The sequence below is a fragment of the Oncorhynchus clarkii genome, chromosome 2 (assembly GCF_045791955.1).
Source record: "Oncorhynchus clarkii lewisi isolate Uvic-CL-2024 chromosome 2, UVic_Ocla_1.0, whole genome shotgun sequence".
NCBI lineage: Eukaryota > Metazoa > Chordata > Actinopteri > Salmoniformes > Salmonidae > Oncorhynchus > Oncorhynchus clarkii.
Window position 1 is genome coordinate 20,360,458 of NC_092148.1, and position 256,825 is coordinate 20,617,282.

The window sequence follows — 256,825 nt, forward strand, 5'->3', positions numbered from 1 at the left end:
AGATACAGATCCAGAGACAGATCCAGATCCAGATCCAGAGACAGATCCAGAGACAGATCCAGATCCAGATCCAGAGACAGATACACATACAGATACAGAGACAGTTACAGATACAGAGACAGATCCAGATCCAGAGACAGATCCAGAGACAGATACAGATACAGGTCCAGAGACAGATACAGGTACAGAGACAGAGACAGAGACAGAGACAGATCCAGATACAGAGACAGATACAGAGACATATACAGATACAGAGACAGATCCAGAGACAGATCCAGAGACAGATACAGGTACATAGACAGAGACAGAGACAGAGACATAGACAGAGACAGAGACAAATACATAGACAGATACAGAGACAGATACAGAGACAGATCCAGATCCAGAGACAGATACAGATACAGAGACAGATCCATGTACAGAGACAGATACAGAGACAGATACAGAGACAGGTACAGAGAAAGATACAGATACACGTACATAGACAGAGACAGAGACAGAGACAGAGACAGAGACAGATACAGAGACAGAAACAGATACAGAGACAGATACAGAGACAGAGACAGAGACAGATACAGAGACAGATACAGATACAGAGACAGACCAGAGACAGATCCAGAGACAGATCCAGAGACAGATACATAGACAGAGACAGAGACAGATACAGAGACAGAGACAGATACAGAGACAGATACAGGTACAGAGACAGAGACAGAGACAGAGACAGAGACAGATCCAGAGACAGATCCAGAGACAGATCCAGAGACAGATCCAGAGACAGAGACAGATACAGATACAGAGACAGATACAGATACAGAGACAGAGACAGAGACAGATACAGATACAGATACAGAGACAGGTACAGAGACAGGTACAGAGACAGGTACAGAGACAGATACAGAGACAGATCCAGAGACAGATACAGAGACAGATACAGAGACAGGTACAGAGACAGATCCAGAGACAGATACAGAGACAGATCCAGAGACAGATCCAGAGACAGATCCAGAGACAGATCCAGAGACAGATACAGAGACAGATACATAGTCGGGTACAGAGACAGATACAGAGACAGATACAGAGACAGGTACAGAAACAGATACAGAGACAGATTCAGAGACAGATACAGAGACAGAGACAGAGACAGATACAGAGACAGATACAGGTACAGAGACAGAGACAGAGACAGAGACAGAGACAGAGACAGATCCAGAGACAGATCCAGAGACAGATCCAGAGACAGATACAGAGACAGAGACAGAGACAGATACAGATACAGAGACAGATACAGAGACAGATACAGATACAGAGACAGAGACAGATACAGATACAGATCCAGATACAGAGACAGGTACAGAGACAGGTACAGAGACAGGTACAGAGACAGATACAGAGACAGATCCAGAGACAGATACAGAGACAGATACAGAGACAGGTACAGAGACAGATCCAGAGACAGATACAGAGACAGATCCAGAGACAGATCCAGAGACAGATCCAGAGACAGATACAGAGACAGATACAGAGACAGATACAGAGTCGGGTACAGAGACAGATACAGAGACAGATACAGAGACAGGTACAGAAACAGATACAGAGACAGATTCAGAGACAGATACAGAGACAGATCCAGAGACAGATACAGACAGAGACAAAGGCAAGGATTTTCCTTTCAAATGGACTGTCCTATCTGACCATAGGAAGAGACAGAGTGAACTATCTCACTGATGGCTTTGGTTCAGTACAGACAAACGTTTTCTATTCCTCTCAACAGTGGGTAATAAATGATGCCTCTCTGGTTGGCCCAGGGTGTTTCGTCATCTGAACACTGACACTAAAATCCAGACAGCCTGCAGCCGGAGAGGGCCGTGAGCGGAGGAGTCCCTGTTGGTCACAGACTTCGTATGTTTTCTTTATTCCCCTCCACTCTGTCTATCTGTCATCCTGACTTTATTTATGGCCTCACTCCCCTGGGTCTATTTGTCTGTGTTTTACACCATTTTGGGAAGGAAAGGTTGGTGGGTTAGTTGGGGTTTAAGGAGTGGGGGTGAAGGGGGTGAAGTGGGGAGGGGGGTATGGATGAGGTGGGATAAGGTTGGTGGGTTAGTTGAGGTTTAAGGAGTGGGGGTGAAGGGGGTGAAGAGTGTGTGTGTGTGTGTGTGTGTGTGTGTGTGTGTGTGTGTGTGTGTGTGTGTGTGTGTGTGTGTGTTTGAGGTGAGATAAGGTTGGTGGGTTAGTTGAGGTTTAAGGAGTGGGGGTGAAGGGAGTGAAGAGTGTGTGTGTGTGTGTGTGTGTGTGTGTGTGTGTGTGTGTGTGTGTGTGTGTGTGTGTGTGTGTGTGTGTGTGTGTGTGTGTGTGTGTGTGTGTGTGTGTGTGTGTGTGTGTGTGTGTGTGTGTGTGTGTGTGTGTGTGTGTGTGTGTGTGTGGAGGGGGGTACGGTTGAGGTGGGGGGGAGTTTGTTAGACATTCAAATATGCAGTCAGAGTAGAAGTCACTCTGTATCCTATGTATTGAAGGGGGGTGAGGGGGTTAGTGCATACTCACTCCCCTCCTCCTTGACTCCCCCGCTGGCTGTCCCACCCTGCTCGGCCATGCGTGTGTGTGTTTCAAATCAAATCACATTTAATTGGCTGCATACACATATTTTGCAGAAGTTATTGCGGGTGTAGCGAAATGTAGCAAAAAAACACACCAAATGTCTTTGATGGATGGAAAAGAGCAGGAATAGGCTTTTGTAGGCTACAGTCCAAGCTATGTCTTCCAATGGTGCAACTGCTGTCGGCATCCAAAGATTATCCAACTTGAAAAACGCGTGGGGGTAAAGATGACACCAGTGTTGTAGTCTACGACGATACTGTCACGCCCTGACCTTAGTTATCTTTGTTTTCTTTATTATTTTGGTTAGGTCAGGGTGTGACAAGGGTGGTATGTGTGTTTTTGTCTTGTCTAGGGTTTATTGTACATCTATGGGGTTTTGGTTTGTCTAGGTAAATGTAGGTCTATGGTGACCTGAATTGGTTCCCAATCAGAGGTAGCTGTTTATCGTTGTCTCTGATTGGGGATCCTATTTAGGTTGCCATTTTCCATTTTGGTTTTGTGGGTTATTGTCTATGTGTAGAGATGCCTGTCAGCACTCGTGTTATATAGCGGCACGGTCGTGGTTTTGTTATTTTGTTTAGTGTTCTTCGGTAATTAAAGAAGAATGTATGCTTATTATTGGTCTCAACGTTACAACGAACGTGACAGACACGGATATCACTTATTATTGATATCTATATAGTGCATTGATGTGAATCACACTGCTGCTCTCTCATTTAGCTATTTGCACTTTACAGATTGTGGATGGCTGTTCACAAATCTAAATGTGTATTTGAACCCAATAATGGTTGAATTCAAGAAGTTTAAGCTGCCTATCCATTCATTTTTGGAAACCTTAAACGAATAACACACACATTTTGTATTTTTCTTGTCCATATTGAATACATAATTTAAAAATTCACAGTGTAGGTTGGGAAAAGTATGTGAATCCCTAGGTTAATGACTTCTCCAAAAGCTAATTGGAGTCAGGAGTCAGCTAACCTGGAGTCCAATCAATGAGACCAGATTAGAGATGTTGGTTCGAGCTGCCTTGCCCTAAAAAAAAACTCCCAAAATTTGAGTTTGCCATTCACAAGAAGCATTGCCTGATGCCTCGAACAAAATAGATCTCAGAAGACCTAAGATTAAGAATGGTTGACTTGCATAAAGCTGGAAAGTGTTACAAAAGTATCTCTAAAAGCCTTGATGTTCATCAGTCCACGGTAAGATAAAATGTTTATAAATGGAGAAAGTTCAGCACTGTTGCTACTCTCCCTATGAGATGCAAAGATGACTGCAAGAGCACAGCACAGAATGCTCAATGAGGTTAAGAAGAATCCTATCAGCTAAAGACTTACAGAAGTCTCTGGAACATGCTAACATCTCTGTTGACGAGTCTACGATGCGTAAAACACGAAACAAGAATAGTGTTCATGGGAGGACACCACGGAAGAAGACACTGCTGTCCAAAAAAACCCATTGCTGCACATCTGAAGTTTGCAAAAGTGTACCGGTGTCACGCCCTGGTCTTAGTATTCTGTGTTTTCTTTATTATTTTGGTTAGGCCAGGGTGTGACATGGGTTTATTATGTGGTGTGTTTTGTCTTGGGGTTTTTCGTAGGTTTTGGGATTGTGGCTTAGTGGGGTTTTCTAGCATAGTCTATGGCTGTCTGGAGTGGTTCTCAATCAGAGGCAGATGTTTTTCATTGTCTCTGATTGGGAACCATATTTAGGCAGCCATATTCTTTGAGTGTTTCGTGGGTGATTGTTCCTGTCTTTGTTGTCACCAGATAGGCTGTTTCGGTTTTCGCGTTACGTTTATTGTTTTTGTATTGATCGTGTTTCATCTTCATTAAAGATGTATCTAAATAACTACGCCGCATTTGGGCCGACTCTCCTTCACCGCAAGAAAACCGTTACAACCGGGATGTTCCACAGCACTGCTGGCTAAATATTCCGTGGACAGATGAAACTACTGTTGAGTTGTTTGGAAGGAACACACAACACTATGTGTGGAGAAAAAAAGGCACAGCACACCAACATCAAAACCTCATCTCAACTGTAAGCTCTCCAGTACGCCTTCACGGTCCGGTCCATCCTGTGCCACCTCCATACACCAGTCCTCCGGAAGGATGTTGGAAGCATGTTGGAAGGAGCTTCATGGTTTGGGGCTGCTTTGTTGCCTCAGGGCCTGGGCAGCTTGCTATCATCAACGGAAAAATGAAGTCCCAAGTTTATCAAGACATTTTGCAGGAGAATGTTTGGATATCTGTCCACCAATTGAAGCTCAACAGAAGTTGGGTGATGCAACAGGACAACAACCCAAAACACAGAAGTAGATCAACAACAGAATGGCTTCAACAGAAGAAAATATGCCTTCTGGAGTGGCCCAGTCAGAGTCCTGACCTCAACCCGATTTGAGATGCTGTGAAATGACCTCAAGAGAGCAGTTCACTCCAGACATCCCAAGAATATTGCTGATCTGAAACGGTTTTATAAAGATGAATGGTCCAAAATGACTCCTGACCGTTGTGCAGGTCTGATGCGCAACTACAGAAAACGTTTGGTTGAGGTTATTGCTGCCAAGGAGGGTCAACCAGTTATTAAATTCAAAGGTTCACATACTTTTTCCACCATGCACCGTGAAGGTTTACACAGTGTGTTCAATAAAGACATGAAAACGTATAATTGTTTGTGTTACTAGTTTAAGCAGACTGTGTTTGTCTGTTGTGACTTAAATGAAGATCAGATCAAATTTTATGACCGATTTATGCAGAAATTCCGTTAATTCCAAAGGGTTCACATAAATTTTCTTGCCACTGTAATTCATGTTGATGAAAAAAAATCCATAGACCTGATGGACATATGCTCAAACTTGCACACTTTGATAGACTTAAAGGGGAAATCTGTTGCTACATCCATTTTTATACTTATAACTCCTGACAGAGTTGGTGTAACCGAGGCAGGTTTGTAGGCCTCCTTGCTCGCACACGTTTTTTCAGTGGGATTGAGGTCAGGGCTTTGTGATGGCCACTCCAATACATTGACTTTGTTGTCCTTAAGACATTTTGCCACAACTTTGGCAGTATGCTTGGGGTCATTGTCCATTTGGAAGACCCATTTGTGACCAAGCTTTAACTTCCTGACTGATGTCTTGAGATGTTGCTTCAATATATCCACATAATTTTCCTACCTCATGACGCCATCTATTTTGTGAAGTGCACCAGTCCCTCCTGCAGCAAAGCACCCCCACATCATGATGCTGCCACCCCCTTGCTTCACGGTTGGGATGGTGTTCTTTGGCTTGCAAGCCTCCCCCTTTTCCCTCCAAGCATAACCATGGTCATTATGGCCAAACAGTTCTATTTTTGTTTCATCAGACCAGAGAACATTTCTCCAAAAAGTACGATCTTCGTCCCCGTGTGCAGTTGCAAACCGTAGTCTGGCTATTTTATGGCGGTTTTGGAGCAGTGGCTTTTTCCTTGCTGAGCGGCCTTTCAGGTTATGTCGATATTGGACTGGTTTTACTGTGGATATGGATACTTTGTACCTGTTTCCTCCAGCATCTTCACAAGGTCCTTTGCTGTTGTTCTGGGATTGATTTGTACTTTTTGCACCAAAGTACGTTCATCTCTAGGAGACAGAATGCGTCTCCTTTCTGAGCGGTATGACGGCTGCATGGTCCCATGGTGTTTATACTTGCGTACTATTGTTTATACAGAGGAACGTGGTACCTTCAGGTGTTTGGAAATTACTCCCAAGTAAAAAACAGACTTGTGGAAATCTACATTTTTTTCTGAGGTCTTGGCTGATTTCTTTTGATTTTCCCATGATGTCAAGCAAGAGGCACTGAGTTTGAAGGCAGGCCTTGAAATACATCCACAGGTACACCTCCAATTAACTCAAATTATGTCAATTAGCCTATCAGAAGCTTCTAAAGCCATGAAATCATTTTCTGGAATTTTCCAAGCTGTTTAAAGGCACAGTCAACTTAGTGTGTGTAAACTTCTGACCCACTGGAATTGTGATACAGTGAATTGTAAGTGAAATAATCTGTCTGTAAACAATTGTTTGAAAAATGACTTGTGTCCTGAACTAAGTAGATGTCCTAACCGACTTTCCAAAACTATAGTTTGTTAACAAGAAATTTGTGGAGTGGTTGAAAAAAGAGTTTTAATTACTCCAACCTAAGTGTATGTAAACTTCCGACTTCAACTGTATATATATCTATTGATTCTTGAAGAATAAACGTATAAATGCCTCATGAGCTGTCACCCTCCATCAGAACCCAAAATATAAGCCAATTTTTGTAAACATTGTAAATGCAAACAAACACTGTATAGCCTCATAGCAAGGTTAAAACAATAATTGTTATATCATGGATGGTCAGTCCTTGCATCCATTGCTCTGGAGAGCCCTGCGGTTGCGAGAAGTGCAGTTTCCGTACCAGACGGCGACACAGCCCAACAGGATGCTTTCAATAGTGCATCTGTAAAAGTTTATGAGGGTCTTATGAGCCAAGCTGAATTTATTCAGCCTACTGAGTTTGAAGAAGTTGCACCTTCTTCACCACACTGTCTGTTTGGTGAAGTGTATGCCGAGAAACTTGAATCTTTTCACCTTCTCAACTGCAATTCCGTCAATGGGGCGTGTTCCATCTGCTGTCTGCTGAAGTCCACGATCAGCTCCTTAGTTTTGTTGTCATTTAGGGAGAGGTTATTTTCCTGGCACCTCTCCACCAGGCCCCTCACCTCCTCCCCGTAGGCTGTCTCATCATTGTTGTTTGTGCGTGCGTGCGTGCGTGCATGTATGTCTGCCTGAATGTATGCGTGCGTATGTGTGTGTGCCTGCGTGTGTGTATATGTGTGTGTATGTACCTGCATATAGGTTATGTGTGTGTGTGCGCCTGTGTTTGTGTATATGTGTGTGTGTGTGCTCATGGAGGTGATGATGAACAGCCATTATCAGAGGATGCCATCTGGCTGTCATCAGAGAGGGCCTGAACGCTCCGAAGGTCCTGAAAAGCTACAGCCAATGAGTTCCCCTCAAATTCCTTTCTTCTCCAGCTCTTTATGCTACATGTAAAACTCGCACTTAGATAATATCCTTTGTAATTGCCTTTTTCCCTCCAGGATGACGTTGATGAGGTCAGATTCCAGTGACTCCGAAGCCAACCGGCTTTGGAATAAGGAAGATGTTGAAAATTAGACTTCACCGTCTAACAGCTTCTTTTTTTTGTGGGGATTTGTTTTTCTTCAGGAGAGTGTTTATTTTTGTAGGAGCGTCAGGACTGTTTGTTTGTTCCATTTAAGAACATGAACTGAGGGTGTGTTTGATCATGCATGCCATCATGTCTGATGGTATGCACAATTAGGAATCAGTCAGCTAGTAACACAGATAGCACCTATTAATGCACAAATTAGCACATAACACACCAAACAGAAACTTTTGTGAATCTCAGATTTAGAGCCAAACAAGGTGTGTGTATGTGTGCAATTGTGTGCATGTGTATACAAGTGTGTGTTGTCTATGCGAGCGTGTAAACATCAATCTGTGTGTATGTCTGTGTGAGTGCAAAGTGAGTCAGAGTGAGAAAAGGTTGTTTGACAGAATGTCTGGCCTGTGGTTCTCCAGTTGGAGAAGCTTTGCCCAGTGTTTTCAAAGACAGAATGTGTGTCACAAATGGCACCCTGATTCCCTATCTAGTGCACTACTTTTAACCAGGGCCTACAGGGCTCTGGTCAAAAATAGTGCACTATATGGTGAATAGGGAGCTATTTGAGATGCAGTCAGAGTTATACCTGCTTCGTCTTCCTGGTTTGAACAAAAACAAACACCTGACTTGAGCAGCTGTGGATCTGTCTTTAGAGACCAATGCTTTGACGTCAATAAGGGTCTCTGGTCCTTGTCCGCCAACCAGACTGACAATTCTGAGAGAGAGAGAGAGAGAGAGAGAGAGAGAGAGAGAGAGAGAGAGAGAGAGAGAGAGAGAGAGAGAGAGAGAGAGAGAGAGAGAGAGAGAGAGAGAGAGAGAGAGAGAGAGAGAGAGAGAGAGAGAGAGAGAGAGAGAGAGAGAGAGAGAGAGAGAGAGAGAGAGAGAGAGAGAGGCTCTGGCATCTGCAAGGCGTGGCTGTTACTTTCAAAGTGACTTGCAAAGAAACTAAATAATCAGTCATTCAAAGCTCTTTGTTGCTCATTTTCTTTTTGGCCTACTCTGTAATGTAGCTTCTGTCCTTCAGTTCAGTTGATCTGTTTCCTAAGCCTGCATTCACCCTTTCAGAGATACAAATGGTTGTCATCAGTGATTTTTCCTAAATGTGTTAGTTGTACTCTTATTCTATATTTGGTCCTTTTTAAATAAGGCGGATGTGGATGATTGCAGTTGTTTTCCATTGAGTCGGTTAACTGTCCTCCAATTCTCTCTCTGGAGTTTAGAGAGAAGGAAGTCAGGACAAATGATGACTCCATTATGTACCTCTCCACTGAGTTTATGTCACAGAATTTTCCCCTAGGAGCAGCGAAGGACAAAGTGGGGAAGAAATGCCACCCATCGCCCTGAGCAACGCCCACGGAAACTCAGCGATGAGTCCGTATCTGCGACTACACATGTTCCAGCGCAGCAGTTTCCCAAACTCCCATGGCAGTTTGTCCGTCGTGGTTCATTGTGTGATCAGAGCGGAGCTTTACGCAGCTCGAGTGAGTCTGGCCTGGTGAGACAGGGAAAAGATAACCAGCACATTGTCAGTAGAGAGGAGGAGAGAGTAGAGAAGAGGAAAGGAGAGGAGAGGAGAGAAGAGTCTTTGCTGTAGTTTAGTCAAGCTGGCTGCAAAACGGCTTAGGAAGGAAGAAGGAGAACAACAGGGCTTAGCTGTTCTTGGAAGAGGGAGCGCCATTCTCTGTGGTGGAGCTGGAATAGCTGGCTGGATATTCCTCTCATTATAAAGGTATGCAGCTGGCTGAATTTAGTGCTCACCTCAAATAGAGGTCCTTCCCTCCAAACCAGACACAGTCTATGTTCAATGGTTCGGTTTCTGTCTGGTGATCCAAACATGGTTAAACTCTCTCTCCAACTTTCCAACATTAGTTCCCTGTTCAGTTTGTCAATACGTTCTTCTAAGAATTTATCATTTATAGGGTCATATACTATAATGTGTGGGGGGCAGCTTTGGGAAGTGAAGGTCAGACAGGATGTGTGCATGCTAAATGGCACCCCATTCCCTAAATAGTGCGCTACTTTTGACCAGGGACCATAGGGCTCTGGTTAAAAGTAATGCACTATGTAGGAAATAGGTTGCCATTTGGGATGTAGCCTATGTGCATTACCTGCTATTAAGTTTCTCTGTCTGCTCTAGATTCCAAAGAGCTATGATGCCATCTAAACGGTGTGTTTAGGACACAGCATGGGCTCTACCCCACACATTATATTACCAGGCAGACACGCACACACACTCACATCACAGAGAGAGTCCATGGTGATGTTTGGCTTGTCCCTAGGCAGATGGTTCCATGGTTGTTCCCTGGTTGTCAGGTCGGTGAACATTCAGCCGTGGAGGCCACACGGATGCTTTCTCCTGGAAGTGGGACACCGCACACACACCCTACGGAGAAGAAGAGAGCTTTACCACCATGACCCCGCACAGCGGAACAAATGAGCGAGACCGAGTTTATTACTCACACTCACACACACACACACTGACTAGCCTAATTCCATTATATACCATGTTTACAGCCGGAAACATTAAAATGATTTATTTACTACCTCCAGAATTTCAGGAAAACAAAGAAATTAAGTAAACTGCAAGAGGATCAATGTGTGTTAGCATGGTGAATACAGCACATATCCCACTTACTTCCTGCTCTGATTAAGGTCATCATTTTAAATAATAATTGTTATTTTAACTGACTTGCCTAGTTAAATATAAAATAAAATAAAATAAACCTCACTTCCTGTTTATGGACCACACAACACAAACCCATAGGATACCTGGCGGACCACATTCTCAGCTAATGTACAGCCAGATACTAAGGAGTCAAAAAAGGTTTTGATATTAATCTGTCCAGATGCATGTGGTGTCTCTGAGAGACTGAGGGACAGAGACTGTCTGTCTGTCTGAGACAGCAAGGTCACCCACTGAACGCATAGGAGGATGCGAGGAGAAGAGATTAAATCCTGCGACTAGTGTCTGGCCACCCAACAACTTGCCCACTTGACCCCATCCCCTCCTCCCTTCTCCAGACCATCTCTAGAGACCTTCTCCCATTCCAGATAATTTCCCTCATCAACTCATCCCTGACCACTGGTTGCGTCACCTTTGACCTCAAGATGGCCAGAGTCGCTCCCTTCCTCAAGAAACCAACACTCAAAACATCACTCACCTCTCTGATGTCAAAAACTACAGACCGGTATCCCTTCTTTCTTTTCTTTCCAAAACACTTCTCTCTCAGAACTATCTTCTTGACCCTAACCGGTGAGGCTTCAAGGCGGCTCACTCAACTGAGACCGTTCTCCTCTGTGTCACGGAGGCTTTCGCACTGCCAAAGCTGACTTTCTCTCCTCTGTTTTCATTCTCCTTGATCTATCCGCTGCCTTCGACACAGTGAACAATCAGATCCTCCTCTCCACCCTCTCAGGGTTGGGCTCTGCACACTCCTGGATTGCATCCTACCTGGCAGGTTGCTCCAACCAGGTGACATCTTAGCTTGGATGTTGGCCCACCACCTCAAGCTCAACCTCAACAAAACCGAGCTGCTCTTCCTCCTAAGGAAGTACTGCCCGCTCCAAGACCTCTCCATCACGGTTGACAACTCCACGGAGTTCCCTTCGCAGAGTGCAAAGAACCTTGGTGTGACTCTGGACAACACCCTGTCAAAGCAGTGACTCACTCCTGCAGGTTCAGGCTCTACAACATCCGTAGAGTCCAACCTTTCCTCACACAGGAAGTGGTGCAGGACCTAATCCAGGAACCTGTCATCTCTCATCTAGACAAGTGCAACTCTGTTGGCTGGGATCCCTGCTTATGCCATCAAAGCCATACAACTTATCCACAATGCCGCAGCCCACCTGGTGTTCAACCTTCCTAAGTTCTCCCCTGTCACCTCACTCCTCAGCACACTCCACTGGCTTCCAGTCGAAACTCGCATCCACTACAAGACCATGGTGCTTGCCTACGGAGCAGCAAGGGGAACTGCCCCTCCCTACCTTCATTTTTTTGTTGTTCAGGTAACACTTAGACCGAAAAGTTAAGTAAACAATAAAAATGCTGTGGATCTAGTTACTTCATAAAAATGAACAAAGAGACCAACGATAACCCTGAAGGAGCTGCAAAGCTTCACAGCGGAGATTGGAGTATCTGTCCATAGGACCACTTTAAGCCGTACATTCCACAGAGCTGGGCTTTACGTAAGAGTGCCTAGAAAAAATCCATTGCTTAACTTCTTGACGCTACCCATCCCTTTAGCGGGATAATTGTCATCAACAACCGCTGAATTGCATAGCGCCACATTCAAATAATATTACTAAAAATATTTATATTCATTAAATCACAAGTGCAATATAGCAAAACACAGCTTAGCCTTTTGTTAATCCACCTGTCGTGTCAGACTTTGAAAATATGCTTTACAGCGAAAGCAATCCAAGCGTTTGTGTAAGTTTATCGATCGCTCGACAAAACATTATGAACACCTAGCATCAAGTAGCTTGGTCACGAAATTCAGAAAAGCAATCAAATTAATTGTTTACCTTTGATGATCTTCGGATGTTTTCACTCATGAGACTCCCAGTTACACAATAAATGTTCCTTTTGTTCCATAAAGATTATTTTTATATCCAAAATACCTCAGTTTGTTTGGCGCGTTATGTTCAGAAATCCACAGGAAAGAGCGGTCACGACAACGCAGACAAATTCCAAAAATATCCGTAATGTCCACAGAAACCATGTCAAAGTTTTTTATAATCAATCCTCAGGTTGTTTTTAAAATATATAATCGATAATATATCAACCGCAACTGTCTTTTGCAGTAGGAGAGGGAAAGGCAATGGCAATGGATTGTTTAAACATTCGCAACATAAGTGGAGCTAGACTGGCGCAGTACTTCTTATAGAATTCTATTACATATCCATCGGGCCCAGGGGCCTTGCTGTTTGTAAATTGTGTTATCGCTGTGTTAATTTCCTCTTAAGTTATCCCTGCATCGAGTGCAGCAGCTGCCCCCCTATCTAGTTTAGGAAGTTCACATTCAGCGAGAAAGCGTTCCATAGTTTGTGGATCAGTAGCATCGCATTTTGATTGGTATAGCTCTGAGTAAAACTGCACAAAGCATTTAATAATATCCTGCGGATCTGTTACTATTTTACCCTTCTTGTCTTTTATTTTGTGAATAGCTCTAGATGCCTGTACATGCCTTAGCTGTCTTGTTAATAATTGATGTGGTTTGTCACCCAGTTCAAAATAACTTTGTTGCGTTCTAGCAAGTAAAGAGCCCACCCGTTTCGAAAGGATGGTATTGTATTCATATTTTAACTTTGTGATCTTCTCAAGGACTGTATACGAGGAATTCGTCCTAAAAACGTTCTCCTGTTCCCCTAACTCTCTTTCAATTTTTCTTAGCCTAGTATTGGCTATCAGAATTGCTACCCCTCTCGCTTTTGCATCAAAGTTAGACTGGTATATCTGACCGATCCAGCCGACTCGTAGCTTGGCCTGAGCAGAGCCTTTAATATGAGTTTCTTGAAGAAACACTATGTCAGCACCCAGTGATTTAAGATGAAAGAAAACCTTAGCCCGCTTCACCACATGCCCCAAGCCATTACTGTTCCAGCTGACTATCTTTATTCCACCTGGTCTACTCTGTGCTCTGTCACTATGTGGCATTTCTTATTTTAGAGCAAATTGTTGCTGTCATACAAAACTCAGAAGAAAAACATCCCGCCGTGCGGGAGCTTGTCATGCCACCTGTACTAATAATAAACGTGAACATAAAACACATACCCCATCCCCCCTCCCGTCCCTTTACTGAGTGACTTCCCCAAACGAAGCACTCCTTGGCTAACACACAAACTTTAGGGTGTCTAGACATACAGCTTGAACTAACTCGTCATCTATAGATGCTCCGCATATACGCTAATATTAAATAACACGTAACACTTAACTCTCACGTTAGGGGGTGAGTGGCGCTAAAACATGATGTGCCAAACAATGCTATATTAGCCACAACATCTCACCAATCATAAGTCCCAAAATCTGATCTTCTAATCGAAAAGACATAGTCCGGAAATCCAAACACATTCCTGGCCTGTATTTGGTCATTTAGCCGGCTGACACAGCCGTTCTGTATCCTCAGCCAGGGAGCTTGCTTGTCAAGAACAGATCGGCCTCTTTTGGGTTGTCAAACGTACGTGTTGATCCTTCGACTGTCACCTTAAACCGGGCTGGGAAGAGGAATCCATATCGGATGTTGGCCGCCCTGTATTTGTTGCGTACCTCATCAAACTCTTTCCGTTGGTTCCTCACCTCCAAGGTAAGATCTGGGTAGAAAGACACTCTGGCTCCGTTGAAGTAAAGGGGGAACTTTTGACTAGCCAGCTTGAGGATGAGATCCCTGGTCTGGGGATAGTGCAGCCGTACAATGAATGGCCTTGGTGGCCCGCCCTTGGCCGGCTTCGTTGCCTGAGATCTGTGTGCGCGGTCGATCAGGATGGCCGTTTGGAAGTGTTCGCTCCCCAGCAGGGCCGGTATCAGCTCCGAGACAAATTCAGTGGGTTTCCCTTTCTCTGTGTCCTCCTGGATGCCACATATTTGGATGTTCTGGCGTCTTGAATGCGACTCAAGCATTTCCAGTCGGGCTTTCAGGGTTTTGTTGTCATTTTTTAACATTGCGCACTGTTTCTCTATGTCGTGTAGCCTGGCCTCGTGATCGACTGTCGTCTGCTCAACCTCATGCACCCTTGTCTAAGTTGCCTTCACAGTTTCGGCCAAAGTCCCAATACTCTTTGAGATATCAGCCAACCTTGTGTCCACCTTCTTGCTTAGTGAGTTTATGGCAGCCAGTATGTCACTTTGCGTAGGCTCTATGGGGGACTCTTGGAAGCTAGCCTCTTCAGCTAACTCCTCGTGGGTTGGCGACGTTGAAATTGGTTCGTTGTCTATCTCATTCAAATGATCTTGTTTAGCGCTCCCTTTTCTGGTGCCTTTTCCCTTTGTCATTATTTGTTTGAAGATATAGGTCGTGAGAGGTTAAGATAAATACTAATTTGTTTCAAAATGGAGCGGAGCTCTAGCAAAGCACGTCTACTCCATAGCACGCTCTCTAGCGCCCCCCAAACTGGTCAGAATTGAAGGAATGACAGATGGTGCTAAATAAAGGGGAATTCTTGACTTAAAGATTTCTGTACACCAGCGGAACCCATCCAACTTGAAGGAACAGGAGCAGTTTTGCCTTGAAGAATGGGCAAAAATCCCAGTGGCTAGATGTGCCGAGCTTATAGAGACACACCCCAAGAGACTTGTAGTTGTAATTGCTGCAAAAGGTGGCTCAATAAAGTATTGACTTTGGGGGGTGAATAGTTATGTTTTTTTGTCTTATTTCTTGTTTGTTTCACAGTAAAAAATATTTTGCATCTTCAAAGCATGTTGTGTAAATCAAATGATATAACCCCCCCCAAAAAAATCAATTTTAATTACAGGTTGTAAGGCAACAAAATAGAATGCCAAAAGGGTCAATACTTTCGCAAGTCACTGTATTTGCCCCATTTCTAATTTTCTCTACTACTGCCTATTTTTGATACTGAATGTTATCAGATCTTCAACTAAAACCTAATATTAGATAAAGTGAACCTGAGTGAACAAATAATAAACAATGATATACTTATTTAATTTATTTTGTAAAGAAATGCAACACCCAATGCCCCTGTGTGAAAACGTAATTGCCCCTTACACTCAATAACTGGTTGTGCCACCTTTAGCTGCAATGACTCCAACGAAACGCTTCCTGTCGTTGTTGATCAGTCTCTCGCGTTGCTGTGGAGGAATTTTGGCAAACTCTTCCATGCAGAACTGCTTTATTAAATCAGCAACATTTGTGGGTTTTCAAGCATGAATGAACTGCTCGTCTCAGGTCCTGCCACAACATCTCAATTGGAATTATTTCTGGACTTTGACTAGGCCATTCTAAAACCTCAAATCTGTTGCTTTTTAGCCATTTTCATGTAGACTTGATGTGTTTTGACTCATTGTCTTGCTGCATGACCCAGCTGTACTTCAGCTTCAACTCAGACGGATGGCCTGACATTCTCCTGTAGAATTCTCTGATACAGAGCAGAATTCATGGTTCCTCTGTTAAGGCAAGTCGTCCAGGTCCTGAGGCAGCAAAGCATCCCCAAACCATCACACTACCACCACCATTGGTATGAGGTTCTTACCGTGAAATGCAGTGATTAGGACCCATGTCGTTGGATGTTGCATAACTTTGTTTGTAAAATAAATATGTAATCTTTGTCTTATTTGTTCCCTCAGGTTCCCTTTAACTAATAGTAGGTTTTGGTTGAAGATCTGATAGCATTCATTATCAATGATATGTAAAAATAGAGAAGATCCGAAAGGGGGCAAATAACATTTCACATCACTGTATGGAAAATACAACATTCCACCAGTCATGATGGATTCCCAAACCCAGACAAATTAGCCTATAACCATGGACTTTAATTTTCAATAGAGAAAAGCACTAAAAAGTGCTTTAGTCCAGGAGTAAAGCTTAATATCCTGGGTCTGGAAAACACTCCATTTGTGTAGAACAATTTAACTAATTGCAACACTCCCTTTTACAGCAGACAATGTAGAGGTATTTTAAGAAGGAAATCTCATGCTGTTGCCAAGTGACCCAGGTGTCAGAAGTCAGAGGGTTCTCTTCTGAGTTACAGAGATTCTTCTCTATTATATTAGATGAGTTATGGATATCTGTTCTCTCCTCTAAGGCTGAGAGAGACGTAGAGAGCAGAAAAGGGGATTTTTTGTGTCGGAAGGAGCCCAAAGGGATTTGTGGGTAATCAGATAGGCATAAAGGAAATAAAAACCCACTTCCTGACGTTTTGTGGCTCCATGGGTCGTCCCCACATTAGACTTTATAGCCCGGAGGGAGTTAACAAACTGGGAACGGGAATCACCCCACCCGGTGTGTGAGTGTTAGTGTATGTGCGTGCGTGCATGCCTGCTTGTGTGTGTTTATGTGTATGTGTGTGTGTCTCACCGCCCCGGTGAGAGTGTAATTAACTTTGGTTAGCGCCCAGCTATATTCCAAACCGTGACCTTACATGGCCCACCCCTGGAAAGTGGCATGCAGCATTAGCCTTTATGAGGTTTTATTTGGTCCAGGCCAATGTCTGTCTGCAGTCAGTGGGATCGGGGGGGGGGGGGGGGGGGGCAGTGGCAGTGGCAAGGGGCTGGGCTTCTATCTCCTGGAAAGAGCTGTGAGTTAGACCCCCAAACATGAGGAAAAGGGGGGGGGGTGCAAATTAATAATGGAAGGTAGATTGGAGAGGGGATTCATTGGTGGGGGGTATGGTTGAATTGTCTGGTTGTGTGTTGGAAAGGTAATATAACTTGCTTCGTGTTTTTCACAGCAGCTATCTTGGAGGACTATTATGTGTGCTTATTATAGTTGGTTACTGTATATTATAGTTGGTTTGAACATCTTGGCCATGTTCTGTTATAATCTCCACCCGGCACAGCCAGAAGAGGACTGGCCACCCCACATAGCCTGGTTCCTCTCTAGGTTTCTTCCTAGGTTTTGGCCTTTCTAGGGAGTTTATTTGAGACGACTGTACAACCATTAAGATTAATTGTCAGATTCAACAGAAGATCTCTTTGTTTCTTGGGACCTAGAACAAGCATCTCTGTTTTGTCCGAGTTTAAAAGTAGAACGTTTGCAGCCATCCACTTCCTTATGTCTGAAACACATGCTTCTAGCGAGGGCAATTTTGGGGCTTCACCATGTTTCATTGAAATGTACAGCTGTGTGTCATCCGCATAGCAGTGAAAGTTAACATTATGTTTTCGAATGACATCCCCAAGAGGTAAAATATATAGTGAAAACAATAGTGGTCCTAAAATGGAACCTTGAGGAACACCGAAATTTACAGTTGATTTGTCAGAGGACAAATCAAGAGACAAACTGATATCTTTCCGACAGATAAGATCTAAACCAGGCCAGAACTTGTCTGTGTAGACCAATATAATAGTAGGTTACTGTATATTATAGTTGGTTACAGTATATTATAGTTGGTTACTGTATATTATAGTTGGTTACAGTATATTATAGTTGGTTATAGTATATAATAGTTGGTTACAGTATATTATAGTTGGTTGAAGTATATTATAGTTGGTTAACAGTATATTATAGTTAGTTCCAGTATATTATATTTGGTTACGGTATATTATAGTTGGTTACAGTATATTATAGTTGGTTATAGTATATAACAGTTGGTTACAGTATATTATATTTGGTTGAAGTATATTATTGTTGGTTAACAGTATATTATAGTTAGTTCCAGTATATTATATTTGGTTCCAGTATATTATCGTTGGTTAAAGTATATTATAGTTGGTTACTGTAAATTATAGTTGGTTACTGTATATTATAGTTGGTTACAGTATATTATAGTTAGTTCCAGTATATTATATTTGGTTCCAGTATATTATTGTAGGTTATAGTATATTATAGTTGGTTACTGTATATTATAGTTGGTTACTGTATATTATAGTTGGTTACAGTATATTATAGTTGGTTGAAGTATATTACAATTGGTTACAGTATATTATAGTTGGTTACAGTATTTTATAGTTAGTTACTGTATATTATAGTTGGTTACAGTATATTATAGTTTGTTACATTATATTATAGTTGGTTACATTATATTATAGTTGGTTACATTATATTATAGTTGGTTACATTATATTATAGTTGGTTTCAGTATATTATAGTTGGTTACAGTATATTATAGTTGGTAACTGTATATTATATTTGGTTACAGTATATAATAGTTGGTTACTGTATATTATAGTTGGTTACAGTATATTATAGTTGGTTACTGTTTATTATAGTTGGTTACAGTATATTATAGTTAGTTCCAGTATATAATAGTTGGTTACTGTATATTATAGTTGGTTACAGTATATTATAGTTGGTTACTGTTTATTATAGTTGGTTACAGTATATCATAGTTGGTTACAGTATATTATAGTTGGTTACAGTATGTTAGATTTGGTTACGGTATATTATAGTTGGTTACAGTATATTATAGTTGGTTACAGTATATTATAGTTGGTTACAGTATGTTAGATTTGGTTACGGTATATTATAGTTGGTTACAGTATATTATAGTTGGTTACAGTATATGATAGTTGGTTATAGTATATAATAGTTGGTTACAGTATATTATGGTTGTTTACTGTATATTATAGTTGGTTACATTACATTATAGTTTGTTCCAGTATATGATATTTGGTTCCAGGATACTATCTTTGGTTATAGTATATTATAGTTGGTTACAGTATATAATAGTTGGTTACTGTATTTTATAGTTGGTTACAGTATATTATAGTTGGTTGAAGTATATTATAGTTGGTTACAGTATATTATAGTTGGTTCCAGTATATTATATCTGGTTCCAGTATATAATCGTTGGTTATAGTATATTATAGTTGGTTACTGTATATTATAGTTGGTTACTGTATATTATATTTGGTTACAGTATATTACAGTTGGTTGATGTACATTATAGTTGGTTGCAGTATATTATAGTTGGTTACAGAATATTATAGTTTTTTACATTATATTATAATTGGTTACTGTGTATTATAGTTGGTTACAGTACATTATAGTTGGTTACATTATATTATATTTGGTTACCATATATTATAGTTGATTACTGTATATTATAGTTGGTTCTGTATATTATAGTTGGTTACTGTATTTTATAGTTGGTTACACTATATTATAGTTGGTTACAGTAATTTATAGTTGGTTACAGTATATTATAGTTGGTTACTGTATATTATAGTTGGTTACTGTATATTATAGATGGTTACAGTATATTATAGTTGGTTACAGTATATTATAGTTGGTTACAGTATATTATATTTGGTTACTGTATTTTATAGTTGGTTACAGTATATTATAGTTGGTTACTGTATATTCTAGTTGGTTACAGTATATTATAGTTTGTTACAGTATATTATAGTTGATTACAGTATATGATAGTTGGTTACTCTATATTATAGTTGGTTACAGTATATTATAGTTGGTTACACTATATTATAGTTGGTTACAGTATATTATAGTTGGTTACACTATATTATAGTTGGTTACACTATATTATAGTTGGTTACACTATATTATAGTTGGTTACAGTATGGGAGAAGAGAGCAGTGGATGGGAAAAGAGGTTGATAAAGAAAGAGTAAAGAAAGAGTGCAGAAGGGAGACAGAGTGTTGTGGGGAGACAGAGAAGGGGGACAGAGCAGAAAGTGCGGGTCGGGGACAGAGTGTTGTGTGGAGACAGAGCAGGGGGACAGAGCAGAGAGTGTGGCTGGGAGACAGAGTGTTGTGGGGAGACAGAGAAGGGGGACAGAGCAGAAAGTGCGGGTCGGGGACAGAGTGTTGTGTGGAGACAGAGCAGGGGGACAGAGCAGAGAGTGTGGCTGGGAGACAGAGTGTTGTGGTGAGACAGAGAAGGGGGACAGAGCAGAAAGTGCGGGTGGGGGACAGAGTGTTGTGTGGAGACAGAGCAGGGGGACAGAGCAGAGAGTGCGGCTGGGAGACAGAGTGTTGTGGGGAGACAGAGAAGGGGGACAGAGCAGAGAGTGCGGGTGGGAGACAGAGTGTTGTGGGGAGACAGAGAAGGGGGACAGAGAAGAAAGTGCGGGTGGGAGACAGAGTGTTGTGGGGAGACAGAGAAGGGGGACAGAGCAGAGAGTGCGGGTGGAGGAGATAGTGTTGTGGAGAGACAGAAAAGGGGGGCAGAGCAGAGAGTGCGGGTGGGGGAGATAGTGTTTTGGGGAGACAGAGAAGGGGGACAGAGCAGAGAGAGCAGAAGGGAGACAGAGTGTTGTGGGGAGAAAGAACAGGGGGACAGAGCAGAGAGTGCGTGTAGGGGACAGTGTTGTGGGGAGACAGAGAAGGGGGACAGAGCAGAAAGTGCGGGTGGGGGACAGAGTGTTGTGGGGAGACAGAGAAGGGGGACAGAGCAGAGAGTGCGGGTTGGGGACAGAGTGTTGTGGGGAGAAAGAACAGGGGGACAGAGCAGAGAGTGCGGGTGGGGGACATAGTGTTGTGGGGAGACAGAGCAGGGGGACAGAGCAGAGAGTGCGGGTGGGGAACAGAGTGTTGTGGGGAGTCAGAGCAGGGGGACAGAGCAGAGAGAGCGGGTGGGAGACAGAGTGTTGTGGGGAGACAGAGCAGGGGGACAGAGCAGAGAGTGCGGGTGGGGGACAGAGTGTTGTGGGGAGACAGAGCAGCGGGACAGAGCAGAGAGAGCGGGTGGGAGACAGAACGGAGTGAGTAAGATAGGGCGAGGAAATGCAGGGTGAGGTGTGAGTGTGTGAACAGTGTGATTAAGACCCCGGTCGTCAGAGGTGACGAGGGGAGCAGGCCCAGGAATCCCTGCCTCAGGGCTATACTCCTGGCTACCTGCAGAGAGTTACAGAAAGACCCTCTCCACACCATCAGGCTGGAATCCTCTAACCCGCCAGCCCCGACCGCCCCCCCAATGGTCCCCAGCCGCCTTGCCGCCCCAGCCTTCATTATTTTCTGGGGCTCCTGCTGGGGAGAGGAGGGGGCACACAGGTCTTAGCCAACCCTTCATCCTGAGCCCCTGGGTGGGGCTGGAATTTACACCCCTGGCCTGACGGAGAGGGGAGGGAGAACCACACTTCTTGGTTCTTTTCTCACACATCCCCCTCATTGTTATTGGGCGAGAATGGAGACGTGGAGACGGGGAGCAGGGGTCCACCCAGACTCTATGGAACACACAGAGAGTTTGATGAAACTGGTTTCCCATGTCTCTGGGATTTATTCCATGGGCTTTAGGAGTCTCCACTCAGGGGTCCAACTGACTGGAGAGACGGAGCACAGCACGCTGATGGGAAACTCATTTCTCATTTCCCATCTCTTTCTCTCTAAATTCAATTTCAATGTAAGGGCTTTATTGGCATGGGAAACATATGTTTACATTGCCAAAGCAAGTGAAGTAGATAATAAAGAAAAGTGAAAAAAACAATAGAAGAAAGAAATACAGTAAACATTACACTCACAAAAGTTCCAAAAGAAGAAAGACATTTAAAATGTCATATTATGTACAAATAGTTAAAGTACAAAAGGGAAAATAAATAAATATGGGTGTCACGACTGCCGCCGAAGTTGGTCCCTCTCCTTGTTCGGGCGGCGTTCGGCGGTCGACGTCACCGGCTTTCTAGTCACCACCGATCCATGTTTCATTTTCGTTTTGTTTTGTCTTCATTATACACACCTGGTTTCCATTCCATAATTAATGTTCCTTATTTAACCCTCTGGCTTCCCTTTCTGTTTTGTGCGTGATTGTCATTGTCATGTGAGGTCGTTCTTTGTGCTCTGGATTTAGTGTTTTTTCCTTGTTGGAACATTGCCTATATTATTGAGTAAATTCTGATTATTACTCATACCTGTGTCCTGCGCCTGACTCCGCCTCATTTACAATGGTGTTTGTTCTTCACTGGTTGCCCTTTTCTTGTGGCAACAGGTCACACATCTTGCTTCTGTGATGGCACACTGTGGTATTTCACCCAATAGATATGGGAGTTTATCAAATTGGGTTTATTTTTCGAATTCTTTGTGCATCTGTGTAATCTGATGGAAATAATATGGTCATACATTTGTCAGGAGGTCAGGAAGTGCAGCTCAGTTTCCACCTCATTTTGTGGGCAGTGAGCACATAGCCTTCTAGTGCTCTGTTTTTTGTTCATTCTTTCCAATGTGTCAAGTAATTATCTTTTGTTTTGTCATTATTTGGTTGGGTCTAATTGTGTTGCTGTCCAGCTTGCATAGGGGGCTATTGTCCAGGTTCAGCTCTCTGTAGGTGATGACTTTGTTATGGAAGGTTTGGGAATCGCTTCCTTTAAGGTGGTTGTAAAATTTAACGGCTCTTTTTTAGATTTTGATAATTAGCGGGTATCAGCCTAATTCTGCTCTGCATCCATTATTTGGTGTTTTACATTGTACAAAGATGATATTTTTGCAGAATTCTACATGCAGTCTCAATTTGGGGTTTGTCCCATTTAGTAAATTCTTGGTTGGCCTCACAACCATAAAGAGCAATACGTTCTTTAAGTGATTAAAGTATTTTTTGCCAGATCCTAATTGGTACGTCAAATTTTATGTTCCTTTTGATGGCATAGAAGACCCTTCTTGCCTTGTCTCTCAGATCGTTCACATCTTTGAGGAAGTTACTTGTGGTGCTGATGTTTAGGCCGAGGTATGTATAGCTTTTTGTGTGCTCTAGGGCAACGGTGTCTAGATGGAATTTGTATATGTGTCCTGGCAACTGGACCTTTTTTGGAACACCATTATTTATGTCTTACTGATATTTCCTGTCAGGGCCCAGGTCTGTGAATCTGTGTAGAAGATCTAGTTGCTGCTGTAAGCCCTCCTGGGTTGGCACTAGATCATCAGCAAAAGGAAGACATTTGACTATAGCAGACCCTCATGTCAAATTGAGTCAAAAGCTTTTTTGAAAATCAACAAAGCATGAACAGACTTTGCCTTTGTTTTGGTTTGTGTCTTTGTCAATTAGAGTGTGCAAGATAAATATGTGGTCTGTCGTACGGTAATTTGGTAAAAAGACAATTTGATATTTGCTCAGTACATTGTTTTCACTGAGGAAATGTACGAGTCTGCTGTTAATGATAATGCAGAGGATTTTCCCAAGGTTGCTGTTGACGCATACCCATCAAATTTGTCTCCACTTTTGTGGACTGGGGTGATCAGTCCTTGGTTCCAAATATTGGGAAAGATGCCAGAGCTAAGGATGATGTTAAAGAGTTTAAGTATAGCCAATTGGAATTTGTTGTCTCTATATTTTATCATTTCATGTAGGATACCATCAACACCACAGGCCTTTTTGAGTTGGAGGGTTTGTATTTTGTCCTGTAGTTAATTCAATGTAATTTGAGAGTCCAGAGAGTTCTGGTAGTTTTTAATAGTTGATTCTAAGATTTGTATTTGATCATCTATATGTTTTTGCTCTTTGTTCTTTGTTATAGGTCCAAAAAGATTGGAGAAGTGGTTTATCCATACATCTCAGTTTTGGATAGATAACTCTTCGTGTTTATGTTTGTTTAGGGTTATCCAATTTTCCCAGAAGTGGTTAGAGTCTATGGATTATTGAATAGTAGTTTTTATTTAAGGTTTCCACACTACTTTCCTTCCATCTATAGCGTTTCTTATTATTATTCAGTTCCTTTGGCTTTGATGCCTCATGATTGAGTATTGCTCTGTTCAAGTAGACTGTGATCTGTGATCTGATAGGGGTGGAAGTGGGCTGACTGTGAATGCTCTGAGAGGCCCTGGGTTGAGGTCAGCGATAAAGTATTCGACAGGACTACTGCCAAGAGACGAGCTATAGGTGTACCTACCATAGGAGTCCCCTCTGAGCCTACCATTTATTATGGATGCGTGCGACAGAGCTGCAGGAGTTGTGACCCGTTTTTGTTGGTTATGTTGTCGTAGTTGTGCCCAGAGGGGGCATATGGGGGAGGGAATGCTGTCACCTCCAGGCAGGTGTTTGTCCCCCTGTGTTCTGAGTGTGTCATGTTCTTGTCCAGTTCTGACATTTAGGTCGCCACAGACTAGTACATGTCCCTGGGCCTGGAAATGAATGATTTCCCCCTCCAGGATGGAGAAGCTGTCGTCAGTAAAAAAGTATGGGGATTCTATTGGGGGGATATAGGTAGCACACAGGAGGATATTTTTCTCTGTTGAGATAATTTCCTTTTGAATTTCTAGCCAAATGTAAAATGTTCCTGTTTTGATTAATTTAATAGAGTGAGTTAGGTCTACTCTATACCAAAATAGTATACCCCCTAAGTCCCTTCCCAGTTTCATACCTGGTAGTTTGGTGGATGGGACTACCAGCTCTCTGTAACCTAGAGGGCAACCAGTAGGTCCATCTCCTCTATACCATGTTTCCTGTAGGATGACAATTTCTGTATTCGGTGATGTCCAGGTTCCTGCTCTTTAGGCCAAAGTCAGATGACCTCAGACCTTGTATATTCCAGGATTTGATGGTGATGGTGAAGGCTTTGTGTTCCATCAAGTGTCCAATGTTGTTAGTTGTGTGGTTTGGTATCTATCTATCTATCTATCTATCTATCTATCTATCTATCTATCTATCTATCTATCTATCTATCTATCTATCTATCTATCTATCTATCTATCTATCGGCACTCTTAGCATTTGTTCCTGTGCAGATTTTCAGTGTGTGTATACGTGCCTGTGTGTGCACGTCTTTACATAAGGAGTGCCTTCACAGGTTGATTCCCGCTCAGCCTGTTGTGGCTGATGTAGAAGCATTGTGACAGTGTGCAGCCATGTATTGAAAACACACTACTTACTGTGTGTATGAGGCTTGTTGCTTCCACATCCCCAGAGTATTCCTTTGAATTGCAGAGAGAGTCTCAGTCCCAAATTGCACCATATTCCCTATATGGTGCACTACATTTGACCAGAGAATAGGGTGCCATTTGGGATTAACCCAGAGGGAGTATGTCGGGACATTACATGGACAAAAGTCAAACTTTCCATAGGTGCGCTCTAACTCAATTTGCTGTAGGTAACAAGAGCATTAGTTGCAGCTCGAATTCCCTTCTCCTCAACCCCACAGCGTGTGTGTGTGTGTGTGTGTGTGTGTGTGTGTGTGTGTGTGTGTGTGTGTGTGTGTGTGTGTGTGTGTGTGTGTGTGTGTGTGTGTGTGTGTGTGTGTGTGTGTGTGTGTGTGTACACTTGTTTTCCTACATTATTAGGACCCCAATATCCTAAAATTTCTACTTGGGGCAGCAGGGTAGCCTAGTGGTTAGAGTGTTCAAATCCCTGAGCTGATAAGGTACAAATCTATTAACCCACTGTTCCTAGGCCATTATTGAAAATAAGAATTTGTTCTTAACTGACTTGCCTATTTAAATAAAGGTTAAAAAAAAAAATCCTGAAAACAATAACTTTTTTGAGGACTTTTTTCAGGTCCTGAGTTTTTTCAAATGTTATTTTAAGCTTAAGGGTTTGGTTTAGGGTTCTGGGGTTAGGGTAAGGTTTAGGGTTTTGGGCGTTAGGGTTTTTGGGACTGCACCACCAGAGAAGGCCCCACAAAAAAAGCACTTCCCCTCTAATTGAGGGCGCTATCATTTGCTCTCTGGTAAAAACAAACAGAGCAGAGAGAGAGAGAGAGAGGTGCACTCCCTCCCTACCCCTCTCCCACTCTCCCTCCCTCCACCTGAAGTAGGTCTGTGTGTGCGTGCTGCCCTGCTAACCAGGGATAAAACACAGTAAATGGTTCTGACTGTAAAAGCTGTGCCTGGCTTCCTGTTCTCACGAGAAGGGCAGGAGGCTGTAACTGAGACCTGCACTGTAGGCTATGTGTCTCTGATAGAAGACTGACTGCAGCCCTAGTGTTTAGAACAGTTAGGGTTCAAGTTAGAGTAGTGGACCAACTATTAGCATACTGTACCTATCCTTTTCAGATGGCATGGAATCGGGATCAGAAAAGGGTTTACAACTTGTCTTGGGAGGTATATATCAACCGACACCTGGGTTTAATTCTGTTTACCTGAGAGCGGCCATCCAGGTCTATTTAATGCTTTATAAACGTGACTCATTGCACCATGTTTATATCAATATGAAGTACAGGGGCCCTTCACCCTGCAACTGAAACCCAAAGAGGGCCGTTAGAGTAGGGCCCATTAGCCTAATGGCTGCGTAACATTACACTCAGGATCTATTACTGTTATGGCTGAGAGCTTTGAATTGCCCTTTTTACAGCTCCTTCGGATCCACAACACCTAGGAATAGAGAGGAGAAGGAGGAGGAGGAGGAGAGAGAAACAATACAAACTGAGGCTAAGGCAACCCAGCGACTGACTGACGGGACCAGGCTATACTCCTAGCTGTGGTGAGGAGAGTGAGGCTGCTTGGCTGACCCATAACACTTTGATACAGAGGTCAGAGAGTATTTAAGTGGCTATCCTGATCTGGCCATCATCTGCCCTGACCCCGTCTTGTGAAGTTCACCTTTAACCGTTGACCTGTCCAGCTGGTAAATTATTAAAAGTACGTGTCCAAATGGCACCCTATTACCTATAGAGTCCTGTGGGCCCTGGTCAAAAGTAGTGCACTATAACGGGAATAGGATGTCATCTCAGATGCACCCTAAGAGAACAGGATAGTTCAGACAATCAAGTCCAATGCCAGACTCTGTAAGGTCATCATCATCATATAACTGAGGAATCCCACCCTTGTGTTTGGGTTGGGTCACTAGCATTCCTTTTTTTTTTATCTTGCAGGGCAGATATAGGTCAGTCTGGATGAGATAAGGGCATCTGGTTGGCACTGAGGGCATGTGGTTGGTGTGACTAAGATAATACTCAGGAAGAGGATGTTTCAATGGAGAAGACCATTTGAAATGTGATCATAGTTACGTAATCACTCACTCTCCAGAATGTTAGTCATTTGTTTTTGTTATTACACAGTAGCTACCAATCTGATTTGTGTTTCTGTCTGACGGGTTTGACCTCTCACAAATTCAGCCCTGAAGCTCCCTGCTCGCCCTAAACGACTCTGTGAAAGACGATCTGCTTATGAGTCCTTTACTTTCCCGCAAGAGAGAAAGATCATTGTTTATGAGCGATGACCAGTGAGAGTAATCTTAAGCAATACAATAAAAGTTCAGCTTAAACATCATTTTGTGTTTGAACAAGAACAGACCTGAATAGAAACATACGTCTCCAAACTATTGTGACTGTTGGGACGTGGCCAACTGAAGACATTTCTAGTTGGGCCCCTTAGTCCTATCTCGACCGTTCACTCTGTTGGGGGACAATAAAGATTGACCAGTTTTGAGGTGAATTCCAGGCCTTTCTTGTGATAGGCGATATGTTAATGCTTGGTTTTAGCTTGTTTGTTGTTTCACTCCTTTTTACCGAGACATCCACACTTAGTTAGGCTGTCCTGAAATTAGGCTGTCCTGAAATGTTAAGCTTAGTTAGGCTGTCCTGAAATGAACACCGTACACAGGTAATACTGGAGAAAGAGTTAGCCTACTGTATTGTACAACATCTACTCACTGGAGGAAGTCTCCAGGCACGCAAATAATTCATGCCAACCAACACAGGACTATAAACCTTAACCCACCACCCACAGTATACCTACACACTGAGTATACCAAACATTAGGAACACCTTCCTAATAATGAGTTGCCATCAGAACAGCCTCAATTTGTCGAGGTATGGACTCTACAAGGTGTCAAAAGCATTCCACAGGGATGCTGGCCCATGTTGGCTCCAATGCTTCCCACAGTTTGTGTGGTGGACCATTCTTGATACACACAGGAAACTGTTGGGTGTGAAAAACCCTGCAGCGTTGCAGTTCTTGACACAAACCAATGTGCCTCCTACTACCATACCCCGTTCAATATTGAAGTGGATTTAAGTGACATCAACAAGGCCTTGTCAGTCTATGTCATGGAAAGAGCAGGTGTTCTTAATGTTTTGTAGTCTGTCTGAGCATCTATGTATGTAAAATGTCACTATATAAAAAATAAAGTATTCATTAATTTATCACTGGGTGGGTAGACCGAGGGGGTGCATCTCCCTCTGAACCCAGCCTGGGCCTCTCTCCTCCTGGCTTGGGTCGGGTCAGCACCCCATTGTCTGGCCTGGTCCTGGAGGCAGATGGAGGTACAAACACTTGATACTCCACTATGGGAAGTCAATAGTGGCTACTTGAACTCAAAATGATTATCTCTCTCTCTCTCTTTCTCTCTCTCTCTCTCTTGCTCTCTCTCATTTCAACACTGTAGTAGGTTACAACACTGTAGTAGGTTACTGAAGTAGGTTACATTTTTTACTAAAGCTTAAGATTTGGGACCTGAATTCAACACAAATGCAATTCTTTATACAGTAAGCCTAATTGCCTCTTGGTTGGTTAGAGAGAGGAGGGAGCGAGAGAGAGTGAGAGAGCAAGAGAGAGAGGTGGAGAAAGTGAGCCCCAGACAGTGTTCTTGGATAGAGTAAATAAACTCAGCATGTTTCCTGACAGAAAGGATGAGTGTACGTGGGAGATACAGAGCAGAATAACATTTAGGCATATTATGATGCATTTTTTCCCATTGCTATGATCAGGAATGTGACTCATTGTCAAAATAAAAAGTTTGATGTACTGTTCTGATGACGCAATCAAATTCATTTCACATCCTCACATTCTTAGAACATACCATTTTTGGTCTGTTCTGTTATTCAAAAGGATCCTAAATTAGGTAGGAATGATATAAGGAGGACACTTTTCTACGCTGTTGCTACTCTCTGTTATTATCTATGCATAGTCACTTTAATAACTCTACCTACATGTACATATTACCTCAATTACCTCGACACTGGTACCCCCACACATTGACTCTGTACTAGTACCCCCTGTATATAGCCCAGCTATTGTTATTTAGTGCTGCTCTTTAATTATTTGTCGGCGCATGTGACAAATAAAATTTGATTAGATTGTTTTAAACAAACGCTAATGTTGTGTCAGGTGGGAAATAGTGCTGCTCTCTGACTGAGAAGTCCTCCAAAACTAGACACATTTTAAAAAGTTATTCCTTTTTGGCAAAAACATTTTGTGGGGGGGGGGGTTTGTGACTATCTTAATCTTATTATCCAAATATTCATTGTAATCCGTTATTGACTTGGATTGTGTGACTTGTTATTTTGGCTAATTATTTATTTGTTCACTTTCGTTTGACCATACAGTCAGTGTAAGGTTTTGTCATTATGTAAGGAAGGTGTGATGTTTTGACCACCAGATACAGTATGTGTCGAGGAGTGATAAAATGTCATTAAATTGGGACTGTGGACCCTAACCCCAAATGCCTCTGTGTTCTCTCTTTTACATCATTTGTGTGTTATTGTTCTTTACTGTATCCAGAAAGATCACCATTGGCCTTACAATGTTGTGCTCTGTACCTGTGTATGTGTCATTTTCTACCCTTCAAGCTCTAGGTAGAAAGATAGACTATGAAATATCAATTATTTTGGCGGGTGTTTGAGTGCTACTCAAACTATAGATAAACCTACTGCATTGACCTAATTCCCACTGAAGACCTGCTGAATCCAGATACCAGTATAATCACTAAGTATGCTTCTCACTGAGTAAATCATATAGACTAAACCAGTCCACAAGATACAGAGAGAGAGCGAGAGAGTAAGAGAGGGGCATGGAAAGAGAGGAGAAGATTGAAAGATAAAAATAGAAGGAGAGGGGAAAGATGAGGAAAAAAGAGGGACCACTTATCTCCCCTCCAACCTCCTGTTGGGCCACTTCACTAAAGCTGCCCTCCTGTTGGGCTATTTCCAGTTGGCAGAAGTCAAGAGGACGCTGAGTGAGAAGGAGATGTATAGTTTCCTTTTCTCCCAGCCAGCCAGCTCGCCTGCTAGGCAGACCTCATGAAACCTCTACCCTATCTGCTTCTCTCTCGCACTCTCTCTCTCCCTTCCTCCACCCCTTTCTCCCTCTCTCCATTCCTCCCTCCCTCACAGGCCTTCAGATGGATAAAATGACACCTCACAGGGGATCTTTAGTAATCTCTTGACCTGCCACCCCTGACTTGCCCTGCCGCCTCACCTGCTGGCTTCATCCATCCTTCCGTTGGCTCTGCTCTGCATGTATGTTGGGGAGGGGAGGTTTTCCTCCCAAATGGCACCCTATTTCATAGAGAATAGGGTGCCATTTGGGATGCAGCCCATTTGTGTTGGGGAGGGGAGGTGGTTGCTCTGCATGTGGTTTGGGGAGAGACGTGCAATGTGAATGTGTGTTGGGCAGGGCTCTAAATTAAACAATTTGATTGGTAGCACTGGTGTTCCCAACTTATAAAAGTTAGGTGCACAACATAAAATTGGACATTCTGCCAAATTCTCTGAAATGACATTGGAATGGTAGAGAAATTTGCATTCAATTATCTGGCAAAAGCTCTGGTGGCCATTCCTGCATTCAGAATGCCAATTGCACATTCCCTTAAGACTGTGGCATTGTGTTATTTGACAAAACTGCACATTTTAGAGTGGCCTTTTATTGTCCCCATCACAAGGTGCACCTGTGTAATGATCATGCTGTTTAATCAGCTTCTTGATATGCCACAAACGTCAGGTGGATGGATTATCTTGGCAAAGGAGAAATGCTCTCTAACAGGGATGTAATCAAATTTGTACACAAAATTTGAGAGAAAAAAGCTTTTTGTGCATATGGGAAATATCTGGGATCTTTTATTTCAGCTAATGAAACGTGGGACCAACACTTCACATGTTGCGTTTATATTTTGTTCAGTATACAAAGCCATTTATGGAATATGATTGTTGATTTTTATTTGGATCCCCATTAGCTGTTAAAGAAGCAGCAGTTATTCTTCCTGTGGTACGCACAAAACAGAAAACATGACAAAAAACACTAATGGACAAGAACAGCATCACAAATTTAAACTAAGAATATTAGGTTTCTACGCTGTGTAAAAGCACTATTTTCCTATTGAAATGCATTACGTTGAAAATTGTACACAGCCTCTTTAAGAACATCTTGTGAGCGATGACATGCAAGAGATCAGTCATTGATCGTGTTCCCCTGCTCAGATGTTGCATGAATCAACCAATGGTTGCATGCCACGTCATCGACTGTGCCGCTGGGTTGAAACAATGACGCAAAACTGGAGCATCGTGTTAGAGCCGGTTTTCTTAAACTTCTTGATGCACCCATCCCATTACCGGGATCATTTTCGTCAACATCTGCTGAATTGCAGAGCGCCAAATTCAAATTAAATTACTACAAATATTTAATTTTCATGAAATCACAAGTGCAATATAACAAAACACAGCTTAGCTTGTTGTTAATCCACCTGGCATGTCAGATTTTCAAAAAGATTTTCGGCGAAAGCATACCAAGCGTTTATGTAAGGACATCTCTCTCAGCAGACAAAGCATTACAAACAGCTAGTAGCCAAGTAGATTGGTAACGAAAGTCAGAAAAGCAATAAAATGAATCGCTTACCTTTGATGATCTTCGGATGTTTGCACTCCCAGTTACACAATAAATGTTCCTTTTGTTCCATAAAGATTATTTTTATATCCAAAATACCTCCATTTGGTTGGCGCGTTATGTTCAGAAATCCACAGGCTCGAGCGGTCACGACCATGCAGAAAAATTCCAAATAGTATCCGTAAATTTCGTAGAAACATGTCAAATGTTTTTTATAATCAATCCTCAGGTTGTTTTGACAATATATAATTGATAATATTTCAACCGGACTGTACCTTCAATAGGAGAGAGAGAGAAATGTCTGCTCCAAGCTGTTGCGCATGCAAAACGCTGCTGGCACCCAGGCATACAATGACACGATGTGATCTTTCTCGCTCATTTTTCAAAATAAAAGCCTGAAACTATGTCTAAAACTGTTCACACCATGGGGAAGCCATAGGAAAATGAATCTGGTTGATATCCCTTTAAATGGAGCGAAGGCAGGCAATGGAACAGAGAGCTTTCAGGCAAAACAGCACTTCCGGGTTGGATTTTCCTCAGGTTTTTGCCTGCAATATCAGTTCTGTTATACTCACAGACAATATTTTGACAGCTTTGGAAACTTTAGAGTGTTTTCTATCATTATCTGACAAGTATATGCATATTCTAGATTCTGGGCCTGAGAAATAGGCAGTTTCATTTGGGTACGTTTTTCATCCAAACATCAAAATACTGCCCCCTACACTCAAGAGGTTAAAACAACACGAACAGGAGATTACATGAACTTGTGTGCTAAAATAAACTTGATTGCAACGAAAAATCCACAAGAATAAACCAGGGATTTAGCTTATAACTCAATCACGATTTACTGGATTTAGTAACACATTTAAAAATATTTTACCCCTGATCTTGATTTTAAAAAATAACTACACCTGACACATGTATTTTAAAGACAGTTGTATTTAATGGGTTGCATACACTGGAAACAAATACAATAATAACAGTGGGGTACAACATTAGTTTTCCATTCATCCATTCATACAACGTGTCGGTAAATTGCCACAGAAGATTTGCCATGGTAAAATAATAAATACTTTATTTCAGTTGTATGGAATGATTGTCATATAGATAAATCACCCTTAGTCTGCTCCAAAAGTGTGTCTAAATTGTTCCGATGATATGGTGAGCATATCTTGAAAGACTTTGGTAGCAAGCAGGACTAAGGTAACACTCAGCTTTTAGGGAGCGGTAATGAGGTGACCAAAAAATGGTTGCAATTGAGATCAGTTGTGCAGGTGAATTTAACGCGTATTAATGGTTTAACGAGAGATCAGGTGGCGATAATCGGTGGCCGTCGATGGTTGCAATAAACCCACCAGGTTTTTAGCTAGGTAATGAGGTACCATGGCTGAACAAGGTGTAAACAAATGACCCACGAGTAGTTTTTTAGAACAGTTTATGAATGTCCGACATAGTAAGAAAGAAAACGCTGCGCCGGTAATATGGGTCATGTCTTCTGAACTGTTGAGGCTAGAAACAAGACGTTTTTTGTAGTAATGGTACAACTATGATGCTAGCGAGTATGTGCTAGATTTTTTTCCTCTAGGGCACTTGGAAACAAGGGTACAGCGAAGCCTAATCAGAACTAGCGCTGACTTTGCTGATAACTTCTGTATTGAGGGAAAATGTACTCACTACGACTGTGATATGTGGTTGTCTCACCTAGCTATCTTAAGATGAATGCACTAACTGTAAGTCACTTTGGATATGCTAAATGACAAAAATGTTAATTATTTTTTTCTAGGTGTACTGGTGCTCCTAATTAAAATATCAGAGCCCTGGTGTTGGGGAGGGAATGGGGTTGCTGTGTATTGGGTAGGGAAGGAGGTTGGTGTGTGTTGGAGAGGGGAGGAGGTTGGTGTTTTTTGGGTAGGGGAGGAGGTTGGGTAGGGAAGGATGTTGATGTGTGTTGGTTAGGGGAGAAGGTTAGGTGGGGAAAGAGGTTGATATGTGTTGGGGAGGGGAAGGGGTTGCTGTGCATGTTTGTTAAGGTGGTTGAGGAGGTGTTTGCTTTGTTGTGGTTGTTGTGCTCACATGTGTCTGGATGCTTACTGACCCCCACAGAGGTCATTGAGCACTTGGACATCTCAGCCTTACTCCCTCTCAACCCAACCTTCCTCAACCTTCCTTCATGTAGGAAATTGCAAAAACCAAGCTGTTGTTGAGTAGCATCTGTTTAGATTCATCCTTACCAATGGGATAGAGAGAGAGACGGAGCAGTTTAGAGGGAGGGAGAGAAGGGGGAGTGAGCAGAGCGAGAGTGTTGGAGGCCCTGCCATGTTTTGATTTACGACCTGAGTGTAAATTATATCCCCCCAGCTGACTTTTACACTTTGTCACCAGTGATAAATGAGCAGGTCACTCTAAATGAGCTACAATTCCCCTTGTCTCCCTCATTACCCATAACCCCCCTGCCCTGCAAGCTTCGGCTTGCCGTGACAGGCCCTCACCCCGACTTCTCTCCAACACGTCCCTAAGGTCAAAAGTCATATCAGCCGAGTGAAGGTGGTGGTCGTGTGTGCGTGGTGATGTGTATGTCTGTGTGACTAACATTGTTAATAAAAATACTTAATGATGTTATTTGGAAGGGACTGTCCAGGCTCAGCGGAGAGAGGAGAGGAGAGCTCCGCATGGCAGCTGTTGACAGGAAGCTGATAGGATCTGAGGCATTGACAGATGGGATTGATGATTCTCAGTGTAATGGGTCCGCACTCTAAAATATGTTTGTACGCGATCCCTGATGCAGATTTTTGGATGTTATCCACGATGCAGATTTTTGGATGTTATCCCTGATGCAGATTTTTGGATGTTATCCCTGATGCAGATTTTTGGATGTTATCCCTGATGCAGATTTGTGGATTCTATCCCTGATGCAGATTTTTGGATGTTATCCTTGATGCAGATTTTTGGATGTTATCCCTGATGCAGATTTTTGGATGTTATCCCTGAGGCAGATTTTTGGATTCTATCCCTGATGCAGATTTTTGGATGTTATCCCTGATGCAGATTTTTGGATGTTATCCCTGATTTTTGGATTCTATCCCTGATGCAGATTTTTGGATGTTATCCCTGATGCAGATTTTTGGATGTTATCCCTGATGCAGATTTTTGGATGTTATCCCTGATGCAGATTTGTGGATTCTATCCCTGATGCAGATTTTTGGATGTTATCCTTGATGCAGATTTTTGGATGTTATCCCTGATGCAGATTTTTGGATGTTATCCCTGAGGCAGATTTTTGGATTCTATCCCTGATGCAGATTTTTGGATGTTATCCCTGATGCAGATTTTTGGATGTTATCCCTGATTTTTGGATTCTATCCCTGATGCAGATTTTTGGATGTTATCCCTGATGCAGATTTTTGGATGTTATCCCTGATGCAGATTGTTGGATGTTATCCCTGATGCAGATTTTTGGATTCTATCCCTGATGCAGATTTTTGGATGTTATCCCTGATGCAGATTTTTGGATTCTATCCTTGATGCAGATTTTTGGATGTTATCCCTGATGCAGATTTTTGGCCGCTATCCCTGATGCAGATTTTTGGCCGCTATCCCTGATGCAGATTTTTGGATGTTATCCCTGATGCAGATTTTTGGATGTTATCCCTGATGCAGATTTTTGGATGTTATCCCTGATGCAGATTTTTGGATGTTATCCCTGATGCAGATTTTTGGATGCTATCCCTAATGCAGATTTTTGGATGTTATCCCTGATGCAGATTTTTGGATGTTATCCCTGATGCAGATTTTTGGATGTTATCCCTGATGCAGTGAAAATAATAGAAAAAAATGTAAAAAATTAAGTGAGCTTTATGACCCATTACACCTTTTGTTTGTCTAGTTTTTGTGCTGCCCATGTAATGGTACGATGTGCAGGGCAGGACCTGTTTACCAGGCTGTTTACTATCTGAGGCTGCATGCAGGCTGCATGCTTCCAGAATTCCCAGGACTAGCTAGGCGTGATTCCATGGTTCTAGGTAAGTAGATAGGTCTCTGACCTGACCTGGTCCAATAGTTACAGGACACAAACCTACACATATGGTGAGCAGCTATGAGGGTGGAGAAGGAGGGAGGGGGGAGAAGGAGGGAGGGGGAGGGAGAGAAAGGCGTCTCAGAAAGTTGTCTCAAATAAAACTGTGAAGGACCTCGGCGTTACTCTGGACCCTGATCTCTCTTTTGACGAACATATCAAGACTGTCTCAAGGACAGCTTTTTTCCATCTACGTAACACTGCAAAAACAGAAACTTTCTGTCCAAAAATGATGCAGAAAAATGTATCCATGCTTTTGTTACTTCTAGGTTAGACTACTTCAATGCTCTACTTTCCGGCTACCCGGATAAAGCACTAAATAAACTTCAGTTAGTGTTAAATACGACTAGAACCAAAAAAAAAAAAAATCATATTACTCCAGTGCTAGCCTCCCTACACTGGCTTCCTGTCAAGGCAAGGGCTGATTTCAAGGTTTTACTGCTAACCTACAAAGCATTACATGGGCTTGCTCCTACCTACCTCTCTGATTTGGTCCTGCAGTACATACCTACACATACACAAGACGCAGGCCTCCTAATTGTCCCTAGAATTTCTAAGCAAACAGCTGGAGGCAGGGCTTTCTCCTATAGAGCTCAATTTTTATGGAATGGTCTGCCTACCCATGTGAGAGACACAAACTCGGTCTCAACCTTTAAGTCTTTACTGAAGACTCATCTCTTCAGGGGGTCATATGATTGAGTGTAGTCTGGCCCAGGAGTGTGAAGGTGAACGGAAAGGCTCTGGAGCAACGAACCGCCCTTGCTGTCTCTGCCTGGCCGGTTCCCCTCTTTCCACTGGGATTCTCTGCCTCTAACCCTATTACAGGGGCTGAGTCACTGGCTTACTGGTGCTCTTTCATGCCGTCCCTAGGAGGGGTGCGTCACTTGAGTGGGTTGAGTCACTGATGTGATCTTCCTGTCTGGGTTGGCGCCCCCCCTTGGGTTAGGCCGTGGAGGAGATCTTTGTGGGCTATACTCGGCCTTGTCTCAGGATGGTAAGTTGGTGGTTGAAGTTATCCCTCTAGTGGTGTGGGGGCTGTGCTTTGGCAAAGTGGGTGGGGATATATCCTTCCTGTTTGGCCCTGTCCGGGGGTATCATCGGATGGGGCCACAGTGTCTCCTGACCCCTCCTGTCTCAGCCTCCAGTATTTATGCTGCAGTAGTTTATGTGTCGGGGGGCTAGGGTCAGTTTGTTATATCTGGAGTACTTCTCCTGTCTTATCCGGTGTCCTGTGTGAATTTAAGTATGCTCTCTCTAATTCTCTCTTTCTCTCTTTCTTTCTCTCTCTCGGAGGACCTGAGCCCTAGGACCATGCCTCAGGACTACCTGGCATGATGACTCCTTGTTGTCCCCAGTACACCTGGCCATGCTGCTGCTCCAGTTTCAACTGTTCTGCCTGCGGCTATTGAATCGTGCTGGGACGTGCTACCTGTCCCAGACCTATTATTTGACCATGCCAGTAATTTATGAACATTTGAACATCTTGGCCATGTTCTGTTATAATCTCCACCCGGCACAGCCAGAAGAAGACTGGCCACCCCTCATAGCCTGGTTCCTCTCTAGGTTTCTTCCTAGGTTTTGGCCTTTCTAGGGAGTTTTTCCTAGCCAACGTGCTTCAACACCTGCATTGCTTGCTGTTTGGGGTTTTAGGCTGGGTTTCTGTACAGCACTTTGAGATATCAGCTGATGTACGAAGGGCTATATAAATACATTTGACTTGATTTGAAAGGTGGGGGGGGGGGGGGTCGGGGTGAGAGAAAGGGGCGACAAGGGGGGGGGGGGGGGGAGAAAGAGAGAGAGAGAGAATGAGGATGGGTGCCTGAGACGTGCTGGTGAAAAAGTTCTCACACTGTTTTTTGTGTGAAAGTGTATTTACAGTAAAAACTGTCTGGAGCATGTGGCTGCGATTATCCCCGCCGTCCCCCGCGGTCACTGCTAAGGACCAAGCCCGTGTGTGGGCCAGCCGTGTGCGAGTGAGCCGTGTGTGAGCCGTGTGCAGCGGGACATGCCTGAGACATGTGGTTGGATGTATTGGGCCTGAGGTGCACTCCTCGCCTCCACTATATCCAGATAACTTATTGGTCAAATGGGCCGAGGGGAAACACACAGAGCTTCTCTGGCCAGACATAATCACATGGATTTATACGTTGGGTGAGCAGGCCGGGGAAAGGCTGTCATAGCAACAATTTTCCTTTTTTTTTTGGAGATCTATTTTGGTTGCCCTAGGCTGTCAGAAGACTTTGACATAATGGAAATGTTTTGAAGGTTTGTTGGTTTTCCGTCGGTCAGCTATACATCATCTGACACAGTGCCCCTTTTCTCTACTGACTACAGTGCCTGTATCCCAAATGGCACCTTTTTCCCTTAATGGTGCACAACTTTGGACTAGGGCCCATAGGGCTCTGGCCAAACGTAGTACAGAGAACTTAGTGTATTTTGGGACATCTAGTTGGATAAATAGTGATGATGGTTATTGCCATTTCAGCTTTGTTTTGTGTTGAACATTTCCGAAGCAGTCAACCAAACTTATCAATATCAAGTTGTCTGTGAAAAACTGGTTTGGACAAGTTTCTTGGAATAAGATACATGTTCCAATGTTTTAGCAGGTGTTCCCGCAGACAGTGTCATATTGTTTACTGTTCATGGCATGAAGTTCTCAGTCACTTTCAGAGCATATTCTTTCCACAAGAATCTCTGAAGGTCAATAAAAGTTAGTCAGTGTTATCGCTCCTATTTCTCCTTGGTCCCCTACTAGATGAGACCTCCGCCTCCTACTCTCTCCTCCCCGTCTCTCCTCTCCTCTCCCCGCCTCTCCTCTCCCCGCCTCTCCTCTCCTCTCCCCGCCTCTCCTCTCCTCCCCATCTCTCCTCGCCTCTCCCCGCCTCTCCTCTCCCCGCCTCTCCTCTCCTCTCCCCACCTCTCCTCCTCTCCTCTCCCCGCCTCTCCTCTCCCCGCCTCTCCTCTCCTCTCCCCGCCTCTCCTCTCCCCGCCTCTCCTCTCCTCTCCCCGCCTCTCCTCTCCCCGCCTCTCCTCTCCTCTCCCCGCCTCTCCTCCTCTCCTCTCCTCTCCTCTCCTCTCCTCTCCTCTCCTCTCCTCTCGCAGGAAGAGAAGAACAACAGACTTCGTGACCTTATCTGATAATTCCTATCTAACTCCCAGGGGATAGTAGTAGTGAAGGGGCTCAGTAGCTAGCTGATACATAGTTTGCAATCTAAATGGCACCATATTCCCTACATGGTGCTCAGCTGTTGACCAGGGACCATACGGTTCTGTTGAAACATACAGTAGTACACTATATACGGAATAGAGTGCCATTTGGGACACAGCCAGACTGTATAGTCCTGTAATTCAACAGCAGCAGGGGAAACTAGGCCTATAGTAATCTCCACTTCTCTCCCAAACCTACCAGCAACTGCAACTGTCTTGATGTACATCTGTCTCAGTGTTACCGTTTGTATATTATTTTATTTCACTATATTTACTGTTTGGCTAATTATTCCCATGTCTGAGTGAGGAGCGATGCAGCCTGTGTACACGTGGTGTAATTTCACTGATGTATCCCACTTCCTGGTTTACTGTTATTGGTAACCCACAGCGACACGCTGGCCTATTGGCGGCGGCCATGATGGATGTGTGTCTGATTGTGACATCTTAAACTTGTTACCTCTAACTGCATGTTTATTTGAATTCTCCCTGTCCTGATATCATATACGGGGAGAATTCTCTTGAACTGCAGCAACACAAGAGTAAATATTATGGAGAAATCCACTGAGACATGAAATGTAGTTTTAATTACAACATTGATACATTGAGGTCAGACCTGTGGAAGCATGTGGACGAAATATGACTCTATCGATACTCTCTTTTCTTTTGCTCCCCATATACTGCATATTTGACTGTGATATGGATTTGTCTCACTTTGCTATCTTAAGATGAAAGCAGTAACTGTAAGTTGCTCTGGATAAGCGCATCTGCTAAATGACTCAAATCTCAAATGTAAATGTTTTGCATACAGATCTCATATTAATGTACTAATAAACATTTATTGTCACAAATGTATCATTCGTACATTTCTTTATTTTTTAAAATTAGTTATTTGTTACATTTGACTGTGTAAAAACCTAGCAGTACCACTTATTTATCTGAGAGTGGGGGGCATATGTAGTGTTTTGCTAAATACACAAGATTATTTGTCTCTCTGAAATGAAACCAGCAAGTAGAGTTCAAACAAATAAGTGTCTGTCATTGAACAAGCCCATGCCATGATAAGATAGTGAAAAAACACATTAACCTCTTTCATAAGATCTTTAAACAATAAAAGCTCATTTACCAACATTTCTGAAAATGTATATACTTCATTTTGGAAATAAACCCTTCATTTGCTGTTGTAGTAGCCTACAGAGCCCCCAGCTCTCCAGTGAGTGTACAGGTAAGAGCAGCAAACCATCAGATATCACCACAGATATCAGCCGGCTGTCCATAGATAAGGTGTTTGGTTAAACGTCCCATGCAGGGCAGACAGCCGTCATGACCTATATATCTGTTTATCTCAACATCAGACCTAGCACCTTTAGCGTGAAGAGGAAACACAGGAACATTCATTGTGGCGTCAAGTTATTTTGGATTGATTTTTAGAAATTCACTTCTTTATTACTGACTTATTCTGCAGTTCAGCGTGTTCATATTTGTTTCAGCTTAACATGTTTGCAAGGGTAAATTATTAGTCAGCTATGTGCACAAATTGTACCCAAAAGATGTTTGAGGTTGTATTTCCAATATTATTAAGCCTCAAGGGAGTCTGAAAATTTGACACTTGTGTATTAATTTGTCATTTTCAAATCATAGAAAGTGAAAAGGCGGAAAAATCACACGAATAAGCAAGTAAAGTATTAACTCATTTCAGTAAAGTAGAATGTCCCCCCCCACACACACAGACTCTCTTCTTTTATTTGGTGAAGAGGCTTCTAGATAGTGAGGTCGTTCGGGTTTGAGAGTGTCTAGGTACTCTCCCTGTAGTTTACTGACCTACCTAGTGTTGGTCCTCAGGGAAAAACAACACACACACTTAGTGAAAACAAGTCCTCCCAGCATATTGAAATGAAGACAATATAAACTTGGAGGGGGGGACATGTCTGACATACCTGTTACTGGCCTTCCTGCTCCATAATTTAATAAGACATAAACCAAATGGATGAGTCGCAATAAAGCAGGTATTTACTTTTCCCACTACAAGCTCGTAATCCAATACTGCCGAGTGCTGGAATTTAAGAGCAGGTCTGGGCCAGCAGGGCAGGAGCAGAATAAACTACCCTGTGGATGGGGAAAATAGCTCACAAGCAACACACAGGGGGTTACAGCCCATGATGCAACACTCTCTCTGAGGAGGCCGAGAGAGGGAGAGACATTGACCAGCAGGACATAGTACGACAGCACTGCTGTTGCAGTTGTTGTTTCTAATTGCTACAGACATTTTGCTTTTCAATAAGTGCCCATAGAGAGAGGAGTAAGAGAAAGAGAGATACAGAGAGAGAGGGAGAGAGAGAGAGAGAAGTTAGTTAGAGATGGGCTCTGTGATCAGCACTGTCAGTGGGGAGGTGGGTGGTCACTTACAAGGTGGGTGGTCACTTTCACTTAAGTGAACTCCAGTCTCCATGGTCAGCGCACAGTAACAGGCTCTCTCTCTCTGTGTCTCTTTCTCTGTTAGAGGTCATGTTGATGATTCTAACAGGTAGCTGCTCGTTGCTCACTGATCGGCTAGACAGCCTTACATGGGATCTAGTTACTGTCACTAGGACACTTCAGAGAGAACCGCCTCAACCCAGGGAGCAGACTCCAGCCCCCCTAACCCACCAGACCTCCTAACACCCCTGTCATCACCCTTGCGGACATGACACACGGGACGGGCAGGGAACGCATGAGTAAGCATGCCCATGCCCCCCCTCCCCCCTTTCACTGACATCTGAACTTGATGCAATGGGAGTATCCCTTCGGGTTGATGTAGGGTGGGAGTTGTGGTCAGGCCTTCACCATCTTACAGTGGGGCAAAAAAGTATTTAGTCAGCCACCAATTGTGCAAGTTCTCCCACTTAAAAAGATGAGAGAGGCCTGTAATTTTCACCATAGGTACACTTCAACTATGACAGACAAAATTAGAAAAAAAATCCAGAAAATCACATTGTAGGATTTTTAATGAATTTATTTGCAAATTATGGTGGAAAATAAGTATTTGGTCAATAACAAAAGTTTATCTCAATACTTTGTTATATACCCTTGTTGGCAATGACAGAAGTCAAACGTTTTCTGTAGGTCTTCACAAGGTTTTCACACACTGTTGCTGGTATTTTGGCCCATTCCTCCATGCAGATCTCCTCTAGAGCAGTGATGTTTTGGGGCTGTTGCTGGGCAACACAGACTTTCAACTGCCTCCAAAGATTTTCTATGGGGTTGAGATCTGGAGACTCCAGGACCTTGAAATGCTTCTTACGAAGCCACTCCTTCGTTGCCCGGGCGGTGTGTTTGGGATCATTGTCGTGCTGAAAGTCCCAGCCACGTTTCATCTTCAATGCCCTTGCTGATGGAAGGAGGTTTTCACTCAAAATCTCACGATACATGGCCCCATTCATTCTTTCCTTTACACAGATCAGTCGTCCTGGTCCCTTCGCAGAAAAACAGCCCCAAAGCATGATGTTTCCACCCCCATGCTTCACAGTAGGTATGGTGTTCTTTGGATGCAACTCAGCATTCTTTGTCCTCCAAACACGACAAGTTGAGTTTTTACCAAAAAGTTATATTTTGGTTTCATCTGACCATATGACATTCTCCCAATCTTCTTCTGGATCATCCAAATGCTCTCTAGCAAACTTCAGACGGGCCTGGACATGTACTGGCTTAAGCAGGGGGACACGTCTGGCACTGCAGGATTTGAGTCCCTGGCGGCGTAGTGTGTTACTGATGGTAGGCTTTGTTAATTTGGTCCCAGCTCTCTGCAGGTCATTCACTAGGTCCCCCAGTGTGGTTCTGGGATTTTTGCTCACCGTTCTTGTGATCATTTTGACCCCACAGGGTGAGATCTTGCGTGGAGCCCCAGATCGAGGGAGATTATCAGTGGTCTTGTATGTCTTCCATTTCCTAATAATTGCTCCCACAATTGATTTCTTCAAACCAAGCTGCTTACCTATTGCAGATTTAGTCTTCCCAGCCTGGTGCAGGTCTACAATTTTGTTTCTGGTGTCCTTTGACAGCTCTTTGGTCTTGGCCATAGTGGAGTTTGGAGTGTGACTGTTTGAGGTTGTGGACAGGTGTCTTTTATACTGATAACAAGTTCAAACAGGTGCCATTAATACAGGTAACGAGTGGAGGACAGAGGAGCCTCTTAAAGAAGAAGTTACAGGTAGGTCTGTGAGAGCCAGAAATCCTGCTTGTTTGTAGGTGACCAAATACTTATTTTCCACCATAATTTGCAAATAAATTCATAAAAAATCATACAATGTGATTTTCTGGATTTTTTTTCTCATTTTGTCTGTCATAGTTGAAGTGTACCTATGATGAAAATTACAGGATTCTTTCATCTTTTTAAGTGGGAGAACTAGCACAATTGGTGGCTGACTAAATACTTTTTTGCCCCACTGTACATGTTGAGACCACCAGTCCAAAAACATGTCCTTTGTTCCAATGTGCACAGCTAACTAGCATACCGTGTCACTTAGAATAAAACCATGTTTTGGGTTATGGTTGAACTGGGAGGGGGACATGAAGCTAGTGTTAGGGTTAGGGTTGTCTAATGCTTTTGCCTGAGATAGACCAATAAAAACATCGTTTTAACATCTAAAGCATTATGTCACTGAAATATGTAGTGTACAAAACATTAAGAACACCTGCTCTTTCCATGACATAGAGTGACCAGGTGAATCCAAATGAAAGCAATGATCCCTTATTGATGTCACTTGTTAAATCCACTTCATTCAGTGTAGATGATGGGGAGGAGACAGTTTAAATAAGGAATTTTAAGCCTTGAGACAATTGTGACGTGGATTGTATATGTGTGAATGGGCAAGACAAAAGTGCTTTTGAACGGGGTATGGTAGTAGGTGAACTGTCAAGAACTGCAACAGTTTTCCGTGTGTATCAAGAATGGTCCACCACCCAAAGGGCATCCAGCCAACTTGACACATCTGTGGGAAGCATTGGAGTCAACATGGGCCAGCATCCCTGTGGAACGCTTTTGACACCATGTAGAATCCAAATTTGAATTTGTTGCAGGTGGGAAGCAAGTGAGAGAGGGTGGAGGAGGAGGCTTGGGTTAAAGCGCTAGGCATCTTGTTATGATGACATGCAATATCTGAATTAGGCCCACAGAATTATACCTACGGAGGAGTGGATCTGTCTTTGAACATCCAAGAATAGGCTTAACATTAGACCAGAGCTAGCTAGTGCAAACTAACAAGCTTGTGTGCGCAAAGCAGCAACAGAATTAAAATAAAAACACATCTCACCTTTGTGTAATTAATAAATCCAATTTGAAACATAATAACTGTAATATCATTAACTAGTCTTGAAAAATGTAATCTATTCTTCTCAAATAAAAAAAGTGTCTCTCCCTAATTTCTGAATCCTGCTTGTAACATCAGTAGGCTAGTATGCTTTGGAGGGGAGGGCCAGGTAGCCTACATGCACACACACTGGCAAAGATTTTCAGCTGACGGGCAGACAGAGTGAGGGCTTTGCATAGGTGGTTTGTTGCGTTTTTTTGTGGGACTGGAAAAAAATGGCCGGAACGTAAAAGACTGTTGCTAACCGGTTCCCATGCTTCTGTTCCGGAACAGTATAGATCACTTTTGCTCCTGGCTCTGATTCAGTTCCTCAAATCATTTCTTTATTTTCCGGTATTCGTTCCAATCTTGATGCTTCCAAAAGTGTAATGGATCTTTTATCCAACGTTACAGTTTCAGTCGATCTCCATCAGGGTATTGTACAGGGAGGTACAAATTATTATCTTTTAAAGACATTACTCCACAATGTACCATGTTTGCAACTTTATCTTTTAACATAAAATACAGTACTGTATATGTTTCAATTAAACTTGTCTCAATCTTTACGTTCTCTCTTTCTCTCTCTCCCCATCTCTCGCTTCCTCCCTTATCATCTATGATATTTTTCTCTCTCCCTCCATCTCCCTCTTTCATTAGTAACTCTACCCCAGGGAATCACCAGGTGATACATTATTTATTTCCAAAAGCACGGCTGGTTTCCGTGACCCCTCTCTGTGAACCCAGCGCAGACAGAACAACAAACCTCCATTGTTATGTCGCCTCTGCTCTGCTCTCATGACTCTCTCCATTCACTCACACACAACAGGTAGTTATTTCTCTCTCCCTCCCTCCCTCCCTCCCTCCCTCCCTCCCTCCCTCCCTCCCTCCCTCCCTCCCTCCGACAACTTTTGGCCTGAGTAAAAGCACTTTATGGTGCCATTTCAGATTGCCACTTAGCCAACAATAGCATTTGGGAGATTCTGATAGTTATTTTGCACAGCAGTTTCACAAATGTAATCAAGTGTACCTCATGTTGCTGTCTGTTGTCGATTTACATTGTCTTCCGTTCTCTGCTATTTTCCACAGCAACATGAGATGCTATACGAGGTAAACCCCATCCCAGTAATTACATCTGACACAACGCATGCAACTCAAGGGTAAGACTCTCCCAAGCCTTAGCAATTACATCTGTGAAAAATGCTATCGCAAAGCTCATCTGAAACCCAACACAACACACGTTCTGAACACAAAAACAAAGTGGGGGAGTCCTGGCCACTCAAAGCTTTCAATTCTCATAAATATCAACGAATCTCCATCAAGATAACCATGTCAAGTCATGTCGGGATTTATCATGAAGTGAATGAATCTAATTATAAAGGTTTGACAGAGATCATGACAGGTGTTCATTGGATGGACTTACATTATACACTGTATTATTATTAGTGACCTCCTAAATCTATTCTTAAGTCCAACCTAAGATTTGTGAGTTTTATAATAACATGACATGACTCCTTACGTGGTCTGTATAAAATAGAACTAGGTTGTCATAATTCACTATGGAGGTTAACACTACCGGTCAAACGTTTTAGAGCACCTACTTATTCAAGGGTTTTTCTTAATTTTTTACTATTTTCTACATTGTAGAATAGTGAAGACATCCAAACTAGGAAATAACACATATGGAATCATGTAGTAATCAAAAAAAGTGTTAAACAAATATATTTTATATTTCAGATTCTTCAAATAGCTCCCATTTGCCTTGAGGACAGCTTTGCACACTCTTGGCATTATCTCAACCAGCTTCATGAGGTAGTCACCTGGAATGCATTTCAGTTTTAACAGGTGTGCCTTCATAAAAGTTAATTTGTGGAATTTCTTTCCGTCTTAATTAGTTTGAGCCAATCAGTTGTGTTGTGACAAGGTAAGGTTGGTATACAGAAGATAGCCCTATTTGGTAAAAGTCCATATTATTGCAAGAACAGCTGAAATAAGAAAAGAGAAATTACAGTCCATCATAACTTTAAGACATGAAGGTCAGTCAATCTGGAAAGTTTATTTCATATTATTTCATAAGTGCAGACGCAAAAATCATCAAGCTCTATGATGAAACTGGCTCCCATGAGGACCGCCACAGGAAAGGAAGACCCAGGATTCCCTCTACTGCAGAGGATAAGTTCATTAGAGTTACCAGCCTCAGAAATTGCAGCCCAAATAAATGCTTCACAGAGTTCAGACACATCTCAACGTCAACTGTTCAGAGGAGACTGTGAAACAGGCCTTCATGGTAGAATTGCTGCAAAGAAACCACTACTAAAGGACACCAATAATTAGAGGAGACTTGCTTGGGCCAAGAAACACAAGTAATGGACATTAGACCGGTGGAAATGTGTGTCCTTTAGTCTGGAGTCCAAATTGGATATTTCCAACCGCCGTGTCTTTGTGAGATGCGGTGTGGGTGAACGGATTGTCTCTGCATGTGTATTTCCCACCATAAAGCATGGAGGAGCAGGTGTTATGTGTGGGGGTGCTTTGCTGATGACACTGTCAGTGATTTGTTTAGAATTCAAGGTACACTTAACAAGCATGGCTACCACAGCATTCTGCAGCGATACACCATCCCATCTGGTTTGGGCTTAGTGGGACTATCATTTGTTTTTCAACAGGACAATGACCCAACACACCTCCAGGCTGTGTAAAGGCTATTTTACCAAGAAGCAGAGTGATGGAGTGCTGCATCAGGTGACCTGGCCTACACAATCCCCCGACCTACACCAATTGAGATGGTTTGGTATGAGTCGGACCGCAGAGCCAACAAGTGCTCAGCATATCTGGAAGCTCTTTCAAGACTGTTGGAAAAGCATTCCAGGTGAAGCTGGTTGAGAGAATGCCAAGAGTGTGTAAAGCTGTCATCAAGGGGGGCTACTTTGAAGAATAAAATATATTTTGATTTGTTAAACACTTTTTTGGTTACTACATGATTCCATGTGTGTTATTTCATAGTTTTGATGTCTTCACTATTATTCTACAAGGTAGAAAATAGTTTAAAATATAAAGAAAAACCCTTGAATGAGTAGGTGTTCTAATTTTAGTGTAGCATATGCCTAATGCCTAAAATTTCACCAGGTTGCGTATGCCTAATAATTTGTTAGGTTACGTATGCCCCTTTATATACTATGAGATGAGATGATTCCGACATGGCTCTGGGGTGGTACAGGCGTGGGAAGCTAGGGTTCCTGGTCCGTCACACATTCCGTCCCCCGCCCACCTGGATGAGATGACCTCCTAAACGTCTCCAGTTACGCAGCCATTTACAGACACTCACACACAGAAGCACACACAGCCACTGACAGACAGCAAATTAGTCTAACCAGGAGGGTTGCAGACGACACTGATAAGAAGAGAGCAGTGAGCGCAGGGAGAGAGGGATGCAGGATTGGAGAGTAAGGACCAGGGAGAGAGAGCAGAATGGATGGGAAACAGGCAGTGGAATGACGATGGGATACAGTGAAGGGTGGCAGAGGTAGTGTGGATGGATGGAATGTAGCCTATAGACAGAGGATGGTAATAAAGGCAGAAGAAGAAAGGTGTAGGTGGGTCAAGGAGTTTGCCCCCATTAGCCTTAGTGGTCCCAGAATGTCAGAATGCAAACTCATCCAATCTCTCAACACACACACACGCACACACACACACACACACACACACACACACACACACACACACACACACACACACACACACACACACACACACACACACACACACACACAACACACACACACACACACACACACACACACACACAGACACACACTGGCCCTCCAATCAGTCTCTCAGCCTTAGCCTTCCTCCCCTCCATACCACCATATAAATATGTCTGCCTCTCTGCCTCAGCCACCTTGACCCATGACCTGGCATGAGCACACAAAGCCTCTGTTATTGTCTGTGAGGGGGTGTATGCACCCACACACCCCACATATGGGGTAGAGCACAGCTGGGAACCCTCCATGCCTCTCTCTCCCTCCCTCTCTCTCTCTGTATCTATTTATCTCTTTATTTCTCTCTCATCCACCCTCCATCATTCTCAGAACTGAAAGAGATTTTCTATGAGTCAAGAAAAAACAAGACAAAAACCCTGGGGGTGGGGGTGACTTGAATTTGTAGGGTTTAAGTAAAGACAACCAGTAAATGGATCATGAACCACAATGCATTAAGAGCATTACAGATCATTTATTATTCTCTCTAAATGAATGACTTTTTGGGGGTTTTCCAGCAACAGATTCCTTGAGTCAAATCAAATCAATCAAATTTTATTTGTCACATACACATGGTTAGCAGATGTTAATGCGAGTGTAGCGAAATGCTTGTGCTTCTAGTTCCGACAATGCAGTAATAACCAACGAGTAATTTAACCTAACAATTTCACAACAACTACCTTATACACACAAGTGTAAAGGAATAAAGAATATGTACATAAAGATATATGAATGAATGATGGTACAGAACGGCATAGGCAAGATGCAGTAGATGGTATAGAGTACAGTATATACAGTATATACATGAGATGAGTAATGTAGGGTATATAAACATAAAGTGGCATAGTTTAAAGTGGCTAGTGATACATGTATTACATAAAGATGGCAAGATTCAGTAGATGATATAGAGTACAGTATATAGATATACATATGAGATGAGTAATGTAGAGTATGTAAACATTATATTAAGTGGCATTGTTTAAAGTGGCTAGTGATACATTTTATACATCAATTTCCATCAATTTCCATTATTAAAGTGGCTGGAGTTGAGTCAGTGTATTGGCAGCAGCCACTCAATGTTAGTGGTGGCTGTTTAACAGTCTGGTGGTATTGAGATAGAAACTGTTTTTCAGTCTCTCGGTCCCTGCTTTGATGCACCTGTACTGACCTCGCCTTCTGGATGATAGCGGGGTGAACAGGCAGTGGCTCGGGTGGTTGTTGTCCTTGATGATCTTTATGGCCTTCCTGTGGCATCGGGTGGTGTAGGTGTCCTGGAGGGCAGGTAGTTTGCCCCCGGTGATGCGTTGTGCAGACCTCACTACCCTCTGGAGAGCCTTGCGGTTGTGGGCGGAGCAGTTGCCGTACCAGGCGGTGATACAGCCCGACAGGATGCTCTCGATTGTGCATCTGTAGAAGTTGGTGAGTGCTTTTGGTGACAAGCCAAGTTTCTTCAGCCTCCTGAGGTTGAAGAGGCGCTGCTGCGCCTTCTTCACGACGATGTCTGTGTGGGTGGACCAATTCAGTTTGTCCGTGATGTGTACGCCGAGGAACTTAGAACTTACTACCCTCTCCACTACTGTCCCGTCAATGTGGATAGGGGGGTGCTCCCTCTGCTGTTTCCTGTGAAGTCCACAATCATCTCCTTAGTTTTGTTGACGTTGAGAGTGAGGTTATTTTCCTGACACCACACTCCGAGGGCCCTCACCTCCTCCCTGTAGGCCGTCTCGTCGTTGTTGGTAATCAAGCCTACCACTGTAGTGTCATCCGCAAACTTGATGATTAAGTTGGAGGCGTGCATGGCCACGTAGTCGTGGGTGAACAGGGAATACAGGAGAGGGCTCAGAACGCACCCTTGTGGGGCCCCAGTGTTGAGGATCAGCGGGGTGGAGATGTTGTTACCTACCCTCACCACCTGGGGCAGCCCGTCAGGAAGTCCAGTACCCAGTTGCACAGGGCGGGTTCGAGACCCAGGGTCTTGAGCTTGATGACGAGTTTGGAGGGTACTATGGTGTTAAATGCTGAGCTATAGTCGATGAACAGCATTCTCACATAGGTATTCCTCTTGTCCAGATGGGTTAGGGCAGTGTGCAGTGTGGTTGCGATTGCGTCGTCTGTGTACCTATTCGGGCGGTAAGCAAATTGGAGTGGGTCTAGGGTGTCAGGTAGGGTGGAGGTGATATGGTCCTTGACTAGTCTCTCAAAGCACTTCATGATGACGGAAGTGAGTGCTACGGGGCGGTAGTCATTTAGCTCAGTTACCTTAGCTTTCTTGGGAACAGGAACAATGGTGGCCCTCTTGAAGCATGTGGGAACAGCAGACTGGGATAAGGATTGATTGAATATGTCCGTAAACACACCAGCCAGCTGGTCTGCGCATGCTCTGAGGACGTGGCTGGGGATGCCGTCTGGGCCTGCAGCCTTGCGAGTCCATAGAAAACTAATGCTTCTGGTGGAATTTCTTTCGATTAAGCCTGTTGCAGCGGCCATGGATAAGGTGATGACAGGACAGACCCTGTTTAGACATGGGAAAAAGAAAGAGTGCCCTCATATGGTTTTGGAGAGATTACAACAGTAACTTCATTGTCCAGAAACCATACATGATTCAGTTTCCCCTCCCCTCTACTCCACTCCACACACACACACACACCCTTTCCCAGATCCTACAGAGAACCATCGTGGCATTTAGCCCAACGGGTTCTGATCATCCGAGGGCAACTCCACAAGAACCCCCAGCTATCCAATCACAAGTCAGTACAGTGCTAACCAGAAGCTGAGCTAGCACTAGAGGACACTACTGTTGAGTGTAAAATAATATTTATTATAATCAATCTCATATGTGGATTTTGCTCAGTGGTGCTTCATGCATGTTTCTTTCTATTCAGAATAATTATGTTGTACGTTATGCAGTCAGCATATCAGTCAGTCAGTCCTTACTTCTTAATCTTTGGGGCTGTCAGTCAGTCAGCTTTACTAAGTGAGTTTAAGGTTTAGAAAGACGTCATGAAGAAAAATACTGTCAGCGACCTGCTCACAGACATGCAAACCTGGTAGCATGGTAGGATGGTGGGATGGAGGATGGAGGATGGAGGAGCAGTGAATATGTGTATGCTGCTTGAACCCATGGCCTGCCACAGTTCCAGCCTTACTGGCCCTGTATGTGAAGCTCTGGTTACAAGGCTCTCTTTCCTGTTTATTTAGTTAAGGGAAGAGAGAGGAGAAAGCAAGAGAGAGAGAGAGAGAGAAAGGGGGATGGGGAGAGAGAAAGAGAAAGAGAGGGATAGACGTAAGAGGAATTGACGGGGCGAGAGGGACGGAGAAAAATAGATGGACGAGAGAGAGAGAGAGAAATAGAGGGGAGGAGAGAAAGAGAAAGATGGACGAGAGAGAGAGAGACAAAAGTGAGAGAAATATGCTGAGAGGGAGGGAGATACGGAGAGCGTGTCAGAGAGACAGGAAGAGACAGGGAGAGAGAGAGAGACAGAGAGAGAGAGCAAGAGAGAGAGAGGTACGGAGATAGAGAAAGGTTTATGCTAGAGAGGTATAGATATAGAGAAAGGTTTATGCTAGAGAGGTATGGATATAGAGAAAGGTTTATGCTAGAGAGGTATAGATATAGAGAAAGGTTTATGCTAGAGAGGTATGGAGATATAGAAAGGTTTATGCTAGAGAGGTATAGATATAGAGAAAGGTTTATGCTAGAGAGGTATGGATATAGAGAAGGTTTATGCTAGAGAGGTATGGAGATAGAGAAAGGTTTATGCTAGAGAGGTATGGAGATAGAGAAAGGTTTATGCTAGAGAGGTATAGATATAGAGAAAGGTTTATGCTAGAGAGGTATGGATATAGAGAAAGGTTTATGCTAGAGAGGTATGGAGATAGAGAAAGGTTTATGCTAGAGAGGTATGGAGATAGAGAAAGGTTTATGCTAGAGAGGTATGGCTAGAGAGGTATGGAGATAGAGAAAGGTTTATGCTAGAGAGGTATGGATATAGAGAAAGGTTTATGCTAGAGAGGTATGGAGATAGAGAAAGGTTTATGCTAGAGAGGTATGGAGATAGAGAAAGGTTTATGCTAGAGAGGTACGGAGATAGAGAAAGGTTTATGCTAGAGAGGTATGGAGATAGAGAAAGGTTTATGCTAGAGAGGTATGGTTTATATAGAGATAGAGAAAGGTTTATGCTAGAGAGAAAGGTTTATGCTAGAGAGGTATGGAGATAGAGAAAGGTTTATGCTAGAGAGGTATAGATATAGAGAAAGGTTTATGCTAGAGAGGTATGGATATAGAGAAAGGTTTATGCTAGAGAGGTATGGATATAGAGAAAGATTTATGCTGGAGATCCCTTCAACAAGTTCACCAAGCAGAGCGCCTCCTAATCATTGAAACCAGATGACAGAAGCTCATCCATCCTGCTTCGTGTGTGGAAAGAGACCCGGAATGACTGACTGGGAGGCCAGGAATTCAGAATCACTATTTTTCACCTTTTTGGATGCTTCTTGTTCTTGTTTTATGACATGATGTATTGACAAATTGCTGTATTATTTGAAGTTTCTCAAAAACATCTTCAGATTTCTAAGGAATTGTGGTCCAAATTGTAAAATAATTGTGGTATTTTGCAGTTTATTGAGTTTATTTAAGGGTGGCCAAAACTTGTAACTTGAGAATTGATATATTGGCGTCAAATGTCTGACTTTGCAGTGTTTGAGAAGTCAGTAAAACTGAAGGAGTCTGTGAGTCTATTTTCTTGCCCAACATTCCTAACTTATTACTGATCCACAGTAACGCCCATGGTTCAGCCTGTCATTATTCACTATACAGCAAACTCCTCATTTAAATGATATATTTACAACTGATAAATTGCTAATTGGCTGTAATGACAGTCAAATGGATGGATGTCAAATCTGGAATACACTCATTAATCTTCAAACAGTAGAAATGGAGACAAGGTGTGATGGGGCCTGACTTTTCCACTAGTAATGGGAGGGAGGGCTTCTGCCAGTGGGCTGGGTGACAGAGGGCACAGAGTAGACAACAGTGACGTGTGTTCGACCATCACACACAATCCCAGAATACACTGAGTCATCAATACATAACTTACAGTAATGTAACAGTGTCTGGACTGTCTCATCAGCGGGCTGATGTAGACTGGAGAGAATGAGTCCTTCTCACACAATTGACTCATTCATCCCCCTCCTCTCCCCTGTAACTATTCCCCAGGTCGTTTCTGTAAATGAGAGTGTGTTCTCAGTCAACTTACCTGGTAAAATAACGGAGGAATAAAAATCAAATAAACAATAAATACACACTCACACACTCGTGCACACACGGATGTACTGGGAGTAGCCAGCTAAGTACTGTCCGTTAAAAGTCGGTGTTTCACATTTGGGCTTATCTGGAAAATAAAGAGCCCCACGGGCCCCTCCTGGGACATCACACACATCCCATCCCATTCCTGGATGCTTTGCATGTCTAAAACAAACTAAACATCTGCTTTTACTTCTTGTTTTGCGGATAAAATATGAAAAAAAGCAGAGCAGAAAATAGTGGGCTTCACTAAAAATAATTACACTGGTTTTCTCCTGGTTTGCTTGACGGGGTGCTGATCAGGGACAGACAGACAGACTGAGAGTCAGAGAGAGCGGGAAGACCCTCAGGTCCACGCCTTGTTCTACACGAATGGAATCCATTGAGGTTTACAGATCCGGCTGTACCCAGCACATTATGGGCAAGAGAGAGCAGAGCCAAAGCACTTTTTTACTCTTCTTGTAAGTCATTCCTGGTGACAATGGCCTCCTGACTGCTGTTAAACCCTCCTTCCTTCACTCCCTCTCTCCCTTCCTCCCCGCAAACCCACCATCCACATTACAAATCATCTGTGCTCTGCAGCGCCGATCAGGATGCCAGGAACAGATGAAGCGTTGTTATCCCACCGAACTCAGCATTCCTGCTTACAAGCAAAACCTCAAACAGGAAGTACCAATGATGCGCTCAATACGGAAGGTCCGATGAAGTGGATGCTAAGCTACAGGACTGTTTCTCTAGCACAAACTGGAATATTTTCCGGGATTCATCCGATGGCATTGAGGAATTTACCACATAAGTCACCGGCTTCATTAATAAGTGCTTTTGGTTTGATCCTCCTCCATCATCTCTATACTGACCTCTTATTGGCTAGCTCAACTATTTCCTACTTGTTTCAGGTTCCATCCAATACCCATTGTATGTACAGTACATATCCCAACCAGAAGCCATAAATTACAGGCAACATCCGCACTGTGCTAAAGGCTATAGCTGCCGGACACTTGTAAGAAATCCCACAACGCCCTCTGACAAACCATCAAACAGGCAAAGTGTCAATACTGGACTAAGATCGAATCCTACTAAACCGGCTCTGATACACGGCGGATGTAGCAGGGCTTGCAAACTATTATGGGTTACAAAGGGAAACTCAGAATTGAGACTACCAGACAAGATAAATTCCTTCTCTGCTTGCTTCGAGGCAAGCAACACTGAACCATGCATGAGAGCCCCAGCTGTTCTGGATGACTGTGTGATCACGCTCTCCGTAGCCGATGTAAGCCCTTTCAACAGGTTAACAATCACAAGGCTGCAGGGCCTGATGGATTACCATTACGCCTACTCAGAGCATGCGCTGACCAGCTGGCAAGTGTCTTCTCTGACATTTTCAACCTCTCCCTGACCCAGTCTGTAATACCTACATGTTTCAAGCAAACCACCATAGTCCCTGTGCCCAAGAACGCCAAGGTAACCTGTCTAAATGACTATCTCCCCGTAGCCGTCACATCTGTAGCCATGAAATGCTGGTTATGGCTCACAATCAACACCATCATCCCAGACACCCTGGGGCATACCGCCCCAACAGATCCACAGGTGACGCAATCTCTATTGCACTCCACTCTGCCCTTTCCCACCTGGACAAGAGGAACACCTATGTGAGAATGCTGTTCATTGACTACAGCTCAGCATTCAAAGAGGTCACAACAATGCCTCTTCTCCCTCAGGAGGCTCAAAAGATTTGGCATGGGCCTTCCGATCCTCAAAAAGTTCTACAGCTGCACAATTGAGAGCTTCTTGACTGGCTTCATTACTGCTTGGTATGGCAACTGCTTGGCATCTGACCGCAAGGCTTGCAACAGAGGGTAGTGCATATAGCCCAGTACAACACGGGCTGAGCTCCCTGCCATCCAGGACCTCTATACCAGGTGGTGTCAGAGGAAGGCCCTTAAAATTATCAAAGACTCCAGCCACCCAAGTCATAGACTGTTCTCTCTCCTACCACATTGCAAGTGGTACCAATGCAGCAAGTCTGGGGCCAACAGGACTCTTAACAGCTTTTACCACCAAGCCACAAGACTAGTTAGTTAGTTAGTTAGTTAGTTAGTTAGTTAGTTAGTTAGTTAAAAATAGTTAGTTAAATAGTTAACCAAATAGCTATCTGCATTGACCCTTTTTGGAACTTTTTACTCATCACATATGCTGCTGCTACTGTTTCTTATCTGTCACTTTATTCCTAGTTATATGTACATTTGTACATTTACTTCAATTACCTTGTATATTTGTTTTACTTTCGTATTATTTCTCTATTGTTGGGAAGGCCCCGTCGTATGTAAGCATTTAGCTCGTTCACGAAGCATGTGACGAAAAAAGTGTGATTTGCTTTTGGTTTGATCCTCCTCCATCATTTCTATACTGACCTCTTATTGGCTAGCTGAACTATTTCCAACTTGTTTCAGGTTCCATCCAATACCCATTCACTGTAATGTACAGTACAGTTCAGTACAGTATAGTACAGTAGTGATGTAGGGTTTTGGAATACAGAAAGGCTGTCAGTCCCAAATGGAACCTTATTCCTGATAAAGTGCACTACTTTTGACCAGAGCCCTATGGGCCATTCAGGTCTGATTTTCTATGGAGCAGAAGTGAACTTTTGACTGTGAGTTCAGCAGGGTGGACCACGGAGCTCCTGGCCACAGCTGTTGTTGTTTGAGAGGAGCAGTAGACAGTAATTACACTGCTGACATTCAGACCTGCCCCTATAACAATAAATCATAAAATCGCTGCCATGATGTTGAGAGTGATGAGGAAGTGTTGATGCTGGGTCTGACACATAGGATGTGTCCCAAATGGCACCCTTTTTCCTATGGAGTGCACCACGTTTGACCAGAGCCTTATGGGAATAAATAGGGAATATGGTGCCATTTTAGACGCAGCCATAGTGAATAAACAACTTACTGTTTCCTAGAGTTGGTGCAGTGCATTAATGGTCGTCTTAGTAACAGGGGTGACCTGTGAGGTGACCCACCGGGCAGGGCAACACCCTTCCTGTCCCAGGGCATAGGTGTGGGGTGTGGAGTGAGGGTTGTGGGGTGTGGGGTGTGGGGAGAGCATGGTCGGTTTTGAGAGGACCCAGCTTCCTCCCTCCCCTTCCTTCTCTCTCTCTCTCTCACACACACCTCAACTCCTTCTCCTACAACACCCCTAATTCTTTCTCTCCTCCTCTTAGTCATCTAACACTCTCTCGCATACTCCACCTCCTCCAATTCTACCTCTGTCTCTCCTTCTCTCTCTCCCCCAGAAACCTCTCCTACTTCCTTCTCACAGATTCTGAGGAATGCCAGGAATCCATGGCTCCTTGCAGAATCATGTTTTTCTTACATATGACTGCAATCTCAGAATCCAAGCTTTGAGAAGCCCTATGGAGCCAAGCCTGTGTGCTTTTGGAGTGGTTTAGTTGGAAGAACTGGGAATGGGTTTTCATGGTCCTCACACTAAACAAGATGCCCATTGTTCTTCAATTAGCACATCAGCCCCAGATCCGGACATGCCTGGGATCTTCCGTAGAGGACCGAATGGTAGATACACTACGATATGGCAGGCCAGACTGCATGGATGGGTGCTGCTGATGGTGATAACCCTGGTCTGCTGTTGGAGAGGGTCCCATTCTCACTTAACCTCCAAGCTGATAGCACTTTTCATGACTTGAGTTATCATTTGAAAGATATTTTGGAATGTGGGTTACACAGCCACTGTGAAGATGGTAGTCTTGGTAGGTAATCAGACCAGTGATATCCTGTATTGACTGACATGTTGTTTGATTTGAATACATCACAGAAAACCTATTGTTAATTTCATGCCATTTAGTGTAAACTAAACAACCTTTAGTAATCTTTAGTTGGAGGGGTTGATTTAAAGTGGTTGCTGTGTGGACGGCATGCCTCCTCAGTCTTCTCAGTTAGCCTGAGGTTTAGAACAGTTAGGAACAGGAGACTGCTCCAGCCTCTGAGCTATAGGTCTGTGTTTATCCTTAAATCATAATGTTCACATTAAAGTTTCAAGTTTTATTAGTCATTTGTACAGGATACACATAATATACACCGTCCAATGAAATGCTTAGGTTCATTCTCGACAACACAACAACAATAACAAATAAGAAAAGAAAGAATAGGAACATAAAGTAAATGGCTCCGAGGAATAGAATAAACATTTAAATCAGTACGTATTCTGATCTAATAAATATTATTGGGCTAGTAACTTCCCAACACTCCTCCCCAACGCTATTTTTCAGGCACTTTTTACTTCTTAAGCTGAATAAAAGCAATAATAAGCTTATGGAGCTCTAATTTTAGGCACGTGGTTTAACCACTTCGTATGGCTTTGTTCACAGTAACATGGGTCTGGCGTGTGTGTTTGTACAGCCACTGTGGCTGCCTCGTCCTCACCTGAACTAACGGAGCAGCCCGGCAGCTCAACATGTCAGGGGAGACAGAGGTAGAGGCGGAGACTAAGGCAGATGCCGGGGCCGAGACAGAGACTGAGACAGAGGGAGAGACGGAGGCAGAGGCAGAGACTGAGGCAGAAAGAGAGATGGAGGCAGGAGCAGGGGTCAATATAACACCCAGACTGCTGTTAGAAATACACCAACAATATACTGCTAATATCAATGGACGCTAATCAAAGATACTGTTGCAGCCTATTAACTAGTCAATGAAATGTACAAAACACGACAGTGTTTTCTGTAAACACTCAGCATGATACTGCACTAGAGCTTTCCCACCAGATACAGATAGCGTGCCATCAGATGAACATAACAATGTTTAACTCATAATTCTGATGCAGCTAGTACTGGGATCCCACACAAATCAAACATAGCACATGAAAGAGTAGTGATGCATCTGACAACAAAATGACCGTGAGTCTATGTGCAATCTGGTTGCAATTCCAGAGAAGAAAAGTGAAATGGAGTTTTACTACCTGGACATTTTGTAATGACTCAAAGGCTCCCGTTGGGAACACTAAGAACAAAACAGACACGACAATCTTCTTCTAAAGTTGAACAGAATCACGCAACCATCTCTCCTTTTCTCGTAGCCAGACACGGGGTGGCTGGGGACATGACAGAACACACATATATAGGCCACAGGCAAATACATAGCCTGTGTCCCAGATGTCACACTGTTCCCTAGTGCACAACTTTCGAGCAGTGCCCAAAGGGCATACCCATAAGGTCAAACGTACACTACCGTTCAAAAGTTTGGGGTCACTTAGAAATGTCTACACTGTATTTCTGATCAATTTGATGTTATTTTAATGGACCAACAATGTGCTTTTCTTTGAAAAACAAGAACATTTCTAAGTGACCCCAAACTTTTGAACAGTAGGGTAGTGCACTATGTAGGGAATAGGGTGCCATTTGGGATGCTTCATAAGTTATACACATAAGTTATACACTAAAACATGCACTCTTACACATTTGACTGAGTGATGGAAGTGGTGTGGTCAAGTTTGAGCCGATACTGGATAACAATCTATTCATTGTTGTATTCAACAACAATCTTCCCATTGTTATTCACTGATTGTGACTGATGTTATTGAATTGATCACATTTTCACACAAATGAAATGAATACCTCTTGAGAGAAAACGCCAGGGCCAAAACACCAAGGGCAAGTTTTTTTGGCAACCTTCCACACTTTAGTTTTCTCCGCAGTGAGGAAAGGAAACCATTCCCGTTACAACTGATGGGAAACAGATATATTCAGTTTAGGAAAAAAATGTAACTTTTCCATTGAAGTTGAATAACATATTAAATAATTTGTATTATTCTCAGTATGATACTAATCATTACAAAAATATTTTACAAAGCTGTCATAAAACTGAGCACAAAACCAACAGATTCATTTCAGTCACGATTACTGTCATTACCTAAATGTTTGCCTTCAAACAACCAGCCAGAACAGATGGAAAGTGTTTGTTTTGGTACAAATATTTGTCAAATTCCTAGACACCAAAACTTAAAGTGTACTGAACTTGTACTTTTAGATGTAACATAGAGTGTGAGAGAGAGAGAGAGAGAGAGAGAGAGAGAGAGAGAGAGAGAGAGAGGGAGGGAGAAACCAGTATGCTGCAATTGAGTTCTGTACACCAGTCGATCCTCAGTAACTTCTGTATCCCGACTCCATCTACCCCTCAGGGTCTAATTCCTAATCCATCCATGCTCCTTCATATGGTCTTAATGCTATACCTCAGCACAGAAGGCCCGTAATACAAACTTGAATATAAAATGGGCTATAACATCAAATATGAAAAGCAAAAATGGCTTGTTAGAGACCAGATCTGCAGAGTTGAATATATTTAAAATAGGATACGTAAATACATAAAGAACACAAAGTGGTAAAAAATATATATTGTCCAAGAGCAGTCAGCTTGCATGGGTTATGGAAAGCAAGGAAAGCCCCAGGAATTTTTGCCACTAAGTTAAACAAAGAGGGGAACAGGGCCAGGCACAAACATGTGGTTACTGTTGTGGCCTGGCTCTGGACACACTGATGTATAGAATTACCCATTTAACAACAATTACACATTCTCTGTAGACACAGGTCACCTTCCCACCTCATTTTACCAGAACTCCAAATTATGAGACACCCTATATTTAGTTACAGTGCATTCGGAAAGTATTCAGACCCCTTAAATTTTTATACATTTTGTTACGTTACAGCCATTTTTAAAATCGATTGAATAAATGTTTTTCCCCATCAATCTACACACAATGCCCAATAATAACATAGTGAAAACAGGTTTTAAGACATTTTTGCAAATGCATTAAAAATAAAAAACGGAAATACTCAAAATTGAGCTCAGGTGCATCCTGTTTCCATTGATCAGCCTTGAGATGTTTCTACAACATGATGGGAGTCCACCTGTGGGAAATTCAATTGATTGGACATGATTTGGAAAGGCACACACCTGTCTATACAGTGGGGCAAAAAAGTATTTAGTCAGCCACCAATTGTGCAAGTTCTCCCACTTAAAAAAGATGAGAGAGGCCTGTAATTTTCATCATGGGTACACTTCAACTATGACAGACAAAATTAGAAAAAAAAATCAAGAAAATCACATTGTAGGATTTTCTATTTATTTATTTGCAAATTATGGTATAATAAGCTGACAAGGTAAAAGTCTGTCGTTCTGCCCCTGAACAAGGCAGTTAACCCACTGTTCCTAGGCTGTCATTGAAGGTAAGAATTTGTTCTTAACTGACTTGCCTAGTTAAATAAAGGTACAAAAAAATATATGTAATTTAGCTGTGCCCATTTCCTTTTGGCTATAGGTACGCATTCTATCACAGGGGTGGTGTCAATTCAATTACAATGACAAAACTTAATTACTGAATTGAAATGGAATTGACCCCAACCCTGGTCTATAGTACACCAGTTCAACCTTAGATCTCCACAGCCCTGTAGAACCAGCTGATACTGCAGACAGTAGCCTTCACTCTCACTGGCGCTTAGTCCCAAATGGCAGCTTATTCCCTGTATAGTGCACTACTTTTGAACAGAGCCATTTTGGGCACTGGGTGTACCTTAGATCTGTGGGAGCAAGCGCTGCACAGTGAGGTTTATGCATCTAAACCTTTACATGTGTCAGTGATTGTGGTTGAACTAGGAGAAGGCCTGTGCTGAACAAACTCTCAGCAATGTCGCCCTGTCATCCTATGCTATGCTATTTGACATGCCCTGCAGGGGAGAGAACATTCTGGAGAGGGGGAAGTATGTGTATCTATTTACATATTGTAGTCCAAGTGGAAAATACTCTTATTTGGTTGGCTTGGTCCACTTATATATTTAAATAGTATGTTTCTCATGGAAAGGAAATAACTCTGTTTTGGACCAGTGCATCAGGGGCAGACTGAGACAAAAATGCAACCTTGGCATTTCAGCCACACAAACCCACATCACCGTGTGCACACTCTGCCTGTATGTCTGTCAGTCTGTCTGTCAATCTGTCTGTCTGTTACTCCCAAGCATAGCCGCGGAAAGGGGGGGCGCAGAATAATTGTTTTTGCCCGTGCTACAGATGGCAATATCAGTCAGCTAATACAGGGCTAGTAAAGGTCCCGTGAGTTACTTTTGATGAAAAAAACTGGGGCGAAGGTTCACCTTCCAACAGGACAATGACCGTAAGCACACAGCCAAGACAACACAGAAGTGGCACCGGGACAAGTCTCTGAATGTCCTTGAGTGGCCCAGCCAGAGCCCGGACTTGAACCCGATCGACCATCTCTGGAGAGACCAGAAATGGCTGTGCAAATCAAATCAAATCAAATTGTTTTTGTCACATGCGCCGAATACAATGAATACAAGCCCTTAACCAACATTCCAGTTCAAGAAATAGAGTTAAGAAAATATTTACTAAAGTACATTTCTTTTGGAACAATTACTTGTGTCATGCACAAAGAAGTTGTCCTAACCGACTTGCCAAAACTATAGTGTGTTAACAAGAAATTTGTGGAGTAGTGGAAAAACGGGTTTTAATGACTTCAACCTGAGTGCATGTAAACTTCTGACTTCATCTGCATGTAAATGTGATATGTCAGTTATTTATTTTTTTATTTTTTTGCAAAACAATCTAAAAACCTGTTTTTGCTTTGTCATTACGGGGTATTGCTTGTATATTGATGAGGGGGGAAAAAACAATTGAATACATTTGTCTGTAACGAATACTTTCCGAATGCACTGTAAGCCTAGTATCACTGGGACCAGTAGAAGAGGGGACCACACTGCCTGTGCTGGGCCCAGCAACATCCTATGGTAACACTTTATTTTAAGGGTCCATAATAAACCATTAAAACTAGAAAAATATAAAAATGTTTGTAATAAAATGAAAAAGGTATTTACAAGCAAAACCAGCCATTTACAAATCGTTTGCTCCGCATGTATTAATCATTACTTCCACATTTGTAATTGTTAGTAAGCTAGTTATTCACATATGTATATACACTACCGTTCAAAATCAAATCAAATCAAATGTATTTATATAGCCCTTCGTACATCAGCTGATATCTCAAAGTGCTGTACAGAAACCCAGCCTAAAACCCCAAACAGCAAGAAATGCAGGTGTTGAAGCACGTTGGCTAGGAAAAACTCCCTAGAAAGGCCAAAACCTAGGAAGAAACCTAGAGAGGAACCAGGCTATGAGGGGTGGCCAGTCCTCTTCTGGCTGTGCCGGGTGGAGATTATAACAGAACATGGCCAAGATGTTCATATGTTCATAAATGACCAGCATGGTCAAATAATAGGTCTGGGAAAGGTAGCACGTCCGGTGAACAGGTCAGGACTCCATAGCCGCAGGCAGAACAGTTGAAACTGGAGCAGCAGCACGGCCAGGTGGACTGGGGACAGCAAGGAGTCATCATGCAAGGTAGTCCTGAGGCATGATCCTAGGGCTCAGGTCCTCTGAGAGAGAGAAAGAAAGAGAGAAAGAGAGAATTAGAGAGAATATACTTAAATTCACACAGGACACCGGATAAGACAGGAGAAGTACTCCAGATATAACAAACTGACCCTAGCCCCCCGACACATAAACTACTGCAGCAAAAATACTGGAGGCTGAGACAGGAGGGGTCAGGAGACACTGTGGCCCCATCCGATGATACCCCCAGACAGGGCCAAACAGGAAGGATATAACCCCACCCACTTTGCCAAAGCACAGCCCCCACACCACTAGAGGGATACCTTCAACCACCAACTTACCATCCTAAGATAAGGCTGAGTATAGCCCACAAAGATCTTCGCCACAGCACAACCCAAGGGGGGGCGCCAACCCAGACAGGAAGATCACATTAGTGACTCAACCCACTCAAGTGACGCACCCCTCCTAGGGACGGCATGAAAGAGCATCAGTAAGCCAGTGAATCCGCCCCTGTAATAGGGTTAGAGGCAGAGTATCCCAGTGGAAAGAGGGGAACCGGCCAGGCAGAGACAGCAAGGTCGGTTCGTTGCTCCAGAGCCTTTCCGTTCACCTTCACACTCCTGGGCCAGACTACACTCAATCATATGACCCACTGAAGAGATGAGTCTTCAGTAAAGACTTAAAGGTTGAGACCGAGTTTGCGTCTCTCACATGGGTAGGCAGACCATTCCATAAAAATTGAGCTCTATAGGAGAAAGCCCTGCCTCCAGAAATTCTAAGGACAATTAGGAGGCCTGCATCTTGTGACCGTAGCGTGCGTGTAGGTATGTACGGCAGGACCAAATCAGAGAGATAGGGCAAGCCCATGTAATGCTTTGTAGGTTAGCAGTAAAACCTTGAAATCAGCCATTGCCTTGACAGGAAGCCAGTGTAGGGAGGCTAGCACTGGAGTAATATGATCAATTTTTTTGGTTCTAGTCAGGATTCTAGCAGCCATATTTAGCACTAACTAAAGTTTATTTTGTGCTTTATCTGGGTAGCCGGAAAGTAGAGCATTGCAGTAGTCTAACCTAGAAGTAACAAAAGCATGGATACATTTTTATGCATCATTTTTGGACAGAAAGTTTCTGATTTTTGCAATGTTACGTAGATGGAAAAAAGCTGTCCTTGAAACAGTCTTGATATGTTCGTCAAAAGAGAGATCAGGGTCCAGAGTAACGCCAAGGTCCTTCACAGTTTTATTTGAGACGACTGTACAACCATTAAGATTAATTGTCAGATTCAACAGAAGATCTCTTTCTTTCTTGGGACCTAGAACAAGCATCTCTGTTTTGTCCGAGTTTAAAAGTAGAAAGTTTGCAGCCATCCACTTCCTTATGTCTGAAACACAGGCTTCTAGCGAGGGCAATTTTGGGGTTTCACCGTGTTTCATTGAAATGTACAGATATGTGTCATCCGCATAGCAGTGAAAGTTAACATTATATTTTCGAATGACATCCCCAAGAGGTAAAATATATAGTGGAAACAATAGTGGTCCTAAAACAGAACCTTGAGGAACAACGAAATTTACAGTTGATTTGTCAGAGGACAAGCCATTCACAGAGACAAACTGATATCTTTCCGACAGATAAGATCTGAACCAGGCCAGAACTTGTCCCTGTAGACCAATTTGGGTTTCCAATCTCTCCAAAATAATGTGGTGATCGGTGGTATCAAAAGCAGCACTAAGGTCTAGGAGCACGAGGACAGTTTGCGGTCACTTAGAAATGTCCATGTTTTTGAAAGAAAAGCAAATTTTTGTCCATTAAAATAACATAAATTGATCAGAAATGCAGTGTAGACATTGTTAATGTTGTAAATGACTATTGTAGCTGGAAATGGCAGATTTTTTATGGAATATCTACATAGGCGTACAGAGGCCCATTATCAGCAACCATCACTCCTGTGTTCCAATGGCACGTTGTGTTAGCTAATCCAAGTTTATCATTTTAAAAGGTTAATTCATCATTAGAAAACCCTTTTGCAATTATGTTAGCACAGCTGAAAACTGTTGTCCTGATTAAAGAAGCAATAAAACGGGCCTTTTAAGACTAGTTGAGTACTTGTCGACATGGAGCCCCGCCAATCCATCACGACTGGTCTGCCGACATAATTCCGTCCGTTGTGCCCTCAACCGCCCTTTGCCGGACGTCGGAGAAGACGCTTCTGCTAGCCCCGGCCTGCTATCTTTATGAACGCCGTGTCTCCCGCTAGCTAGCGTAGTAACGACTACCTAACGGCTTCCCTGTTTCATCTATTGCTGTTCACTGGACCCTATGATCACCTGGCTACATAGCTGATGCCTGTTGGACTGTTCATTAATCACGGTACTCCATTTTGTTTATCAGTCTCGAACTCAGACCCTGTGTGTAGTTAACTGACCCTCTCCGCCCATTCATTGCCATTTTACCTGTTGTTGTTGTCTTCGCTGATTAGCTGTTGTTGTCTTACCAGTTGTTGTCTTAGCTAACTCTTCCAATCATCACCTGTGATTGCTTTATGCCTTGCTTTATATGTCTCTCTCTAATGTCAATATGCCTTGTATACCGTTGTTTAGGGTAGTTATCATTGTTTTATTTTACATGCCTCACCTATTTTGTCCCACCTCACACACATGTGGTGACCTCACCTAGCATAACTAGTGCCTCCAGAGATGCAACCTCTCTCATCGTCACTCAATGCCTAGGTTTACCTCCACTGTACCTGCACCCTACCATACCCCTGTTTGTACATTATGCCCTGAATTTATTCTACCACGGCCAGAAATCTGCTCCTATTATTATCTGTTCCCAACGCAATAGACGACCAGTTTTGATAGACTTTAGCCTTACCCTCATCCTACTCCTCCTCTGTTTCTCGGGTGATGTAGAGGTTAACCCAGGCCCTGTGTGTCCCCAGGCGCTCTCATTTGTTGACTTCTGTAACCGTAAAAGCCTTGGTTTCATGCATGTTAACATCAGAAGCCTCCTCCCTAAGTTTGTTTTACTCACTGCTTTAGCACACTCCGCCAACCCCGATGTGCTTGCCATGTCTGAATCCTGGCTTAGGAAGGCCACCAAAACGACAACATTTTCCGTAAAGATAGAACTGCCAAAGGGGGAGGAGTTGCAATCTACTGCAGAGATAGCCTGCAAAGTTCTGTCATACTTTCCAGGTCTATGCCCAAACAGTTCAAATACACCTCTGCTGTTCATTCGGGATCTCAACGATCACTGCCTCATTGCCTGTATCCTTTATGGGTCTGCGGTCAAACGACGACCCCTCATCACTGTCTAACGCTCCCTAAAACACTTCTGTGAACAGGCCTTTCTAATCGACATGGCCCGGGTATCCTGTAAGGATATTGACCTCATCATGTAAGTAGAGGTTGATGCCTGGTTGTTATTTAAAAGTAATTTTCTTACCGTCTTAAATAAGCAAGCCCTTTCAAAAAATTTAGTACCTTCTCCGCTTTGCAATCCGGTTTCCGAGCTGGTCACGAGTGCGCCTCAGCCACGCTCAAGGTACTAATGATACCATAAATACATCGATAAAAGACAGTACTGTGTAGCCGTCTTCATCGACCTGGCCAAGGCTTTCGACTCTGTCAATCACCGTAGTCATTTTTTAACATTTTTTTTATTTTACCCCTTTTTCTCCCCAATTTCGTAGTATCCAATTGTTGTAGTAGCTACTATCTTGTCTCATCGCTACAACTCCCGTACGGGCTCGGGAGAGACGAAGGTTGAAAGTCATGCGTCCTCCGATACACAACCAACCAAGCCGCTGCTTCTTTAACACAGCGCACATCCAACCCGGAAGCCAGCCGCACCAATGCGCCGGAGGAAACACCGTGCACCTGTCCACCTTGGTTAGAGCACACTGCGCCCAGCCCGCCACAGGAGTCGCTGGTGCGCGATGAGACAAGGACACCCCTACCGACCAAGCCCTCCCTAACCCGGGCGACGCTAGGCCAATTGTGCGTCGCCCCACGGACCTCCCGGTCGCGGCCGGTTACAACAGAGCCTGGGCGCGAACCCAGGGACTCTGATGGCACAGCTGGCGCTGCAGTACAGCGCCCTTAACCACTGCGCCACCCGGGAGGCCCCTAATCACCGTATTCTTATCGGCAGACTCAACAGCCTTGGTTTCTTAAATGACTGCTTCACCTGGTTCACTAACTACTTCTCAGATAGAGTTCAGTGTGTCAAATCGGAGGGCCTGTTGTCCGGACCTCTGGCAGTCTCTATGGGGGTACCACAGGGTTAAATTCTCGGGCCGGCTCTTTACTCTGTATTTATCAATGATGTCGCTCTTGCTGCGGGTGATTCCTTGATCCACCTCTACGCAGACGACCCCACTCTGTATACATCTTTCCCTTCTTTGGACACTGTGTTTAACCTCTCTGGGCTAGGGGGCAGTATCCTGAATTTCATCTGTCTGACGTGCCCAATGTAAACTGTCGGTTACTCAGGTCCAGAAGCTAGGCTATGCATATAATTAGTATAATTGGATAGAAAACACTCTGAAGTTTCTAAAACTGTTAAAACAATGTCTGTGTGTATAACAGAACTGATATGGCAGGGTAAAACCCGAGGAAAATCCATCCGGAAATTATTTTTTTTGAGCTCCCAGGCTATTCCTGTTGGCCTTTTGACTTTCCAACCAGAAAGGACCAAGATTGGGGCGCTGTCCTCAGACAATCATATGCTATGCTTTCGCCGTGAAGCCTATTGTAAATCGGACAAAGCTGTTCGATTACCAAGATTCTAAGCTAAAGAATGATGTATGACAAGTGTATTTTCATGAAGGTTTAATATTACGATTTTTTGTATTTGGAATTTCCCTCACTGCAATTTCACCGGATGTTGCCGTAGTGGCACGCTAGCGGGACACCAAGCCCATTGAGGTTTTAAAAACCTCCAAATGAGCTTCAATGCCATACAACACTCCTTCCATGGCCTCCAACTGCTCTTAAACACTAGTAAAACTAGCATCACTACTCTGGACGGTTCTGAATATGTGGACAACTACAAATGCAGACTCATATTAAGCATCTCCAATCCAAACTTAAATCTAGAATCCGCTTCCTATTTCGCAGCAAAGCCTCCTTCACTCTCGCTGCCAAACATACCCTCGTAAAACTAAATATCCTACTGATCCTCGACTTCGGCGATGTCATTTACAAAATAGCCTCCAACACTCTACTCAGCAATTTGGATTCAGTCTATCACAGTTACATCCGTTTTGTCACCAAAGCCCCATATACCACCCACCACTGCGACCTGTATGCTCTCGTCAGCTGGCCTTCGCTACATATTCGTCGCCAGACTAACTGGCTCCAGGTCATCTATAAGTCTTTGCTAGGTAAAGCTCCGCTTTATCTCAGCTCACTGGTCACCATAACAACATCCACCTGTAGCACGTGCTCCAGCAGGTATATCTCACTGGTCATCCCCAAAGCCAACACCTCCTTTGGCCGCCTTTCCTTACAGTTCTCTGCTGCCAATGACTGGAACGAATTGCAAAAATCGCTGAAGTTGGAGACTTATAACTCCCTCACTAACTTTAAGCATCAGCTATCTGAGCAGCTCACCGATTACTGCAGCTGTACAGACCATCTGTAAATAGCCTATCCAACTACCTACCTCATTCCCATATTGTTTTATTGACTTTTTTGCTCTTTTGCACACCAGTATTTGTACTTGCACATCATCATCTGCACATTTATCACTCCAGTGTTAATTTGCTGAATTGTAATTACTTAGCAACTATGTCCTATTTATTGCCTTACCTCCCTACGCCATTTGCACACACTGTATATAGATTTTTCAATTGTTATTGACTGTACTTTTGTTCATCCCATGTGTAACTCTGTGTTGTTGTTTTTTGTCCCACTACTTTGCTTTATCTTGGCCAAGTCGCAGTTGTAAATGAGAACTTGTTAAGTTAATTAAAATCAGCATTTGTGGGTTCAATTACATGCTCCAAATGGCCAGAAACAAAGCACTTTCTTCTGAAACTCATCAGTCTATTCTTGTTCTGAGAAATGAAGGCTTTTCCATGCAATAAATTGCCACGGAACGGAAGATGTGATACAACGCTGTGTACTACTCCATTCACAGAACAGCGCAAACTGTCTCTAACCAGAATAGAAAGAGGAGTGTGAGGCCCGGGCGTTCAACTAAGCAAGAGGACAAGTACATCAGAGTGTCTAGTTTGAGAAAAAGATGCCTCACAAGTCATCAACTGGATTAAATAGTACCTGCAAAACACCAGTCTCAACATCAACAGTGAAGTGGCTGCATCATGTTATGGGTATGCTTGTAATCGTTAAGGACTGGGGAGTTTTTCAGGATAAAAAAAACAGAATAGAGCTAAGCACAGGCAAAATCCTAGAGGAAAACCTGGTTTAGTCTGCTTTCCACCAGACACTGGGAGACAAATTCACCATTCAGTAGGATAATAACCTAAAACACAAGGCCAAATCTACACTGAAGACAGTGAATTGTCTTGTGTGGCCGAGTTACAGTTTTGATTTAAATGTACTTGAAAATCTATGTTGAGACCTGAAAATGGTTGTCTAGCAATGAATTTTGAAAAACAATAATTGGCAAACGTTTCACAATCCAGGTGTGGAAAGATCTTAGAGACTTACCCAGAAAGACTCACAGCTGATCGCTGCACAACCTTTTTTCTTAATTTCACCCATTCATTAATTATATCTCCAGAACTCCCAATCCAGGTTTATTTCAGTAGTAAAACATTTACCACCTGATTTGGTTGTCATGATGATGTGGTGTACTAAGCATGTGGGGACCATGAAGACTTTATGGATGTCTTTTATGAAACAGGTGCTCTGTGGTTGGATGGGACAGGCCACTCCCTCTCCAGTCTTTAGTACCACCCTGGGCGCTTTATGCTTTATGTGTCACCCTCACGGCAAATGAAGATCAAAGAGTTCAGAAGGCATTGCGATGGTGACGGTGGCTTGAGGTGGGTTTGGGGCCACCTGTGTTTGAGAGCATGTTCTCATGGACAGTGTGTAATGGCCTGCTGAATTAAATCAATCTTCTCCAGAGTCGGCTACATTAACACACCTGGTCATCTGCAGGTTCCAGGGACTCACACACAGACAGACATTCACGTTCCCATAGCTTGAGACAACAGGATGCTTTCTGACTCAACACCCTCTCTGTGGCCTCTATCTCTCACTCTATCCATTCATATTTCTCTCCATCTCCCTCACCAGCTCTCTCAATTTCTCTCTCACACATACACCCAGTAGTCTCCCCTCTTCGTCTCTCTCCCTCTTTCTCTCTCTTTTTCTCTGATGCTCCAGATTCCCCCTACTTGCTCTGTTTGACCACCCAGAGCTTTATGTAGGGAGGTGATAACTATACGAGGCTCTGCTTGAGTGGCAGACATAAGTAGCAAGAGAGAGAAAGCAAGAGAGAGAGAGAGAGAGGGAGAGAGAGAGAGAGAGAGAGAGTGTGTGAGGGTTAGAGAGACAGAGTGGTAGACAGAGAGAAAGGGAGAGAGAAAGGAGAAAGCAGAGAGAGATCGCCATGGAGGTTGACTGGTTGCAGCGGAGGCAGGAGCGGGTGTTGGCATGTTGAGAGCTGAAACAGAGTCATTTGTTGCAAGAGGAGAACTTTGTAGTGAGAGGCAGGCAACGCTAGTAGGCAGTCCAAGAGAAACTGTTAAACATGTGTTAATCAAAAAACAGAACCAATCTGGTGTATTTTCAAAAGTATGAGAAGCAGACATTCTTTCTGGCAGTGGTTGGAAGGGACATGTCCCGCTGAGTTTCCTGATTGGATCAAAGAAGCAGTAGATACTACGTATCATTACCTTCCATCAAACTGAGGGCCTAGACTTCAATTAGACCAGGCTGCTTCTGGCCCCCTTGGCCCTGAATTGAACAGTCAGATGGAACTGATACATGTGTGTGTGTGTGTGTGTGTGTGTGTGTGTGTGTGTGTGTGTGTGTGTGTGTGTGTGTGTGTGTGTGTGTGTGTGTGCGTGTGCGTGTGCGTGTGCGTGTGCGTGCGCGTGCGCGCGTGCGTGTGCGTGCGTGTGTGAGTTGAGTTTATTTTATTTTTACAGGGACAGTGCACATTAATCAACGTTTCAGTAAAAGTGCCGGTTTTAGCCAGCAGGCTAATTTTCAACCGCAGTCCCTGGGCAGGTTATTAAAAACAATTACAATATAGACAATAGCAGCATAGGACAAGCAAGACGTAGCATACAGACATAGCAACATAGAACAAAAAGCAGCAAGACAAAATTCACGTGTGTGTGCGTGCGTTCTCCTGCGTTTAACAAACCTGATCTGACAGTGCCAAAGGCATAAGTCTTAAGAAATGTAATAAAATCTATAAATTGAACTCATGGAAGGCTGCAGAATGTATGGCAAACAGGCCACAGAGAGCAAATGAAAATCACTGACAGAGAGAGAGACAAAGAGAGCGAGAGAAGGTGAGAAAAGGTGTGAGAGAGAGAGCGAGAGAGATTGCCATAAGGGGAGTTACTCAACCATTAATATGCTGTAAATGTTGTTCCAGTAATATCACTCTGATTATAATAGAATGTGAGCAATGGATTTTAAATGAAAGCCATCCTCTCTTGCTCATAATTCCATCCTCCTGATTCCCTGCATACAAGCAAAAATCAAAGCAGGAAGCACCAGTGACTAGATCAATAAAAAAGTGGTCAGAGGAAGCAGATGCTAAGCTACCGGACTGTTTTGCTAGCACAGACTGGAATATGTTCCGGTATTCCTCCAATGGCATTGTGGAGTACACCACATCTGTCATTGGCTTCATCAATAAATGCGTTGATGACGTTGTCACCACAGTGACCATACGTACATACCCCATCCGGAAGCCAGGGGTTACAGGCAGCATCCGCACTGAGCTAAAGGCTAGAGCTGCCGCTTTCAAATAGCGGGGCAATAACCCGGAAGCTTATAGGAAATCCCGTTATGCCCTCCGACGAACCACCAAACAGGCAAAGCGTCAATACAGGACTAAGATCGAGTCGTACTACACCGGCTCTGACGCTCGTCGGATGTGGCAGGGCCTGTAAACCATTACAGTCTACAAAGGGAAGCACAGCCGAGAGCTGTCCAGTGACATGAGCCTACAAGCTAAACTACTTCTATGCTCGCTTCAAGGCAAATAACACTGAAACATGTATGAGAGCAACAGCTGTACCGGAAGACTGTGTGACCACTCTCTCCTCAGCCGATGAGTGTAAGACCTTTAGACAGGTCAACATTCACAAGGCCGCAGGGCCAGACGGATTACCAGGACGTGTACTGCGAGCACGTGCTGACCAACTAGCAAGTTTCTTCACTGACATTTTCAACCTCTCCCTGTCCGAGTCTGTAATACCAACATGTTTTAAGAAGACCACCATAGTTCCTGTGCCCAAGAACACTAAGATAACCTGCCTAAATGACTACCGACCCGTAGCACTCACGTCTGTAGCCATGAAGTGCTTTGAAAGGCTGGCCATGGCTCACATCAATACCATCATCCCAGAAACCCTAGACCCACTCCAAAATGCATACCGCCCCAACAGATCCACAGACGATGCCATTGCTATTGCACTCAACACTGCCCTTTCCCACCTGGACAAAAGGAGCACCTATGTGAGAATGCTATTCATTGACTACAGCTCAGCGTTCAACACCATAGTACCCTCGAAGGACCCTGGGACTAAATGCCTCCTTCTGCAACTGGATCCTGGACTTCCTGACGGGCCGCCCCCAGGTGGTAAGGGTAGGTAACAACACATACGCCATTCTGATCCTCAACACAGGGGCCCCTCAGGGGTGCGTGCTCAGTCCCCTCCTGTACTCCCTGTTCACTCATGACTGCACGGCCAGGCACGACTCCAACACCATCATTACATTTGCAGATGACACAACAGTGGTAGGCCTGATCACCAACAACAACGAGACAGCCTATAGGGAGGATGTCAGAGACCTGGCCGTGTGGTGCCAAGACAACAACCTCTCCCTCAACGTGATCAAGACAAAGGAGATGATTGTGGACTACAGTAAAAAGAGGACCGAGCACGCCCCATTCTCATCGACGGGGCTGCAGTAGAGCAGGTTGAGAGCTTCAAGTTCCTTGGTTTGCACATCACCAAAAAACTATCATGGTCCAAGCACACCATGACAGTCGTGAAGCGGGCACGACAAAACCTATTCCCCCTCAGGAGACTGAAAATATTTGGCATGGGTCCTCAGATCCTCAAAAGGTTTTACAGTTGCACCATCGAGAGCTTCCTGACTGGTTACATCACTGCCTGGTATGGCAACTGCTCGGCCTCCGACCTCCAATAGGCTTCTAAACAGCTTCTACCCCCAAGCCATAAGACTCCTGAACATCTAGTCAAATGGCTACCCAGACTATTCACATTGCTCCCCCCCTCCCCTCTCCACACCACTGCCACTGTCTGTTGTCATCTATGCATAGTCACTTTAACTCTACCTACATGTCCATACCACTTCAACTAAACGGTGCCCCGCACATTGACTCTGTACCGGAACCCCCCTGTATATATTGTTATTTTTTACTTCTGCTCTTTAATTACTTGTTACATTTGTCTCTTATTCTTATCCATGTTTTTTGAAACTGCACTCTCGGTTAGTGGCTCGTAAGTAAGCATCGCCGCGTGTGACTAATACAATTTGATTTGATTTAACTTGATGCTAAATGTAAATAAGCTTCATAAAGTGGACCAACTGTTCCTGCAGAAAATACTGTAGTTGTAGCTGCCCTTAAAAAAAATATTTTGATATATTAATGTTCAGATGACCTTCTGAACCAGCTCTTTTAAAATAACCACCATTTACATGAATGGCAGTTGAAGCATTTGGAAAAACATAGTATTAATTGCTTCCAGCATATGTCACTTGTTTAAAATGTCACTACATAATCTATTTAAGGCACTAGTCTAGTTCAGCATCTCATTAAAACCCAATAATGTACCTGTGCTTGTCTCAGACCTGGGTTCAAATACCATTTGAAATCTTTCAAATACTTTCAGCTATTGCTTCAGTCTGCCTGGAGTGCCCATTGGGTGGGTTTTGGCACTATTCTATTGGTTTCATTGTGCCAGGCAAACTCAATCAGGCACAGCTTAAGAATTTTCATTCATTTCAAATCATATTTGAACCCAGGTCTGGCTGGTGTTAATGAAAAAATAACACTGTGCCTTGGTAGTCTAAAGGAAATGAGGCAGACAGCAAACTCTCCTTACAGGCTCGATCAACCCAGCACACTCACACACACACTCAATCAACCCAGCAATTAATCACAGGTTGAATTAGTGGCCGGGCCCGATACAATTATGTAATTAGTCTGAAGTTGGACCTGACGTTAAGATACATAAACATCCTGATGATAGCTTCTCCTTCATGTGAAATGCAGCATCACATTCCCATCCCAGGCCAGGGCAACAGGAGAAGAATGAGAGGAAGCGTGCATGGCCCTCTTAAATGCTATTGAATCACTGCGTTCGAGACCGGGCGAGCCTCAGCAGCAGCCCTGCCATACAGCACAGCACTTACTGACTTATCAACTCTATACCTTTCTGTCTCTCTTTCTCTCATCTTAATAATTGAGAGGAAGACGTGTGATGAATGTGTTTAATAACTGGAGGAAATCAGAGCACTTAGGCAGCCCATCAATCTCAAGGTACAGGGGTGGAAGAAGACCAGAGCTTTCCAAATCCTTGAGATCTGGGAAGTGCTTTTTGGAGAGCTTTACCCAGATATGTGAAGACAAATTGAGAGGAATGGAGGGAGCGAGGTAGGTAGGAATGGGGGGAGCAGTAGAAAGAGAGAGAGAGCGGGAGAGAGAGGGAGAAAGAGAGAGAGAGCTGGTTATCTAGGAGCAAAGAGGTTGTTTGAGTTCCTCAGGGCCACGAGAGGGTAGTAGACAGACCAGTTATACACGGTGGAGTTCCAGAGCTCCAGAGAGACACACGGTTTACAGAGGGATGGAGATTTTAAAAAGGAGGACAGAGGGAAAGAAAGAAAGACAGGAGATGATAGTCTTCCTTTTCTGAAAATGTTGGATTCACAGTTTTGAAGAAGATAAAATGACCTTGCAGAATGAGCGGCAGAAAATGTGAAAAAGTATTGGACACAGATATAGAAAATGACTGGAAAACAAACTGAGATAGACAGAGGGATCAGAAGGGCTAGAGAAAGTGAAGTAAGGCAGGTTAAGTGTGTCTGTCAGCTTGGTTAGTTTTGAATACAACAACACAGGCTTTGTGCAGGCTTTGATGGGCTGTATTGTCAGCATGTTGTTTACACAAAGACCAGGTAACCCAGCAGGTCATTACAGCTGTACCCCCAGGGCACACTAAAGAGGAGACTCACACATCTCACCTCTTTCTCTTACTCGACAGGGAAACCCATACACTACACAGACTCTGTCAATCTCTTTCACTCTCTGCCTATCAATTCAATATCAATCTCCATATCTCTCTCTCTGTCTCTGTTTCTCTATCTCTCCCTCTCACTCACTCTCTCTCTGTCTCTCTCTCTCTGTATGTCTCTCTCTCTCCATATGTCTCTCTCTCTCTGTGTCTCTCTCTGTTTCTCTATCTCTCTCTCTCTGTCTCTCTCTCTCTCTGTATGTCTCTCTCTCTGTGTCTCTCTCTCTCCATATGTCTCTCTCTGTGTCTCTCTGTTTGTCTCTGTGTGTCTCTCTCTCTGTCTCTCTATCGCTCTCTCTCTGGGTCTCTCTCTCTCTCTATGTGTGTGTCTCTCTCTCTCTCTCTGTGTGTGTGTCTCTCTCTTTCTCTGTGTATCTCTTTCTTTCTCTCTCTGTGTGTTTCCCTCTCTCTGTGTGTGTCTCTCTCTTACTGCTACTGCAGCCTCAATGAGAGGAGTTCTAGGCTGGTCTAGGCTGTGTTGTGGGTGGGTTCCCCCTCCCTCCACTCTCCTCTGAAGTGTAGTAAAGCCTGTGGAATGCTTTCCTCTTATACCCCTTCACTTTGGTTGTAAATCTCCTGCATCCCTGCCTGGATAGCCGTTAAATGCCACATCGTCCACTCACATTTCTCCCCCAGGTTTTTTCCTTCCAAGCATAGCAAGAAACAGAGAGAGAGAGAGAGAGAGAGAGAGAGAGAGAGAGAGAGAGAGAGAGAGAGAAAGAGAATAATCTAATTTACTACCACCTGTTGGTGTGCATGTCACATGCATATCAGAAACAACATACCTATGTTTAGATTATAAATAGTAAACATTTTAAAAGGTTTTGGTACATTGTGAACTTATGCTCCGCAATTACACAGGCCAGGACATGGATCGGTACAGGAAGAGGAGAGAGAGATGGATGGAGGAAGGAAGGAACACCTGCTTGCAATTTTGGAAACAGAAAACTCCAGTTCTTGGGCTTGGCTGGCACAGCCACTCCGCATCATTTTTCAGATAAATCCAATATAAAGCCCATATAAACGCCAGCCCCTCTGGAGTGGGCCATGTGTGGACATTTTTGTAACGTTGCCAGAGGACCATGGAGCGACAGAGGCTACTTTAAAGGGGAAATGTGAAGAATTACTTTTCAATCTCCCCCTCTTAGAGGTTCAGCTGACCCATGTACGGCTAAATTGGTGCGTCTGTGGGGTGGGGGTCGACTGCTTCAGGGTAATTGACTTCACAGTTCCAGGAAGGAAAGATTTGAACAGTTATGGGACACAAGATATGAAATGTGTCTGAAAAATTTCAGTCAGTCATCTATTCATCAATTCATTCATTCATCCACATTAATTTAAATTGGAGAGGCCTGTGGAGTATTACAGTAAAACAACAAATTCAATTTACCATCACCTCTATCTACAAAAAACCTGAACCATAACCTTATCCTTTTAAGTTATCAACAGACCACAAAGGAAACTGCATACCTCTGTACTTTGAGAGTATTTTTGTCTAATTTTGGTAATTTTAGTTCTTTCTAGGGGATCAGTTTTGATTTTCCTAACAATTTTTCCCAGCCACACACATTTTGCAGTTGCTTATTTGTACTGTCTAAAGTCAGTGCCTGTTTTGAGTTTGATGCAAACCATCCAACCACAAAGACGACCCCTGCTCGCTCTGTGTTCAGCTACATGTTGATTCTGTGCCCAAATCCAGGGAATATCAAAGCACATTATGCCTCTGTTTCTGTCTCCTGCTCCCCTTTATCCAGGGAATGTTCCTAATAACTATAGGGATCCTCTCTATTGTCTTGTCTGTGGACATCTCTCTCTCTCTCTCTCTCTCTCTTCATGTGGTTTAGACACAAAGCACTTTGTCTTATGACTGTCTATGACTGAAAGAAGAACTGTATTGTAATGTCACACTGTATCTCCCCCAAGAGGAAATGGAGATCACCCCGCAAGAGAACAAGTCAATGTAAACAATGACATTCTCTAGAACAATGTAATTATCAGTACTAATGATCATACAGTATGTAAACCTTGTCCAAGCCAGAATGACCCATAGGATAGGAGCCTGTTCCTGTACTGTGATGCACCTTAATGGGCCTTCAGATCCTCAAAAAGTTCTATAGCTGCATCATTGAGAGCATCTGGACTGCTGCATCACGTATGGCAACTGCTTGGCAACCGACGCAAGACGCTACAGAGAGTAGTGTGTATGGCGCAGTACATCACTGGGGCCGAGCTCCCTGCCATCCAGGACCTCCATACCAGGCGGTGTCAGAGGAAGGCCCTAAAGATAGTCAAAGACTCCAGCCACCCAATCACAGACTGTTCTCTCTGCTTTCCGCACTGCAAGCGGTACCGAAGTCTAGAACCAACAGGACCCTGAACAGCTTCTACCCCCAAGCCATAAGACTACTAAATAGTCAACCAAATAGCTACACAGACTATCTGCTCTTTTCACTAACTCTTTTGACTCATCACACACTTGTGTTTATTTCTATCCTATTGCCTAGTCACTTTACCCCTACCTATATGTACCTATATACCTCAATTAACTTGTACACCTGCACATTGACTCAGTACTGGTACCCCCTGTATATAGCCAAGTTAACGTTACTCATTGTGTATTTATTCCACGTCCCTTTTTCAGGATCCTGTCTTTCAAAGATACATCTTAAAAATCCAAATACCTTCACAGATCTTCATTGTAAAGGGTTTAAACACTGTTTCACATGCTTGTTCAATGAATCATAAACAATTAATGAACATGCACCTGTGGAGCAGTCGTTAAGACACTAACAGCTTACAGATGGTAGCCAATTAAGGTTATGAAAACAGTTATGAAAACTTAGGACAATAAAGAGGCCTTTCAACTGACTCTGAAAAACACCAAAAGAAAGATGCCCAGGGTCCCTGCTCATCTGCGTGAATGTGCCTTAGGCATGCTGCAAGGAGGCATGAGAACTGCAGAAGTGGCCAGGGGAAAAAATTGCAATGTCCATACTGTGAGACACCTAAGACAGCGCTAAAGGGAGACAGGATGGACAGCTGATCATCCTCGCAGTGGCAGACCACGTGTAACAACACCTGCACAGGATCAGTACATCTGAACATCACACCTGCGGGACAGGTACAGGGTGGAAACAACAACTGCCAGAGTTACACCAGGAATGCATAATCCCTCCATCAGTGCTTAGACTGTCCGCAATAGGCTGAGAGGCTGGACTGAGGGCTTGTAGGCCTGTTGTATGGCAGGTCCTCACCAGACATCACCGGCAACAACGTCGCTTATGGGCACAAACCAACTGTCGCTGGACCAGGCAGGACTGGCAAAAAGTGCTCTTCCCTGACCAAGCGCGGTTTTGTCTCACCAGAGGTGATGGTCGGGTTCGGGTTTATCGTCAAATAAATGAGTGTTACACCGAGGCCTGTTCTCTGGAGCAGGATCGATTTGGAGGTGGAGGGTCCGTCATGGTCTGGGGCGGTGTGTCACAGCATCATCGGACTGAGCTTGTTGTCATTGCAGGCAACGCTGTGTGTTACAGGGAAGACATCCTCCTCCCTCATGTGGTACCCTTCCTGCAGGCTCATCCTGACATGACCATCCAACATGACAATGCCACCAGCCATACTGCTCGTTCTGTGTGTGATTTCCTGCAAGACAGGAATGGCAGTGTTCTGCCATGGCCAGCGAAGAGCCCGGATCACAATCCCATTGAGCACGTCTGGGACCTGTTGGATCGGAGGGTGTAGCCTTGGGCCATTCCCCCCAGAAATGTCCGGGAACTTGCAGGTGCCTTGGTGGAAGAGTGGGGTAACATCTCACAGCAAGAACCGGCAAATCTGGTGCAGTCCATGAGGAGGAGTTGCACTGCAGTACTTAATGAAGGTGGTGGCCACATCAGATACTGACTGTTACTTTTGATTTTGACCCCCCCTTTGTTCAAGGACACATTATTCAATTTTTGTTAGTCACATGTCTGTGGAACTTGTTCAGTTTATGTCTCAGTTGTTGAATCTTGTTATGTTCATACAAATATTTACACATGTTAATAAGTTTGCTGAAAATAAACACAGTTGAGGTGAAAGGACGTTTATTTTTTTGATGAGTTTATTTTTGTCTATACTTTTCACTCTCCATTGTAAGAAAGGGCTGTAAAAATAAGCATGTCACTGTTAGTCTACACCTGTGGTTTACGAAGCATGTAACAAATACAATTTGATTGATTTTATGTACAAGTACACCCCCTGGACCACCTCAAAGTCCTGTTTGTTCCTCACCTGCTCTGAGGATCTCTCTGTGAGGATGCTCTAACCCTCTGCGGCCCCGCCTCTTTCTCCCAGGGTTACGCCTCATTGGAAAACAAACATCCTGCCCCCTGCCCCTACAACACAAACACCCCTCCCCTACACCTCCCCATCCCCCCCTCTCCTAGCTCAGCCTGTAACCCTATCCTACCTGCAGCAGATCTCTTACATGCATTCATCAACGTCAGCCATTAAGACATGTTCTTTGGGAAAGAAAAGCAAAACATTAGATTAGATTAGAGAGAGAGAGACAGAGAGACAGAGAGAGGGAGAGAGAGAGAGAGGGGGGGAGAGAGAAAGGCTGTTCTGTTACTGGTCTGGTGAATGGTGACTACTGAGACCCCTGAAGAGGTAAAAAAAAATGTAGGATTCCGCTCAGTGGAGAAATTGAACTGGACTTGGAATCAAATGTTTCAAATGCAGGTCAAATTAAATGTACAGTAACTGCCCCCACTTGGACTGTTCCTCTTCATTCTACAATAGGGGTGAAGGGCCTACCATAGAGGGCCTCCCATAGAGTGAGGAAGGTCTCCAGTGTGTGCTTTCATATTGAAGATTAGTTTGGGTGGCTGACTGGTGGTTTGGGTTGGGTTTGGTGAGACTAGACACAGGAAGAAGGAAGAGTTGTACCGCAACTAAGACGCCACCAGCACCAACTTATTCTGCCTCCATTCCGGAATCATGCCATGGATCATTCCGGAATCATCACCATGGATGAGCAGCGGGCAGCAGATCACATGCATGCCGGTTGGCTGAGCCATCTGATAATGGCCATAGAGAAGTGCCAATCAGCCTGAGGAGATAATGTGGGAGATAATGCATGTACAGTGAGGGAAAAAGTATTTGATCCCCTGCTGATTTTGTATGTTTTCCCACTGACAAAGAAATGATCCGTCTATAATTTTAATGGTAGGTTTATTTGAACAGTGAGAGACAGAATAACAACAAAAAAATCCAGAAAAACGCATGTCAAAAATGTTATAAATTGATTTGCATTTTAATGAGGGAAATAAGTATTTGACCCCCTCTCAATTAGAAAGATTTCTGGCCCCCAGGTGTCTTTTATACAGGTAACGAGCTGATATTAGGAGCACACTCTTAAAGGGAGTGCTCCTAATCTCAGTTTGTTACCTGTATAAAAGACACCTGTCCACAGAAGCAATCAATCAATCAGATTCCAAACTCTCCACCATGGCCAAGACCATAGAGCTCTCCAAGGATGTCAAGGACAAGATTGTAGACTTACACAAGGCTGGAATGAGCTACAAGACCGTCGCCAAGCAGCTTGGTGAGAAGATGACAACAGTTGGTGCGATTATTTGCAAATGGAAGAAACACAAAATAACTGTCAATCTACCTCGGCCTGGGGCTCCATGCAAGATCTCACCTCGTGGAGTTGCAATGATCATGAAAACGGTGAGGAATCAGCCCAGAACTACACGGGAGGATCTTGTCATTGATCTCAAGGCAGCTGGGACCATAGTCAGCAAGAAAACAATTGGTAACACACTGCGCCGTGAAGGACTGAAATCCTGCAGCGCCCGCAAGGTCCCCCTGCTCAAGAAAGCACATATACATGCCCGTCTGAAGTTTGCCAATAAACATCTGAATGATTCAGAGGACAACTGGGTGAAAGTGTTGTGGTCAGATGAGACCAAAATGGATCAACTCGACTCGCCGTGTTTGGAGGAGGAGGAATGCTGCCTATGACCCCAAGAACACCATCCCCACTGTCAAACATGGAGGTGGAAACATTATGCTCAGGGGGTGTTTTTCTGCTATGGGGACAGGACAACTTCACCGCATCAAAGGGACAATGGACGGGGCCATGTACCGTCAAATCTTGGGTGAGAACCTCCTTCCCTCAGCCAGGGCATTGAAAATGGGTCGTGGATGGGTATTCCAGCATGACAATGACCCAAAACACACGGCCAAGGCAACAAAGGAGTGGCTCAAGAAGAAGCACATTAAGGTCCTGGAGTGGCCTAGCCAGTCTCCAGACCTTAATCCCATAGAAAATCTGTGGAGGAACCTGAAGGTTCGAGTTGCCAAACATCAGCCTCGAAACCTTAATGACTTGGAGAAGATCTGCAAAGAGGAGTGGGACAAAATTCCTCCTGAGATGTGTGCAAACTTGATGTCCAACTACGAGAAACGTCTGACCTCTGTGATTGCCAACAAGGGTTTTGCCACCAGGTACTAAGTCATGTTTTGCAGAGGAGTCAAATACTTACTGTATTTCCCTCAATAAAATGCAAATCAATTTATAACAATTTGTAACATCTCTCATTGTTCAAATAAACCTACCATTAAAATTATAGACTGATCATTTATTTGTCAGTGGGCAAATGTACAAAATCAGCAGGGGAGCAAATACTTTTTTCCCTCACTGTAGGTCCAGGAGGATAGGATATGTCAGGGTTCTGAATCAACAAAGAGAGGGAGAAAGTCTGTAGTCAGTGGGAGGGGTAGATCAGGGTTAATCCAATCAGAATTGTTTTTTCCTTCTTTTATATTTAACACACAAATATTGTTACCAATGGGATAATTGCAGTGGAAAGCGAATTATAGAGTAGGTTTGATGTGACGTGAGTAGGTTTGATGATTCAGCTAATAGCCTTTTCCTCTGTAATTATATATTTTGGGGTATAATCAGCAGTGGTCAAAGTAAAAAGATACAGCCAGGGCCTAGATCAGTAGTGGGAGAGTTGAACCTTCCAGATCTGGTGGATCACTCAGTAATTCAGTGTTGCGTGGAGAGTTTGTGTGTGTTTGTGAATGAATAGAGGAGATCCATTGAGGATCGAAGACCAAGTCTGAGTCCCAAATAGCACCTTAATCCCTATAGAGTGCACTACTTTTAACCAGATCCATATGGGCCCTGGTCAAAAGTAGTGCACTGTATAGTGAATAGGGAGCCATTTAGGACAAACAGCCCAAGAAAGAGAAACAAGGCTCCTCGTTTCCTCTGTTCATACCGGAGATGCCTGTGTTTGATCTTTGAAGTGAAGCTCTTTATAAATGGGGCAGTGTGCGTTTCTAAGCAAAGAGACCCTTCTGGAGTGACTCTGTCACTTTCATCTCATCCCTTGTACTTCCCCACCCCATGTTATAACCAACACACAGCAGACACCTTGCCTGCACTCTGAATGAGTGAGTCATAGAGCAAAGAATGAATCTGATGCGGGAAAACAGAGCAAGAATGTCTGAGAGGAACGCATCACAGCAACAATACAAGACAGACTGACCTGAGATCAAACCTATCAATAGTACAAGCTAGAACACTCAAAAGACAGCTCTCCAAAAAACCATACACAGTGCCTTCAGAAAGTGTTCAAACCCCTTGACTTTTTTTATGGCCTAAACACAATATCCCCATAATGTCAAAGTGGAATTATGTTTAAATACAAACCCCCCAAAAAAGTGAATTAAAAATGAAAAGCTGTAAAAAATTCAAATAAAAAGACAATAAGTATTCAACCCCTTGGTTAGCCTAAATAGTGTAAGTTCAGGAGAGAAAAAGTGCTTAACAAGTGAAATAATGGACTCACTCTGTGCGCAATAATAGTGTTTAACATGATTTTTGAACGACTACCTCAACTCTGTACTGCACACATACAATTATCTGTAAGGTCCTTTAGTTGAGCAGTGAATTTCAAACACAGATTCAACCACAAAGACCAGGGAGATTTTACAATACATCACCAAGAAGGGCACCTATTGCTATATGGGTAAAAAAAAAAAAAAAAACAGACATTGAATATTCCGTTGAGCATGGTTAAGTTATTAATTTATTCATTACACTTTGGATGGTGTATCAATACACCCAGTCACTACAAAGATACAGGTGTCCTTCCTAATTCAGTTGTCAGAGAGGAATTTATTGAGAACCAGTTACAGAGTTTAATGGCTGTGATGAGAGAACACTGAGGATGGATCACCACTGTAGTTACTCCACAATACTAACCTGATTGACAGAGTGAAAAGAAGAAAGCCTGCATAGAATAAAAAATATTCCAAACCATGCATCCTGTTTGCAACAAGGCACTAAAGTAATACTGTCCCGAATACAAAGTGTTAAGTTTGGGCCAAATCCAATACAACACATTACTGAGTACCATTCTTCATATTTTCAAGCATAGTGGTGGCTGCATCATGTTATGGGTACACTTGTAATCGATAAGGACTGGAGAGTTTTTGAAGATAAAACATAAACAGAATGGAGCTAAGCACAGCCAAAATTCTAGAGGGAAATCTGGTTCAGACACTGGGAGATGAATTCACCTTTCAGCAGGACAATAACCTAAAACACAAGGGCAAATCTACACTGGAGTTGCTTACCAAGGAGACATTGAATGTTCCTGAGTGGCCGAGTTACAGCTTTGACTTAAATCTACTTGGAAATCTATGGCAAGACCTGAAAATGGTTGTCTAGCAAAGATCAACAACAACTTTGAGAGAACTTGAAGAATAAAAAAAAAAATCATGGCCAAATGTTGCACAATCCAGGTGTGGAATTTCTATATTTCATTTTCAATAAATTTGCTAAAATTTCTAAAAACATGTTTCAATTTGTCGTTATGGGATATTGTGTGTAGATGGATGAGAAAACAAAATATTGAATCCGTTTTGAATTCAGGCTGTAACACAACACAATGAGGAATAAGTCAAGCGGTATGAATAGTTTCTGAAGGCACTGTACATCAGTGTTGCTTATCCATAGAAATCCCCTGGCTGTTCCACTGCTGTGAACATGGTGAGAGTCCAGACAGAGCATGTCTCCCAAATAGCACCCTAATCTCTATATAGTGCAGGGCCCTGGTGAAACGTAGTGCTCTATAAAGGGAATAGGGTCCCATTACTGACACATCCAGAGTCTGACCCCAGTGAAGCGTCCCAGTCTAGGGGTACGTGGCTCACGCAGCTGTGGACTGTTTGGCGGAACGTGGTGGACAGGGGGGTGGTTCAGGGGGCCACTCACGCACCACTAAAGGAATGAAGCGGATTATGACACCCCCATCAAACCTCTGTCTTTATCCCAAAACGCTCTTTGCCCTCCTCCCCTAAACAGCTTAGGAGAGTAGCGATGTTTGGTGCCGTCCGTCCAGTTTCTCTCCACTGCCTCTGGTTGCACAGCACAGGTAACAGTTATAAACACAGGTAACAGTTATAGACACAGGTAACCGTTATAAACACAGGTAACAGTTATAAACACAGGTAACAGACCTGTTCTACAGATGCATTTTGATGAATGAGGACAATGAGTAAGAGGCTGATATAATTGAAAACATACTTCTGCCCTCCCGCTCCCTTGACTTACAGTAACTTTCCTAGAGCTGTCTGGAGGGGCGGCGGGCGGCAGCCATCATGTTCAGATGATTACATTGAACACAATGGCGATTATAACATGGAAGTATTGGTGGAGGAAACTTAATCATCAAAGCTCATATGCATCGAAACCAGTAGACTACACTGGCTACACATTAAATGCACTAATAGCCAATCCCATAAATGAGTTTTGAGCCATAAACACAAACGTTATAACATTTGGGTATCGATCAGTTTATGGCTACTTCCCATAACTTTAGCTGTTATTGCACAGAAGACCAGGGGTAGTCTAGCATACTTTTATAGAGTAAACTAGCTAGGAATCGGTCTGCAATATTGTGAGACTTCGTGTGTTGGCCTGCCTGTTACGAAGAACATGGTTAACAATATGAAATGTATATAACATTATACCTTTGCTTCATCTATTGCACAGTTACAATTCCATCAAATATATTTATAACTAAACCTTCTTCTACATGTGGTTCCATGGGTATTACTGTCTGCCATTAAACATCAAAAATAAGACATATAGCCTATAGGACATTATAGCTAGCCTACCTCAAAACAGATGCTAGCCACTGCTCCATGATCCACCACCAACTATTAGACTAGAATCTTCTTTCACAGCTTGCTTTATTTTAATGGTTGGCCATATTTTAAAGTGTAGGTGGCTAATGAGCAGCGAGACATTTTATCGCTACATTTCCTTCATAATGCAAAGTTTGACAATTATTTGCTAGGAGATAGCTAAGCTAGCCACCTAGTTTGAAGACATGGAAACAGCGTGTGGTAAACAACTAGCTAGCTATGAAGTTGACACATCAGTCCAATCAAAGCATAAGACGTTGATTTATCTGTGGCCAATGACAGTGAGCCTTCTTGGGCAGTCTCTTCTACTGTAAATCAATGGAGCACAGAATAGGGGCTTTTGCTGGCTAGCTCTCCAAACAGATGCTGGGGTGACATAGTGTCCCCATGAGTGACAGCACCCTGAGCCAATCACGTGCAGCCAGAGAAGATCAACAACGCATGCGCTCTGTGCTTTCTCTGTCTGCCCCTCCACCACAGAAAGCAGAGTGAAGCTAAAACAACTGCATTTTGGAGCTGCCTTACTCAATAAAAATGTACCAAAACAACAATACAATGGGAAAGTGACCACATATGCTTATTTTTTATCAAGCAATTGTTTAAATAAAATAACATTTTTGCTAACTGATGTGCTACATTGTTGTGACATGAAATAACAGAATTGCATGCAAATCTCCTGGATATTGGAGGGCTCGGTCCCACCTGCCCCACGTGGCGCAACACCACTGATTTAGCAGAGGTTATTTTAATGCTCAGGTTCCTGCCTATCTCTGGCCTGAACTGAAGCACAGTTCAGTCAATCGAATTCAAAATCAAAGGCCTTTTTTTCATCAGTAGTTATCACATAGGGCTTTACACTTACCCTGCCCCTAAACCCCAAAGAGCAAGTCAATCAATGGTTGACTCAAAGTTTAGAGGAGTCCCTCATGGCGAAACCCAGAGAGCACGTAGCAGGATCGTGGAACTGGAAGCTATCTGTCTGTTTGTTTCTGTTTCGTGTTGAAAGGGAATCTCTCATCTCTATCTCCCCCATGGTGAGGTGTCTCGTCTTCACACAAAGGGAAGCAGTTGAGGTTTATCTCTTGAAGATTTACACAGAGACAGACACAGCGACTGTTCTCTCATCCCCTAGGTTAAGTGGTTGGACAGATAAGGTACTCAGAGATTGCTGTCTCTCTGTGGAATGTGTACATAGGGAGCGTACAGTACAATAGTCAAGTAGATGTCTTCTTAACACAGCCACAGGGGTCCATCTCCCTCTGCAGGTATATTCAAACTGGTTTTAAACTCAACTGAGGCAGGAATCACTGTCAATTACAATTGACAGTTATAAAATACATAAACTAATACACAGAGAACATGTATAATAATATACAACATTCTTCTCTAGACTGACATGTATTTCTCTGTGTTGTTTGGTCTGAGATGTTAGTATAGACTGAGTGTGGTGAGCAGTAAAGCAGAGAGAGGAGGCTGTCCAGAACAGAACTGTTGGATTAAAACAAAGTACCGCATCTGATGTCTTTAGAGAAGCACTCAGGTTGTCAAGTCAAAGAGCTCCAGGAGAGGGAGATAAAACCAAACCACATCCAAAAGTTGTTTGTTTTCATAGTTTTGACGGCTGTTTGCATACCTGCATGACTCCTCACTCAACCCACAGGCTTTAAGTACACAATCGATGTCACTGTTCCGTCGCTCGCTCCGTTCTTATCGGCCGCAGAGCTAAACCACAGAGCAACAGCCCAGCCTCAGACCTGAGTTCAAATACTATTTGAAATCATTTCTAAATTCTGTGTTTAATCTGTGCTTGATTGAGCTTGCCTGTTGCAAGAAACCAATAGAAAAGTCTCAAAAGGGCAAACCCCTGCCACCTAGCACTCCAGGCAGGCTAGAGTAAACACTCAAGTGTATTTGAAAGATTGCGAATACTATTTGAAGCCAGGTCTGCCTGACCTCACCTCCCTCTCCAGTGAGGAGAAATGTACACTATGTTCAATCACCATGGAGAACATAACCTGCCTGTTAGCTGCAGCGTGCAGCCCCTGTCCCGTCTGAAGGGAAAAGAAGAGAAGAGGCTTTTCACTGTCGAGATCTGTCTGGAGTCTCAGTCAGTCGTCATCAACTTATAACAGAGCCATTGTCACCGTCAACAGTGATGTCAACATGGATGTCTATGACTTTATGGTCAAATATTGTTGTCATGATGATAATCAGCCTAATCATCATCATCACATAATAAATAGAATCACTAGAATGATATCATCTCTACGCTCATCATCATCAACAACAAGTCTCTCTCCCTCTTTCTCTCTCTTTATCACACCTCTCTTTAAATGTCTCACTTTCTTTTACTCTCATTCATTCTTCCTCTTTTTGCTGCATTTACAACACCACTCATTTGTCACTCAGACACTGTAGTTGTCCTTGTGGCACTGCAACGTGTGTATGTGTGTGTGTGTGTGTGCGTGCGTGTGTGGGTGTATGTCTGTGTACGCACGCGCATGAGTGTGTTGAATAAATGCTCTGCGGGATTGTGGTGTTTGTTTATTTGCTTTCAGAGAAAGCTCTTAAAGTGTGTGAGTAAAATCCCTGCAACAGCCGTGAGGCAGACAGACACAGACAGACACACGGGGGGGAGGGTCCCTGGCCTATGCTGCTGGTGTGTAAACAGAATCTGCTGGGCTTGGCTGCTCGCGACACTCCTCACATGCTGAGGTGTTTATGGGTCCCTGTGTGGAGAGCTTCCCATTGCACCCCAGGGGTATTCCACTACACACACACACACATACACACGCGAGCGCACCCACACGCAAACACACACACACACGAGCGTGCCCGAACGCACACACCTCCTCCACTCCCTTATACATAATGTTTATCGGGTTGGGTTTCAAAGACAGCATACGTGTGTGTGTGCGTGTGTGCGTGCGTGTGTGCGTGCGTGCGTGTGTGTGTGTGTGTGTGTGTGTGTGTGTGCAGATGTAGTTTGTGGTGTTTTGTTAGGGGAGCACCCGTTCCCAGTGAAATAGATTGTGTATTTGTTTACTCTGTTGCTGATATAAACAGTGAGCGGTCGTGTCATTACAAAACGGCCTCAGACTTATTTATGGCCCTGGTTTTTCCAAAGCAGAGCTGTGTCAGTCAGCTAGGGTGAAGCTGCTTATGAGGGCTTTCTAAAGGGGCAGATGGGTTTCCTTGGGAAAGGTGGATGGATGGGCTAATATTCCTTCTTGAAGTAGTTTGGTTCTGCAGTAAAAAGAGTGGAGAGAGAGATGTAAAGAGAGAGAAAGAGCGGGCAAGTGGTGGGGGGACAGAGAGGGAGCGGGAGAGGGGGGCGAGAGAGAGAGTGAGGGCAAGAGAGAGTGAGAGAGAGAGAGTGAGGGCGAGAGAGAGAGAGGGGGGGAGAGAGAGAGAGAGGGGGGAGAGAGAGAGAAGGCAAGAGAGAGTGAGAGAGAGAGAGTGAGGGCAAGAGAGAGTGAGAGAGAGAGAGTGAGGGCGAGAGAGAGATAGAGAGAGAGAGAGAGAGAGAGGGGGAGAGAGAGAGAGAGAGGGGGGAGAGTGATAGAGAGAGAAAGAGAGAGAGAGTGAGGGTGAGAGAGAAAGAGAGAGAGCAAGCGAGAGAGAGAGAGAGAGAGAGAGAGAGAGAGAGAGAGAGAGAGAGAGAGAGAGAGAGAAAGAGAAAGCGAGTGAGAGAGAGAGAGAGAGAGGGGGGGAGAGTGAGAGTGAGAGAGAGAGAGAAAGAGAGAGAGAGTGAGGGCGAGAGAGCGAGAGGGGGGTAGTGAGGGCGAGAGAGAGAGAGAGAGAGAGAGAGAGAGAGAGAGAGAGAGGGGGGGGGGTGAGTAGATAAATAAAGAAGGAACTGACAGAGAAAGGGATTAAGAGAGAGCGAGGGGAGACCGCTGGTCAGTTTGAGGAGGAGAGGGAGACAGTGAGGGGTTCAGTGAGTCTGTGTTTTTCCGTTCTCATGCAACACTTCACTATACAACTGTAAATCTACCCTATAACTACCTACATTAAAATGTCCCAGTTTAAATAGTTGGAAGATGACTACATTATTGATGTTAGAATGTGAAAATAAGTCTTCATGGCCGGCCCAGCTTTTATCTGGGGTGTTAGTGAGATCTGTGAAGGCTTTCTGGGGATCTAACACAAAATGAAGAACATTTCCTTCTCATCACCTGGCTGGGATTTTTTTAAGCAATGAACATTTGATTCAGTGCTTTTAATTGTCCAACCTATTAGTAATTTATGACTTAATTTATAGTATATTGGTATAAAGACACAGTATTTCCCTTTTATCTATTTTTACCTACTTAAGTTGATCTTACTTTAAGGATATTGTGGGTGTTTTGTTGCTGTGCTTTTATTCTATTGCCTGTGGGGTGGAAGGCAGGCAGCTCAGTCATGGGACCTATCTTCTCCATTACAGAGAGCTTGGTGAGAATGTCACACAGAATGAAGTTTATTCAACTGCTACAAGTTGTCTAGTGTATATCCAGTTGTTTGACAGTATAAAGTGAATCCAATGATGATACATTGGCTGGATCGCACTTATAAACAAAACAGTTAGTGTGTTTTAAAATACCAATCTGTAAACCCTTTCTGTGTGTAGGAGTAACGATGTAAAAACTCAAACAAGATGAATAACCTGCGATGCAGAGACCATAAACTCCCTCAGTTAGAAATCAGACTTGAGTCAGTAGAGTGAAACAGCTATTCTGTCCTGACTTGTAAAATGATTATAGTGTAATAACTTTGACTTAACTCTAATAACAAACACATGAGTCAACCAATACGCTTTCCGCAAGAATCCTTTGGAAAGCCTAGTAGCCTACTTCAGCAATTTGTTTTCATAAAGTGATAAATAGTTACACAGCAAAGTATCACTCTGTCAGGATTGGAAGGCTTGTACAGGCTGGGCTTAGCACTTATTGTTCCAGTGTTAGGCTGATAGGTGGAGAGGGGAAAACGACCTATCATTTGTTGACAGAACACTACAGTAGTTAAACTACAGTGACCAGAGACCCTGGGAGGGAGGGAGCTGTTGTTGGCTATGGAGAAACTACTACTGCAAGGTTGCAAAACTGAACTGTGAAGCATCTCATGTGTGAAGTGTAAACTGGTTTAATGTGCTCAATTGTCAAGATAGATCTACTTTTGGGGTTTGTTTGTTTCCCCACTGGTTTGATGTCAGTAGTTACCCCCTGGGTTATGTTAGGCCTATGTTATGTTATGCTATGTTATCTTATGATATGTTATCACAAACAGTGTTATGCCTGTCTGTAATGTTATAGTGGCGTGTGAGCGTTTCCAGCCGCCACAGCGTGTGTGGGGAGAGTGATCTGTGTTTTGGGGGTCGCAATGTTTCCGATCATAGCAGGGTTCAGAGGGCTCGCCCAAGCCACAGAGGAAATGCCCTGTAGGCAGAATCCCTAAACACACACACCACAAACACACACACACACCACTCACACAAACACACGCACAAACACACACACACGTGCAATCATGGAGAATGTTTACCATGATGGTAGAGTGTTGCCACATTTGTGTTTTCCTTTGGTTCCTCTTTCTCTGTCTGTTTGCCACTTGTTGGTGATTACAAAATCCAGTAAAGTTCCAGGAACAAGAGAAATACTATTCATCTATTATGGAGGTGGCTGATTTCTGGCTTGTTAGTAAAAGGTATCTTTCTCCCGCTCTCTCTCCCTCCCCTCTCCCCTCTCTCTCCCTCTCCCTCACTCTCTCTCCCTCTCCCTCACTCTCTCTCCCTCTCCCTCTCCCTCTCCCTCACTCTCTCTCCCTCTCCCTCACTCTCTCTCCCTCTCCCTCACTCTCTCTCCCTCTCCCTCACTCTCTCCCTCTCCCTCACTCTCTCTCCCTCTCCCTCACTCCCTCTCCCTCACTCTCTCTCCCTCTCCCTCACTCTCTCTCCCTCAAAGGTGTTTTAACCATCTGAAGTGCTTCCTCCCTGGTGGCCTTTCTGTTCAGTCCAAAACCCCAATTCAATTTTTTCCACTGTCAAATAACATTGCATTATATTCCGTTTAGAGGGGGTGAGGGTGTATGTATGCCTACTACATTTTGTGTTTGGAAGTCCCGGAAGTGTACAAGAGATTTGTGGTTAAGTGTAATATTGCAGCTGTGCTACGAGTATCAGTAGGATTGTACAGTCGTGGCCAAAAGTTTTGAAAATGACACAAATATTAATTTCCACAAAGTTTGCTGCTTCAGTGTCTTTAGATATTTTTTGTCAGATGTTACTACAGATTACTAAAGTATAATTACAAGCATTTCATAAGTGTCAAAGGCCTTTATTGATGCAAAGAGTCAATATTTGCAGTCTTGACCCTTCTTTTCATGACCTCTGCAGTCTGCCTTGGCATGCTGTCAATTAACTTCTGGGCCACATCCTGACTGATGGCAGCCCATTCTTGCATAATCAATGCTTGGAGTTTGTCAGAATTTGTGGGTTTTTGTTTGTCCACCCGCCTCTTGAGGATTGACCACAAGTTCTCATTGGGATTAAGGTCTGGGGAGTTTCCTGGCCATGGACCCAAAATATCGATGTTTTGTTCCCCGAGCCTTATGGCAAGGTGCTCCATCATGCTGGAAAAGGCATTGTTCGTCACCAAACTGTTCCTGAATAGTTGGGAGAAGTTGCTCTCGGAGGATGTGTTGGTACCATTCTTTATTCATGGCTGTGTTCTCACAAAATTGTGAGTGAGCCCACTCCCTTGGCTGAGAAGCAACCCCACACATGAATGGTCTCAGGATGCTTTACTGTTGGTATGACACAGGACTGATGGTAGCGCTCACCTTGTCTTCTCCGGACAAGCTTTTTTCCGAGAGAGTGAGGAAAGAGAAAATTACTTTACCCCAGAATATCAGCCTGTCCCTGATGTTTTTCCTGGAGAGAAGTAGCTTCTTTGCTGCCCTTCTTGACACCAGGCCATCCTCCAAAAGTCTTCGCCTCACTGTGTGTGCAGATGCACTCACACCTGCCTGCTGCCATTCCTTAGCAAGCTCGGTACTGGTGGTGCCCCGATCCCACAGCTGAATCAACTTTAGGAGACGGTCCTGGCGCTTGCTGGACTTCCTAGGGCACCATGAAGCCTTCTTCACAACAATTGAACCGCTCTCCTTGAAGTTCTTGATGATCTGATAAATAGTTGATTTAGGTGCAATCTTACTGGCAGCAATATCCTTGCCTGTGAAGCCCTTTTTGCGCAAAGCGATGATGACGGCACGTTTCCTTGCAGGTAACCATGGTTGGCAGAGGAAGAACAATATTTCCAAGCACCACCCTCCTTTTGAAGCTTCCAGTCTGTTATTCAAACTCAATCAGCATGACAGAGTGATCTCCAGCCTTGTCCTCGTCAACACTCACACCTGTGTTAACGAGAGAATCACTGACATGATGTCAGCTGGTCCTTTTGTGGCAGGGCTGAAATACAGTGGAAATGTTTTTGGGGGGGATTCAGTTCATTTGCATGGCAAAGAGGGACTTTGCAATTAATTGCAATTCATCTGATCACTCTTCATAATATTCTGGAGTATATGCAAAGTGAAAATATATATTTGTGTCATTCTTAAAACTTTTGGCGGCATGTAGCCTAGTGGTTAGAGCGTTGGACTAGTAACCGGAAGGTTGCAAGTTCAAACCCCCGAGCTGACAAGGTACAAATCTGTCGTTCTGCCCCTGAACAGGCATTTAACCCACTGTTCCTAGGCCGTCATTGAAAATAAGAATTTGTTCTTAACTGACTTGCCTAGTTAAATAAAGGTAAAGAATAAAATAAAATAAAAACTGTATACCAGGTGAGTAACAAAGCCAAGGGAGTAGTCATTGTTGATGTGAAATGGTTGTCTATAACTACAGCAATCCAACTGCAGCTATTAAAGGCAAGGCAAGGATGTGAAGAATGTCTATGTCAGAAAACATAGGATCCAAACGTAATAAATCTGCTTACAAAATATCAGAGTGGGATCCCTCAGCACTTTGGATATATACTGCGTTAGCCTTCCCTTCACAACCCACTCCAACTACAACCCTGCATTAGCCTTCCCTTCACAACCCACTCCAACTACAACCCTGCATTAGCCTTTCCTTCACAACCCACTCCAACTACAACCCTGCATTAGCCTTTCCTTCACAACCCACTCCAACTACAACCCTGCATTAGCCTTTCCTTCACAACCTACTCCAACTACAACCCTGCATTAGCCTTTCCTTCACAACCCACTCCAACTACCACCCTGCATTAGCCTTCCCTAAACAACCCACTCCAACTACAACCCTGCAGTAGCCTTTCCTTCACATCCAACTACAACCCTGCATTAGTCTTCCCTTCACAACCCACTCCAACTACAACCCTGCATTAGCCTTTCCTTCACAACCCACTCCAACTACAACCCTGCATTAGCCTTTCCTTCACAACCCACTCCAACTACCACCCTGCATTAGCCTTCCCTTCACAACCCACTCCAACTACAACCCTGCATTAGCCTTCCCTTCACAACCCACTCCAACTACAACCCTGCATTAGCCTTTCCTTCACAACCCACTCCAACTACAACCCTGCATTAGCCTTCCCTTCACAACCCACTCCAACTACAACCCCGTATTAGCCTTCCCTTCACAACCCACTCCAACTACAACCCTGCATTAGCCTTCCCTTCACAACCCACTCCAACTACCACCCTGCATTAGCCTTTCCTTCACAACCCACTCCAACTACCACCCTGCATTAGCCTTTCCTTCACAACCCACTCCAACTACCACCCTGCATTAGCCTTCCCTTCACAACCCACTCCAACTACAACCCTGGATGTATGTTGCCGGTGTCTCATGGCTGTTTGCGACCAGGGCCAGTTAAGGGTTTGGCCTAGCAGCCTGGTGCCAGATCTACTTGTGCTGCCTTGCCAACTCCTATGGTCATTATGACCATACAGATGTAGGATCTTAATTTGAGCCAGTTTTCTACAGCAGGAAAATAATCCTGCAGCCGCAGGAAATTTGAATTATTATGTGGATTATAATTCATGAAATGATGAGAGGCCGTCTGTGCTCTTTAAAGGTCCTTTTTAACAAATAGTGTCAGCTCCAGGTGTGTAGGTATCAAAAATAGTGTCAGCTCCAGGTGTGTAGGTACAAAAATAGGAATTATTAGAAAGAAGGGAACCAGCACGCACACGTGAAAAATAGGAAAGATCCAAAACTGAGGCACCTTTTAGCATTATGTACTATTTTGGCATCATCACCCCGAGGATAAGAAACACTGTTGTAAGTTATTATAATTCATCGATATTTGTGTAGGGGTTGATACATTTTTCATAAGGGAAAATCAAGTCTGAAATTTCAAAGTGGAAATCACAAACTTCAGAAGCCCCTTTTAAACCTCAAATACACTACAAGTTTTACATTTCATGCATTGCAGAAATGTTATCCTGCAACAGGGTGATCAAGTTAAGATCCTACATCTGTAGGAGCATAGGAGTTGGCAAGTCAGCACAAACAGATTGGGGACCAGGCTAGGGTTTAGAAAACCAGAGAGAGAGCCTGTATTGCTGGGATGGATGAAGATAGGATCCACAGGATAGCGTGCTTCTCCTCCGTCTTGTCCTACCTCTAATTAGAACAATGAAAACAAAGGAAACCCAATAAGCTCTAATGGCGGAGCGTGTCTAAAATGTGGACAGGACAGACATGCTCAGGGCCAACTGGCTAGGGTGCAAAAGGAAGGGGGATTTTTGATGGAGACTGAGATGGAAATCGTTTTTTTTAAATCAGTTCCCCTCAGTCTCAATCATTGTTAGTATGAATCCGGTGAGGACTATAGAGGATTTTTTTCTTGCCATTGACCTGACGCTGGTCACACTCGGGTGTCACAGTACTAGCCATCGCTATCTCATTTTTCTGAGATTTATGGGGGCTACTCAGCTACATCCTTCTAGTCCAATAGAACTGCACAATTAGACCAAGGTTGGTTTTATACAGGGGCCATTATCACTCGCTATAAACAGCCAAGAGTCGCCCCACGCTCTCAGTCAGCTCCGACGCAGAATCATGTATGTTTTACAGGCTTCATGTGCTAAACACACGCTAAACACATGTGCTATTTATTTTGTGACGATCAGCTCTGCTCTGGCCCAGACTGGCTTACTGTTATAGATGGGTCCACACCAACCAACGAGACCACTCCAGTGGTCATTAGCAGGGAAAAGCTTTGGCTTTAAACTAAACGCACACCTGAATCATACTGTTTTATGGGTCCTGAGTCTTTTTTATGTGACTGGGTTTTTTAAACAACGTTAAATGGATGTTTGTAGTCTAATCAACACCAGTTAGTTTTAGTGGTGCCTCTCAGTGGCGATGGCAGAATTCCATTTATTTGTTAGATATGACTAACTTGGCTAGAATAAAACCCATTGAAGTTTTATCTCACTGCTGTGAGTAAGCAGGTATTAGATGTGTTTTTTAAATAAGTAGCTATAGTGGACTAACTTTAAAGCAGAGGAATCTAATTGAACATGCATTCACCAAAGCTCAGTGTTTGGACGACATAGGCTAATGCTTCCATTGGAATTTGTTGATAATCACTGGTTGGCTTCCTAAAGAGATGTTCCACACTCAGGATTTAAATGTAGACTTTTTGATTAAAGAAAATTGTGTTGAGGATAATCAGGTTTGATCAGAGTGGTTATGTCTGTCTGAATCTGTTAGAGTTCAACAGTCTTCATTCAGAGGGGTGCGTTGCCCACAACTAACTTCAGAAGAACAGATGTGCCTTACACCAGCCATGTTTGGAGGGGGCAAGGGGCTAGTTTTATAGAATGGAAAAAGTCTGAATTAATTTGCGTTAAAAAGGTTATTTTTTACTTCATCGCAGTGCACCCGAAGTAGTTCTGCCTCAACAGAAACCAAAAGGTAAATTGTGCTTTCACAAGTGTTTTAATTCAAGAACTTTCCAATAGAAGCCCCTAGATTGAAAGGAAATTGTTCACTACAAAAATAAAGCTCCCTACATCTGCCTTGTGTTGAATTTACTTCAAGCACTCCCATCTTGGTTTGCTAGCGAGTAGAAGAACCATCTCAGACTATCCTATAACACTGTGTAAAGAGTATAGGCTTTGTATTTAGCTGTATGCATCCTTTAAATTAGTGTGCAAACAAAGAAAGAGTTGTTTGGGAATAAGTAGTGTATGAAACAACATGAGCACGAGGGTCTTAGATACTTGTACACTGTTTAAATCTGCATGACATCTTATCCTGAAGAATGATATTGTGACTTCATCGGAACAATGCCTACTGGCCATCCAGCATGATCTAATCCCAGTTTCTCACCAAATGTTCAGTTGTAAAATAATGCTATCTTTACTGCACCAACTGGACCCACAGCTTGACCTACAGTTTGACTTTCAAGCACAGAGTATCGCCTAACTTAGGGAGGATATAAAACATCTATGCTGGTCAGAAGCAGTGCCCAAATGTTCTACTGAAACATTCTACCGGTCCGTCAGTCTGGATTAAACTATTTATCTTGTCATTGAAGGTGAACTGCCAGAATGTAAGTGTCTCCACGTGTCCCTTGTCACCCTCACTCCAACCTTTTAAGAGTGGGAATAAAATGACGTGTGGCTTCATAAAAGACCTGCTGTAATTAGTGAACAGGTGCAAATAAACAATCACAAGACACAATGTTTACCTTTTAACAACGGTAGTAGAGAAACTGCCATCCAAAACACAAGAATACACATACAGTACATGCACGCAGACACACAGACTCTCTCTCTCTCTCTCGCTCTCTCCCTCTCCCTCTCACACATGCACACAAACTGAAGAGCTATACCCTCCCTGCTCCCTGACTCCTGTCTCTGTAGAGCAGAGTGGTTACTGTGGGACAAAGGTTGGGGCAGACAGCACAGGCCACCTGTTAAGAAAGAAAAAAAAAAGCTTAATCAAAGTGAAGGAATCTCCATGACCCCCATGCAGATGAATACAAACCCATGGTTCTTTACAGACTCAGATCCCTCCGCTCCCTCCAGAACGCCTGCATGGGGCTGCCGCACACATTGCCTGGCAACAACTGATGAGAATAAGGTGTTGGAACTCTTATGATTAAATCTCCTGGGGTCAGGGGGTTTGACCCCTCGGTGCAGGAGTGTTGTTGTTGTTATCCCTTCAGAAAAGCCATGATGAGAATGAAGAACGTATTAGGTGGGAACTCGTCTCAGTTGTAGCTGTCTTTGTTTTCCCAGATTTCTCTGATAATTCTCAGAACACTTTTTGGGGGGCTTGGGATAGATTTCATGATGTGTCTAAACTGACAGACAGTCACACAGGCAGCAGTCATGCACTGAGAGGAAACGGAGGAAATACATAAATTGAGGTCCTGCCAGCCACAGACCCCGGTTTCTTTTCATCTTATTTAAACACTTTGGTCCAACCTACAAGAGGCGCGCCTTAGAAGGAATGCGCACTTAATGCCACAATCACGCTCAAATTAGTTAGGCCTGCCGAGGGATTCCTCCAGGGTTGATTTCATCATGAAAACGACCGGAGCTCAGTGCCTGTAAAAACGTCTGACCAACGCCTGGGGAACGCTTGTGAAACGATCCCAATACTGCAACAGAGGTTTTTTCGGAGGAGCAGCAGGTGCAGGGAGGCTCAACCCAGGCCGAACGCCCCTGTGTGTGTGTGTGCGTGCGTGCGTGCGTGCGTGCGTGCGTGCGTGCGTGCGTGCGTGAGTGTGTGTGTGTGTGTGCGTGCGTCCCTGTGTGTTTCTATCAATGACACATGACGTGGCTCTCTCTGTCCTCTCCTCACCTAGCTGTGTTTTCACTCTGCATGGCAGGCAGCTGAACTGATCCTTGATTATCTGTCCTGTCCTGAATAACCTTTACTCAGACATGATCCCCCCCACCAACCTCGATACAAGCATCTGTGTCATGCATGCCGCAGTGGTTTGATCTAAGCCCTCTGCCTCCAGATAGGACAATCTAATGAAGTAACGTCCATTTATTTGGAGGCTCTGACTGTGAGGGTGACATCATAGAAATAGAACTACAAGAACAGACAAAGCCCTTCAGACCATGGTAATCTGAATGTACCAAGATAAGAATGTGGGCATAGCGCTTCACAGTGCCCTCATGGGCACATTCAATATGGCTGACACCATACCCACTCCTCTCCCTCTCCTCATCCCATCCATGCACACTCTGGTTACTTCATGTTCGGAGAATGTCCTTGATCAGTGTGAACCTGGGATTATCATCAGGACACAGGCTGCTAAAATGGAAAGCTGCTGCCGCCTTAGAAAACATGCTTATAAGGACAGAGAGGGTGCTGTGTGTTTTCACAGGCTCTCCACGGCTCACCAACACGGCCCACTTTGAATCTCCATCTCCATTGCCATCCAGGGTGACTGAATCGTAATGGTTAAACAATGAAGATGAACTACTGCACATGGGCATCATCATTGGGGAGAATGTCAGGGGCTGCCTCCTAAAAGGCATCCTATTCCATACATAGTGCACTACTTTTGACCAAGGCCCATAGGGTGCCATTTGGGGCAACCTTAGTTACAGTCCAAATAATCACTCATGCAGAGATCACAATGGATGGGATGACAACAGACATGTGCAGACTAGGGCAGACAAATAGAAGTATCCAATAAAACATGATAATTCCTCCCAGTTCCCTGGCTCGGAGTTTGATTTTCCCTACTGCCCCATTGTCAGCTGGAGCCCACTGTTCTGTGGTTGATTCGTGCACCTGGCAGACTTCATTTAAGGTTGTTGATGGATCCTCTCGCAGGCGGTCACAGGGAGTGACCAAGCGACCTTCCCCCTCCCACCCCCTCTCCTGCCCTCCCAGGCAGCACCCCTCTGTATGGGACAACACTATGAGGGGGGCTGGGGTACAAAGAGGGGCTTGTTTCTAACCCTCCCTTATGTTCAACATCTTGGGGACCTAGCTATAACCTTAATTCCATGGATTTTGAGTACAATGTCCGCACACTATCAGTGACAAATACAATTGGAGATGTGAACATATCATGGTTGAGGTCGGTCCTTTGCATCTTAGCTGTGGTTAAAGTATTTGATATTCAGACTAGAGGAGAAATGAATCAACATCATACAAATCCATCTGTAATACTACTGCATGGCCTAGTTCTATGTAGGTGCAGTTGACAATGGAGACTTTAGTTCACCCTCCTACAGTAAAAACAACCAACACAATGCTTACATTATATTGCACTTCAGTGTGATTGGTGTAGCAGCCACAATGGAGGGAAGTATTGGTCTGCATTATATTATTCTAAACATCAACAGTTAGAGCTGGTTAGAGAGAGGCATCCACTCTGCTAATAGTGCCAGACATGTAAATAACCCCTTCTCTAGGAATGAAACAAGCAGCAGAGGAACCACTCTATTCAATTCAATTCAAAGGGCTTTATTGGCATGGGAAACATGTTTACAATGCCAAAGCAAGTAAAATACTGTAGATAATAAACACAAGTGAAATAAATTATCAGACATTAACAGTAAACATTACACTCACAAAAGTTTCAAAGGAATAGAGACATTTCAAATGTCATATTATGGCTATGTACAGTGTTGTAATTATGTGAAAATAAATACATATAACGCTCTCTCCCTATATCATCTCTCCTATCGCTGGTGTTGTTGTTGGGATAGAACATACAAGTACATATATTTGTCTTAGTGTGACCTTCCCCACACAGAATGGAAGTGGGTCTCTCAAGGTTTTCCTGAACAACGCTGCCCCCAAAACCTGTTCCATTGATATGAATCACTGCAGACAGACGCTTTTATGGCACTGACTCCCTCTAGAGGCGATGGGACAAACGGCTTCTCTCCTTTCCTCTCCTCTCCTCACCGTACGGCAATGAGAAAGCCTACTGCCTACCTACAGATGTTCAGTTAAGCTCCCCTTGTTGGAGGCCTTCACTAACAAGAACACCATACAATAACAAATAGGTTACAGAAAAAAATATGCCATTGTCCATAGTGCTTTGTTACATAAACATGCGCGCTCCGTTCTGCATACCCAACTGGTCACGGCGCGTAATGACAGCATATATATGCAATACAGAGATTATTTTAGAGGGTCCCATGCTGACTCCCTCGAGCTGCTTACTGATCGTCTTCTCATACTTGACAAGTGCACAAATTCATAAACAAACTCAAGAGCCATAATTGCCGTGGAGAATTATGTCAGACTAAAATGGAATAGATTCAGTATCTTCAAAAGACGCGAGTTAAGGAGGAGCCTGGCTTTGGGTTAATTGCATACCACACTTTACTCGACAGGCCCCCTCAAACCAGATTAGGCTATACTATGAAATGTCTCTCTCTCCCTCCCTCTCACTCTCTCTTTGTGAGAGTTACTCGACCGCAGGCCCATCAGAGGTTCCGCTCGCTGCGCACTAGACCAAGCTAGCGTGTTATATATAAGCAGAGAATGGGAGACTTGTCTCTTGAGGTTTAAAGTGATTGTACATCAAAAACAACACAAACTAAACAGCACGGTATGCAATAATGCTTTCTAGCACAAGTGCACTCCTTTTTTGTGTTCTTGATGATTGCAATTAGTGCCATCTACAAACAATTAAAACGTTTAAAGTGTGTTTCTCTGTAGCCAGAAATAACAGTAATCAAACATAATAAAAGTGTATCATAAATTCGAAATTAAAAAGACTATTCGGCCATAAACAGTGAATATCTGAAATGTAATAGAAATACTACGTGCGTAAAACAGCGCAATTTCCCAATGACACATTATCAACACCATGCAAAGTAAAAGTCTTCTCAACCGAGGGGTCAAAAGCAAAGGAAATCTGACGTGGGGGGGCTTGCCCTCTAAATAAACTTTCGAGGGAGACGGCAGAGGGCTGAAGTCATAAGAGAGCGAGTTGGAGTGGGGGAATGAGTATTGCACGCAAAACTGAAAAGAGCTGAAACTGCGCATATTATTCTTGCTTTAACTGTCGACCAATGAGAGGTGCGCGACAATCAAGAGAACCAACACATTCTCACCTCATCGAAACGTGTTACTTTATTACAGTTAGGTGCTGCTGCTGCCAGTGACGCGCGCGGCTCCCAGTTTTGGTCTACTCGATTAGATGATGGGGATGACGCGATGACCTCCTACACGCAGGGCACAATAAAGTAGCCCTCACACCTGGACGTGCGGCGAACTTCGAGAGAGTATCAGTGGAGGATACAGGAAGACAACTGAAACTGTATCAATATGCCAGCCTCGATTATATGATCTACGCTTTCTTTCTTTGAGTATCTTATTTTTCCCGCGGTGGGTGATAATCTAACGGTTTGATTGTGGAAATATGCTCACTACGGATACCTAATTTGGTCTCGCTTTGTGGCACACATGAAGATTCTATTAAGGATGTTACTGTCTAAACGGCCCAGGTGTCATTGGGCCATCGTAAATCAGACATCACTCTCTGCGCAGAGCAGGGGATTCTGCTCTTTCCAGGAATAAGACAACACATTCCCTCTCAAAAAAGTGGAATCAAAGCTGCACTTTTCTGGAGGACATTGACATTGGCTATTCAAGTCATCATCTCCGGGTTACTATGCAATTACAACTGATCTACTTTGTTTTGATCTTGCACTGCATGGAATACACTGATTGTCAGCAGCACCCCTCTAGGCATCGGCAAAATAAACGTGAGTAAAGAGCGCCCGCGCATGCAGTGAGTTGCTCGCGCGCACACACATGCTCCTGGTCTCTGTTCCATTCAACCCTACTTTAGTGTTGTAGTGCCTATCATACCATATGACATTCATGTAGATATATAAATAACAGAACAATATGGGTACTGAACATCTCATACTTGACAATGAAATGTTCAATGAAAGATCATAGCATGGCTTTAGGAAGTATGCCTACTTGGGGTGGAATGCTTTTTGGTTGAGGTGGAGATGTAATAACATAGTCCTGTGGTTCAATCTCTATTACAAAAAATGAAACTTCCCATAAATTAATTTATATAAACAATGTTGATAGGGTGGGTAGCCTATAATTTATAATATGATATAGTTTTTTAAGTAAAGCCCGCATTTATTTATAATCGAGGGCAACTCGATCATTCTAAACATGTGTTCTTATCAGATCAATATGTAATTTAAATGAATAAACTTGTATTTTAATCACTAGGCGAGACTGGGTGCCTCTGTGGAACTCACTATATTGTGTCTACAAAAGCAATAGGCGCACTTTACTCTCTGCAGCGGCCAATTTTACGCACATTTCGTCCTCAACCACACCGCAGTCAATAATTGGACTGCATGGCGTTCAACATTACATGACCCTCAGGGTTGTCATTTTCTACTGATAAAATTCAACCAGTCACTGTTCCCTGACAGTTTTCTTAGAAGTTTATTCCACAAAGCTCCGTCCGCAGTGCGCGCTGCATCCCCTAGTTCCCATCGCTCTCTAGCGGCCAGAAGCAGAGAACTTTTTACGCGGCATGTCTGCCGACAAAAAGATTGTTATAACTTTCTGATCTAAATGATTCATTACATACAAAGTTCACGTGAAGTGTATTATATTTGCATTTCACTGATGTTATGGAATGTCTGCAGTGCTTGTGCTTCCTTGACAAACTCCGTGCAACACTGAGTAGGAGCTTTGAGCATGTGGCAGCGCGTGCCATCTAACCGCTGTTAGAGGATGCCGATACAGTTATCTTCTTGATTGTAATACATGCAGAATATAAGATTGTGCATCTAATATGAAAATACATGAAAGCCTGGCCATTTCCATCTTCAAAGGGCGTTCTTTTTTTGCTTACCATAACTGTGACTTTCTGTGGCGATAATATTTTGTGGTGTTGAAAAAATGGAAGAGGGAACTGTTCATATTTAGTAGGCAATTCAAACATTTTTCAGTTAGAAATTCAGAGGGGTTAGTATTTTGCATTAAATTATTTACAGTATTTCAAAGCTCTGAAGCAAAACTATCATCATATCCAAAACAAAACAAAGAAGCTCTGGTAAATCAGTAGACACTTTACTTTTTTTTTTGCTCCCTAGATGTTCAGAGTATCAGCAGCATTGACCATGGCAGGGTTCTCCAACCCCGGTCCTGTGTATTAGTGCTGGGCTGGAACAAAAGCCAGCACTTCCAGTAGTTCTCCAGGACCAGAGTTGGAGAACTCTGCATGAAGGTATCCGTTCAGCATCTTTCTTTAAGCCTAATAGATATCATGTTCTGTGTCAAGTAACTCCACGGGTCTCACCCTGTATCTTGTCAGTAGTACCATGGAGCTTGCTTTATTATTCTCTCTCTGCACTATATTGAAGTTCCAGATGAGCTTCCAGATGTGCTCTTCTGCCTTAGTAGAATGGTTGAGTGTTGCATGCATCACCTGTTGCCAGGTGGATTGCTATCTGGAAAGGTAGGCTAGTAACAAACAATAGCGGTGTTTTGGGGTGCGTGTTTAACATCTTAAGAACCACTTCAACATGATATATCATCTTCTTATCTAAACCCTACATGCCTACGTAGAAATTGTGGGTCCACATTGGTTTGTGGGTGCATTCCAGATAGGCAAACTGTGGGCCTCACCTCGTGCATCGCAGCCTACTTAGCTGGTGCTAACTGAAGGAGGCCAACCTGACATATGACTATCTGTGATAGCCAGACAGAGAGAGCAGGGTGAATGAGCTCTCAGTCAGGGACCGTGACCATGCAATCAACTGGCCAAAAACAGTCCACTTCCTTCTGCCCTTGATGTATCCACAAATGAGAGATATGAATGCCTGAGAGCAAACACAAGATAGCAGAATGATTTCTAGAAAAGAGGCCAGAATGATTTCTATGTTGTCTAGAATGTATATACCAGAATGCTTTCTGTGTGTTCTAGAATAGAGGCCAGAATGATTTCTAGGTGTTCTAGAGTAGATGCCAGAAGGATTTCTAGGTGTTCTAGAATAGATGCTAGAAGGATTTATGTGTGTTCTAGAATAGAGGCCAGAATGATTTCTAGGTGTTTTAGAATAGAGGCCAGAATGATTTCTAGGTGTTCTAGAATATATGCCAGAATGATTTCTAGGTGTTCTAGAATAGAGGCCAGAATGATTTCTAGGTGTTCTAGAATAGAGTCCATAATGATTTCTAGGTGTTTTAGAATAGAGGCCAGAATGATTTCTAGGTGTTTTAGAATAGAGGCCAGAATGATTTCTAGGTGTTCTAGAATAGAGGCCAGAATGATTTCTAGCGGGTCTAGACATGTTTAAAATAGACTCTAGGTGTGAATAACAGATTGGATTCCTAATAAAGGGAAAGAAGGACAGATAATGAAATTAAAGGAGGGGGAGATATGCAGAGGTTCAACACCACAGTGTTTGATGAAGAAAACATCTTGGAAAAGCAAACGTCTTTTTTTTAGGTCTGTGCCCTATGACTTGCGTGTTTGTCTTCATCATTCTGCTGTTAGCCATTTTGTTTATATCTACACATGATGCTCAAAATAATCATGGTTGTTTTCATCTTGTGGTCAATGATTTTAACTTTACAAGTGGTTCAAGCAGTTCAGGCAATTGAAACCTTACAGTACAGCCTTCACGGTACAGCCTTCACGGTACAGCCTTCACGGTATAGACCTCACGGTACAGCCTTCACGGTACAGCCTTTACAGTATAGACCTCACGGTATAGCCTTCACGGTACAGCCTTCACGGTGTAGACCTCACGGTACAGCCTTCACGGTACAGCCTTCACGGTGTAGACCTCACGGTACAGACCTCACGGTACAGCCTTCACGGTACAGCCTTCACGGTGTAGACCTCACGGTATAGCCTTCACGGTACAGCCTTCACGGTGTAGACCTCACGGTACAGCCTTCACGGTACAGCCTTCACGGTATAGACCTCACGGTACAGCCTTCACGGTACAGACCTCGCGGTACAGCCTTCGCGGTACAGACCTCGCGGTACAGACTTCGCGGTACAGACCTCGCGGTACAGCCTTCGCGGTACAGACCTCACGGTACAGCCTTCACGGTATAGACCTCACAGTACAGACCTCACGGTACAGCCTTCGCGGTACAGACCTCACGGTACAGACCTCACGGTACAGCCTTCACGGTACAGACCTCACGGTACAGGACTCATGGTACAGCCTTCACGGTACAGACCTCACGGTACAGCCTTCACGGTACAGACCTCGCGGTACAGACCTCACGGTACAGCCTTCACGGTACAGACCTCACGGTACAGACCTCACGGTGTAGACCTCACGGTACAGATCATATCTACAAGGACTACCATTTCCTGGAAGAACTGTGCAGATGTAAAGTTGAGATTTTACCATAATTCTGCTACCAAACTTTGCATCTGCACAGTTTTTCCAGAAAATGTTTATTTTTAAAATGTCCAATGTAAATTGTTAAAAGAAATCAATATGCATAGAGTTCTATCTTTGTTAAACTTTGAAATCAATGGTTTTTGTTTGGCATTCATTTTAAAGATAGAAATCAGAGTATTAGCATAATTCTGTTACCATGGGGTTGCCCTGTTGTGTCAGTGCGAGCTACTGTAGGTAAGGGCAAGCAAAATTCCTCTGTGTTAAGGGTTCTGTGAATTAGGGGGCCTTGGCAGGAACACATGAGGGCAAATGGACAGCAGTTGTAAAGATTGCTAAGATATGTCAAACACAATCTCTGTGATCTATTGCAATCTGGCAGCTAACCCTGAAGTGAAGGAGGGAGAAAAGGCCAACAACTCACCCACGGCACGATATGCCAGAGAACTAGGAGGATAAAACACCTACTGCACACACTGATATGCTCCTTGCGTAGCTCTGCAGTGGTGAATACTGAGACTAGCTCTTACCATGTGTCGCAATCCCAGAAGTTGCCCCTGAGATATTCCCCCTAAGAACTGATATAGGATCCCCAAACCCTTACCTTAACCATCAAGGGAAATCATTACAAACTGACCATAGACCAGTGTCTAGCTCTAGCAGTAGCAATCCAATCTGTACTAAATGAGCTCAAAATATCTGACTCAGAGAGGTGCTCCCTGTCATTGCATCAGGTACCATCATGCATGCCATTCTCTGGCCTTTGACCCAGCTCTTGAGTGGACAGATGTATTACATGTTTTACCATTGTAGCATAGAAAAAAACTGCAACATTTCCTCTCTGCCCCATGGAAACATTTGTAGAATTGCTGAAATCTGCTTTAAAACTGCAGCATTTTCTCTCCCCCCCCATGGCAAAGGGCCATTAACTTTAAAGCTGCAAATATTTATCTCTACCGCCAAGAGGTGGGCCACTAAAATGTTTTGCCTGCGAGTTGGGGGGCTTAGGGTCCCCAAAAACCTGCACACATTAAAGTCATTAGCCTTATGAACATAGAAACTTTCTATGCTACAATGGTAAAAAACTGAATACGTCTGCCCACTGGGCAGAGAAGTCGTTTCAACGTCTAGTTTTGATTTACATTTGGTTGAGATGCCAGCTAACGTGAATTCAACGTGAAATCAACCACAACAACAAAAATCACAACATAGTTGGATTTGGGTAAAAATGGGTGTAAAATAAAGTCAAAATTCACTTGCGATGATGACTTTTTGCAATTGGTTTTCCATGTTAATTCAACATCATCACATTGATTTTTTTGTTGTTGAAATGACATGGTAACAATGTTGATTCAACCAGTTTTTGCCAAGTGGATGATAATCAGAATTTGCGTGAAGTTATATGGCTATGATTTGATTATTTTAAGTGACATTTTATAATTACCTTCAAAAAAGCTACTGTTTCACAACCCTAAAAAGGTATTGTTTACCTTAAATGTTTTTAAATAAATAATGTCAATTTGTTTGGCCCGCGGCCCACCTCTCAGATTATATTTTGTCCCACCAACCACAAAAGTTTGAGCACCCCTGGTTTAAAGTCACCCAGAGTCACCCACTAGTACCCTTTTCACATCGTGCCAAACCAAACCATAATGTGCAGGCTCAGATATGATCTTTTCACATGTCCTTTCCTGCATGGTTCCAGCAACTATGGTACAGTAGATGCATAACCAGGCACAATACAGCTCAGTTCAGCTTGGCTCAGTAGTGTGAAATGGCTATATATTTCCTCAGTCAGGTACTCACTTGCAGCTCCTGCTGGTAGTCCTAGAATATACCCAACCTCTTCTCCTCTCAACCAGTCTGTCCTCATCTCCACCGTCCTCTGAGGTCAAGCTCTGTAATTCAACAAGAGTTGAGAGTTAAGCCACTTGACATGCTGCCCTACAAGTCAGTCACACATGGCTTAAATCAGCAGCAGCAGTCAGGACGCATGAGGTTTCACTTGTGCCCAGTCCAAGATGGCAGTTTATGGTAATGGAGCGCTGCTCAGTTCCCCATTTGTCTGTAGACTTCTCACATACTGTGATGACACTATCCCTCCTTCAAAGACACTGTCCTACCCTGGGCCTTTTATAGCCTCCTTATAGCAGAGACTGGACACATGTATGCAGGACTTTAACCTGGAGACCAACATTTTGGAGAAGTCTGAGTAATAACACTTTCCTGTAAACATTCTGCGTACATAAAATGTTAATCAACCTGAGCCAACCTCTACACCAACCAACAGAGAAATTGGATGTTATTCACATTCTGGCAGGGCTTTGTAAATATCTCTGACACAAGGCTTGCTATCTGAGTAGGATGTGTAGGCCTACAGCCAGGCAGTTTTGCAATCTCTTTCTAATCCTACCATCAGTCATAACATGCAACTTTTCAGGGAAGTCACTCCAGACCTGACTGTCTTTGACCAGCACGAAAACATCCGGTGGCGTTCTGCATTAGCATCGAATAGTCCCCGCGATATGCAACCTTTCAGGGAAGTTAGGAACCAATACACACAGTCAGTTAGGAAAGCAAAGGCTAGTTATTTCAAACAGAAATGTGCATCCTGCAGCACTAATTCCAAAAAGTTTTGGGACACTGTAAAGTCCATGGGGAATAAGAGTACCTCCTCCCAGCTGCCCACTGCACTGAGACTAAGAAACACTGTCACCACTGATTTTTACCACGATAATCGAGAATTTCAATAAGCATTTCTCTACGTCTTGCCATGCTTTCCACCTGGCTACCCCAACCCCGGCCAACAGCCCTCCACCCCCCGCAGCAACTGGCCCAAGCCAGTTGCTTTGTCAATCACTGTGTTCTTATCGGCACACTCAACAGCCTTGGTTTCTCTAATGACTGCCTCGCCTGGTTCACTAACTACTTCTCAGATAGAGTTCAGTGTGTCAAATCAGAGGGCCTGTTGTCCAGACCTCTGGCAGTCTCTATGGGGGTGCCACAGGATTAAATTCTCGGGACGACTCTTGTCTCTGTATATATCAATGATGTCGCTCTTGCTGCGGGTGATTCTTTGATCCACCTCTACGCAGACAACACCATCTTTGGACACTGTTTTAACTAACCTCCAAACGAGCTTCAATGCCATACAACACTCCTTCCGTGGCCTCCAACTGCTCTTAAATGCAAGTAAAACTAAATGCATGCTCTTCAACCAATCGCTGCTCGCACCCGCCCTCCCGACTAGCATCACTACTCTGGACGGTTCTGACTTCGAATATGTGGACAACTATAAATACCTAGGTGTCTGGCTAGACTGTAAACTCTCCTTCCAGACTCATATTAAGCATCTCCAATCCAAAGTTAAATCTAGACTCGGCTTCCTATTTCGCAACAAAGCCTCCTTCACTCATGCTGTCAAACATACCCTCGTAAAACTGACTATCCCACAGATGCTTGAGTTCGGCGATGTCATTTACAAAATAGCCTCCACTCTATTCAGCAAATTGGATGCAGTCTATCACAGTGCCCTCAGTTTTGTCACCAAAGCCCCATTTACTACCCACCACTGCGACCTGTATGCTCTCGTTGGCTGGTACCTCGCTACATATTCGTTGCCAAACCCACTGGCTCCAGGTCATCTATAAGTCTTTGCTAGGTATAGCTCCACCTTATCTCAGCTCACTAGTCACCATAACAACACCCACCCGTAGCACGTGCTCCAGCAGGTATATCTCACTGGTCATCCCCAAAGCCAACAATGACTGGAACGAATTGCAAAAATAACTGAAGTTGGAGACTTATATCTCCCTCACTAACTTTAAGCGTCAGCTGTCAGAGCAGCTTACCGATCGCTGCAGCTGTACACAGCCCATCTGTAAATAGCCCATCCAACCAACTACCTACCTCATCCTCATATTTGTTTTTGTTTTTCTGCTCTTTTGCACACCAGTATTTCTACTTGCACATCCTCATCTGCACATATATCACTCCAGTGTACATTGCTAAATTGTAATTACTTCACAACTATTGGCCTATTTATTGCCTTATCTCCTTACTTAATTTGCACACACTGTATACAGATTCTTCTATTGTGTTATTGACTGTACGTTTGTTTATCCCATGTGTAACATTGTTGTTTTTGTCGCACTGCTTTGCTTTATCTTGGCCAGGTCGCAGTTGTAAATGAGAACTTGTCCTCAACTGGCCTACCTTGTTAAATAAAGGTGAAATAAAAAAAAATAAAAAGAATGAAAGCTCAGCCTTTCCCTGTTTCTAACACAGTCGACCGTGTGAACGATGTGGGTCGACAGATAGGCTTATCTTCAACACGAAGCATAATGAAGATGAATTTGAGACATGTTGCAAAGTTGTCAGTGCCAGTGCCGATTACTCATCTTACTCATTTGGCTGTGTTTGCATTGTTATGTCAAACAGTTTGCTGGAGGTCTATCTGAATATTGAACATTTTGCCAAATTGTTTCGTCCTTCGTACAATGAATAAACTGTACTCCGAGAATAAGAAGTGCGCGGCTTCTGGCGTCTCGTGCAAACCTTTGCATGCTTGACGTCTCATTTGATGATTTTTTTCCAGCCAAGAGAGTCCACAGGCCTGCTTGTTGCCTGTCATGTTTATTATTGAGTTCTTCTATGGTCATTGTTCCCAGAAAAATATGTAAATCTGTAGCATTTTGTCACCATCCAAACGCTTTGTTGGCTATTTGGTATCCTCGTTGCAGTAGCTGGATAGAAGTCATTACTTTAATACAATTCTACACAACTTAATGCACACAATTCAGAAGACTACAAACAGTCTTAAGAGCTATATTTGTTTAAATGTAAGCAGTAGTTCCTCTTTATTTAATTGGCATAGAGAGAGAGAGAGAGAGAGAGAGAGAGAGGATATGTTGACTTGTAGTGTTGGTTAACACCATCTGTCTCACAGCCGCAGTAATATATTAAAACTATAACTTGGATTTGCATTGTCGATTCTTTTAAAAACGTAGGATATCTCCATTTCCACATTAGTTCTATTGAATGTAAATGATAGTGTAACAACATGTTGAGGGATGTTCCTCTGTTCCACCGTTGTTGGTTGGTTTAGTGTGGCTGGGTGATGATGCATCTTTTGCATATTGTTAAAGTCAGATACAGTACCGTGTCAGTTTAGGGACAAGCATCACGTAGGAGTGATGCCACAAGACAATGCCTTTTGCAATGATCATGTTGTTGTCTCAGTTACTTTAGTTCAATACACTTATGTTATTATAAGGCACTCTGGGTAAGAGTCTTTGCTTAATCAATGCTTCTCATCTTTGGGTAGCAGTACCCTGTGAGGGTACCTGTCAACCTGGCCTGTACACAGGGTACTTGGAAAGGACCCATATTCCTAACGATCAGTTTTACAGGAGGAGGGGATACTTCAGGCAGATCAAAATGTGATTGGGGGGGTACAGTATCCGAAACAGGTTGAAAGCCCCTGTGCTAACTGATTGTATGGATGCGTCCCAAATGGCAACCTATTCCCTATATAGTGCACTACTTCTGCAGTGCACTATAAAGTCAATGTTGTGCCATTTGAGACACATACGACGTAAAATGTCTAAACTGACTTTTGTCCTTCTGTGCCACATCCTCTCCCTCCGTCTTACCTGCAGAGAACCCAGGGGTAAGCTCAGGGTGCCAGGGAGGCTGTCTGACCTGCTCTGATTATAATGGCTGTCTATCCTGTAAGCCCCGCCTCTTTATCTTCCTGGAGAGAAATGGGATGAGGCAGATGGGGGTGTGTCTGCCCTCCTGCCCCAGCGGTTTCTACGGCACCCGCTCGCCAGACAGAAACACATGCACAAGTAAGTTGCATGGCTATTATCAAAGACGTTTATAGCCTACCTCTACTTTTACACTAAGGGGTGGTTTACAGGGCCTGTTTACATAGACAGATTAAGCCTAGACCTAGACTTAAAAGCTATTTCAACTGAGAATCTCCATTGAACGTGCTTTTTAGTCCAGGACTAGGCTTAATCTGTGTTTTAGTGTATGTATTAAGTCCATTTGGTATCACTGCATGCCAGTCACTCCAAATACATGATCTTCTATTATTTTGTACATAAAAATCTCATAAAGGGATGTGCATCGATGTGCAGACTATTTTCCTGTTTTAGAGTGCTGCTCATTCTAACATACTGCATGTTCAATAAATCACTTCAAGAGCAACATAAATGTGCAGGCTGTTGACCAACTGACTGGGTGTTTCAGAGTGCAGGCCGGAGTGTGATTCTTGCTTCAATAAGAACCTTTGCATGCGGTGCCGAGCGGGGTACTATCTCCACCTGGGCAAGTGCCAGGAGAGCTGCCCAGAGAGCCTGGTCTGCAGCGACACACAAAGGGAATGTGTTCCCAGTGAGTAGAATATTAGACTGTTACGTTATTGTCAAGTCCTGATGGTGTTGGTGTTAGACACGTTACAAAGAGAGGGCTAGTGTAGTGTATTAGCTTTACATATTTGTTTCTATGTCTCAATCACATGATGTAAAATGTGGAGTTAAAATAGCATATCGTATTGCATTTGGTTTTCTTAGAATGGAAGAATGCAGTTAAATGTAATTGTAAAGGTCTTTGTTGTGTGTGTTGATGTGATTTGACTCCAGTGCAGGTGTAATATTATGTATGTGTTGGTGTTTCAGAGTGTCCTGCGGACTGTGATGCCTGTCTGATCAATGACACATGTACGAGGTGCAGACCAGGCCTGTACCTGCTGCTGGGGAAGTGTCACCACGTCTGTCCAGACGAGTTTGAACCAAATGACAAACTCATGGAGTGTTCCCTTCAAGGTGAGCTCCAGAACAAGTAGGAGAGAGAGTTTACCAGTGGAGGCTGGTGAGGAAATCTGAGAAAGGGCTCATTGGGCCGGAATGGAAAGGTATGGAACACATCAAACACATGGTGTGTTTAGTATCCAGCCAAAACAATAAGCCCAACCTCTGATTTAAAGTGGCACTAGCCTCCACTGGTGTTAACTTCAAATGCTTTACAGTGTCTTTGCCCTTCTATACGTGAATCTTGGTTGTGAATATCTTTGGACTCTGCCTCTTGTGTCTCCCCCTCTTTCTTAATCATTTGTGCAGTTCACTGCGCGGTGGGTGAGTGGGGCGAGTGGAGCCCCTGCTCCCGGTCAGGGAAAACCTGTGGATTTAAATGGGGTGAGGAGACGAGGACCCGGGAAGTTGTCCAGTTCCCTTCCGCCTACGGAAAACCCTGTCCCCCCATCTGGGAAAAGAAAGAGTGTGTCCTCAAGAGGAGGCGATGTCCAGGTAAATACTATAATAACTATACGGGGGTCATCAGAAGTAGGACAAGTCACTATCTCCATTGTTAGTACAGTTGTAGGCTAGAGTTCCGGAACCAACTTTGTCCCTACACTATAATCTGAAATGACTGGTCAGTCATCTGCCACTCCTCTCCTCTCCTTAAGGGACCTGAATTGTTGACTTTAAGGATATGCATTGTGGTTAGTGGATAATGGTGAAACGCCTGTGTGTTGTTGCTCCAACGCTTCGAATCCAGACTTTACGGATTATAAAAATATGTCAAAACACTTGATTTTCCACGTAAACATTGATCTGATGATTTCTAATGAAATCAGCCCCAGAGCTCCCCAGGCCCTCGGCTCCTCAGCCCACCAGGCCCCTGCGCCCCAGCGCCCCAGCGCCCCCAGCGCCCCAGGCTCTCCATGCAGGCTTACTTACAGCACAAACACAACCCCTCAGTAGTGATTCAGCAGAAAAGTTTACTGTGAAACAGAAACACACAGACTCCTCAAACATCCTCCCTTTGGGAGCCATGAGGCGACGAGGGGAATCAGCATTAGTTTAGACTAATAACAGCAGCTGCCAACACACACACAGATCTGAATACACACCCACATCAACTGGTCCCTTTAAAAACCATAGGCGGTCATTTGTAAAGAGTCCTGGTTGGGTTGAATCTGTCATTTAGGCTGTGAAATGTGGCCTCTGCTCCTCCCCCAGTCTGTCGTCTTTCTCTCTTTCTCCCCTTTTTCTCCAACCTGCTGATACTCTCTCTTGCACACCCAAAGAAAACACACCACCCCTCCTTCCCCCTGAATGGGGCTCCTGTTCCACTGTCCCGTGGTGGAGTGGGGGGCTTAGTGTGGAGTCGGGGCTGTGTTGATCCGCCTGGCGGGCCTGAGCGGGGTGGAGGCAGGTCAGAGCTGTGGGTGGGTAGGTGGGTGGTGCGTGTTACACACTGCAGGCCGAGGCCTGGTTATCACACACACACACACACACTCACACACACACACACACACACACACACACACACACACACACACGGTTATCGACCTTGCCCTGCGTGTGATTACCCAGCTGCTTCCCCCGGGTCGGCCGGCCGGCTCCTGGAACATCCAGTGAGCAGAGCTAATTATCTGCTCTGGCGCGTCCCCTCCGCTCCGTGTTTACGTTCCGCATACGCCACGGGGTCACTGGTCTGACCTCCGCCAGCTCGCACTAATCCCCACCAGCCCCTCAGACACTGATACATCCTCCTCCCTCTATCCCTTCACCCCTCCATCTTCCCTCCATCACTCCCCAAGGGCCTCCGTCCATCCCCAGACCAGGTTTATGTGTTATTTCTCCAGCCAATTTTTGTCTTTCTCTAGAAAGAGCTCTCACTCTTTTTCTCTCTCTTCTTTTCTCCCCCTGCCTCATTTCTCCCCCTGCCTCATTTCTCCCCCTGCCTCTTTTCTCACCTGTCTCTTTTCTCACCTGCCTCTTTTCTCCCCCTTCCTCTTTTCTCACCTGTTTCTTTTCTCCCCCTGCCTCATTTCTCACCTGCCTCTTTTCTCACCTGTCTCTTTTCTCACCTGCCTCTTTTCTCCCCCTTCCTCTTTTCTCCCCCTGCCTCTTTTCTCCCCCTGCCTCATTTCTCACCTGCCTCTTTTCTCCCCTTGTCTCTTTTCTCACCTGTCTCTTTTCTCACCTGTCTCTTTTCTCACCTGCCTCTTTTCTCCCCCTTCCTCTTTTCTCACCTGTCTCTTTTCTCCCCCTGCCTCATTTCTCCCCCTGCCTCTTTTCTCCCCTTGTCTCTTTTCACACCTGTCTCTTTTCTCACCTTCCTCATTTCTCTCCTTGCCTCTTTTCTCACCTGTCTCTTTTCTCACCTGCCTCTTTTCTCCCCCTTCCTCTTTTCTCATCTGCCTATTTTCTCACCTGCTTCTTTTCTCCCCCTTCCTCTTTTCTCACCTGCCTCTTTTCTCACCTTCCTCTTTTCTCATCTGCCTCTTTTCTCACCATCTTCTTTTCTCCCCCTTCCTCTTTTCTCACCTGCCTCTTTTCTCACCTTCCTCTTTTCTCACCTGCTTCTTTTCTCCCCCTTCCTCTTTTCTCACCTGCCTCTTTTCTCACCTGCCTCTTTTCTCACCTGCTTCTTTTCTCCCCCTTCCTCTTTTCTCCCCCTGCCTCTTTTCTCCCCCTTCCTCTTTTCTCCCCCTTCCTCTTTTCTCCCCCTTCCTCTTTTCTCACCTGCCTCTTTTCTCCCCCTTCCTCTTTTCTCCCCCTTCCTCTTTTCTTCCCCTGTCTCTTTTCTCACCTGTTTCTTTTCTCCCCCTGCCTATTTTCTCCCCCTTCCTCTTTTCTCCTCCTGTCTCTTTTCTCACCTTCCTCTTTTCTCCCCCTGCCTCTTTTCTCCCCCATCCTCTTTTCTCACCTGCCTCTTTTCTCACCTGTCTCTTTTCTCACCTTCCTCTTTTCTCACGTGCCTCTTTTCTCCCCCTGCTTCTTTTCTCCCCCTGCCTCTTTTCTCACCTTCCTCTTTTCTCCCCCTTCCTCTTTTCTCCCCCTGCCTCTTTTCTTCCCCATCCTCTTTTCTCACCTTCCTCTTTTCTCACCTGCCTCTTTTCTCACCTGCTTCTTTTCTCCCCCTGCCTCTTTTCTCACCTTCCTCTTTTCTCACCTGCCTCTTTTCTCCCCCTTCCTCTTTTCTCCCCCTGCCTCTTTTCTCACCTTCCTCTTTTCTCACCTGCCTCTTTTCTCCCCCTGCCTCTTTTCTCCCCCTTCCTCTTTTCTCACCTGCTTCTTTTCTCCCCCTTCCTCTTTTCTCCCCCTTCCTCTTTTCTTCCCCTGTCTCTTTTCTCACCTGTTTCTTTTCTCCCCCTGCCTATTTTCTCCCCCTTCCTCTTTTCTCCCCCTGCCTCTTTTCTCACCTTCCTCTTTTCTCCCCCTGCCTCTTTTCTCACCTTCCTCTTTTCTCCCCTTGCCTCTTTTCTCACCTGCCTCTTTTCTCCCCCTGCCTCTTTTCTCCCCCTTCCTCTTTTCTCACCTTCCTCTTTTCTCCCCTTTCCTCTTTTCTCCCCCTGTCTCTTTTCTTCCCCATCCTCTTTTCTTACCTGTCTCTTTTCTCACCTGCTTCTTTTCTCCACCTTCCTCTTTTCTCCCCCTGCCTCTTTTCTCACCTTCCTCTTTTCTCACCTGCCTCTTTTCTCCCCCTTCCTCTTTTCTCCCCCTGCCTCTTTTCTCACCTTCCTCTTTTCTCACCTGCCTCTTTTCTCCCCCTTCCTCTTTTCTCACCTGCTTCTTTTCTCCCCCTTCCTCTTTTCTCCCCCTTCCTCTTTTCTTCCCCTGTTTCTTTTCTCCCCCTGCCTATTTTCTCCCCCTGCCTATTTTCTCCCCCTTCCTCTTTTCTCCCCCTTCCTCTTTTCTCCCCCTTCTTCTTTTCTCCCCCAGCCTCTTTTCTCACCTTCCTCTTTTCTCCCCCTGCCTCTTTTCTCACCTTCCTATTTTCTCCCCTTGCCTCTTTTCTCACCTGCCTCTTTTCTCCCCCTGCCTCTTTTCTTCCCCATCCTCTTTTCTCACCTTCCTCTTTTCTCCCCTTTCCTCTTTTCTCCCCCTTCCTCTTTTCTCCCCCTGCCTCTTTTATCACCTTCCTCTTTTCTCACCTGCTTCTTTTCTCCCCCTGCCTCTTTTCTCCCCCTGCCTCTTTTCTCCCCCTTCCTCTTTTCTCCCCCTGCCTCTTTTCTCCCCCTTCCTCTTTTCTCCCCCTGCCTCTTTTCTCACCTTCCTCTTTTCTCACCTGCCTCTTTTCTCCGCCTGCCTCTTTTCTCCCCCTTCCTCTTTTCTCACCTGCTTCTTTTCTCCCCCTTCCTCTTTTCTCCCCCTTCCTCTTTTCTCCCCCTTCTTCTTTTCTCACCTTCCTCTTTTCTCCCCCTGCTTCTTTTCTCCCCCTGCCTCTTTTCTCCCCCTTCCTCTTTTCTCACCTTCCTCTTTTCTCCCCCTGCTTCTTTTCTCCCCTGCCTCTTTTCTCCCCCTGCTTCTTTTCTCCCCTGCCTCTTTTCTCCCCCTTCCTCTTTTCTCACCTTCCTCTTTTCTCCCCCTGCTTCTTTTCTCTCCCTGCCTTTTTTCTCCCCCTGCCTCTTTTCTCACCTGCCTCTTTTCTCCCCCTGCCTCTTTTCTCCCCCTTCCTCTTTTCTCACCTGCCTCTTTTCTCCCCCTTCCTCTTTTCTCACCTGCTTCTTTTCTCCCCCTTCCTCTTTTCTCCCCCTGCCTCTTTTCTCACCTTCCTCTTTTCTCCCCCTGCCTCTTTTCTCACCTTCCTCTTTTCTCCCCCTTCCTCTTTTCTCCCCCTTCCTCTTTTCTCACCTGCCTCTTTTCTCCCCCTTCCTCTTTTCTCCCCCTGCCTCTTTTCTCACCTTCCTCTTTTCTCCCCCTGCCTCTTTTCTCACCTTCCTCTTTTCTCCCCCTTCCTCTTTTCTCACCTTCCTCTTTTCTCCCCCTTCCTCTTTTCTCCCCCTTCCTCTTTTCTCACCTGCCTCTTTTCTCCCCCTTCCTCTTTTCTCACCTGCCTCTTTTCTCACCTTCCTCTTTTCTCTCCCTGCCTCTTTTCTCACCTTCCTCTTTTCTCCCCCTGCCTCTTTTCTTCCCCATCCTTTTTTATCACCTGCCTCTTTTCTCCCCCTTCCTCTTTTCTCCCCCTGCCTCTTTTCTCCCTCTGCCTCTTTTCTCTCCCTTCTTCTTTTCTCCCCCTGCCTCTTTTCTCCCCCTGCTTCTTTTCTCCCCCTGCCTCTTTTCTCCCCTTCCTCTTTTCTCCCCCTGCTTCTTTTCTCCCCCTGCTTCTTTTCTCCCCCTGCCTCTTTTCTCCCCCTGCTTCTTTTCTCCCCCTGCCTCTTTTCTCCCCCTGCCTCTTTCTCTTCCCCACTCCCTCCAGCTCTCCCTAATGGCTGTTGTTTTCTAACTTCTTCTCTTTTGGCTCTCTCCATCTGTCTTTTGTGTTTTTAAACAGAACGTTGTAACCTCCATGTCACCCCCAGTCCTCCCCCTCCTTATGAATCAGAGAGCAGGAACTCTCAATATGAATCAAGGAGGTTTACGCTCCTTATCCACAAAAATGACAACAGGAGCTGGACTTTAAACAGGTCCAGTACATAGAGAAATATGGAATGTCACTGAATGAATCAGGGGGCAAGAACCCTCACTTTCACTCTTCCTCTTTAACACAACTCTGATTTGGTCATTTCATATCTAGTAAGCTCTGTTGAGCTACAGTAGCCAGAGGCGTCATGTCATTTCAGTGTACAGTGTCCTCCCCCCTCCTTCAACATGCTTGGCGGTCGTAAATGTTTACATACATGTCCTTGCCCACCTGCCTGCTGTCTCCTTTGTGTTAACAATTTGGCTAATTTGTCCTCCAAACCACCGTTCCCCTATCTATCTAACCCAGCTAGAAGGTAGCCCCCTCCCGTCCCCCAGCGAGGGGGAGCGGGACATGCGTCCCGTAGCCTTCAAAGCTCCGGGCATTTCTCCTGTGGGACAGCCCAGAGCCTTTAATCCCAGCCTGGCTCCCACCAAAAGCCCCCTGGACGACAGTGTGCCTGCCATGGAGGATGTTGCCCCTCTGCGTCATTAGACTAATTATGCTCCTGCACATCCCCTCTCTGACAGCAGGCCAAACTGTTTCCCTGCATGCACACACAGGCACCCTAACACTCCAGTGAAGAGTGCTGAGCACTGAGAAGCATGATGTCTAGTACTTTATGCAACCAATGCACTGTAGGGTTATCAGTGTAAATGCACTGCATAGGATTGTGTGTTGGAGGGTGATCCGAGAGACAATTCCAGCTGTTTTCTTACACTCACCTCTCTCTCTTTCCTTTTCTTTCTCTGTCTATCTCTCCCCTTTTCACACTAACTCTATGTTAAAATTGTAAATAATCAATGTCAGATGACAGTTCACATGCATAAACTCTTGTGAAGTTGCAACACTTTTGAAAGCTGTCCTTAGTTACAGTAATCTTATAATCCAGCTCTGTTGATATTACTTTTACAGTCATTTTTCACAGTTCTATTTTACAGTTTATATAAACCACATGCCTGAACCTGATCATACTTAATGTGGACACACGTCTCATCAAAATATTAGTTTTACAATAGCCGCACCCCCCCCCCCACACACACACACACACACACACACACACACACACACACACACACACACACACACACACAAACCATCCCAAAAAACACAGCAAGTCATCCACTGCAGTGTAGCGGTAATGACCATGCTGGTAAGAATGTGCTAAATCTCTGTGTTTTAATTCAAGTGTCTCCTTCGGGTCCACTGCATCGCTGGACAGTTTATAGAATTCATAGACACAGTTCAGACAGACAAAAGCCTTCTCTGATAAACATACCCAGTAATCACCTCAACACGAGCCCAGATGAAGTTGTGCCTTGGGTTTTAGGAAACCCAGAGATTATGACTAAGCCGCTTATCTTTAAATGGTTATGACAAACAAAACAATGTGTGTAGAGGGGACTTCCTGTGTTGAAAGAGCCAGAGGTGGGGTGAGATGGGGGGCAGAGTCAGATTCAAAATGCTGCTCATCTCTTTCTCTCTCTGTCATTCTCTCTGTAAATAATCCTCTCTCATTTTCTCTCTCATTCTCTCTCTCTCATTCTCTGTCTGTGTGTGTCTCTCTCTCTAGCTCCCTGTCTCTCTCTGTCTCTCTATCTTCCTGTCTCTCTCTGTGTCTCTCTCGCTATTTACCTGTCCCTCTCTGTGTCTCTCTCTATCTCCCTCTCTCTCTCTCTCTCCATCTCTCTCTATATATTTTTTTTAATTTATTTTATTTTTTTATAGTTGAAGTCAGAAGTTTACATACAATTATGTTGGAGTCATTAAAACTTGTTTTTCAACCACCACACATTTCTTCTTAACAAACTATAGTTTTGGCAAGTCGGTTAGGACATCTACTTTGTGCATGACAAGTAATTTTTCCAACAATTGTTGACAGACAGATTATTTCACTTATAATTCACTGTATCACAATTCCAGTGGGTCAGACGTTTACATACACTACGTTGACTGTGACTTTAAACAGCTTGGAAAATCACAGAAAATTATGTCATGGCTTTAGAGGCTTCTGATAGGCTAATTTACATAATTTGAGTCAATTGGAGGTGTACCTGTGGATGTATTTCAAGGCCTACCTTCAAACTCAGTGCCTCTTTGCTTAACATCATGGGAAAATCAAAAGAAATCAGCCAAGACCTCAGAAAAAAAATTGTAGACCTCCACAAGTCTGGTTCATCCTTGGGAGCAATTTCCAAACACCTGAAGGTACCACGTTCATCTGTACAAACAATAGTACAGAAGTATAAACACCATGGGACCAGGCAGCCATCATACTGCTCAGGAAGGAGACACGTTCTGTCTCCTAGAGACTAACATAATTTGGTGCGAAAAGTGCAAATCAATCCCAGAACAGCAGCAAAGGACCTTGTGAAGATGCTGGAGGAAACAGGTACAAAAGTATCTATATCCACAGTAAAACGAGTCCAATATCGACATAACCTGAAAGGCCACTCAGCAAGGAAGAAGCCACTTCTCCAAAACTGCCATAAAAGAGCCAGACTAAGGTTTGCAATTGCACATGGGGACAAAGATCGTACTTTTTGGAGAAATGTCCTCTGGTCTGATGAAACAAAAATAGAACTGTTTGGCCATAATGACCATAGTTATGTTTGGAGGAAAAAGGGGGAGGCTTGCAAGCCGAAGAACACCATCCCAACCGTGAAGAACGGGGTTGGCAGCATCATGATGTGGGGGTGCTTTGCTGCAGGATGTGGGGGTATATGTGGATATATTGAAGAAACATCTCAAGACATCAGTCGGGAAGTTGAAGCTTGGTCGCAAATGGGTCTTCCAAATGGACAATGATCCCAAGCATACTTCCAAAGTTGTGGCAAAATGGCTTAAGGACAACAAAGTCAAGGTAATGGAGTGGCCATCACAAAGCCCTGACCTCAATCCTATAGAAAATTTGTGGGCAGAACTGATAAAGCGTGTGTGAGGAAGGAGGCCTACAAACCTGACTCAGTTACACCAGCTCAGTCAGGAGGAATGGGCCAAAATTCACCCAACTTCTTGTGGGAAGCTTGTGGAAGGCTACCCGAAGCGTTTGACCCAAGTAAAACAATTTAAAGGCCGTGTTACCAAATACTAATTGAGTGTATGTAAACTTCTGACCCACCGGGAATGTGATGAAAGAAATAAAAGCTGAAATAAATAATTCTCTCTACTATTATTCTGACATTTCACATTCTTAAAATAAAGTAGTGATCCTAACTGACCTAAAACAGGGGATTTTTACTCAGATTAAATGTCAGGAATTGTGAAAAACTGAGTTTAAATGTATTTTGCTAAGGTGTATGTAAACGTCCGACTTCAACTGTATATATATCACTGTCTCTCTGTGTGTGTCTCTGTCTCCTTGTCTCTCTCTGTGTGTCTCTCTCTATCTCCCTGTCTCTCTGTGTGTATCTCTCTCTATCTCCCTGTCTCTCTCTGTGTGTCTCTCTGTCTCTCTGAGTGTCTCTCGCTGTCTCCCTGTCTCTCTCTCTCTCTCTCCTTGTTTCTCTATCTATCTCACCGTCTCTCTGTGTCTCTCTCTGTCTCCCTCTCTCTCTGTGTGTGTGTCTCTCTCTATCTCCCTGTCTCTCTGAGTGTCTTTGTCTCCTTGTCTCTCTCTCTTTCTCCATGTCTCTCTGGGTGTGTCTCTCTCTCTCTCTCCTTGTTTCTCTATCTATCTCACCGTCTCTCTGTGTCTCTCTCTGTCTCCCTCTCTCTCTGTGTGTGTATCTCTCTCTATCTCCCTGTCTTTCTCTGTGTGTCTCTCTGTCTCTCTGAGTGTTTCTCTCTGTCTCCCTGTCTCTCTCTCTCACACCTTGTTTCTCTATCTATCTCACTGTCTCTCTCTGTCTCCCTCTCTCTATCCTTGTTTCTCTATCTCCCTGTCTCTCTGTGTGCCTCTGTGTGTGTGTGTGTGTGTGTGTGTGTGTGTGTGTGTGTGTGTGTGTGTGTGTGTGTGTGTGTGTGTGTGTGTGTGTGTGTGTGTGTGTGTGTGTGTGTGTGTGTGTGTGTGTGTGTGTGTCTCTATATATATCTCTTTGTCTTCTGTGTGTGTCTCTCTCTCTGTCTCCCTGTCTCTATCTCCCTCTCTCTCCTTGTCTCTCTAACTCCCTGTCTCTCTGACTGTCTCTCTCTTTCTATCTCTCTCTCTCTCTCTCTCGCTCTCTAAATTCAATTCAATTAAATTTGCTTTATTGGCATGACGTAACAATGTACATATTGCCAAAGCTTAATTATTTTAATTGTCAACGGGACAACAGTAACAACAATAACCAAGGGTCAGAATAACCATACATTGAACAATAACAATAAGCATACAGTAGAGGACATGTGCAGGTTGATTGGTTTGTCAGACACTCCCTCATCTTATTGCAGGCAGCAATGTAGTGCGCTGCCAACCCACAGCTCTCTGCGTCCTCCCCAAACAGGACGGGTAGCCTACTCTCATCAAAGAGGTCTTTAAAACCTTGAATAAGGGTTTCAAATTTGGGGAAATGGCACTCTCTAATTGTTTTATATTTTTTACATTTTGTTTCTCTCTCTATATATATATATATATATATATATATGCCTGTCTCTCTCTGTGTGTCTCTCTGTCTCTCTGAGTATCTCTCTCTGTCTCCGTATCTCCTTGTATCTCTCTCTATCTCCCTGTCTCTATGGGTGTGTCTCTCTCTATCTCCCTGTCTCTCCTTGTTTCTCTATCTATCTCACTGTCTCTGTCTCCATCTCTATCTCTCTGTGTGTCTCTATCTCCCTGTCTCTCTGAGTGTCTCTGTCTCCCTGTCATTTTCTCTTTCTCCCTGTCTCTCTGGGTGTGTCTCTCTCTATCTCCCTGTCTCCCTCCCTCTCTCTCTATCTCTCTCTCTCTCTCTCTCTCTCTCTCTCTCTCTCTCTCTCTCTCTCTCTCTCTCTCTCTCCTTGTTTCTCTATCTATCTCACTGTTTCTATGTGTCTCTCTCTCTGTCTCCCTCTATCTCTGTGTGTGTATCTCTCTCTATCTCCCTGTCTCACTGTCTCTCTCTCTCCTTGTTATTCTATCTATCTCACTATCTCTCTGTGTCTCTCTCTCTGTCTCCCTCTCAATTCAATTCAATTCAAGGGGATTTATTGTTATGGGAAACGTGTTAACATTGCCAAAGCAAGTGTGGTAGATAATATACAAAAGTGAAATAAACAATAAAAATTAACAGTAAACATTACACATACAGAAATTTCATATATAGTGTTGTTAACGATGTACAAATGGTTAAAGTAAACAAGGGGAAACAAATAAGCATAAATATGGGTTGTATTTACAATGGTGTTTGTTCTTCACTGGTTTCCCTTTTCTTGTGGCAAGAGGTCGCAAATTTTGCTGCTGTGATGGCACACTGTGGAATTTCACCCAGTAGATATGGGAGTTTATCAAAATTGGGTTTGTTTTCGAATTCTTTGTGGATCTGTGTAATCTGAGGGAAATATGTGTCTCTAATATGGTCGTACATTTGGCAGGAGGCTAGGAAGTGCAGCTTAGTTTCCACCTCATTTTGTGGGCAGTGTGCACATTGCCTGTCTTCTCTTGAGAGCCAAGTCTGCCTACGGCGGCCTATGTACAGGCTCACTGAGTCTGTACATAGTCAAAGCTGTCCTTAAGTTTGGGTCAGTCACAGTGGTCAGGTATTCTGCCACTGTGTACTCTCTGTTTAGGGCCAAATAGCATTCTAGTTTGCGCTGTTTTTTTGTTAATTCTTTCCAACATGTCCAGTAAATATCTATTTGTTTTCTCATGATTTGGTTGGGTCTAATTGTGCTGCTGTCCTGGGGCTCTGTGGGGTGTGTTTGTGTTTGTGAACAGAGCCCCAGGACCAGCTTGCTTAGAGGACTCTTCTCCAGGTTCATCTCTCTGTAGGTGATGGCTTTGTTATGGAAGGTTTGGGAATAGCTTCCTTTTAGGTGGTTGTAGAATTTAACAGCTCTTTTCTTGATTTTGATAATTAGCGGGTATCGGCCTAATTCTGCTCTGCATGCATTATTTGGTGTTCTACGTTGTTCACAGAGGATATTTTTTGCAGAATTCTACATGCAGAGTCTCAATTTGGTGTTTGTCCCATTTTGTGAATTCTTGGTTGGTGAGCGGACCCCAGACCTCACAACCATAAAGGGCAATGGGTTCTATGACTGATTCAAGTATTTTTAGCCAGATCCTAATTGGTATGTTGAATTTTATGTTCCTTTTGATGGCATAGAATGCCCTTCTTGCCTTGTCTCTCAGATCGTTTAGGCCAAGGTATGTATAGTTTTTGTGTGCTCTAGGGAAACGGTGTCTAAATGGAATTTGTATTTGTGGTCCTGGCAACTGGACCTTTTTTGGAACACCATTATTTTGGTCTTACTGAGATGTACTGTCAGGGCCCAGGTCTGTCAGAATCTGTGCAGAATATCTAGGTGCTGCTATAGGCCCTCCTTGGTTGGTGACAGAAGCATCAGATCATCAGCAAACAGTAGACATTTGACTTCAGATTCTAGTAGGGTGAGGCCGGGTGCTGCAGACTTTTCTAGTGCCCGCACCAATTCGTTGATATATATGTTGAAGAGGGTGGGGCTTAAGCTGCATCCCTGTCTGACCCCATGGGCTTGTGGGAAGAAATGTGTGTGTTTTTTGCCAATTTTAACCACACACTTGTTGTTTGTGTACACGGATTTTATAATGTCGTATGTTTTACCCCAACACCACTTTCCATCAGTTTGTATAGCAGACCCTCAAGCCAAATTGAGTCGAAGGCTTTTTTTAAATCAACAAAGCATGAGAAGACTTTGACTTTGTTTTGGTTTGTTTGTTTGTCAATTAGGGTATGCAGGGTGAATACATGGTCTGTTGTACGGTAATTTGGTAAAAAGCCAATTTGACATTTGCTCACTGAGGAAATGTACGAGTCTGCTGTTAATAGTAATGCAGAGGATTTTCCCAAGGTTGCTGTTGACGCATATCCCACGATAGTTATTGGGGTCAACTTTGTCTCCACTTTTGTGAATTGGGGTGATCAGTCCTTGGTTCCAAATATTGGGGAAGATGCCAGAGCTAATGATGATGTTAAAGAGTTTTAGTATAGCCAATTGGAATTTGTTGTCTGTATATTTGATTATTTCATTGAGAATACCATCAACACCACATGCCTTTTTGGGTTGGAGGATTTGTATTTTGTCCTGTAGCTCATTCAAGGTAATTGGAGAATCCAGTGGGTTCTGGTAGTCTTTAATAGTTGATTCTGTGTGTGTGTGTGTCTAACTCCATCTCCCTGTCTCTCTGAGTGTCTCTGTCTCCCTGTCTCTCTGGGTGTCTCTCTCTATCTCCCTGTCTCTCTGAGTGTCTCTGTCACCCTCTCTCACACACCCTACAATCTGCCTGGCCTTGTGGGATGTATGGGCCTCTCCTCCTCTCCTGCCCTGAGCTCAGATAGTTCAGATACAGATTACGACTGGGGAGAGCTAGCACCAGTGCCAGCACCAGTTTTGTCTCACCTTTGAGGCTGGTGGGCTTTCATTATTCCTGCCGACCAGAGCCAGGGAAGACTAAACAGAGTAGGATGGTAGGGTCCTATATCGCACTGGCTGGACCCCAGGAATGTGTGGGTCAGCGTTGGGCTGGCGTGCGCTGCGAGCCCTCCTCTGCCTGGTCAGGATGGAGCGGAGGTCAGAGCACGGCTGGGCTGATTAATGGTCACAGGCTGAAAGGGGGCCAGGGGGAGAGAGAGGCTCCGTGCCTACCTCAGCAGTTTCGCAATCCTGCTGCTTACACATGGACAGCACAACACGAATAGGGCCAGTTTCAATCTGTCGATCTGTCTTCTCTCTCTCTCTCTCTCTCTCTCTCTCTCTCTCTCTCTCTCTCTCTCTCTCTCTCTCTCTCTCTCTCTCTCTCTCTCTCTCTCTCTCTCTCTCTCTCTCTCTCTCTCTCTCTCTCTCTTTCTCTCTTTCTCTCTCTTTCTCGCTTCCAGTGGTAAACTCTACAACATTCCATGAAATGTATTTGTTTATGAGATGGCGAAAGAGCAGATAAACTGAAGTTTATTTAAAGGCTTTCTATTTTTGACAAAGCCTATCAGAGGAGAATTGCAACAGCTGAACTAAACCTTGCTCACAGGGTGTGGCCACTGTCTGTGATGCAAGGCTGACCTCTAGTGGTGAATAGGGGGAACATGTTTGTACTGTGCCATATTACAGTTGCTCCCTGGACAGCCAGCAGGTATATGACCAAGACTAGAGCACACTGATAAATTGGTATGCAAAAGAGACATCATCATCATCATCAACATCATCATCACACCCATTCTCTCTTCACATTCATCTTATTCTATATATCATCATCTGAAAGTGCATCTCCTGCCATGAACCTCAACCAGCTCTCTGTGTAAAATCATGTAGATCACTTGAAAATACAACAGAAATCATTATAAAGAGAGATTGAGCTGTTGACTAACAAGTGTTTTCTGTTCTGTGTTTTTTTCCATCTCTAGGGCAAGGCAAGGGGAGGAAGGGTGAGCTGTTGACTAACAAGTGTTTTCTGTTCTGTGTTTTTTTCCATCTCTAAGGCAAGGCAAGAGGAGGAAGGGTGAGCTGTTGACTAACAAGTGTTTTCTGTTCTGTGTTTTTTTTTCCATCTCTAGGGCAAGGCAAGGGGAGGAAGGGTGAGCTGTTGACTAACATGTGTTTTCTGTTCTGTGTTTTTTTTCCATCTCTAGGGCAAGGCAAGAGGAGGAAGGGTGAGCTGTTGACTAACAAGTGTTTTCTGTTCTGTGTTTTTTTCCATCTCTAGGGCAAGGCAAGAGGAGGAAGGGTGAGCTGTTGACTAACAAGTGTTTTCTGTTCTGTGTTTTTTTTCCATCTCTAGGGCAAGGCAAGGGGAGGAAGGGTGAGCGGCGGGGCGAAAGGAGAAATCGGGACAACCGCCGGGACAAGGACAGCCAGGGGGAAGGCCGGCGGGAGAGGAAGAAGGACAGAGAGAGGGAGAGGGGGGAGGCAGGTGACCGGGAGGACTCTGAGAACAGGAACAAGACAGAGCAAAGACGCCGGAGAGGCCAAAACAGAGACCCTGTTGTCTCACCTGAGGGAGGAGGTCCTGAACAGTAACAGAGCCTGGAGGAGCCCCCTCACTCCACCCCCTCTTTGTCACCCTCGCCCCCTCAACTCCTTGCTGAAGGGGTGCTGCTGCTACCTGTATTATTTAAATATATACTGTATATGCACAAGAGAGATGGGGTCACTTGATCGGGCCACTACAGACTCTAAGGACTTCTCCCCTACATACCTACCTACCTACCCCCCTCCACCACACACCACTGAGAGGCCGCCTCCCACTTCCTGTCCTGTCCTCTAGTTTCACCAGACCAGAGAGAACCAAGACTGCTGTTGATTGGACGGGAATGTACAAAACTGCTCTTGTGATTGGATGGGACTGTACAGAGAGGAGAGCAGTGAGACATTGAAATGTGACAGTATGGGGATGATGATGTGTTTGTCATTGGGAGTCAGGACAATGTAAATGCTTGTTGAATCGGTTATTTAAAAGGCTCCCACCCAGTTAAAAACAAACTTTGTGTCTTGGTTTCAATGTAGGTTTAATTTGTGACATTATGTAGAATTGTTGTTGTTGTTTAAATGTTTTTTTGTTTTTGTTTGTTGTTTTTTGCTGAGTAAATTATCATGGGATATCAGTAACAGAAAGACAGACAGTCAGATGTGGTTACTGCATCCAGATGTATAGTAAACATGAGACAAACCGACTGAATTGATTTTGTGACAGAATGAGGACGGACCCCAGTGTTTTCCTCACAACTTATTATTGGTCATGTTTGTTCAGAAGCGTCCTGGACAAAGTGCTAGTTTGCCTGTCTGTGTAAGCGGGATTTGTGCTTTCACTAAAGCCACCTGAGCAGAAATCAAAAGCATCTGTATGTCAAATAAACTATAATGGGTTTGTACTTGTCTTTGTTTTTCATTTGTTATCTTTGGGCAATATTTTTGGTATCTCAGATTGTTCTGGCAATTCTCACATTTTTTAATTTGTATCAGAAACCATTTGGGGGTAAATCATTATAAAATTGGACAATTTCTAAAAAATATATATATATTTCAGAATCAAGACATACTCCATATTTTAGAGCACTCGATAAGGAGTATAATGACACCACGATGTTGTCTTTATCATGTACAGTTAATGGATCATAGGGTCTTACAGGGGACATCTATAGGTCTAAAAGGGACGAATTGGTCACTTTCATCCCCCAAAATTGTTTGTGATTACAAATCTAAAAAACATATCAAACATCTTTACTCCCATATGAAGCTAGAACAATCGGAGATAACCAAAATATTTTCGGGACACGCTGGCATGAAATCGCGCCTTTATTATTTGTCAACTACTCAATAAACACTCTCCGTGGACCTGCCTTTCTAATTTCAGATTCACTGTTGCTTAGTTTTTGCAAATCTTTTGAAAATATATCCATCCTCAACACAGTTGTTTGTAAGTTGATATAGGCCTTCACATAAATTGCATTAAATAGATGGTCATAGACAGTCAAAGAACTGTCAGTGAGTGACATGCTGAATCAAACCCACCACAACCTTACTTACCCTTATTCATCACTCCAATTCCATTACATTACACTGAGCCATTAGTATGTCCCGTTTAGCCTTGTGTGGGGAATGGCCCGACGCTCCGAACCTGGACAAACGCTCTGTCTAAACGCAAATACCGTTTCGGAAACATTTGGAACTTAATTTTCATATAATAGAGAAATACATGCGATCCGTCGGAAATGTGGAATGGAATGGACCAATGGAAATGAGAGCGCAAGGTGAGAGGATGTGTGGTAGCGGAGGTGGTGTGAAAACAGCCAGTTGCAACTTTGCAAAACTGCTCACAGTAAGTGTATCTTTTGTATTTAATAATAATAAAATTGAAATAATCTTTCTCGCTTACATGAAAATTAAGTTCCAAAGGTTTATAAAACCGTATTGCTAGAAGGATTAATAACGTTTCTAAACATTAAAACAGAGTGTTGGGATTGTAGTCATTGATCCAGCTGTTGTCCATACATTCAATTGAGAACTCAAGGGCTGGGTACACTGTAACTAAATATTGTTAAGTAACTGGTTCCACAGCCTTTTTTTGTTTGTTGGTTTACTCAACTTTTCATTTTTCATTTTCCAACATGAGAAAACTTAGGCAAAAATTCAGTCAACTTATAATGTGTTTCCTCAATTTTGTCTCATATGTGTGAACTAGAAAAGTATTATTTTACCAACAGAAAGAGGCTGTGGAAATAACTACAGGCACAGTGTTTTTAATGTATATATCTGACAGCTGATTACATTGGTATTCAAACTCACAACCTGTTGATTCACAGCATACCAATTTTCCTGCTATGCCACCACATCTGTGTCAATAGCATATTTGACATACATGATTGCATTGTGCATGTTAATTTCTACAGTAATCAGTATTCACCTGGGATTTGAACTCACAACCTCTTGGTTCATAGCATTCCAAACTTCCTGCCACGACACCATGTCTGTGTCGTTAACGGATTCGACTGTATTTTAGGGGATGACTGCCTTTGTTCATTCCAAGATCCTAAAGATAGTTTTAATCTATCTGGCTCATCATTTTTCTTTTATCTACAATTTAGGTCTGCCGTTAGGGCTCATGGTGTTCCTTGGCAGTCAGCTTTGACGCTACATCCTATGCCAATTTTTTTTAGTTTAAGATCGAAACAAAGGGTTGCCAAAATGTATAATTTATTTACTGTCAACTTCTTATAAACCTCTTCCTCTCTATACTCAGTGGAATAGAGACCTTCCGGGTTTGGATCAATGTTTTATTTGGGACCCGGTGTAGTCTAATATTCAACAATCGTCTCGGTATCCTGATCACCAACGGATGCATTATAATTTTGTACACAGCATTTATCAAACTCCTCGTAAACTGTATCATATAAAACATTTTAATGATGCTTCCTGTACATTGTGCCATCTTAATGAACATGGTGCCTTTATACACATGGTTTGGGAATGCCGTCTGGTATCTATATTCTTGGATTAAATAGCTTTGAATTTGGCCACTGTTGTCAGAAAATATTCCTACATCTCCTTTTGTTTTACTTTGAAATGATGTATCTGTTTTTCATTTATCTCTATGTCAGAAGTGCATTCTTCTCGCTGGCCTAACGCCTGCAAAAAAAATGATTGCAGCACGATGGAAGCCTCCACACTCACCCTCTATCCGTCAATTGATCCTCACTTTTTTGAATGTAATTTATATGGAGCATTCAACTTCTCGCATTCAACTTCTCGCATTCGTGGAGCTAAAGAAGACAATGAACCAATGGCTTCTTGCCGCTAAAAATACTTATTGATGTGTTGCTCTGTGTTTTATTTTGCTGCGCCACTCGGGAGCCATAAGCACCAACAACATTAGACACAGAAAAATCTAAAATTGCTTAAATAAGTAAATCAAATCAATCAGATGAATTGATGATAATTGATACAGACATGGTTGCATAGCCGGAAAATCTGAATATTATGAACCAAGAAATTGTGAGTTCAAATCCCAGGTGAGGACATGTTGGATCATAAGGTTATTATACATAAATTAACATGCACAGTCTGATCATGTAAGTCAACGTGTATCAAATATGCAAGTTGAAAACATCGTATGGTAAAAGTGCTGTGTGTGTAACTACACTGTACAAAAATATAAATGCACCAATTTCAAAGATTCTTTACAGTTCATATAAGGAAATCAATCAATTGAAATAAATTAATTAGGCCCTAATCTATTGATTTCACATGACTGGAAATACAGATCTACATCTGTTGTTCACAGGTACCTTTTTTTTAAGTTGGGGAGTGGATCAGAAAACCAGCCAGCATCTGGTGTGACCACCATTTTGGCTGGGGTAGGCTGTCATTATAGATAAGAATTTGTTCTTAACTGACTTGCCTAGTTAAATAAAGGTTTTTAAAAAATATGTAGACTGACCAATGTTTTACACTAATGGGCGTTTTCTAATATCAAGGAAAGCCCACATTAAGAAACGCCCCGAATTGCGGTCTGCAATTTCTTCATTTTGCACTTCTCCGCTGATTCGAGAACATTGTAATGTGCGTGTGCTGTGCGTGATTACGTTCAACAAACGTAGTCATCATACGTTAACAGGCTAAACTTACTACGTTGCTTTTTGTGGAGGAAATCAGACGGTGAGTTTAACATAACATTTCTCGCCATGCAGCTCATTTAGTTACATGTGTGTGATTTATAGTCAATGTAATATTGAACAATACAAGAGCCACACAATGACCGATAAATCTAACATGCGAAATGACAGTATCGGCTAAGAGAGAGAAGTGACTAGCGCTGTCTTTCTTTCTCGACTGAGACGGCAGGCTAACGTTAGCTAGCTATGTTGTCAATCCTAGAAACTTGGATACAACAGGTCTCATTGTTTTGATTCCTCCTGGGGGTGGGTGTCGTTAGTTCAAATCAAAGTTAGCAGACTAGCTAACGTCAGTTTGTCGCCGTTTCAATGCGAATAACACCGAATATATCAAAATATAATGGCCGTAGCTAGCAACGTTAATGTTATGTAAAAGGAGAATGCTGTCGAGTTTTCTAGCTCGGAGATTAGCCAACGTTAGCTAGCTACCTTGCTGACGATGGCTTACCCTCGAAGAACAAAACACCTACTGTTCGCTAGCTATCTTCGTTTTTGGTAGGACTATATCACGATATTTTTTCAATGTGAAAAATTAACATGAAGTAAACTCAACTTCTTGGTCCTTTACTAACAAGCTGCATATAAAATAGTTAGCTGTAGCTTAGAAAATAAATTTTACACTGGATAATAAATAAATGTCACTGGATGACAACATAATGTTTTGTTTTCAACATTAGGGCTGTTTTCCAAAATAAGTGAAAGTTCCTTTTTGTTTCCTTGCCACGATACTAACGAGTATCGCGATACAGGTATTGTCAGGTCGCTAGCTCACATAGTGACCACACTGCTCGTGTTGTAAAATAAATGTAGACATGTTATTAAATCATTTCATCCACACTGCTCGCGCAGGTCTGCATGGACAAGTGCTAAAATAGAATAATTGGTTCTATTTATGATGCTCAAGTCCTCCATCTCCTCATTGGTTTTTAGGAGCATATACCCACATTTTTCATTTTATCTAGCTAAGCTTGCCCCATGTCATTGTTAACTAGCTAGGGTATCGGGACCCTGTTCCAGTCCTCTTTTCATGGTTTAATTGAAAATAGTGTTTCAACTGTTTTTGGATAATTGACTATTGATATCATCATTCCCGTGTTGTTTACTGTGTTTCCCGGAATCGGAAGTTCATCTATCAATTAAAAAAACAAAATCTGTGCTATAACCTTTGTTTCCTTTTGGCAGTGAGACATTTGAAGAACCACCAATAAGCCTAATGCTACAGCGGCAACATTAGCAGATATTACAGTAAGTAGCTACTACAGAATCTCTGCCTGTCCTGTGTGTATCTAAATAAACTACTTTAAATTGTTCAGTGTATTGGTTGATTTTAATAAATCACAACTGTGATGCTAGTAGTTCACATTAACATCCTTTTGTGTCAATAACGGTCTCACCCCCCCCCCCCCCCCAAAGTACTTACTAAGGATGGCTAGCTGCGGTGAGGTTGACCACTCTGTGAGCTCGCTCCCATCCAGTAAGAAGGGGAGTGGTGACTCTGCCTGCTCTGGTTCCAGTGGCTCATCACCTGCCCTGCCTGTCCCAGAGTGTGCCATCTGCCTGCAGAGCTGTGTCCACCCTGTCCAGCTACCCTGCCGCCACGTCTTCTGTTTCCTATGTGTGAAAGGGGCGTCCTGGCAGAGCAAGCGCTGTGCTCTCTGTAGACAGGAGGTTCCTGAGGACTTCCTGGAGCACCCCACTCTGCTGTCCCCCGAAGAGCTTAAGACCGGAGGGCGGGCCGCCGCAGGGGACAACGCCTGGTACTATGAGGGGAGAAACGGCTGGTGGCAGTATGACGAGAGGACCAGCCGTGAGCTGGAGGACGCTTTCTCCAAGGGCAAGAAGACAGCTGAGATGCTGATAGCCGGGTTCCTGTACGTGGCCGACCTGGAGAACATGGTGCAGTACCGGCGCAATGAGCACGGCCGCCGCCGCAAGATAAAACGGGACGTTGTGGACATCCCCAAGAAAGGGGTGGCGGGCCTCCGTCTGGACACCGAGGGTGGCGCGCAGGGGTCCGCTGCAGCAGGGAGAGGGAACTCTGCAGACGGGGCTGATACTTCAGCAGCCGCAGTGCAGGCCTCTCCAGCTACCACCACAGTCCTGTCTGCTCCTGCCAGGCCTCCCACCTCTCTGGGGGGCCAGCCTGGCAGCCCCACCAGCCCCTCTCTGGAAGACACCCTGGCCCTGCTCCACATCAGCCCCACAGATGCGCCGGAGAGGGCTGAAGTCGGGGAGGGAGAGGAGGGGGAAGAGGAGGCCACCGCCACACCCTCCATGTCATCTGGTCCTAACACCTCTGTGGATGGGTCTGGGGACTGGAGCGATGAGGGGGATGGGGAGGCAGTGGAGCCCCGGGAGCAGAGACTGCATTTGGGGGAGAGCCCAGAGGACAGGTCCCCCCCTGGGGCTGAGGCCTCCAGCAGCAGTGTGAGGTCGCGAAGGCCTGACGGCCAGTGTACTGAAGTGTGAGCTCAACTCATCATGAACCTCTGCACTGTAGCTAACATTCTCAGCTAACATAGGACTCTGAAACAGATTAAAACCAACCCCTGCAAACAACTGTCTCAAGGCAAGGAGACACTCTCATTATATTAGACTTTTAAAGATGAAAATTACCCCCTGAAAATTAGTTATAGTCAAAATTTACTGGTGGGCCTTAGGAGCAGTCTTTCCCCATACAATTTGTTAGTTGAGCTTTGAATTGTTGTTTCGTGTAAGTTGTTGGGATGTTTGAACGTCCTCATGCCTGCAGACAGTATGTGATGCAGCCGTGTTGAAAGATGGAGACTTATTATTTTCAGAGACATGCATTTAACTGAATCAGGTAGCAGCCTCTTATCAGCTAATCCACAGTTGTTTTGATCAGATCAGTGGTTGTTTTCCTCTCTGCAGCAGCTTTGTGTGTTGAGTTCTAGGCTGCTCCAAAGTGATTAACACCATGCTCCATGACCTCTGATCAAAAAGGTTAGTAGACAACATTTTCATTTGTTTCAATAGCGAAGCATGTTCATAGTGTTCAGTTGCTGATTATTCATCTGAAATGCTAGTCTGTTTCATAATATGTGCATGTGTTTTAAGAGAGGGGTTGGATTCTTAAACACTACTGGTGAAGAGGACTGATGTTTTTGATTTTAGTTTAACTGTTTTTTCTTTGTTTTCCTATGGTTGTAAATTCTATTGTGTGATTACTAAGACAGTAAGAGAAGAGCCATGGTTGCTAGGTGGCTTGCTGGCTGTCTCATGCAAAACATTTGAAGTTTTAAATGTTATTGTTTTTGTATTTCTGACCAGCTGACTCATCTGTTGAGCTCAATTTTACTATCATTATAATAACCTTTACTTTCTGTAACGATTTTTGGTTTGTAATCTTTTACATGGTATGTGATTTTAAATAAAATGTGTGTATTCATCAACTCACAATGTTGATTGGAAGTATTGTTTTTGTTTGGAAGCAAAAGGCGAGCTGATCACATGCCAACACAACTAGCGACGTCATGCATCAAATCTGGTCACAATGTATTTTTTTTACCCTGATATTTCTCATGTGACAACTCTACACTATGTGGACACCGGACACAACAGTTGCTGATTACTTGTTATTACTGCATTGTCGGAACTAGAAGCACAAGCATTTCGCTACACTCGCATTAACATCTGCTAACCATGTGTATGTGACAAATAACATTTGATTTGATTTGACAGGTGTATAGAATCGGGCACACAGCCATGCGTTCTCCATAGACGAACATTGTCAGTAGAATCGCCTTACTGAACAGCTCAGTGACTTAACGTGGCACCGTCATAGGATGCCGCCTTTCCAACAAGTCAGTTGATCAAATGTCTACCCTGCTAGAGCTGCCCAGGTCAACTATAAATGCTGTTATTGTGAAGTGGAAACGTATAGGAGCAACAGCGGCTCAGCCACACAAGCTCACGGAACGGGACCACTGAAGTGTGTAAAAATCTTCTGTCCTAGGTTGCAACACTCACTATTGAGTTCCAAACTGCCTCTGGAAGCAATGTCAGCGCAATAACTGTTAGTTGGGAGCTTCATTAAATGGGTTTCCATGGCTGAGCAGCGGCACACAAGCCTTCGATCAGTTTGGGGAAGACCATTTCCTGTTTCAGCATGGCACAAGGCGAAGTCCATACAGAAATGGTTTGTCGATCAGTGTGGAATAACTTGACTGGCCTGCACAGAGCCCTGACCTCAACTCCATCAAACACCTTGGGGAGGAATTGGAATGCTGACTGCGAGCCAGGGCTATTCGCCCAACCTCACTAATGCTGTTGTGGCTGAATGGAAGCAAGTCCCGCAGCAATGTTCCAACATCTAGTGAAACCCTTCCCAGAAGAGTGGAGGCTGTTATAGCAGCAAAGGGGGGACCAACTCCATATTAATGTCGATGATTTTTGAATGAGATGTTTGACGAGCAGGTGTCCACATACTTTTGGTCATGTAGTATACCATGCACCCGCTGCTCCTGCCCTGCACAGGTCCACTTGGTGCAGTGTAGTGTACCTACTTCAACAGACAGGTTCCAACCCTCTGAATTCATCTCACACCCTGGTTTGATATTCTGATCACTGTATCTGTAAGCAACACCAAAGCCTGGTGTTTGTCCAGGAAACACATGACCGTTGTAAAGGGACGGCAGAGGAAGACAAAAGGCCATGCGGGCTGCATCCAAAATGGCTCCCTATTTAGTGCACTACCTTTGACCAGGGCCCACTATGTAGGGAATAGGGTGCCATTTGGGATGTACCCCTGGTGGTGTGTTATCCAGGGACCAGAGACCTGCCAGCCAGGTTCACACCATAGTGAAGCTTGATCTATCAGGGAGGGGAAAAGGAGCGACTGACTCTAGCCTAGATCTATGCAGCAGGACAAACACAGAACGTTTCATTGTTAGATTATTCAGAATTCACATGAATCTCCTACCCTGGTTGAAAAAGAACACACCATCGGCATTGTACATTTATTGGAACAGCAGGACAGATGGAGAATTCTTCCTCTGGCCTGCAAATAGTTATCAGAGACGGATAAAGTAGTGGGGCATCTACTGTAGTTGGTAGAGAGTTGTGTGGTATTGAGGTCCCTTGATGAATTTATAGATAGGTCTGTATGACCTAGTCTATTAACTGGAGAAAGAGAACTCCCAACTGTAGTGGGCTGGATAGAGAATCCTCTTCTTGTTATTCTCACTATCTCTGTGTGTGTGCTATTGTTCGGCTCAGTCTTGGGGGTGTGGTTGGAAATTGCAGCAGTAAGACCACTGTTTGTTTCTAATGTTTTATACAAAAACCTTGTTGGGTTCAATCCTAATCTAACAGATGATTTGATCTTCCGATCTTTGAAAACGTTGTGACACATTTTGGTGTTCCACAAAGTACAATACAAGCAAGATCAACAGGGATTTTATTCACAACAGCAATAGAAAGTATTTAGCTTGAAATACAAGTAATTTTACTCTGAATTGTCATTATAAAATGTACTGTATCTTATACGAGTTATATTTGTATCTATAAATTGCAGTTATCTGCCAAATAACATTTTACTTTTAAAGATATACAGTATTTTTGGCTTCACTTACTCCAGTCCACAGCCACATGCATAAATGCATAGTTTTGTTCAGAATATAAATAGCAGTTACTGTAGAAAATATTTCAGTGTAGCTTGTTGAAATAGCTTAAAGTTATCCCTTGAAGTTTAGTAATGCTCTTGCACCGCAGGCCAGTTGAGGACGAACAGATGAAAACAATGTCTTTGTCCTTCATTTGTGTCCAAGCTGATTTTTCATTTGTGTCCAAGCTGATTCTCAAGGGTCTCCATCCTTTCTGACACAACCTCAAGTATTTACACATTAAGGAAGTTATTGATTTTAAACTAAACACATTTTTAAAGATACTCTGTGCATCCTAAATGGCAGCCTATTTCCTTTATAGTGAACTACGTTTGACCAGGGCTGATAGGCCTCTAGCCTATTTCCTTTATAATGAACTACGTTTTACCAGGGCTGATGGGCCTCTAGTCAAAAGTAGCACACTACACAGGTAAAAGGGTACCATTTGGAAAGCATTCAATGTCATGGCAATATTAAAGATTTTATCTAAAGTATGTACACCACCACGGGGCTGTAAAGGATATTATTCTGGGTCAGTCTTCTAAGCTGTTCGTTGACCTGCCTCTGGAAGAGCATCACGTTCTCACACTTACACATATCTTGAGGGGAGGGTTTCTCTGTTCACAGACAGACACAGTATGGATTGTCTTTTAGGAATAGACTGACACAGATCAAGTGAAATACAATTATTCATTCCCAGAGCCTCACAATATACTGTACAATGATAGGCCTCCAATGGTATGGTTTCTGTTGTACTTCATAAAAACGCCTGCAGGTGGCAGATATGTACAGCATTTTCCCCCTGAACATAAAGTCCTTACCCGCTCCTCAATAAATATTTCCTGAAATGCAGTGCATGAGAGAAAATCGATCTAACACACATTATAAACTGGGTGGTACGAGCCCTGAATACTGATTGGCTGACAGCCGTGTGATAATAGCAATAAGGCACCTCGGGGGTTTATGGTTTTTTGCCAATATACCCCAGCCTAGGGCTGTACACAGGCACTCTGCGTTGCGCCGTGCATAAGAACAGCCCTTAGCCGTGGTATATTAGCCATGTACCACACCCCCCCAGACCTTATTGCTTAAGTATAAATCATGATATGGAAGTCTAAGCACCACCTTCATAAACAATCTGATTAGTTTTAAGACTTTAGATGGGTTTTGGGGCATTTTTGATTCAGTATTTGTATTTATAGAATAAAAATTTTATTCAAGATGAGAGGATTTGTGCACTGTGCAGGAAAGTGTGAGAAATAATGAATAATGTGTAGCTGTGATGGATCTTTAATAAGAAAGTTATTTTAGAGTGTGTTTTATTTATTGGGTACCTTTACATATCCGTGACTTCAATTTGTCTGTAATTTCTCCCATGTTGCTAAAATCTTCAGCATAGTACAAATGCTTATCATCTGGCTCGGAAGCAATTTCCCTGAGCTCCTCTTCGATGGCTTTACCAACACCAAGTGCATATATCGTGATACCTGGGGACAGTGAAGCAGGTCAAAGGTCAGAAGGAAGTGGATGAATGACTCCTTTAAGAGAATATGGTACTCTATTAAAGGCTCTTTAAATGGCTCTGCAATCAGATCAAGTTAAGCAAACACAACGTAAAGAAACCGTACCAGCATCCTTTGCCTTAGAGGCCCATTTCGACACATCATCCTGGGATCGTCCGTCGGTGAACACGATGCTGACCCGTGGTATGTCGGGCCTGGCCCCCTCCTTGGCAGAGAAGCTGTACTCAAACATGTGACGCAGGGCAGCACCCGTCATGGATCCTCTGCCCATGTACTGCATCTGTAATACGGCCCTGTTGATGTCCCGGCCTGAGGTATACTGACCCAGGATGAACTCTGTGCGGACCTTACTGGAGTACTGCAACAGCCCCACGTGGGTGCCCGTGCCGGACACGTCCAGAGAGTCCACGATGCCGTTCACAAACTGCTTGACCAGCTCAAAGTTGGCCGGTCCCAGGCTCTTAGAGCCGTCAATTACAAATACCAGATCCATCACTCCATCTCCACACACTGCCTCTGCCATAGTAGAGACAAATAGTGTTGAGTCAAGTCATGACTCCCCAAATCAACTATACCATGGCAAGACAGCAGCAGAAAGTACTAGCCTACATTACTTAAATTAGGTCGCTGATAGGCTAATAACTGGCTCATTCTACAATAATGGCCCAACATTATGAAGACCTGTGTGCAGGTCAGGGGCGCAACTTTGGTTTTAGAAGTGGCGGGGACATATTTTTCTTTTAAAATGTTTTATCCATTCCGATAAACACTCCCAACAGCCTACCCGACCGCTCGGAGGCGTCCACGTGGTCCTAAAGCACACAGTTGCCTCGTTTTGTATCACATTCCAATGACAAAACTGGGGGTGGGGGCAAAAATGCAATTTCAGAATGTGGGGGGGACATGTCCCCCCATTCCCCAGTGAAAGTTGCGCCCCTGGTGTAGGTCATATTGAAATAGTATAAGGATAATTCTCATCAATAATGGAAATGTGTGTTCTCTACTCCAGGCTTCATGGTTCCAAAGACAGTCATTTCAATGCAACATTGGGTAATAATGTGCATGAATATCCATCGATCTACCTATCGAGAACTACTCTTTCTTCCTTCACAACATGTGCCTGTCACTTTCAAACGGTATGGAATATTCCTCTTAATCCAGGAAAATAACACCCTGGACTAGAGGGAGCATCAGGATTAACCATGACCTCATAATCACACTCATCCAAATTATGTAACATATAAATACCAGGATGGAAAAACACTCAGTCACAGTCAGCCCATTACAAAAGAGGCAATTAGGTGTATATTTGAAGGCAGTCCAACTTCCCTCAGTCACATAAGCATTAATGCGTAACATTCATTCTAACATACCAATTCAAAGGGATGTGAATCCATTGGGCCAAAACAGCATGATGCATAGAGAAGATCCTCTTATTACTGTGCAATGTCCAAAAGATCTGTTACCACATAGCTGATAGTAAGACATGGAAGCAGGCCATGGACTTACTCTGGCAGGTTCTGTGATCAGGTCTGAGTTTGTAGCCTTCTCGACATCTACACACAAATGAATCTTCAGTGTTCACACAGTCATGCTCACACCCATGGTTACCAAGGAAACAGGGATCAAGCTCTGCCGTGAGTAAAAGTGATCAGACCCAGTTGTTGAGGTCAATAAGCAAGACCTGCTAGTATGTTGAAATCTAAGTAAAAAGTTGAATACAAGTTATATTTCTGTGTATTAGGTGAGACTGAGAGCATACACTATTATAGTGTGAAGCAGGCGAGACTTACTTTTGCAGGCTTTATTATCAGGTCTGAGTATGTAGCCTTCATTGCATTTACAGAAAAATACATCTTCAGTGTTCACACACTCATGTTCACAGCCGTGGTCGCCAAGAGCACAGTGGTCAATCTCTGAGAGGTGTTAGTCACATCGGGTACAGAGATAGAAACAAGGCAGGAGAGAGAAAGGGACAACGCATGCTAATATTCTTTCAGGGAAGTAACACTTCTACACTGTTATATAGAAATATAACAGTGACTCACATATTCACTACATTCAACAAATAAATACATTACAAATGTTTTCCTCAACACTGCCCACGCAGTGAGCACAGCCCTCTGTTGCGGAGTCCTCCAGGGACTGATATTTTGAATTAACAGTTTCTGATTGCTTTATTTGTTAGATTTAATATATTTTAAACAATTTTTAGAGGTGTACTGGCTGTGATGAACTTACTGCTGCAGGTCTTGCCATCGCGGTTGAGAACATAGCCCCTCGTGCATCTACAGACGTAGGACTCAGGAGAGCTGACACAGTCATGCTGACAGCCATGGTTCCCCAGGTCACAGTAATCTATTCCTGGGGGGGAAAGGTAGAGACACACATAGATTGGCTTGAATTCATACGTTATTCTCAGGATGTTAACAAGAGATAAAGGAGGGAATAGGTGCCTTTAATTTGGAATTTTATTTTTTTCCTGTAACACCAGTTGTTTCTGCCTATTTCTTTTAAGCACTTAACGTTTTGATTAACCCACAGGGTGCTTTCTGAAGTTAACTAAAATGTTTATTGTGCAATTTGCATCGGAACATACACTCTTAGAAAAAAAGGTGCTATCTAGAACCAGAAATGGTTGTTTGGCTGTCCCCATAGGAGAACCCTTTGAAGAACCCCTTTTGGGTTCCATGTAGAAACCTTTCCACAGATCAAACCAGATGGAACCCTGGCTGTGTTATGATCTCTTTGTATTCTAACACCCTGGACACACTCCCCCATATTTCAGCAGCCAGTGAGATGATTCAAAAAGCACACTTCCTCTTGGAGATCTCCCCTATGCTACTCTGAAGTCTGAAGTTCCACTAGAGAACTAGGGGCACGTCCAAATGTGGGTGGACTTGGACCTCCGTCTGGCAACAGGATAGACCAAATACTGTATTAGAGTTGGACTGATCTGGGATCCCTTCAACTGCTTAAAGAACTGGTTGTGAACATTACAATAGTCAAGCATAGTTGCATCACTGAGCCAGTCCATGGACTGAAATGTAACCCAAAACAAATGATTGATTGTTTTCAGTATAATAGACCATCAGATTTGAGCAATGAAAGGACAGATGGAAATCTGGAATTCAGGTTAACCTTCACAAGCAGATAAATTACCTTTTTTCAGAGTAAATTCATAGTTTTTTCTATGCTAACTTTAGTCATAACCACAAAAAATAAATAAATGAACGAACGAAAGAGGAAAAACTAAGAATCTCACTTCGGCACGTCCTCTCGTCCTCGTTGAGTTCATACCCAAGCCGGCAGCGACACTCGTAGCCAAGTACCCCTGGCACCTTGGCACAGATGTGGGCACAGCCATGGTCCACCACATCACACGGGTCTTCCGCTACAGAACCAGGAGGACCACAACATAGGCAAAGACAGGATTTAATGCTACTGCTGTAGCTAACCCTTACCCTATGCTGCTGCTATCCCACCAGCCCTAGCATTGCACCGTCCCACAGGCAAACCCTAACCCAGCCAGCTAGGCCCCACTGATTCTGATTTACACCACTGACTTTTTTCCTTGTTCCCCTCTAGTGAATTTGTCTGTCCAAAAGCAACATATTTTCTATGTTCTTAGTCAAATGATGTGGTCAAGCCTGTTATAATAGAGTTGAGCACTGTCGACTAAGTTGCTCACTCACCGTGGCAGGTCTTGCCATCAGAGTTAAGGGTGTAACCCTTTCTACACCGGCACATGTAGGAGGCTGGGGTGCTCACACAGAGGTGATCACACGGATGGTCCATCACAGAGCACAAATCTGTACCTAATACATACACACACATACACACATGCATACAAATAATACATCCTTAGAATCTCCATCAATATAATGAATAAAGCACATGAGTGTGTTGAGAGATGAACAGAGAGAAAACACCTCCACATAGATTGGACTGGAAGACGGAGGTGAGGGTCTCTATCTGGCTGAAGTTGGCCACCAGGTACACATGCTCCGAGTGGGGCTCACTCCCGATGACCCGCAGCGTGTTCATATCCACCCTGCCCACTCCGATGGCGAATATCTGGATGCCTGCCTGCCGGGCCTGTGCCGCCACCTCTTCCACCGTGTCCTGGGGGCGCCCGTCCGTTATGATCATGGCGATGCGGGGGATGTGCAGGTCGGCGGGTCGGGCGCCCTCTGGCTCGGTGAAGGCTGTCTCCATGGTGTACTGGATAGCCAGGCCGGTCATGGTGCCGGTGGCCAGGTGGTCCATGGCCTTCACCGCCCGCTCCACATCTGCCTTGAATACAACAGTTCTGTGTTTGTTAATGTGGGTGGGTTAGTTTTTTGGGGATTCTTGTTACAGACTGTTTCTGAGCAACTGTACTTGGAAAACCAAATAAACATATTGTAAAAAGAATAGAACAGTACTGAATAGTCCATCTGTTTCTTCTGCTCCCAGTCTCACCACACAGCACACATTTGGGAGGAAGGAAGTTCAGCCACATTGCAACATCCCTGTGGGTAGAAGTACTTTGCTCAAGGGCACAACGGCTATTCAGCTAAGTGCATCGAGAGAGAGAACCTGTTCTCTAGGCTACCTTGTTGCTGTTGGTGTCGAGACAGAACTTGTTACCCAAACTATATTCTTAGGGGGGGAAAAAATGGTTTCAGAACGGTTCTTCAGCTGTCCCCATATGAGAACCCTTTTTGGTTCCAAGTAAAAAACTATTTTTGTCTCAATGTAGAACCATTTTGGGTTCCATGTAGAACCCTCTGTGGAAAGGGTTTTATATGGAACCCAAAATGGTTCTACTTGGAGCCAAAAAGGGTTTTACCTGGAACCAAAAAGGGACAGCCGTAGAACCCTTTTGGAACCCTTTTCTTCTAAGAGTGTAGTTTGTGGAGAAAGGGTTCTTCAAAGGCTTCTTCTATGGGAACAGCTGAAGAACCCTTTTGGGTTCCAGATAGCACCTTGTTTTCTAAGAGTGTACCTTGCTGCTGTAGGTGTTGAGGGAGAACTCGTTCTGCACCACGCTGCCGTACTGCAGCAGCCCGACGCGCGTCGCCTCCGGCCCCACGTCCAGGAAGGCCAGGATGTTGGTGATGAAGATCTTGACCTTTTCGTAGTCGCTGGGACGCACGCTGCGGGAGCTATCGATGATGAACACAAAATCCAGGGGCTTCCCTTTACACAGGCTCTCTGGGGAAAGACACAGGCATTACTGGAGGTACAGTAGGCCAGGCATACTATATGTGATAATTACACAGGCATTACTGGAGGTACAGTAGGCCAGGCATACTATATGTGATAGTTACACCGGCTCTATGGGGAAAGACACAAGCATTACTGGAGGTACAGTAGGCCAGGCATACTATATGTGATAATTACACAGGCATTACTGGAGGTACAGTAGGCCAGGCATGCTATATGTGATAGTTACGCAGGCTCTATGGGGAAAGACACAGACATTACTGGAGGTACAATAGGCCAGGCATACTATATGTGATAATTACACAGGCATTACTGGAGGTACAGTAGGCCAGGCATACTATATGTGATAATTACACAGGCATTACTGGAGGTACAGTAGGCCAGGCATACTATATGTGATAATTACACAGGCATTACTGGAGGTACAGTAGGTCAGGCATACTATATGTGAAATTACACAGGCATTACTGGAGGTACAGTAGGCCAGGCATACTATATGTGATAATTACACAGGCATTACTGGAGGTACAGTAGGCCAGGCATACTATATGTGATAATTACACAGGCATTACTGGAGGTACAGTAGGCCAGGCATACTATATGTGATAATTACACAGGCTCTCTGGGGGAAGACACAGGCATTACTGGAGGTACAGTAGGCCAGGCATACTATATGTGATAGTTACACAGGCTCTCTGGGGAAAGACACAGACATTACTGGAGGTACAATAGGCCAGGCATACTATATGTGATAGTTACACAGGCTCTCTGGGGGAAGACACAGGCATTACTGGAGGTACAGTAGGCCAGGCATGCTATATGTGATAGTTACACAGGCTCTCTGGGGAAAGACACAGACATTACTGGAGGTACAGTAGGCCAGGCATGCTATATGTGATAGTTACACAGGCTCTCTGGGGGAAGACACAGACATTACTGGAGGTACAGTAGGCCAGGCATACTATATGTGATAGTTACACAGGCTCTATGGGGAAAGACACAGACATTACTGGAGGTAGAGTAGGCCAGGCATACTATATGTGATAGTTACACAGGCATTACTGGAGGTACAGTAGGCCAGGCATACTATATGTGATAATTACACAGGCATTACTGGAGGTACAGTAGGCCAGGCATACTATATGTGATAATTACACAGGCATTACTGGAGGTACAGTAGGCCAGGCATACTATATGTGATAATTACACAGGCTCTCTGGGGGAAGACACAGGCATTACTGGAGGTACAGTAGGCCAGGCATACTATATGTGATAGTTACACAGGCTCTCTGGGGAAAGACACAGACATTACTGGAGGTGCAGTAGGCCAGGCATGCTATATGTGATAGTTACACAGGCTCTCTGGGGGAAGACACAGACATTACTGGAGGTACAGTAGGCCAGGCATACTATATGTGATAGTTACACAGGCTCTATGGGGAAAGACACAGACATTACTGGAGGTAGAGTAGGCCAGGCATACTATATGTGATAGTTACACAGGCTCTCTGGGGGAAGACACAGGCATTACTGGAGGTACAGTAGGCTAGGCATACTGTATGTGATAATTACACAGGCTCTCTGGGGGAGAACACAAAGAAAGCCTTAATGGAAGTATTGTACTGTATATAGGCTTACTGTAACTCTAATATAGTATTTACAGGGGGAGAACACAAAGAAAGCCTTAATGGAAGTATTGTACTGTATATAGGCTTACTGTAACTCTAATATAGTATTTACAGGGGGAGAACACAAAGAAAGCCTTAATGGAAGTATTGTACTGTATATAGGCTTACTGTAACTCTAATATAGTATTTACAGGGGGAGAACACAAAGAAAGCCTTAATGGAAGTATTGTACTGTATATAGGCTTACTGTTACTCTAATATAGTATTTACAGGGGGAGAACACAAAGAAAGCCTTAATGGAAGTATTGTACTGTATATAGGCTTACTGTAACTCTAATATAGTATTTACAGGGGCTCTCTGAGGAACATACAGTAATCTGACTGGAAGTAGTCTTACTATACGGTATATAACTGATATTTACATGGGCTCTCTGTATGAAGAAACCAAAAGTTTCTGGGTACAGACTGGGTCTTACTTAAAGTACTGTAGTACATAATTCTGACACTGTCTGGTTGATTCTTTCTTTTTGAGTTTGGACAGTGATTATTACTTTGTGTGCTCAGTTAGTCAGCCTGAGAGCAGGGGAAAGATTCTGAGTTCTCTAGTCTCCAGTAATCATCTGTAAATCAATCAACACTAAACTAAGCCTGGGAAAAGACAAGAAGAAAAACTTCTACATGCTCCATATATCCCTCTAGAGAGGACCAGTTCCCCTGGTCAGACATTGATTTTCCTTGATCTTTACTGTAAGGGGAAATACAGACCAATTATGAATATACATACTGTACTTGTGCACACACATATGGTCTGTATATTCCATCATATTGTACTGTATGTTCCATTATATTGTACTGTATATCCCATTATATTGTACTGTATATTCAATTATATTGTACTGTATATTCCATTATATTGTACTGTATATTCCATTATATTGTACTGTATATTCCATTATATTGTACTGTATATTCCATTATATTGTACTGTATATCCCATTTTATTGTACTGTATATCCCATTATATTGTACTGTATATCCCATTATATTGTACTGTATATCCCATTATATTGTACTGTATATCCCATTATATTGTACTGTATATTCCATCATATTGTACTGTATATTCCATCATATTGCACTCTATATTCCATTATATTGTACCGTATATTCCATTATATTGTACCGTATGTCCCATTATATTGTACTGTATATTCCATTATATTGTACTGTATATTCCATTATATTGTACTGTATGTCCCATTATATTGTATGTCCCATTATATTGTACTATATGTCCCATTATTTTGCGCTATATGTCCCATTATATTGTACTGTATATTCCATTATATTGTAATATATGTCCCATTATATTGTACTGTATATTCCATTATATTGTACTATATGTCCCATTATATTGTGCTATATGTCCCATTATATTGTACTCTATATTCCATTATATTGTACTGTATGTTCCATTATCTTGTACTGTATATCCCAATATATTGTAATGCATATTCCATTATATTGTACTGTATATTCCATTATCTTGTACTGTATATCCCAATATATTGTAATGCATATTCCATTATATTGTACTCTATATTCCATTATATTGTACCGTATGTCCCATTATATTGTACTGTATATCCCATTATATTGTACTGTATATTCCATTATATTGTACTATATGTCCCATTATATTGTACTGTATATTCCATTATATTGTACTATATGTCCCATTATATTGTGCTATATGTCCCATTATATTGTACTCTATATTCCATTAAATTGTACTCTATATTCCATTAAATTGTACTGTATATTCCATTATATTGTACTGTATATTCCATTATATTGTACTGTATATTCCATTATATTGTACTGTATATCCCATTATATTGTAATGTGTATTCCATTATATTGTACTGTATATCCCATTATATTGTACTGTATATTCCATTATATTGTACTGTATATTCCATCATATTGTACTCTATATTCCATTATCTTGTACTGTATATTCCATTATATTGTACTGTATATTCCATCATATTGTACTCTATATTCCATTATATTGTACTGTATATTCCATTATATTGTACTGTATATTCCATTATATTGTACTCTATATTCCATTATATTGTACTGTATATTCCATTATATTGTGCTGTATGTCCCATTATATTGTATGTCCCATTATATTGTACTATATGTCCCATTATTTTGCGCTATATGTCCCATTATATTGTACTGTATATCCCATTATATTGTACCGTATGTCCCATTATATTGTACTGTATATTCCATTATATTGTACTGTATATTCCATTATATTGTACTGTATATCCCATTATATTGTACTGTATATTCCATTATATTGTACTGTATATTCCATTATATTGTACTGTATATTCCATTATATTGTACTGTATATTCCATTATATTGTGCTGTATGTCCCATTATATTGTATGTCCCATTATATTGTACTATATGTCCCATTATTTTGTGCTATATGTCCCATTATATTGTACTGTATATTCCATTATATTGTACTATATGTCCCATTATATTGTACTGTATATTCCATTATATTGTACTATATGTCCCATTATATTGTGCTATATGTCCCATTATATTGTACTGTATGTCCCATTATATTTTACTATATGTGCCATTATATTGTACTGTATGTCCCATTATATTGCACTATATGTCCCATTATATTGTACTGTATTTTCCATTATATTCCATGCATTCCACTATATTCCATTGTATTTGTAATTGTATTTAATACTCTTTCCTGGGTCCAGCAACATGAAGGCAGTTACAGTTATATACAATTAAAAATATTACAAGACATTACATAACTCTTTACCCAATACATTTAGTGTGTTCCCTCAGGCCACTACTCCTCTATCACATATTTACAATACAACATCCATGTGTACATGTATGTAGAGTGCATGTCTTATCATGTGTATGTGTGTCTATGCCTGTGCGTGTCTGTTCACAGTGTATTTTTATCTGTTTTTTAAAATCTGATTCTACAGCTTGCATCAGTTACCTGATGTGGATAGACTCCCATGTAGTCATGGCTCTATGTAGTACTGTGCTCCTCCAATAGTCTGTTCTGGACTTGGAGATTGTGAAGAGACCTCTGGTGGCATGTCTTGTGGGGTATGCATGGGTGTCCGAGCTGTTTGCTAGTATTAAACAGACAGCTCGTACATTCAGCTTGTCAACACTTCTTACAAAAACAAGTAGTGATGAAGTCAATCTCTCCTCCACTTTGAGCCATGAGAGATGTACATGCATATTGTTAATGTTAGCACCCAGTGTACATTTAAGGGCCAGCCGTGCTGCCCTGTTCTGAGACAATTGTAATTTTCTGAGGTCCCTCTTTGTGGCACCTGGCCACACAACTGAACAGTAGTCCAGGTGTGACAAAATTAGAACCTGTAGGACCTGCCTTGTTGATAGTGTTGATTGTGACACAAACCACAGTATTTAGCCAGCACCACATTTCCTTTAGTACCAGTAATCTCTGCTGGTCTTACCCACTGAGTTGGACTGGACGGCCGAGTCGTTGCGTCCTCTGGACAGGACGGATGGTCTGGGACGGCGTCTGTCTCTGTGGTCCACTCGGACTGCATCGCAGCAGAGCAGGCAAAAGAGCGCGAAGGCCAGAGTCCTCATCCTTGACCAGGGGGACACACGGACAAATGGGTGGACAGACAGACAGCAGCTGGTAAAACAATTGCAGAGACAACCAACAACCTCCAGTCCTGAGGATGGGTGCACATCAACAAACACAAACACTGCCAGTCACTGACAGGGAGACTGGGGATGGGATGTCAGTCAGACTCTAGAGGAATTATAAATAGGAACCACTTTCACCTCCTGCCTGTCTGAAACCACAGCTTCAGATTTCACCTCATTAACCCAGAATGGTTGCCATGTCACAGCCGTACAGTACGATTAGCACTGTGTCCCAAATGGCCCTCTATTGTCTATAATGGTCAAAAGTAGTGCACTTTATAGGGAAAACGGTGCCATTAAAGACAGCCTAGAGCTACAATGTATACAACACATTCCAGACCCAAGCTACCGGTGAGGGAGGTCCACAATCTAATATAAAAACATGCACCAGTTCCCTTCAGTTTATGAACTGAAATGTAACTGAGTGTCTTCCCATAGAGTTATTAATACATGGAACAAAACTCCACTCTGAGTTGAGATGTTACAGGTGGTTTGCAATGATTTAAAATGGTCTATAATACACAGCAGACTGTTCCTTTGTCAGCCATCTGTTATTGCTCCCATTTAGACCGCTTCATACTGCTGCTACACACAACACTCAGGCAGCTGTTGACTGTACGGGCCATTCTGACAGACATACAGTAGTTGTGTTCCATGGCTTTAAGAGACATAGCCATGCCCATTCTAGAACACGTATACCTTTGTTCCATTAAACTAAGTCAGTTAGGAACAAATTCTTATTTACAATGACGGGCTACACCTGGCCAAACCCAGATGACGCTGGGACAATTGTGGACCTCCCTATGGGACTCCCAATCACAACCGGTTGTGTTACAACCTGGATTCGAACCAGGGTATCTGTAGTGATGCCTTAGGGCCTGAGATGCAGTGCCTTAGACCGCTGTGCCACTCGGGAGCCTGAGTGACAAGCTGATTGCACTGAGTTGTTCCTTAGTCTGTTCACAGGTTTGAGCTGCATAGGTGTCCCAGACATGTTTATGACTGTCAGTGACCAGAAGCAAGCAGGGTCACACTCATGGAACATCCTGTTCAACTACCACAGCTGCACAAACATTAGGTAAGTGAAAAACAAGTGAAAACCAGAGCCAGCACATGCCAGAGATGGATACAACAGTTGTTACTATTACTCATTCAGTCTGTAATTGAAAATGAAGATGGACCATATACAAAAACATAATTACAAACTACAGTATTTTTTTTAAACATTTTGTCATGGCCATATTGTATCTTGTCATCTTATGTTGAATCTCAATCAAACACAGTCTAATGTGGAATCTGAATCATGTTTACTATGTGTTTACTTCGATTAAAAAATTAAATTGTCATCTTCGAGCTTAGATTCTGTGTGGTAAACACGACATCTGTCATGGGGTTTCATGCTGCAGTGTGAACACTAACTATTGAAAATAACATCAAAATATCAAAAGTCTCCTTACCTTAATTTCAAAATAAAGTTTTGTGAAGAGATCTGTCAGTAAATCTAAATTAAATGTTGTAAAAAATAAGTAAAGCAGGAAAAGGAAATCCACCTGGGCGAGTGAGTCAAGCTGGTGACTTGTGGTCGTGCAGTCAGTCAGAGAATATGCAGATGTTCTTTAGCTTTCTCGCTCTCTCTATGCATTAGACTTACCCCCTCTCCTCTGGGACTGACTGATTCTGTATTTACTCTTAGCTGCCTTACCTCAGTCTGGCTCTAACCTGGGGAGGGAAGCCTCCTATTGGAGACATTATTTGGAGAAAAAAAAATGATATGGATCAAATCTTCATGTTTTCATACAGTAGGTTATCAGTTTAAACTATCATTTCAGTTTGTGAATCACAGTCAAGACATCTTCAACTGAGCCGACCAAGCATTTTGGTAACCACATGATCTTCTTTGATCAGAAATAGTGACCAATAATCAAACAGATATCCCATCTATTGTTCTTACATCTGACAAACAGCAATGTGAAAAGGCGATAAGTGTGTCTACAACTCAACTGTACATTTTTCAAAGTAAATTACAAGCGTATTGGTTTTGCCAACTACTGTCCTGGTCCAATGGTGGTCCAAGCTACAGTGTAAGGAGGTTACTGTACCTGTAAGACATCTGGATGAACTCTCCACATTGAACAGAAGGAAACAGTAAGGCAGCAGTTTATGGAAAAGGGGTCTGAAGCAGCGCTTTCAGTGCTCTTAACGTCAATCATCCTGAAAATAGACTACCTGTCTTACAACGACAACATTATGGCCCTAACAGCTCTTAAAGTCAATGGCCAAATAGTTTCCAAGTTTCCTAGAGAATTTCCGTTATTCAGGTTTATGAGGAAAGGAAAGGATCACATAATTAGTGCCAGTCGAAGAAAGAACTAAGCCTTTTAGTCCTAGACTTTTCCCTGTGGTTGTCATCTCATAGGCCTAACAAGCAGTGATGTAATGTAACACAATAATACTATGGTGGATTTGTCTCAAACCACTTTTAAAAAACAGAACCGCAGCCCCTGCCCTAGAACTGATAAAGTGTACAACATATTAAAATGAAATGCACAGTAAATACAACACACAGCACGACACTTAAGAATCCAAAATAAAAACACAAGATCTGTCCGTCAATTAAATGTGTTTTTAATGGACAAATAAATATAACTTCAGTGTCTTTTTATGCTGCAGCAGCAGACGGTTAAATGTGACGGAGTCCTCAGAGGACATCCCCCGTCTGGGGAGCAGCTTGCCAATAACTGCATCCGGCAGAGCAGGCCAGTCCGCTTACATTGGCTTAATTCAAAAAACAGGACCACCACTTTTTACTTTATTCGAAACAACACAGATATAAGATCAAATGTACAAGTCCTAAAACTCCACCTGTAAAATAAAGGTCAACTCAACACTGTCCTGTTGTAATAATTCAGGATAATGACAGTTTTCTACACACACTAAACAATAACGTACGAGTAACTTGGTGATATGACTTCTGCTCTTCGATCATCTGTTAGATTACAGGCAGGTGCTTTAAATCTTTGGAATCCTTCCGCGCATAGCAACACTTCATACATCTCTCAGTGCACCCTATCAAAAAGGAAGTTGTTTGTAAAGGAAATCCAACAATGAACAGTGATCATGGGCAGAACAAATAAATATTTTGAGTCGAGGATACAATCCCCACTTGCCTGTTTTCAGATCTGTGTGTGCTTTAGCCAACTTCTCTGACTGTAATCGTCATGCCATACATGACAACGCACATACAGATCTGGGACCAGCCTAAATCATGGGCAATATATATATATTTTTTTTGGGGGGGGGGGGGGGGTTCAGTGCCTGATTTGATTTGTGTAGGTCTCTCACAAGTACTTGCTTCATAGACCATGGAAACACGTTTCTGGTGGGTGGCCTTTGGACTAGGACTGACAGTAGAGAACATGTAGAAGTACAGTTTAGTACAAGCAAGAAAATATATATCTGCTATTACACACACTACTAGCGCGCTCATATTTTAACTCTTTCCTGCTCGATGTTTCAACTGTAGATCAGTGAAAATAAATAACTCCAAATAAACAGTATAATGTTAAACAGTATCACAGTAACAGGTAAGTAAGTAAATGTGTGTAGGTTAAATGTTTTGGAAAGCATCAGTGGTATTGGGGTCTGGGTCAAAGTATATATATTTGTAAACTTTATTAAAATACTGCTAACACAGTTATCAAATGCCAACTATAAAATGCATAGTGTATTGGAAAGAAAACAAATATTATTTGTTGACCCAGGTCTGGTTGGAATGTCAGGTTGCTGTAGTAACAAGGGGTCCAGTTGGTCAGCAGAACAGCGGCCCAGGTTCTTCATGCTATGTAGGGTGCCCCATAGGGGGGAGGAGCGTTCTTGGATGGAATAGACATGGTGTCATCATATGGGGGTAACAGTACCTGAGAATACAGAATAAAGGGTGATCAAGACAAGTCTCTTCTAACATGTGACTGACAACAGAACACAAAGTGTTCAAAACTGTTTGACATGGTTAGAATATATTTAGTCACTGGCAAAGACTACAAGCAGTAATATTGGTAGTGGGTTAAACAGCAATTGGTCAAATATACTCTTGAGGATAAAGTGAAAATAGTGTGAGCTCCCAGAAGTGACACGATGGTCATATATAGAGAGGATGACAGAGGATTTCAAAACAGATCTGTAATGATTATATAATAGTCTGGATGGGAGAACCGAGAGAAATGAGAGAAGACGAAGAGAGAGAAAGGGAGACCGTGAATGAATATGGTACAAGTTTATTGAGAGGCCAAATCTATAGAGAGGGTCATGAATGAATGTGGTCCAAATCTATAGAGAGGGTCATGAATGAATGTGGTCCAAATCTACTGGAGCGGGTCCAGACTGAAATCAGTGAAGTGAAACAGAGTGATACTCAGTTTGGATTCCAGGCTGTGACTGTGGTTCTCAGACAGCAAGTCAAGTCCACTGTAGACCACATTCACATCCTATCTGACTGACATGAGTCAGGTTCAGTCAGCCAGTTCCTCTATGTCTTTGACGAGGTAAAGTAGAACTCCGTCTCAGATGTCCTCTCTTCAGACTACTACACTCTCTCTCTGGGGAACCAACCAAATACTATCATGGGAAATGGCTGGCCGTGTGTGTGTGCCTCAGATGTATGTAACCCATCCTGGTTTTCCTACTGACAGAAACATACTGTAAGCAACATCTATGATTCAATGCATTTTCGATGGACAACACCGTCAGAGGATACTGTAAAATATGGTTAGAGAATGCCATTGTCATCCTCACACACAACAGTAAGGCACTGGTTAGGGGCATAATGGCATTACAGTCCAGACTGGAGTCCATGTCATGGTGGACCTTTCTGATCTCAGACCAGTGATTTAACACTACACATTGTGCTTGATGTCCTGAAGCTATACTTCATTCACGGGGTGGTTTCCCGGACACAGATTAGGTCGAGTCCTGGACTAAAAAGCAACGTGTGTCTGGAAAACCGCCCCCTCGGTGGCTCCGCTCAGTCCAGACATACTGACTTTCAGAAATGTGGAAGACATCACATCTACAGTAGGCTATCCCCAATATTGTCTTACGTCAGATAGCGCGACTCCATCTGCTCTGTTCGAGGGCTTAGCGTCGTGTAGGAGTGACGCCACCTGTCGGAAGGCAATGCAGTATCCCTGATTATAATAACCTGTCAATAATACACAGATGGCTGCAGTCTACCTTTACACATGAAGTGTGCAGTCGGTCAATCCCCACGATAGATTTAAAAGGAATGGACTGGTGTAGGAAACTTCCTCTAAATCCCTCAAACAACAGCATTTAAGTTCAGGAGGGGAGTAAGGGAGTGCACACTTCAGGAGAGAAGTAGGGAATCAGAACACTCCCGTAGACTGGTGGTCTACCAGAATATTGTCTGACCACTGACCACTTACCAGAATATTGTCTGACCACAAGCCTTAATTGAAAAGCCTGAAAAGCCTAGACCTACAGAAAGCATGGCAGGCAGTATGTTGTTTTTCTAGCACATTTGACTAATGATTTGAATGGTTAAAAAGAGCAGTCTCGTCCAGTCCCTTCATAGCTAAGGTGTTTTACACCAAAACATCACGTCATTCCTCTACATCAGGGGTAGGCAATTCTTTTTTCTTTAAATAGGCAAGTCAATTAAGAACAAATACTTATTTACAATGACGGCCTACCAAGAGGCAAAAGGCCTCCTGCGGGGACGGGGGCTGGGAATAAAAATAATAATAATGTAGGACAAAACACATCATGACAAGAGACACTACTACATAAATAGAGACCTAAGACAACAACACAACATGGCAGCAACATGACAACACAGCATGGTAGCAACACAACAACACAGTAGCAACACAACATGGTACAAAAACTAGATTTTGATTTTTGGTCGGCGGGGATGGTCTGGGGGCCGGTACATAAAAATTGTTTGTACGCTGTAAATTGACCACAACTAAGCCCAAAGAGAGATTGTATCACACATGTCCATTTTAAACTGAAACATTAAAAACTTGCGGGCCATCTATAGCCGGCCCGTGCTCTCCATGTTCAAAACAAACCATGAGCATCATGAACCATTCGTAGTGGCTTGGAATTTAAGGTTTATATTCTGGAGACAAATAAAAATCAAATTTACATAAGCCTACTCCATCCCTTTTAGATATGAAACTCTTGTCAATTACAACATTATATAGTGACACATTCTACTGGTAGAACAAAAAGTCCTGATAATGGTATCGTTCTGACTCTCATCGTTGAGGTACAAACACTGTTCTGACAACTCCTCCCTCTCCTCTCCTACACCTGCATTGTGACATCACACAGTAATCCTCTTCCCCCAGGCTAGCTGGATGAGCAGTGCTGCAACGGTCTGATCGCTAAACTAGATCCTTGCCATGTTTTCAGGCTGTATTTCTCCCCTCCCCTGGTTCAACAGTGGATAACGTGTTGTAATATCTGCAGCGGAAGCAGAGGATAAGCAGCCAGGTGGCCAAGCTTGGGCTACATGATACCAGTAGGAGAAAGAGAGAGACAGACCGAGATCTTTTCAATGAGTAGGTGGCCAATGTACTGTAGCCATATTAATGAGTTTTCCAGTGTGGACTGGAGCCTCATCCACGCAAAGCCCCTTACTACAGCCCAACTTACTACAACTTTATACTTCCTTCCTATACTGACATGATGGCTTAACTGTTGAAATGTGCTCTCCCTCACCGTCTTGAGGGGAACCTAACCTACGCATAACATGAACCTGATCCGTGACCTGGAATAAGTTCATCCTTTTTCCATTGGATATGAGGTTTCTATGTTTTCTTTGTAAACACACAATAGCATCACACCGAGAAATCTATCATAAAAAAACATTTATCTAAAGATTTCTCCAGAATGAAAAGCACAAAGCAGAGGGAGTTTATGAGGAAGGGAGGGTAATTATAGAGTAGATGAGATATATGATAATACAGCACTGGTAAACATCTAGATTGTTTTCAACTCTGCAAGCAAAGGGTTAGAGTGAATAACAGAAACAGTATATTTTTTCAGCTGCTGTTTGAGTTGGAAATTACAACATATTATTGTAGGAGTAAATGCAATGTCGATATTTGCGGAAAAATATAACTGTCAAAAAGGTGGTTAGCATTCACAGAGGTGGTTTGTCATGAGTATATATCAGTTTCTTTCAAACCCAACTAACTGAACAGAGGAAATATACTTCATTGTATTACCCTGTAGTAACTACAGCAGACTGGTAGAAAATAAAAAAACAAACCCACCATGTCATAATGTAGGAATTGTCATTTATGTACTGTACAGCAATTGAAATAGATGCTTGTGTCCTGTGACTTACCGTGGTGTCATTAGTAGTGACGTATATCAGGACTTCTGTGGTGCTTCTTGCACGCACATACCGGTAGCAGTTCCACACACACGCTATCAGGTACGCCTGCAAAGGGAAAACCATTATCAAAGACATAAAATAAAAGAAATGTCAGCTGCTGATAAAGATAAGGTACAGTATCTGTCAAAGGCTCAATATTAATCTTAATCCAAAGGGATACTGTATAATTAATTCAGAAAGCATTCAGATTCAATCTCCAGCCCAATGCAGAGGGGTGTCATTCATTCACAAAATTACAAGACTCAATGTCCAGTCCATTGCAGAAAGGTATAGTATAGTACAGCTCATTCAGGAGGGTGGCACAAAAACAAGCTCAGGTAGCTTTCTGTGGTTCTGTCCTGTCCAGGCAAACATCATCATCTGGTAAAGCAGTAGGCAACTATAAAACAGTCTAGGACTGAGCTCAGCTGTATGTATACAGAGTGCATTCGGAAAGTATTCAAACCCCTTGACTTGTTCCACATTTTGTTACGTTACAGCCTTATTCCAAAATGGATTAAATTGCCCCCTCCCCATCAATCTACACACAATACCCCATAATGACAGAGCCAAAACAGGTTTTTAGAATTTGCACATTTCTATATATAACATTTACAAATGTTTTCAGACCCATTACTGAGTACTTTGTTGAAGCACCTTTAGCAGCGATTAAAGCCTTGAGTCTTCTTGGGTATGGCGCTACAAGCATGGCACACCTACATTTGGGGAGTTTCTCCCATTCTTCTCTGCAGATTCTCTCAAGCTCTCTCAAGTTGGATAGGCAGCGTCGCTGCTCAGCTATTTTCAGGTCGGGTTCAAGTCTGGGATCTGGCTGGGCCACTCAATGACATTCAGAGACTTTCCCAAAGCCATTCCCGCGTTGTCTTGACTGTGTGCTTAGGGTCATTGTCCTGTTGGAAGGTGAACCTTCGCCCCTGAGCGCTCTGGAGCAGGTTTTCATCAAGGATCTCTGTACTTGGCTCCATTCATCTTTTCCTCAATCCTGAGGAATTAGTCTCCCAGTCCCCGCCACTGAAAAACATCCCCACAGCATGATGCTGCCACCACCATGCCAGGTTTCCTCCAGGCGTGACGCTTGGCATTCAGGCCATAGAATTCAATCTTGGTTTCATCAGACCTGAGAATCTTGTTTCTCATGGTTAGAGTTCATTAGGTGCCTTTTGGCACACTCCAAGTGGGCTGTTATGTGCCTTTTACTGAGGAGTGGTTTCCGTCTAGCCACTCTACCGTAAAGGCCTAATTGGTGGAGTGCTGCAGAGATGGTTCTCCTTCTGGAAGGTTCTCCCATCTCCACAGAGAAACTCTGGAGCGCTGTCAAAGTGACCATTGGGTTCTTGGTCACCTCCCTGACCAAGGCCCTTCTCCCCTGATTGCTCAGTTTGGCCGGGCGGCCAGCTCTAGGAAGAGTCTTGGTGGTTCCAAACTTCTTCCAATTGAGAATGGTGGAGGCCACTGTGTTCTTGGGAACCTTCAATACTACAGAAATGTTTGGAACCCTTCCCCAGACCTGTGCCTCGACACAATCCTGTCTCGGAGCTCTATGGACAATTACTTCAACCTCATGGCTTGGTTTTTGCTCTGACAAGCACTGTCAACTGTGGGACCTTTTATAGACAGGTGTGTGCATTTCCAAATCATGGCCATTCAATTGAATTGACCACAGGTGGACTCCAATCAAATAGTAGAAACATCTCAAGGATGATCAATGGGAACAGGATGCACCTCAGCTCAATTTAGAGTCTCATAGCAAAGGGTCTGAATACTTATGTAAATAAGGTATCTGTTTTTTATTTTTAATAAAATGTGCAAACATTTCTAAAAACCTGTTTTCGCTTTGCAATTATGGGGTATTGTGTGTAGATTGCTTAAGAAACTGTTTTATTAAATCAATTTTAGAATAAAATGTGGATATAGTGAAGGGGTCTGAATACTTTCCGAATGCTCTATATATATCCCACTGCACACACCACTTAAATGAATTGACACCTGAATTGTCAATTTTACGGTCTCTTCAACAATGTGCAGTAAAAACTGTAGACCTCCATATGGTATATACTGTCTATAGACATTCTGTAAGAAATTCCAAAAGACATTCCTCAACATGCTAAACTCACATACAATCATCAATCCTCTGTGGATGATATGCTGATAGAGGTAGAAACATCTATACAGAACAATTATCACTTACTGACAGCTGAGCTACGCATCAACCCTTACTTTTGGATTGGACCAGAAGTAATAGAAACGTGTGGTCATCCTCATTATTATAGCATGTTTGCATTAAGATGCTCTCAGTAAGGTATCTCCACAGTTTTACATGGTGACACAGAGCCTTACTGAAGTCTATAAAAAATAAAACACATCCTCTTTCTCTCAATCTGTTTCCCTCCATCTGGATGGTCTTTGTACAACACAGGAGCTCTGTAGCAGCAGCCTAATAGAGCTAGCAGGCCATTTAGAGGGGCTTTTACAATGCCATAAAACAGAGTTGTATAGTGTGGTGGGACGTTGGCAATTGGCATCATCTGACAGTTTGTCAGAGCTAATGTGAAAGCTTTCTAACTTGGATGGGCCAAGAGCAACACTGACGAGGGCACTACCTCAATGGCTCCCATTATGGTGTTATGAAAACAGCCTTGTGAAACGGCTCCTGCCAGACGTTTGAACCTCTGCAGAATCCTCTGTCCGTCCGGCAAAGGTTTCTGCCATAAAAATAACCTGAATAACTTCCCCAGATGAACACCATTTTCCTCTCACACAGCATAAGCACTGTTTTGTCACTCATACAGTAAGTAACAAAACTTATACAATGTGTTAGGAATCTGTGGTAGGGAAATTTGCATGTGTCAGTTCAGTAGCAGTTACCTTGAAGGTGAGAATGCATCCGATGAAGAGGAGCACGATGAAGACCAAGCACACGTTGCTCATGGCCATGATGTCCTCTTTGTAGGGGAAGTTCTCAGGCTGTGAGGGTGACACCAGATAGTCAGACGGACAAAATCAGCTGCAGTGAGATTGGGGGTAAAGAGTGTGGTGGCTACATCCAAAATGGCACCCAATTCCTTATATGGTGCACTATCTAGTGCATTATACAGGCAATAGAGTGTTATTTCAGGGACGTTATTAGAATAAGAGTTTGACTTTGGAGTCCTTCTTACCAGCTGTTGGAGGTAATCTTGTATGGTGTTGGGGTAGACCACAATACTAACAGCCACCAGGGTGTTCAGTGCACAGTCAAAGACTTGGTAGCAGAAGAATGGGATGATCCAAGCCGCATGTTGCTGAAACAGGAAAAACAGTTTTATGTTAGCCACGAGGGAATAGCATCTGAAGAGCTGCAGCTGCAGGAAAGACTAATATATCTATCTGAAAAAAATAAGATTCAAACAAAACGTTCTGAACGATGCATTAAACGTAAATCAATGTGTTTCTGGTGGGAGGTTTGGTAAACTTTCTCCAGTGGGACCCAGCCATTCAAGACCATGTCTGTAAATCTTGATTTGAAAGTTTGTTTTTAAACTACATTTGGACAATAACGTTTAAACTATATTTGGACGATTCTCCTAGTGTCTTCATCTGTATTCATTCTTACGAGAGCAGACATAGTATACCAGTACGAGCAACAGCAGAACGCTATTGATGTGACGTTTGCTTACCTTATACGCACCGTAGGTCGCCATCCCAGAAATTAGTATCATCAGCAACGAGATCGCTGAAGCAATACACATGTCTGGAATAGAAGGGAATCGTACTGTATACAAGGTCTGCATTCAAATAAATTAATAACTGTAGCAAATGATGAGAAAATCACTTGGTGTTTGCCCTTGGGTGGTGATTGAATTAATCTCACAGTAATTTATAAGCTTATAATAAACTCAGCTCATTCCTAGTTTGACACTGATTATGTGAAAATGACCCAACTTGCTCTGAGTAGATGTAACCTGATCTTGATACCATGACATTGAGTGAATTTCACAAAAAACAAAAATACTATGTCACTGACTGTCAGCGTCACTGTAATCCTGTCCATCTGTGCACAGCCCAGAGAACACAGTAGTATGCTCCAACAGAACAGAACAAAAGCCAGTCTGCTTTAGTTCTGTAACTAGCCTGAACTGAATCACTGCCTGCCTCATAGAAATGTGCAGTTCCACCTATCATGGCACATTGATTTGAACAGGGATGGCCGTTCTAGTAATTATATTTCTATGGCCTGCCTAATGCAAGGCCAGTTGGACCAATGGCAAAAGAGATCACAGGACCGCTTAATCTGACCGGAACTGGGTCAACTCAGTCAGTTTCAATCAGACACTACTGTACAGACAACCAATGGCAGACATGTCAATTTGGCCAGCATATGCTGCTACAGTTCACTTCCAACCTGGGCAAGACCTAGCTGATTTAGCAAGTTTGTGAAAATACCCAACACAACTGAACATTAGACATGCGTGCCCACGGACTGAGATATTTGATCGGCTTTATTGTGAAGTGAGAGAAATACTGACTATTGGCTGCTTTCAATGATATCAAGTGATTTATAAAACCAGTAGTTTTGGCATTGATATGTAACGCCATAGTAGTTTCCATCGTTGTCATCACATACACAACAGACAGAGGAGTTGGCTAGAGCACAAACACACTGGCCCGTCAGGCTACTAAGGAGGCGTGGGCAGGCCTATGCAACGTCACACACATCTATCCCAGCATAAAGCCATAGGCTACTTACTGGCGTCATCCATGTCATCTAAGTCGTTAGCCAGCTCAGCGCTGGTCAGATGGTACTGGTCAGGATCGCCCAGGGCCGTGACGAGGATGAGTAACACCACCGCATTGATCAGCTAAAGGACATTAAGACATAAGGACATTTAGACTGACAAACAAGATAGGAATAGGATACATTTAGACATTTCAACATGAAGGAAAGGCTCCACAAGCATTTGATGGCATTGATCAGCTAAACACATAGACATCAGGACCAGTCTGACTGACAGGAGGATACAGATACATAATAGCTCAGCCTTTATTATAAAGGGATAACTTGCTCACCCAAATTACTTCATCATAGGATTCATTACTTAGGAACTATTTGGCTGTGTTCCAGGTAAGGAAACAGTCATTTTATAATTTGAGTGAACCACCTCTAACTCAGCAGTGTAGGCTGACATTCAATTTAATGTCAACATGATGGAACGACTCCACAAGGATAGTAATGGTGCATTAACTTTTGAATTAATTCTATATAAGTGCACAATGGAAAATGAATTATTGCCATAGCCTAAAGGCGTCTACCTGACACAAGACCTGTAACCTGTCCTGAAGGGCTGAGTGTACTGAACAATTCATTAACGTTTTTCCCCCACTGGTGTTTGGTTACGTTAACCCCTTCTTGGACTCCTTAGCGGAATAACTTGTTCGTCCATAATTAAAACAATCCATTAAATAAAATGTTATCACTTGCAGCCAAGCACAATGAGACTACTTTCTGCTGGATAAAAATTAACATTGAACATGGAAAAACGTCCTACAAATAATAACTGTTTTTGTTGGTTGTTGAGCCAATCTAAATAGTGTTGTGAATAATAGCGACTGTGAATGCTCACCATATACCAAACCCCCAGGATAACGGTGCCCGTGCGGACATGACAGCACAGGCAGCATCTGGTGGAATGCCATCGGTCCCACGGGGAAATCATATTTTACAATCCAAGGATGAGGCACTTCACAGATATCTATATCTAACTGTTAATGATAAACAATCCAAATAGATCGAAGTGAATTTCTTCTCCGGCAAGCGCGGTGTCGTCTGCAATTAGCGATAACACTCTCACGCCGGCTCTAGTGATCAACTCAGGCAAGTAGCAAACATTGGAGCATGTGACCTGAGCTGGATAGGATCAAGAGCCGGTGATGTAACTAGTTGTTTCGAGAATAATGTTCCCATCATCCCTCACCAAAACCGGGAAATATAAATAGTTATGCTGTAGCTGCCTGCTATGTTGATTGAGAATATTCACACGTCACAATGCCTTTCTTTAGGATCTTTATGGTAGAAATGAACAGAAAGGGCATATTTGAATATATTGCATTTGGAACATTCTGACAATAAAGACAGAGGTAAAGGACAAGTATCAAACACAATTTAAATAATTTAGACATTACTGTCCCCAATCAGGAGAAATGGAAGCAATTCACATTTCCAGAGGAAGACAGACAAGTGGAGAAAGGTTCAGAGTGCAGAATAAACATGGTCCAACATAAGACAATACATCAAAACTGTTGGTAGAGCACATGCCTACATTACCCAACCAATTAAGGCATCAAATTGTATTCCTGATTACTGCATCATTACAAGTACATCATTGATTAAAGCAGTTTGAAACCATCTTGTCTACAGCAGGACTAAACATTACTTTTCACTACACACCAGTCAGTTGCTAAAAAAAAAACTGAAAAATAGTTAACTGATTAATAGGAAAAACAGAAATACAAAATGGACAAATCAAATATAGAAAAGGGCCTTTATTTTGTATTATTTTTTACATATGGCTTGAAGCGTTTTTATTACAAAGAGGTTACAAAAGGTAAAGGACTTTTGAATCATCAACCACGGGTGGACAGGACAACACAGCCATCAATGGTAGAAGCAACTACACATCTGAGCACAACACTGATGGTCAAAATAACAGCAAGTAACTGAAAGTATGTCTCTTTTCCATGTACAGCAGAATAGTAGAGATACCACTAACACCACCTGCATCCAAATGCTAAACATGATTCCCTTGGGTCGTGTTCATTAGGCACCAAACAGTACAGCATGGACTGAAACGGGGAGGACTACCTGAACTTGTCAGATAGCAATCGCTTATTTAGTTTTTCCCTTTCAAAACGGTTTGCTGCCATGTGTCCTATTGAACACGACCCTATAGTGTTGGACTTGACCTTTTGAGCAGGAGTCACTGCACCAATATGGTTAACGATATAAACAGCAAACAAAGACTGCAGAATAAAGGCCAGTAATGTTAACATGACTCAGCTGAACCTTCCTCTATAATATTAATCTCAAAGCCACAACATCCCAATCACTATTAAATCAGGATTTATTAGTCATTTTCTAGATGTCTAATCATCAAACATGATCGTTCGAAAGATTCATTGGAATTGGAAAACAGTTTTCATATGTGTGCCCACACTACGATATTGATCAGAATCGCAGAATTTAGCTTTGCAGTTAATCTAGATCCAGTCTGCTTGACCAGGCTGCATTTTGGACATGAAGCTGGCCGGTCAGAACTTAGAAGTTTAATATTTCAATTTTTTTTAAAAGGGCAAGTATTTAAATGTTGCACAAACAGGATGAACAGCTGTTTTATCCAAAGTATTTTGCATAACACTTCATGTTCATGACTCCAATTCATGTTTCTCTTCTTGCCCGTTTCTTCTTCATCACTGGTTTGGAAGGCTGGGTCTCTTCTATGGGGAAAAACACAGAGAGATAAGTCTTACAATACAGGACTCCTAAGACAAGATACAGGTTGTAAAAAATAAAAGAAACATAAGACTTTAGAACAAGGAAGTGTGTAGAATCCATTCCAGAAGGATCACCAGAGTGAACATTTTTGTTCCAGCCCAGTACTACCACCTAAATCATCCAATCAAGGTTTGGATTAGAGGTCGACCGATTATGATTTTTTAACGCCGATACCGATTATTGGAGGACCAAATACAGCCGATAGCGATTAAAATCGGCCAATTTTATTTATTCATTATATATATATTTGTAATAATGACAATTACAACAATACTGAATGAACACTTATTTTAACTTAATTTAATACATCAATAAAATCAATTTAGTCTCAAATAAATAATTAAACATGTTCAATGTGGTTTAAATAATGCAAAAAAGTGGAGAAGAAAATAAAAGTGCAATATGTGCCATGGAAAAAAGCTAACGTTTAAGTTCTTTGCTTAGAACTTGAGAACAAAATGAAAGCTGGTGGTTCCTTTTAACATGAGTCTTCAATATTCCCAAGTAAGAAGTTTTAGGTTATAGTTATAGGAATTATTGGACTTCTCTCTATACCATTTGTATTTCATATACCTTTGACTATTGGATGTTCTTATAGGCACTATAGTATTGCCAGCCTAATCACAGGAGTTCATAGGCTTGAAGTCATAAACAGCTCAATGCTTGAAGCACAGCGAAGAGCTGTTGGCAAATGCAGGAAAGTGCTGTTTGAATGAATGTTTACGAGTCTGCTGCTGCCTACCACCGCTCAGTCAGACTGCTCTATCAAATCAGATATAATTATAATAACACAGAAATACGAGCCTTAGGTCATTAAGCCAAATCCGGAAACTATCATTTCAAAAAAAAAATGTTTATTCTTTCAGTGAAATACGGAACCGTTACGTATTTTATCGAACGGGTGGCATCCCTAAGTCTAAATATTCCTGTTACATTGCACAACCTTCAATGTTATGTCATAATTATGTACAATTCTGGCAAATTAATTACGGTCTTTGTTAGGAAGAAATGGTTTTCACACAGTTCACAACGAGCCAGGCGGCCCAAACTGCTGCATGTACTCCGACTCTGCTGGCACAGAACGCAAGAGAAGTGACAATTTCCCTCGTTAAAATAAATTCATGTTAGCAGGCAATATTAACTAAATATGCAGTTTAAAAATATATACTTGTGTACTGATTAAAAAAAAAGGCATTGATGTTTATGGTTAGGTTCATTGGTGCAACGACAGTGCTTTTAATTTCACGAATGCGCTTGTTAAATCACCCCACGTTTGGCGAAGTAGGCTGTGATTCGATGATAAATTAACAGGCACCGCATAGATTATATGCAACACAGGACAAGCTAGATAAACTAGTAATATCAACCATGTGTAGTTAACTAGTGATTATGTTAAGATTGATTGTTTTTTATAAGATAAGTTTAATGCTAGCTAGCAACTTACCTTGGCTCCTTGCTGCACCCGCGTAACAGGTGGTCAGCCTGCCACGCAGTCTCCTCGTGGAGTGCAATCGGCAATAATTGGTGTCCAAAAATACCGAAATCGGCCCTAATTAATCGTCAATTCCGATTAATCGGTCGACCTCTAGCTTGGATATTAACTGGAGTGTAACAAAAAGGTGCAACCCCGTGGGGGAGTGGATTGAGAAACAATGCACAGTGTAGTGAAGTTTGAGTGGAGGCTGAGAGAGAACTGCAGCCCTGCCTGTATACAGCCTTGTGTTTTTAGGGTTGCAACATTTTAGTAACTTTCCCTCTGAGGATTCCCGGACTTCCTTCTTATTCCAAAATTAATTCCAGGAATCTTCTAAAAAGGATTTCGGGAAAATCTGAGAATTTTGGGAAATTTACCGAAATTTTGCAACTGTATGAATGATACATTAAAGAAAAGGGCTGATGCACTAGTTCAGAGCTGGGATAGCCAATCAGACTGAATAGAGGGAGGGGACATCTGGTAGTAATAGCCTGGCCTAGCTGCTTCCTACGCCTCCAGAAATGAATAGCTACATGTTGCCACAACTAGGGGACGACATCTGGTTAGGAAGAAGGTGAGCAGGCAGCTTGGTGGCCCAATCATTCACACAACATGGCCGCCCTGCCCAGGAACAACACCAAGCAGCCCACTAATTTGTCTAGATCTGAATGGTTTGAGGTCAAGGTAAAGCTATTCCTTCTTTAATATTAATGTGTTTCTATTGTGATCATAGTATAGCAAGAAATGAGTGGGGATACAGAATAGAGGAAAGTATAAAGTGAAGTAAGATGTATGCAGGGATCGGACCCCAGCTGCTGGCAGAGATACGTAGTCCAGGGTCTGCAGCACTACCACTAGACCAGACTCCAGTGTGATTCACACTTAGTTCTGATACACTTACTATGTGTTGGAGCAGGTAGACTGTTCTGCTTGGCAGTAGGCTTTGTCTCTGCGGGTTGGGGTGGCACTTGTGCGATGGGGGCTGTGTTCTGAACCACCACTGGTTGCTCCACTCTTGCCTGCGGGAAGAAACCTTGGGATTAAAGAGGGTGTAAAGAACCTCTGCCTCTGGGGATGCTCTTGGGCCAACAGGGATCCACTAAACAGACAGAAATTGTGTCCTAAATGGCACCCTATTTCCTTTATTGTCCTTACGAGCCTAAGTCAAAAGTAGTACACTATTAGGGAATATGGTGCCATTTGAGACGCAGACATTGAGGTCAATAGAACAGTGTCACCAACCTTCACAGCAGCAGCGTTGACAGCCTGGACAGTAGGAGCAGCAGGCTCCTGGATTGGCTGCTTCTTCACCTTGGCCTCAGTAACAACCTTTTTACTTGGCTCCTCTGACTCCTGTCAATAACAGACAGACCAAATTTGAACCAATCAGGAAGGTCACAGGTAGCAATGACCCAATGAGGGACTCAGCAATATAGTTCTAATGAGTGATGGTAACAGTTTAAATTAAGTTGCTCTATTCCTGTGTAATAAGACTAATTGCTATAGTAACATCGTAATAATGTTAGAGGAATCCAGTAAGTGCTTAGTCTACGGTGATACCTGGCCAGTAACTACAGCATCTTCAGCTTGCTTCTTCTTCTTCTTTTTCTTCTTTTTCAATTTACCAGTCCCATCAGCGGCAGGCTCCGCCTTTTCTGTCTCTTCATCAGATACCTGCTGTGAAACAACATTCAAAGTACAAAACTAAATTAAATATTTGACAGATCTAGACTGCTCAACCCAAATCAACCTTTCCCCAACTTGAGCTTAAAAAGTCTAAATAATAACAAGGGGAGTGCGTACAGTAAGCAGCAGATATTTTTTATACACGAGAAGGCTCCTGAAATGTAAATGTGCAGTTTTGTTCGTCAGAGGCTTTTAAAACGAAAATCCCCAAATCACTACTACTACTACTACTCCGTGCAGAACCTTGTAGAGGATAGAGCATTGTCTCTTTGTAAGCTACTGTTGCACTCCTGTCAAACTAGTCCCATTTCAACAATGTAGTGCACACTACCAGTCAGTCTATCCTCACATATGCATAAGGTTAGAGGTTTTTAAATGCACTATTTAAATTAAATCCCTGACATCTCTCTCCATGATGAAATGTTCTGTTTAACCAGGAACATCACTGGAGATGGTTTCTTTCTCTCCTCAACATCCCTAGATTATATTTAGAGTATTTAAATATAAAGCATGTTATTTATTTAACCAGGAACAGGCCCTTGATGTTAGAAACCTCTCGTGAGGGGCACCTAAAAAGTGATGTCACAACTGGCGACTAACCTTGACAGTCTCTGGCAGGGGCTCCTCGAGGGCAGGGGGGACAGCCTCTACTGGAGCAGGGAGTTCCCCATAGTTCTCCCACCCCTCCGCTGGGGCATTCCAGTCAGAGTACCCGTCTGCTGCAGCAGCAGACCCATCACCATCTGAAAACACATCCAGAGGAAAGCTCTAGTTATAACACATCACAAATACACAACCTTTACAACACATGGTACAGACAGAGATTATGATTTTCACTCCTACAGCAGTCTCCTGACAACAATACAGTTGGACTGTGCAGAATCACTGATCTACAGACCACCTTGCAACCCGTATAGCTACTCATGTGATCAAGATAGAACAGGTCGTGGCACATAATTGGTTATATAATCCCTGCTATATGACTTTTATTGCCAGTGTAAAGTTGTTTTACTTACTCAGACCAGACCACTCGTCTTCCACTTGGGGCTTAGGCGGGCTGGGACACAGCAGCTGGGGTTCTAAAAACAAATCACGTCTAAAAGCTTTAACAAGAGCAAGGTAGTGTGTTTAATTTGAAAACATAACATTTTGTGAAAGCAGAATTTCAGGTCATCCCACCCCCTAACCTTTGAACACCTAACAGCTAATTCCTAACACCTAATTCTTTGAACTCCTAACAGCTAATGGGTGAAAGCACAATTGTTTTTAGACCGAGCACACATCAACTTGGCTTCATGGCGGACTATCATCAATACACTCAAACTAATATTGCCATATGATTTTTTTTAAATTGTTTTAATAGATACATTTTTTCATATTATACAATCTGATTAAATATCTATACTGCCCTACAAAGGCAAAACGCAGTAACTAAGTATTTTTTTTACGGCAAAATCTGACTTGTCTTTTTCTGTCTAGACAGACCGCAATTTCTGATACTCCATGATATACTCTGATTAACTGGCTTGTTCTTGTGTCAGGAAGCTAAATACCATATTAATCAGATAATATACCTGGCCATTACAAATTCATAGTTTGTGCATTTTGCCTTTTTAGGGCAGTATACTTGTCTGTACTGTAAACCATGCCATCTAGAGGCCAAAAGTTGATCCTACACCAGGAGTATACAACGAACATTCACTCCATTACCTGATGTTATCCCCGCATCAATGACAGTGCATCCTCCTAATAACACATCGCAAAAGCAAACCTCAGTGAAAAAACTCCTGCCAGTAAAAATGTAATTGTACTGTGTGAACTTTTCTGTATCCCCTGCATATGACTAATAATGTTTGATTTGATTATATGTACAGATGTGGACAAAAGTTATGAGAATGACACAAATATGAATTTCAACAAAGTCTACTGCCTCAGTTTGTATGATGGCAATTTGCATATACTCCAGAATGTTATGAAGAGTGATCAGATGAATTGCAATTAATTGCAAAATCCCTGTTTGCCATGGAAATATTTTTGGGGCGATTCAGTTCATTTGCACTGCATTTCAGCCCTGCCACAAAAGGACCAGCTGACATGTCAGTGATTCTCTCGTTAACACAGGTGAGTGTTGACGAGGAAAAGGCTGGATATCACTGTCATGCTGATTAAGTTGGAAGCTGGAAGCTTCAAAAGGAGGGTGGTGCTTGGAATCATTGTTCTTCCTCTGTCAACCATGGTTACCTGCAAGGAAACGCGTGCCGTCATCATTGCTTTGCACAAAAAGGGCTTCACAGGCAAGGATATTGCTGCCAGTAAGATTGCACCTAAATCAACTATTTATCAGATCATCAAGAACTTCAAGGAGAGCGGTTCAATTGTTGTGAAGGCTTCAGGGTGCCCAAGAAAGTCCAGCAAGCGCCAGGACCATCTCCTAAAGTTGATTCAGCTGCGGGATTGGGACACCACCAGTACAGAGCTTGCTCAGGAATGGCAGCAGGCAGGTGTGAGTTCATCTGCATGCAGTGACGCAAAGACTTTTGGAGGATGGCCTGGTGTCAAGAAGGGCAGCAAATAAGCCACTTCTCTCCAGGAAAAACATCAGGGACAGAGAAAAATCCTGCAAAAGGTACAGGGATTGGACTGCTGAGGACTAGGGTAAAGTCATTTTCTCTGATGAATCCCCTGTCCAATTGTTTGGGGCATCCGGAAAAAAAGCTTGTCCGAAGAAGACAAGGTGAGCGCTACCATCAGTGCTGTGTCATGTCAACAGTAAAGCATCCTGAGACCATTCATGTGGGGTGTTGCTTCTCAGCCAAGGGAGTGGGCTCACTCACAATTTTGTCTAAGAACACAGCCATGAATAAAGAATGGTACCAACACATCCTCCGAGAGCAACTTTGGTGACGAACAATGCCTTTTCCAGCATGATGGAGCACCTTGCCATAAGGAAAAAGTGATAACTAAGTGGCTCGGGGAACAAAACATCGATATTTTGGGTCCATGGTCAGGAAAATCCCCAGACCTTAATCCCATTGAGAACTTGTGGTCAATCCTCAAGAAGCGGGTGGACAAACAAAAACCCACAAATTCTGACAAACTCCAAGCATTGATTATGCAAGAATGGTCTGCCATCAGTCAAGATGTGGCCCAGAAGTTAATTGACAGAGGTCTTGAAAATGAAGGGTCAACACTGCAAATATTGACTCTTTGCATCAACTTCATGTAATTGTCAATAAAAGCGTTTGGCACTTATGAAATGCTTGTCATTATACTTCAGTTTTCCATAGTAACATCTGACAAAAATATCTAAAGACACTGAGGCAGCAAACTTTGTGGAAATTAATATTTGTGTCATTCTCAAAACTTTTGGCCACAACTGTATATATGCAGTGCATACTCCAGGGAAATATTACTACTATCATTACCTTCAGTCTCCTGCCCCCAGACAGCGGTGTCTTGGTTGCTCTCAGGAGTGGTCCAGTGCCCCTCATCAGGAAAAATGGTAAGGGCTGGGGCCTCTTGGGCTGTCACAGCCAGGTCAGGCCGTTCTTCAGTCACTACCGGAGCCTCCTCACTGCTGATAGCTGACACCAACACACACACATTTAACAACCTTCAAGAACATCCACACATTGGCACCACTTTAAATAGTTTGTCAAAGAAAATGACTCCAACCAAGTACTGTACAAGTAAGAGAATGAAGCTCATGTTTTCTTAAAATGGGACATGATTTGATTTCTCCCTTTCATTAACTTCTCTCCTAACCCTTAATCAGATGCTAATTTTAATGAATGTGTATTTTTTACCTTGAGGTCTGACTACAGCAACAGCAGCGACAGCATCTGCTTTCTCAGCTTTGGTTTTGGAGGATTCTCCTTGGGAAATAACAGTGTTGTTTGAAGGCAAGGCTGTAGCTATATTTCCATATACATTTATATTTCCTATTTGCAAAGGGAGAGCAGGTCAACACAAAAAGAGCAGTAGCCTGGAATCCAAACTGATACACTCAGTTTCTCTAATGTTTCAGTGGGAAAACACATGTCAGTTTGGATTCTAGGCTAACAGAGCAGTTGACAAGCAGCACCTCTCTCTCTAGGCTCAGAGTCCTCCAGGGCATGTACTTACAGAAGGTCTGACCAACAGGGAACCAGCAGAACTCAATAACAGGAGAAGACAGAGTAGCAGTCTCCCTGGATGCCAAATTAGTCTGTTTACCAGTGGTGGAAAAAGTACCGTAGCTGTCCACCTGGTCAACTGCCATACTTGAGTGAAAGTAAAGATACCTTAAAAGAAATGACTCAAGTAAAAATCACCCAGTAAAATTCTACTAGTAAATGTCTAAAAGTATTTGGTTTAAAATATACTTAAGTGAAAATGAAAGTATAAATTCCTTATATTAAGCAAACCAGATGGCACCATTTTCTTGTTTTTTTTTTATTTACAGAAAGCCAGGAACACTCCAACACTAAGACATAATTTACAAACAAAGCATGCGTGTTTAGTGAGTCCGCCAGATCAGAGGCAGTAGGGTTGACCAGGGATGTTCGATTGATGTGTGTGAATTTGACAATTTTCCTGTCCTGCTAAGCATTCAAAATGTAACGAGTACTTTTGGGTGTCAAGGAAAATGTAAAAAGTACAATATTTTCTTAAAGAACGTAGTGAAGTAAAAGTAGTCAAAAATATAAATAGTAAAGTAAAGTACAGATACCCCAAAAAACCACTTAAGTAGTAATTTAAAGTATTTTTTACACCACGGGTGTTTACAGAAAGTTTGTGAAAGTGTGTGAGTCTTTAACCAAGCTCAGGCCTGCTCAGCTGCAGCCTTTTGCCAGCAGAGAGGTATACCATAAGGTGATAGACCTAGCTAGCTTTACCTTTCTTCTTCTTTTCCTTCTTCTCAGAGACAGACCCAGGGGATGCAGCTTTGGGGCTGGCCTTGGTTGACTCTGTGGGAGGAGTACTAGGCAGAGGATCCACTCCTCCAGGGCTCCCTGAGCCGTCACCGGAGGTCTTGTCTTTACGGCGCTGCTCACGCTTCTCCTTGTTACTGATCTTGGTCTCCCAGGTGCCTGATACTGATAGACATGGAAGGTTAGTGGGAGGAAGTTAAATAGGCCTACATCTCGTGTTCAAATCCACTGTTAGAATGTCAAGGCTTTGAGTCCGGTTTCCCAAAACCATCTCAAGACTATGTTCATCGTTAGAACCTTCTTAGGAACATCGTTACATCTCCGAGCTGTTTCCCAAAACCATCATATCTAAAGTTGCTCTTGAAAATACTTGTTATTTAACAACTGCCTCAGACCACTCACTTATAATTCAGTGTATCACAATGCCAGTGGGTCAGAAGTTTACATACACTAAATTGACTGTGCCTTTAAACAGCTTGGAAAATTCCAGAAAATGACATCATGGCTTTAGAAACTTTTGATAGGCTAATTGACATTATTTGAGTCAATTGGAGGTGTGCATGTGGATGTATTTCAAGGCCTACCTTCAAACTCAGTGCCCCTTTGCTTGACATCATGGGAAAATCAAAAGTAATCAGCAAAGATCTCATAAAAAAATTGTAGACCTCCACAAGTCTGGTTCATCATTGGGAGCAATTTCCAAATGCCTGACAAACGATAGTACGCAAGTTTAAACACCATGGGACCACGCAGCCGCCATACCGCTCAGGAAGGAGACGTGTTCTGTCTCCTAGAGACTAACATAATTTGGTGCGAAAAGTGCAAATCAATCCCAGAACAACAGCAAAGGACCTTGTGAAGATGCTGGAGGAAACGGGTACAAAAGTATCTATATCCACAGTAAAACGAGTCCAAAATCGTCATAACCTGAAAGGCTGCCCAGCAAGGAAGCAACCACTGCTCCAATTACCACCATAAAAAAGTCAGACTACGGTTTGCAACTGCACATGGGGACAAAGACCGTACTTTTTTGAGAAATGTCCTCAGGTCTGATGAAACAAAAACAGAACTGTTTGGCCATAATGACCAACGTTATGTTTGGAGGAAAAAGGGGATGCTTGCAAGCCGAAGAACACCATCCCAACCGTGAAGCAAGGGGGTGGCAGCATCATGATGTGGGGGTGCTTTGCTGCAGGAGGGACTGGTGCACTTCACAAAAAAAGCATCATGAGGAAAATTATGTGGATATATTGAAGCAACATCTCAAGACATCAGTCAGGAAGTTAAAGCTTGGTCGAAAATGGGTCTTCCAAAAGGACAACGACCCCAAGCATGCTTCCAAAGTTGTGGCAAAATGACAACTTCTTGGCGCATCCAACCCGTTAGCGGGATCATTTGTCAACATCCGCTGAATTGCAGAGCGCCAAATTCAAATTAAATTACTAAAAATACATTTTCATGAAATCACAAGTGCAATATAGCAAAACACAGCTTAGCTTGTTGTTAATCCACCTGGCAAGTCAGATTTCAAGAAAGCTTTACAGCAAAAGCTATCCAAGCTTTGATGTTAGGACATCGCTCAGCAGACAAAACATTACAAACAGCTAGCAGCAAAGTAGATTGGTCACGAAAGTCAGAAAAGCAATAAAATGAATCGCTTACTTTTGATGATCTTCGGAAGTTTGCACTCACAAGACTCCCAGTTACACAATAAATGTTCCTTTTATTCGAGAAAGATTATTTTTATATCCAAAAACCTCCATTTGGTTGGCGCGTTTTGTTCAGAAATCCACAGGCTCGTGCAGGTCATGACAGGCAGACGAAAATTCCAAATAGTATCCGTAAAGTTCGTAGAAACATGTCAAACGTTTTTTATTATCAATCCTCAGGTTGTTTTTACAATAAATAATCGATATTTCAACCGGACCCTAGCTTTTTCAATAGGAGAGAGAGAGAAAATGTCTGCTCCAAGCTGTTGCGCATGCAAAACTCTGCTGTCACCCAGCCATCCACTGACGCGATGTGATTGTTCTCGCTTATTTTTCAGAATAAAAGCCTGAAACTATGTTTAAAGACTGTTCACACCATGTGGACAGGAATCGGGTTGATATCCATTTAACTGGAGAGAAGGCATGCAATGGAACAGGGAGATTTGTTTCTCTTAGGCACTTCCTGGTTGGATTTTCCTCAGATTTTTGCCTGCAATATCAGTTCTGTTATACTCACAGACAATATTTTGACCGTTTTGGAAACTTTAGAGAGTTTTCTATCCTAATCTGATGCAATTATATGCATATTCTAGATTCTGGGCCTGAGAAATAGGCAGTTTCATTTGGGTACGTTTTTCATCCAAACATCAAAATACTGCCCCCTACACTCAACAGGTTAAGGACAACAAAGTCAAGGCATTGGAGTGGCCATCACAAAGCCCTGACCTCAATCCTATAGAGAATGTGTGGGCAGAACTGAAAAAGTGGGTGCGAGTAAGGAGGTCTACAAACCTGACTCAGTTACACCAGCTCTCTCAGAAGGAATGGGCCAAAATTCACCCAACTTATTGTGGGAAGCTTGTGGAAGGCTACCCGAAATGTTTGACCCAAGTTAAACTATTTAAAGGCAATGCTACCAAATACCGATTGAGTGCATGTAAACTCTGACCCACTGGGAATGTGATGAAGTAAAAGCTGTATATATTTGTAACAATAGGTGATCTCTCTTGGAGCTGATCCATCCTCAGTCTTGTGGAATAATTCTAATGTTAAGGAAAGTTTGGAAAGGGAGAACGCTGATCCTAGGGCAGTGCACACCCCCCCAAAAAAGAAAATCCTGGTCAAATAGTCTATGAATGCATGAATGATTGATTTCATCTAACACATTAAAATGTTAATAATTTCAATTTCTCTGCAAGGACGTAATATTTATCTGTAAATGTAAGCCCCCACTGCGCTTTGCTAGGCACAAATGATTGAAACACTTGGTGATATTAGTGGTGGTGCCTTATGGCATACCTTCCTCTGATTCCTTGCCATGAGAAGAAGCAGTCTTAGCCTCCTTTACTGCCTGTTTCTGCTTCTTCTTGGTCTTCTTTACCTAAACATATAGAATTCAACATGGTGGATTAATGCTACAAGGCAAAGAAAGGGAAAGTGTTACCAGACTCATCGCCCCCTGCACCATTAGAACAGAAACCCCATGTTATTAAAGTCAATCAAGTCAACACTGTCAAGCTAGGTCTAAAAAAAATATATACATATGAAATCACAAATCTGTCTACCAAGAGCCTTTTGACATGTAATTTATAGGCTATACAGTCCTTACAATCTCAAATGCTATAAATCAAATAAAAAGTATTATATTTTAAAATGTCAGCCCCTCAAAGCAGATTGATGCCAAAAACAAATATAAAGAGCATTAACTGACAGTCAACTGGGTTGAGAGCTGTATTTGATCATGGAGGAGCCACATTTGACACTAGCTAGGTAAGGAAGCCATCTGTCCCATCCTTTAGGATTTGCTACATCTTCAAATTAATATCTGGCAACCAGACACCGCACGCCACAGGACAGTAGGCGTCCGAAGGGAGGCACGCCTCTAGTCTAAAAGCCACATCATCACTAGTAAAACTCCACTACAAACGCCATAAGTTAGGATATAATGTAGCTAGCTATAATGTAGCTAGCTATAACCAAGCAGATCTGAAATTATTTTGCATACAAAGGAATTTGTTTTGTATACAACAGACTCAACTTTCACTACAGTCTCCCAGGATAGCATACAAGCATTTGCCTCAACAAGCAACATTAGGCCTACCTCAGAAGCCTTTTCTGTCTTGATTTGAGGAGAATGATGTGGCACTACTGGCAGGTTGTCTTCAGTCACTCTGACGTCCTCTTGTAGCTCAGCAACTACACTACCATTTGGCTGTGATTTCTGTGGGGCAAAAGAAAAGACAAGGCTGAATTTAAAAACAAATATTAGTTTGGCTCATGTGACAAGTTAACGTTAATCTAGCTAGCCTAATCATGCTAATGTCGGCTACTACTAGCTAGCTACTGTGATAGTGCTGTCAAAATTAGCTAGTAAGCAAACATTGAAAACGTTACCTTTTCTGTAGTTTTCCTTTTCGTTTTTTTCGGTTCCTCCGTTTTTGCCACCTTGATAGAAGCTGGTTTAGTGCTTTCAACGGTCTCAATTTCAACTATGGTCGGTCGCTTCTTGAAGAGCCTGCGACATGCGGAGGCCCACATAGCCACCATTAGCACGAGCCCAATGCACGCTGCTAAGAAGATCAACCATGGCGGAATCTCGGGCTTCACTCCAAAATCCACCCCGAGTTCTGAGTGCAAGAGGTCTAGGCCAGTGGAAAGAAGCTCATTCAGGCGACCTGCTATCAACTTGACCTGTTGACAGGTCGCGTCCTGCCAGTTCTCTGCCATTTGGGTTGATCTCGATGATTGACAGAATATGCAAAAGTTAAGGTTAGCCGGCTAAAAATAACGGTTTTGACAGGGCAAACAATAAAACCACGATCATCGCTAGCTTGTCAGCCACCTAGCCGCTAACGCGTTAGCTAGCTGTCACTCATGTAACATTTGAGTCCGTCAAAATGGGTTAGCCTCGTATAGCTATTTGTCCAGCTCGTATGACTGATGAACCGGTTTCTTGCCCACTGATAAAGCAAGGTTGACTTTAAGGAGCAACAGAAAAAAGGCAGTGCTTTAGCAGCATCCCGCTCTACGATTGGTGCAACGTCACGGAAGGAGGAGTCCCTCTGAAGTCATGACGATTTTCCTCATACAGACGAAAATGGTGGTCCTGGACTAGAACAAGATTAATTGGGGTTAGTTATCAGTATATTTGATTTAAAGCTATGCTCAACGGTGAATCACATATCTCGAACCAAACTGAAACATAACTGTCCACCTGGAAAAGTGGAATTTGTGGCCTGTTGTATTGTATGCTTGGATGTATTTGCACATTCTAAATCTTTGCAGTCAAATTCTCAAAGCCAGGTTATCAGTATGCCTAGCACTTATTGTGAGGGCATCGATTTAAACCATATTCAGAAATACATTCTACAACAATCAAGAGACTAAAAAGATAATTTGCATCCAAGTTTATTTTGAAATTCCCTACTCCCCTTTACAAGAAAAATAATAACTTTCCACCAAGGCAGCAGCAAACTGTCAGTGATAGTAAGTATTCTGTTTAGGGCAAGGAACAAAATCATAATCACAGTGTTTTTTTTTATTTATTATACTTTTACTTTTTAAATACTTCTACTGCGGTCCTCTTTGGCTGAGCTTCGGCACACAGTTTGCTGTCGAGCCAAATTCCTGGGAAGTAAAAGGTTTAAGCCAATAGAGCAGAGGGCTTCAACTTTACAAAGCCAATGCAGGAATGTATATTACCTTCAGAACTAAAAAAATAATAAAATAAAATAAGAACAAGCCGTCTGTGTTCACAACACAAACAAAATAACCGCCAGGGGAGCGACAGCATTTTTGTATTTTCTTCGATTTCCATAAAATTGTATAGACAAAAAACAAATCTACAAAAATGGAACTAGGTAAATATTACACAACAGGTAAACATGTTTGTCAACCTCTACACAAAACCAAAGTTCTTGGTCTTAATGGCTAGTAAGAGTTTCTGTTTTAGAATCTGTTTGGAGGAGTAGAGTGGCACGTAGAGACGCGAGATGCAGGTGTTGGCCGTGGGCAGGTGCTGGTCATCCGGAGGCCTGATGGTGATGGAGGGCATGGGCTGGAAGCCTTCCTCACTGGCTGGCAGAGATGGACTGGAGGTCCAGAAGTACACCTGCAGAGAGGGAGAGGAATCAGATTGTATTGGAATTTATATTACAGATTGTACAGATAAAAATTACATGTAATAAACTGGGACTGCATCAGGTAGTGAAAATAATTTCTTACCAGATCTTGCCTCTCAGTCATGCTCATCTTCTCCACAATGGACCAAAACCAGCGTTTGAACTGCAACAACTTATCAGCATTTTCCCCTGTTGAGATTCAGAGTAGGATAACAAAAGTAAGTGACTCAATCATCAACCATAAACTCAAACACATTTAAGTCATGTAAAAGTACAAACTTTTTGTTACAAGACTTCCAACTGCATAGCTGAAAACAGTGTAAGGGCGAGGGATCAATAACCAAAGGAAAACTAAAAAGATCCAGGTCTCCCTGTCCATATAATCTTATTCATTGTGATCAAAAAGGCAAAACTGATCCTACATCAGCACTCATACTCTGAGATTCTTTGTGAATACGGGCCAAGGTCTTTGTACCAGATTCATCATTGAAGGAAGTGAAGCTGATGAGCATCTGCACGTTGACCTCTCCACAGCCATTGACCAGCAGCCTGAAGTCCTCAGCTGTCAAGTCCTCCAGGGCGTTCTTAGGAAGGACATCCAACAGACCCTTCCTCATTGCCTGAGACACAAAACAGTATTAACATTAAACGTCAACATTACAGTACACACCCCTCCCTTTCTTATTAGCTGAGAGAGAACAAGGTATTAATCTCACATACATGTACATACTACAAAATGGTCTCTGTACACATCTAGGTTTATCCCTTCTCCATCTTTAGACTGGACTGGTGTCCAATTTTCTGTTTTGGAAACTCTTATGGCCAATGTCATGCCAAAAATAAAAACAGATCTGGGACCCGGCTAACTTTAGACCTAACGCAATACAGAATGTCCCACTTGGTTCCCCTTATTATAGAAAATGGTAATTCACTTGTATACAGTGCCACATGAGACATTACTGTACAACTCACATGAAGAGGTTGCTCGGCAACCACAAGCATCCTGTGTTCGGCGTACTTTCTCACATATTCGTAAACGTTGAGAGGAGTCACAGGCATGTTGACCCCACCTGACAGCAGCTCCACCTGATATAGCCATGGATAACAGACATGTTAATAATGTAATGTGATGTTTCATAACATTCGCTGTCACAATTAGACAGCAGAATAGAAGGGTTTTAAAAAAAACAGTAAACTCCTGATAAATGCAAAACTTCGCAGTTTCAAATGTCGCATGCACAAGTACAGTGAAATGCCAGTTGTGACAGAGTACATTAAAACCAGAGCATGCAGTCAGGCAATTTAAAAAATATAACGAAATGGAAATAAAAATTGGGACTGAAAATGCATCCTAATTGAACTTCCTGGGTTGACAATGTAAAACATTCTCCCCGTGAGTTCTCTTTACCTGTCCAGCCCCTTCCTCCTTACACAGGTCTATGGCAAAGGCCAGGTCCATGGCTGCAAACACAGCGTCTGCCTCTCCAGCCTGAGAGTGACGGATCAACTGCCGCAGGCTCTCGTACATTACCGGGTCAAAGAAGGCAAAGTCATGCCAGTTCACCTGCTCACAGACACACACATACTGATGAGAACTCTATCCGTGTACAAGTCCAGATTTAGCAGTTTTCATATAGCAGTGTACAACAGTGCCCATATAACAGTGGAACTCATTACCTTTCTGCCAAGCAGCACCTTGATGACATGTCTGTTCAAAGTAATTGGACAGAGCTCATTCTGCAGCAGACACAGCCCTAGTATTCTGGAGAAGAAAAAAAAATATTATTATTATTATTTTATTTTTTAAATACTTGGAAATTGAGGTAGGCTACATATTATTGTAATTTTGTTGTTTTATCCCTGAATACAAGTAAATATTGTCTGCACTCCAGATGGCCCCCTGTTTCCTATGGGTCCTGGTTGCACTATAAAGGGAATGGGATGCTAGGACTTACCTGCCGATGTTCCTGAAGCAGTTGAGCCTGGCCTCCGTGTTCTTGCCGGGCCGGGGAGAGTAGAAGCCTCTCTTCCCGGGCTGGTAGAACAGGGGAGCGTTGTCGTCTCCGTCTTCAGGGTCGTCCAGCTCCATGTCCACCACACTGCGGGTGGAGCCATGACGCTTACGGTTCTCCTGCTGCTACAACCAGGATAATGAGGCACTTGCAATTGACAATAATTGACAAATTCTATTGTTATTACAGTGTAAAATAATGAAAATCAGTGCCACCCAGTAAAGTATAAGTGACTGGTCTTGAGAAAGGTTGCTAAGGCTGAAATGTTGACATTAAACACCCTCTTACTATTACAGCATAATATCAGTGCATGATCATGAGGTGAATATTTGTATTATGCTGTAGTAAACCTCTAAAAAACAGCCACATTCAGAGAAATCTAACCAGTAAATTAATGTCATAAGGCTGAAGGCCACATTCCTTTTATTCTTCATAAAACTTTCTTTCAGACATGTCTAATGACTTGTGTTCCTGGACCACAGAGCTGGGGCATGCTGGGACCGGAGATGGAGAGCTGAAGCTTACCTGTGCTTTCTCAGGAGCCTCCAGGAGACCCAGGTCCAGTATGCTGTCAGCACCATTTTCCCTGTGGAAGGAGAGGGGTTTTAGTCAGTGTATCCTTTATTTTTTAATCAAACCAAGTTGTCCTATTGGAGGTAAAAAATAAAATAAAAACGCTTTCACAAGGGAGACCTGGCCAAGAGGGCATCCTTGAAATTGTGTAGGTTGACGAAGTGTCCCAAATGGAACCTTATTCCCTATATAGCATTTGGGGCACTGGTCAAAAGTAGTGCACTGTGAGTAGGGTGCCATTTTGAGAACAAAATGATAGAGTGGTGAATAGGACACTGTACTATACCTTCCATGTGCAATGAGCAGCTCCATGGCCTCCTCCACCCTGGCCCTGAGAGAGTCCTCACTGGCCAGGAGCAACAGCAGCTGGGCTGGGGAGAGCTCCAGCAGCATCCCAGTGATCTTACTGGCAAACGCCTGGAGAGGAAGAACCAACACCAGTCAGTCACATTATGGAATGTGCTGACAACAAAATCACACAAAAATTATCAATGGAAATCAAATTTATCAACCCATGGAGGTCTGGATTTGGAGTCACACTCAAAATTAAAGTGGAAAACCACACTACAGGCTAATCCAACTTTGATGTAATGTCCTTAAAGCAAGTCAAAATGAGGCTCAGTAGTGTGTGTGGCCTCCACGTGCCTGTATTACCTCCCTACAATGCCTGGGCATGCTCCTGATGAGGTGGCGGATGGTCTCCTGAGGGATCTCCTCCCAGACCTGGACTAAAGCATCCGCCAACTCCTGGACAGTCTGTGGTGCAACGTGGCGCTGGTGGATGGAGCGAGACATGATGTCCCAGATGTGCTCAATTGGATTCAGGTCAGGGGAACGGGCAAGCCAGTCCATAGCATCAATGCCTTCCTCTTGCAGGAACTGCTGACACTCCAGCCACATGAGGTCTAGCATTGTCTTGCATTAGGAGGAACCCAGGGCCAACCGCACCAGCATATGGTCTCACAAGGGGTCTGAGGATCTCATCTCGGTACCTAATGGCAGTCAGGCTACCTCTGGCGAGCACATGGAGGGCTGTGCGGCCCCCCAAAGAAATGCCACCCCACACCATGACTGACCCACCGCCAAACCGGTCATGCTGGAGGATGTTGCAGGCAGCAGAACGTTCTCCACGGCGTCTCCAGACTGTCACGTGCTCAGTGTGAACCTGCATTCATCTGTGAAGAGCACAATCTTGGTGTTCTCTGGCAAATGCCAAACGTCCTGCACGGTGTTGGGCTGTAAGCACAACCCCCACCTGTGGACGTCGGGCCCTCATACCACCCTCATGGAGTCTGTTTCTGACCGTTTGAGCAGACACATGCACATTTGTGGCCTGCTCAAAGTCATTTTGCAGGGCTCTGGCAGTGCTCCTCCTGCTCCTCCTTGCACAAAGGCGGAGGTAGCGGTCCTGCTGCTGGGTTGTTGCCCTCCTACGGCCTCCTCCACGTCTCCTGATGTACTGGCCTGTCTCCTGGTAGCGCCTCCATGCTCTGGACACTACGCTGACAGACGCAGCAAACCTTCTTGCCACAGCTCGAATTGATGTGCCATCCTGGATGAGCTGCACTACCTGAGCCACTTGTGTGGGTTGTAGACTCTGTCTCATGCTACCACTAGAGTGAGAGCACCGCCAGCATTCAAATTGACCAAAACATCAGCCAGGAAGCATAGGAACTGAGAAGTGGTCTGTGGTCACCACCTGCAGAACCACTCCTTTATTGGGGGTGTCTTGCTAATTGCCTAGAATTTCCACCTGTTGTCTATTCCATTTGCACAACAGCATGTGAAATTTATTGTCAATCAGTGTTGCTTCCTAAGTGGACAGTTTGATTTCACAGAAGTGTGATTGACTTGGAGTTACATTGCATTGTTTAAGTGTTCCCTTTATTTTTTTGAGCAGTGTGTGTGTATATATATATATAAAATGAATGGATACTGCATTTACAGATTATAGATAATTTAACTATAATTTATGCGCTCGTTTGACTGTAAAGCTGGTAGGTACCGGCTGCATAGCGTGGACGCGGGGGTACAGCCTCTCTCCCAGGGCCTGTCTGTGGGCAGGCAGGGGGTCAGGTTCATCACTGGGGTTTCCCTCCGAGGCTGGCCTGAAGGGCCGGGTGTCAATGGACAGCTGTCTCCTCGAGTCCCTGGAACACACACACAGAAGGGAAGGTTAGCTAGCGCCCTCAAACATTCTACACCATCGTGCCGACCCGAACCAAACTGGCCAGTGCAGGCCATTGTCTAACGCCAGATCACGTCACTCCTACGCAATGCCAGTCCCTCAACCGATCAGTCTTGTAGGAAATGGAACTCATCTATACAATTTGGATTTTGCTCATCCGCCTAACAGTAGTTCCTAATTGTGAAAATGGCTCCGCTCTCGGTAGCTATGACACACTGGCTACTACAGCAAACCATGCTCCAGCTAACAGCCAAGTACAAGCTTGTTTGAATGGTCATATGGTAGCTAGTTTAACAGCTTGTTGATGAAGTACAGAACCAAAGTTAATAAACTGTTCTAAGAAATCAGCATGCATCTGATTGACAGCTGCCATTGTGCCTCGCTACTTTGTAACATTTGGCCAACGCGATAACGTGGTAGAGAGCAGTCAGCTCTGCTGTAGAACTCGGCATGCTAATCACAGCAGAACAGATATCATGAAAACTTGTGTATTGCTAGAGCTAAAGGGAGTATTCAGCATTGAGTGTGTGAACTGGTGTCAGAATCCTTGTCTTTTCATATGGATTGATTAGAAATGTTCGTACACATATAGAATTTCATAAATACGGATTCTACCACCACAATACACCTTCCCTAGATATAGAATTAGGTAGTGAAGACTTACTCATTACATTTTTGCTAAACATTAGCTACAGGTTTATAGTTTTTGGTAAGATTAACTGACTCAAGGATGAAAGGGGGTTCAGTGAACGATGTCACCTTGGTAACATTTTTGAATGTTAGGACAGCATATTGTAGCCGGACTTCTTTTTAGCTATCCCATGAGTGTTTGCGAGATCAGACAGATCAGTGCAGACGGCCGCCATGTTATCCGACGTGAGACAATGCAGCGCAGGCCAGAAACTATGGTGGATGCGTAACCAGGTCAGCTAGGCTCGGCTCAGCTCAGTAGTGTAAACATTTTTATTTTTTTCAGTGGTGAGAAGTATAAGGCTAGTTACAACTTTCAAACTATGTTGCATTTGGATTGCTTTGTGTAATATCCCCAGCAACTGATAAGTAATTAATCTACAACGTGGTTGCATCAAGTTCCAAAAAAATTCAACTTTGTGCACTAGTTGCAAGCAACAGCCAATCAAAATGAATGCTTCGCACATGATCCATTTGAAGGTTCGGAACTCCGACCCAGTTGTCATGTCAACACAGCTGTCAGTGCTGCGGGAACCGCGATCAAGGTTGGTAGAAGAGACATTAGCCAAACGGGAGCTGTAAATAAATATTGGCATTATGGGAAGTCATGGTTAAGGTACATGGTTTGGTAGTCAATAAATGTAATTTTTGAAGTGAACCCAGACCTCAGACCAGTTTCAACTAAAAATGTCCAACATGAACTGCACTAGCTAGCTTAGGTCATTGCGAGCTTGGTTAGCTCGTTGCTAGCTAGCTAAATAACATTTTCATTTTGACTATCTAGCTAAATTGTACAGCCAGCATTTTGTCCAAATCCATTCTTATACAATAACCATGCGGTTGGATAAACAATTCATTAGTGAAATCCTGATGTACTGCAGCAGATGACATTAGGTGAGTTACGACTTCTCAAACCATATGACAATGCAGCTTCAATTTGATTGGCTGTTGCACACAATTTCAATCACGTTTGAGTTACTTAGTGTATCAGCAAAGTTGCTTGAGATGTCACTTGCGACCTCTAACTGCAACTAAATTTGCTTAAAGGTTGCTTTGTGTAACTCCAGCCTAACACATTAACAGATGGTAAAATGTTTTCTGAAAGGCAACATGTCCTAATAGCCCAAAGCACACTACAACCACAGGGTTGGTGGGCAGGGAGGTATGTCTCACCTGTCTCGGTCTCTCCTAGAGCCGGCTCGGAGCCCTCCACTCCTCCGCTCCCTCTCCCGGTCTCTGTTCCTCAGCCGCTGCATCAGATCTACACACAGAGGGAGACTTTAGGAAAGATCTATATATCTCTGTTCTCTTCTGAAATTCCTCTTGCTTCCCCCAGAGTGGTGGTAGTAGTAAGTTATCACCACCACCACCATGTTAAACTGCCATTTGAGTTAAGTAATTCATAAATTGACGCTAGTAGTTTCATACTCAATGTCATACTTGAGTTGTAATCGTGATGACACGTACTGCTGGCCTGCATGCCCTTGCTGACGCTCTGCACACAGTCCAGGTTGGGCAGCTTGTCATTGGACAGGAAGGCCAGGGCGATGGCCGTGTAGAAGCTACGGGCCACGCCACTACCCTCGCCCGGTTCGTCCTTGAAGGTGACCTTGACGCGGTGCACAGCCATGGGTGTGGTGGTGCAGCGCCGTCCAAAGTGGGTGTTGAGCTGCCTCATGGTCTGCTGGATCAACTGGTCACGGTCACGGTCCACCTCCAGGGCCAGGTCACGGGACTGGAGGTTACGGAGCTTCTCCATCTCCCGGCGGAACTTAGACTCCTTCACCTCAAAACCCCCCAGCTCGGTCAGAATCTAGGGACAGGGTCAGACAGACGGGATTAAATGTCTGGTTAGATCTTCAACTGTTTTTAATGTTTAACAGATTGTTTTTTTAGTCCTGATCTCATCTTGGTAATTGTACTTTTCTTCATTACATGTTTGTCAAGATCTGGGGACAGAAAGCTGTAATGCCTTAGTGACTCGTCTACTGTAATAAAAACGTACATTTGGAACCGGGATTCTGATTGGTTGATAGCCATTAGTTATTCACGATAATCCACAGGTAAAGCCTTTTAACAGTTCCATTTGAATTATCAATGCGCTGTTCAACAGCCCAGCCAGGCAATTCAAACTTTCTAGCCCATCATCTTGGTAATGGTATTTTTTAATTTTGTGTCTAGCTGTATATTTTTGTGGATTTCATTGTATTAATGGTTTGAGGTTGGAGAAATACTGTAAATATAAATGTTTAAACACCAATCTCTGAGTGTGCATACCGATCCAGGCTCTGCTCCAACATCCTCCATGAAGACGCGCCCGAACAGCTCCAGAGACAGACGCCAGCGGCCCAGCAGCATGTCATGGGAGATCACCATCCCCATGAAACTACAGTGGGGTCTGGAGAGGACAGAGAGATGATATACTTCCTGGTTAATATTACAGTGGGGTCTAGAGAACACAGGAGAAGGCACAACAATGTTACGTCCTTGTTAATACAAAAGACAGGAGAGTAAGGGGCATTTACATATGCAGTTGTAATAAGCAAAGAGAGGGAGAGAATTGAGTGGGGAATATTTTTATTTATTTATATAACCTAACTATATTCATTGTTTCCTTACTGAAGCAAATCAAACTGAGAAAGCAAACCTAGATGGAATTTTCATTTATTTACTAGCCTTGTGTACCATACCTAAATGAAGGGAGCGGGGGGCCATCACTCTCAGTGAGACCTATTTCAGCCAGGAGGCTGCTCTTCAGCTGGGCAGCTAGGTCGTGGGGTGAGGGGCCTGGCTTTGGAGCCACTAGCTCCTGGTCCATGGGCTGGTCCTCTCGGCCGCGCTGACTAGTCTCCATACTCATCACGTTCTTCAAGTTGGCTGAGTAGGACATCTTAGTGGGTAGGATCTGTGGGATCCATGGGGACACAACACAGCTGTGGTTATAGTGAATGGTGCTATAATTAATGTTTTTCTAGGATGGAAAAGTACTGTGAAGACTGTGGCCCTGCTCCAAAAATTTGAATCATCTTTCCTTCCTCTTTTTCCTTCCATGAAGTGCTAATCACTGATCTAACATGGATTGGCGTTAGCAAGCTTTCCAGTTTCCATTGCATTGCTTTCACCAATCCAGTCATGTTAGACCATGGATTCTTTCAAGAAAGGAGGGGGGAGGATGCATGTTGATTGAAGGGATGAGGGATAAAGGAAGGATGCATGATAAGAGTATTAGAGCAGGGCTGGTGTGTTGTCAGGGCACACAGTGTGTTATGTATACCTGAGAGGAGCCCATGTTAACCTCCATGCAGCTGCGGTCCAGGGCGGCCTCGGCCAGGCCTTTGCTTGCTGTGTACGAGGACGAGTACAGGCCCTGACTAGGACGGCCAAACAGATCCTCCTTCCTTGCATTGGGCTGGGAGGTAGAAAAATGTAAAATAAGTTGCAGTGTCATATTATTGTAACAAACTAAAAAAAATGAGATTAGCAACGTATTGGTAGATCTATTGACTTCTAGAGTAGATTACACAGCTTGCTCCATAAAGCTAGCTATAAGTAGGCAAAGAAGCTCTATAGTTGTGTTTTAACATAATTACTGTCAGAACACTGCATTAAGGATTGTACAGAACAGGCTGTTTTGGGAGCCCGTTAGAACTTCACCTGCACATGTCACTTGAATTCCACTTTGTTAATAGAATTTCTCTTATAGGTAGTTATCAATAAAATGTCACAATAAGATGCAGAGTTATATTTGCCTGCTGGGGCGCAAGGAGACCCCGAGCTCCGATAAAACCATTGACAACTAAAATCCAGTTAAGGGGTTGTTAAATGTAATAACTATTTGGTTTTAATACCATCACCTTGAAGAGCATAGTCAGAACTACACAGTTCAGATTACTACACAGTTCAGATTACTCCACATTTAGCTCTGTCATCAGAGTTATACAGCAAGTAACTGCATGCTTGTCATGATCAGTAAACAATTGATCATGTATTTTCAGATACGTGAAGGTAGGCTCACAATATCTCAATATTGGCCACCATTCATTTGATAATTGAATTATAAGTGAACTACAGCTGATTAGTATGAGTGGTTTTGGTTCACTTCACCATCCTTGGTGGGCTCTGCCTGTCAAGCAGCAGAAGGGCGCATTTGCCGATGTAAGCCCATTGTTAGCTGATAATGGCTTACTTTGCAAGCTACCGGTAGAAACTTTGTACAGTTGGCTAAACGTAGTGCTAAGTAGAGCTAATGTACTTTTTTCTCCAACCAACACAGACCTACTTAGTGAAGTTAGCTAACATTAAACCTTTAACATTTTTGGGGTATTTAATCGCAATTGCTGCTGACAGACATGATTTATGAACCATGTCAAATTAGCAAACTAATAACTGATGACATCAATATGGCTAGTTAAGCTAACTTTCAGAGGATAAACTAAAAGTATATATCGTTTCATTTGCTTGGCATCTATAGAGGCGAAGACAGTAGTCCGAATGACAATATGACAAGGACTTGCCGATGTCAAGCTCTTTCAAAAGCATAACATCTGATGAAGCAAGCTAAGTGAAACTTAGCTAGCTAGCTATATGCCAAATGATAGGCTACCCTCACGAATCTGAAAATACATAATCAATTGACGTTGACTGATCATGAAAGCATGCAATTACTTATTGGTCAGTGCAAATGAAAGAAATGTGCTAACCTGCAAGAGGTGAGGCTGGTCTGCCAGGGGGATGGCCTCAGCCAGGGGGACCTCGAAGGGGTTGGGGGGGATACAGCCCAAGAAGGTCATGGAGTCAGAGCGCCGGAAGAACGGGTGGTTCTGTCCCATCTCAGCAGGGACCGTGTCATCCTCCTTATCCTGGAGCGTGGAACCTGAGAGGGAGAGAGGTCAGCACTGCTTCCTCCACACTGCAAAAGACCACTGGGAAAGACTAACCAAAAAAATGATGTACATAGTTCAAACAACTACCTATCACCTACATCAGGGCTCTTCAACCCAGTTCCTGGAGAGCAACCGTCCTGTAGGTTCACGGCAACTGTAATCACACGCACTGGATTCTAATAATAAACTGGTTGATAATCTGAATCAGGTTACTTAACTGGGGTTGGAGTGAAAACCTACGAGGGTAGCTCTCCGTAAACAGGTTTGGAGAGCCATGACCTACAGTGACGTGAAAAAATATTAGCCCCCTTTCTGATTTTCTCTATTTTTGCTATTGAATGTTATCAGATCTTCAACTAAAACATATTAGATAAAGTGAACCTGTGCTTACAAATAATTAAAGTACACATTTTGGTTAACAAAGTGATGCAACACCCAATTCCCCTGTGTGAAAAAGTAATTGCGCCCTTTACACTCAATAACTGGTTTTGCCACCTTGAACTGCAATGACTGCAATCAAATGCTTCCTGTAGTTCTTAAGTCTCTCACGTACCTGTGGAGGAATTTTGGCCAATTCTTGCATGCAGAACTGCTTTAACTCAACATTTGTGGCTCCATGAACTGCTCGTTTCAAGTCCTGCCACAATGTAATTTCAATTGGGATTAGGTCTGGACTTTGACTAGGCCATTCCAAAACGTACAATTTGTTGCCTTTTAACCATTTTCATGTAGAATTGATTGTGTGTTTGGGATCATTTTCTTGCCGTTTGACCCAGCTGCGCTTCAGCTCAGACGGATGGATGGCCTGACATTCTCCTGTAGAATTCTCTGATACAGAGCAGAATTCATGGTTCCTTCTATTAAGGCAAGTCATCCAGGTCATGAGGCAGCAAAGCATCCCAAAACCATCACAATGTTTGACCGTTGGTAGGAGTTTACTGTGCAATGCAGAGTTTCGTTTTCACCAGACATAAATGGGACCCATCTCCTCCAAAAAGTTGACTCAATTTTGTCAAAAAGCACCTGAAGAATGAATGTTCTATGGACAGATAAGTAAAACTTTTTGGACGACATGGGTCCCATTATGCCCGGCGAAAACCAAAGATTGGTTAAAGGTCTTACTGTGGAATGCAATGGTCAAGCATGTTTGTTATTTAACCCTTATCTTACCAGTTAAGTTGACTGAAAACATTCTCATTTACAGCAATGACCTGGGGAATAGTTACGGGGGGGTGAATGAGCCAATTGTAAGCTGGGCAATGATTAGGTTATTGTGATGGTATTTGGTATTTTATTAGGATCCCCCATTAGCTGTTGCAAAAGCAGAAGCAACTCTTCCTGGGGTCCACACAAAACATGATACAGAAGAACATTACACAGAACTACATATGTTTTTAAAAAGGCACACGTATCCCACATATCAATGCACACAAACTATCTTGGTCAAATAGGGGAGGGGCGTTGTGCCGCGAGTTGTTGCTTTTTTGGGGTTTTAAAACCAGGTTTGCTGTTTATTTGAGCAATATGAGATGGAATAAGGGCTCTATATAATACTGTACATTTTCTTGAATTTGTTCTGGATTTGGGCACTATGAAAAGACCCCATGTGGCGTAAGTGTGTGCACGCGTCAGAGCTGTGTGTAAATTGACTAGGCAAACAATTTGGGATTTTCAACACGTTTCTTATAAAAAGAAGTGATGCAGTCAGTCTCTCTTGGCTACGAGTTGAGGAGAGACTGACTGCATCACTTCTGCATAGTATTTATACATCAGCCCTCTGATTACAATGAAGAGCAAGACGTGCAACTCTGTTCTGGGCCAGCTACAGCTTAACTAGGTCTTTCCTTGCAGCACAGGACCACACAACTGGACAATAATCAAGATTAGACAAAACTAGAGCCTGCAGAACTTTCTTTTTGGAGTGTGGTGTCAAAAAAGCAGAGCATCTCTTTATTACGGCTCGACCTCCCCACATCTTTACAACCATTGAATCTATACGTTTTGACCATGAACGTTTACAATCTAATGTAACGCCAAGTAATTTAGTCTCCTGTTGGGGAATAATCAGAATTGGTTGGTAACATAGGTAAGATGTTTTATATTCATCATATGTTTGTAAGTTACTTCTCATCAGAATGTTATTTTTGTATAATACTGTGGCAGGGTTGCAGTATCTGTTCTATGTCAAGACTAAGTTGCTTGGGCCGGAGAGAGGGGAGAGGTCAAGCGTGTATCTCTTGGCTCCACAATGTCTGTGTGTCAGTCAGTGTGTCTCTGTGATCTTGTCAAGATAGGATGGATTTGATATATGCCTGTTGATATGGAGGATTGGTTTATGGTTCTGAGTATGAGAAAAGAACATAGTTTAGGAGACAAAGCTGAACGATAAATGATGCCTATGCTGTCTGGATATGTGTGTCTTTGCTATAAAGGATCTCAGTAACAATGTGTGAGGGACTCTCAGAGAATTCATTGATAGACACTGAATTGATCTGAGAGTCACAGGGTTGTGATAGAGCTCATATAATTAAAGATGGACTTTGTGATAACTAACTCTGACGTGTGTGGTTTGCTCTCATGATTTGGTAAATAGAGGACATTTCCACGACACTCCTCAACCTGTTCAACAGCCACACCATTTATTACCAGATTCAGCTGAGGTATAGCACTTAAGAAATGATTTTTACCAAATATAATGCTCTTAGTTTTAGAGATGTTCAGGACCAGTTTATTACTGGCCACCCATTCCAAAACAGACTGCATCTCTTTGTTAAGCTGGGGGGCACTATTTTTATGTTTGGAAAAATAACGTTCCCAAAGTAGACAGCCTATTTCTCAGGACCAGATGCTAGAATATGCATATAATTGACAGATTAGGATAGAAAACACTAAAGTTTCCAAAACTGTCAAAATATTGTCTGCGAGTATAACAGAACTGATATTGCAGGCGAAACCCTGAGGAAAATCAAACCAGGAAGTGGCTTCTATTTTGAAAACTCTATGTTCCATAGCCTGCCTTTGATCCATTTAAAGGGATATCAACTAGATTCCTTTTCCTATCGCTTCCTCAAGGTGTCAGTCTTTAGACATAGTTTCAGGCTTTTTATTTTGAAAAATGAGCGAGAAAGACAACATCGTGTCATTGTATGGCCGGGTGCCAGCGGCGTTTTGCTTTGTTTGGCGCAACAGAGTTTGGGCAGCCGTTGCCTTTCCCACTCCTACTGCAAAAGACAGTTGCGGTTGCTATATTATCGATTATATATTTTAAAAACAACCTGAGGATTGATTATAAAAACATTTGACATGTTTCTGTGGACATTACGGATACCATTTGGAATTCGTCTCCGTAGTCGTGACCGCTCTTTCCTGTGGATTTCTGAACATACCTCCGTTTGTGTGGGGCGTTATCTTGGATATAAAAATTATCTTTATGGAACATTTATTGTGTAACTGGGAGTCTCGTGAGTGAAAACATCCGAAGATCAAAGGTAAACTATTAATTTGATTGCTTTTCTGATTCGTGACCAAGCTACTTGATGCTAGGTGTACAATGTTTCGTCGAGCGATCGATAAACTTACAAACGCTTGGATTGCTTTCGCTGTAAAGCATATTTTCAAAATCTGACACGACAGGTGGATTAACAAAAGGCTAAGCTGTGTCTTTGCTATATTGCACTTGTGATTTCACGAATATAAATATTTTTAGTAATCGTATTTGTATGTGGCGCTATGCAATTCAGCAGTTGTTGATGACAATTATCCCGCTAAAGGGATGGGTAGCGTCAAGAAGTTAAGGGTTTCAGTGACTTCATTAGCTGTGGTTGCTGATGCGAATATGGTTGGATCATCAGCATACATGGACACACATATTTGTTTAATGCCAGTGGCAGGTCATTGATAAAAATAGAAAAGAGTAGAGGGCCTAGAGCGCTGCCCTGCGGTACATCACGTTTGACAGAGACGCTTCCATTAAAGAAAACCCTTTGAGTTCTATTAGATAGATAGCTCTGAATCCACAATATGACAGAGGTTGAAAAGCCATAGCACTTAAGTTTTTCAACAGGTTATGGTCAATAATATCAAAGGCTGCACTGAAATCTAATAGTACAGCTCCCACAATATTCTTATCAATTTCTTTCAACTAATCAGTGGCAGTGCCCTCCTCCAAAAGCATGCTGAAAGTCTGTTGTTAAATTTGTTTATAGAGAAATAGCATTTTATTTGGTCAAACAATTTTTTCTGGCAGCAAGCTTATAGGTCTGCTGTTAGAACAAGTAAAGGCCGCTTCACCACTCTTGGATAGCGTAATTACTTTGGCTTCCCTCCAGGCCCGAAGACAAAGACTTTCCTCTAGGCTCAGATTAAAAATATGACTGATAGCTGACTATAGCCACTTCTACCATCCTCAGTAGCTTTCCATCTAAAATGGTCAATTCCAAGAGGTTTGTCATTATTGACCATTAACAATAAATTGTTCCACCTCTCCCAAACTAACTTTACAAAATCCAAACTTGCACTGCTTTTCTTTCATCATTTTTGTTTTTTGCATGAATATAATTGCTCACTGTTTGATGTGGGCATTTCCTGCCTAAGTTTGTCCACTTTGCCAATGACGTAATCATTAAAATAATTGGCAACATCAAATGTTGTGATGAATAAGCCATCTGATTCGATGAAAGATGGGAGTTTAATTCGTCTTTCTGCCCATAATTTCATTTAAAAGTACTCCAAAGTTTTTTGATCTTGACTTCATAATAAAGTTCTCTTTGTTAAGTTCAGTCACAATTTCACAATTTGCAGTAAGTAAGCAAGTCAGATCTACAGTCAGACTTAATAGCCTCTCCTTTTGCCCCATCCCCTTCAAACATACAGTTTTTCAATTCCTCATCAATCCATGGAGCCTTAACAGTTCTAACAGTCAGTTTCTTAACAGGTGCATGTTTATCAATAATTGGAAGTAGCAATATAATAAATTCATCAAGTGCAGCTTCTGGACGCTCCTCATTAATCACATCAGAAAAACAAATATTTTTAACATCACCCACATAAGAATCACAGCAAAATATTTTGTATTATCTCTTATACACTATTTTCAGCCCAGCTGTTGGAACTTTGGCTTTCCTGGATATAGCCACAATATCACTGCATTCAATGGGCACGGATATAGCTTTAGAACAAAGTTCCACAGCATTAGTAAAAATGTGAACGATACATGTGGATGATCTTGTTCCTGTAGTGTTTGTAAACACCCAGGTAGGTTGATTAATAACCTGAACCAGACTACAGGCACTGGTTACAATAAGAAGATTCCTCTTGAGCAGACAGCTTGATGAAAACCAGTCAATATTCAGGCCCCCAAGAAAGTAGACCTCTGTTTATATCACATACACTATCTAGCATTTCACATATAATATTTAGATTAGAGGTCAACCAATTAAAACCAGCATGGCAGATTAATTAGGGCCGATTTCAAGTTATAACAAATCGGTAATCTGCATTTTTGGACGCCGATTATGGCAGATTACATTGCACTCCACGAGGAGACTGTGGCAGGCTGACCACCTGTTATGCGAGTGCAGCAAGGAGCCAAGGTAAGTTGCTAGCTAGCATTAAACATATCTTATATATAAAAAAAACATTCTTAACATAATCACTAGTTAACTACACATGGTTGATGATATTACTAGTCTAACTAGCTTGTCCTGCGTTGCAAATAATCAATGCGGTGCCTGTTAATTTATCATCGAATCACAGCCTACTTTGCCAAACGGGTGATCATTTAACAAGCGCATTTGTGAAAAGAAGCACTGTCGTTGCACCAATGTACCTAACCATAAACATCAATGCCTTTCCTAAAATCAATACACAAGTATATATTTTCAAACCTGCATATTTAGTTAAAAGAAATTCATGTTAGCAGGGAATATTAACTAAGGAAATTGTGTCACTTCTCTTGCGTTCTGTGCAAGCAGAGTCAGGGTATATGCAGCCGTTTGGGCCGCCTGGCTCATTGCGAACTGTGTGAAGACTATTTCCTCCTAACAAAGACCGTGATTAATTTGTACATAATTATGACATAACATTGAAGGTTGTGCAATGTAACAGCAATATTTAGACTTAGGGATGCCACCTGTTCGATAAAATACAGAACGGTTTCGTATTTCACTGAAAGAATAAACATTTTGTTTTCGAAATGATAAGTCATTTTAATATAGTCAAATCCAGAAACTAAGGCCCGTATTTCTGTGTGTTTAATATATTATAATAAAGTCTATGATTTGATAGAGCAGTCTGACTGAGCGGTGATCGGCAGCAGCAGGCTCATAAGCATTCATTCAAACGGCACTTTCCTGCGTTTGCCAGCAGCTCCTCGCAATGCTTGAAGCACAGCGCTGTTTATGACTCCAAGCCTATCAACTCCAGAGATTAGGCTGGCAATACTATAGTGCCTATAAGAACATCCAATAGTCAAAGGTAATGAAATACAAACGGTATAGAGAGAAATGGTCCTATAATTCCTACAAACTTCTTAACTGGGAATATTGAAGACTCATGTTAAAAGGAACCATCAGCTTTCATATGTTCTCATGTTCTGAGCAAGGAACTTAAACATGAGCTTTTTTTACATGGCACGTATTGCACTTTTACTTTCTTCTCAAACACTTTTTTTGCATTATTTAAACCAAATTTATCATGTTTATTTATTTGAGACTAAATTGATTTTATTTATGTATTATATTAAGTTAAAATACGTGTTCATTCAGTATTGTTGTAATTGTCATTACAACAATATAAAATAATAAAATAAATCGCCCGATTAATCGGTATCTGCTTTTCTTGGTCCTCCAATAAATCAATAGTGTTGAAAAATCATAATCGGTCGACCTCTAATTTAGATACTGACTGTTAGCACTTGGTGGCCTATAGCAACACCCCAAAAGAAAAGGCTTTAGATGTGCACAGTGAACTTGCAACTACAACACTTAAATAACACTTGACATAAGATCTTCTCTAAGCATTACAGTGATACGGCTCTGAATATATACAGCAACTCTGAGGGCCAGACTTGGAATTTAGCCAGGACTCTTACGATAAGTGCCATGGGATCTTCAGTGACCAGAGTGTCAGGACACCCGTTTAACATCCCATCCGAAAGACTGCACCCTACACAGGGCAATGGGATGTTACATTTTTTTTTAGACCAGAGGAAATGGTGCCTCCTATTGGCCCTCCAACACCACTTCCAGCGGCATCTGGGCTCCCAATCCAGGGACCGATCAGGACCAACCCTGCTTAGCTTCAGAAGCAAGCCCGCAGTGGTATGCAGGGTAGAAGCACAGCATGTGGTGTTAGTGTGATAGTTTGGGGATGCTTTGCTGCCTCAGGACCTAGACGACTTGCCTTAATAGAAGGAACCATGAATTCTGCTCTGCATCAGAGAATTCTACAGCAGAATGTCAGGCCATCCGCCTGTGAGCAGAAGCGCAGCTGGGTCACGCAGCAAGATAATGATCCAAAACACACAATCATGTCTACATGAAAGTGGCAAAAAAGCAACACATTTTAAGTTTTGGAATAGTCTAGTCCAGTGGTTCTCAAACATTTTATAGTCCCGTACCCCTTCAAACATTCAACCTCCAGCCATGTACCCCCTCTAGCATCAGGGGCAGGGCACTCTCAAATGTTGGTTTTTGCCATCATTGTAAGCATGCCACACACACTATACAATACATTTATTAAATATAAGAATGAGTCAGTTTGTCACAACCCGGCAAGTGGGAAGTGACAACGAGCTCTTATAGGACCAGGGCACAAATAATATCAATAATTTTGCTCTTTATTTAACCATCTTACATAAAACCTTATCCATAAAAAATTGTGACTAACTCACCACAGGTTAATGTGAAGGGTGTGCTTGAAAGGTTGCACATAACTCTGCAATGTTGGATTGTATTGGAGAGAGTCAGTATTAAATAATTTCACAGTCTATGCCTGTATTTAGTTTAAGCTAGTGAGGGCCGAGAATCCACTCTCAGAGGTACATGGTTGCAAAGAGCATCAGTGTCTTAACAGCACGATTCGCCAAGGCAAGAAACTCTGAGCGCAGCCCTATTCAGATACTGATTAAATTTTCACAGAATCGCTTGTTGCAATTTCAATGAGGTTCTCTTGTTCAGATATCAGTAAGTGGACTGGAGGCAGGCCATGAAAGGGAAAATAATCCAGTTTGAGTCGTCCGTTTCGGGAAAGTACCTGCGTACCTGGGCACCCAGCTCACTCAGGTGCGTCGCTACATCATATTCAACATTTTCCATAAGCTTGAGTTCATTTGCACACAAAACTCAAACAATGATTGAAAGACCTGTGTGTTGTCCTTGTTAATGCAGACAGAAGAGAGCTCCAACTTCTAAATCATAGCCTCAATTTTGTCCCACACATTGAATATAGTTGAGTAGTCCCCCTGTAATCCTAGATTCTGATCAATCAGGCCAGAAAAAACATCACCCAGATATGACGAGTTTCTAACACGATTGGCCTCATGCAAGTGGTCAGACAAGTGAAAATTATGGTCAGTAAATAAAACTAAGCTCGTCTCTCATTTCCAAAAAACTTGTCAATACTTTGCCCCTTGATAACCAGCGCACTTCTGTATGTTGTAAAAGGGTTACATGGTCACTGCCCATATCATTGCATAGTGCAGAAAATATGAGAGTTCAGGGGTCTTGGTATAACAAAGTAACACACTTTCACTGTAGTGTCCAAAACATATTTCAAGCTGTCAGGCATTCTCTTGGTAGCAAGAGCCTCTCGGTGGATGCTGCAGTGTACCCAAGTGGCGTAGGGGGCAACTGCAACGCGCATTACCACTCCACTCCTGTCATAGCTTTTGCGCCATCTGTACAGATACCAACACATCTTGACCACCAAAGTCCATTTGATGTCACAAAGTTGTCCAGTACCTTAAAAATATCCTCTCCTGATATCCTCTTCTGGAAACCAGGACGTCTGCCTTAATTGACCCCCCATAAATGTAACGGACAAATACCAGGAGCTGAGCCAGGCCCGCCACGTCTGTTGACTCCTCCAGCTGTAACGCATATAATTCACTGGCTTGTAAACAAAGGAGTAATTGTTTCAAAACATCTCCTGCCATGTCACTGATGCGTCGTGAACCAGTGTTTGATGAAGGCATTGTCTGTATAGTTTTTTTGGGCCTTTTCCCCCAGCATTGTCCCAGCCATATCCACGGCAGCAAGAAGAATTAAGTCCTGCACAATAGGATGGTGCTTGCCTGTCCTTGCCACTCAGTAGCTCACCACATAAGTCGCTTCTAGCCCCTTCTTATTAATGGTATATGTTGAGGTCTTACTACTCGAAAGTCGTCTTTATTCTCACTCAAGAAAACATGGCTTATTGTTCAAATTGCCATGTTTCATTTCTAAATGTCTGCGCACGAGTGAAGGTTTCCTGCACGAGAGTAACAGTAAATGTGATTGGATGTTAATTATTTGACTAGGTGACCTGTATTTAACATTTGGTTATTTCGCTGAACACTTAATGGTTTAAGTCTTTGTTGGCAGGGAAACGAGGCTACTCAGGTGAGAAAACCTCACCCAGATGTATAGTCCCGTTGGAAAATATAAAATGTACTGTTTAGAAATGTGAAGAATTCATATATTTTTTGGTGTGAAATAACTTTTATTATTTGGCATACCCCTGACGGCATTGCATATACCCCTGGGGGTACACATACCCCAGTTTGGGAATACCTGGAATAGTCAAAGTCCAGACCTAATCCCAATTGAGATGTTGCGGCAGGGCTTGAAACAAGCAGTTCATACTTGAAAACCCACAAATGTCACTGAGTTAAAGCAGTTCTGATAGAAGAGTGAAGAGTGTGACAAAACTCCTCCACAGTGACGTGAGAGACTGATCAACTACTACAGGAAGCGTTTGGTAGGAGTCATTGAAGCTAAAGGTGGCACAGACAGAGTGTAAGGGGCAATTACTTTTTCACACAGGTGCATTGGGTTTTCCATAACTTTGTTTATAAAATATGTAATTGTGTTATTTTTTTTCACTCAGGTACCCTTTATCTAATATTAGGTTTTGGTTGAAGATCTGATAACATTCGATATAAAAAAATATGCAAAAGCAGAGAAAATTATAAAAGGGGCAAATACTTTTTCACAGCACTGTTCACTAACAGTGACTAAAGGTGGCTGATTGAGCAAACGGTTTAAGTATCGTTTGTCAGATTTAAGTGACTCAAAAAGGGCAACACTGTCTAATCTGAATTTAACTGTACCTTTGTGAGCTGCCCTCTTCTTTTTGCCTCGTTTCTGCCTAACTGCCTTTCTTCTGGTTTGTCTGCCTTCCAATACCAGAAAACAACCTAACAGTGCTCCACATGTCAATGGACTAGTAACTCACTCTTAAAATGGCTATCAATCAAACTGAGGTGAAAAATAATAGGTTAAGACACCTGTATGAGAACACTTCAAACAGAACACACAAATATCAAAGCATATTTTTTCATTATTCGATAACTTACTTTGATTGGTGTCCTCATCATTCTCATGTTCAGAATCTTCATTGTCCAGTCCCAGTTCCAGAATCTCTCGGCTCCTGTGGGGTAAACAAATAGAGTTAAATCACATTGAATATTTGACATGCAGGTCATTTTCTCAAGTGAGTCAGTTGCTCCTTCTCAATTAGGCTTTCCTTGATTCCTCACGTCCTTCTCAAAAAGCATTGCAGAAGAAGCCAAGGTCAGAGGTGAGGAATGGAGAAAAGACAGTAGAGAAAGAGTCAGTGTAAACATGCCCATCCATTCCAGGGGAGTCAGTACCTCTTGCGGTCCATCTGTGTTGTGTCCAGAGTTGTCTGCTGGTTCATGGCTTTGATCCAGTAGATGAGGGCCTGGAAGACGTAGGCCACGTGTTTGAGAGAACACACATCCAGCACAGGCAGAACGTCAGAGTGCTCGTCATTATGGGAACGCATCAGAGACAGGGCGTAGTTCAGGAAGTCTCCCCGTGCTGACATCATCCCTTGACGCACTGTCAGCAGAGTGGCAGCACGTCTGGGAGGAAGAAACACACGTCAACACAGATAGTGACTTGAAATATAATCCATAAACAATTAGAAACAAGTGGCGGCCTATGAAACACTGCTGATTGCAAATAAAGCATTCGATTCCCCTATTTTGGGTTACACTTATTTTACCCAGACCTGCGTCCCTCCAAGGTGCGGAGGCTGGCTTCCTCGCGGGCTGTCATACGCTCCCTGCGGGCGGAGTGCTGCGAGGCGTGGAGGGGGTGGGATGGGTGTCCGGGGTCACCTGCTGAGGACAGGGCCGAGCCGTAACGCAGCTGAGCCTCTGTAGAGTCCATGATGGACACCATCCAGTTCCACGTAGGGATCAGCTTCTCCTCAACAAAGTTCTGGTGGTTTAACACACAGATAAGCTTGTTTCAGTCAGAACGTCAATAACACGTGTGTAGTGTAAAAGTCTAAATGTGCATCTCATCAAAACAATTTGATTCACTTTATTAAGAAAGGTGTCTGTATTGCTTCTTATCCCATAGGTACAACATAATAATTACCATATAAAATACTTCCAGAACCACTTTGTTGACACCAACATGTTTCAATTTTCATTGAAAATAAGAATTTGTTCTTAACTGATTTGCCTAGTTAAATAAAAGGTAAAATAAAAATTGGTAGGTAACATAATGCAAATTTGTATTTACATTTTTTTTGTTTACTAGGCAAGTCAGTTAAGAACAAATTCTTATTTACAATGACGGCCTAGGAACGGTGGGTTAACTGCCTTGTTCAGGGGCAGAACGACAGATTTTTACCTTGTTGCAAGATCGAATCCCCGAGCTGACCTTTCAGTTACTAGTCCAACGCACTAACCACTAGGCTACCTGCCGCCCCTCAATTTGATCTGTGTGTGGGTTTGTGTCACCTGCAGGTTGACAGCGTCCTGGTAGGTGAGTTTGACTGCAGCAGGGTACTGGGAGTAGACCAGATGGTTGTACTTGGGGATGAGGCTCATCAGGTCAGAGATCTGCCTGATGACGATGCTGTAGGCCCGGGCTAAGCTGGAGGCTGACGTCAGGTAGCTGGACGAGTTGGAGGCCTCCAGAGCTGCAGCCGCAGCGGCCGCACTAGTGCTGATGGCACTGCTGCGCCGCAGGTTGGACGGGTCGATGTAGATCAGACCTGTGGAGCTCGCTGCTGGGCACAGAGACATGAGCGTCAGCACAGACAGACCTCGCCAACATAGTACCCAGCAGAACATGACACCAAAAAACATCCCACTGAGTCAGTACAATAAGCTCGTGATAGAATGATAAACAAAGGACATTTTAAATCATTGCAAGACTGTCCTAATGTAGTCCATTTTGGATGTGTCAATATGAAAGTGCTTGTGAGTACAGCCTAGATTGTGCATGTAGTAGTATTAGTACTGACCAGCGGGGGTGGAGGAGCTGGAGGGGGCGCTGCCCGTGGCTCTCTGGCTGGGGGTGTTGCGTACGGCCCACTGCATGGAGCGTGGCGCCTGGGCAGCACTGTTGACGTGCGAGGCGGTGGTGGTCCTCTCCAAGGGCTCGTCCAAAAGGAAGGTCTCCTGGTCCACGTCGTCGCTCTGGCTGCTGCTGCTGTCCGAGTCGCTCGAGTCGTTGGACTGGGAGTCGTCCTCTGAAAAGAAGGCAGGGACACTGCTGGCACCTTGGAGGAGAGGGATGGGAAGAGGAACAGGAGAGGAGGGATGGGGAAACAGAGGAGAGATCACTTGCCAGGTAGCGGGAGTGCAGGTTAGTGTTCCACACCACCACAAGACCAGATATCGCCACTGCTAGCTAGCTACCACGCTACATTGAGAGGCTCAACTCAAACAACGCTGCTTCTTGTTGTTCAAATTAGGCTAAAGTACCAGTTATACCAGGGCGCAGTTTTTCGCCTATAGGACAGGAATAACCACATAGAAATAGAATTAAGTGAAGAGACTAATCATTGACTTTAATGGGGACTCTTGTTTTATTCATTCCGTTTCCAGCTATGCATTTAATCCAATCTGATAGGCTAAATCCAGATCAATCAAGCTGAAAAACTGGGCCCAGGGCATTGGTTGCATCATAGGTTGTATTTCTATTGTTTGTCTTATTTCTGAGTGATCTTAGTGTCTGAGGGGAAGACACCATAATTATAAATATTTCCTGCCATTTCAAACGCAATTACAACCACAAACAAAGAATGAAAGGGAAAATGGAGATGGACACCAGGGAGGAACCCCACACCAGTTAGCAAGACTAAAGATAGTGATTAGTTTGTTATTCAGGGGGAAACACCAACAAGACAGACTTGGGAGTAAGACATTATTAGTTGATGAGAACCATGGTGATGTGTAAGGATGGAGGAGGGCAATACTGTGAGAACTCCTTAGATAAGCTATGTGTGCACCTCAAATGTCACTCTAGCCCTGACACATTATGCATTGTAGTAAAAAACAGCCCATACCAACACTTTGAAAAGCCAGGGACATTCTACTTCCTGCAAATGAAATACATTGAGTATTGAGTAATGATACTCATGGAGTAATAAGCCCTAGTAGTAGACTAGTTTGTCCGCAGACTTAAGCCATGTTGTCAACAGTGGTAAGAACAATGTGACCTAAAATTATTTTTATTTTTTTTGTATCAAAAGGGCCTCTTCCCTTTTACTGGCTAGTGTGAGGACCAATCAAGACTGGTGATAATGTGACAGAAAAATTGTTCGCCTGAACAGCAACTGAATATTAAAAGAGGTTGGTGAGGCAGAAAGCAATTTCCATTTAGCAGCCTCTGGAACTCCGGTAGAATCGTTAAATGAGGTCATTTAGACGGGTGGCTGGCCAGAGGCCACATCAAAGAAGACATTTAATCAGGGATTTCAATTCAACTAAAATGACCAGGACTTAGTCTAAAATGTGAAAACAAAAGAATGGTGTGAATTATTAATACCTGCTTCGGAGCCGGCAGTTGCTGCGGTGACAACACTCCTCCGACCGCTCGCATTGTCCTGGTTGCTATGGTTACTCTCGCTGTCACTCTCCGTCTCCGCAGCAGCCAGCAGATCCAACTCCATGTCGCTTCCTAGAGAGGAAAGGACATCCCCCTCTTCAACCACCATCCTCATCATTACTAATTATTTGTAGAAAGATTGTAATATTCTACCACATTCGTGGTAGAAAAAAAGATCCAGTCTAGGTTCTCACCATCCTCATCATGTTCATCATGCTGTCCCTCTGCCTCAGCGTTCTCCTCTCCCTGTTCCTCTTGGTCTTCATGGTGATCCTCCTCCCCGGCAACACCCTCGACAACCTCTACCTGCCACAGACAAGAGGTAGACAGCTGGGAATCAGTACAGAGAAAGCACATTAAACTGACAGCAACCCTGATTACACCCAACACTTTGATCTTTGCTGCCCCCCCCCAAGTGATATGTTCCTTTTCTAGTGAGACTCTTCACCTCTTCAACGTCAGCAGACACAATGTCATCCTGCTCCTCATCTCGCCCTCTGACCGGCTGGGACTGGCTGCTGCGGCGAGGCTGGGGGTTCCTGATGATGTAGGACGATGCAGTCTGACTAGAACTGACACATACAGGCAAACAAGACCATTTGATTTAACAATGCAATGTTTAAATACAAGCCACTTTAAACCAATTTATACACGGCAGAAGTTTTTCCCTAGATTATATTTTCCCCAGAGGAAGGTCACAAAGACCTCCAAATCAACAGAGCTGTGGTGGAAAACACAGTCTGCATGTTGGTGTGTGTGAATGCAGATTAAAACCACTCACTTGCTGGACTGGTCTGGGGAGGGTCTCGGTGGCAAGGGTTCCACAGAGAAGAGTTCCTCGCTGCCCTGCACGGCGTCGATGCTGGTGCTGGCCAGGGTGAAGGGGGCAGTGGGCCGGGCGATCCCCATCCTCACAGGCACGATGAGCGACTCCGCCACGTTGCACAGCTCCTCCACCGCATAGGGCAGCAGGGCCTGGAACACACGCCTGCACTTCCCAATGGGCTGGGGGATGAAGTTACTGGAAGAAACAATGAGAAAAGAGATTAGATGTCAACTGGAAGTATCAAATCAGTCCTTGCCGCTATGTTTATATTCACCTAGGAGTGGGGAGCAGTACAAGACAAATAAAATGTGTTTAAATCCACTAAAGGGCTAGTCCAGTCCTTTAAAACCACCTAAACTAAAGGACTAGCCCTATACAACAGGAAAATGGAACTCAATCCGGATTTGGCACTCATACTTTTTCTTTTTGGACGAAGCCATCTCGACGCTGAGGATGACAAACACCCTGGCCACGGAGCGCAGGAACCTCCTGGTGACGACGACGGCCTCCTCTCTCCGGCCAGGAGTGTACTTGTTCTGCAGCTCCTTCACCAAGGTCCCCAGCAGGGTGTCAATAAACTACAGGAGACAGAGAAGATTCAGAGACTTAACTAATGCACACAGACCACTTTCAGGTTCACTCCACATAGTTAGAACACCTAGAGGGATAATGTTGCACTTGCCACATAGATAGGAGGTGGTATACCCTCTGGGCAAGTTTCTCTGACACAAATTAAATTATCCAATGAAATAGGTGGAGTCCAGGACTAGGCTTAATCTGTGTGAGAATCCGACCCAGAAAGAGGACTTCTGTAGGTGTTACAACTGTAGTTGACCGACTCCTGAAGCTCTGAGTAATTTAAGGGGGGATAGACTGACCCGACTTACTGTAATGTCAGGGGCACACTTGACAATGAGGCAGTGTGTGAAGCAGTCCAGGCGGATGGTGCCACTCTGCTGGTTCAGGTACACCTGCTCCTCCGGAAGGAGATGGGCGATACGGCTGCTGGCACTCAACCTAGAACACACAACCAGGACGCCAGAGTTAAAGGTGACACTACTAAGAGGACTCGTAACTGGTAAAACAGCTGCTCATCCGATATGGTACATTTCCTGAAGAAAATGTGCGTGCTTGCTTCAGCTGTCTAAAATAGTTAAGGTAATGGAAGTATAAATTGGACACAGAGGTTGGAGGGATGGCGGGATAAAAAGAAAGAGGTTGGAGGGTTGGACAGAGAGGTTTGAGAGGTGACACTGAGCTGGTCAAGGCAAGCAGGGCTAGAGAACTCACGGGTCTTTATTCTCCTGGGATCCGAACATTATCATGGACTTGAGAGCATTCCAGTCCTGCAGCACCCTCTCCAGGGCAAGCTGGGCGAAGCGTGGAGGTTCCAGGTCATGGTCCGGCATGTCAGAGTCTGACACACAGGGAGGACAACAAACCATTAGAATTGTCTCTTAGAATAGAGAATTGATGCGAATGAAAATAAACATTGAGCCATCATGCTAGACTTTCAGTGTTCCTTGAAGTGAAACCAGGCCTGACAACAGTAGCAAACCTCCACCTACCTTCAGCATTGGCAGCCTTGCGGTTCCTGTCCTCTCTGATGCGAGGGGGCCGGTACTGGCAGTGCTCCACACTCTGCCTAGCAACAGTCTGCACCAGGAACAGAAGGATATGCTCCCCACTGTTGGCCAGCCAGAGAGGAAAGGAAAAACACGTTACTAAAGCCCCCGAAAAAACACCTTACATATTGAATGAAGAGAACCAACATTGGATTTAAAAACAATACGTGTTAACAATGAACAGAAAATACAGCCCACAGTCAGTCGGTGTGTGTGTTTACCGGCTGTTTGGACTGGTGACCAGGTTAGTGGTGGTGAGCAGTCTGTACAGCAGGTCCAGGCGAGCAGCTTTCTGTCCGGCGATCAGCGTCTTACACTTACACTTCTCCCAGCAGTCACAGTATGCAGTGGGAGAGGTCCTCTTGAGTCTGGGGAGAAAGACATTAAAGGCCTGGTGCAAATCCCCTGTATCAGATGCAGTGATGCATTACAACAGTATAAAACCGGGATGTAAGTAATAAAATCCACTAACATCAGGATGAAGAGTGAAATACATACTTGCAGTCGTGTCCTTTGTGACACACCCTGGCGCACTCAGTGCAGCAGCAGAGAGACTCCAACAGGCCGCAGGTCCGGCACTCAAAGATATCCTAGATGGGACAGAGAGTAAATGGTCAGCAAAGATTCCCATCTGTGAAAAGGCAAACCAGTGTGAACGGCTGACTCATTTGTTGTGCGTGTTGCATTGTCCTCCCAAGTGACCCACCCACCTGGTTGATGTGTTCAGCGCCTGTCCAGGTGAAGCTGCAGGTGTCGTTGCAGCAGAGGACGTAGAGAGGAGAGTCGTCAGGGTTGGTCCCCGAGGGACAAATCATCTCCATGAACACAGAGTCTGCTTCCACCTTCTCAGTCATGCCGGGGTCTCCCACTACACAACAGGTTTTGCAACGGAATATTAAAATCTGGATTTTGGTAGTATCTCCGTAATTTAAAAAAAAAATTCTGCTCTCCTTAAACACAGCACATATGTAAATCACTTCATGTATAAATTAATGACTGCAGATGGCATTACATCAACATGTCAGTGTTTATATTCATTAGTAGTGCTGTCAAAGTCTCCTCTTTCTCAACTAAAGACATGAACAGTGTAGTGATGTACCCTTGGCCATTTTCTGAGCAGCCTCCAGAACAGTAATGGCAGCTGGGTAAGCTCTCCCGCTGACTGCCAGCATGAACGGGGTCATTCCACGGGCATCCCTTTCAAACACACAGTTTAGCAACAGAAAGTGGGGAAGGGGGACAAACAAGAGAAAGCATCTTTTGAGTTTGAGAGCAATAGTTTAGTTCAGTATTTTAATGAAACAAGGCATTACTGTGTTATAGAATTAAAAAGGCTTGCCCAGACCCACTGGCCTTATCTCGCAATCTCATCCAAATCACACCTGCCTCTATCATAAACAAAACAAAAGAAGAATGGAATGCTCCTTCCATTTTTTTAAAGAAAGAAAAAAATAATGTCTTTACTTGGCGGATAGCAGCTCGCGGAGGTGTGGCCTGAGAACCATGCTGTCACACATCAGTTTGAGGATGAGGTGGGCGTTGGCCTTGCGGTCTTTAGACTCCACCACCGAAGGCTCGGAGGAGGGGCCTGGGGCAGGAGGAGAAACAGAGAATTGGGTGACATTTAGTATCACACAGGCTAGGTATTTGACCTGGTATAGTGGTGGAGTAGCTAGCTAGGTGTGGTTGTATCAAAATAGGTACCTGACCTGGTATAGTGGAGGTGCTGGGGCCCTGGCTGGTCCCTGTTGAGGCTGTGGTGAGAGATCCCACTGCAGGGGCCAGGATGAAGTCTATGTCACCATCTGGGTCCATGGGAGGGGGGTCAGGCACCCAGCTGGGAGGGGCGATAGGTGGTGACACAGGGTCCTGGTGGTCGCTGGAGGGGCCAGACTCGTGACGGCCAAGCCCTGCTGCTCTCAGAGAGCGCCTCATCATCTCCCTCAGACGCAGCCTGCGCCAGACAAAACACACTTAACAGGTTACATGAGTGGTGGAAAGACAATGAGACTGGCATGTAGACATAAATGGGCACCGAGATAGTGTTCTTGGTCTCAAGTGTCGTAAATGGCATCCTGACAGGAATTCTGACAGATTTTCTAATTGGAAAAAAGCCAATAGGCTCAGTAATATTATTTCACTTCTTGTGCATTATGGAACAATCAGTTAATATAATCCAGTTCTTTAGTGTTTTTCATCGTGAACATGTACCCTGAAATAAAATAGTCAACTTAAAAACAGTACACTTAGATTTGTATAAGTTAGTCACCCTCTGCTGCTAGAAGAGCCCGTCCTGTTCCCAGAGCTGTTGCTAGACACCACGGAGATTGCGTTGGCGATGGCCTCCACTGCTGACAGTCTCTCTGCAAACGTATTCCTCTCAGACCGTTCAGCTTCTGGAAAACACCAGCCCAACAGTTACCACACATATACAGACATAGGGAGACAGAGAATGGTGAAATAATGGAAGGCAAACGGGAGACGGGAAAGATAAGAAGATGGCTCAAAACTGACACTGCGACTTTGGAGAGTTCAGGAGTCTTGACGCTGGGTTAACCGCACAGAACGTTTAGATTGGAATATATTGTGTAGAACAGATATGATTGTCTTTCAGGTCGAACTCCATTTGTTTGACTTTGCAAGGTTTCATCTCGCTGTATACACCACCCAGCACTCTAGCCGTGGTTTACCTTCCTCCTCCTTGGTCTCCTTGTTGCTGACGGGGAAGCAGACGGAGACGCAGGCGTGGAGGATGTTGCGGTTGCCGTCGCAGCGGTGGCCCAGGAAGGAGTGGAGAACGTGGGGACTCTGCTCCAGGAGAACAGCCTGCTCCAGGTTGACCAGGTACTGACGACAGGCATCAAAGTCACAACGTAGCACGTGCTGCATCAACGTCTGCTTCTGGAAACAAGTTGAACAATGTTATTTAAAGCACATCAGCACAGCGTATCAATACACTTTACAGCGGGAATAAAAACATGCAAAATACAAAAGCATTTAGTTGTCAAAAGATCACAATAAGGGACAGTTTCTTGGGTTAAAAACAGTATTTTGCTTGGCTAAAAAGCACTTTCAATGCAGATCCTATATTGAGCATGTTTTTGTCTAGAAGTAAGCTAAATCTAGGGAAACCTGTGAAAGTTATGATCCTCCCAGTAACAAATTGACCATCAACTAAATTATCCCCATTGACCTATAAATGATTTTGCTAACCTCCACAGCTAATATGATAATAGCAGCTTTCTTCTTGATGGTTGAGTTGGTGGGGAGGTTGGCCAAGGAGTGTACCCCCATGCCCAGGCTGGCGATGGGCGGCAGGTCCAACCACTCAGGGTCTCGGATCCCGCCCATACAGTCTTTGGCCATTGGGTAAATTGTGCCGTTTCCATCCCGAAGGATGACTGGAGAGTCCTGGTAATAAAATGATGAAAATCTAAATGTGCTTAGAAAAATGGGGAAATTGTTGGATATGCAATTGCCTACACAACCTTTTCGCAATACATGAAGCATGGCTATATTAGAAAAGGTTGTATTGAGTAGCGGAGAGGTGCTGACCTGTCCTGCGGTGAAGATCGCTACATTGCGTTCACTCTGCCCCAGGAAGGCCAGGTTACTGGTGGGGAAGTTATTCTCCTGCTCTGCTTTGCCTGTGGCCAGGTCAAAGATACAGTACCTCACCCAGTTACCAGTCTTCAGCACTGCGTGAACTCCTGAAGGGGCAGACAACACAGCAAGTCAGAAATACACATAGAATTCATTAACATCCGCACTTAAACATTATCGGCACCAACATGAATTACTACATTGTATTGTTATCCAGATGTCTTACCTTTGGAGTCAACATTCACAGCCAGAATCTCAGCCTTCTCTGGGATGCAGAGTTTTTTAGGTGTACGCTGGAAGCAATCTGGAACTTTAGGAGTTCCACCAGTTTTTACTACCTGTTGATTAAAAGAGGCACCAGACAAACAACATTTATACAACAGATGTAATACTACAATGACAGATACTTTTATTGTAAAATTGTGCTTAGATTCATTAAATAATTGCACAAACATTAAACCATCACTGAAATAACACATTTGTATGGGAGTAATAATAACTACACTATACTGTTATAAGTATGTGAGTAAGTGAGCGTCCAATAGTCGTACCTGTAACTCGTCTATTCTGAGCAGCCTACAGTCCTGCAGCAGTGAGGAGGGGTCAGAGTCAGTGATGGGAGCTGGAGCACTAGTCTGACTCGGCTGTGTGCTCACGCTGCTGGACGTCCCTGGAAACTTCACAGCTACATACGCACCGTCCACTTTCAGCACCTGAAGTTAAAAGACGGAGCTGTTGCAAATAGGGCCGTCGTGAAGACGCCACAATAACAACGAACAGACAATCCACAGGATACAACACATTTTACTACGGCTTTGAGTTCTGCTCTTAGGCATTTCTTTACATGTCAATGAAAACAGAAATATTAAATTACTCTGAAAAATATAGACTAGAAGATTCAAGAAATAACAAATATGTGATAAAACTTGATATTTTACAGTGTTAATAAAAACAAAACAATGGCGTCTATCCCCCAGCCTGCCAGAGTGTGTTAGGGTCTGGTCCCTTCCTGTAGCCACACCCACCTTTCCCACAGGGACGTTTTTAACATCCTCCACAAACACCACTTCCCGAAGAGGCCACTGCTCCTCGTTCACCTTCTCCTCCTCTTTGGGAGCCGGGGTCGAGCGTCTTCGTTCTGTAAGGGCAGACGACACGTTAGGATATTTATACAACAGCAAGAAGACCAGACCTGGGTTAACAAACATGTAAAATACTTGGTGTGCTTGTTTTAACTTGTCCGCTGTGCAAGATGGGCAGGGTTTGCACTTTCAGCACTAATCTATTGGGGTTCCATTGTACCAGGCAAGCTAAAAATAGCATTCAACCCTGGTCTCGTAAGTCGATATGGCAGATTCCATTATCAGAGAACTAGAGACAAACAAGATACTTTTTTAAAATGTATATAAATATAAAGAGACCTGCAATTGCCACACCATCCATTTCAAAGGCAAATGAGTCATGATAATATTAGAGCAAGACAGAGGTTAGTATAATAGCTAGTAATGTGACATACTGTAGGGCAGCGAGGCACTGCTAGCGATGGAGGAGGTGTCACTGCAGGTGGAGGCCGGGGAAGGAGGGGGGCCCATCTCAGTCTTTACCAACTCCGGCTTGCTCTCCGTTCTAAGGAGAGAATGGGTAGGACTGAGTTCATGAGTGTTGGAGACGAGGGCCATTCATTTACATTTGTAGTGGCTTAAAAAGGGAACAGCTGGACCCAATTCACTCCCTACCCCTTCCCGTTGGGCCTAACCCTTTGATATTTGCAAATCTGCAAACATAGAAGGGTTAGGGCAAAAGGAAAGGGGCAGGGAACGAATTGAGACCAGCTGCTCTCTGAAATGGAAGCTAACTAACTTGATCTCCTGTGTCTTGATGGTCTTGTCCATGTTCTTGAGGCTCTCTGGTGATCGCAGCTGGAACCTGCAGCTGTCGTTCATGTTCCAGACAGACTCAAGGAGCAGTCCCACCTTGGGGATCCCAGCGTTGACCGAAAAGGCAACGGCACCGGCGTGGTAGAGGGGGTTATTCCTCAGGCACACCTGGAGAGAGGACACAAACACCTGTTCACATTCGTTCAAAAGCAGTGTACGAGTGTACGCAACAGACATCCAACCGGATTCACAGGTGCAGAGAACAAAAACATTTCAGGATGAAGAAAGGAGCATTTATACACAAGGTTCTAATGCTCCCATAGTCTTGGTTTTATGTTATGTTTTGTCACCTGCGTTCCCACGGTGATGTTGGGTATTGAGGAGATGCCGGCACTCGACTTTGGCTTCTTGTTCTTGGCTCTAGCCTTTTCAAGCATCTTTTTCCGTTGACTAAAAGGCACAACACCCCTGAGGAAACACAAACATTTCAAAACATAAACCACTAACAGCCAGCTTAACCTTCTTGCACGCATAGCTCTCTCAAGGACCGAGTTCTACATTTGCACTGGACATTTGAGTAGAGCTAGGGCCTCTGGCCAGCCACTGCCTGAGTTCAACCAGTAATTGTTATTTTTCAAATACTTTAGCTGCACTTGATTGAGCTTGCTTGGCACAATCCCAGTGCAAATCCAGCCAATCTGGCACTTCAGGAAAGCTCAATCAAAATGCAAACTATTTCAGGAAAAACAATACCAAAAAACAAATACCATTTGAACCCAGGTGTGCCATTGTCCGAGAGGAGAGGATTAACTACTGTAACTCACCACCAGTACAGGCTGCTCTCCAACTGGGCGCAGGTGTAGAGGGCACAGCAGTGCAAAGACACAATGCGCTCCCCCTGCAGCTCAGGGTAGGCCTGGGCACTGTGCTCCAGCTTGGACGCCACGCTGCTCAAGGTGTCATCCATCCAGGTCGCCACCTTATTGGTCTCCGTGGCCACGGTGGCTCTGATGCTGTTAGCAGACAGCAGGGTGATCTTCTCATTGGTCAGGCCCAGGAAGGACACTCGGGGGTGGCGGATAGAAGGGTTCTGATTGGAAGAGTTGATTTAAAAATAGATATAGAAATATACACACACATACAGTTGAAGTCAGAAGTGTACATACACCTTAGCCAAATCCATTTAAACTCAGTTTTTCACAATTCCTGACATTTAATCCTAGTAAAGATTCCCTGTCTTAGGTCAGTTAGGATCACCACATTATTTTAAGAATGTGAAATGTCAGAATAATAGTAGAGAGAATTATTTATTTCAGCTTTAATTTCTTTCATCACATTCCCAGTGAGTCAGAAGTTTACATACACTCATTAGTATATGGTAGCATTGCCTATAAATTGTTTAACCTGGGTCAAATGTTTCAGGTAGCCTTCCACAAGATTCCCACAATAAGTTGGGTGAATTTTGTCCCATTCCTCCTGACAGAGCTAGTGTAACCGAGTCAGGTTTGTAGGCCTCCTTGCTCGCAAACGCTTTTTCAGTTCAGTCCACAAATTTTCTATAGGACTGGGCTCTGTGGATGGCCACTCCAATGCCTTGACTTGGTTGTCCTTAAGCCATTTTGCCACAACTTTGGAAGTGTGCTTGGGGTCATAGTCCATTTGAAAGACCCATTTGCGACCAAGTTTTAACTTCCTGACTGATGTCTTGAGATGTTGCTTCAATATATCCACAATTTCCCCTCCTAATAATGCCATCTATTTTGTAACGTGCACCAGTCCCTCCTGCAGCAAAGCACTCCCACAACATGATACTGCCACCCCCTTGCTTCAAGGTTGGGATGGTGTTCTTTGGCTTGCAACCCTCCCCCTTTTTCCTCCAAACATAACAATGGTCATTATGGCCAAACAGTTCGATTTTTGTAGTCTGCCGTAGTCTGGCTTTTTTATGGCGTTTTTTTAGCAGTGGCTTCTTCCTTGCTGAGCGGCCTTTCAGGTTTGTCGATATAGGACACGTTTTACTGTGGATAGACATTTTTGTACCCGTTTTCTCCAGCATCTTCACAGGGTCCTTTGCTGTTGTTATAATCTCCACCCGGCACAGCCAGAAGAGGACTGGCCACCCCACATAGCCTGGTTCCTCTCTAGGTTTCTTCCTAGGTTTTGGCCTTTCTAGGGAGTTTTTCCTAGCCACCGTGCTTCTACACTTGCATTGCTTGCTGTTTGGGGTTTTAGGCTGGGTTTCTGTACAGCACTTTGAGATATCAGCTGATGTACGAAGGGCTATATAAATAAATTTGATTTGTTCTGGGATTGATTTGCACTTTTCGCACCAAAGTACGTTCATCTCGAGGAGACAGAACGTGCCTCCTTCCTGAGCAGTATGACAGCTGCGTGGTCCCATGGTGTTTATACTTCTGTACCATTGTTTGTACAGATGAACGTGGTACCTTCAGGTGTTTGGAAATTGCTCCCAAGGATGAACCAGACTTGGAGGTCTACAATTTTTCTACAAGAGGTCTTGGCTGATTTCTTTTGATGTTCCCATGATGTCAATCAAAGACGTACTGAGTTTGAAGGTAGGCCTTGAAATACATCCACAGGTATACCTCCAATTGACTCAAATTATGTAAATTAGCCTATAAGAAGCTTCTAAAGCCATGACATCATTTTCTGGAATTTTCCAAGCTGTTTAAAGGCACAGTCAACTTAGTGTATGTAAACTTCTGACCCACTGGAATTGCGATACAGTGTCTGTCCGTAAACAATTGTTAGAAAAATTACTTGTGTCATGCACAAAGTAGAGGTCTTAACCGACTTGCCAAAACTATAGTTTGTTAACAAGAAATTTGTGGAGTGGTTGAAAAACTTGTGTTAATGACTCCAACCTAAGTGTATGTAAACTTCCGACTTCAACTGTATGTATGCATATATATATACACATTTTAGAGGTCGACCGATTAATCAGGGCCGATTTCAGGTTCATAACAATCGGTGTTTTTGGAAAGCGATTGTGGAAGTTTTTTTTTTTTTTTACCTTTATTTAACTAGGCAAGTCAGTTAAGAACACATTCTTATTTTCAATGATGGTCTAGGAATGGTGGGTTAAGCATGCCCAATTTCAACTGCCTGCTACTCATCCCCAGAAGATAAGATATGCATATTATTAGTAGATTTGGGTAGAAAACACGCTGAAGTTTCTAAAACTGATTGAATCATGTCTGAGTATAACAGAACTTATGTAGCAGGCAAAACCCTGAGGACAAACCATTCAGATTTTTTTTTCTTTTGAGGTCACCCTCTTTTCAATGAGTTTTCATTGGGATTCCAGACTTGCTTGCAGTTCCTACCGCTTCCACTGGATGTCACCAGTCTTTAGAAATTGGTTGAGGTTATTCCTTTGTGTAATGAAGAAGTACGGCCATCTTGAACGAGTGTCACTTCATGTGTACTGTTTGATACATGTGTGATTTCATGAAATGTTGATTTATAGGAATTTATTTGAATTTGGCTTTTGGCCAAGTGGGACGCTACCGTCCCACATATCCCAGAGAGGTTAAAATCAATACACAAGTGTATATATTTTTAAACCTGTATATTTAGTTAATATTGCCTGCTAACAGGCCTCCCGGGTGGCGCAGTGGTTAAGGGCGCTGTACTGCAGCGCCAGCTGTGCCACCAGAGACCCTGGGAGGTCCGTGGGGAGACGTACAATTGGCCCAGCGTCGTCCGGGTTAGTTAGGGAAGGCCGGTAGGGATATCCTTGTCTCATTGCGCACCAGCGACTCCTCACGAAATTGGGGAGAAAAAGGGGTAAAATTCACACAAAAAAAAATTGCCTGGTAACATAACATTTAACTAGGGAAATTGTGTCACTTCTCCTGCATTCCGTGCAAGCAGACAGCAGTTTGAGCTGCCTGGCTCGTTGCTAACTGTTTGAAGACCATTTCTTCCTAACAAAGACCGTAATTAATTTGCCAGAATTTTACATAATTATGACATAACATTGAAGGTTGTACAATGTAACAGCAATATTTCGACTTAGGGATGCCACCAGTTAGATAAAATACAGAACGGTTCCGTATTTCACTGAAAGAATAAACGTTTTGTTTTCGAAATGATAGTTTCCAGATTTTACCATATTATTGACCTAAGGCTCGTATTTCTGTGTGTTATGTTATAATTAAGTATATGATTTGATAGAGCAGTCTGACTGAGCGGTGGTAGGCAGCAGCAGGCTCGTAAGCATTCATTCAAACAGCACTTTCGTGCGTTTGCCAGCAGCTCTTTGCTGTGCTTTAAGCATTGAGCTGTTTATGACTTCAAGCCTATCAACACCCGAGAATAGGCTGGTGCAACCAGTGTGAAATGGCTAGCTAGTTAGCAGGGTGCGTGCTAATAGCGTTTCAATCGGTGACGTCACTCGCTCCGAGACCTTGAAGTAGTTGTTCCCCTTGCTCTGCAAGGGCCGCGGCTTTTTTGGGGCGATGGGTAACGATGCTTCGAGGGTGGCTGTTGTCGATGTGTTCCTGGTTCGAGCCCAGGTAGGGGCGAGGAGAGGGACGGAAGCTATACTGTTACACTGGCAATACTAAAGTGCCTATAAGAAAATCCAATAGTGAAAGGTATATGAAATACAAATGGTATAGAAATAAATAGTCCTATAAATCTTATAATAACTACAACCTAAAACTTCTTACCCGGGAATATTGAAGACTCATGTTAAAAGGAACCAACAGCTTTCCTATGTTCTCATGTTCTGAGCAAGTAACTTAAACGGTAGCTTTTTTACATGGCACATATTGCACTTTTACTTTCTTCTCCAACACTGTTATTTGCATTATTTAAACCAAATTGAACAAGTTTAATTATTTATTTGAGGCTAAATTGATTTTATTGATGTATTACATTAAGTCAAAATAAGTTCATTCAGTATTGTTGTAATTATCATTATTACAAATAAATCAAATCGGTGTCTGCTTTTTTTGGTCCTCCAAAAACCAGGGTCGGCGTTGAAAAATCATAATCGGTCAACCTCTAATATATATATATATATATATATACACACATTAAGGTGGGTTTGCAAATAAAACGTGTGTTTGAATTTAAACACTTATTTGCTAAGTAGTCCTCAGGAGGAGAGTTAGTGTTCTTAGTGTACAGCACTGGTCTCTGATAAATCATTTGAATTTATTTGATAAAGGCTGCTGCTGAATCCTTCACATTTTTCATGCAATCAGTCCTGTTGACTTGTTGTACAGTACTGCTGTTTACCTGTGTGTTTCTGTATGGTTCTGGTTCACTCCACTTCCACTGGTAGAGTTCCCCCTTAGAGCTCACTGCCACCAGCTCAGAGAACAAGGACCCGATGCTCACAAACTTCACACCATCCTGGACCAAAACACCAACAGAAACATTACTTAGAAATATTTGCTAACCTGATCTGTGCACATTAACCCAAAACAATATTGAGCCTATAGACCTAGCTAAAACTATTAAAACATATCGATAGAAATAAACCAAGTGGGAAATCCATTAACGTGATAATGAATGCTGTCATGTTCCCTGAACAAGCTTTATTGACATCACATCTGAATGAACACCAAAAAGAGTCGACCTTCCCATTAATCAAATTATTCTATCAACCAATCGATCAATGTCCCTATTCTCCCACCTTGTCAGGCCACCACTGCAGCTCCTCGCCCAGAGAGACAGGGCTCTGGACGGGGATGTTCTTCTTGTCCAGGCTGGGCTCCCCCTCGCGGCTGGTGGAGCCCCTCTCCGTGTCAAACGAGGCCCCATCCAGCCACCTCCGCTCCCGCAACCTCAACACAGACTCACGCTCACGCAACAGCTCTGAGTCACGCTCTAAGGGAAGAAGGAGAACTGGTATGGCAATGGGGTCACACCAGTGGGATAAAAGTAAGCCACTCTCTGGGGAAGACCCGTCAACAAATTAAAGAGATTTATTTTTAGAATTATGCAAATAAGAGGGTTTTGGCAGTAAAAAGGTGAAAGTTAGTTAATAGTGGTGTCTGTCTGCACACTCACATGTTAAAATGTGAGGTAGGAAGACAGGTCGGGATAGATTAGAGATAGACATGCATTACAAGGGAGAGGGTTTATCCTACAGCATACGGCTGCAGTAGAAAGTGGTGCCTGTAATGACAGGGTCTAGCGGGCCTTTCTCAGAGGGCTCACTGAAGAACAGGTATTATGGCCATGCAGCACACATTCACAACACCACACACATTCACAACACCACATCCACATGGGCTTTGCCGACAGGTTGAAAGGAAAGACTAGCATTGACTTTAACTATATACCTCAACTATCAGAGAACTAAAAGCATATACTATATGGTAAAAAGTAATCTTACTTCCATTTAGGTAACTTGTTACTACAACTATTATTATATAGGAAGAGAAATGTGATTTCAATCTCAACCTCCTGACTACAGAAGAGGATGATGGTCCCTAGGCAGCAGCTCTGAGTGCCGTGTGGTCAGTTACCTCGCGAGGAGCCCAGGCGGGACAGGGAGGAGCGTCTGAAGGAGGGGTAGCCAAAGTAGCTGATGTCCTCAGAGAACATGGCGTCAGCATCGATGATGACACTGGGGTGGGCTGAGTGGATGTCAGCGTCCAGCAGGGACATCAGGTCCTCTGTAAGGTCCAACACAAAAGAGAGGGATGTTTATGACATGACTATTACTGTCCATTCAGGCAAGGGTCAAACCCATAGATTAATAGAGACTTTTGCATTTAGAATTTTTGGGACAACTCCATTGGTTCCACAAATGTAGCAAATACCATCTACATAAAGCTTTCGCATAACCCCCTTAAACCAGACCAAACTGTTTAAGAGCCCTCTGCTCATTCATACAAAGCTGCCATGCTGAGTCTCTTGCAATAGAGATTATCTTAATGAGACAAAGCTATAGAATACACATCAAGGGTGAAATAAAGTGGTACCTCCAGGGAGGTAGGACTCGCTGGCTGTGTCATCGCCATCGTCACCGTCCTCATCGTCTCTGCTCAGTAGGTTGTTGACGGCCAGGTTGACATCCAGGTTGGTCCTCTGGAGCTCCCGGATGATCACACTCCTAGACTTCCCCTGAAGGACCACCTGAGCCTGGGGAAGAGGGGAGGCAACATGAAGATCACCACCCAGAAATCAACCATGTTGTGGCGGTGGTGACTGAACACCAGAGAGAAGAGAAGGCCATGTGTTGAGGACCTTGTTATAATTAACGAGGGGCTCTGGTCAAGCAATAAAATCGGTCAAATCTGATTTGTTAAGTGTTTCTTTAAAATGGTATATTCAGTGATAAGAAACTCTCATACGGTGGGTTCACTACCAGAATTTAAATCAATGTAGTTGAGGACAGACACTGGGTCTAACCTGGGAGATGAGTTCCTCTGGGATGACCGAGGCAGGGATGACAGGCTGGGGCTGGCTGCCCAGGAGACCAGAGCCCCGGTCCCTCCCTGTGCGGATCACCCTGGTCTGACGTCTCGAGTCCCTGGCAGCTGTAGACGACCTCCCAGAGGAGCCTCCACCACCACCTCCACTGACAGCTCCTCCTACACCTCCTCCCCCTGCACCTCCTACACTGCTGCTGCTGCCACCACCACCTCCTCCTCCTCCTCCTCCACCACCTGATCCACCGTTCACCCCGGAGCTCCAGCGACTCCTGTTATAGCACAAGGCGAAGGTCAGGCACAGCAGTCAGCCACACAGCAGAAACTCTCAAATCAACACACGACTGCCTGCCTGCGCACTGGATTAGCAATTAACCGTGGGACAGCTGGCTTTCACAGAGAGTGCAGAGGTCCTAGGGTATTTATGCATACAGCAATTTGGAAGCGATAGTTTGGTAGCAAATGTCTTTTGTAATTTTTGAGAGATGAATTTGACCACATTAAATCTCATAATTAAGGGGCCAGTAAAGTAAGAAAAAATAAGGTGGAAAAAACAATGGAGGACGGTAGATTGCTTTCACCTAGTGTCATTCAAAATCAGCCCACAGCACATTTCTATCAACGCTCAATAGGCATTTTATGTTTATGCCTTTAACCTCAGAGCTGCTGCTGCCTTGGTTTGAAGGTCCCAATTTCCAGGACAACTCTGTGGTACAAGGTCTGATTCTGACTGCACCATCACATTTTACATGGACAATACCTGAATCCTGGATAGTAATAATGCCTTCAGCTGTCCTCCTGCAGCAGTCTTTGTCTAGGCCTAAGTGGCGCTAATGCACATGAAGCCGTATAACGACTTTACCTGAGAGTGTCTAGGGGAGGTTTTTCCTGAGGGCCCTTACTGCCAGAACTTACCCAAGGGTGTTGCCTGCCAGTCTGCCCAGTGTGTCAGAGCCAGACAGGAACCAGGGAGGATCACTAGTCCTGCCTGGCCTGGAGCTCCTTCCTGTCCCTGAACCACTGCCACTCAACTTTGAACTGGAAACAAAAGACGGGAAGACGGGAGATCAGATCAGTTACTACATACCTAGTAGTCCCACATGGGACCAAAGATTAAGACGACAACCTGGGAGTGGAAATCCCAGGTTGTGGCCCATGTCTAGGGCTTTTACATTTTTATGTTTAAGGTTAAAACAACAGGGGAATAGAGGCTAGCAGGGCAACACCCTCGGGAATCAGAATTGGCTGCAACTCGTTCCGCCTTCAAGACAATAATTTTTAAAGGTTCTTGTTTTTATTTTTAGGGCTGCGATTGCTAACTCCTACAATAAGAATATGATCGGAGTGTAGTGTTAAATGTGATGTCTATTGTACATAGATGTATGAATTTTCTGCAGTCTACGTTTAATTAAGTAAATTGCATTACATACTTGCCATCAAATCATGAACAACACCTGAGACTGACCATAATAGCATTGTCCTGTCTGAGATTCAAACCCATGACTCTTTTGTACACAGTATCTCAATATATTGTGAATTGCTTCCCAATGAAAGAATGCAGATAGATTTTACTATTAACACACAAAATATAGAAGTGTTTTATTTAGCAACTGAGTATAGTAAACCTAACAATTAATTGTGTAGACTTCTGCAGAAATAAAATATAAATAACCTGTAAAAATGTACATTTGTTTACCATTTATTACACAAGTATGACACTGTAAAAACTTGAAATACATAGTGCGGAGTGTGACTGGATAGTATTCCGAGTGGAAGCTTTGTTCAGTCAGCTGTCAAAGTTACTGATTGAAAATGTGCAGTGCTCGTTTCCACAGTAAGGCTTTCCAGTAACCCACAATGCAGCTGACTGCAAAGCTATTACCATCTGAAACCATCTCATTTTCTTTTGAAAAGTTCAGCTTATTTCACCGTGCCAGGCAACAAAGCATGTGCTCTGCAGAAAATCTTAAAGTAAACCAGTCACATTCACCAGTGTTTCTCAGACTGAATCACTTGCATGCGTTGCAACTATAGGGCCTAGTTCACGGTTTGACGCTGTTCTGCTGGTAAGACATATGGTATCAATGAAAGTCACAAATGCAAGCTGGCCACCACCACAAACCCTAGCAACAGCTAAAAGGGCATTCTTGCTCATACAAAATAAAACAAAGAAAAGCAAAGAGCAGATACATAAATGCAATTGGCTTTCAGAACGCGGCCTAGATTTCCTAAATGCTAAGATACCATTGCTAGCATTGTTTTGCCTAGTTTTTTGGGGGACAATAAATTGCAGAAAGGGAATAAAATACAAATGATTTATCTATAAAACATACATTTCCCATGATGCAAAACACCTTAACACAGTCAACACTTTCTGGTCTTTCATTTGTCATAGTGTGTTAAGTGACCAAGTAATAACATCATGAAACAGTTCTACTAGTAGGCCTAAGTACTTAGTAAGACCTCAGTGGAACTCAACTCGCAGGACTCACCATTGCTAGGCTTCAGCATGCAGGAGTCAAGGAAGACAAAATATCTTGCCGTGTTTTGTAAATGCAGATCTAAAACACTTCTTATTGTCAATTCTGCTCGGCTTCAGTCTTCGCTCAAAATCAAGAATGTAAAAGGACTAATTTTGTGCTTCAGTTGCACTTCTCCACTCGGATGAAATATCTTTGCTCTCTCATTGGATCGCCAGACAGCGCTATGACTGATGTGATGTGTTCGGTACTTTCCTCCGGTGTAGTATTTACAGTAACAAGTTACAAAGCAAGATTAACATCAAGCAAAACATTAGGAAATGTAGCTGGCTACATTCTTTCTATGACAAACCTTACAAATATGATGGCCACCCATCGTGTTTTGCAAAGAAATACCTTGCTTTTTCATTGAAAACTAATTTACTAGCCAAATAGCTTTGCACTTCTGTGGTCATATGATGAAAAAATTATACAGAATGTGTTGCAATAATGTATTTTGTGTGAAGAAAAACTACGTAGTTGCACACCCCTTATCACTCTACTGAAGCAAAAAAAACACTTGACTTTTAATATAAAAACGCAGGTGAAATGGTTTAAAACGCAGATTTTTTTATGGTATATGTTTTGAAAATGCCGATTTCTGAAAGCTAATGCAACCCCTGGTATTGAAAGTTCTCTTAAAGTCCATTAGGATGAAACTATTTTCCTAGTGTAAACAGTCTCACCCATCGTTGCCATCTGGTTTGGTCAGCTCCAGACGATCAGGCTGGACAGCAAAGCTGATCCGACACACACGTCCATCCTGGAAAGAAAGAAATTACTCCATATTATCAAAACAGAAAAGGTGATGGCATGTCACACAAAAGACTGCACTAAAATATTTTTTTATTTATTAATTCATGGTTCATTAAAAAAAAATGTAAGCGAAAATGACTTTTTACTACCCAAAAGTAGTGCATTGTATAGGAAATAGGGTGCCATTTGAAGTCACAATCTCCGTCAAAAATGTAGAGGCAGTACAGCTCAAATGTTATTGATTGTAATATACAGAAATCCTTCGATGTTACCTCAAGCAGAAAGCCAGCATGGTTTGGTCCAACTACACACTGTTTTAAGGTGGCCTGCTCCAGCAGGTTGAGGTGTGGATGACTGCATTAGAGACAGACAATGTAGTGAATGTTAACATGTAGAAAAGCTATAAGATCGCTATATATCTGTGGAGTGTGGTCCCCGCTGAAAGACATAGCTGAATAATACATTAGCTGATAATTCCACAGTTAACATTTAAAAAATATGAATGTCTTACCTGTTAAAGTTGTATTTGTTGAGTTTCTCCGACACTTCACGAAGTCTGTTAAGTATAAAAATTAAATAAAAAACATTGACAGTGAGATCGTTAATTTCCGTTCACGGTGTGAATTTGTGCAATTAATGGTCTGGAAATCCATGGCCAACAAGGACATTTCTACTAGTCTGTACTCTGTGTAGACTATAAGGAGCATGGCATCTGCTTACATGACGTTAACAAGACGTCCAATGAGAATCTCAAATACATGAATGCTGATGACAACAGTATCAAAATTACTCACCAGCTGCATAAAAAACACATTAAATAACAATAAAGTTAAACAGTTAGAGCATGGTGTGTAAAACCATCTGCACTACATTGGGACTGTTGCCTTCGCTCACGCAGAGGATACTAGTGGGCAGGTCATTCCCCCAGTCAAAGAAACAGGGCATGTGCGGAGCTACATCCAACAGAGGAGAGACATCAGTACTATTGTGACCATTCTTTTTAGTACAAGTTGAGCAGTTAGTATTTAGTACAACTCCAAGTCCATAACTGTCACCATCCTAGACCAGCAAAATCTTTGATTGTAGCGATGTTTAAAAAACATGTCACGTAAAACATGACAGGCTGACAGCTTTACTTCTTGTTTCAGCTCTAGCATCTATTCTCTCAATGAGTGAACTAGGCGCATGCCTTACTCGTTTTGCCTGCTAGGAAATGACGGGTCAAATAGGGTCAACAATTGTTTAAACAGAGCTTCAACTGCTATAGGCTACACTACTAAAAGCATTGATTCTAATTCTAATGGCGTAAGTACAACAATGGTTGTTGACAGGAAACAGGTGAAGAGAACAAACATTTTATTAATCCATATGCTCAAGGGAGCAAGTCAATACACAAAGGCTGTTATCATACAAAAAGTCGGCCGCAGAAAGTGGACAAATCTTTTCAAAGATGCAATATTACTTGTTGCAAAGGGAGGAAAGGATATCAGGCAGTTGCATGCAAGCTGTAAGGGGTGAAAATGTAAGTAATAGGCCTACGCCAAATGACATTTCCTGTCAAGCAAGCCCAGTGGAAAAGCCAATGGATGGCAATAACTTAAAAGGCATGGCCCGGCCGGTTGTCCAGCGACAGTAACCAGTCCCTCTGCAGAAGATAAACAATGAGCCAGCAACACTGTCTTGATATATGAGGCACACCATCCAGAGCCATTAATAACCAACATCAACAGGACAGAAGGGCTCCTTTAGTCTGCAAGAAATGTGTTTGTGTATACTAAACCTAATTTCCCCTCCTAACCTGTACAAAAATAATAAATATTGTTCTAGCCATGTGGGTCAGAGAAGAATGTGTCCTCAGCCGGGTCATGAAAAGACATCCTAAACAGTCGAGGCACGAGCAGTCCATAAGACTGGCATATTGTGAGTCACAACCTACTCTTGTAAGCAAATATCTTATTTATTTGGGATAAAAGTATGCCTCTTAACAACCATGGTAAGAAACACCTCTTTGGTAAGACAAACAACTGCAGTTGAGCAGTAGGAGGATATATTAGCACATGGTGACAATATAGCAAATGTGAATGCATGCCATTGCCTGTGCTAGCAGCTTGTAAAAGATATGGCTTACTTGGGGATTGATTGTCATTACACATTAGCCAATTCTATCGCAAGATGAGTGAACATGATTGTATTAGGAACCAGTCAAGTCCACTGAACCATCTTGGTCAATGAGGCCCAAGCAGGTGGTCAACAGTACAGACCCTGGACAAGTACAAAATCCTTGCTTCAAATGTCATATCCTGGATTTTAATTCAAGGTCATTCAAGATGTGCTTTTCCAACATCCCAATCTCTGTCTTAAAGTAGAATGGCCCATTAATCAGTTCAATCTCAATGGATGATATAAATAGGTTTACTATAAATCACCTGCAGAGCAAAATGCAGGTCACAATACACAGTCAACTGTTCATAGCTAGTCCTTGCCTCTCTTAAACTAACGTCTGTAATAATGTGTTGTAACTTAAAGGCCAACTCCACCACTTTTTTATTTGTCCAGCATATATGTGAAAACGGCGCATTTTTAAGTTTTGTACTTATAAAATAATAAAGTTAAAAAGTTCTAGCTATCCGATGACATCAACAGTGATTCAAGGTGACATGGGGACCAAGAAAATACACCCTTGGCCTTTTAACTCGTTGCAGGTTTTGAAAATCATTATTTTTTACTTTTAATCTTACCTGCAATGGTCACAGAGAAGCATTTTTAGGATCTTTATACTTTTAAACCACAGATCATAGAAAAGCGCTGTTTTCTCATACTGTAGATTAAGAATATGAGGTTGAAAACGAGCTTATGTTTATTCACGAGGAACAATATTAGTTGGACGACTAACGTTAGTTAGCTAACTAACGTTGTTGGTGGTTGGCTAGATTATTAAATCGAAGCAAATAAGCAATCCAATGTTAGCTTACAATTGGTTGGCTGGATAACCGTACCTAACTAGCAAGCAAACATATTAGCACAAATGTGGCTAGTTTAGCTAACGTTATCTAGCAATGACTAGCTAATACATTAGCTAGCTTATTAGCCACTTAACTAACTAGCTACGTCTTCAATGGTTCCATTGAGCTAGCCAGCTGGATAGTCGACAATAAGATATCCAAAGGGTAGTTGACATGACATACAATGTCAAATGCAAAAAAAAAAAAATGACGGATCATTACAATGCCTTAATCACTGACGTTCCTTATTTTTTTCCCCCATCCCCCAACCCGCATTGTCCGTCTCAACTTTGACCATCGGCCAATCATTCCAGGCAGAGGCAGAGAACGAACGAAACAGCTCTGTTAACTGCTGCTAGCTATGGCTAACTAGCTTGTTAGCCTAGCAGGCTAGCTAACGTCGTTAGCTACGTTGAAGAGGCTTGTTCAAGATGCCGGGCCTTGCTTCAAGTACAGTAATGTGGTCGAAAATTGCTTGATTGAAATACACATGACATAATGAATATTGCTTCGAAACAAATAGATAATCGTCGGGTACCACACCATACACATATATATTGATTTAAACCCTTATTTTCCACGCCGCAACAAATACCTGTCATTGAGCTGGTCCTCAGTCCCGGGCAACGGGTGAACCACGAAGTGTATGGATGTCATGGATCCAATCCAAATTAACACACAAATGTGTCAAGTGTGTAGGAAATGTTATTTTCTCGATATCTGTATATGTAAGGATTCATGTAAATATTTTATGACAAAAAAATCCCGAGCTAAGAACTACAGCCTCCTCACCCACATGCCGCCATCTTAACTCTACCAAGCTTTTTCGTTCTGTATGTTGATTAACCTTAGCACACACGAAAACTGGACGCTGGTTGGACCTGAACAGAAACAGGGAATATGTTAAACGGAACGGGATTGGTTTAAAGAAGAAAGGCAATGAAGAGAAAGGAAATGAACATTTCTAGACGTCTAGCTCGTGCTATTTTAACATTTTTATTGGATTGTGATAAGTCTATTGGATAGAAAGCAATAGTTTCATGATCTATGTTTTGTTAAAGACATGGTCTCTATAACATCTTTATATACATTGGTTGCCAATTTTGCCAACAGTCTATCAAGTAAGACAAAAAGAGTTCCCCCAGGGACACTGTCTGGAGCCTCTCCCTATTATAGGTCTCTAAATCTACCCTAAATAAAAATGAACAATAAAATAACACCAAGGGTTCACTCAGAGTTTGAGTGTGTGTTATTTGGGTATTTTATTAGGATCCCCATTAGCTGTTGCGAAAGCAGGAACTACTCTTCCTGGGGGTCCAAACAAAACATGAAACGTAACACAGAATGACATAATACAAAACATCAATAGACAAGAATGTGTTCATATATGATGTCTAGGATTAGTAGACTACAGTTTAAAGGAAATTGCTACTGTTTTTTATATATATATATTGGTCCTGATGCAAGAGGTAGGATAATTATGGCAATCTCCTCTCCTAGAATCAAATCAAAGTTTATTTGTCACGTGCGCCGAATACAACAGGTGTAGGTAGCCAATGTCCGGGAGCACTGTCTGGTCGGCCCAATTGAGGTAGTATGTACATGAATGTATAGTTAAAGTATCTATGCATATATGATAAATAGAGAGTAGAAGCAGTGTAAAAAATAGGGGTTGGGAGCACACAATGCAAATAGTCCGGGTAGCCATTTGATTACCTGTTCAGGAGTCTTATGGCTTGGGGGTAAAAACTGTTGAGAAGCCTTTTTGTCCTAGACTTGGCACTCCGGTACCGCTTGCCATGCGGTAGTAGAGAGAACAGTCTATGACTGGGGTGGCTGGGGTCTTTGACCATTTTTAGGGTCTTCCTCTGACGCCGCCTGGTGTAGAGGTCCTCAATGGCAGGCAGCTTAGCCCCAGTGATGTACTGGGCCGTACGCACTACCCTCTGTAGTGCCTTGCGGTCAGAGGCCGAGCAATTGCTGTACCATGCAGTGATGCAACCAGGATGCTCTCGATCTTGCATCTGTAGAACCTTTTGAGGATCTGAGGACCCAAATCTTTTTAGTTTCCTGATGGGGAATGGGCTTTGTTGTGCCCTCTTCACGACTGGTGTGTTTGGACCATTCTAGTTTGTTGCTGATGTGGACACCAAGGAACTTGAAGCTCTCAACCTGCTCCACTACAGCCCCATCGATGAGAATGGGGTCGTGCTTGGTCCTCCTTTTCCTGTAGTCCACAGTCATCTCCTTAGTCTTGGTTACGTTGAGGGATAAATTGTTATTCTGGCACCACCCGGCCAGGTCTCTGACCTCCCTAAGAAGGAAGATTATACACAATGCCTCCAGGTACAAGATAAGGATACACAAAGGAACGCTGCCAACAAATCCAAGGATGTTTGAGGTAATCCATAATAAATTGGGACCTCTGTGGGGATTTAGCAAACAATGATAGTAGGTGATTCCTATGACAATGACAAAACTGGGTCAATAGAGCAAACAAAATCATGTCTTACATTCAGACATTTCCTTTCCACTCTGTCATTACTTTTCTGAAAAATTAACATTCTCCGTTATGCAAACTGGTATGCGGATACTATAACATGGAGATTGAGGATCACTGTCCAATATGAATTTTGTGGAGGTGTATATTAATCAATGACTGTATCCCATGCCATGTATAATCCCCATGCTCCCTCTGCTGGTTGACATCCCCACAGCTCAAGAGAGGAATTACATACTGGGCACAGACTTCAATTAAATGCCTAGTTGCCTAGTTTTGAATTACATTTGGTTGAGTTCTCAACTAACATGAATTCAATGTGAAATGTTGCTTGATTTCACCCTGTCATAGGATTTAAGTTAAAAGTTGTGTGAATAAAATACGAAATTCTTGTATATTGATGACTTTTTGCAAATCCAATCAGTTTTCTACATTGATTCAGTCATCACATAATTTTTGGGGGTTGAAATGATGTGGAAACAATGTTGATTTAACCAGTTTTTGCCCAGTGCGTATAGTGGCGTAATGAAAAAGGTCCACAGATATAGCACCTGTCTATAGATAGACCTTCAGTAACCATTGTCAAAATCATACGTGTCCTATTTTCTTTCAAAAGTGTTTTCTATTTTAATGCATTTATTTATTTATTACTTCCTCCATTTAAACACATTGAAAACATTTGCTGTTTATAATGCTATTCTAGACATTTTGTCAGGAAGTTATGAGAAAACGCTGTAGTTTTAAAGCTAATTTCCTGCGTGTCTACACATTTTTATATGGGTCAGAGAGAAAAACCTGCTATTGCTCACATTTTACCATGAGGTTGAGAGAGAATTTTGAAGTTCTAAATTCTATACATTTTGCTACGGGGGCCCACTACCCTTTTTTTTTTTGTGGAGGTTGGGAGCCCCCTGGGGGTCGGAACCCTGCATTCCTGTTCAGTAATCCGGCCCTATTAATATTTAAATATCTATACATGAAAATGTAATATTTTAAAGAGCCAGAATAACCAAAGGGACACTGGATATGGTGGGTTAAAAATACAATACAGATTATAAATGCAATTCCTCTTCCTGAAATAATTGGAAATGAGGGAAATTGACAATAGAAAAGCAGAGTAACCTTAGGCCAGCCTCGCTACAGTAAAAGGCAGTCCTGTGCCGCTTGATTCATGTTTCCCTGGATATGAGTGCTGTGCTGGCCTAATTATGGCAGAATCCCCAAAAGAAGCATGGCAGCAGGAACCAATGGTATAATTATTTTAGCCTGTTTTTACATTTCCACACTGCAATAAAACATGATGACCGGCTTTCGCTACGCCTCCAGTGTTGTTATATGTTAAAGTACATATTTTTGAAGAAAAATAATTAAAACATTTTGATAGACCTGCTGTAGTTTTTTAGATAACTCTATTATGTAGCAGAAGCATTGATTGCATATACCTACTCATCTAGAAACAGCTTTGACAGCTTCAGCAGTATAGACCTATGGTCTTTAAGTTAGATTTTTATACCAGCAGATGACAGGCTTTGTCTTTCACCTTTTATTTTTTATTTTTTTCTTCTTTTGAGAAGTGTGTTGTTGGCTGCTGATTGAGTATTCCAGAGACAGGGCCCAAATCCAAAAAGAAAAGATACAGTATATGCTCTATGTTAAAAATCAACACAAATGGAAAAGGATACATCTGTGTTCTCGGGGTATAAAATCATCTAAACTGTATACAACTGCTCGTTTCAAATCAAATCAAATGTATTTATATAGCCCTTCGTACATCAGCTGATATCTCAAAGTGCTGTACAGAAACCCAGCCTAAAACCCCAAACAGCAAGCAATGCAGTTGTAGAAGCACGGTGGCTAGGAAAAACTCCCTAGAAAGGCCAAAACCTAGGAAGAAACCTAGAGACCTCGTTTGAATGACAAAGAGAGGCACATAGGTAATGCTACAGGTAATGCTACAGGTTTGTCTGTTCGTCGTCACTTTCTTCTTCATCATCAGCATATACAGTTGAGGAAATTACTAATACTCTGAAATTCATGACTGTACAGCCCCTTAGAGTATAGGAGTGTAAAAGAAGGGAATAGAGAGCTCCACTTCTCTCTGCCTGCCCCTGAGGTGAATGAGTGGAGAGAGACTCCTTCATCTGACAGACTCTCTTATTCTCTCAGGATCAACATAAACTACAAAATTCCCAGCGAGTCAGCTGCTGTGATCTGCTTCACACTCACTTGCTTTCTTCAGTGAAGTTAGATTTGGTACAGCTGGTTGACAATTCTCTCAGCGGTATTGTGCAATGTTTCTACAAAAAAGAAAAACATGGGGACAAATTTGGTTCATGTGGCCATTGTTCTGGTACTAGGCATACACATAAAGTAAATGTGAGGTGAACATGTTTTAGTTTCTTATGTTGTGTTATAACCTCAATGGTCTATGGTTATAACAGGTTTATAACAAATATGCAGTTTGTTTTTTACTTTCACTTCAGGTAATCTGCATTTTTGTATTCTGAATTGTCAGTGGCAAGCCACATTATATATGGGGGCTTAGTTTACATGATTAAATACATTATTAAGATGTTGTTAAAATAGTTGGATGACAGAAAAAAGGCAAACACTGATTATTCAGATGATGTACACTACCTTTCAAAAGTTTGCGGTCACTTAGAAATATTCTTTGTTTTTGAAAGAAAAACACATTTTTGTCCATTAAAATAACACTGTATTTCTGATCAATTTGATGTTATTTTAATGGACAAAAATGTGATTTTCTTTCAAAAACAAGGATATTTCTAAGTGACCACAAACACGTATTTGCCTGTTTCTTAAAAAATAGTACCTTTTCAAGAAATATTGTCTTTTATGATCACAGTATCAGAAGAATAATTTATTTATGAAGGCATTTAATACAGAAAATAAAGATTTCTATATTTCTCCAAAAAGAAAAGATACAGTATATGCTCTGTGTTAAAAATCAACACAAATGGAAAAGGATACATCTGTGTTCTCGGGGTATAAAATTATCTAAACTGTATACAACTTTTGCAATTATGTTAGCACAGCTGAAGGGTTTTCTAATGATCAATTAGCCTTTTAAAATGGTAAACTTGGATTAGCTAACACAACGTGCCATTGGAACACAGGAGTGATGGTTGCTGATAATGGGCCTCTGTACGCCTATGTAGATATTCCATAAAAAATCTGCCATTTCCAGCTACAATAGTAATTTACAAAATTAACAATGTCTACTGTCACGCCCTGACCAAAGAAAGCTGTTTATTTTCTATGTTGGTTGGAGCGTGATAGTGACTAGGGTGGGTCATCTTGTCACACCCTGGTCAAAGTATTTTGTGTTTATCTTTATTTATTTGGTCAGGCCAGGGTGTGGCATGGGTTTTTGTATGTGGTGTGTATGTATGGGGATTGTAGCTAGTGGGGTGTTCTAGTTAAGTCTATGGCTGTCTGAAGTGGTTCTCAATCAGAGGCAGGTGTTTATCGTTGTCTCTGATTGGGAACCATATTTAGGCAGCCATATTCTTTGAGTTTGTCGTGGGTGATTGTCCTTAGTGTTAGTTTGCACTAGTTTAGGCTGTTTCGGTTTTCATTACGTTTATTATTTTGTAGTGTTTGTATTTTGATTCGTGTTTTACGTTTGTTTAATAAACATGGATCGCAATCTACACGCCGCATTTTGGTCCGACTCTCCTTCGCATCAAGAAAACCGTTACACATCTAGGTGAATTGTATTTCTATGGTGGCCTGATATGGTTCCCAATCAGAGGCAGCTGTTTGTCTTTGTCTCTGACTGGGGATCATATTTAGGTAGCCATTTCCTCATTTGTGTTTGTGGGATCTTGACTATGTGTAGTTGCCTGTCAGCACTAGTTTGTATAGTGTTTCGGTTGTTCGATGCGCATTCATTAAAAGAGAATGTACACATACCACGCTGCGCCTTGGTCTACTCATTACGACGACCGTGACAGTCTACACTGCATTTCGGATCAATTTTATGTTATTGTAATGGACCAAAAAACATGCTTTTCTTTCAAAAACAAGGACATTTTCTAAGTGACCCCAAACTTTTGAACGGTAGTGTATATATTTTGCAGATTATGCTTTCTAACTGTTGGACAAGACATTTTCCTAAAAATATCACCTGCAGGATAATTTCCAGGAGTTTAACTGAGATTGTATAGCTGGTGGAACTGTCATCAAAACATGTTGCTCTTCCAGAAATCCACTGTGTGCCTCTGTGTATTCCTATCCTGAGGTGGTTGAACTCCATGCCAGTACCACTCTGTTGCCACCAATCCTAAATGTAACCCTTTATCAGAGCCAAGTCAAAATCCTAAATGTAACCCTTTATCAGAGCCAAGTCAAAATCCTAAATGTAACCCTTTATCAGAGCCAAGTCAAAATCCTAAATGTAACCCTTTATCAGAGCCAAGTCAAACTAGAACATAGAAATGTCACTGTTATTTTTAGATTACGGGTCAATGGGTTATCAAATGGCCTAAAATGGGGATCAGTATGGACATACTGATAATAAAATAAACAGCAGGAAACTTGCTGTGTCACTGCAATGGATGCACTGCATTATACAATGCAGTAATGTAGTGCACATCCTTCAACTTTCACCTCACATATTCACATTGGTTATACAATTTAGATCAGATTACAACCTAGCCACTTAATTTGATGGGGCAGTAAAGAAGTGGAGGAATACTGTAGTTAGAGCCATATTGTGTGGGGTAGTGTTTGGAATAAAACCCTGGTGTCCTTTACTTAAAGTAATCCACACCACACTTTTTTTCAAATAATTTGTTTACAATGATAGACAACAACTTTAGCTGCACTTGATTGAGCTTGCCTTGCACAATGGAACCAATAGAATAGCCCCAAAAGTACAAACGTCACCCATCTGGCATTCCAGGTGGACTAATTGAAATTCTCAAAAGTATTTGAAAGAAAACTAATACTATTTGAAACGAGGTCTCACCCATTCACACAGGGGGAAGGCATCAGTAAACAGTGCCAATGTCTCCAGGATTTAATATTTACATTTTACAGTCCTCCAATGCACACTCTGAAGACCAAATGCTGAGCCTCTCTCCACTGCTATTTCACCACCACTAAACAAGCCCACATCAGCTGTGACGACACCAGCTCTTGTCACTCAGGCCAGCACAAATATGAGTTATTTCCAGCTCAGTAACAAGATAGCTCACTGAGGAGTGAGGCTTTAAAATAACTGATCTGTACTGCTATCTGGGACTTAAAAAAAAATATTTAGTTTAGTGTGGGATAAACTGGAATAAGTCTGCGTCTAGTGTTAATGTTAGTAATCTAGTATGGGTCTGTCTAGGTCTAGAGGCATGCAACCACCTCTCACTACTCTATCCCCATGCATTACGATCTCACAAGCAACCCAGCTTCAGAGTTCAGGGTAATGTGACTGCTGGCATATACGTGAGAAAGGGGGAGGGATGGACGCTGCTGGGCTTTTCCTGGTCTCTTCTTCTGAGAAAAAGGGATACATTCAGGGACTGTGCCCAGGCCCTCTTGCCACGCCTCCATTCCAGCAATAATCTCAGATGAACAGCAGCAGCTCAGATAGCCTATAAGGTTCTGATCACAAGATACTGTACTGGCACAGTTGCCTCAAGCCTCAAAGTTAGCCCAACACTCCAGATACGACCCCATCTATATGCATTACAACTTGAATCTAGGACACACTATTTGGCAGAGATGTACAGTACATAAGCTTGGCACCCAGAGCTAGAGACCGCTGGTCGTCTAGAGACCGTGCATTGACACTACATGATACTGTGATACAGTGAACCTGTAATGGAGTTAACTCTTTTAAGGAACACTGTACTTGATGGAAAGAGTTCAGTGAGTCACAACTGACTGGACTGAATCAAATATTTTATTATTTGATTTATAGTCAGTTATTTTAATGGAGGTAAGATGTTAAAATGTATAATTCAGTGTCAGATAGACAGTACCACCACCCAGAGGCCTGGAGATGCCATGAAGCCTGGCTGTGGTTGTGTACCAAATAGCTCCCTATTTTCTGTATAGTGCACTAGCCTATGGGCCCTGGTCAAAAGTTGTGCATTGTTAAGGGAACAGGGGGCCTTTTGGGAGGCAGTCTGTGTGCATGTTTCACTATTGTCTCTGTCTGCAGCCTCCCATTGTTCCCAGTCTCTGACCCGTGGAGGAACGTCTAGACATCTGACACTTACCTTATCTATACAGGGAACAGATAACCCAGATATTGTATATGCAATGTGGTCTCAGAGCATTTAGTATTATTCTGTATCTGTTTGTAAATATGAGACAATCCATTTAGTATGATATCTTATGTTTCGTATGGTATGTGTTAATTTGTGGATGTCCATCATCCATTTCAAACGATATGTTATGAATTACACTTCACATGTAATGTTATGAACTGCAATTCATAAAACATGTTCCGAATTTGCAAAATGTACAATGTTTGGAATTTGCTTAAAGTATGATATGTTACGAATTCCAATTTGTTGTGGCTAAAGTTAGCTAGATGGGTACTAAGGACAACGTTAGCTAGCTGGCTAACGTTAGCTCTAGGGGTTAGGGGTTAAGGTTAGGAGTTAGCTAAAAGGGTTAAGGTTTGGGAAAGGGTTAGCTAAAAGGGTTGTGGTTAGGGGAATGGTTAGCTAACATGCTAAGTAGTTGCAAAGTAGCTAAAAAGTAGTATGTAGTTGCAAAGTTGGTAATTAGCTAAAATGCTGAAGATATCCATCATGGGTTTTGAACACACAATCTTTGAGTTGCTAGATTTTCATGTTATACACCTACCCAACCACCCTCCTGCTGTTTTATGCAACAATACCAAATGTAATATATCATAAAAATTTGGTATCCCGGATTTACGTTTACTATATTATGTCTAGTCTATGAGACCAGTCTGCAATATAATATTGCATTTAGTCTTTAAAAGTCAAGTCTTCTTGACTTTAAAAAAAATAATGTTTAAAAAAAAGAAAGTAAAAACAATATAATGTGTGTAAACGGATGTAATATAATATAACAACAAAAGTATCATCAGATGTAGTTCAGTAGACTGGAAAAACTGAGATCTTTCAAAATTCGGCAATTAGTCATGTTAGGGGTTTTATGTCCCTCACTCAACTCCGGATAGGAGGATTCGCAGCGTTATTTTCACACGCTGATGCTGTTGTGTACCACGCTGTTTCCACGGACCACATCAGCCCCTGATCACGCGTTGATTCTTCTCCTATTGGTTCCTGTCTTGCACACCTTTGTGTCTGATTGGCTGAAAGTAGAGACCGGCCCCTCTGTATCCACTGAATTTGAAATTATGGCTGAATGGAACTAGAAAAAGGAAAAGAGAAACATTAATTGTAACATTTACCACAAGTCCGACTGTCACACATCACTTCATTAACACAGTGAAGTTACATTCGATACATTGTCTTCGAATATGAGAAAATGTATGTCGTCCTTTGTCGAGCGCCACAACAATGTAAGTAGCTACAATCCTCATTCTCACTGAAGGCTTTTAGGAAATCACTAACGTTAGGGTGATGTTAGATGATGAAATGTTGTTTATTTATTTTTAAAAGTGCATATATCTGTTTGAAATACGTTTAGAATGTAAACAGAACTTTTTGAGATCTGTTTAGTAATAATAAGTGGATGTTGAGATTTAGTTGAATTTGTTGGAGGGGGGTGGCACAAATTCTGAACTCATGAGGGGCCGCAGTGGCTGGCGGTTCTGCGTAACCACATCCATACCCACACATGCAGTCAACTGATTTGAGCAATCAATCCATTTGTGAAGTTAAATGACTGAACTCTCTTCACTATAGTAAATGTATTATACCAGTAGCCAGGGCTGGCCCTAGCCTTTTCGGGGCCCTATGCGAGCAAAACATGTTACTTGTTTACTTGACAGCAGAGATACATTTTTTTTTAGTTTTAAAGTGAATTTATTGCAATTCTATACAGTTTTCCGTTGCACAAAGGGGCTCCTTAGTGGCGCAGTGGTCTATCTCAGTGCTAGAGGCGTCACTCCAGACTCTGGTTCAAACCTGGGCTGTATCACAACCAGCCGTGATCAGCAGTCCCATAGGGTGGCGCACAATTGGCCCAGCGGTCATTGTAAAATAAGAATTTGTTTTTAACTGAGTTGCCTAGTTAAATAAAAACAGAGTAAATGTTGCAGTTTTAAAGCAAGTTTTCTGCAACACATTTCTCATAGGGCAGAGAGAAAATGTCAACATTTTCTAACAAATTTCATGCAATTCTACTCATTTTTCAATGGGGCGGAGAGAGATTTGAGCAGTTTTAAAGTGAATTTCCTGCAATTCTACACAGTTTGCAATGACTAATGCTATGTTTATATGATTTCTGAGTGAGAGTGACTAACAAAATCAATGGGGGCCCCCTGGAGGTTAGGGCCCCTGGGCACGTGCCTTCTGTACCCAGTTGGGATTCGGCCATGATTACTATGTTTAGATAGTTGGCTAGACTAACTTAACATTCAAAAAATTGTTAGCAGACATTGCTAATTGAGTGACTGTAAGTGACATATCAAGAGAGAAACTGCTGATGCACAACCAAATGTAGAAATTTTACCATGATCCTGAAGCCTACAAATAGGCCAGTTGACAATCCCTGATTTACATATTCTGTTAGTATTGGTTGACAAGTAAATCAATTATGTAAGGTATCTAAAGATTTACTGAAGTGTATAGAGAAAAGCTACTGACACAGCATGAGCATTGTGTTTATTAACCAGCTGAAGAATAATGAGAGTTGTTCCAATCATAATTTTCTTTGCTTCTTTATGGACGGAAAAGTAATTGACAAAAATCATTTCATATTTCACTTTAAACTTTGAATATTTATAATATCACCTTTCAACTAATGTTTAATGAGCTTGTATGTCTTTGGAGAAAGGATAATTATGGATCACAGGGACTAGGTACATGACATGATGATGAGATACATGAGTATACCAAACATTAGGAACACCTTCCTAATATTGAGTTGCACCCCCCCTTTTACCCTCACAACCAAAGCCGCAGTAAGTAGGGGTGCTGAGGGTGCTGCAGCACCGCCTGAAAAATCTGAATAAAACAAATATATATAATTTTACCACAAAAGTAGCAAACTGGGCCTCAATGGTCCTGTATCAGGGATGCTGGCCCATGTTGCCTCCAATGCTTCCCACAATTGTGCAAGTTGGCTGGATGTCCATTGGATGGTGGACCATTCTTAATACACACGGGAAACTGTTGAGCGTGAAAAACCCAGCAGCGTTGCATTTCTTGACACAAACCGGTGAGCCTGGCTCCTACTACCATACCCTGTTCAAAGGCACTGAAATATTTTGTCTTGCCCACTTACCCTCTGAATGGCACAAATAAACAATCCATGTCTCAATTATCTCAAGGCTTAAAAAACCTTCTTTAACCTGTCTCCTCCCCTTCATCTACACTGATTGAAGTGGATTTAACAAGTGACATTAATAAGAGATCATAGCTTTCACTTGGATTCACCTGATCAGTCAATATCATGGAAAGAGAAGGTGTTCTTAATGTTTTGTACACTCAGTGTATATTCCTTTATCTGTTAACAGAGTGACACCGTGGAAGTTGATGAGCTGTACTATCCTGGCAGTCAGAACCATGAAGAGTCCCAGTGTCACCCTATGGCCGTGGGAGACATGGAGGCGGTGGAAGCTCTTATGTTTATGAACACCCACTGGAAAGCCAGGACTTCCAGGAGCTTCAAGCATAGACAGTTCCGACCTCTGACCCCTTCCCCTGACTTCTCAGAGGATGACTCTCATCTCTCATTTGACCCGGCTGAGGTTTGTGAGTCTCTGGTAAATTTCCTGTGTTACTTTGTGTGTGTTCTCTCAAGTTCTGTCACATGCATTCACTGTGATAATCCTCCATACTAAGTGAAATGTAATAAATATAACCTCACACAATGTAGAGACTATATCGTTTTGTAACCACTTCAGGTTTTTTCCCCCCTCCGTCTCAGTGTATGACCCCGCCATACAGCCCGCCAAACTTTGAGGCCATTCACAGTCATCCTGCTCCAGAGACAGTACATACCTCCTGGTGCCAGAGACATAACCCACAGCCAGCACAGCAGGGCTTGACACAGCCACAGATGGTCAGCCAGCCCCGATCACAGGCCACCAGTGTGATCCGTCACACTGCAGACGCACAGCACTGCAGCTGGAGCATCTGTCCAGCCGCCCTCCTGGAGCAGAGACTAAACCAACACCTGCCTCCCCAGCCCCAGCCAAGCCCAGACAGCATCAACAACCCCCTGGCAGATAGGCTATCTGGCAGGGGCTCCAAAGGGAACATGACACCCCTTGACTCCTCTGCTGAACCGGCTGCCATCCAGGCTCCGGTTACTGTAACTCTGCCAGCCTCTGTTGGTAAATTCCACCAACCTACATCGGTGTCCCCTGTCAACTGTAGGGTTTCTCCTGTTCCGGTTTATTGCCAGATACTACCTGTTGTGCCAATTGGAACGAACAGTCATATTCCAATGGTTACCACCACCATGGTGGCGGCAACCAGTCACCAACAACAGTCAGCAGCAGTTGGTCCTCCTTCAGTCTTCTTCATGGGTGACCAGGTGACAAAGGGCCCTATCATCTTCTTGGTTCCCCGGCCAGTTGTCGGGATCCAGCCGTCAGTGCTGACATCTGGTGGCACCAAGCTGCCAGCCATCGCCCCAGCGCCAGGCTTCACCTCAGTGGTCCAGCGGAGCAGCCTGCAGCCTGCTGAGGTGTCCAGAGTCCGCAGCCATATCTGCCCCCACGAGGACTGTGGCAAGACCTACTTTAAGAGCTCCCACCTCAAGGCTCACATGAGGACTCACACAGGTAAGACATGGCTTGTGGGGAGTCTGGTTTAAATGTTACAAATTCAGGTAGTGGCCTTTTTGTTTACAAGTAACACAAGCATTACATATTGTAGGAATAACAACAGAGTTTATCTCAGGTTTTTTTTTAAAGTTGGTGTTCTTTTCTTTGGCTTCCTCTTGCTACCTACCTTATTGGTGCTGTAATTGCACTAAAGCCACAACGTTCAACGACCTCCTTACATACCGTAACAACAAGGTCAGGTAATCACCCTCTTAGCCTGTATGGCTGACTGTGTGTGTGTCCTGCTGTAACACTAGTCTTTCCTCTATGTGTTCTGCTCAGGTGAGAAACCTTTCAAATGCAGGTGGGAAGGCTGTGAGAGACGCTTCGCTCGATCCGATGAGCTATCACGCCATCGTAGAATCCACACGGGAGAGAAGCGTTTCGCCTGCCCCATGTGCCACAGCCGCTTCATGCGTAGCGACCACCTGGCCAAGCACGCCCGTCGACACCTGGCCACCAAGAAGGTGCCCTGTTGGCAGATGGGAGTCTGTCACAGCGGTGATGTTACACATGCAGTGTTTTCGGCACTGTTCCTTCGTCCTCTGCCCAGAATAAACTCTTGCCTTAAAGACACTGTAGAATAAGCTATTTCGTCATTAGATGGAAACTCATTCACTGTGATACTGTTCACTGAAGACTTAAATGCACATCAATGCAATTAATTACATGTTGAATTCTTTAAAAACTAAAGTTGTTTGACATGTTTAAAGTTTCTTGACTTACAGTTTCATATTTCATTCAGGTCCACTTGAGATTACGTTGTTATTGGCAGTTTAATGTGTGATGTATGATAGCAGGGTTTTTACTCATTTACATTACGTTTGATCAACTCTTACTTGTTGAAGATTATGCTAATATTATTGTTTACAACTGTGCTTTAAACTACTGACAAGACAAGATCAACCTCTTTGTATGTGGTTGTAGTGGTGGCAACTGTCCGCTCTTTCTGTGGCAACCTCCAAAGTGTGGAGCAAGGTACAGAAATGTTGAAGTCAAATCTGTGAACAACTAGAGGCTTAGATAGACTCTTTCTGAATCTCTGAGCCTACCAAATAAGTCAATTGCCATTAAGCATAGTTTTGCAATCCATAACTATTAGATCTTGTACATTAATTGTTTTTCTACCAAGTGAATGTGTTCAATACACTGTATATTTAATATTCATGAGAATTGTTTGGCCAAAGAAAGAATGTTAAAGAAAAGTTTGTATATTTAACTTGACTAAATTACATACATTTTCATTGTTTTGTTACAGGTGAAATAAAATGTGTAAAACTTGACTAGTTTGTTGTATTTGTGTTGAATTCAAATCAAATGTTTTTTGTCACACGTGCCAAATACAACCGGTGTAGACCTTACATTGAAATTCTTACTTACAAGCCCTTAACCAACAATGCAGTTCAAGAAATAGTTAACAAAATATTTACTAAAGAGATAATTTGTACAAGTAGGTAGAGGTAAAGTGACTGCATAGATAATTAACAGCAAGTAGCAGCAGTTTAAAAACAAAGGTGTGGGGGGGGTCAATATAAATAATCCGGGGGGCCATTTTATCAATTGTTCAGCAGTCTTATGGCTTGGGGTAGAAGCTGTTAAAGAGCCTTTTGGACCTAGACTTGGCACTCCGGTGCATCTTGCCGTGCGGTAGCAGAGAGAACAGTCTATGACTTGGGTGACTGGAGTCTTTGACAATTTTTTGGCCCTTCCTCTGACACGCCTAGTATATAGGTCCTGGATGGCAAGACGCTTGGCCCCAGTTATGTACTGGGCTGTACACAATGTAGCGCCTTACAGTCGGATGCCAAGCAGTTGCCATACCAGGTGGTGAAGCAAACGATCAGGATGCTCTCGATGGTGCAGCTGTATAACTTTTTGAGGTTCTGGGGACCCATGCCAAATCTTTTCTTTCTCCTGAGAGGGAAAGGGCGTTGTCATGCCCTCTTCATGACTTTCTTAGTGTGTTTGGACCATGATAGTTTGTTGGTGATGTGGACACCAAGGAACTTGAAATTCTCGACCCACTCCACTACAGCCCCGTCAATGTGAATGGGGGCGTTCGGCCCTCCTTTTCCTGTAGTCCATGATCATCTCCTTTGTCTTGCTCACATTGACGGTGAGGTTGTTGCCCTGGCACCACACTGTGAGAGGATATGTGTTGCGTTACTGAACTGAGGGGTAAACCACAAAGCAAGATAAAGGAGTTAGCCAGCTAGAAAAATAAACTTGAAATGGCCATGGTCTAATTGACTCAATAACCAATAACACAAACACTACATGACCAAAAGAATGTGGACACCTGCTTGTCGAACATCTCATTCTAAAATCAGGGGCATTGATATGGAGTTGGTCCCCCCATTGCTGCTAAAACAGCCTCCAGTCTTCTGGGAAGGCTTTACAATAGATCCCTCAAACTCAAATCTCAACCTCGCAGCCACTTCCACTGGTTTATTTTCATTGTTCCCCTCTAATCAGGGACTGATTTAGACCTGAGACACCAGGTGTGTGCGATTGATTATTAGGTAAAACAGAAAACCATCACGCAGCGGACCTCATAGAGTAAGAGTTGAATACCAATGCACTAGATGTTGGAACATTGCTGCGGGGACTTGCTTTCACTTAGCCACGAGCACTAGTGAGGTCGGACATTGATGTTGGGCGATTAGGCCTGGCTTGCAGTCGGCGTTCCAATTCATCCCAAAAATGTTCGATGAGGTTGAAGTCAGGGCTCTGTGCAGGCCAGTCAAGTACTTCCACAACGATCTCGACAAACTATTTCTGTATGGACCTCGCTTTGTACACGGGGGCATTGTCATTCTGAAACAGGAAAGGACCTTCTCCGAACTGTTGCCACAAAGTTGGAAGCACAGAATCGTCTAGAATGTCAGTGTATGCTGTAGCGCTAAGATTTCCATTCACTGGAACTAAGGGGCCTAGCCCGAAACATGAAAAACAGCCCCAGACCATTATTCCTCCTCCACAAAACTTTACAGTCGGCACTATGTATTGGGGCAGGTTGCATTCTCCTGGCATCTGCCAAACCCAGATTTGTCCGTTATACTGCCACATGGAGACAGCGAGCTTTACACCACTCCAGCCGACGCTTGGCATTGCGCATGGTGATCTTAGGCTTGTGTGAGGCTGGAAACCCATTTCATGAAGCTCCCGACAAACAGTTATTGTGCTGTTGTTGCTTCCAGAGGCAGTTTGGATCTCGATAGGGAGTGCTGCAACAGAGGACAGATATTTTTTTTTATTCGCACTTGGCAGTCCTGTTCTGTGAGCTTGTGTGGCCTGCCACTTCGCTACTGAACCGCTGTTGCTCCTAGACGTTTCCACTTCACAATAACAGCACTTACAGTTGATCGGCGCAGCTCTATCAAGGCAGAAATTTGACAAAGTAACTTGTTGGAAAGGTGACATCCTATGACTGTGCCACATTGAAAGTCACTGAGCTCTTCATTAAGGCCATTCTACTGCCAATGTTTGTCTATGGAGAATGCATAACTGTGTGCTCGATTTTATACACCTGTCAGAAACATGTGTGGCTGAAATAGCCAAATCCACTAATTTGAAGTGGTGTCCACATACTTTTGTATATAAAGTGTATTTATTTTTAGCTTTCTTAATGAACCAGAAAATCACCTGTTATTTCTGGTTGTTTATTAAAGTTAGCTGCCCTAAGCTCATTGATCCTGCTTTGTAGTATACCCCTCTCTCTGGGCACGTATCTGTGTCAGTTCAAGACAGTGTTGACTAGTAGGTGAGAGGTCAACGGAATTTCCTTCCATTGAAAGGCATTCACTTTCTGTGTAGTGTAAACATACAACCATTTACTCAACATTGTTATCCTCAGTGAAAAATAGACAACACATCCGGTTCTATTGGAATATGCACACAGTGGCCAGTTTATTAGGTACATCAGCACATTTCCGAAATTGGTTTGCTCCTACAGAGACTTATTCATGTGACCTGCTATATAAAGCAGGCCGACAGGCATCCAGTTACTGTTCCATTGAGCGTTAGATTGGGCAAAACGAGTGACCTAAGCGACTTTGAGCGTGTTATGATCGTCGGTGCCAGGCGCACCTGTTCCAGTATCTCAGAAACAGCTGTCCTCCTAGGCTTTTCATGCACGACAGTGTCTAAGGCTTTCCAAGAATGGAGCGACAAACAAAAAACATCCAGTCAGCTGCAGTCCTGTGGGCGAAAACTGCTCGTTGGTGAGAGGTCGAAGGAGAATTGCAAGAATCGTGCAAGCTAGAAGGTGGGCCACAAACAGGCAAATAACAGCGTACAACAGTGGTGTGCAGGACGCATCTCGGAACGTACACCTCGTCGGTCCTTGTCACGAATGGGCTATAGCAGCTTTCATATCCGCTAAAAACAAGAAGAAGAGGCTCCACTGGGCATGCAATCACCAACACTGGACGATTGAGGAGTGGAAAAACTTTGCCTGGTCTGACGAATCCCGGTTCCTGTTGCGCCATCCTGATGGCAGAGTCAGGATTTCGAGTAAGCCGCACAAGTCTATGGCTCTGTGTCAATGGTACAGGATGGTGGCGGAATGGTGTGGGGAATGTTTTCTTGGCACACGTAAGGTCTCTTGACCTTGCTTCTGGACAAGCTAAACACCATCGCCCGCTTTGAGGATAACACACTGCCCCCGACGCGATCCGCTACCAAGGACTGTGGGTCCTCCTTCTCCGTTGCCGACGTGAGTAAGACGTTTAAGCATGTTAACCCTCGCAAGGCTGCAGGCCCAGACGGCATCCCTAGCCATGTCCTCAGAGCATGTGCAGACCAGCTGACTGGAGTGTTTACAGACATATTCAATCTCTCCCGATCCCTGTCTGCTGTCCCCACTTGCTTCAAGATGTCCACCGTTGTTCCATGAAGTGCTTTGAGAGGCTAGTTAAGGATCATATCACTTCTACCTTACACCAAGACCCACTTCAATTTTCTTACCGTTCCAATAGATCCACAGACGATGCCATCGCACTTCACTATCCCATCTGCACAAGAGGAATACCTATGTAAGAATGCTCTTCAGTGACTATAGTTCAGCATTCAACACCATAGTACCCTCCAAGCTCATAATTAAGCTCTGGGCCCTGGGTCCTGGACTTCCTGACGGGCCGCCCCCAGGTGGTGAAGGTAGGAAACAACACCTCCACTTCGCTGATCCTCAACACAGGGGCCCCACAAGGTTGCGTGCTCAGCCCCCTCCTATACTCCCTGTTCACCAATGACTGCGTGGCCATACACGCCTCCAACTCAATAAAGTTTGCAGATGATAACTAGGCCAGATTACCAAAAATGACAAGACAGCCTAAAAGGAGGTGAGGGCCCTGGGAGAGTGGTGCCAGGAAAATAACCTCTCACGTCATCAAAACCAAGGAGCTGATTATGGACTTCAGGAAACAGCAGAGGGAGCACGCCCCTATCCACACCAACGGGACCGCAGTGGAGAAGGTGTAAAGCTTCAAGTTCCCAGGCGTACTCATCACTGTCGATCTGAAATGGTCCACCCACAGACAATGCGGTGAGGAAGGCGCAACAGCAACTCTTCAACCTCAGGAGGCTGAAGAAATTTGTCTTGGCCCCTAAAACCCTCACAAACTTTTACAGATGCACAATTGAGAGTATCCTGTCGGACTGTATCACCGCCTGGTATGGCAATTGCTACGCCCGCAACCGCAGGGCGGTGTAGTCTGCCCAATGCATCACAGAGGGCAAACTACCTGCCCTCCAGGACACCTACAGCACCCGATGTCACAGGAAGGCCAAAAAGATCATCAATAAGATCAAGCACCCGAGCCACGGCCTGTTCACCCCGTGTGTGTATTGTTAGATACTACTACACTGTTGGAGCTAGGAACACAAGCATTTCGCTACACCCGCAATAATATCTGCTAAATTTGTATGTGACCAATAACATTTTATTTTGATACCAATTGATCAATGTGTCCATGCCCCAAAGAATTCAGGCTGTTCTAGAGGCTGTACGAGATGAGTGTACCTAATAAACTGTCCGCTGAGTATGTTTAGGTATAGTGGCTCATGTTACAGTGCTGTTAATAAGCAGTGGGTGAAAATTCACATTTTACCAGCAAGAACAACATATACACATTATGATTCAGAGAGCTTTTATATTAATTTACTTTAGACAAAACTGGAGACCAATTCACAGATGTTGGACAATTCTTTCCACAGAGACTTGTAGGGAAGAGGGATTTAAAAAAACAAATGAAACATCAATGTTGCATTATGATAATAGTCTCAAGACGGTTTATATTTAGTGTGAGCACAAGCTCCCTATCAACGAGATGTTAAGTGAATGATATTCTGTACTCATATTGCTTGAATCAAATAGAGCTCCCCTTCATCTGAGGCACTGCACTGTTATATGCATCCCAAATTACACTATTCCCTAGATAGGGATCTGGTCAAAAGTATTGCACTAAATAGGGAATAGGGGGATGCATCATTGGCCGCCTTTTAAATACTGACTGATCATAAGTGCCAGGGGACCAGATATTCATAGCACAAAAAAAACGACACCCAACAAAACCATAAATAGACATAAATATGTTTTAGCAAGGCATCCAAAAATGGCTTTAAAACTTTAGGTTTTGTTAACTGCTCCACTTTGAGTAGGTAGACAATTGAATTTACAAGACTGGCAAAAGGAGACATATAGGCAATATAATACATGTTTCAAATATTAACTTTTAAATTCCATTGTATGTATTTACTGTATGTAAACTGTAACCGCATGGGATACCCACACAGGTGGGAGTTCCATCCCTACAGACTCATCCATTTTGTTGCATACTTTTTTTACTGAATGTGGAAAGGAAGGAACACCTGTGCTATTCCTTGAGAGAGCCAACAACATACTGTATAGGGCTTGTCACCCCCCCCCCCCAAAAGCTCAATTCCTTATGAAATGAATAATAAAAAGCTTTTAGCCAGCAAGCACCATTCAGTCTTTTTCTCCCATTGGAATGTTGACCAGGTGAGATCAGCACAGCAGAGACATGGGATTGGTTCAGCTAGCCTAAGCTGGGACCGACAGGGCTTCATCTGATTGGCTGGAGTGGAGGAAGTAGGGGACCAGAGAGAAGTTCTTCATGCTGATGTCCTGGGTGATACCAGCATCCTGCATCTCAAACCTGTCAAAAAAAAAAAAAAACTTGTTGAAAATAATTATCTTCAAAGGACTACCAAAACAATATAGAAAAACAACAGCAGCAAAAGGTCGATGGCAGCACACAACTGTTAAAATAAAAAAACTGTAGGTCCCAAATAAATACTAATACAATTTTTCCAGGTGGTGAAAGCACTTTACATCCATTAAATTGGGGGGAACTCACCTCAAACAATAAATCAAATCAAATCCTCAACAGCTCCCCATTTCAAACAGTGACAGCCTGACATTCGTCTGTCTCTTACCAGTCTCCAGTAGAGATGGTGTAGTAGACGGGGGGTCTGGGTGAATCTGTGAAAGTAGACGGAGGGCCCAGGCTATAGGCACCAGCGTTGTTGAAGATCAGCCAGTCTCCCACACTGAGCTCTGGCAGCAGACACTGATCCACCACCTGGTCCAGCTCATCACCCGACGGACCCCACAGACTGCTGGCAAACACCGGTTCCTCAGACACACCGCTCTGGGACATCCAGGGACACAGAGAGAGTCATTTAGAGAGTCTTATGGGCCAGGGTTATGAGTCAATAGGGAATAGGGTTTCCATTTGGGATGCAGCCTAATATTCACTCCAGGGTGCTTGAGATAGGAAATTGAATTAAACTTAACTTTGCTTGGTGATGCAAAAATCACAAAAATGCAGAATCGTTGTCATTTCATGCATTTCACTAGTCATTTTGTTTATTTAAAATGTAGTTTATTAGGGCCTCACGGGTGGCGCAGTGGTCTAGGGCACTGGTAGCTGTGCCAGGCCGCGACCGGGAGGCCCATGGCACACAACGGCACACAATTGGCCCAGCGTCGTCCGGGTTAGGGAGGGTTTGGCCGGTAGGGATATCCTTGTCTCATTGCGCACTAGCGACTCCTGTGGCGGGGCGGGCGCAGTGCACGCTAACCAGGTCGCCAGGTGCACAGTGTTTCCTCCGACACATTGGTGCGGCTGGCTTCCGGGTTGGATGCGCGCTGTGTGGCTTGGTTGGGTTGTGTTAATAGCTTGGTAAATGTAGTTTACTAAGCCCTGAAGCCAAAACTCACCTTGGGCAGAGCCGGAGCTGGAATCACATTGTCTGCTAGCTTGCTAGTGAACGAGCCGTACACCCCATCGTTCATGTAGTACAGGAACTCTGGCTCATCGTTGGGAGATGGTTCATCTGTAAAGAGGTATGGCAGACAAGAGTCATGAGACACAATAGTAGAAAAGGTGTGTGCTGGTCTGCTGGAGCATCTAGGTCTGCCGAACCATGATTACTGATTTTGACCAGCTTCATATGCTAGGTATTGAGAAGGTACTGCCACTGACTGAGATTGCCATGAAGATCCCGGGCGCCTACTTCCTTAGCGATGATGTTGACAGCCAGGGTGAAGGAGGAGGACACGTAGTAACTGCCAGGCTCTGCCATGATGGAGACGCCAGACGATGCAGGGAAGTACAGGTCCAACAACGGCCTGACTGCACTGTTAATCTGTTACCAGGGGGAAAAAAAACAGTCAGCACCTTCAGCCTAACAGGCATTCTATAGAGTGTGTTTGTTCAAATTCAAAAGGTAAGCTGTGTGAAGGCTTTCCTTTGAAAAATACATTACTAGCACAGGCCTGACGTCAGAAAGAGGGTGAAGTGGTTTGTGACCTTTGACTGACTGAATCACGGTTTACTTCAGCTGAGTTAATACATCTAAATCAGTCCAATGTATCGAGCTAACTATCATACAATGACCTGTTTCAGCTGAGTCTCTGAGCCGTTGAATCCACCTCCAATATCCAGGATTGTCATACTGAAGCCAATATCCTCCTGAAAACAACATTCAAACAAAAAGTAAACTAGTAAGCTTCAAAATATAACAGCAGGGTGGTGAATATTTATGGCTGTCTCCTTCACATATTATGCACCTTCAAAGTCCCATAACGTAAGCACTAGCTAACTCACCCCCATGTCAAAGACACAGCGAGCGTCAGACACTGCATGGCTGTAGGCCTGAGGGTCGTCACAGGAGCTGGGAATGTGGAACCTGCATCATGGGGATAATGATGATGTCATGAGAATACCATATAAATCAGGGATTGACTGAGGAACGGAAACTGAGCAGTCGGGCAAGTTGAGCGTGCTCGGAAGTCACCCAAAGTGAGAAAAAAAAGTGAAACAACAAAACTGCTAAAAACTCCAGTAAACCTAAAACTGATTGTCTGGTTCATCTCCATTGTTTAAGTGAAAGACGGAAAATATATGGCAGCTTCATTAGGCAGGTGATTTAAAAAAAAAATGAATTCCAGTAGCCAAGCATGGGGGCTACACTGGAGATTCTGACCTGATTAACTGGAAGTTTAATGTGTGGTCAGAGCGCTAGCCACTATGTCCTATTGATCTCGGCTGTGAGCTGCACGTTGAAATCTTGAAAATAGAACCAGAACGTAGATCAGCGCAAACCTCTTGGGGAGCCGGCACGCTTACACGCAGGGTTTTGTTGAAATTAATAAGAGTGTCTCACACTCTGCGAAAGTTATACGTCCAATGTAGTAGACCCGTAAAACAGATCTCTCTACTTCCTCCCTATTGTTACGTGACCGACAAGTTACGGCAATTTGGGTGTAAACAAATATTTTCACATTTTCGGGCAAGTGACCATATTCTTCAGGCAAACAAAAAATACTACTGAATTGTCCAATGGTCAATCCCCAATGATACAGCAAAATATTTTCTCCTCATGGTGAAAATAGTACTGGACAGGCATACAATTCTGCTGTTAGCATACAGTTTAATTTCTTAGCACTTAATTAAAAGACAATAAAAAGAGAGAAAAACCTAGAATATAATATTGAACTCTGACTAGAGAGGAAGGGTGGCGTTGCAGAAGGACTCACCTGACCCCCACCACCTGCAGGCCCTGCTCTTTGGCACTCTCCAGCAGGTGTCTGCAGTCCTTCAGCTTGGAGCCAAACGACATGCCCATTTCATCACCCTCGCTGGAAGTCTCTGTGGCCACCTGCAGCAGCAGTCTGAGCAGAGATGGAGGAAGATTATCATTTTTAGGTATTTCATATTCATACCCATTGTAGTTGTATTGTAGAGAGTATGAAATATAGACTTTTAAAATAACAGTCTAATAACAGTTACATGGACACCTACTTGGCACAGGGATGGCAGCGAGCGATCTTGCGTAGCTCTGCCTCGTTGTCACACACCAGGAAGTCGATGCCGTTCTTAGCGGCATACTTGATCTGGGAGAGTTGTTTACACACACCGCTGTAGATAATGTCTTCAGAGGGAACGCCATAGCCCTGCACAAGCTCCAACTCATACTGAAAAGACACAAAAACATCAACGTTGATATTACAGCTCTAAGTTGTGAAGGAGCAATGCGCTGTGGCAGCGAGACATTTCTCCACTAGATGGCGCTCCTTCCTATTTTCTGTGAGTAGAGGCCAGTCGAATTATGAAGCAGTTATAAAGCAGTAATTGGCCCAACAAATCCTAAACAGTGCTGTGAGAAGCTGCAACTGATGTAAGCCATGAATCTATAAAATGCATTTAACTGAAAAACATCCTAAAGCTGTGGAAAAGGACCCGTAAGTTAGTCTACACTAAAATGCAATTTGATCTGGACAGGTTGTTTGTTATACAGTGTTATAACAGTAGTAGTGGGAGAGAGCGCTGTGAGCACCTTGCTGGTGCAGATGAAGCCAGTCCCGAGAGCAGCTAAGATCTCAATGACAGCCAGGCTGCTGTTGGCTTGGACAGCGTAGAAGGGACGCATCTGGGGCATGTGGGTTCGCCAGCGAACATGTTGCCTCATAAGGACCCCCAAGTCTGCCACGAAGAACGCATTCTTCTCAGCCTGGGGGAAGAAAAACATGACACGACAGGTTTACTGGCTGTCTGGCATGCTATGACGTCATTCACCTGAATCTGTCAAGTACACCATGACTGATTATTCTTACTGTCTCTCATCAAACACCATACAATTACATAAGAGCGATCTGCAACCTAATTTTTCCACTGGTGTGAATTGAAAGCATACAGAGTGTGGTCAGCGTTAATGACTCATTAACTTGCCACTTCAATCAAGTGGGGCGAGACTGGCACACAGTTTTACACAGCAGCATTGTACTTTGTCACATCCTCAATCAATTTATTTATGTGGTGATTGCTAGAATTGATCAATCTATTTCCGGATTAGGCAATCAACTAATCTCATTTCCAAGGGCACAACTTCAATACGCTATAAAGTAGCAAGACTTCACAATGTGCAAGTATTTTAATGTACAGAGAATGTCTCTTCACAGTACTTACCAGTGTTTGTTCATAAATGTGATTCTCAACCACATCGCTGAGGGCCGTGGCTCCCTCCAGCAGGGCGACGGAGTAGTTTGATTCGTCAGCTAGTCCCTTCATCTCAACTGTTGTCTGCTAATCTGCCAGTCATAAAGAATTATGCCTGTGTGAAGTGGTCTCTCTCTGATCCTCTGTATGAAGTGGTCTCTCTGAGCCCCTGGCTGAAGTGGTCTCTCTCTGAGCCCCTGGGTGAAGTGGTCTCTCTCTGAGCCCCTGGGGTCCTTGATAGTATGCAGCAAACTGGAAAACACAGGAAGAGAGGCAGCGTGAAATATAGCCCTAACGATTGAAGTGGATGGGGAAAATGAGTTCCATCTAATCATTACAAAAATGGAGGGAAAGAAAAAAGGAATTATTTGACAGAAAAAGGCTAAAGCAGTTGGTCTACATGTTACACTTAGTTTGACCAGTTAAGCCTTTAGGATGGTTTGTGAACCGGCTGTGAACCAAGATAGTTGTGAGGGCAGCCAATCAGAGGTCGAGGTGGAAATCACGTTATGGGGCTGCGTATGGGAAGGTCTGGGTGTCTGGACAGCCACTGTGAAAACAAGACCTCTGGGGCATGGAGTTTGTTTACCTTACCATCAATTACTCCTGACAATTAGGATTAATCCCACTGGCAGTGACCCATTAAGGTTTCTTTTGATGGCATTATCTGGGTACAATACCAGCGGCATGGGCTGTCAGATCACTGCATTCAATAATGTTACATAACACCGGTTGGACTATTGTGATCATAAGGGTGCTGTGTATACCCGTCTCTGTTCTGTGGCTGGGAGCCTGGTATTGGCAGTTCAAAAACAGAGACAGCTTCATGATAGCAAGCTGGAATGGCTCTAAGAAACAGGACAGCCATGGCATGACTAAAACAACATCTCAGCAGTCTGAAAAAACGGACAACAACCCACTACAATTAACACAAAATATCAAAGTTCACAAATTATGGTCTCGTTTTGGTTAATGGACAAAAATGTGTGTGTGACTGAAAAATGCTTTACTCTACAGACCACCAACTTCATTGGGGTAAAGACTTGGGAGGAAATAAAAGCATATCACAAATCTAACAGTAGGCTTACAACATGACATACACAAAGAAATCATAACATTTAGGTTACAGGTGAAGACAGGAAACATTGTGTTTCAACTATGACTCATAGCTGAGTGGCCCCTCCTCTCTGTTACTGGATCTAACCAGTCACCAGTAAAAACAGGGACAGAGAGCATCAGATAAAAGTAGCACAACACCATGCTATTGTTATTTCAACAGTCACCACAAGGACATGTTTGTTCACAAAGCGTCTCAGAGTAGGGGTGCTGATCTAGGATCAAGGTCCCCCTGTCCATAGTGTTTTATAATTATTATGATCTAAGAGGCTAAACTGAACAGAGATCATTACTCCTCCTACTCGACCTGATTACATGGACTTACATGGACGAGTTGGGAGATGGAGCTCCCCCACTATCAGCTAGGATCCCAAGGTGGCTCAGCGTTGAAGTCGAACGGCTCTCGGCGGAGAGCCGCCCCTAAGCCCTCTGGGTAGTAATTGTACACCTGCACAGAAGACAAGATACAGTTGAGTCAATAGGAAAGAGAGGCAAAGCTGGCTCAGAGGATTAGATGAGATCAAAAAAAAATATTGAATGGGAAAGCAAGGCATAGGTTAATTGATCGTTAGGGACTGGTGGTTTTCACAGCTATAACAGGTGTGATTTTTTTTTTTAGGTTGTTATGGTTGTCATAATCCTAAATAATTTCTCAGTTTTGAATGAATGCAAGTGCCACGTTGTACCTTATGTTGTCGAATATGCTAAATGTTGTTAACGAAGTTCCAACCTCAACTAAATAGCTATTGATTGTACTACTGTGGTTTTCAAAATAACAACACTAAAATGTCAAAACAAACCGTCCATAGCTAGCCAGCTAACTTATATTACATGCCAACTCAGCAGGCGAACATTAGCTAACCCTGTGTGATAAATGGCTGTAAATAAGATTGCGAATGCTAGTTATATGGCGTCTAGGGATTCACTAGTTAGCTAGAAACACCCCGATAACGTTTTCAAAGTAATCGTAGCTAATGTTAATTATATAGCTAGCACAGCTAGCTAGCTATGATAATATATAATAAACTAAAATAGCTAGCTAAATAACTTTGATGAATGACGACAATAATGACAGTCAGTCATTAGCTAGTTCGTTCATTACCTAACGTAGCTATCTGCGGCTAACGCTAGCCAATTTCCCTCCTTAAACAGTTAACGTTAGCAACATACCTAGCCAGTTAGCAAGCAAGCTAGGTAGCTAGAAGGTACTTACGTGAGAATAAAACCCAATATTTGGGGTGGATCGTTTTTTCCTTTTAGGTGGAATTTTCAAAGAGTGGCGGGGGCACTATAGGAAAGAAAAAATGCCATCAAAGCGGAGGTGCAGATCGAGATTTGAAGCTAAATCGAACCCTTTCGTAGCTACGCAGCGAGCAAAACTGCCGAAGTCGACAGAGAGAAAGAAACACAGATAGAACAATGAGAAAGATATTTCACCGGATGTATAAATGTGAAACATTCGCTTGGCGTTTCCACTGACTACCAAATCTGGTAGTGAGAGGAAGCCCAGTGGCCAGCAGTGGGAGAAGATGGATGGAAATGGATTTGGGCCTAAATTCTGCTAATTTTCTCATTGATTAAACATTTGATCTCTATACAGTTTACTGTTCCCAAAACTAGAATCTGTTTTGAACAGAGTGGACTAAGTTTGGTAGACTTTTCCCTTTGTAAAAGTTTTAAAAAATCGCGTTGCTAATAAAGAGTGCAACGGCGAATTGAGTTATTGCACACGCGCACTTCATACAGTAGGAGTTTCTTAACGGAAATATGCAGATGTGGCTAGAACAGGAAAATAGAATCTTGCAAGCTCGTGCTTGGCTCTGCCTACCTCCTTTCTTGTTCTGCCCACTAGGACTCATCTGTTCCCATTGGAAACGACACACTGTGGTCTATCTTGGTTTGGTTATAAAAATCTTTGGAAAGAAAGGGGAGCGGAAAATAACGTCAGATGGGCGGTGTTTTCGAGCTGTCAAAGCAAATGAGAGTGATAGCTAAATAGTTTGGCTTGTATTTTATTTCTAAGCATTATTTTATTCTCTTCATGTGTGATATCTAGTTTTTGTGATAATATATACAATTATACCTATGCTATTGATATGCTGAGAATTATGTTTAATAAAACTCATTATTTATAATTTGTATTTATTAAGGATAAGCAGTTGAAATGAGCAATCTGCGATTGCTACATTTAAAAAAGTTTACTTTTAAATGAACGATCTCTACCCATCGATTATTGAAAAATAACTCATAAATGCCTCATGAGCTTAGTTCAACTGCCGTACCCTATCATAACCCGAAATATAAGCTTGTTTACGACATGTTTTGTAAACAAACACTGTATAGCCTCAAAAGTCATTTTATATGGTCAGACCATTTATTTCATCCATAGCTCTGTCTATGAATTTGATTTCTCCAGACCCATTTCTCAGCTATTTACCAAAACAGTGGCGGGATAGATGGATTGTTATTGTTTGAAATGCAGATTTCCCCTTTAATATTATATTATTTATATGATTTAATATTATATTCAATTATTGCCAGAATAGACTACTACGGTTCTGAGAATGTAATGTCTCAATCAGATAGTATAGTTACCTTGGTTACGTCTTCATGTTTTTTCCCATGGCACCGCGATAAATGTAAATGTTGTCCACAAATTGTCACTGGTACTCCTCTCTTGTATTCTGGCAACACATGCTTGAAGTTCAACAGTGTGAAATTAGATTGCAGGTGTTTTAACAACCTCAGCCTTGTCTGCCGAGAGTTTGTGAAGTTTTGCTTCCCTCTGAAGACGCAAAGGAGTATATTTCCCACAGATGAATTTACACGCCACCCTTCTTGCCTATTGGTGGAGAAGGAGGTCTATTCCAAATTGGAAAAACTCAATGAATTTAATTTCAGACAGGGGGACTGGGTAGCTACAAATGGACTCATTTGACATTTTTTTTTATCTACCTGTTGACTGTTGTCTCAATGATAACTTGGTTATGTAGGTAATGTTACATTTTGTTGTGATGTATTTTCAATTTATTTACAGACAATGGGATTCATAGAGTAATTAGTGAGTGTAGTCCTCAGGGATCTGTCTGAAAAGCCATCCACTTGCTTCTCTTGCAGCCGCAAACATATGCTGCTCTCTGCGTACAGAGATTGTATGCATTTACATTGTGGTATGGGCTATGATCACCTTTAGAAGTTAGTCATGGCTCCTAAGGCTTAGACACCACCAGCATACCACACATACAGGGTTTCACAAGTGGTTGATAGGCTAAGTGCATGTGAGATTGAAAATAGCACTTCATGAAATTGTATATTCTGGGAACTGTTTTTTTATATTATATTTAGAATATATCAAAACAGGCTACTGTTATTGTACCCTTTCTTATTTTCATACACATTGTCTAACAGGAATCCATATCAGCTGTCTTGTTTTGTGGCCAATGTCCATTTTCAGCAACCACAGTAGATGTCCACAGTACATGTTCCTTTGGTCAAAATTGGAGGCATCCAGGGCGGGAACAATGAACATTGAAATGAAATATATGGATAACTATGTCTCTTTATGCATTACAATTCAAACATTACATTGCAATTCAAACTGTAATAATGTACATAATTTCTTTATATCTAAGAACAATTATGAGACTATTATTGGTCCCGTATGATTCTCAATTGGCCCTGATCACTTTGTATTTAGCTGCAAAGGACCAAATATGATTTAAATTCCTTATTATATAATGATGGAGTAAGCTTAGGACATGCACTTAGCTCCTATGAATAGCCACCGGTACATAGCTTATGTGCAAAGTCCAAACCCACACATGTGGCCTGTTTATCTTAGATAGACGGTGGTTAGAGGAGTGTGAACTCATTATGTCAGATGAGCTATGTGTATTGGTAAGGGAAAAATACACAATGGTTCTGTTTGTTTTGCTCAAACATAAATGTTTCTTGGCCAATTGTCAAGACTTGAGAGCGAAAGTTTATCCTATGGACCACAACACAAAAGAATCTGTTCTGAGCTTTGTGTCTGTTCTCCAAGACTGTAGATGAGGGTATGCATTGAGTCTAATCATAATCACACATAGCATCTAAAGTGGCTTCCAGAAAAACATAATGTTTGATTTCCATTGTTGTGATCATAATAGCCTGGGACACTGAGCACACTTGCTGTCGTAGTGTGTACCGCCCACAGTGAGTGAAAACACTCCAGTGGCGTGCATTGTGCAACTGGAATTCTCATTTGCAAACCGGGGCCAAATTACATCAAAATATCACCCCACTGAAGCCTACATTATACACACAGAGTTATTTAGTATGACCAACAGCCAGATGATATGAACACAATTACTGTTGCATGAGCAAACACCACATATTTGACACACAATGAAAGCTACATGTTCTTTTATCAGAGGACTCTATGAATTGTGATAATAAATCATAGTGGAACTTAAAATAATCAATAACCAATGTATGTTATTGTTATTGTTCCTATAAAAGGGAAACCTATTTGTGTTAATTAGTATCCATCCTATTTGCCTTTTCAAATCACTACACCTCCAACAAAAATATAATAGTTACATTTGAGGACAAATTAAGGTATCCTCACAGTTCTCAGGTAGTGTTATGTTATGCTGCAACAAAGCACAACATCACAAGACTAGTGAACCTAGTGGAAAACTCAATTCTTCATTGAATAACTGGCATCACAGTGGTTGTCTAAGCGCATGGCCTTTGATAGTTCAAGTGAATCCCTCCATTCTTTGTTGTGTAGAAGAGGTATGGGAAGGTTGAAATGGCTAAATCCAAATGAATATAGTCAATCATTAGTCCCTGCATTATACAATGGGTCTTGATCTAGTACTTGTTTCTAATGCTGTGAGTTACACCATGGTATTTCAGCCTTACGCATTTGCCAAAGAATGTTGATAAGTAAAACTACCTCTACACAGACCTTTTCTCTGAGCTGAAGTTTGAGAAGGGTCAAATACAAACTGTGTAAATCCAGTAAATAATAGTAAATAAAAGCTACTGTATTCTGCTAATTTACTATAAAATACCAATATTCTATTCTATTTTATTCTATATATAAAAAGTGTTTTACAGGTTACAACTCTGACTAGACACCTTGAAAAGGAAACTGTAAAAGCACTCCAGTGTCCCTCTCTTCTCAAGTCTCTAACATTTTCCTGAAGTCAATGAGTCTGATTCTGGACTCGAGCCTTGGGAATGTTGGCCTTGTAACACTAGTATCAGAGAGGTTGACAAATAGATCCAATCTGCCACTGAAACAATAATACAAGATAATGCTTATCTCACACAATTTCCCTCTTTAAAACCATCCTCCCCCTTTCTGCCCTAGGCAGTCCATAATAATTCAGACATACTAGATTAGATTTACTGTAATGTCCCTCAGAAGGTTCAGAATAACTAGCTGGGAAAATAGAACTAACCTGAATACAGTGAAAGATACCGAGGACACTATATGGGTCTTGAAAGTTTGTACACAGTATAAGGAATGTGTAGTTGTATATTTTTGTGTAATTTACAGTTTAACCATGTCATGTTTTTGTACTAAGATGTATTGTCAGTGTCATGGTCACTCAAACTCATGGGTAAAAGTTCAAACATGTGATATGTAAAGTTAAGCACGGTATACAAAGCATTAGAACTAGAGGGAGCATGTGACACATGTTTCTGTTGGTAGGACTCAACAACAAACTTGGTGCTCTATTTTTGTGTAATGCTTTGGATATATTAAACCATGTAACTGAGATGGGAATGATAGAGAATGTTGACATTCATCTTTGAAATACACAAAGTTGCAGCAATGACCTTCATCCATAGGTTTTTCAGAGCTCTCACACTGTATGACTAGCTTGTATTAGAGGAAGTTTGTTGAGGACACACTCAGTTAATACCTCTCCTCACATCATCATCCCCACTCTAAGACCCAGTCTTCGTGTCGGTAGCCCAAATGAGAGAGTGATTACAGTCCGTGTGCCCAGAAATGTCCTTGTAGACTGGCCTGCGGCCAACAGTGGGCAGCCCACCCTGGTCCTTGGCCTGTCGTTTGATCTGAGGGGTTGGCTGGTCGGCTGGCTCCAGCCAGACCAGGCATTGTATCCCAAACAATGCACCCCAGACCTACTGAACTATAAACATGTCCCTTTGTGGGGTTTTCCTTGAATTCTGAGCAGGGAGACACCCAGAGTCAGGAAACGGCTGGACTCCTGTCCAGATATAGAACGTCTACACCCCAAATTCCAGCTGACTGGGCATTTGAGACGGTCTGTGTCCTCAGAACTAAGATAGCAAGAATGTGACTGAGATTATTAAATTACATAGCCTGTAACCCCACAAGAAGTACAGTACATTATTGAGGGGATCATGCAACTC

General features: G+C 43.0%; 8 protein-coding genes across 28 annotated transcripts; 3 read left to right on the top strand and 5 right to left on the bottom strand.

The window, feature by feature from the left end:
• The first annotated feature begins 101,557 nt into the window (after positions 1 to 101,557).
• LOC139380221 (R-spondin-3-like) lies at positions 101,558 to 128,372 on the top strand. The gene is made up of 6 exons (XM_071122732.1): positions 101,558 to 102,351; positions 111,651 to 111,842; positions 112,249 to 112,392; positions 112,677 to 112,823; positions 113,118 to 113,303; positions 127,283 to 128,372. The coding sequence occupies exons 1-6, from the start codon at positions 102,258 to 102,260 to the stop codon at positions 127,519 to 127,521; spliced, it is 1,002 nt and encodes a 333-aa protein (XP_070978833.1). The 5' UTR covers positions 101,558 to 102,257; the 3' UTR covers positions 127,522 to 128,372.
• Positions 128,373 to 131,595: 3,223 nt separating this feature from the next.
• On the top strand, positions 131,596 to 135,092 carry LOC139423866 (E3 ubiquitin-protein ligase rnf146-like). Its single transcript, XM_071175512.1, has 3 exons — positions 131,596 to 131,655; positions 132,855 to 132,917; positions 133,086 to 135,092. Exon 3 carries the CDS (start codon positions 133,098 to 133,100, stop codon positions 134,139 to 134,141), a length of 1,044 nt encoding a protein of 347 aa, XP_071031613.1. The 5' UTR covers positions 131,596 to 131,655; positions 132,855 to 132,917; positions 133,086 to 133,097; the 3' UTR covers positions 134,142 to 135,092.
• Positions 135,093 to 137,074: 1,982 nt separating this feature from the next.
• Positions 137,075 to 151,128, bottom strand: LOC139380222 (matrilin-2-like). The gene is made up of 13 exons (XM_071122748.1): positions 150,876 to 151,128; positions 149,217 to 149,356; positions 143,810 to 144,018; positions 142,752 to 143,115; positions 142,515 to 142,637; positions 142,085 to 142,213; positions 141,061 to 141,183; positions 140,613 to 140,735; positions 140,329 to 140,451; positions 138,925 to 139,335; positions 138,631 to 138,783; positions 137,821 to 137,913; positions 137,075 to 137,525 (listed from the first exon to the last, which is right to left on the bottom strand). The coding sequence occupies exons 2-13, from the start codon at positions 149,353 to 149,355 to the stop codon at positions 137,470 to 137,472; spliced, it is 2,046 nt and encodes a 681-aa protein (XP_070978849.1). The 5' UTR covers position 149,356; positions 150,876 to 151,128; the 3' UTR covers positions 137,075 to 137,469.
• An 899-nt stretch (positions 151,129 to 152,027) lies between these two features.
• Positions 152,028 to 162,708, bottom strand: LOC139423877 (lysosomal-associated transmembrane protein 4B-like). 2 transcript variants are annotated; one of them, XM_071175520.1, is made up of 8 exons: positions 162,445 to 162,689; positions 161,571 to 161,682; positions 160,501 to 160,574; positions 160,003 to 160,125; positions 159,710 to 159,808; positions 156,794 to 156,889; positions 154,515 to 154,577; positions 152,028 to 153,335 (listed from the first exon to the last, which is right to left on the bottom strand). In XM_071175520.1, the coding sequence occupies exons 1-8, from the start codon at positions 162,535 to 162,537 to the stop codon at positions 153,252 to 153,254; spliced, it is 744 nt and encodes a 247-aa protein (XP_071031621.1). In that variant the 5' UTR covers positions 162,538 to 162,689; the 3' UTR covers positions 152,028 to 153,251. The 2 variants fall into 2 exon arrangements, with proteins under 2 accessions (XP_071031621.1, XP_071031628.1); XM_071175527.1 differs by lacking the exon at positions 154,515 to 154,577 and having other exon boundaries at positions 162,445 to 162,708.
• Positions 162,709 to 163,348: 640 nt separating this feature from the next.
• LOC139423962 (protein LYRIC-like) lies at positions 163,349 to 177,183 on the bottom strand. Of its 6 annotated transcripts, none has more exons than XM_071175634.1 (13): positions 176,549 to 177,183; positions 176,256 to 176,375; positions 175,454 to 175,535; positions 172,410 to 172,610; positions 171,339 to 171,407; positions 170,958 to 171,116; positions 169,243 to 169,278; positions 168,549 to 168,611; positions 168,133 to 168,275; positions 167,407 to 167,520; positions 167,089 to 167,199; positions 166,748 to 166,865; positions 163,349 to 164,314 (listed from the first exon to the last, which is right to left on the bottom strand). In XM_071175634.1, the coding sequence occupies exons 1-13, from the start codon at positions 176,879 to 176,881 to the stop codon at positions 164,256 to 164,258; spliced, it is 1,608 nt and encodes a 535-aa protein (XP_071031735.1). In that variant the 5' UTR covers positions 176,882 to 177,183; the 3' UTR covers positions 163,349 to 164,255. The 6 variants fall into 6 exon arrangements, with proteins under 6 accessions (XP_071031735.1, XP_071031727.1, XP_071031759.1 ...); XM_071175626.1 differs by having other exon boundaries at positions 167,407 to 167,523; XM_071175658.1 differs by lacking the exon at positions 171,339 to 171,407 and having other exon boundaries at positions 167,407 to 167,523.
• Positions 177,184 to 177,546: 363 nt separating this feature from the next.
• Positions 177,547 to 225,147, bottom strand: LOC139423893 (E3 ubiquitin-protein ligase UBR5). 11 transcript variants are annotated; one of them, XM_071175607.1, is made up of 57 exons: positions 224,918 to 225,147; positions 221,832 to 221,876; positions 221,593 to 221,674; positions 221,251 to 221,327; positions 218,961 to 219,083; positions 218,026 to 218,317; positions 217,596 to 217,755; positions 217,137 to 217,286; positions 216,299 to 216,510; positions 215,899 to 216,015; positions 211,452 to 211,717; positions 210,978 to 211,095; positions 210,611 to 210,795; positions 210,267 to 210,376; positions 209,776 to 209,888; positions 209,302 to 209,463; positions 208,977 to 209,088; positions 208,703 to 208,857; positions 208,361 to 208,558; positions 207,838 to 208,048; positions 207,417 to 207,543; positions 206,857 to 207,101; positions 206,612 to 206,735; positions 206,247 to 206,344; positions 205,858 to 206,015; positions 205,646 to 205,737; positions 205,369 to 205,515; positions 205,091 to 205,209; positions 204,813 to 204,939; positions 204,410 to 204,539; positions 203,940 to 204,100; positions 203,478 to 203,717; positions 203,145 to 203,268; positions 202,891 to 203,002; positions 202,637 to 202,768; positions 201,108 to 201,365; positions 200,599 to 200,867; positions 199,857 to 200,068; positions 199,474 to 199,707; positions 199,177 to 199,250; positions 188,439 to 188,611; positions 187,013 to 187,147; positions 186,429 to 186,643; positions 186,016 to 186,136; positions 185,206 to 185,551; positions 184,912 to 184,999; positions 184,204 to 184,314; positions 182,866 to 183,010; positions 181,147 to 181,277; positions 180,813 to 180,873; positions 180,231 to 180,409; positions 179,953 to 180,037; positions 179,684 to 179,839; positions 179,248 to 179,361; positions 178,751 to 178,895; positions 178,379 to 178,464; positions 177,547 to 178,265 (listed from the first exon to the last, which is right to left on the bottom strand). In XM_071175607.1, exons 1-57 carry the CDS (start codon positions 224,977 to 224,979, stop codon positions 178,053 to 178,055), a joined length of 8,637 nt encoding a protein of 2,878 aa, XP_071031708.1. In that variant the 5' UTR covers positions 224,980 to 225,147; the 3' UTR covers positions 177,547 to 178,052. The 11 variants fall into 11 exon arrangements, with proteins under 11 accessions (XP_071031708.1, XP_071031690.1, XP_071031675.1 ...); XM_071175589.1 differs by having other exon boundaries at positions 180,231 to 180,412; positions 185,179 to 185,551; XM_071175550.1 differs by having other exon boundaries at positions 177,814 to 178,265; positions 178,712 to 178,895; positions 180,231 to 180,412; ... (3 more) ...; positions 202,637 to 202,792; positions 216,299 to 216,492.
• Positions 225,148 to 234,147: 9,000 nt separating this feature from the next.
• LOC139380225 (Krueppel-like factor 10) lies at positions 234,148 to 239,068 on the top strand. Of its 2 annotated transcripts, none has more exons than XM_071122769.1 (4): positions 234,148 to 234,347; positions 236,469 to 236,702; positions 236,882 to 237,743; positions 238,068 to 239,068. In XM_071122769.1, the coding sequence occupies exons 1-4, from the start codon at positions 234,306 to 234,308 to the stop codon at positions 238,370 to 238,372; spliced, it is 1,443 nt and encodes a 480-aa protein (XP_070978870.1). In that variant the 5' UTR covers positions 234,148 to 234,305; the 3' UTR covers positions 238,373 to 239,068. The 2 variants fall into 2 exon arrangements, with proteins under 2 accessions (XP_070978870.1, XP_070978863.1); XM_071122762.1 differs by having other exon boundaries at positions 234,173 to 234,347; positions 236,469 to 236,717.
• Positions 239,069 to 243,917: 4,849 nt separating this feature from the next.
• LOC139423998 (antizyme inhibitor 1-like) lies at positions 243,918 to 253,280 on the bottom strand. Of its 4 annotated transcripts, XM_071175700.1 has the most exons (14): positions 253,022 to 253,218; positions 252,255 to 252,339; positions 251,640 to 251,714; positions 250,752 to 250,874; positions 249,281 to 249,562; positions 248,652 to 248,825; positions 248,117 to 248,289; positions 247,852 to 247,986; positions 246,920 to 247,001; positions 246,710 to 246,784; positions 246,296 to 246,458; positions 246,031 to 246,146; positions 245,244 to 245,458; positions 243,918 to 244,963 (listed from the first exon to the last, which is right to left on the bottom strand). In XM_071175700.1, exons 5-14 carry the CDS (start codon positions 249,380 to 249,382, stop codon positions 244,849 to 244,851), a joined length of 1,350 nt encoding a protein of 449 aa, XP_071031801.1. In that variant the 5' UTR covers positions 249,383 to 249,562; positions 250,752 to 250,874; positions 251,640 to 251,714; positions 252,255 to 252,339; positions 253,022 to 253,218; the 3' UTR covers positions 243,918 to 244,848. The 4 variants fall into 4 exon arrangements, with proteins under 4 accessions (XP_071031801.1, XP_071031793.1, XP_071031785.1 ...); XM_071175692.1 differs by lacking the exon at positions 252,255 to 252,339 and having other exon boundaries at positions 253,022 to 253,280; XM_071175684.1 differs by lacking the exons at positions 251,640 to 251,714; positions 252,255 to 252,339 and having other exon boundaries at positions 253,022 to 253,221.
• Between the last annotated feature and the right edge of the window lie 3,545 nt (positions 253,281 to 256,825).

Excerpts from the sequence above, each read along its gene's own strand:
- LOC139380221 (XM_071122732.1), top strand. The coding sequence starts at position 102,258 with ATGCAATTACAACTGATCTACTTTGTTTTGATCTTGCACTGCATGGAA. Across the intron at positions 112,393-112,676 it reads ACAAAGGGAATGTGTTCCCA|AGTGTCCTGCGGACTGTGAT; the intron begins GTGAGTAGAATA and ends TTGGTGTTTCAG. Across the intron at positions 113,304-127,282 it reads CAAGAGGAGGCGATGTCCAG|GGCAAGGCAAGGGGAGGAAG; the intron begins GTAAATACTATA and ends TTCCATCTCTAG.
- LOC139423866 (XM_071175512.1), top strand. The coding sequence starts at position 133,098 with ATGGCTAGCTGCGGTGAGGTTGACCACTCTGTGAGCTCGCTCCCATCC.
- LOC139380222 (XM_071122748.1), bottom strand. The coding sequence starts at position 149,355 with ATGAGGACTCTGGCCTTCGCGCTCTTTTGCCTGCTCTGCTGCGATGCA. Across the intron at positions 141,184-142,084 it reads GGACGAGAGGACGTGCCGAA|GAATAGATTACTGTGACCTG; the intron begins GTGAGATTCTTA and ends TTTCCCCCCCAG. Across the intron at positions 140,452-140,612 it reads TGATAATAAAGCCTGCAAAA|AGCTTGATCCCTGTTTCCTT; the intron begins GTAAGTCTCGCC and ends TACTCACGGCAG.
- LOC139423877 (XM_071175520.1), bottom strand. The coding sequence starts at position 162,537 with ATGATTTCCCCGTGGGACCGATGGCATTCCACCAGATGCTGCCTGTGC. Across the intron at positions 160,575-161,570 it reads AGATGACATGGATGACGCCA|ACATGTGTATTGCTTCAGCG; the intron begins GTAAGTAGCCTA and ends CTTCTATTCCAG. Across the intron at positions 160,126-160,500 it reads CGACCTACGGTGCGTATAAG|CAACATGCGGCTTGGATCAT; the intron begins GTAAGCAAACGT and ends TTCCTGTTTCAG.
- LOC139423962 (XM_071175626.1), bottom strand. The coding sequence starts at position 176,881 with ATGGCAGAGAACTGGCAGGACGCGACCTGTCAACAGGTCAAGTTGATA. Across the intron at positions 167,524-168,132 it reads CCCTGCCAGAGACTGTCAAG|CAGGTATCTGATGAAGAGAC; the intron begins GTTAGTCGCCAG and ends GTTGTTTCACAG. Across the intron at positions 166,866-167,088 it reads TCAACGCTGCTGCTGTGAAG|GCAAGAGTGGAGCAACCAGT; the intron begins GTTGGTGACACT and ends TTCTTCCCGCAG.
- LOC139423893 (XM_071175536.1), bottom strand. The coding sequence starts at position 224,979 with ATGACATCCATACACTTCGTGGTTCACCCGTTGCCCGGGACTGAGGAC. Across the intron at positions 209,889-210,266 it reads CAGTGCCTCGCTGCCCTACA|AACGAAGACGCTCGACCCCG; the intron begins GTATGTCACATT and ends CTGCCCTTACAG. Across the intron at positions 205,210-205,368 it reads GTCACCAGTCCAAACAGCCG|TGGGGAGCATATCCTTCTGT; the intron begins GTAAACACACAC and ends GCTGGCCAACAG.
- LOC139380225 (XM_071122762.1), top strand. The coding sequence starts at position 234,306 with ATGAGAAAATGTATGTCGTCCTTTGTCGAGCGCCACAACAAT. Across the intron at positions 236,718-236,881 it reads CTGAGGTTTGTGAGTCTCTG|TGTATGACCCCGCCATACAG; the intron begins GTAAATTTCCTG and ends CCTCCGTCTCAG. Across the intron at positions 237,744-238,067 it reads TCACATGAGGACTCACACAG|GTGAGAAACCTTTCAAATGC; the intron begins GTAAGACATGGC and ends TGTTCTGCTCAG.
- LOC139423998 (XM_071175692.1), bottom strand. The coding sequence starts at position 249,382 with ATGAAGGGACTAGCTGACGAATCAAACTACTCCGTCGCCCTGCTGGAG. Across the intron at positions 248,826-249,280 it reads ACATTTATGAACAAACACTG|GCTGAGAAGAATGCGTTCTT; the intron begins GTAAGTACTGTG and ends TTCTTCCCCCAG. Across the intron at positions 246,785-246,919 it reads GCTGTGTCTTTGACATGGGG|GAGGATATTGGCTTCAGTAT; the intron begins GTGAGTTAGCTA and ends TGTTGTTTTCAG.